We start from the raw sequence: 288,358 nt of genomic DNA, 5'->3' as shown, positions 1-288,358 counted from the left end.
TACCCAAGGCAACCTTGAAAGCAATGTATTAAAGATGGCTGAGTCTCCATTATCTTGGAACCTTGAATGATTTTATGGAGCAGATGCTCCTCTCCTACCCTCCCAGCCCTGATTATAAATTCTGTTGTGTTCAGCCCTTGAGATTTGTGGATTTATTTGTTAAGGTAGCTAATATTATCTTAACTAATTATATCTTGTCACTTTAAATCTACAGATAGAGGGACTACAGTAAGACCACCTGAAGAACTTAATATATACTCCCTGCAGTTGGTGGGCACCATGGAGTTGGGTTTGACCCCATCCTAGAAAGCTGTGGGACAAGACTCTTTGGCAGCACAACAAGGATGGTTGAAATTGGCCTATATTCCCAGAGTTGTCAGGGCAAAGGAATGTGGACCAGATATTGTTCATGAAAGAGAGAAAACTTGCCTGGAGCTATTTTGACTGCTATTCAAGTAGACTTCAGGGCAAGGAGACAGATGATGGAGAAAGTATCTGTGTGGTGAGGACAACCAGAAAACCTGAGGCAGAGACAGAAGCAACAGCGGAGGAAACAATCTATCATTAGAGATGCAAGTCAGAGGAATCCAGTGGGAGAACCTCCAAAGAAGCCTAAAAACACAAAGAAAGAATCATATTTAAACATTTGATCTGCAAGAGGAAGATGCCAATATAAGATGCCCTGTCAGTCAAGTAAGAGCCTTTTGAGTCCTTTACCCTTCTCCTTACTTGATGCTCCTACTCTAGAAAGGGAAAGGGGAATGAAATCAACTGTATTCCCTTTTTCTAAAGCAGGAGGACTGTCTACCGTACATTTGTAGCTGGTGAAGAAATGGAAAGGAGTCTTAACTATGAATAAAGATAGAAGTGTGGATTAATACATTGGAATGGAAATTCTACTTCCTCAATTGAGCCTGTATTTTGCCACTTAAAATGACCAAATAATATCTTGTTTTTTAAGAGGGATGAAAAAACATCAGAGGGCCTGACAGAGTTTTCATCCAGTTGTTGACTGGCCAAATAATTCTCCAGGTCAGCCACCAAAAGAAAACGGTTTATTCGGGGGAGGGGGGAAGAGGGGAAAGAAAGAAACGGAACCACCAAGGAATGAAAGCACACTCACCGGCCTGTCTGCCCACCGGTCACCCACGTGGGAAAAAGGTAGAAGAGCCCAATATGGCTTCCACCTTTATTCACATCCCTTCCCCGAAAGTTACCACAGAGTTCAACAGGAAGTCAAGACTAGAGACTTAACAAGGGGCCCAACTCCACCCGTAGTCCTCCCAGCTCTACGGTTAAGCATCTTAAGATGCTAGTTCACTTTTATCACAGTGTAAGAGGCAAACCTCTCTGATGGTAAACTTTTCAGAAGCAATGGGAATAAAGAATAAAGGTAATTCATTCATTAAATGGTGGTTATTGAACATGACATGAGTGGTTCCAAGCAGCATGATAAGATCTAAATGGGAGTAAGAGCTGGGTGCTAAGGAAGCACATGGGAGGGGCCCTTAACTCGGTCCAGCTGGAAATGACACCAAGGGTGGAACCTAAGGGAGGAAGCAATCTGTGAAGTCCTTCTCGGACTATCCTAGGCAGATAGAACAGTGAGCAAGCTGGGGAGAAAAAAAGAAGTAACTGAAAAATGACAGGAACACAAGAAGCAGGGAGGTGCCAAAGCCAGATTAGGAAGCCAGCTGTTGATAAACATGTTGAGAAATTTGGATCAACCTGAGGGACTCTGAGAACCATTGGGAGGTTTTTGAACAGACAAGTGACTTGATTATCAGATTTGTGTTTTAGAGAAATCACTGCTGTCATGGAGAATTGATTGAAGCAGGACAGGTGGAGGCTGGGAGTGGGACTAAGAGGTTACACTGGTGCATGATTGTCATGCAGGGTATCATGCGGGGTCTCTGGTCCTGCTCCCCACATAAGAACGCAGGATATGGTGAGGCCAAAAAGGAACACCCACTGAGCCATAGATAGGGGAGTCATACCACTATAGTCTCACTGGCGGCTGGGTTGGAGACACAGGAGGCAGGAGCCACGTGATCCGCAACCCGCTGTCCGCTTCTCTGCCAGCCAACCAACCCCTTGCTAACTGCCCTCTGCCGTGCTAACAGCCCATGGCTGCCCAGTGTAAAGATTCCATTTTCAAGCTTTCTGGTAGCTCAGTGGAACCATATGACTAAATTCTGGCAAGTGGGATTTGAGTGACCAGTGCAACTTCCAGGGGGAGATTTTCTCTTTTCTTTCTTTTTCTTTCTTACTGATTAGAATTCAGACATGTTGGCTTGGACTAAGTCAATCTTTTGGACCATCAGGAACATGTTGTATGATAGAGAATCATGATCTCCATGATAGCAGCCATGGAGTACCCTACTAGCCCTGGGTCACGTACGTGGACTTTTACGTGCAGGAAATATACTCCTCTTGTTTACGTCATTGTTATTTGAAGTTTTGTTACTCTTAACTGCCTAATTCTCATCCTTCATTGTTGTTCACCCAGTGAGGGCGGGAGGATCTAATGATTTTATCTAGTAAGCTGCTTGCTGAGTTTTGTCCCCGTTCCTGGGAATCTAACCTCTACTGGGTTAGAGGTCTTGATAACCGAATGTAAGATTCTTTCATCAGGGCCAGGGTGGGTCCATTGAAATGAAGTTTGAGATTGCTACCAGGCTATGTTAGGCTCATCACACCATCTGGGAACAGGAAAAGGTGACGATGGAGTTCCCTGGAGTGATTCCCTTTGATTATCAGGGAGAAGTCAGGTAGCCACTACATCGAGGAAATGGGTGCAATCTAAGTTAGCCCTTTTTGTGCCATGGCAGGTGGTCAAGGTGAATGTATAATTGCTGTGTCCTCTAGGAAAGACTATCAAGGGCTCAGATCCCTGAGAAGAGTCACTCCTTCTATTATGACAGAACCTCAGCTGGTTCTGTTAGAGGTTCTGGTAAAAGGTCAGAGGAACATGAAGTAGATATTAGAGGTGATGGTGAGCCATAAACACCACCTGTAATTTTATGGCCCTGGGGAGGTGAAGTTACAGCTTCTACTTGCATCTTCTTGCTTACTCTATAACCAAAAAAGTTGTCTTTTATTTTCTCTTTTCCTCTCAGGTTACTTGGGATTATCATTTAATCTACAAATGCAGACCACAGAGATACGGTCATGATGGAATTTCCCAGGAGTTCTGGACCTAGAGAACTGCGTGTGCGCACGCGTGCGTGTGTGTGTGTGTGTGTGTGTATGTAAGCGCACACACGCACATGCATGTGTGTTTGTGTTCTGGGCAGCTACCAACTGATGGACCAAGATAGCAATTTATTTTTACGCACCTATTAAGCTTTCCTGACTCCCTTCGCATCCTTTCTGGTAACAGTTAATGTACCCTTGACATTATTCCAGGTGAGGTCTCTAAATAGAATCCCATGCTCTGGCTCCAGGGATAAGTTTGGCCAATTGCATTCTCTCTCCTGGAACCTCTAAACTTGAGCCAAGATACAAAAGGATGGAGGCTATCAGAGCGAAATCACCCCATGGTAATGCCCGTGAGTGAAGGCCTGCAGTTTCTATGGTTGGGATTTCCAGCACTTTGGTTTGTGTCTTCCCTAGGCCTGACAGATACGTTCTTTCAGCAGTTTTGTAAATGACCTCAGGCTCCGTCTGGTTTTTTATTTACATTACCCAGAGTAATTTTCTGTTGTTTGTAACCAAAGAACATTAACACAGGATCCATAAATTCCAAAGTGAACAGAGGCTTCTCACCTGTTCTACTTATACCTACTAGGTATACAGTTACACCTACTGTGCAGAAAAGAGAAGACACATGACTGTGTAAGGCCCTCCAGAAAATTGGGTGAGACAGCACTAGAACCAGGTCATTTGGCCCTTGGTTTAGTACTCCTTGAACTTGTCTATATTATGCTCAATCTGCTTCCTTTAACAAAAACACAAACCGTTTGTCTTTTTCTTCAAAGTAAACTGAATGTAAGTATGATGGTACAAATTATGAAACGAGGGAAAATGTGGAGCCTTTTTGTCCACTTTGGCTTGGAAGCAAATGAGCAAAAAAGGAAAATAAAAAAAGAAAACAAAACCTCCAAGCGTTGATTAAAGACAGAACATATTGTCCCCAAAGTTTACAATGTAAAACAAGACAAATCTTGAAAATTAAGTTGACAAACATATACAGCGCTGTAATTTTTTCTTAATTAAACTGACAAAGATCCCCAGTTGCACATAAATCAATGAAAAACAACAAACCTACAGTGCTCAAGGAAAGGACATGAAGAGTTGCGGAAAGGAGAATATAAGAAAAAAATATAATAAGATAATTCATGTTTGCTGACTTGCTTTCCTTGGGGTAAGTGATTGGCTGGGAGTGGGGATGGTAAGTGAGGAAGAAGAGAGAGAGCGCGTTCTACAAGTTAATTTCTTGGGTTCCTAATGGAAGGTACATCGGCAAGCACAATGGCTGCCTTCTCCCAGTCAAAAGCTTCTCTTTTGACTAAAAGAAGCATAAAATTAAAATAGAGATTAGAAGAGGTATTGCTTCTTGAGTCTTGGGAGATCCTCCTGATGGATTCTCTTGATGGCACTGTTGATACGTTGCTCAGGGATAGAGATGCTCCTTTAATTTTGTGTAAAGTGAATTTTTACAACTTCCAACCACTTTTTTTCATGTCATTTAATTATATATAAAAGATTGGCTTAATTTCTAGTAAATGGATACCAAATACATAGGCCTGTTGTACACGCAGAGGTCGTTGGCAATCAGCAATGGCCGTGTCTCCCAATGAGCTAGTTGTGGCAGAATCCTTCTCAACACAGCTCTCTGTGTAGCCACACTAGCCAATCAGAGTGGACTCATGAAGTGAAATCTATTTGCCATCTCTGGACTAATTAGGAGAGTAGGCTTTGGAGGCTGATGGATCAGGATTTATAGCATCCTTGTCTACTGTGAAACCTTGGGCAAATAACTGAACTGCTCTGTGCCCCACTGGTAAAATTGGGGCATATGGTGACTCAAAGTTGAAAGAAATATACTCGTGTGTGCAGCTGGATCATATGTTGAGCTTTTAGTTTGTCTTTTCTTGCTTAGATTTCTCCTTCCATCTCCCTGCCTCCCACCCTTGGCACACAGTGCAGTGTCCAAGATGAGCTAGGTGGTGGGAATGGAAGGAGAAGCAGCCTGCGGAGACTCTCCATCTTTTGTTTCTAAAAACGAAGGCCTATCAGAGAATATAGAGGTTCCAGGGGAGGTTGAAGAGAGGCGAGGAATTGTGGAAGAAACAAAGTAGTTAGAAAAAGCAAGAGAAAGGGAGGCTTTCTTCAGACTAAAAGGAAATTCCCCAGATTCCTTGAGAGGTTCTCCATGTCTCTGGGCACTAGGGCCCCAGATCCTACTTCCTGAAAGGAGCCCAGATCACAGTAGCTGCAGGTGCGTGAGGCTCTAGCTGGGGTTCACTGCCTTGGCAGAGGGTCCCAGACCCCATCTGGTGTGCCTCTGAAGATAGAGTGAGCTCCTGGATGTTTCTGAGGGATCCAGTTCAGGAGGCCCTAGTACCTCTGTACCTCATACCTTGGCCTTTTGTGTTGTCAAAGCCCAAAAGATGACTGAGACAAAGATTCTGCCATTCTGGTAGGATAAGAGCTCCAAATAAAAATTAACTAGTTTCTAGAAAATAAAAAGGTGCACTGTTTCTTGCACCCTTGAGTTTGAATAGAGATTCATACCCACTACCTCTGTAAAGCACCTAGAACAGTGTGGGACAGACAGTGATCACCTTAAACCACAGTCATTATCCTTAGGAAAGGTGTTTACAGAAATCCTTTTTGAAAAGTCAAGAATTCCTTTACAGTGCGCATAACCATCCCAGTAAAACCACATTTTCCTCATCGGGTGGATTATTCTCCACTTTCCCCCAACCCCTGCCCAACTCTGTTCACTCCCTTCCCTGCTCTGGTCTGTGCCCCAGAAGGCTAGCCCTATGGGCTGCCTGACCCAGGCTCTCTTGTCAGCTGACTTCTGGTTGGATCTGAGCAGAGAGAGGCACCAGCAGGAGCGGGGAGTGTAGGAAAAAGAGAACACTCTGGGCTTTCTCACCAGCTCCCTCGCTGTTAGGCACCAAGCTTCTGGATGTGGCTGCACCACTGGGTCACCACAGCTCCTGTGGTGGCCCTGCCTTCTCTAGGCTACAGTCACACTACTCCTCCCTTTGCCCCTTCAGGCCTCAGAGGGGAATGGCTTCCTCCTGTTAGGAGCTTGACACCCTTTGTTTGTTCCCTTACCTTGCCCATATCTCTGAGGGCAGGCCTTTCATTACATCCTCTTCATTTGAAACATCTGAGTAGAATTGTTTCCTGCTAGGACCTTGACAGATAACATAAGCAAGATTATTCTTGGGTTGTTTTCCCAGTAGTGGGAGTGGTTATAGTGATCTGGTCACTTTGTCCAACTCAGATGCTATTAGGACCCACCGCTTCTGTCAGTCAGCTCGAAGGCTGCCTGGGACTATGGGCCAGTCAGTGGCACACACGCGGGGCACACTCAGTTCAAGATTAGAAAGATGTGTAGCCAGGGCCTGAAAAGGTGTTGCCATCAGTCTGACCTAGGTTCAAGTTTCATTTTTACCTACAGTTGACTTGTGTTTGAGTAATTTAAGTAACCTTTCTAAGTATTCATTTCTTCATCTGTAATGAATGCTTGATAGAAGCATTCACCTCACAGGGCTGTGGTGAGAATACACGAGATGATGAATGTATTAGCCTGAGTAAGCGAATATAGTCAGAGGCGTTGCCCTTTGGCACCATCAGTTAGTCCCTGTAAGGTGAAGCCACTGTTTCAGCTGCCTTAGCATTCTGCTCTAAGCGGGAAACGCTGCAGGCTCTCCCATCCTGGGAACGCCTCCTGTAGGGGGAAACCGGCAGTTCAAAGCCCTTGTTTCATCTGCCCAGGACAGAAAATTCCAGAAACAGAGAATGGGGTGGATTCTAGGTGGTTCCAATTTAGGAAGGGGCATGAGGACTACATTTGCAGAAGGATCTGAGGTTGGAAGTTTGGGGATCAAGGAGGTGATAGGCAGCATCTCTAAGAATTTCCCTTGGAGTAAAATCGTTGAGGACAGCTCACTGTAGGCTCATTTAGGATAATCATGTAGCTTCTCTGGCAAAGTCTTTACTGTGCAGGAATAGGAACCTAGGTAGCGATTGTTAGCCCTGGCTGCACATGGAATCACCACCTGGGGCGCTATATACATATGTCGGGACCCACGTCTGATGATGCTGGTTTAATTCATTTAGAGTGGGGGTCTGAGCATCTGGAGTCTTCAGAGCTTCCCAGATGATTCCAACTGTAGACAGAATGAAGAACCACTGGTGGGGACATCGTACTGTCTTTCTAAGTTTGGGCATGAAAGTCTCAGGTGTGGGCATTTAGGGGCTCATCGATGGGGAGAGCTCAACATGGAGTACCTGCAATGTCCCAGGGACTGGACATTATCCTTTAATCCTCACAACAATCTCATGGCATTGCCAGTCCCGCAAAGAGGATGGAGAAACAGACTCAAAGGTTAACATTCTCAAGGTCACGTTCCTGATAAAGGGCAGAGCTGGGATCGGAACCTGTATCTTTCTGACGCCATGGCTCCATGCTTCCTCCTCTGGATGTCTCTTAAAAATTCCTTTAGAATTAACTCATTCTTTGTTGGCAAGTCTGGTGTCTCAGATTCTTTTTCTTTCTTTCTTCTTTCCTTCCTTCCTTCCTTCCTTCCTTCCTTCCTTCCTTCCTTCCTTCCTTCCTTCCTTCCTTCCTCTCTCTCTCTCTCTCTCTCTCTCTCTCTCTCTCTCTCTCTCTCTTTCCACCCCCTCCCTCTCCCTCTCCCTCTTCCTCCCTCACTTCTTTCCTTTTTTTCTTTGCTGTTTAATTTTTTGGTAAACCAGAAGGCCAGAAAAAAAATAGTTATATAGTCAAGATTCTATTTTAAAATAATCTAACTTCATTTAAAATAACCTGCCATGTCTTCTCTTTCTCATCGGGGACTTGATCAGAAGGCTTGCCTTTGATCATATGGCACATACACACTGCATAGTGTGTATGTTTGAAAGTAAGTTCCTGACATTGAAAAACATGTTGTAAGGCTCCCTCCTTCATTCTGATATAGCTGGGGAGTCCCAAAGGGACTCAGGAAAGTTTTAATTGGATAAAGTGCTTCTGCTTCACATACTTGTGTGTGTGTATATGCACGTGCGTGCTCACATGCCTGTATACACACTCTCGTCCATTGTGAAGGGGTGTGGGGAGGTGGTGGTGCTTGAGGTGATGAGTAGCCAGAGGGCAGAAATGAGGCAGCTCCCCCCACCTCCCTGCCAAATCCGTATATCCCATTATATCAAGAACAACTCAGTTCACTGGAATATTCCCTAAATGGAAGTCTGGCTAACAGCATTTTTGAGGAAACTGGGAGTTAAAGATTAGAAGCTGGAACACATGAGTTAGAATTCTTGCTCTGATAGAGCTGCATAACCATCAATACGTCTTTTATTGTCTGAGCCTCAGCTGTCTTACATGTACAACAATGATTTAAAAACACAGAATAACAACAAAACTAGGTCTTAGAGCATTGCAAACAGACATAGCTAGCATAGTACCTGACAAATAGTAGGACTCAGTAATATTGAGCAATCTTAAAAATCTTGCATATTGGAAATCTTGAAGCCTCATTTTTGTTGACTGAGACTGTGGCAAAGTGTGGGATAATAACACTCTTTGTTGTGACTGGGGAAATGCTTCCTGTGGATGCGGAACTGGAACGGGCAAGGAAGGATGAGCAGCATTCAGGGAAAGCCTTCTTTTGAACCCTGGCTCTGCCCTTCACTAGCCACAGGTGCGTCCCTTGCTTACCTTTTCACCTTTCTGTGCTTTGGTCTCACAAGGTGCAAAGGGGTAGAGTGAGCTCCCAGCCTGTGCACAGGGCTTTCGTGAGAGTCCAATGAGATGCTGCTTGTACAGTACTCCGTAAACTGTGAAGCACCATTGAGATGTGACTTGTCATGCATGTAAGTGGAGAAGGGGAAGCGTTCCGAGTGTAGGGAAGAGTTGAGACGGGGAGAAACTAAAGCAGCACAAAGGGCTCTCTTCTTAACCGAGTCCCTTTAATCCTCTGGCCATCCAGTGTCCTTTGCTGGCTTTGTTCAAGTCCTTGTCTTGTATTTCCCCCACCCAGTAGACTTGAAGCTCCTAGAGTACAGTGACTACCTTATATTATTAAATAATATTTCCCCGATATATCTGTTTGTATTTCAAGTTTGTGTTTCTGTTCCCTTCATGGGAGGAAATAAGTCTTGTTTTAGGGACTTATTCACTCCAGCCAAGATCGAATGCTCGGCAAGTGCTAAGGGAACAACGCATGCCTTTGCTGGGTCTTGCCTGTAACCTGTCAGGCTTCTCTTAGGACTTCCGGACAGGCAAGCCAGTGGGCAGGATCAATAGGGTGGAGGAAGCCCTTTGTGACCAGCTGATCATTTAGTTACTCTATTATCCTCTCCGGCTTGGTGAGGATTTTCAAGCGCAGAGGACAGCTGAGCTGGTGGTCTGTGTTGGCACGCCTGTTTCTAGGCGACTCCTTGATTTGAATTGGTTTCTAGCTTTGTAGGTGGAGTTAAGCCTCCTTCCCCTTGCCTTCCCTAGTGCCCAGCCTTCTCCTTGGAGGTACCAGCCTCCAACACAGTCTCTGGTATTCAACAGCGAATGAGTGAGTGAGTGAGTGAATGAATGAATGTACGTACGCCTGCCCTTCTTGCTGGGGGCTCTGAGGGGACCGGGCTCCAATGAGTCCTTGCCCTCTGTGCAGAGCTCTTCATTACCAGCATGTAGGTTCTCAGCAGGAGCTTCCTCAGTTGGAACCACTTGTGACCTGCCCCTGTCTGCTCAGGTTAACATCTTGTCATCTGCTGCCGCAGTCGGTCACTGTGACCAGCCTGTCAAGCCCTGCCAGGTTGAGGACCTTGGTCTCGCTGAGAGATGTCAAACTGATCATCCAGTGGGCCTTTGCTAGGATAGGGAGGGTTCTTTCACTTAAAATGACAACTTGGGACCTAAATAGGAAGTGAAACCAAGCCTGGCAATCAAGCTGGGTTTTGAGCAATGTGGGTGAGAAATCTCAGCTCTCAGCAAAACTCTGTCTCTGGCCTTTAATTCGCTTGTGTGTGACCTTGGGGAAATTGCGGATCATCTCTGAGCCTCAGTTTCCCATTCTGCAAAGTTAGGGGAATAAAATACATGATTTCTAATCTCTCCTGGTATTTATTCTCGACACTGTTCTGCTGCTATACCACCCAGAAAGAGGCTGCCTTGTTGGCTGCTAGCCACCAGCTGGGTCTGGGGCCCAGACCCAGGAAAAGGCCTGCAGCACCCCCGTGGGAAGCCATTCCCAACCTGAGTACAATCTCTGTCCACCGATGGAGGCCCTGGGTACCTATCTGCTGTGCCATTCACACATCTCAGCATTCGCCCTCTTCTTCAAGGCTAAATGCTGTTGCAATGGGATTGTTTCAGGGGCAGGGACTCAGCTGAGCTGGAAGGGTGACTGGGTTTACAGGACAGAGCTGGACTTGGAGGAGAGCTAGGGCTTCCCTCACCCATGCAGGACCTCAATTCCTTCATCTACCTGTGTCTTTTCTGCAACACAGGTGGGCTAGGAGAGACCAAAAACTAGCCCTTTTGATGCTTTTTTCTCCCCACATCCTTTGGCAGAGACTAGTCTACATCCAGAGCACACTTTTGAATTGAGATCGCATTGGGCAACAAATCTTTTATAAATGATGGCATTAACATTATATCTCTGTTAGAGTAATTTACTCCCCACAGTAATTTTGACTTAGTTTGTTCTACACAGGGGGTTCTTTTAATCATCCTTTCAGTTATTATTGATGAGGGCTCTTGGAAAAAGATTAGAAGATTAGTTTAAAATTATCTCCAGCGAATTTACAACAATAACAAGGACATGAATACAGACTAAAGCAAATCAAGGGCTGTCATAGATATATTAAAAGACCATCATTTGATGAATTGGGAACATAATGGTAGCACTAATGGCAAAGCTTGGATACACCCTCTCTTACTGGACTTGTCCCTGGAGTTGCCTCCCCCTTCTCCTGTCCCTTGGTGACGCTCATCTCTGTGTCTATGCCTCTGCTTCTGTTCTTCCCTTTTTTTTGTCATGCTTGGCGCATCCAAGAGCTCTCCATTCCAGAGTCTTTTTCATCCCTACCGTTCCCTGGAAGTTTTCTTTAGAACCTATATCTCTATCTTCAATTGATAGGGTGGTGTTATCTGTAAAAGTGTCAATTATTTTGGGTGGGATTTCTATTGGTTTCCCAAGATACTATTCCCAGAAAGAAAGGGGGGAAGAGTTTATGAACAAATTTCTTTGGGGAATGTTGAATTAAAGGTAAAAGTGTGTGTGTGTGTGTGTGTGTGTGTGTGTGTGTGTGTGTGTTGACCTATCAGGCCCTTTAGTATACCATTGAGCTTTGTGAATCTCCCAATAGAGAGACATAGTCTCCCTATTGTTCCTTGGTTCCCCAAGTCCCTTGGTTTACCTGCAGTAATGGGGATATTTAATATAAAGATACATGGGAATATAAGGCAATAGGAATCTCTCTAAAAATTAGGGCAGTTACACTGCTGGGCCTTACAAGGCGTGACAATTAAGTTCCTGAACTTGTTGCAACGATGTTGCTAACCTTTTCTTGATATCAGAGGGATTATTCATTATGAATTTGTACCAACTGGACAAACAGTTAACCAAGTTTACTATTGGAAGTGCTGAAAAGGCTGAGTGAAAAAGTTAGACCTGAACCTTTCACCAACAATTCATGGCTCTGGCATCATGACAATGCACCGGCTCACAGCACTGTCTGTGAGGGAGTTTTTAGCCAGTAAACAAATCACTGTATGGGAACACCCTCCTTACTCACCTGATCTGGCCCCCAGTGACTTCTTTCTTCACCTGAAGATTAAGGAAATATTGAAAGGAGGACATTTTGATGACATTCAGGACATCAAGGGTAATACAATGACAGCATACGATGACAGCTCTGCTGGCCATTCCAGAAAAAGAGTTCCCAAATTGCTTTGAAGGGTGGACTAGGCACTGGCATTGGTGAATAGCTTCCCAAGGGGAGTACTTCGAAGGTGACCATAGTGATATTCAGCAATGAGGTATGTAGCACTTTTGCTAGGATGAGTCTGTGAACTTAATTGGCAGACCTCGTATGGAGACTGAGATGTGTTCAAGAACTGAAAGTCTCCAGTGAGGCTCCAAATTGCTCACATCCAGTGTTCATGGACTCTGGTGTCTTCTTATTAACAGAACCAAATACTTACTGGGGTTTACTCCTGTGTTACTGCAGTGATCAATACTCTATATATTTCCAATTCAAATTCATAAGAAAGTTTATCAGAATCAGCTAATAACTAGTGTCTTTGGTTGGGCAGAGTCATGTGCTGTGCTCTGCCAAGGCCACTAAAAAGAATGTGAATGTGCTGGACTTTGGTCTCTAATGCAATCAGTGGTTGTCTCGGTGCAAAGTTGGCCTTAGCACCACTTTCCTAGAACAGGGGACAGGGTCAGGCAGCTTTAACTGGAGGGGAAGCTGGGCGGTCTCATTAGTGATATATCTAGGATAGTTCATCTTTTGAGCACCATGCATACACCTCTGCTTTCTTCGATACGAATTTCCAAAGATACCACCCCTAAGATGACCTGACTATCAAGCCTACAACTGCAAAGCACTCTCACCCATAGGTGCTGAGCAGCACAAGTCATAGCAAATGTTGGTGGAGGGACTGAGCTGTCATGGAGCTTCATGTGCTCATTGAGTGAACAGCCTCTTGGTGACTTGGGAAAGCGAAGGGTCTCAGCCTGGAGAGAGTGTGCGTTATGGCCTCGAAATAGAAATGCATCTCTTGTCTCCCACATAGTGAGTAGGATGATCACTTAGGTAATGGATTAGGGGCATCTAGAAGCCTCCTGCAAATGTGCAGCAATGCTGTATATTCAAACACACCTTTTTCAGCCAAAGCAAGAAATCACTTTCTAGGTTTGAAGGAAAAAACGGTGCATTGTATTGTAGATTCTCTGGTAAGTGAGTGTTTCACTTTGGAGCGTGCTGTCAGGAATTCTGATGGGTCAAACGCATCTTTGCTTCTTTATGTTCATATGGTCTCTGCTGACTCTAGGGAAAGCATGCTGCCAGAGAAAACCCAGCTGCACACCCAGCCAACCAATCCAGCATTCAAGTCTTGTAACAGCAGGTTTTCGATTAGTCATGGTTTTGGAAAAGTGGGAGAATGTGGTCATGTTTGTGGGTTTGAATTCATGGAGGAACTTCAAGGTCTGTTATGGGTGAAACCATCTTGTGTATCATAAACTACCTGTCCCTGGTTTCTTTGCATGATGGGATATTCAGTTGTGGTTGAATTAGTATCAGGTGCCAACAAACACAGGGTGGGATCAAAAAGCTGACAACAGCAGCAGGAGAGAGCCCCGCCGGCTGGGGATCCACGCCATCTTGCCTGTCACCAATCCAGCCTGGCTGCCATCATTGTCAAATAGTCTAAGTTATGGGCCCAGGGGTGGCATCAGTGCTGCTGGGAAGCAGTGATCCTGGTGGGTTCTCTGGGTTAAGTATGTGCCTGGTAGAAGCCAGAGGACATAGTTGAAGGAGAATGCACTTAGGATGTGTTCAGACAGAGCTGGGATTGAATTTTCATTTTGCCACTTACTAGATGTTTGACCTTAGGCTTATTTTTTGCTTACATCTCTCTGAGGCTCAATATTCTGATCAGTGCATCAATATAATAATGCCAACTTCCCAGAGAGTTGTGTGTGTGTGTGTGTGTGTGTGTGTGTGTGTGTATTATAAGAGATGATATATGCGAAGGTTTAGAAAAATACCTGACACCTTATTAACTCTCAATAAACTTATCGCTCTCTTTTCTAATGAGTATAAGGGGATTTAACTCTTTTGCTTAATGCAACCATTGGACTTACCCTGGCACATGCATCTCTCCCTACCTGCTGCCTCATTCCTTGTTCCCTTTTATTAAGCAGAAAACAACTTTCTGAAGGTGATGGACAGGCAGTTGAAGCAAGCAGCTCAAATCCTGCCTGGTGTGTTTTACCTTTCCTTTGGGGTTCCTATAATTCAGTTATTGCTGGCACTACCTTGCTAGCCTCAAGACTATGTCCTCCTTTCCTGCCTCCCCGACTTTAAATTACCTATCCCAAGCACAGATATACTCATAACTCAACTTTGAAGTTTGACTTATACATGACCCAAGCAGACGTTGTATGGGAAGGCATCTTTCCCAAGAGAATAAAAATACTGTCTCTCAATTCTCTTAGTACAGCTGAAGCAGCTGGCCTTTGCAAGCACTGCTAAATATTAGGGGACAAACAGGAATGGTATACACACTTCAGATGTATGATCCTGCCCCAAATCATTTGTACTCAAGGCTTTCAGACCCTGTTCTGTGATCCTTTCTGATAATCTACACTCTAGTGCTCTCTCTCTCTCTCTCTCTCTCTCTCTCTCTCTCTCTCTCTCTCTCTCTTTGTAGGGTGCGTGACTACAAGGGGCTGGGGAATACAAAGGGAGGGGAGGATTGGCACCATTTTGCAGGTGTGAGCTCCTCATTCCCAGATTCTTGTTTCTCTTCACTAGGAGGTGACAACTAATACCTTCCTCTAAGACAGACCACAACCACCTTACACTGTGTTTGCAGTTCCCCTGAGGGTTCAGGTTTCTAGTTGAAGAGCCAGTCCATCCCATCCCCAACTAATTAAAGCCAGGAGTGACTTAGTCTGCAGGTGAGCTCCCACCCCTTTCATACAGGGAAGGCCTTTCTTTGTAAGATCTTGCCAGAGAGTGGTCATAACATCCACATAACGATAATAGTCCGGCACAGCCATTGTTGTCTCTCCCACGGTCTCTCAAGCAGCTGACAAAGGATGACACAGAGGAAACCAAAAGAGGGATCCAGTCAAAAGAGAGGCTGGCAGGGGTAGGACAGAAGGTCAGATGTTCCCTGTGGGTGAGCTGAGGTTGAAGGGGAACCAGGACTGGTACCTTTACAGACATTCAGGCCACCCCCAAGAGGACAGATTGGGATGTTTGCACCATGATGCTCATGTAGATTTGCAGGGGCTAAAAATTGTCTCCCCAAGTTAGAGTCCAGGTGCAGGGGAGCCAGACTATTCCTGGGCGCCACTCAATAGTGGCAAAGGGGCTTCTATAAGACCAGCACGTCTGGTTCTTGGGAGTACAGGCCTTGGCAGGACTGACCTTGAACTTGCAGGAGTCAGAGGTTGTTAGGGGAAGCTGGGGAAGGTGTGCTTGGGTAATGAATCAGACCTCTCTCTCAGTCTTGCTTTCAGCTCCCTGTGTCTCCCTGTCTCTTGCCCTAGTTCTAGCTTTTTCTCTTTTCCCAGTTAGTCCTTAGCTACATAAGAATCCCTGGATACCTGTTAAAATTGCAGTTTCCTGGAACTCATCCCCAGTGATTCCAATTCAGTAGGTCTGGGCTGGGGCCCAATAACCTGAAATTTTAACAGCCACATTAGCTGATTATGAAACATGTCTGTGGGACCCATTGGATGAGTGTTACCTTCGATTACCACATAAAATCTAGAACTGGATTTTATTTACCTTTATCTGAAGTGGTATGAAAACAATCTGTTCCGAAGAACGCCTGTGTGCTATTGATTTCTGTTGGCTAAACTTGAACTTGCTATTGACTTTCTGACTACATCATGGGCATTAGCCAGGAGATAAAACTGAAATACGCTATAAAACTGGAAAAGCTATAATTTTAATTCCCCCAACGCATACGTGTGTAGGCATATCGTTCACAGCTCTATGCTTATCTTTGTGCACACACAGAGTTCATTCATTTGGACTGTAAGTAGCAAGATTGCCATTCAGAAATTAAAACCCATTTCTAAGAATTGACACTGGCTGCTGCTGCTTTTAACTGTGGACTGAATGAACAACTGGAAATGCTAATGTCCCTCTGTGTCATTATTGCTGCAATGTGTTTCCCTAAAAGCCTTTGCAATGTTTTTATCTAATGAGGATGTGAATAGCAAGTTTCCAAGGTATTAAGCTAATGTCTCCACAGGGCCTCCAAGTTTAACATTTCTTCTCTCATGTGTGGAGCAGAAGAAATGTTTAAGGATACTCAGCTGATTCTCTATGCGTACGTGGTGGGTAGCATCTGGTTTCCTTCCTTTGATACTTGCTGAGGATGGTTCTGGAAGGTCAGGGCTCTTCTGGTGGAAGGGTGTGTTGCTTCTGCAGCCAGAGATGGTGGAGCTGCTGGCTGGTTGTGCTGATCCTAGGTTAGCCTTGGGCGTTAGTTCTGTATTATTGTCTCTAAGGTCTCTCTGTCATTTGGTTTAGAGATAACTTGTTATGTGGTCGGAAGAAAGCCAATACCACATACTTATTCTGTGGGAGTCCTGATATATGGGCTCTGGTTCCTACCTGTCACTAACCAGCTGAGTGACCCTGAACAAGACACTAAATCTCTTAGTCCTGGGTTTTCTCACCTGTGAGCTGGGGATGGTACTTGTCTCACCTTCAATGTTTTTGAGAGGGTCCAATGAAACTCTGTGGGAAACACAGATCCAAATTCAAACAGCTCTATTGTTTTAGGCCTGGTTTTTATATAAAACCGGGGTGGGAAAGGGCATCCCAGCCTTTATATTAATGCCTGACTTTTAAAAACCCAGTTCAGAATCAACACTATTTTTTTTAGATAAACTTTTAAAAATAAAACCAGCAGCATCCAGGATCTCTTCTCATTTTCTTCACAATGATTTTTTTTCTTAGTTTTCAAAATTATGTGATGACCAGGAATCTCTTATGTGGGGAACTCAATATATGCATGCCCCCATTTATCTGTACCATAGGTAGTCAATCATATCTAAAGCACACTGCAGAATCACAGCTCTAGTGAGAACTGTGGTTCCAATGATGACAGCAGAAGTTAGGAACTTGCTGTGGAGCTGCCAAAGTTGTCATTGGTCATGTAAGGTCTCTAGTACCAGGGGATATTTATAGCAGGAATCATAAAGCCATGAATCAGCTAGGGGAGAGGTGGTTCTGCACACACCCTTTAGATAGACAAAAAAAAAAAAAATCTGCAATTCAGCATATACTAAGCATAAATCAGTAAGCTGGATGTCAGAATATCTATCCCATCACTAGGAAATGCCCGTCTCAAGAATGGGTGATTTGATGTATTTATCACTCTCTGATTGTTGAATTGCATTAATGTTAGGATTATCCAGGACAGAATAATTAAAATGCTGCTACTAGATTAGAAATTAGTGGAGACAAATGTTCTAACACAGAATCTGCCACCAACATACCAAGCAAGCCGCCACTTTTCTGTTCTAAAATCAAGACTCACATTGGTGACTCAGACAGTGTCACGAATTGTTAGCATACTGACTGTGGAATGGCCTCGGAAAATTTAAAATGTGAGGCAAATATAAGGTATCATTTTGATATTGCGAAGAGTTGTAGGCATCTCTGAATTCATTCTTTTAAAAAATTATTTGTGTATTGAGATAAAACATACAGTCCATAAATAGCATCCATTTTAAATTGTGCATGAACTCATTTATTTTTAGAATTTTACTTAAAATTTTAAATTCTTTAAAATATCTTCTGTGCCTTACGTGCTTGACCAAGAAGGTGTTGTTGTATAACTGGGTTACGTATTAAGATTGGATGTATGCAGGCACTAAAGCTGATATAATAATGTTACAGGTACCAGCTCCATGCACACATCTCTCCAGTCAGGAGTGTATGTGTATTTCAATGCATTTACATATGTGAGCATATGGATATCAAAAGATCAAAATAGAGGAGTTGTGTGTGTGTGTGTGTGTGTGTGTGTGTGTGTGTGTGTCTGTGTGTGTGTGTCTAATAAGGCTCTTCTGGCTACAAGGAGCAGAGCCCCAATGAAGAAGAAAAAGGATAAGGCTACAGGAATAGAAAGGACCTCAGGGTCTTGGGATCAGATTTCTCACGAGCTGCATGGTTTCTTCTGTCTCTATATGATATCTTTGCCTCCCTCTGTGCTCTATCTTGTCATTGTCACTAGGTTCTCCGTTTCTTACTCATGGTTTCTTCTCCCTCATAACTATGTGGCTTGCACGTGGCTTCAGCATGCCTGGGCTCCACCTCTACCTGAAGGCAACTTTTCAGTTTTGGCTCCTACTAATGATGGAGAAAGCTTTCCCATGTTTCTCAGTTCAAATTTCAGAGACATGTTTTGTTTTGTTTATTGACTTATTTTGTTTTTTTAGATTTCATATATAGGTGAGATCATACTGTATTTGTCTTTTTCTGAGTTATTTCATTTAGGATAATACCCTTTAGGTCCATCCATAATGTCGCAAATGGCAAGATTTCATTCTTATTTATTGCTGAATAATATTCCATTGTGTATGTGTGTGTGTATGTGTGTGTAACATATATATACATATATATGTGTGTGTGTGTATGTGTAACATTTATATATATATATAAATGCCGGAGGTACCAAAAAAATGTGTACACATGATTTGTATTATCTTTTGTTATCAATATATATTGAGTATTACAATTTTCATACAGTTTTTTCCTTTCTTAAAATGCGTATACATTTTTTGTCACCCTCTGTGTGTGTGTGTGTGTGTGTGTGTATATATATATATATATATATTTGTTTTATTTATTTATTTATTTTTTAATATTAATTTCAGGTTTACAAAGCAACATAATACATAACAGTTAGACATTACACCCCTCACAAAATGATAACCCCAACAAGTCTACTACCCTTCTGACACTGTACACAGCTATTACACTACAATTGACTACATTTCCTATGCTGTACTTTCCATGCCGTGACTGTTAGTTTCAGGTGTACAGGGCTGTTGTTAGGCAATTGTGTAATCTATGAAGTGATCCTTCCAATAAGTCCAGTACCCATCTGCCATCTGACAGCCTACCTAGTCTTCACAACGTTACTGATTATATTCCCCACACTGTATTTCGCATCCCTGTGACTATTTTGTGACTACCAATTTGTACTTCCTAATTCCTTCTCCTTTCTCGCCCATCCCCAACTACCCACCCATCTAACAAGCATGAATTTGTTCTCTGTATTTATGAGTCTATTTCTGTTTTGTTTGTTCATTTATTTTGTTATTTAGATTCAATATATCTGTGAGATCATATGGTATTTGTCTTTCTCAGTCTGACTTCATTTAGCATAATATCTTCTAAGTTGATCCATGTTGCAAATAGTAAGATTTCATTCTTTTTTTATGGCAGAATAACACTCCATTTCATAAATGTACCACAATTTCTTTATCCAGTCATCTATTGATAAGTACTTTGGTTGTTTCCATATTTTGGCTATTGTGAATAGCACTGCAATAAACATAGGGGTGCATATGTTTTTTTGAATTAGTGTTTTGGATTTCTTTGGATAGATACCCAGGAGTAGAATTGCTGGATCATAAGGAAGTTCTATTTTTAATTTTTTGAGGAACCTCCAAACTGTTTTCCATAGTGGCTGCACCAATTTGCAATCCCACCAACAGTGCACGAGAGTTTCCTTTTCTCTACATCCTCACCAATACTTGTTTGTTATTTATTGATGATAGCCATTCTGACAGGAGTGAGGTGGTATTTCATTGTGGTTTTTGTTTGCATTTTTCTGATGATTAGTGGCATTGAGCATCTTTTCATATGTCTTTGGCCGTCTGTATGTCCTCTTTGGAGAAATGTCTCTTCAGGTCCTTTGCCCATTTTTTAAATTGGATTGTTGGTTTCCTTGCTGTTGAGTTGTATGCATTTTTAAATAAATTTTGGATATTGACCCCTGATCAGATGTATCATTGGCAAATATCTTCTCCCATTCAGTAGGGTCCCTTTTTGTTTTGTTGATGGTTTCCTTTGCTGTGAAAAAACTTTTTAGTTTGATGTAGTCCCATTTATTTATTTTTTTCTTTTGTTTCCCTTGCCCAAGGAGATATATAAATACAAATATTACTAAGGGTAATGTCTGAAAGTTTCCTTCCTATATTTTCTTCTAGGAGTTTTATGGGTTTTAGGTCTTACATTTAAGTCTTTAATCCGTTTTGAGTTTATTCTTGTATATGGCATAAGAAGGTAGTCCAGTTTCACTTTTTTTTGCATGTATCTGTCTAGTTTTCTCAGCACCATTTTTTGAATAGACTGCCTTTAACCCAGTGTAAATTCTTGCTTCCTTTGTTATAGATTAAGTGATCATACAGGCATTGATTTATTTCTGGGCTCTCTGTTCTTTTCTATTGATCTAAGTGTCTGGTTTTATGCCAATACAAGGCTGTTTTGATTACTATAGCCTTGTAGTATAATTTGATATCAGGTAGCATGATACCTCCAGCTTTGTTCTTCTTTCTCAAGATTGCCATGGCTATTTGGGTTTTTTAAATGGTTCCATATAAATTTTAGGATTATTTGTTCTAGTTCTGTGAAAAATGCCATTGGTATTTTGATAAAGATTGCATTGAATCTATAGATTGCTTTGGGTAGTATAGACATTTTAACTACCGTGTTTCCCTGAAAATGACAGCTAGCCAGACAATCAACTCCAATGTTTTTTTTGGAGCAAAAATTAATATAAGGCCTGGTCTTATTTTTCTATAAGACTGGGTATAATATAATATAATATAATATAATATAATATAATATAATATAATACAATATAATACCAGGTCTTATATTAATTTTTGCTCCAAAAGACTCATTAGAGCTGATTTTCTGGCTAGGTTTTATTTTTCAGGGAAACATGGTATATTAATCCTTCCTATGTACAAGCATGGTATGTTTTCATTTATTTGTGTCTTCTTTAATTTCTCTCTTCAATGTCTTCTAATTTTCTGAGTGCAGGAAATTTTTCTTCCTTGGTTTAATTTATTTCTAAGTATTTTATTTTATTTTTTATGTAATTTTAATGGGATTATTTTTTAAATTTCTCTTTCTGATAGTTTGTTATTGGTATATAAAAATTCAACCGGTTTGTGAGTATTAATTTTGTATCCTGCTACTTTACTAAACTCATTTATCAGTTCTAATAGTTTTTTGGTGGAGTCTTTGGGGTTCTCTCTATATAGTATCATGCCATCTGCAAATAATGACAATTTTACTTCTTCCTTTCCCATTTGGACATATTTTATTTCTTTTATATGTGGGTTTTTAAAGAGCCAGGTGCTTGAGGAGAAAGTTATTACTATTATTTTTTTATCATAAGCCACAGACTAGGAGACAATGCATGATTACTGAGTAGTCTTTGGAGGCAAGAATCCTATCTGTGCTGTTGGTGAGGTGTTTTAGGGAGGGGATTGGGAGAGGAGATCAAAAGAGTTCAGAATTAATGTTGGAACCTGCTCAAACCCTGGGTTTGGAGGGTGGAAGTAGAACCTTCTGGATAGGTTTGGGATTTGAGGCCACTCACTTCACTTCCTGAGGGGTACTTTGGAAAGAGGAAGCTCAGCAGGGTGCCCTGTCCCAACATGGAAGCTTTTGAAGCATAGAAATGGCAGCACGGTAATTATAGGCAAAAAGAGGCCTTATTAGGTATCCTCTTTCTCTTTCTACCTGTCTCCTTTGGCTCCTGTAAGGCATGGAGAAGATCTAAAAAATCTCTTACATAATGGGTAGTTTAAAACCTGATGGAATTGACAGGTATTCACCTTTAGATAGGTTAGGGAGCCCTAAGTAGATTGCTGTCTGGTAGATTTAAAGTTTGAGAACAAATCAAGGGAGGAGTAGCCAGGTCTGAGAGGGTCAGTAGAGCTGGGGAAAAGCCATGAAAAACCAAGGTGAGGGTCTAGATGGAAGAAGGAATCAGAGTCTTTTCTAGAGCTTAACCTGGGCATTGCTTGTGCTGAGTAAACCGATGACAACTTATCTTTGAGGAAAGGGAATATGGCCCACTCAGTTATCACTCGTGATGAGTGTCATGAAGGAAATGAATCAAGTGCGGTGATAGAGGATTACAAAGTGTGATGGGCTGCCTCGGTGGCATTTAAGTTGGAGGCAGGAGGAAAAGGAGACCAACATGCAGGAACAAGGGTTCTAGACAGAGGGAATAATGTGTGCAGCCCCTGAGAGAAGAGAGAGCAGGTTGGGTTTGGAGAACTGAAAGGATGTCAGAACACTGGACTCTGATGCATGAGGAAGACAGTGGCATGAGACAAAGTTGGGAAGGTGGCTGGAGGCAGAACATGCTGGTCTTCCTGTGACCCTGGAACTGAGTTTGGATTTTTGTCCTCAGTGCAATGGGAAGCATCAAACGACTTTGATAAAAGGAGTGATACCATCTGATTTTTGAAATGATTATTGAGAAAAATTATTTTGAAAGGTTATTGTGGCTATTCTGTGGAGCCCAGATTGGAGGGGGGTTTGGAATGGCAGCCTGGGACAAGATCCTCCCACCCATAGAGGAAAGCCCAGCATATTCAATTCCTTTCCCTTATGGTTCTTTTGCCGTGGGTATCCTTTCTGACCTGGGGTTTGTCATGGGACTGAGGTGTCCTAAAAGCCTTTTAGGAGTTCAGTTCAATTAGTAAACATCTAGGTATACTCACTGTGAGTAAATCTCTGTAGGGGATTCAAGAGATAAAGACCTGGTATCTTACCCCAAAGAGCTTTAAAATGACCTAAAGAGGAAAGATATTTGTTTATTAATCAAAGAGACAACCACCCTCTACTATCTAGGTGCTGGACTTAGAGGAAAACTAAGATATGGTCTTTGTCCTGGATGTGGTCATGTTCTGGGGAGACAGAAGTTTAAAGAAAAGTTTGTATAATGTTACATAACAGTGGTACATGTTGAGTGTTAAGAAAAGAAGGAAGGAAGGTGTGTATCATGAAAGCTTCTCAGAGGAAGTGAAATTTGTGTTGGATCTTAACCAAGAGTAGGAGTGGACTGGAGTGAAGGTGAGAAAGGGCATTTTAGGCTTAAGACTAGTCCTATTCAAAAGTAGGCTGTTAGATGCTAGACTCAATATGAGTCCACAGTGTGAAGTGACTACTAAGAAAGCAAGTGTCATTTATGTTGCATTAATGAAAGCATAGTTCCTAGAATAAAGGAGGAGATGATTATGTGGTGCTGTTCTGACTATTGAGTTATTATGTATAGATGAGGGTAACTCTCTTGAAGAGAGACATACATGTAGAATTGGATAGATATGTTAATCTGGGACCTCTGAGAAACACATGCCAATATGGGATTAAACACTGAATGATTTTGTTAACGGAGATACCTTGAGAGAATAATAGTGAGAAAGCCAGGAAAGACTGGAAGAGCCATCAGGCCACAATGTAAGTCTTACCTCAATTGTAGGAGGAGGAAAGAAAGGTTGAATGAAAGTCTTCTGGACTGTCATGCATGCGAAGGAAGGGTTGACAAAACCTTTGAAGAGTCCCCCAGCCAAAGTTAGCTTTCTGAGCATCCTGTGTTTTCCAGGATATTACTCTTCCTAATGCACTCAGTTATGGACTGGGAGCAGTCTGGGGGAGTGTGGCCTTAGTGCAAACTTGGCATTGGATTTCTGAGGCAGCAGCTGGGTCCCATAACTGATTAAACTTCCTGTAGCTGGGGGACTGGGAGGCGCACACGGCTACCTGTAGAGGATGCCTGGGGCAGTGAGAAAATTCAACACTGTGCATGGGAAAGATGACTGCAGTGTATTAGCTTGAAGAAGTCTCAGAGGTGACATTTATTATTCATTGTTTTAAAATTATTTATTTGACACTTATGAGGAATGATCAAACAATACTGTGAATGTTTAAGTAAAAAATTTATTACAGTAAAAGGCACATTGACATTAATACCCATCAAAATACTCCCCCTCGCTTCAAACACATCCCATTGTTCTTGTCACTTTCTGAAGCAGTTCTGGAAGTCTTCTTTTGTGAGTGTCTTTAGTTGTGCTGTTGTGGCTGTGTCGATGTCCTGAATCGTTTTGACTTTGGGGAAGAGTCAGAAGTTGCATGGTGCCAGATCTGGTGAATAAGGTGGATGAGGACACACTGTAATGTTTTTATTTGACAGAAATTGCTGTGTACCAGAGGCAGTGTGTGACATGGAGCGGTGTTATGACGGAGGATGATTTACGTCACACTTTAAAATACACCTTCTTTCAACTGGAGCTCACACCTGACTGACTGCACCGAACAACTTGAAACTTGTCACACAGTTACTAAAGTATGCTGCTTCTCATATTGAAGATCTCTGGCTTTCCATTGGATGGCACTCAGCAGCAGCATTCACTGTATTTTCTGATCACAAAGACTCCAGTCACGCATTGCTTCTGGAACGGCAATTTCTATCAAATAAAAATATTATGGTGTGTCCTCATCCACCTTATTCACTAGATCTGGCACCGTGCGACTTCAGACTCTTCATCAAAGTCAAAATGACCATGAAAGGAAAATGTTTTGAATAGATTCAGGACATTGAGGCAGCCACAACAGTGCAACTAAAGATACTCACTAAAGAGGACTTCCAGAACTGCTTCAGAAAGTGGCAAGCATGATGGGGTAATTATGTTCGAAGTGAGGGGGAGTGTTTGAGAGGGATTAATGGCAATGTGTCTTGTACTGTAATACATTTTTTGAAAAATGTAAACATTCACCATATTTTTTTATCACATCTTGTATTTATTCATATGGCTATATGCTGGGGATACTGATAGGAAAGAAACAGAGCTTGTCCTCAAGGAGCACATAGTCTACAGGGGACTACAGCCCAATATGCACCATAATGATGTGTGAACACAGGAAGCCAGGGGTACAACTTGGTGATGATACTGGTGGTGACAGGGTCATTGGATTCCTGGAAGGCTTTGATCTGGGCTTTAAGGATAAACTGCAAGTCTTTCGGTGGAGGTGGGGAAAGGATTCCACTAATTTTCAGAGGCATGGTATATGGGATGACACTTAATTTTCACGTGACTAACATCATCGAATTGATTTGGCCCCAGTGTATGGAAATTATGGGAAGACAGACGTGGGGTCAATATAAGCAAGAACTTTCTGATGGAAGGAGCTTCGCAAAGGTGGGATAGGGTTGCCATGGTGCATTTCCAGTGCTGTTCAGATCTAGCTGGGGAAGCTGTTAGCAGGGGCAGAATCAAGTCAGGGGAAGGTGTTTGGGATTCTCAAGGTGATTGTTCAAGTCCTTCCCATGCTTGAGATTCTGTGATTCCAAGCCTTTCTGCCCTGCAATACTGGAAGGTGGCCACCAGGGTGACCCTCTGTACTCCCTCAACCTCAGGTTGCACACTTGCAAGCAACTTCTTTTTGGTCAGGGAGAGGGACATGTGGGGTGGAGGCTATTTCTTGAAAGGACCAGTTTCAATGCCCAACCCATGACGTACAACAAAGCCTGAAGTCCCAGGCAGTGACTTCCTCTGGCTGATCAGGGTAGTGATTTCCACCAGCACTCTTCTGATTGGCCTTTCCAAAGAAAGAAGCCAAGCCATGAATATGCATGATGTAATGTAATTGCAGCAAAGACCTCCCAAAGACTCTATCCTCCCTGGATAAGCCCTCCCTGGAGACTTGATAAGTCTCTGAGAGGAAAGAGACTGGTAATTAGCAAAGCAGTTAGATGACATATATTCCTGACAATATCCATTTTTAATAGAGTTGGATACTAGTTGTTTAAATCTGACAGCAGAACCCACAATCAAAAAGATGTTCCACCTATGGCTTTTCTCCCAGGTATCTCTTGTTATTTCTTGCCCTTCCATTTCTTTGCTCTAATTTACCTTTCCCAAGAAGCCCTCCCACACTGGCCATCACAGCTTCCAGCTCTCCCTGCATCTCAACACTTCAGTCTTCCTTGGTTAGATGGTTGTGTTTGAGCTCTTGAAGGAATCAGCTAAAAGCTTTTCACACTGGAGGTTTTCACTCCAAAGATTTCCATGGAGTGCTAGGGTTTTGCCTAGATAGGTGCTATTGGGGCAGGTAGCAGGGGAGATTGAAGGACACACTGTTGACCTCTTTATAGCAGGTTGGATTTCCCAGGAAGCCAATCCAGAGAGAGAGAGTTTAAAGTGGAGGAGGTTTATTATGGAGCACGCTGGGGATCAGAATCTATGAGGGTATGGAAAGCAGGAGTGGGCAAAGGGAGAAGTCAGGCTGTGATGTGGCCCAGCCAGAGTACCAGTCAACTGTGCCGGAGTCTGGAGCTAGAATGGCTCTTCATAGTTGTCCTGAGTTGGGCCAAGATGGCCGGGCCACCATTGAATGTGGGTTGCCCAGAGGAGGGAGTATGATCTTGGTGGAGGTGGCTTTCTGTATGTGAGGCAGTCCCTGAAGGGCTGATAGCTAAAGGTTGTCTGTCTAAGGCAAAATGTCCTTCCTTGAAAGGGCATCTGGGTAGCACATGGCAGTGTCCATCCGTCACAGTCTCACTCCCTGCTTCCCCACCCAGCTTCCCGGAGAGAAGCAGCTCTGCTTTGATCTACTTTATAGTTAGGGGTCTATACAATAGTCCCTTTGAAAGATGGGTTCTGTTGATAAAAATAAATAAATAAACAAATTGTACACCATTGCTCTTATCCAACCCTCTTAATTTTTGGGTGAGGAAATTGAGGTTCAGCTTCCCTGATTCCTAACATAGTGTCGTTTCTATTATACCAGGCAGTCATCTCTTGATTTTTGTTTCCTCTCTTTACATCTAACATCCCGAAGGGCAGACTGACTGAATGTGGCAGACACTGCTGCTTCCCTAGCGGTGTTCATCCTCTCTTTCTTTGTTAATAGAACCTCAGTTTGTGCTCCATGGCACGTGGTCAGCTAAAGAACCTCATTTCCCTGCTGAGCTTGCAGCTCGCGGTATCCATGTAACAAAATTCTGGCTCATTGTAAGCAAGCTGAAGATCTCTAGGAAAGGTCTTCTTCCTTAATATAAGCATCATCTTATCTTGCTTCCCCCTTGTACTTCCTCCTGCTGCCTAGAATGCAGACGTCATGGATGGAGATCATGCAGCCATTCTGAGAGAATGAGGATAAGGTTCAGACCCGAAAAATCGCAGAGCAGAAAGCTAGAAGTACATGGGTCCACGTAACCATTGTGGAGCTCCCACTTATCTCCTCTGGATTTAGCTTCTACGAAGGAAATAAAAATCCCTATCTATTTAAGGCACCGCTATTTGGAATTTGAGCTGTCAAACCCAGTCCCAGATAGATAATGCTGAGTTAAATAAAGAAAGCAAGATCTCGGATATTTTGTGTTCATATTAATATCTTCAATTGCCCTGGGCTCAGAGACTTCAAAATTTCAGACCGGAGGCATCCTTGGCTTTCTGCATGAAGACATAGTGAAAGGAAAGGACACTGAACTGGGAATTTGGAAAATTGGGTTCCGAGTCCATTTCTGCCATTCACTGGTTGTGTAATTTTGGACCAGTTGGATAGCTTCTCTGGGGCTCAGTTTCCCTTATTGTAAAGACAGAGAGTTGGAATAGATCTCAGAATTTCCTTCCATTGCTTTAATTCACTATTGCTCTCACCCGATGACTGAGTCTACACTGGAAGCAAATCTGTATGTAATCAAACTTTGAGGCAGTAGTTATAAGTTGGGAGGTTGTGGTTGGGACAAGTGTGAGATAGCTTTGCTTTGAAAGGCTATTTCTTGCTAAGTATAATCCATTGTACTAAGGATTTTCTTCATACAAAATTCTTTGTGTTCTTTTGTAGGTTGATTATTTGTTTAATTAATGTAATTAAGCACAACTACAAAATTAGTGCAGATCTATGTAATCAGATACTAACAATATGCAATTAAGTAACTACATCTTGTAATTAGACTTGAAAATGCAGCACCAATTTAGAGTCCTTATTCTACTTTGTCCAAAATTTGTGCCCAATGTACACACAGATCATTTAAGACTTTCCCTTTACTCCACAATCGAATAGGTAGTTTTATTCCTGTAAATTATTAAAAGTATTTCCCCCCATTAGGTAATAAAATAGCTTTGTAGTTTATTTTCAAGTCAAACATCTTTTTGGCGGGGGGAGGTGGCTGACAATTAAATTTCCTTCATACTTCTTCTTCTTCTTCTTTTTTTTTTAAAGTAGCTTATGACTCAAAAATCAATTAGAGGGTTTGAAAAAACTGAAAGGAAATAAATGCTTGTTTTATTTCAGATCACACAAAATAGATAGTCGCAGGCTTAGAAGTAGTGATTGGAAATCTAGAGAAGTAAATCCACAATAACACTACATGAATAACGTTAAAGATATATCTTCAGTCTTTGGAATTCGTGTTTGCTTAATTTTCCAGATATTTTGTATACATTTTATTTGCAGCCAAATATTTGAATACATAATATTTTTATCCTTTGGCATATTCACTGTAGGAGTCCCAAGGTGATGGAAATGTTTTAGATTTGTGCGATCCCCAGCTTTTTCAAATGAATTTGCAGGAATAGTCCTCCAGAGAGCACCCCGAAAGCTTCAAAGGGAATCTTTTGCGCCTTTTCCATGCTAAGGAACAGCAGGTCTTATTGCTGTGTGAATGGGCTAAGACCCGGGTGCGGCTGCCATGTTGGTGGAGTAGAAACCCATAAATAGTGGCTTATAGTTGAGATACATTGAAGACAAATGACATAGTTTCTAATGCTCCGCATCCTTAGAACATGAGGGCAGTCCCTAAACGGCAGATGAACTTGCCTAGGCTGGGAGTTAGCAGACTTAATTTTGATGTCAGTTCTGCCCCTGACTAGCATTGCTATTTTTGTTTTCTCACCTGGGATATGTACCTAAAAAGTGGTTCTTTTAGTCTTTAGTTGTGACGGTCAAATGGACAAAGCGTATGGAAAAGGGCTAAGAAAATTACAAAGCATGTCTTTATGTTAGGTTTTATATCCTATTATTATTTGGGGGTCCAGGAGATCTTTTTGTTCTCATTTTTTTTATCGAGGTCACTGTTCACTCCTCTTACTCATACATGCATAGCTTTTTAAAGCTGGTAGGGTCTTTGATGAAACACCCTCATTTTGCAGGGGAAACTGAGGCCCAGAGAGGTCAAGTGGTTTGCCTAAGTTTCAAAGTTAGCTAGTAACAGCGATTTTCAGAATGCAAGTTTTTTGACTTCCAATCAAGTGTCCTTTCCATCACACTAGTGTTGTCCTTGAGGACTGGATGGAGTTGGGGACACCATCTGCCCTCATTGATACATCTCTAGGAGGACAGCAGACCCTCCCTCACGTTAACAATTTCTCTAGAGGAGAGCTGGATGTTGATGCTCCTCTTCCTGGAACATAGGAAGAGGCAAGCATTGCCCTGAGTGAACTCAGACAAAGCTTTCTTGCGTGAATTATGAAAATTTGGGATGAAGATGAAAAGCATAGTGTGAATTGGCACCATCTTGTGCAGCGTGTGTAGGGGTGAGAGTCTGGGGACCTGAGATGAAATAGAGGGGGGAGGTAGTTAAGGCCGTAGGGGAGACATTGGATGTCAAGTGTTTTGTTTTGTTTTTTGTCCAAGAGGAGGGCGGTATTGTGGTTTTGGCTAGAGCAGGCTGGGTGGGAGATCCAGAACTATGGTCTATAAGTACTCTAGTTATCATGTGCCTATAACACAAGTTAGAATATGCTTTTCTCTGTCTTCAGTTGTTAGTGGTTCCCACTCACTGACTCTTAACTGCGATGGTTGGGTTTGTGGATCTGCTTCAGGAACTTTTTCTTATAACTGGTGGAAAGAGTGCTTTTCCCTTAGGATTTGATAAAGATGATAAAAGGATTCATTTTGGATGACTGAACTCTGTGGAATGGATATATAATTTACAGAGGAGTTAACTTAAGTATAACTTATAGGCTGACCTATAATCATGATATAGTGTGGTTTTTATTTTTTATTACCTTATCTTTCCTTACTAAGAAATGGAAAAAATTCTAGACATTTTTAGTTTTTATTCAGCATCTCTTCTTTCAACACTTTGATTTTTAATTTCTTGTCTATGTTCCCTGCAGTTTGCGTCCCATAATAAACTGCCTTAGAATTTTTAAATTGAATAATAGACTTTAATATCAACTAAGGAGATATTTCAGTGTCTTTACCTGCAATTATTTAAGTTCAGACTGCATTTCTAAATGGACTGCTTCTCTGAAACTCTAGCTACCTTAATTCCCATTTCTACTGTTGCATGTCATACTAAAATTTTTAATTCATATTTAAAAATATTGCCCAGATGGTAAAAACGGCCAGGAACTTTAGTCACTGCCTGTAGAAGAATATCAGATTATATGAAATTCTTTTATCATCTGGTTTTGATGAACAGTGTCTTCATGTATTTTGTCTACCCGGGGTCAACCGCATTGTGTTTCCTATTTAGTTATTTAAGCCCACTATATATATTGTTAAGTCAGAAAATGTGAAGGGTCTGAGATTTTATTCTACATGCAAGCTAACAAGTTATCCTGCCGTTGTGTGTGTGTGTGTGTGTGTGTGTGTGTGTGTGTGTGTGTGTGTGTGTTTGTGTACACTAACAGAAAACAAAAGATCTCTGGGTCAGAGACAGATACTTCATTATGCACAGCAAAAGTTGCAACTTCTTGAGGCAGCCGTTCTCCAAGCCCCAGTCTCCACATGGTGATAAGGTGAAGGCCAGATGGTAACTGCGCATGTGTTAGGGTGCATTACAGGAGGGTGTGGATGGAAAAAAGGGGTTCTATGGAAAGTAATCTCATAGGGTTATCTGATCATAAATTCCTGACAGGGCAGATTGTGGTGGGTAGTCCCAGGCATATAACTTAGTAAAAGGTTTATCTTTGCCTTAAGCAAGCCTCGTCCATTGTTTCTGTGCATCTAGGTTAATATACCTTTGAATAAAGCCATAACCACCCTCAAGAAATCACATACTTTTCTTAACTGTCCTACAATCCAATTACTGGTTTGCTTTTTCTGTGTAATCTTACTTCCCTCCTTAATTTCAAAAGCATAAAAGAAGCTGCAAAAGTGTTATTCTCTGGAGCATTTGGGATCTTTTTATCCTGGCATATGTAGTCAGTTTGGCTCAAATAAACTCTTAAAAAATTCTCCACAGGTTTGGACATTCTTACATTAGCAAGAGGAACTCCACATTAAGAAAGTTCTGATCTTATATAGGGCCTCTGGCAACCTACCCGTCTCTCACTTCCGAGAGAGACCTCACTTATTCTCTGGAAAGCCAATCTTCTTTGGGAAGAAGTCTTAATCTTTACTACACTGGAATGTTTCTGGAGAGGGGTTGGTACGTTTTATTGGTCAGGAAACAAAGCCTTCCTCTGACCTGAAGAAATATACTATCTCTAATATTCAAAGTTTTTGTTATTCACTCTTCCTTGAAAAGATAGTTTGAGAGGTGCATAAGCACCAGACTCCAGGAGAATTATCTTTTAACATGCTATACGTAGGCAACATCTTTCCCATAAACAAATAATCGAAAAACAAAAGCACATAAACATTGGAAATCCTTCCTGAACTATAGGATAAAACCTAAATTCCTTATCTTGGCATTCAAGGCCCTTCACTATCTGTCCTATGTCTGCAATTCTCCATCTCTAATCTTGTTTGGACATAACTGGTCCTCTCATTACTGACTTTTCTTTCCTACATAGTCTGTCTTTGTGGCCTTTGTTCATGCCTTCCCCTGCTTTTGGAGGGCCCTCCCTCATCTCCTTCCTATCTTTATGAATTCCTTCCCTTATTTCAAGAACTAGTTCCTCAAGGGTACATCACCAATCAGGCACCCATTCTTTCTAGTTGCAGGACAAGTACATCTTCCTATTTGAACTAATACTGAAACCCAACATCCATTCTATGTAGAGGGAAGAGCGTTACCTGATTTACTAGCAAGGAGACCATCACTCCCTGAGGTCCAGGGCTTACCTGTTTTAAGGTGGGGTTGCAGTTGGGAATAGAGTAGATCCCACAGTCTGTGGCCTGGGTAGCCTAACGTACCCCAGTCCCTCTAGGCCCCTTAGATGAAACAGGTTGTTGAGAAGGCCAAGGTTGTGTATTTTACTCTGAGGCCCTAAACTCAGCATTAAAACATGCCTCTAGTGTCTTTGACTATGTCCCCTTTCCAGCGGATACCTTCTAGAGAAGGGCTTCTCAAAGTTGAGCATGCATGATTCAGTAGGTCTGGGGAAGGACCTGAGAACTTTTATGTGTGATAAGCTTACACTGACCCTGCCGGCTCATGGATCACATTTTACGTAGCAACAGTCTTGATGACTTGTAGTGAACGGGGTTACGTGTGTGCATGCACGTGGATCTCTGCAAATGCTGTTTACCTAGAAAAGGCGTCTGGGAAAGGAACTGATGTTTTCTGAGCATATTACCTCAGAGGCAGGAGTTTTCTTTCTCATTTTACAGCGGAGGAAGCAGATTCAGAGGCTAAATCTTTCTGATAATAAGCAACAGAGTTGGAATTCACACTTACTTCCCCTCATCCAAATCCTGAGTCTGTCCACCACACTAAGGCTGAGGTATTTCAGATCCGTGGACTAAGAAGTGTAAATAGCCCACTTGGCAGGCCACAGACCCCGAATAACCAACCACACGATGGTTTCACCTGAGCTGTGCTATGGAGCAGGCAGTTGGGGCATGTGGTCAGCTTGGCTCCAGTTGACAAGAGCTCGTCGGACGACGAGACTCCTCCTACACGGAAGCATGTTGGAACGTTCACAGGGTTCTTTGCCTGCTCTGTAATTTTCTCTGAATCATCCAGACCATGTAATCCTCTGTACGTTCCAGAACCTGATAGTGGTTGAAGCCTTTTCCCCATATTTATTCATTGTTCTCCTGATTGTGGTGTTTAGCTTTTAACCAAATGGCATACGTATACAGGGGTGGGTGGTGAATACCAAGACATAGCCTCACGGGGCTGGGCAGAGATGCTGCCCCTCCTGTGACCTCCTCATCCATCCCTCCCTCCCCCAGCCCTACCTTCTCCTGACTGCACGTGTGGTTACTGTCTGGTATCAGGTGGTGGCATCTGGCCAGTGAGCCATAGGCAGGGGTTGTTTGAACTCTCATCTTCTGGTGTTCCTTTCCCCTAGCAGGAGCTCCCTAAAAGTGCAGGACTCCTTGGGCCATCGATCCCATGAAAGCCCCAGCAGGAACAGGTGAGCTCAGTGATTGTCAGACCTAACAACATGTCAGAGTCCCTTGGGGGACTTTAGAAAAACACTGATTTTTTTTTTCTATCACCCAGATCTAGTGATTCTGTATATCTATAGATGGGGACCTTAGATTCTGTCTTTTTAGAAAAGCTTCCTAGATGAGGCTGATACAGCTGGTTCTCTGACCAGCCTTTGGAAACACCAGGCTGGCAGTCAAGGTTGAGCCCTGTTACCACTTACTCCTGGGCCCTTGGCAGGTCATTTCCCCCATCCTAGGCCTCTTCCATTTCTACATCTATAAAAATGAGGGGTTAGGTTAGGTAATTTATTTGTCTCCTTACGGTTTTAAGTTCCTAAGCCTCATTTAGGGTTGCTGTGGCCGTAGAGAAAGCTCACTGTGGTCTCAGCATCAGCTTCACCAAAGGACCTCGGAGGTGTGGCCCCCTGTTTAGCCTTGCTTACCCCTTTCAGACACAAGACAGAGTTCTTCCCCTCGAGGGCGCTGTCGGACAGCCACCTCGGTGCTTGTGCCACTTCTGGGGCCCTGTCACCTTCCCCACTGGACATGTGGAGACACGAGGTAGTATAGTTTTCAGAGTAGTAATCTTTTAACTGGCTTCATTCAGTTTGGCTTAAATTCATGCAGCATTACGACGTGTCTGGCACTCTGCAGGGCTTTATGGCCTACCGCTCCTGCAGTTGAGTGGCGTTCCATCTGGCTGTGGGAACATGATGTCAACACACTGAACTCCGTATGGATTCCACACGGGGTCACAGGGCCGGGAAGATGGGAATGGGCTAGAGGAGATGCGAAGGCTGTTTGACGAAGCTGGTGCGCTTTTAACTGAGTTTCTAGGCACAGGTGGAAGTCAGATGGGCAGAAATGAAAGGGGGAGGCTGATGCAGGAAGACGGATCATCCTGGACACACATCCTAAACTATTTGTAGAACAGGCAAGAAACTCGAAGGAACGTACTGGGGAATGGAAGATGAGGGTGAAGTGGTAGATTGGCACGTTACAGCGTTCACTGACTTTTGGCCTCCGAGAGCCATGGTGGATTCTTGAATGAGGCAGATGTGATAAAAGCATTGTTCTGGGAAGATAGTTTCGGGAAGAGGTGTACGTCATGGAGCGGCAGCAATTGCCGTATTACTTAAGGAGTTAATGTGGGGTTGTGGCTACTGTACTGGGAGCCCCATTCTGGGGCTGCCCTTGGTTTTTTGGCCTGGCTTTTCGTTGGGCCTTCACCTTGGGTTGGATTTCCCTGGTGCTAAATATGACCTCAGTGAAGTCAATATACATTTCTTCAGATACTGCTTTGTTTGAGCTTAGGCTCTGTAGTCAGGCTCTGTAGGGGATAGAAAGATCATCAGGACAGGGATCCTTATTTCCAGAAAACTGTGATCTAGTAAATAGCTGTGTTCCTGACTGCTAGGTCCTGGGCCTGTGCCAGTGAGGTTCAAGAATTATCTGTTTGTTCTGCATCTATTCATTTATCTGTTCTCTGAGCGACTTACTGTGCACCAAGAACTATTAAAAGCACCGAGGGGAATTCAAGTGACTAAAAAATACCCTCCCTGTTCTCATGAGCCTCAGAGTCTATATGGAGAAACCTGTGGGCTTGGGATGACAAAATTAACAATCACCTGCTAAATTATGAGCTCTCTAAGTGAAATAGAAACCAAAGCAGGAAGAGAACATTGTGATGAGAGGAGCTTCCCTGGAGTGGGTGAGACTTCATCCAGCAAGGGGGCAGAACGTGCCCAGAGCAGCGCAGTGTAGTGGTAAGACGATGCGAGTCACAGATGTCACTTTAAGTTTTCCAGTAGCCACATTAGAAAAGTAAAAAGAAACAGGTGACATTAACTTCAATATGTCTTATTTAACCTAATACGTCCAAAGCATTATCATTTCAACATGTAACCAATATAAAAGATATTAAAAGATATTTTATTCTTTTTTTTTTTTAATTAAATCTTTGAGGTCCAGGGTGTATTTGATGCATCCAGCATTTCTCGGTTTGGACCAGCCACATTTCAAGTGCTCCAAAGCTACACATACAAGACAGCATAAGAGGCTGGATGATCAATTCCATGGAGCTATTGTTAAAAGACAAACCGAGTCAGATTAAAACTTTTAAGAATTTGAGTGAAAATCCATTTGAGTTGGGCAGCACCAAACTGGAAGTGGTTAGGAGCACTCTGCTGACTGTAGCCAGGGGAGAGACCTTTTATAGAGAGGGAGTGCAGAAGGCAAGAAATTATTTGATTGGCTGTAGTTTAAAGTCTACTTAGCTGTTTGTGATTGGTTGCTGGCCGCGTAGATTTTGGTGTGCTTACATAGGCCACCATTGGCATTAGAGCCACATCAGTCTAATGGCCTCCTCGTTTAATTAAATACTGTGTGTTACTGATAAATGTGTGGGCAGGACTCTGGGGAATGGCCTGGGTGGGTAGAGGGAGGTCTCGGTGCATCTGTTAGGAGGGAAAAGCCCTGGGCCCACCAAAGCAGACATGCTGTAGGAAACTGAGGAATAAAAATAAGTTCAAGTTCCAGGGACTTAAAGACTCAGTGCAGGCAGGTACCTACATTTTTTTGACACAACAAACAAATTCTAAATGGCTCTGGGAGAAAAGAGGCCCTGAACCAGAATTTCATTTCCAGAGAAAGGCGAGTCCTTAAAGCTGACTGAATAGAAAATAAGGTTATCATTATGCTTTATCATTAGAAGAGAGAAGAATATTAAAAGGATTCAGTTCAGCTTGAATAAAAAAGATAAATTTCAAGTAAACTGGCATACAGTTTATCCATGACTGGATTTGCTGTAATAAAGTCAGCGAGGGAATAAGCTGGGTGATTTACAGGGAGCCTGCTTCTGTAAAATTTACAAACTGCTATGATAAAATGTCACCTTTTATGATGCATTCCACCTGGGCTGCATATATAAAGGGCACTGCAATGGAAAGAGTTGCAAAAACAAAGCAGTCGCCTAGCTCCCCAGCTGCCTTTGTCTGCTTTTCCAGCAGATTTGGGGATTTATGGAAAGATGACCTAGCCACTCGCCTTTTACGGTTGTGGATTGCAAACTGCCAGTGAAATGCCATCATTTCCTTCAGTTTTTATTTTGCCACTACAGAGGCTGCTTTCAATAATTTAGACTCCGAAAGCTTAGGGTGGGACAAGGGAAGATGGGATGAGGGAGGAAAAGACCCCTGATTCCAGGGGTTCCCAGCCCAGTAGGGAAGGCAAACGTGGTCCCCAGTGGTGATTTAACACACATGTAGCAGATATGAATTTTTAATCCAATCCATGTCATGATCCTTTACTTTTCTAGATCGTATTTTACTTGCTGAGTCTCCATCTGCCTCTTTGGTGGGAAATTAAGCCTAAGTCATTCCTGGGGTTCCTTCTCTAGTCTATGAGATCATAGATGAATCTGGAGCTTATGTGGTTCCCTAAACTAGGGAGGGGCCAGGTCCTCCAGCCATAGTGTTTCCATTTTCCCATTGGCCCTTAGCCTGCACTGCGGCCCTGTACAGAGTGATCCTTTCCTCTGCCTCCCAGTCCTGACGCTCTGGGGCAAGTCACAGCGATGTCCCTCCTGTCCTGCCCCTGTGAGCACAGCCTGCCGTCCAGTAGCCCCCAGTCTCCTATCCTCACCCACTCAGGATGCTGCCTCCAAGGGAGGCCACTGGCGTCTCGCCTTAACCTCTGTCTCCGGGGAAACTTAGCTGTCCTCAAGCCAGTGGCTCTCCCTCTTTCCTCAGCATTCATATCCATGCCTCCGCTCCAACAACCCCAGCTTAGTCTTCCATCAGTGGGTCCAAAATATAAATTCTCTGTGTTGTTATGTATGTCTGTGTGCGTATGTGCAAATGTATGTGTGTGTAAATTTCAACTTGAACCTTGGAAGAAAAGCAATGTTGTCTCCTTTATCCTGAAGAAAACAATGTCCACACTGGGTACTTTCTTTCTCAATAATTCTCCCAATATATTAGGTGGACAAGGCTATCATGGGACTAGAAGCCAAGTGCCTTGGGCTATGGAGGATGAGAGAGATTACTGTAAAAGCGGAGGAGCCAGGGAGAGCTCCAAGGAAGAGGTGAGATTTGACCAGAGCTGGGAAGGGCAGGAGGGAGACCTTTGCTCCGTAGGCAAGGTCAGGTCAGGCAGAGGGGAAAGCTGGAGCCAAGCCAAGGGGAGAGCATCTGGTTTGTGTGGGTGAGGTGAGAGGAGGGCAGAGCAAGTGGGGGACTAGGGTTTGGACAGAGGAAAAAGGGGTTGCTGGCTGTTGTGTGGGGTGCGAGGCTGTGTGAAAAATAACATGGCTATATTAAGTACGTTGGTTCATCTTTGGCAGAAAGTAGTAGAAATAATTTAGCTTATAAAGCTGGATGTGTGGGTGGCACACTGAAAACAAAAATGCTTTCCTGAGAGATGGCCACAAAAATGCTTGTCTACCAGATACCAGTAAAAAATCCACTAATATATGGTGATGGAAAGAGAACTGACTCTGGGTGGTGAACACACAACGTGATACATAGATGATGTATTACAGAATTGTACACCTGAAATCTATGTAACTTTACTAACCATTGTCACCCCAATAAACTTAAAAAAAAAAAAAATCCAGTCTGGCAGGTAAGGTAAGTGGTTCAGAACCACGGCTTACCCAGAAGGGACAGACCGTGCTGCTTGGTGCTGGGTGGGTGTGGGGACCTGCAGCGACTATTGAGCTAGCTTGCTAATGAGGGCATAGAGCTGGCTGGTTTGCACCTCACCTTCCCCTGAGATCTGAACCCTCGTAGCTGGAGGAGGGAAGCATCAGCTTCCTTGTTTCACTCTTCCTTGGTCACAAGGTATCTGGGGGTTTGACAGGAGAGTGGCCTGGACTGTCCCTTCTATGTAGTCACATTTGGCTACATCTGGATAGGGTCCCAAATCCAGACTGTTGGGCAGTCCTTGGTTCCCTGAATTCCCAAGTCCCTAGGCTTTGGGAACTGTCCGTTAAGGATTTGTTACTTGCAAAAGATGTATCTCCCAAATTAAGAGTTTAACTAGATTTCATTGTAAGAATTGAACAAGAATTGGCCATAATTCAGCTTATAAAATTGTAGTTTAATGAAAGTATAAGACAATAGGCCTGGAAGAGGCTTTTCACTATCATAAGACGAGAGTTTCTATGGGCTGTTCTGACAGATTTACTGTTGTTTTAACTTAATAAGCTATTTCTGTTTGAGCGTTGTTATTGTTTCCGTGGTTATAGGACACTCTGTATTGTTTTATTATATTATCCTTCCCCCTCAGTTTTATGGTGGCATTTTTCTCTTTGCTTAGCTTGTAAATATACACATTTCTTCTGATCCTCCCAACTCTTCTAGGCACACGGAGAAAGAGAGCAGTTTGTCAGCACATGGGGTGGAAGTTGCCCCAGCCCACCCTTCTGTTCCTCCTTCCGGCTCAGAAGGGCAGGCTCCTCTTGAAGTCAGGATCCTCCCCCCAAATTGCTTTCATTTCTCTCCTCAAGCCATCCAAATAAAATAACATTTATAAGGCCTTATACTTATCAAGCATTTTTAGCTTTAAAACCTGTCGTCTGGTGTGATCCTGGGAGTCATTCTGATCTTTTCAGGATCTGTGCCCCGTGTGGTTAAACAGTGCCAGAACGGCTAGCTTGGGGATGAGCTTCTTCATTACTTGTATCCTGGTACAGGATTTTTACTATTATTATTTAGCATTTGTTTTCCCTGCTCTCTCAGCATCAGCATTCCAAGCTCTAGGTGACTGATTTATCACCAGTATTTTAATTTTAGCCAATTCTGCTATTTCTTTGAGCCCCAAGTCAGCATTCCAAGTCTCAGCATTATAATTCTGAGTGGAGAAGGAACAGAGCATGGGCCCAGACTCCAGTACAGCTGGTTACAACTCACAGTAATTATTCTGCAAGCACTGAATTCAATTTGCACTAGAAACCAGCCTCCAAGGCCAAGGACGAGACAGGTTTCGGGCAATGATTATGGATCCCAGACAGTAAGGAGCTGCCCAAAATTTTGAGGAGGGAACAGAAATAGTTAATGTATGACTGTATGAAGTATTTACTGAGATTTTGAGATACTTCAGGTCAGCGACTGTGTTTTATTCTTATTTGAATCCCTTCTGCAGAGCTCAGCACTGAGCATGAATACTTTGTGTAGTGCTAATGAATGAATAAATATGTGCATGGCACTGATTTGGAGAGGAAAAATCAGAGGCTGGGAGCCTTTTCAAAAGGCCTTTGTAATGGTAAGATAAAATGCCATGGTTTTTGATCACATATGGAGGGAAGGAAATAATAAAAACTGATTTTGAGTTTATTACTAAAACTTTGGAGAATGGAGATAGTAAGTCTTTAGCAATAGAGAAGTTTGATAAGGGAGCTGGGCGGAGGTTGGAGAGGAGATGTCGCCATTCGTGTAGGTGTGTTGAGATTGCAGTGATGCTGGGGCGTCCAGATGAGCACAGAACAGTCAGCTGGAGTAAGGCCAGGAGCTCAGGGCAAAGGTCAGAGTTGGGTGGGGATGCTGGATTTCTCTTCTAGTGGATGGTATTTTCTGTGGGAGGAAATTAGGTATCTCAGGAGGGACTGCAAGGAGGAGTAAAAAGGGACTGAAAAATATGACTTGATGAGAAACTAGTAAGTCCTTGTATGGGGCTGATGGGTTAGTCTAAATGTGCTTCAGTGACGTAGGAAGCTAAATTAGTTATGGTACCATTTCCAATGCCATTTCCAACTCCTAATGACTACTGTTTAAAAGTGCTTCTTTCTGCAGACAAAGGATGAATCTTTATATGTGGTATAGAGATTCACCCATTCATTCACCCATCCACCCGCCATGTCCATCTCCACCCATCCAGCCTTCCATCTACTTACCCATTCACTCACCCATCCATGATTTCTCCAACATTTATGGAATAGCTTTTCTAGTATAGGCTAAACAACAGAGACTTTTTAGCACTAATAAATCTTAACACCCAGTTCATATTAGACTGAAATTTTACTTGGAGGAAAACTGACAAGTATTCTTAAACCTTCAAACTGATGTTTGGACCTTTTCCCCCTTACTTCTGCAGCCCCTGGGGAAATAACACTGAGGAGGGCTATTAGAGCCTTTGGAGATCGGATGTCAGCTCAGAAAATATTTTATAAACCTTAGCAGTGAGCTTCAGGCACTCTCCACTTTCTTCTGTCCCTCAGCAATTTCTTCTTTGTCCCTTGGGTCTAGAATTTGATCATCTCATTGTCCATAGAAAATACAGTGATTCATATCTTTAGTATGGGTGGGTGATCAGCGAGAAGAGAAAGATTGTGGGGGAGGAGGTGAGCTGTTCTGCAGATAGTTTTTATTCCAGACCTTGAAAAGGGCAATATGAAAAATGTATAGGAATAGAGTCATCCAAAGAAACAGGAGGAAACTCAGCCTGGCCTGTTACTTTGGTCTGGGATGATGGGAGGTCCTTCTCTATCTTTTTCTTCTTACTCCTTTTTTCTTTTGTCCTCTATCTTCCCTTTTCTCCTCTTCTGCTCTTCTCTGCTGGAGTTAAATCACTGGCCCTCTCTGGCTCCACATTTGTAGGAGTGCAGGGTGAGTTGTGTCCTCTCTTTTGTGGGGGTGAGGGTTGGGCCAGCTCAATCTCCATCCCACCTGTGCCCTCGGTCCCTATCCTGCCTCACCAGAAAGGGAAGGACAGGATGCTCTGTGCGGACAGCAGGAGGGAAGACTCACCTCTTCCCTCCTTACGAGTCATTTTAAGAAACCATTCATGCGGGGAAATTCTGTAAGTGTCATGTTTGCTCTGAGTCTAACTCTCATGTGTGTCCCAGTAGTACCACCCTCTAACCATATCTACTTCCTTTTTCCATCTGCTCCAGAGAGTACACGAACAGGACACCTCACCACCTGTGGTGCCCTTGTGGTAATTTTCCCTTCTGTAAGCACTTCTCCCTCTTGAGCCCTCATGTGAACTCCTGTCCAAGCCTGATTTTCTCAGATAGTGCCTTGGTCCCCAGTCCAACCCCCAAACAAAACAAAGCTTAGAACAATGTCAGTAACCCCAGAATTCCACTTTCTGGTGATCCTTTGCAGCTGGCACCTGTTGATTAGTCCTTACTTTACAGAAGGAGCTTGGAGTGAGATGCTCTACCTAGGAAGGCTAACAGGCACTGTGGTTGGCTCATGGGGAGATATTTTGTGTAGAGGCTCTTCCTGGAGCCCCTCCAGGCTCTGTTATGCCCACTCTGGCAAGACTGGGCTTTGCACAAATCGTAATGGTTAACGGCACGAATTTTGGGATTGAACTAGCTGGATTTAAATCTGGCTTTGCCAGTTCCCATCTGTGTGACCTCAGATATTTTCTTTTACATCTCTAAGCCCCAGTTTCTGCATTAGCAAAATGCTGATGGTACCTACCTCCTAGGGCTGACATGAGGATTAAATGGGTTAGTTACAAGAGTCATTTGCCTATAGATGCTTCGTGTATACCAGGAAACACTTTAAGTGATCTCTGTGAGAATTACATCATCTAATCCTCACAACTGTATTATCCCCATTTGATAGCTGAGGAAGCTGAGACTCAGAGATTGCTAAGTAACTTGACCAAGGTCACATAGTTACCAAGTGTCAGAGTTGAGGTAACTCTTACAGTATGATTTTATACTTAGGCTTATAACCAGTTCACCACACCACCTTCTAGATTATGAGGGTTCAGCCCTTGACATGTGGTTCATACTCAGTAACTGTCAACCATTATCAAACAAATATTGCCCCTAAAGCCTAAATTTATTCAGTGCTTTTACTCATTTATTCATTCAGTTTCTAGAATGTAAGCTCCATAGGAGCAGGGATGAGATTTTTTTTGCCAGTTGTATTTACTGTTGCACCCCCAGTTCTTAGAACAGTGCTTGCTATAGAATAGGCATTCAATAAACTTGCAAGTGAATGCATCCACTTACTCACCCATTCATCTGTCAACAAAGGTATACTGAACACCTACTACGTGCTAGGCTCTGTGCCAGGTGCTGGGACAGGATAGAGTCTCTGAACTCAAGGAGCTCATAATCTGGTAAGGGAAACAGAGTTGTGAACAAGTAACTCAATTTCAATATGATATACCTAAGAATGTTACCATGTGCTTGGATGGGTAGAGAGGAGAGCTCTCTTTTTTGGGGGTCTGCTGCCTAATTTTCATTTAGTGTGGCCACCTGATATTTCTCCAATCTCAGTAAATTCCTGTCTATTAGAATAAACTTAAATTCAACTGGATGAGTTAAAATTTCCTGCTAAAAGGAGGATCAGGGAGGGGTGAGGCTGGAAGTGTTTTGCTCTGCAGGCTGAGCACCGCACACCTCTGGGGGGGAGCATTAATGTAGACTCAGATGATAATGGCGCCGTCATAGTTGTGCAATTAAGTGGCCCTATGAGAGTTGCCTTTAAGGTCCTTTCTGAATCATCTCACCAGGGGCTTGGGAGATTGGAGATGATTTAGACAAAGCCGTAGAGGCTACGTCCCAGTGGATTTTTCTTGGTCCCAGTGACCTGTATGAAGAGCCGGGGTACAGTCCAGTCAGCAGTGTAAACAGATTGCATTGGTGAAGGAAGTGAACTCCATTAGGATCCCATTGCTATTTAAGCCTAGCTGGGCATGGGCCGCGTTGACATCACTGATGTGACCAGAGATAGGACCATGACCTCCAGGTTTCTATTTATGTGACCTTGGACCCCTTGTATTTGCCCCATACCCTTCACTCCACACCATATTGTGTGGCCTAATAGGAAATGCTGTACGTCCAGCCTTATGGCAACCTCATGGCATTGAAAAGAGAAGTTTTTGTTTTTTAACAAGTTTTCTCATGCTTTCCCAGGTCTCTCCTACCAGGGTTTGGGGGAAGCTTCTGAAACTCAGTCCCTGGGCTGGCAGGGACTCAATACCAAGAGGACCCTAGGGTTTTAGCAGAAGGTTTTGGAAACCAACAGTGCTGGACCACAAAGGCAGGAGAATGTTTCAGTAATGGGATGTAAGTCTTGCTGATTAGGCTGTGTCCCTTACATTAGAGCACATAGACTTGCCCTGTTTCTGCTCATGGGCTTCTCAGAAGGTTCATACCTGATCCCTCCTTTCAGGATGTAATGCCACCATACAGGGCTTTGAAGTAAACCCACAGTTTGGCCCACTCCATGGCAAATTAGAATTTCTGGGTATGGTGGAAACATGAGAAACTTGAGCTGTATACTGGGCTCTGCCACTCACTGGCCACATAAGTTTTGGCCAGGTCATTTTCTGTTTCTGGGTCACAATTTCTCCATCTGCAAATGGTGTCATCACATCACTAGGAGGAGGTCCTCTTCCTGGAGTTCTTATGAGAATAAAACTGGATAATGAACGAGAAGGTATTTGAAGCACTGTTTGTGCTAGAGGGATGTGAATGCTGTTTCATGTTTGTTGTTCCAGCATAGTTTGGCTTGATCGCAGGGGGCCTCTGGATAGACACAGGTGCCTTTTAGTTTCCTGGCACCAAGGACTGAGGCCCATCCCATGGCAAAGTCGATAGTAGCCGCGCAGAGCATCTTGAATTTCTTATGGAATAAAAAAATAAAACCTTTCATTAAGTCTGGATTCCTAATGGGCTATATTATTTAGGGTAATATTGGCTGCTGGAAGAAATAAAACCCCACAGTACCAGTAGCTTAAAATGCAAGAGAAATTTATTTTCCCCTCATTAACAGTCAAATGCATGTGTTTATTGTCAGTGGGTGGGTTTTTCTCCTTGCATTGTTTAGAGACCCAGGTTTCTTCCACCTCCTGGGTTCACCATCCCCTTAGGGTAGTGTTTCTCAATTTTTCCTGATCACTAGAATCACCTTGGAACTTTAAAAACTGATACTATACTTGGTTCCCACCCTGAGATTCTAATTGGCTTCTGGTGTGGCCCTCACGCTGGGATTTTTCTTTTACAGCCTCAGGTGATTCTAATGGGCAGGAAGGTTGAGAATCACCCCCATGTCTTGGCGTCCTCTACTTTTGAGCATACAACGAGGAAATAAACAGAGAAGAGGGTGCGTTTACTTCCGAAAAGCCTCAGCCCATGTTTGGTGGACATTGCTTCTGCTCACATTCCATTGGCAAGAGTAGCTGTGTCGCCACCCTGAGAGCAAGGTAGGCTATGAGATATAGTCGCAGGTGTGCTGCTGGTTCCCAGCAATGGCTGTTTAGCATGGAAGGGCAGCATTGGTTGTTTTTTCATCTGTGTTCCGGGGGCCAACAGGCTGGCTTCCCCAGACCCTAGGAGACCTGACCTGTGGCCCTGAAGCTTGGAGCTCTTGTCAATTCCAAGAACCTTTCCTGGGGTTGGGAGAGAAATGGATATGACTTAATTGTCTTGGATTTGGGAGCCCCGGTCACCCACATTCGTGTCTATATCCTGGTATTAGAAGATAGTTTATTATTTTAATGAAGAGTACCGCTTTGTAGGCAGGCAAACTTTGTTAAAATCTTCACGTATTGCGTACTTAACTTGTGATTTGGGGCATGTTAATAAACATCCATAACCTTCACTGTTCCCAAATGTAAAATATATATAATTATGCCTATGTTGAATGGTTTTATGATAATAATACAGAAGTGCCCACTTTGCCCTAAATACGATAATGTCTGTTAAGGTGCTGGAAATGACAGGCACAAGGCAGGGGTGGGATCATTGTAGAAACTTCTCTCTTCACTGAAGGGAGGAGGGAGGAGCTCTGTGCAGTGGCTGGCATCCCGGGAGTCAGGGGAGAGGCTGTGTTTCACAGCCAGGCTGAGAAACAGCCTCAGGACCACAGATGCCCCATGAGATTGGAATAATGGGCTTCCTGTCACAGACAGGACCTCTTGGAAATCTGAGGATCAGGCTCCTCTTCTCGGTCCAGGGGCATCAGAGGACGAGCTGCTGCTTTTTGTCTGTGCATCCCCCCAATCCTCTCCCCCCAAATAAGGAGTGCCTTAAGCGGCTTGGGTGAGAGACTCCCATCTAGGAACAGGGAAGTTCCAGCATGGCCAGAGCTCATCTGCAGCCTGGCTGGAGGAATTCTGCTGGGGTTGCTGGAGTTGCTGCCTGGGGCTGTTGATACCTAAGGGAAGATGGCAGAGAGAGGACGCAGCCTTCCTGTTAGTACCTGCTGATGGCTGGGTGCAGATAACACAGCCTGTCAGTTCCTAGCCTGGAGTGTGACAAGACTGGGTTCCTGTGACTCAAATTAATTCTGTGTGTCTGGTGTGTGGTGGGGGTGGGGCAGTGGCCACAGGAGGAGAGAGGCTGGGGCAGGACTGCAAAACTGACAAAGGTAGTTTTGGTGGGGGGCGCTTTTCCCTTTTCTTTCTCCATGGCTCTCTCCTCTCCGGCTACACAGCACCTTTGGATTCCTTCACAATCTTTTCCTTTGGAGGTTGTTGGATGAGGTGGGGCTGGGGTTACCCCAGGTTCTTCCGGGAGATTATCTCCTAGGATCCCAAGACAGTAAAGATGAAGGGCGACTGCTGCCGGCTGATGCTAGCTGGTCTGCCATTTTCCAGGCTGATGGCAGCAGGACTACCTCATTAGCAGTGCCTCTGGGGAAAACTCCTGTTCACCTTGTTATGGTTTACTTTGGGGCATCTTAATGCTCTCCTCTTTTGTTTCTCCTGGAATGCAAGAATTGGCAGGTAAAACTTCTGTGGTCCCTTATACACATCGCTGAAAATGACATCAAAGCTGTGTTATGTGCAATGTGCGGTGCCGGACACTTTCTAGTGATGGTTCAAGCTTCGCAGCATATGTCCAGGGTATCTATTTTTATCCCATCTTTACAAATGAGAAAATAGGCCTGGAGAAGGTATGGAATGTGCCCAGGGTCAGGCAGCTTGTTAAGAGGTGCTGGACTGTGGTTTCAGATCTGCCTCCTCCCTGCTCTCATCCCCAGCAGGTTTTCTAAAACACCTTTGTGAACGAACAGTGAATTATTATAAGAGATGGGATGCTAATTTATGAGGCAGAATTTTATAATCCTGAATCTACACATATCATCCTCTTAGAAAAAAATGGCTGTTCTGTAGCAGTCGTTAGAAAATTGAACCCTAAGGTCCCAATATGCCTACTGTGTCTCTTTGACCTGAGAGCACTGTTCCCAGATGATACCCCGTTATTTGGCTACAATTTTCAGCAGGTCCGCTCTCATTTTCCCCTGCCCTCTGACCAACAAATACTAAACCGTTTTACTTTTTTTTTTTTGTTTTCTAATCTACGCTGTCATCCAGTTCTAGGATGGGGTCAACCAAGACGATAGGGTATGGTGGGTGTGTGAGAGCCCTCTGAGATGGAAGGATCAGGATTTCTGGAGAGCATGTGTGTGTGCGTTTTTTAAAGCATATTCAATATTATAATTACTTTGGTTTGTTTTAGTCATGATGCTTAAATTGTTATAATGTTAAATACTAAAGGCGTGCATATAATGTTCATGTTTATCAAAAAGGAGCATAAATTCAAATTTTGAGAAATATAATAATTCATAATAAGGTGTGAATGATGAACACAAAATGTCTGACCTTTCACAGAGTAATTTTACCATGTGGCTATGATGAATGAATGATGAGATTTCTACAGTGGAGCAGGCCAAAGAGAAAGATGAGGGAGAGAAATTTTAAGAGCAGGAGGGTTCCTGGGAAGCGCCCCCAAGTCATACCCCTCAGACCAGTGAGGGGTTTGAGAGAATATTGGGGAGAATAGAGTCCTTAGGCTGCATCTCAACCCTCCAGATGATAACTCTTCCTCCATGGATGCTCCTTGGAAGACTGTTGTTAGTTTGTGTTTTTGGCGGGATTTGGGGTGGGGGTGGCAATGAAGGACAGAAGACCTTGTTTGGAATGGTGAGGGAGAATCATCCATTGTAGCATTTGCTTCTAATTATCCAGGAGGACCTGGTTACATGCACGCATGTGTATGTGTGTTTGTATTTATATTTATTTATTTATAACCAGTATGTGGAAGATGCAGAACTTGTGTGGGAAAGAGAATACCACGTTACCTACATTTAGATTTAATTCAGTAGGGAGAGCATTGTCTGCTTCTGGAGAAAAATTCTGGCATGCTCCTTAGGAAATACAGTCCGATGGACTCTCAGTTATACAGACTCAATTCAGAAATTAGAATATCCAATGTAAAATTTATATTAAAAGTCTGAACTTGACCAGCATTCCCCTGCCCCATCCCAAGACTGGACCTTCCTCACTCTGGAAGTCTTCAAGTGGGAATGGGGACCTTGCCTTCTGCTTCTCCTCCTCTCCCCTCCCGCTTTGTCCGCTGCTAGTTTGATTCCCCAGGGATTGGTGTGAGTGGGGATAGCACAGCTTTCATTGGGTGGCTGCGTTCTTTCTGGGGAGCGAGCCCTGGAAAGTGGTTTAAAAAGTCATTCTCTGTTGAGGACTCTTGTTTGTAGGCTCTTTGGGTTTCCCAGCTGGCCTCTTTCCCTGTCTTTCCATTCTGGGTTTTCCCTTGGGATTCCTTCCTCAGCTCCCGGCCATCCGGCACACCTTCAGCCTCTCCTCATCCTTATAGGCACCGCTCCAGGCCTGTGGCAGTTTTCTTTTCCTGGCAGGCGCACATGTAGCTCACAGGGAGAGCTCCCACGTTCCTTGGAAGTACAGTCTGATCCCAACATAGCAGCCTCTCTCAGCTCCCACCAAGCAGCTGCTCTTTTCTCCACTTCTGCGTTTCCTGAGCAGGAGTCAGACCTGAGGCTATAGTCCTGTGGTCTTCCTAGAGGTGAATCAGATGCCAGGCTTTGTCATCCCCCCAACTTCAGAAGTCACACTTCAGAGCTTCTTAGGTGGCTGCCTTAGAGCCCTTCTCTAGGTGAGCTGTTAGAGGCAGCGCCTGCCTTACCCTGAACGTGAGTGGGGGGGAGGGTGGGGAGTGGCAGCCCACAACACCTTTCCAAAGAAGTCACCCAACCAATTTCTCTTAAAAATCCTTCTCTCACCCAGTTTTGTGTCCTTGATCTTGTGGAGGGGTCCACGCGTCACAGACCATGTTCTCTTCATACTCTTTGTGAATTCTTACACGAAATATGTCTGCTTGGGAGGTCTGCCTGCCACTTCCTTTGAAATCCTGATAACTGTGACATCTATGGCACCTCCATCAAAACTGCAGCAGGAAGTGCTTTTCTAATGTCGTGTCTGTGATCCATCTGAGTCTGGCTGTCATTCTTCAGGGAGCCTGCTTTGCTGAGTGGAGACATAGGAGTCTTGACAACCCACCACACGAACCACAAAGTAGTGGGGGTTGGGGGTGGCAACATCAAAAAGGGCAAAGGCAAGCAGTGAGGATTGGGGGGGTGCAGGTAAGCGGACGGAAGGTACCTGACGTTCTCAGTGGTGACTGAATCCTTTGGCTGAGGCTTTGACTCCCTGTAAGTTGCCTGCAGTCTCCTGGGGATGGATCCACATCAGCCCAAATCCCCAACCCACAGGCACTTGTCAAGGACCTAGTGCCCACCTAGGGGCAGGAAGGGCTTCCTGAGATGCTGATGCTTCGACTCACCCTGCGGAACCTCCAAAGCATGTTCTCCTCCATGGCCCTGGCTGGGCCTTTTCTCAGCTCCTTGTGGGTTTTACCCCAGTGTCCTGTTGAAGTCGAATATGAAGATGGGCTGAGCTGCCTAGGCATATGCAGCTCTTGAGGGCAGGGCCCAGGGACTAGTGCAGGTTGCATGACGGCTGGAGCTAGCAAATGCCAGGGTATGTTCCCATTGCCAAAAAAGGCCTCCTGCATTGCAGGCATTCTGCCTAATGGAGAGCCCCATTCTCTCAGTGTAGTGAGGGTCTCAGAATAGTTCTGAGGAGGCTCATAAACTTCAGGGTCCGTGCTTCGGTCTGTTGGCTCCTTGCAGTGGAAAACAGCACCACGCAGGCGTTAGGAGTCTTATCCCTGGAATGAGATGACCTAGCTTTGAATCTCTATCATTTAAATTGCAAATTGTATGGGCAATCTTGAACAGGTGATTTTTCTGGGCCTTAGTTTTCCCATCTGTAATGTGGGAGTAATAGCAACATGATTACCTGAGATTCCATTGAAACCATTGGGCACATTCTATTTCTCTATCACTGTTACTCTTGTGAAACCTCCAGCAAGATAGCACTGGGTACTTAGAAACATTCACCTCCTGCTTCTGAACACACTGCGTTCACTATTGGCCTGATATCTTGCCTCCTTTTTGCCCCCACCACATCTCTTTTCACTTTGACATAAAAAATGATTGCCAGATGAGTTATTTGAAATGAAAACATTAAGTTATTTGAACTCTTAAAGGGAAAAAGTACCCTGTTTTATTCACCCAAACAAGCCAACAAAAACACAAAACAGCAACAACCACATACGCGCACGTGCATACACACAAAACACTCCATGGGCCACCCAGGTAGTGGGAGAGTCTGTCTTGGGGACAGAATCTTAACTTGTCAGTCAACCGCAGAATTAATAATATTCACGCTCCTGTGCTTTTAACACAATGAGATGCTGTTTCAGTCCATGGGAGTGCATGCAGGTCGTTCTGTCTTTGGAATTGTATTTCCTTGAAAGCAGCATGGCTTGGTGAGCAGGGGCAGGGACAAGAAAGCCCCCTACACTGGGCAGCCCTGTTTAGGAACCATGTTTGATTCCCAATTTCTCTGTCCCCGCACTCTTAGCTCTGTCTGCCATCTTGTTAATATTTATAGTTGCAGTTTGCTGCTTCAGTAGAAAAAGCCAGACTTGCTCACGGATTGCCTCATAAAGGAAACTCAATTTAGAAAGGCTTATTCACTAAGGATTTATTAGCTCTTCCCTCTCTGGAAGCCTGGAGTTTTATTTTGACTCAGAGTTAGTTGTGTGCCCAAACCAGCTGAATAATTCCACCCTGGAGACAGCAGGCCAGTTGGAGGCAAGAGTTTTCATCTGCCAGCAGCTTCCTCATCGGCCTGCAGTCTCCAGGGGTGTGTATGTGTATGGGGAATCCTCTGTGCCCAGTGTGCTGCTATCCAGGTGGGCCCCTCCATACAGACAGAGCCAGAACAACCTAAGTTTTAATTACTTGAAAATAGATGGCGGGTGGGAAGTGGGAATGGGACAGACATTTTTACAAATTCATTGTCCAAGAAGATTAAAGTAAAATTTGCAGGTACTGTAAGCTCTATATATGGTCAGAGGGGGGTTGGAAGAAGGAGGAAAGGTCCCACTTAAATATGAGTAGGAGACAATCTTGCCAAAGTGGGCTTGTGGGGTCCGGTAAGTCACTGTGAGCTGAATGGCTTAAAGAGGAAGAGCTAGCTGTCCCGAGGAGGACCGGTCAGGGTGCATTGGGCTGGTCAGGGAAGGTTCCAGGTGGAAAGGACTTTAACTGGACTACAATCATGGGTTTTATTTGGACAGGCAAAGAAGAAGGAGGGACACTCCAAGTGAGGACTCCTGAAACGAACTCTCTGCGTGGATTTCAGCCAGGACTCGTCTGCCACTGAAAGGGAGAACTGTTAGTGATTTGAGAGCTCTGTTCAGTTTTATCTGCATGTGGCCACACCAAGTATTTGGGAACACAAAGAGGAAAAGCAAGGAATTATCAGAAGACTGTCTTTATCTCCTCCTCCTTTTTGCCCACCCTTCTCTAAGGTTTAAGGACCGAGTAAGGATTGTGGGCCCAAGGGAAAACAAAAATTGTAAGTTATACGTGGAATCAGTAACAACCACTTCAGGTGTCCCCTGGATTTTGGGGGGTGGGTGCTTCAACAATCGGAAAAACATCCACAAATATGGAAGTCAGATCCAAAGACCCCTGCGGACCAAGGAGAGGAGCTGGCACACCGCCTGTGTCGGTCACGCTCTAGGAGGGACAACAGGGGCATCTCTGGGCCAGAATCTATTTTGAGTCGTATTTTGTGAAAATTGAGGTTGCTGATGTGGCAAAGCCAGGATGGGGAGGGAGCACTGTTTGAAGCTGACACTTTGAGAAGTTCCTAAAATGGGAAAGAAGATGGCAGAATCAACAGCTGGAGGCCGCTCAGTGTAGAAGCAAACAGTCATATGTCTCTCTTATGATATCATAGAATGATCAATATCAAGGTTAGGGATATTAAGGAAAGGTTAAAAGATGTACTTTGTTTTTTTCTGTTTAATAAGTCAGACGAATTTTAGAAAGATTTCTTTAAAAGTTGGTCAACGGGGTATTGGCGTGTAAAGGAGGTAATGCCAGGTGTCCACGGGGGAGGAGGGAGTGGGGCTTCCTGGGGCTTCCTGTCAGGTGCCTTCAGCCACTGTATCATTTGATCATCACAGTTCCGTGAGATGTTCTAATTCCATCTTCTCTATAGGGAAACAGGCTTAGAGAGAGTAGGTAACTTGCTTGTGGTCAAACAGCTAGTGAGTAGCTGAGGAAGGACTCGAATCTCCTCCTTATGCCATTATAAATCACACCACCATTTATGTAGAGATCTTGTTTTTCAATAATGCACATGACAGATCTTGTTCTACTTTCTGTGGGGCTGCTGTCGGTCGGGCTGCCTGAAATGAAACCATCTGAGGACAGGCAGTGGCTTGGTTTAATGTGAAGAATCAGTGCCTTGTGCCACCTGATATCTAATAAAGCTTTTCCAAGGATAGGAAGAGGATGAGATATGATAATTCATATACAGCTCCATGCACAGAAGAATTCGCTGAATGTTATCTATCATGATGATAATGGAGCTAATTAAACAGTCTCTGCCCAAAAGGATTTCCTTTGACAAACTATTGATTTCTGCAAGATAATTGGCCTAATAGGATAGATTGTCATCTCTGCATCATTAATTATGAAGTATTTGTAAAATGGAGATGGGGAAACAGGCTCTGGTGCCTGGCTCTTAACCTCCGCGTCCTACTGCCTCCTAGTGGTGCTCCAGGAGTCTTGTTCTATCTAATAGAGGACAAAGGCAGTTTTATTTTTGTTTTGGGTTTTTGAGTCAATAAGAAACACTAACGAGAGATTTCTCTCCTCTCAGAGCTGGGATAACTTGCTGAATGATCTTGTAAAGATTTTCCTTAGGAATATACCCAGGCTCTTCTGTGGAGTGACAAGTATTCTCTTAGCCAGTAATGATCTAGTTCTCCTTTCGCATATCCCAGACCCATTTTCCCTTGACCTTTCACCCCTGTCATTTTCTTTGTGAAGATAAAATACTGTGCATGGTGAAACCTCATTTGGGGCTGAGGAAAGGAGAAGGGACAGCATATTTTGGCGTTGACTTCCATATAAGAATATCAGATGGTAAATTAATTACCAAATAAACCGTACTAAACATAATTGCTAGAGAATTTCAGAGGAGGAATGGGATTTATACCTGGGCTGGGGTGGTCAGGTAGGCTTCTAGGAGGACATGGGTCCTGAATTGGTGGGGCCTGAACTTGTCCTTTAGGCAGATAAAAGCCAAGCCATGTAACCTTGGCAGGTTTCTTAATCTTCCTGTGTCTCAGTTTCCTCATCTGTAAAATGGGGATAAAATAGAACCTACCTTATAGGATTGTTGTGAAGATTAAATGAGTTGGTACATCTCAAGTGCTGAGAAAAGTCAGAGTAGGAATTGAATAACAGTTATTTTTATTGAAGACTGGGGGCGTTTGAATAGTCAGGACAAGCCAGACCTCAGAGGCAGGAAAAAGAATTCAGGTCAAATTTATGTTCCCTCTCAGCCAGACAGGAGGCCTGATTCATCTCATTTCACTAGTGATACAACCAAGGGCAAAATATTTATCCATTGACTTACCTGAAGGCATAAGTGAGAGACTCCCTGGGTGGCTACAATTTGGACAACAGTTTTCTGAAGGGCTTAATTTGCTCTTTGGGAATATATTTGGGCCTGGGGAAATGCTGGCCCCAAGGGGGGGACATTTTTGTTTCTTTTAGAAAACATGGCTTATTGGAAATTCAGAAGGCTTGCCTAAAAGTCGTGCCTGAGCCCAGCTGGTGGTTTACATTTGAGACTTACAGGGAAGACTTGGGTCTGACTTAGGGTTGCATCTATTCTTGAGACATTTATCGATCATCTTCAGTGTGCCACAATTCTGTGTTTACAGAGCTCACAATTTATTACGTGACACAGACAAGTAAAGCAGCAATTACATTGTAGTGTGACAAGTGCTCATACAGGGAAGCGTAGGGCCTCATGGGAGCAAGTGGGAGGGACAACTAATCTGTTCCAGTACAGTGAAAGATGGGATATATAAATTAAGACCCAATAGGAGGAATTAGCCAAGAGCAGTGGGGTTGGGGCTGAGGGTGGGAGTGTGGGAAGTAGAGGGGACAGCTGAGAGGCTGTTGTACTGACCTGCTGACATGGCCCAAGGTTAACATTGCGTATGTGTGAGCATGTGTGTAAGGGGGAAGAAAGATGGGATGGGGGAGGGGCAGTTTGGGCTAGTAAAGAGAGACCTGATCTGGATTAAGGAGAGGAATCCAGTTTCTGCAATATCTTACTGGCTGACTGTAGGCAAGTCACCTCATCTGTATAGAACTTGATTTCTTCATCTGTAAAATGGAGATGAAATATAAATTTGGCCTGTTTCCCGAGAAGATTTCATAATAACAGATTTGAAAGGACTTAAAACATGCAGTATTATACACTTTTAAGGAATCACTGTCATCTTATGGTTTCAATTGGGAAGGTTGCCAGTACTTCTTTCACAAATCCATGTACTGGGGGCGTGTGCAAGCGAGTGGTAAGGACCACAACCATGCCTCGCACCTTCAGTACTTCCAATGCTGTTATTAGAGGCAGAGACATAAAGCCTCTGTTTCAGGTAGTGGATGGTATTAATCTATTAGAAGAGAGTAAATGGTCACTTTATCCATTCCCCTTGTCCCACAGCCATCCCCCACCTACCTATGCCCAAAAGGTGGTGACTGACAGGATATGCAGAAAAGATGGAGACTCTGTCTGCTTAAATCTCAGATGCAGAACATCAATTCTGTCCCACAGCCATCCCCCACCTACCTATGCCCAAAAGGTGGTGACTGACAGGATATGCAGAAAAGATGGAGACTCTGTCTGCTTAAATCTCAGATGCAGAACATCAATTCTGGCTATCGCTTTTCCATTAGTGGTTTACAGCGATTACTTGGTCAGATGTCTCAGATGATGGTGAGCATATTGTGTACAGTGGAAGAGTATGATACAGCAGGGGGACTTCTCATGCAGCTGAGAGGTGAGGAGGATTTCAGAGACAAGCTCCAGGGATCAGGTGTGAAGACGACAATCTGATGGTCAGAAAAGCCAAGTAGGCTTTCACCCTATCCCAGTTTCAAGGTCACTGTATGACCTTGGCAAGTTACTTTTCTTAAAGCCTCAGTTTCTTTATTAGCTGGAGATAATAATAGGATCGATTTCACAGAGTTGTGAGAATTATTAAAATGTAAAATCATGACATACAAATATAAAATAAATATGTCAAAGATTTTGTGTAACTTAGTAGTTAACAAGGGAACAAGTTAATTACTAAGATGATACAACTGACTTAAAGGAGAATTCAAAGAACCACATATGATATAGGCAATAATGCCAAGATGATATTTAAAATATAAGAGGTGCCAACAGAATTTATCCACAAGGCAATAATCAGTTGCATTCCACCGGACACATTTCATTTGCATTTCAATGGAGGGTCATTTGTATTAGTTATTTGTTATCAGTTGTCTGCATCTTACAGAGTTATAGAATAGCTCAAAAAATCATAAACCAGATCATACCTAGTATTCCACGGAGGACACCCAGGAACATTTTTGGTCCATTTTAAAGTCTTTCTCACAATGTTCCTGCACTTAATTAGACATAATGTATACAGAGTGCTTGGCAAAGAATAGGTGCTCAATAAATTCTAGCTATTATAAAAATCACGGCAATTGATAGTAATAATAAACATGGTTTGCTCTGCTGGTAGTTACTTCCCTGAAGTAAAGATTGGTCAAGATACCTTCTTATCAAAAACTTGCAGTGACTCATCGTGTGGAAATAAATTCCACATTTCGTAGCTGGACATATAAGTTTCTCTGATCTGTCCTTATCCAAACTTGCCAGTCCATTTCTTATATCTATCTCCCTGCAAGGTCTGTCATAATGCCTGGAATTTCATCATTAGGGATCGAGCTTCTTGGATACTGAAGACTTTTGGGTCTCTAAGTGTGCCCCCTTTGAAAATGCAAATGCCACCAAGCGAGGGTTTTGCCTGGAGGTGACCTGGCAGCAACACAGTTGTCCAATGTGGCAAGTGTATTAGTCTACTTAGGCTACTTTAACAAAATACCACAGGCTGGGGGAGACAACAGACATTCATTTTCTTATGTTCTGAATGCTTGAAGTTCACATCAAGGTGCCAGCTGATTCAGTTTCTGTGAGGCACCTTCCTGGTTGCAGGTAGCTACTTGCTCTCTGTGTCCCCCACTTGGATTTTTCTCTGTGCACAAGGAGGGAGAGATCTTTGCTGTCTCTTCCTCATAAGAACACTGGTCCTACTGGATTAGGTTCCCACACTTAGAACGTTTAGGGAAGTAATTAAGGTTAAAAGGGTCATATCTCCAAATACAGCTCTATTAGGGGTTAGGACTTCAACATAAATTTTAGGGGGACACAATCTCGTCCATAAGAGCAAGGTCCAAGAAAACAGAAGGTGATTAAAAAAAAAAAAAGGAGATTGGGAAGTCCAGCTTCATTATGTCTCACACCTATTCTGCTGCGTTTTCCTTGTGGGGAAACCAGGGCAGCTCTCAGCTGGAGAATTCTGTACCTAACTCCCATATATCAGAACACCAGCCCTAGATGGAAAAGATGGGGGCGTGCATGGGTGGGGTTCCTTCCTGCCACTGTCTCAGCACCCAGTGGGTGTCTGAAACTAAAAACCCAAGACAGCTACCTAGGTCTGCCGGAGACTTTTTCACTGGGAGAGAAACAACCCAAAATTCTACCAGGTTCTCTTTAAGAATTCTTAAAATTATGCAGTTTATTACTCTTTATGGATAGCTAAAAAATGTGGTTTTCTTCAGACTTTTTGTTTTAATCCAGACATGTTAGTTTTAAAGAAATCTTCCATTTATTCCACTTAAAAATTAAAAAAAATATTCAATTCTGGTTGACATTCAATATCATATTAGTTTCAGGTGTACAGCATAGTGGTAAGAAAGTTACATAATTTTTGCCATGATTTCCCCCTGATTAGTCTTGTACTCACCTGGCACTATACATAGTTATTACAGTATTATTGACTGTATTCCCTATGCTGTCCTTTACATCCCCTTGGCTATTTTGTAACTACCAATTTGTACTTCTTAATCCCTTCAACTTTTCCATGCAGACCCCCAACCCCTCTCCCATCTGGCAACCATCACTTTGTTCTCTGTATGTATGAGTCTGTTTCTGTTTTGTTCATTTTATTTTGTGTTTTAGATTCCACATATAAGTGAAATCATATGGTGTTTGTCTTTCTCTGACTTACTTCACTTAGACAAATACCATATGATCTCACTTATATGTGGAATCATACCACATTTTAGAGACATAGGGCATAATTTGGCTTAATCACAATAATCCAGTCCATCTTGATGCTAATAGGTGAAAAAATTGCAAAACATACATGTGATTTTTGGGTAACCAAGCATCTGGGATTAGCTAATGAAGTTTTCATCTTGGGAGAAGTATTATTTTTCAAAGTGTGTTGTATGCCAAACTCAGTGAACAGGATTTACAGAAAGACATTTGGGTTCTTTCTGGAGCAATTCCAGGGTAGGTACTATCATATGAAATTATCTGCTGAGTGGGTGGACATCCCTTCCTATTATTATGGTTTATTTACTGGAAGCCAAGTGGGATGAGAGTGTTAAGTGAGTTGAGGCAGTGAGACATAGTGATAAATTAAAAAAAAAAAAAAAAAAAGACTAAAAAATGACCTGGTGGATTTGTAGTTTAACAAACCAGAGCTTTTCTCCTACTAGCTCTGTGGCACTGGCATGTTCCTTAATTTTCCAGGCCACAGTTCCCTTATCTGTAAAATGGATGTTGATGACCACTAAGGTCCTATATTAGGATAGTTTCAGCTGCTGTAACTAACTCCACAATTCCAGTGGCTCAGCACAATAGAGAGAAACTTACTTACAAAGATAAAAATACTTTTGATGTTTGAAGTTTTTTTTGAAATAAACTTTTAAAACTGTGCATAACGATGTTGAAAAATGCACACATCAAAAGCTTGTAGCACAATTAAGGTATTAAAAAAAGTGAGCACTCAACATAACCAGCACCAAGGAACACCTTATGTAGTCCCCCACTCACTGCTCTTTCCAAATTCCTCAGCAGCTGCTCTTCTGACTTTTGATACCCTACGTTAGTTTTGCTTGTTTTTATATTTTATATACAGGGAATCATACAGTATGTATACTTTTGTGTTTAGCTACTCGGAGAGGTTCAATTGTGAGATTAACATATGAGGTTGTTGCATATAGCAGTGGTTCACTAACATTGATTACTTCATGATATTCTATTGTGAATACATCAAAACGTATCTGTCCTTTGTTGATGGATATTTGGGTTATTATGAATAATGGTGCTATGAAGATTCTTACACATTGTTTTTGGTGCATATGTCTATATCCATTTATATTGGTATATATTTAGGAATTGGATTGTTGAAAAATACTACAGGTTTTTTGATGTGGTTGCACAAGTTGTCACTTACCAGCAGGATATGACTGTTCTTATTGATCCTCATTCTCACCAACACTTGGTATTCTTAATCTTTTTAATTTTAGCTATTTTGGTGGGAATGAAGTGACATGAATTCTGCTAAGGGCTCATGAGGTTAAGCAACTTTTCATATATTTATTAGCCATTGGGATATCCTTTTTGTTAAGTGACTGTTTAAGTTCCTTAACTATTTTTATATTGGGTTGTTTTTGTATTTGTTGATTGTAAATGTTCCTTATCCCTTCTAGATATGAACTCTTAGCCCTCTGCCACTGTATTGACCCCTATTTTCTAATTTCTGTTTTTTTCTCTTTCACCTTTGTTCTCTCTCTAGTTTTCTTTGGTTTACTTGACTTTATTAATTTCTTGAGTTGGAAACTGACTGCATTTAGTTTTAATCTTTTTATTTAAAAAAATGAAAGTATTTAAGGCAACGATTATCTGAACACTATGTTAGCTTTTCTTGTTGCTTCTGATATGTAGTGTTTTTATCATTTTCGACTATATAGCCTGCAATTTCAGTTTGCATTTTCTCCTTGAACTGAGAATTGTTTAAGAAAAAGTGTCTTTGTCTTCTTGTTCTGTTATTAATTTCTCATTTATTGCATTGGGGTCAGAAGATATTGTGTATACTACTCCTACCTTGGGGATTTATTAACATTTTCTTTGTGGCCTAATCAATTTTATAGCTCTTCCATCAGCACTTGAAAAGAAAACACATTATTTATATTGAGGAAATATAAATTATATATTATACATATTATACATAAAATCAGTCATATCTACTTTGTTATTTAAGTCTTTTATAACCTTTTATTTTTTTGATTTTTCATTCTCTTGTTTGTCAGGGACTGAGATTAGCATCTCCTAAGACTGAAGTGTTTTTCTCTACTTCTCTTTGAATCTCCTAAAGATTTTGTTTTATGAGTAATACTCGGAAGCTCATAGATGTTCACACTATTTTATCTTCTTTGAGATTTGTAACCTTGGGCATTATGAAATACCCTTCCTTGCCTTGTTAAATACTTTTGGCCTGAATCCAACTTTGTATAATATTCAGATTATTATTTTGTGTATGAATTTGCCTAATGTATTTTTGCATTCTATCATTTTTGCCTTTTCTGAGAATCTGTATTTGGCATAGATTTGAACTACATGTGTGTTGTGATCCAATCTGAATATGTTTTTCTTCAAAGAGGTGAGTTTAGCTCTTTCATATTTATGGATATGACAAATATACAACACCCCAAATCCCATATTTCTCTAGATAGTGTCTATGAATTTCCTTCTATGGCCAATGGATACAATTAGTGTGTATTATCTTTTTCTATTTGTCTCCTGTTCTGCCTCCTGATACTACAATTACATTATCTTTCTTATCATTTGTCTTTGTACTTTTCTGTATAATTTTGTCTTTGTCACTTGATTTTTTTTTTAATTTATTGGGGTGCAATTGTTAGTAAAGTTACATAGACTTCAGGTGTACAATTCTGTATTACATCATCTATAAATCCCATTGTGTGTTCACCACCCAGAGTCAGTTCTCCTTCCATCACCATATATTTGATCCCCCTTACCCTCATCTCCCACCCCCCTCCCCCCTTACCCTCTGGTAACCACTAAACTATTGTCTGTGTCTATGAGTTTTGGTTTCTCATTTGTTTGTCTTGTTCTTTTGTTGTTTTTGGTTTATATACCACATATCAGTGAAATCATATGGTTCTCTGCTTTTTCTGTCTGACTTATTTCGCATAGCATTATAAACTCAAGATCCATCCATGTTGTCACAAATGGTGCTATTTCATCTTTTCTTACTGCCAAATAGTATTCCATTGTTCATATAAACCACAACTTCTTTATCCATTCATCTATCAAAGGACATTTTGGTTGTTTCCATGTCTTGGCCACCATAAATAAAGCTGCAATGAACATTAGAACACACATGTCTTTATGGATAAATGTTTTCAGATTTTTTGGGTAGATACCCAGGAGAGGGATTGCTGGGTCATATGGTAATTCTATTCGTAATTTTTTGAGGAACCTCCACACTGCCTTCCATAGCGGCTGCATCAGTCTGCATTCCCACCAACAGTGTATTAGTGTTCCTTTTTCTCCAAGCCTCTCCAACACTTGTTACTATTTGTCTTGTTGATGATAGCCATTCTGACTGGGGTGAGGTGATATCTCATTGTGGTCTTTATTTGCATTTCTCTGATGATTAGTGATGTTGATTATTTCTTCATATGTCTATTTGCCATTTGTATGTCCTCTTTGGAGAAATGTCTCTTCAGGTCCTCTGCCCATTTTTCAATTGGGATTTTTTGTTGTTGTTGTTGTTGTTGTTGAGTTGCAAGAGTTCCTTGTATATTTTGGATATTAGCCCCTTATTGGAGTTACTGTTTGCAAAAATCTTCTCCCATTCAGTTGGTTGCCTCTTTATTTTGTCAATGGTTTCTTTTGCTGTGCAGAAGCTTTTAAGTTTGATATAGTCCCATTCATTTATTTTAGCTTTTACTTCCCTTGCTTTTGGAGTCAAATTCATAAAATGCTCTTTGAACCAAAGGTCCATAAGTTTAGTACCTGTTTTCTTCTATGCAGTTTATTGTTTCAGGTCTTGTGCTTAAGTCTTTGATCCATTTTGAATTAATTTTGGTAGATGGTGACAGATAGCAGTCCAGTTTCATTCCTTTGCACGTGGTTTTCCAAATCTCCCAGCACCATTTATTGAAGAGGCTGTCTTTTCTCCATTGTATGTTTTGGCTTCTTTGTCAAAAATTATCTGTCCATATTTATGTGGTTTTATTTCTGTGTTCTCAATTCTATTCCATTGGTCTACGTGTCTGTTTTTCTGCCAATACCATGCTGTTTTGATTATTGTTGCCCTGTAGTACAAGCTAAAGTCAGGGAGTGTGATATCTCCAGCATTGTTCTTTTTTCTTAGGATTGCCTTGGCTATTTGGGATCTTTTGTGGTTCCAAACAAATCTGGTGATTTTTTGTTCTATTTCTTTAAAATATGCCATTGGGATTTTGATGGGGATTGCATTAAATCTGTATATTGCTTTGGGTAATATGGCCATTTTAACTCTGTTGATTCTTCCAATCCATGAGCACAGAATGTCTTTCCATTTCTTTGTGTCTTCTTCAATTTGTCTTGTAGTTTTCAGCATATAGGTCTTTCACATCCTTGGTTAAGTTTATTCCTAGGTATTTTATTCTTTTTGCTGCAATTGCAAAAGGAATTTTATTTTTTTTGTTTCTTTTTCTGGATTTCATTGTTAGTATATAGGAATGCAATGGACTTTTGTACGTTGATTTTGTAGCTGGCAACTTTACTGTATTTGTTGATTGTTTCTACTAGCTTTTTGGTGGAGTCTTTAGGGTTTTCTATACATAGCATCATGTCATCTGCGAAGAGTGACAATTTAACTTCTTCATTCCCAATATGGATGCCGTTTATTTCTTTCTCTTGCCTGATTGCTCTGGTGAGGACTTCCAACACTATGTTGAAAAGCAAAGGTGATAGGGGACAGCCCTGTAGTGTTCCTGAACATAGAGCAAAGGGCTTCAGTTTTTCACCATTAATTATGAGATTAGCTGAGGGTTTGTCATATCTGGCCTTTATTATGTTAAGGTATTTTCCTTCTATATCTATTTTATTAAGTGTTTTAATCATAAATGGATGTTGTATCTTGTCAAATGCTTTTTCTGCATCAATTGATATAATCATATGGTTTTTGTCCTTTTATTTTGTTTATGTGATGTATCACATTGATGGATTTTCATATGTTGAACCGTCCTTGTGCCCCTGGGATGAACGCAAATTGATCGTGATGAATAATCTTTTTAATGCATTGTTGCATTCGATTTGCTAGAATTTTGTTTAGGATGTTTGCGTCTGTATTCATCAGAGATATTGGTCTGTAGTTCTCTTTTTTTGTGTGTTTTCCTTACTAGGTTTTGGTATCAGGGTAATGTTTGACTCATAAAATGAGTTAGGGAGTACTGTCTCTTCTTCAATTTTTTGGAAGAGTTTGAGCAGGATTGGTATTAGCAGGTTTGGTAGAATTCACTAGTGAAGCCATTTTCTCCCAGACTTTTGCTTTTGGGAAGGTTTTGGATGACTGATTCAATTTCGTTACTGGTGATTGGTCTGTTTAGATTTTCCAGTTCTTCATGGTTCAGCCTTGGAAGGCTATATGTTTCTAAGAACTTGTCCATTTCTTCTAGGTTATTGAATTTTGTTGCATATAGTCCTCCATAGTATTCTTGGATGATCCTTTGTATTTCTGTGGCATCCGTGATAACTTCCCCTTTTTCATTTCTGAATTTGTTTATTAGTGTCTTTTCTCTTTTTATCTTAGTTAACCTAGCCAAAGGTTTGTCAATTTTGTTAATCTTTTCAAAGAACCAGCTCTTTGTCACATTAATTTTTTCTATTGTTTTTTTGTTCTCTATTTCATTTAGTTCTGCTCTGATTTTTATTATTTTCTTTCTTCTGGTGACCTTGGGTTTCATTTGTTCTTCTTTTTCTAGTTCTTTAAGGTGTAATGTGAGGTTACTTACTTGGGATTTTTCTTGTTTCTTGAGATAGGCCTGTAATGATATAAATTTCCCTCTTAAAACTGCTTTCATTGCATCCCAAAAATTTTGGTAGGATGTATTTTCATTGTCATTTGTTTCTATGTATCTTTGATCTCTCCTCTAATTTCTTCTTTGACCTGGTCATTCTTTAAAAGTATGTTGTTTAATCTCCACGTATTTGTGGTTTTTCCTGCTTTCTTTTTGCAGTTGCTATCCAATTTCAAAGCCTTGTGATCAGAGAATATGCTTGGTATGATTTCAATCTTCTTAAATTTGCTGAGGTTAGTTTTATGTCCCAATATATGGTCTATACTTGAGAATGTTCCATGTACACTAGAAAAAATGTATAGTCTGATGTTTTAGGATGAAGTGCTCTATAAATGTCAATTATGTCCATTTCATCTAATGTGTCATTTAGGGCTGCTATTTCATTATGTATTTTCTGTTTGAATGATCTATCCATAGCTGTCAATGACGTATTTAAGTTCCCTAGTATAATTGTGTTTTGGTCAATTTCTCCCTTTAGTTCTGTTAGTAGTTACTTGGTATATTTTGGTGCTCCCTGATTGGCTGCATAAATATTGATGACTGTTAGGTCTTCTTGTTGTATAGTCCCTTTACCATTATGAAATGTCCATCTTTGTCTCTTGTTACCTTTTTCACCCTGATGTCTGTTTCATCTGATATCAGTATAGCTACACCTGATTTTCTCTGGATACCATTTGCTTGGAGTGTCAATTTCCACCCTTTCACTTTGAGTCTATGCTTGTCCTTATAGCTGAGATGTGTCTCTTGGAGACAGCATATGGTTGGGTTTAGTTTTTTGATCCAATCTGCTACCTGTGACTTTTTATTGGTGAGTTCAGTCCATTTACATTTAGGGTGATTATTGATTGATATTGTGAGGATTTCCTATCATTCTGTCTTTGGTTTTTTGGTAAGACTGTGTCTCCATTGTTTCTTTGCCTTTTTGTTGTTGTCTATTATTTCTGTATGGTGGTATTCTATGATGTTTCCCTCTGTTTCTTCCTTTGTTACAGTATATATTTCAGTTCTGGATTTTTTTTGAGTGGTTACCCTTAAGTTTATGTAAAAGAAAATTTGATATTTAGAGTATTCCATTTTCTTAAGCATGCCTACTTTCTCCGTTCCCATATTCCGGTTCAGGCATTTACTCTCCCCATTTTTATGTTTTGGTTGCCACAAATTGTCCCTGTTGCTGGTGGTTGAATAGCCTCCTTTAGTATTTCTTGTAGTGCAGGTCGTGTGTTAGAAAATTCCCTCAGCTTCTGTATGTCAGGAAAGGTCTTTTTCCCTCCTTCAGATCTAAAGGATATCTTTGCTGGGTATATTATTCTTGGCTCATAATTTCTCTCTTTCAATAGTTTGAATATTTGGTTCCACTCCCTCCTGGCTTGTAGAGTTTCTGCTGAGAAATCTCATGATAATCTAATGGGCTTTCCATTGTAGGTTACAGTTTTCTTTTCCCTGGCTGCCTTGAGGAGTCTTTCTTTGTCATTAATTTTTGACAGCTTCAATACAATGTGCCTTGGAGAAGGCCTGTTGGTGTTGAGGTAATTAGGTGTTCTATTTGCTTCTTGAATTTGAGGATCCAGTTTTTTCCACAAGTTTGGGAAGTTCTCATTGTCTATTTGTTTGAATATACTCTCTGTTCCCATCTCTCTTTTTTCTCCTTCTGGTATGCCCATTATTCTTATATTGCTCTTTCTGATGGAGTCAGAAAGTTATTCTAGAGTTCTTTAATTTCTTTTAAGTCTCAAGTCTCTTTCTTCTTCCATCCACGTCATTTCCAGCTTTCTATCTTTGATGTCACTGATTTTTTTCTTCATCTGTTCAACTCTACTACCTAAGCTGGCTATTTCATTCTTCACTTCGTCTATTGAGTTCTTAATCTCCAGAAATTCTATTTGGTTCTTTTTTAAAATTTCAATCTCTGTGGTAAAATGTTCATGTTGCTCTTTGATGTGTCTCTGAGTTCATTAAACTTCCTGTCTGTGTTTTCTTGGATCTCGTTGGGTTTTTTAAGAACTGCAATCTTGAATTCTCTGTCATTTAAGTCACATATTTCCATATCTTTAAGTTCATTTTCTGGAGACTTTTCACTTTCTTTCTGAGCTGTCTTGTTGCCTTGGTTATGCATGGCAATTAATGATTTATTATTTCTCTTCCTAGACATCTACAGGAGTGGCTTCTGCAACAGGTTGATAGGAAGAGGTCTGTCTTTTGTTTTCCAGTACGTGTTTGTAGAATGTTTTATTTTCTCTCCGACTGTAGGCTTTTTTTCTCTCTCACTATTATTATATTTTCTCTGCACTATTCCAGCTTCTCACACAGTGGGGGGATTCCCTGGAAGGTGGGCTTCTCCTCTGTTAACAGTTCGCCTGGGTCATATGGCACCGCGTCCCTGTGGGGATGCAGAGAGCTTTTGAAGTTCCAAAGCTCTTCCTGGACCAGATTCAGAGCCCGTGAGTTTCAGCAGTTCTGTTTACTCCTATAGGGATCTGCTCAGATAGGTGGGGACAGGGGCGGGGTGGGTTGTGAGAATTGGCCCAGAGCAATGGCGGCGACCACCACCACAGCCAGTCCTGCTTCCACACTCCCTCCCCTTTGCTGGAACTAGTTGGGCTGCGAATCTGTGTCTGTGGACCACAGTTCTCAGAACTACAAATATTCTGTTCTTTTGATCTGACACTGCTCCTCTTCTGCTTCTAGCACTGAGCAGGTGGTGGAGGGGCAAGCTCTGGGAGGGTAGGGAGGGGGCGGCTAGTCTCAGTGCCTAAGGCTTCCGTTCTCTGCCCGGCAGTGAGGGCTTATACCACTGTTTTCAGCCTTCTTTCCTCAGTCTTTGCTCCGAGTTCTCTGCTGTGAGCTTTGGGTTCAGCTGTGTTATATGCTGTCTCCTCAGCCCTGTGGGCCAAAAATGGAGCCCTAGCAGTCCTAGTTCTTCCCTCTCCCGCAGCTGTGGTAGTTCCGGGATGCAGTGAGCTCAGGGCACTGAGCTAGGTCTGCGTCCTGCGTCCTGCGCCCACGCTGCCCCATCTCTGTACTTCTTTCTTCCCTCCTCCCCTGCTCGAGCAATTTGCCCACCTTTAGGTGAATTCAGAAGTGAGACTCTTCGTCTTGTCTGTCTGCTGTGCAGGTAGTCCTTTGTGGAGTTATAGTTTTTCAATTTGCTATAAATTCCAGGGGAGATTTCCAGAGGCTCACCTCATGCCGCCATTTTTATGAAGTCTCCTCGTCACTTGAGTTTTTAAAAAGCTTAAATGGCATCCTCTGCTCTCAGCAGAATCATCATATTTACCTTACTTCTATCTTCTTTTCTCCTTCCTCTGTTAATTTTTGTTTTATTCCACATGGTCAGGACATAGGACATGTACCTTTTGTGCTGTTACCTTATACTCACATTTGATTCAGTCTTACGTAATGCAGTTAAGCAGAGGACACTGCACTCCACCTGTTGTTTTGCCATCATTTTTTTCAGTAGTCTTTTGGTTGCATGAAATTTGTCTTCTAGTAAATTCCTTAAGAAGGGCGTAGGCAAATGATCCTGTGTGTTATACTTGAACTTAAATCACAGTTTTGCTGGATATAAAAAAATACTTGAGTGCCGCTTTCTTTTTTCAAGAATTTCATAGGTATAGTGCTACTCTCTTTTTCTACTACTGAACATTGCTATGAAGAAGTTCAAGGCCAAGCTGTTTTTCCTTTTGAATTTGTGACTCTGTCTTTTTGTCTAACTGCCCCTAATGTTCCTTCTTCATCTCGGAAGTCTGGAATATTTATGAGGACATGTTTTAATGCTGGCTCTTCAGAGTCACTTATCTCTAGGTTATGGTGTGTCCTTACAATAGATTCAAGGTTTTTGAATTACATGTTACAATATTGTGGAAATAAACTAAGACCACCCAATTAAGAATAAGCACGGCCTATTCATTCAGGGCTAGCTATACAAAGAAGTCAGCAAGCATCACTTATGTTTGGTAGAGACTCAAAGGCAGGCAGAGAAGTGAGAAAGCTTTATAGTGAAAAGTGGGAAGGCTTCAGGTGTGCTCTGATGGGGAAACAGTTTGGCCTGGGGAAACTGTAGGTGGACTAACTATAAGTGGGTCATCCTAATGTGATTGGTTTCCGGAGAATGTTTGACTTCCTCTGATTGATACTAATGGGAAATAGGGGCAAAAATTAAGGGAACTGGTTGTTATTGATCAAATCATGGACATTTTGGGCTACTTACTATAAGGGGTTATTTGTTTCCTGTGCTGGTTATTACAGAGAGTAGATCATTGTTATATTTTATGTGTATCTGGATATTGTCTGTATATTCAGTCTCTCGATTTTTGTTTTTCCCATTATTTTAGTTTTATTTCTTGACATTCTTATGATGCTTTCTCTGGCTATCCTTTAACCGTCTTCCATACCAATCAATTTCTTTCAAGTACTTTTAAACTTCCACTTAATGTTTTTCCTTTTTAAAATTTCTCTTCCTTATGTCTCAGACTATGTTCATTGTGTTTATTTTCCTTTTTGCTCTTTCCAATTTTGCCTTTATTTCTGTGATTACTTTATTTTTATTTCTTCTACTTTATTTTGGGATGCTGCCGGCCCATACTTAATCTCTTTCTCGAGCTATTTATTCCCTGTGCTGTTGCATTTGTGCTTTGTACTCATGCTTAATAGAGGGAATTTCTTTATTAGGCATTTAAAATTTTCACTTTCTCCATGGCAACACAGTTCTTTGTTCTTCATTACCGTTTGCTTTCCTTGATCCTTTTTTTTGAACTCTTATGTTATCTTTATGTAGATGCTATACTTTTTTTATTAAAGAGGCAAATTATCCTTGGCCCACTAAATGCATAAGGGAGGAGTCAAGGCTATTTACATTAGTTGATTTTTTTTTTCTTATGATCCAGTGTTCTATGTGTGAGTTCATTTAGACTTCTTTTCATCCAATGAAAGCAGTTCCATTGTTTTTTATTTATTTATTCATTATTAAAGCATGACTCCTTTTTCCTCTGATGCCATAGACGCAGTCTGAAACCATTGCATGTGTTTCTTCATTTATCCCAGCCATTTCTGTTTCTGGGTTCTCCTGGGTGCACCCCAATTTGTATATCCCAGTCCTTCCTATTACAAACTAACATTTATATCACACTCACTGTGTGCCCCTCATCTTTAAGAGGTGTATGTTGTCTCTCACTTTTTTGAAACTGTAGCTATCTTCCTCTCCATTTCTTTTCTGCTTCGTTTTACATTGCCCCTTCTCAATTACAACTGTTGTTTGAAGCTCTTGCATTTTGGGAAGGTGAGGGTGGGGATCTGAGGTTTTGACTGTCTGCCAGTTTTGTCTTTTTGTTTCTCTTTTTAATTGCTACTTTTGGATAGTTTTGTATCATTTTCCAGGACAATAAGTGGGAAATGTGGATTCTTTGCCATCATGTTCAAATCGTCATTTCCAGGTTGTCCTGTAGGAGACCTGGGGAAAAGACGGCATCGCATCTGGCAGTGACTGGCTGTGTCCCTTGGCATGGCTGACTCAAAAGAAGGGAGCCCACCACTCCTGTGGCCAGATCACCCTATCTCCGACTCTGATCTGTTCCCCCCACCCCCTGTTCCCTATAGCTGATGTTTAAATTATTACATCAGTAGTCTTCATTAGAAAAAAGAAATCTTATAAGATAGAACAATCAGGCTTCCAGTGTTTGCCTCTAGAAAAAAAAAAGTAATATTGTTTTTATTTCTTTACTGTCAAATGGTGGAAGACAGATTGCAAATAAATGTTTGAGCTAGTATTTTGGGGGGAAATTGGGAAATAAAGTTTAGACTTTGGTCATGTTTAATTGGTAGCACATGCCAGAGAAAATATTTTGTAATTTGTTTTCTCCTTGACTCAACTTTTCTCATAAAATCATCCCAGATCTGGCCTTTCAAAAAAGAAGAAGAGACACTAATCTTAGGGATGGGATTTTTGAGAGGCCCTGGAAAGCTCCCCTTGGGCAGAAGAAAATAAAAATAAATAAAAGTAAATGTGTCCTTCAGGGGTTTTCCTCCTGCTTGACTTGAGCCTACTCCTTCAGTGCTCTTCCAGATTCCATGGGCGAGGCAATGCACTAAGGAAGAGTTTTAACCAGTACATACTGACCTGACCACGCACCATTCTTCTCATTTGATTCTCATAGCGGTCCATTGAACAAAACTTCTCTGAGAATTTTTTGACTCTTCCCCCAGGGGTGACAGCAGTGTTCATAATTGATTAATGTCTTGGCAGATTAATTGACTTGGCAGTCAATACAGTGGATTAAGGTACAACCCAAAATGTGGCAATGAAGGGAGGTGGGGTGGATACTTCTCCTCAGGACTGAGCTTGCAAGCACAACCCACTTCTGTTAAGGTGATTGATCAGAACTGGGGCCTTCGATTAGGCCTCAAAGTGGGGGCGGGTATCACCATGCCTAAATATGTCAGAACTCAGTCTTTTCTTTTATGGGATCAGCTATTTCTCTCATTCCACATTGACATGTCCGAGCATCTTTGTATATTTAGAATTGGGAGGGAGGGAGTTCATCAGAGACCCCACTTTGACCTTGAAACTTGATCCAACGTAGCCTTTAATCAGAGCTACGCACCGGAGTGAGGCATGCTTGTGTAGCTAGGAATAAAATGGTACTCTGATTTCCATTCTGCATTTGCTCTTTGCAAATCCCTTCCTAGAACTTCACTGGCAGGGGATGGTGTTAATCAACAGGGCATGATTAAATGATTCGTTTGTTCCTTGACCATAGTATCATAATAGCACCCGGCGGTCTCATCTTAACCTCTCAAAAAATAACCTCAGTGGGATGATATAAAAGCCAGAGGCAGGGAAAACTGTGGGGATGGGAGAGCGGAATCGGTCCTGGAACATACTCGAAGAGCAGTGGCATAGGAGCATGTTTGGGCCAGATGAATGTGTATGAGGATGTGGTGGGGAGGGGCTGGGGCAAGCAGAGAATGGTCTTGTGAAAACAGAAATCTGATGATGTGATTATCTTGTTTATAATCTTTTAGTGCATTCCCACTGCTTCCTGCGCAGACAAAATCCAGTATTTTTGGGCTTATGTCCTGTTATGTAACATCTGCACCCTATTCCAGGCACACTGACCTTAAATTCCTTAAATTAATCAAATCCCATATTGATTCAAGGTCTTGGCATCATATATGCTGTTCCTTCTTGGAATGTTTGACTCACCTGGCAGGTACATACTTCTCAGATAGGTCACCGCTTAAATTGTCACTTTAGGGTAGTGTAGCTGGTGAATGGCAGAAAAAGCTGCAATTTTGTTAATCCATTCAACCCAATCTCTTCCAAGATTTTCTCTGTAATTCCAGAATTAGACTTAGTTACCACAGATATTTCCCCCACCTTTGGGTCTCCATGTGGCTGCACCTAATTTGTAGGCATACTTAACAAGTTGTCAAGGCATTTGGGAGAGCATCAAGTCCTTGGTTTCTAGGCATGCAACAACTGTTTCTGTGACTGCTTTTTGACCCATCGCTGGTCATGGCATCTACATGTGTGGCTTCTATCAAGGTGTGCCTTCTTGCCTGGTCGTAGGGGATGGTCATTATCAAGAGAATGAACTATGTTCTCATACCATCCATGGCAGGGCAGTCCAGTACTCAACCTCTGCTAACAGGCTGCTTTTCTGGGTCACAAGATATCCACAGCATACCGACTTTCTCCCTCACCGATGACCCCTGGGGGACAAGTAAATACATACACTGACTTTTCTTTTTCTGATTATAGTTTACTTTATTTTTATTATTTTTTGTTATTACTTTCAGGTGTACAAAACAATGTAATAGTTAGACATTTACACCACTCACAAAGTGATAACCCTCCTCCCCCAATCTACTACCCCTCTGACATCGTATATAGCTGTTACATTTCCACTGACTCAATTCCCTATGCTGTACTCCACATCCTGTGACCATATATATATATTAAATTATAGTTGACATTCATTGTTATTCAACTTCAGCCTCAGGTGTACAGCGCAGTGGTCAGGCATCTACACAGTCCCTGAAGTGGTCTCCCTAATAAGACAAGTGCCCATCCGACACCTTATTAAATCTTTACATTATTATTATTATTATTATTAATTTTTATTGGGGAATATTGGGGAACAGTGTGTTTTTCCAGGACCCATCAGCTCCATGTCAAGTCATTGTTTTCAATCTAGTTGTGGAGGGTGCAGCTCACTGGCCCATGTGGGAATCAAACCGGCAACCTTGGTGTTACGAGTACTGCGCTCTAACGACTGAGTCAACCGGCCGCTCCACATTATTGATTATATTCCCCAAACTGTCTGTCTTATCCCCGTGGCAATCTTGTGGTTACCGATTGTGCTTTCTAATCCCTCACCTTCTCCCTCATCCCCACCCCTCCTCCCATCTAGCAACCCTCAGTTTTTTCTCTATGTCTCTGAGACTGTTTCTGATTAGTTTGTTCATTTATTCTATTCTTTAGATTCCGCATATAAGTGAGATCATATGGTATTTGTCTTTCTCTGTCTAACTTATTTCACTTAGCATAATGTTCTCTAGGTCCATCCATATCGTTGCAAATGGTAGGATTTCATTCTTCTTTATGGCCGAGTAATATTTCATTGCATAAATGTACCACAATTTCTTTTCTTTTTTTTTTTTTTAAATTTTATTTTTTAAATTTATTGGGGTGACAATTGCCAGCAAAATTACATAGATTTCAGGTGTTCAACTCTGCATCACATCATCCATAAATCACACCGTGTGTTCACCACCCAGAGTCAGCTCCCCCTCCATCACCATACACCTGATCCCCCTCACCCTCATCCCCCACCCCCCAACCCCCTTACCCTCTGGTAACCACCAAATTACGTCCCCCAGATTAGTTTTCAAACCCGTGGCCATCCTGTGGTCACCGGCTGCCCTCCAATCCCCTCACCCTCCCCCCCACCCCCCACCCCTCCTGCCCATCTAGCAACCCTCAGTTTTTCCTCTTTGTCTCCAAAACTGTTTCTGATTAGTTCATTCACTTATTTCTTAATCCAGTCATCTACCGATGGGCATTTCGTTTGTTTCCACGTCTTGGCTATTGTGAATAGCGCTGCAATAAACATAGGGGGGTGCATAACGTTTTTCGAATTAACATCGTGGATTTCTCTGGATGGATACCTAAGAGTGGAATTGCTGGATCATAAGGTAGTTCCAGTTCCAGTTTTTTGAGATACCTCCATACTGATTTCCATAGTGGCTGCACCAATTTGCAATCCCACCAGCAGTGTGTGAGGGTTCCCTTTTCTCCACATCCTTGCCCGCACTTGTTGTTTGTTGATTTATTGATGATAGCCATTCTGACCAGAGTGAGGTGATATCTCATTGTGGTTTTTATTTGCATTTTTCTAATGATTAGTGAGGTTGAGCATTTTTTCATATGTCTGTTGGCCATCTGTATGTCCTCTTTAGAAGTGTCTCTTCACGTCCTCTGCCCATTTTTTAATTGGGTTGTTTGTTTCTTTGGTGTTGAGTTGAATGAGTTTTTTTTTTTTAAATGAATTTTGGATTTTAACCCCTTATCAGATGTATCATTGACAAATATATTCTATTCAATAGGATGCCTTTTAGTTGTATTGATGGTTTCCTTTGCTGTGAACAAACTTTTTAGTTTGACGTAATCCCATATGTTTATTTTTTCTCTTACTCCTCTTTCCTGAGGGGCTATATCAGTAAAAGTATTACTTAGTAATGTCTGCAAATTTACTTCCTATAGTTTCTTCTAGGAGTTTTATGGTTTCAGATCTTACATTTAAGCCTTTAATCCATTTGAATTTATTCTTGTATAGGGTGTAGGAACGTGGCCCAACCACATTTTTTTTCCTTTTATCTATCCAGATTTCCCAGCACCATTTATTATTTTGCAGAATTGTCATGGCATAATCTAATATTCTGACTCCTTCAAGGTTTTGCTATTGATACTTAAGTTTTGGTTTATTTTGAAACTCAAAAACTGAGAATGGATTATGTCTTTGTATTCTTGCTATGAAAATTCTGTTCCTTTTTTAGAGTACTGAATGTCTCTGGCTGTATAGGGCCTCACAAATAAGAAATCGTGGGTTATGGAGGGAAGTATTTCAACTTCAATTGCTCAAGAAATTAATATACCACAAAAGCCCTTGTCAATGTCAGGACCAGATCAGGCCCCACCGTGACAGGCTGAAATTATATGCTGAAGTGATTGTGTCTCTGTCACGGCAAGGTCCATATGTCCCACCGAAGTCCACAAGAGATCTGGGACAGTGTCTGTCTTACTCACCACCAAAACCTGAGCTCTGAGCACGGGACTTGGCAGAGAGTAATGTTCTGCAAATTCTCATTAAACTGTTGAATAGTGTGAGGAGAGAGAAGATCGGTCTGGCAGCAGGAGGATTCTGCTATCCAAGGGGCAGAGGGGGGACTGAATGTGGGAAATAGTTGCAACTGGTTCTTGGAGCAATGATGTTTTATAGGTGCAGTAAGGACTTAAATATTGTTGCGGGACCATGGGCACCAGAATCTTTGTGCTGTGCATAAATTTTGAGTAAACACTGAGTTCAGTCTGGAGCTCATCCTGAGATAGTGGTAATGTGCATATAATGAAGGACAGTGGGGAAAAATGCCTTCCTTTTCTGCATGTGGATAGCACTGTTTGCATCTACCTGGAAGCATCCATACATGTTCCTCCCCTGCACCCTCCTCCTTCCCCCCTCCCCAACATGAACTGAGTGAGGGGGGGCTTTGTGTTGCCATGGTGAGGACAGGGCTCTGTGCTCCCGTTTGCTGCACTGGGGTCAGATGGTCCCTGCAGAACAAGTAGGCTTGCTTGAAGAAAACAAAGAAGTTTAAAAATAACAAGCCGGTAATTCACTTTCTCATCTTATCAGGTTGTCAGGAAATGTGTGTGTGTGTTTATAATTTGAAAAGCATATCTGAATCTTTCTTGTCAGAATTGATTATTTTGGGACTTTAAAAAGCAATACACTCAATCAGGGAGCAAAACTGTGGAAAATCCTGACTTGAAAGCAGATGGTGCGATTTCTTACTCATTGGGCTCTCAGGGAACCCGGACACCTTGATGCTCTGAAAAGAGAGATAATGTCCTGAGGGTCACTGGGTCACTTATCTTCTCCAGAGACAGACACAAGAGGAAAATGTAGCCAGGTTTTAGGTAACTCTCTGTATGACGCAAGCTCTGAAAGCTGCTGGCATGGCGTTAGTTTTGGAGCTTGACATCCGAGAGGAAAACCTTTTGTAAGATGGATTCAGAGGCCAGGAGGGGCCATCTAAGACTGGCCTTCTTATTTTACAGATGGGAAAACTGAGGCCTAGAGAAGTGAATTGACTTGCTCAAGGCGACACAGTTAATTAGTGGTAGTGCTACGATACGATTATTCAAACCACTACTTCTCAAACTTTTATTTTCATACAGATCTCGTGGAGACCATGTTAAAAATGCAGATTCTGATTCAGGGGGCCAGAGACATGACCTGAGACTGTGCATTCTTATATGCTCACTGGGGATATTGACGGGCCTGTTTCCTGGGCAATACTGACTTATTAAGTAGCAGGGACCTAATCCTTCACCATTTCTGAATACCTGAGAGAATGCTGAGTGACGGCATGGGAGGTGCTTCAGAGCACTCAGCCAAGGTGGGCTCTCGCAGACCATGCGGAGGTGAGCTCACAAAGCAAGGATGACTAGTAAAGTCAGGGCACCACGGTCTGCTCCATGGGGCTCTGAGTCTTCAGAGGACTTTTCCTTCCTACATTGTCGACTCTGTCACTGTTTCATTGCTTCTCCCATAGGACAGAATCTTAGAAAGATGGGATACCTGTTAATCATGTAAGGGAAAAATTGTAAATGATTACAATGGGAAAAAAAATTACTGAGGATCCTATGGAATTCTAGGTGTTTTGTAGCATACTCATCTGGATTCTCTGATTCTCTAGTCTTTGATCTCTTATTTAATTTGCAAGTTGTGGAACTCTACGTATAATGCAAATGATTCATGTCGGTAGAAATGCAAATAAAATGTGTCCCGTGAAATGCAAGTGGTTATTGTCACGTGGATATTGACTACATCGATTTGTAAATTCATTCCGCAGTCCTGATTGTCTGATGTTGTGTTCTTTGACTTCTCCTTTGGATTGATGGCAGCATTGTACCAGGTCCCAGATTATTTAATGATTCAAATAAAATACTTGGCACACGTTATTCTCTATTCATGTAAAAGATATGCTTTTTATCCTTAAATTATTGTTCTTCAGAAATCACTTTATTTGGTGAAATACTTTCTCCAAAAGAGGTAAAATTGAATGTACTCTTTAATGTGAGAATTTAGGATCTTAATTTTCAACATTTATGTAGCACTTAATGTCACACCATCTTGTGGAGCCTCCAAGGATTCTGTTACTGATGGGAATCAAGAAAGTGAAGAGACTTACCCAGGGACACAGGGCTCTGAGGCAGCAGAGCGATGAATGTTCCTTCCCTCGTACTACCTTCTGGTATTTGTGTATCAGTGACCCCCGTCTTCACCACTGCCCCAGTCAGTGAATAGTCAAAGGTAGGACAGTGACACATGGGAGGGGGCCTGTTGGAACTGGTGCTCTTTTGCCTGTTTGATGGATCCTTCTGGAAAATGGTCAAGGAAAATGTGAAGGTTTGTGCCTTGTCATGGATAAGCTGTGTCTTCTGTTGTCTGCCTTAGTCCTGTACCCTGCAAAGATACAGAGAGTGCCAGTTAAAGGTCTCTGTAGCTAAATGGCTCAGTGTCATTACGGATGAGCATGGCTGTGGTGACAATAACGGCAAAGCTAAAAATTCTTGGAATGAGCACATGCTTTGGAGTCAGATTGACCTGGGTTTAAATTTGCTGTCATTTACAAATTGTCCTACCCTTGGCAGAGTTGCTCAGCCTCCCTGGGCTTTTTTTTTTTTTAATCTGTAAAATGGGGTAGCACAATTTCATAGACTTATTGTAAGGAATTCATGAGGTAACATGAGAAGCGCAGTAGGATTTCTAGTCAGTATTCATCAAACATTAGTTCTTTTCCTTTGTTTTCACTTCATTTTTGCCATAAAACATATTCATTTACATTCAGCTCTCTTTACCCAGAAGAGAGTTAACTGCTCAGTGACGTTTACTGAACACTTATTATGATTCCAGCCTTCTGGGAAGAACTGTGGGGTATAGTAAACAGAAACATAAATGTTCCCGTTCCTGCTTTTGAGGGTTGCTCAGCCTAATTAAGGAGAGGGTAGTAACGGACCTCAAACAAATAAGAGTTTGGAGAAGCCAGGTACCGGTGAGAGTCAGAAAAGGTGACTGTGGACTCAACATGAACAAAGGGGAGGTGGTGGAAGGGGCATGGTGGGGAAGGACTTGATTAACCAGGAGGGAGCGTGGTGTTGGGAAGCGGTGGAGCACAGCTGGGGAAAGCGGGCTTGTGCTGGCCTGGGGAAGACCCTGGTACCAAGCTAAGCCGTTAGAGCTTGGTACAATAGATGACAGCCACCCCTGGTGAGTCTTGAGCAGAGAAATAAGCGACGTTCTGTGCAAGTCTGGACATTGCCTTCTGGAGCTTCTTCTGTGGGCTCTGTTAGTTGCTGTTGAGCTCCCTGCATCTTTCCAGGAGGTCACAAATGCCACATGCTACTCTGACACTGATTCAGATGTTGCCTCTGAGAAATGGTGAGGAGGAGGTTGCTGTGGGAAGGGATCACAATTTAAATGCCCCACGGAGGCGGCGCCCCCAGATGTCGCATAGCACGCTCTCTTCTCTGAGTGTCTTGGTTCTTTCTGATCACTCTGAACAGGAAGATGTTGTCTGTAATTTTTCATCATAAATCTGTTTAATTACCTTTTTTTTTTTGTGCTCTCGAAGGCCTCAATTTAATGAAAAAATATAATTTTGACCTCTGAAACATGGAGCTTTGCTGCTCTAGTCAATATTTTTCATTACCATTGTCATTTCTAGAGAAGCCTCTTGATACTGGAATTGCTTATGAGTCCTTTATAAGGATTTTGAGAAACTTCCATTCAAAATGGCCCAGGGATTGGATGCCATAGGCCTTGGGTAAAAGGAATGAGGCAACTGTTCTTTTTATGGACTCACAACTACTGAGGGCTAGTGTCAGTGCACGTAGATGGTATAGTGAATAGACCGTCAGGACTGTGAATGCATTCATCAGCAGGTGAAGTGGGAGACATTGGGCCTGGAGCAAGAGGATATAGGAGACACCTGAACCACTGGGGAGAGGAGATAAGAGGCCATTTATGGAGATGAGATGCAGAATGCAACTGATAAATGATATGGATAGGAGCAAGCCAGGTAGCGACCAGTCCCCAGAGTGACCGACATGATAAAAAAAATAACACATCCCTTTGCTGAGTATTTTACATACACTATTTCATTTTTATCCTCATAAGAACCCTCAAAAATTGATGTTATTAATCTATTTTAATAACAGATCTGGGATTAAAACACTGGTCTTTCTGAGGACAAAGGTTGAACTCTCCACAGCATTGCACTGCCTCTCTAGGAAGACACTTCTAAGAAAAAGAAAGCTTGAGGTGAAACTGTTCTTACCTTGGATTCACATGAATCCCAAGAATGGTGGGTTGTACTTGCCAATACATGCATACCTCGTTTTATTGCACTTCACTTTATTATACTTCAAAGATGTTGTGATTTTTATAAATTGAAGGCAAGACCCTTCCCCAGCAAAAGGATTTTGACTTGCTTTATTGTGATACTTTATTGCAGTGGTCTGAACCAAATGCACAACATCTCCGAGGCATGCCTGTAATCTATTTACATGGGGGACCAGGGAGCATCTGTAAAATAACTGCGTGTGTGTGTATAAAAGAGAAAAAGAAAGAGAAAGAAAGAGGAAGGAGATGAATTGGGTTCTCTTGTTAACCAGGTTTGGAGTCTTCCGGTTGAAACGGAGAGCTGATTTTGAATATAGATAGCGATAGACACTCAGGCCATCCTCTGCCCCAGTCCCCCTGGAATAATACCTGGATATTAGGAAGACAGGTCTAAAAGTAAAAAGTGTGGGAGGCTGGTGGCCGCTTGGCTCACTTGGTTAGAGCATGGTTCTAATAATACCAAGGTTGCTGGTTCCATCCCTGTAAGGGCCACTGTGAGCTGAGCCCTCCTTAAAAAAAATAAAAATAAAATAAAAGGAAAAAGTGAGTAAGTTATGGCACCGAGTTCACTATATATCGTTAGAGGTAAAAGGCATTTTTTCTTGGGGGCTTATTTAGCAAAATAAAGTTCAGGGAGTGAGATTCTTTCCTGCTTTTTTTGGACAGCATCGTGGGACTGCAGAGAATGTAGAGGGCCAGTGAATTCTGCCAAGATGATTGACAGCTCTTTCCACATCTGGATTGGCTATTTTGGCCCCCAAATCAGGCAGATGACCATAGAAAGCCTTTGGAAGGGCCCTTGTCAATATAGAAATGCTAGACCTTACTGGAAAAAATTGAACAACTTTGAAATGGGCAAAACAACAAAACAAGATTACTGGATTCCTTCAGTGGGTTACTAGGTGTTGTATAGTGCCCCCTTCTGGATTTTCTGGTATTATTGGGGTATGCTTCTTTCTTGTCTTTGAACTTGCATAATTTTAGCATTCCTGGTTGCCTATATATGTGTTTACTCTTGATTCTCCTTTGAACTTGTAACATCTTACTGGTTCCCTCATTACTTAATAAGTTAAATAATATTTTTTTTTCATACAGGTTCATTTTATATTTGTACAAGAGTCATGCTGTTACCTTTAAAAAATTATCCTTTAATAGCTTGTTTTAAATGTTTAGCAAACATACCCATATTTCATTTGTGATAGATCAAATTTATTCATAAACAAGATTGCAGCCATTCCTGCTAAAGGTATGGAGTGGGGGACGTCTGGCTTTGCTTGTTTGCCTTTTTTAAAACAGTGTTCTGCCCCTGCTTGGGTAGATTTATAGATTTTTGTGATGTGATTGGGTTGAAGGTAAAGTGATCAGGGAAACAAAAGGCTTTCAATGGAGCTGGGGAGAGAGGTTTTTTTTTGAAAGGTTGGGATGAGGAAAGTGGATGGGGGAAGAAAGGAACTTCATGAGATGTATCCTCATTCAGAGTATTTGATAAACATAAGCAAAACTATTTTGAAAATACACTTTGGTTTACTGGGCTGTGTCTCTTTAACTGTCGTCTCTCTCTGGATCAGTCATGGCTCTATAGGTTTTACACCAACAAACTTGCCATTGGCCATGATAATACTTGGGATGACATGTCCATAGGGCACTTTATTATAAACAGGTATTTCTTTTTCTTTTTTTTTAATTAAAGTTTATTCTGGTGACAATTCTTAGTAAAGTTATATAGATTTCAGGTGTACAATTCTGTAATACCTTATCTATATCTCACATTGTGTGTTCACCACCCAGAGTCAGTTCTCTTTCCATCACCATATATTAGACCCCATTTACCCTCTTCTAGAGCCCTCCTCCCCCCTTACCCTCTGGAAACCCCTAAACTATTGTCTATGCCTATGAGTTCTTGTTCCTTTATTTGTTTGTCTTGACTTTTGTTGTTTTCAGTTTTGTATACCACATATCAGTGAAATCATATGGTTCTCTACTTTTTCTGTCTGACTTATTTCGCTTAGCATTATAATCTCAAGATCCATCATGTTGTCACAAATGTTCCTATTTCATCTTTTCTTATGGCAGTGTAGTATTCCATTGTGTATATATACCACAACTTCTTTATCTGTTCATCTATCGAAGGACATTTTGCTTGTTTTCATGTCTTGGCCACCGTAAATAATGCTGCAATGAACATTGGAGCACACATGTCTTCATGGATAAATGTTTTCAGATTTTTTGGGGTAAATACCCAGGAAAGGGATTGTTGGGTCGTACGATAATTCTATTCTTAATTTTTTGAGGAACCTCCACACTGCCTTCCATAGCGGCTGCACCAATCTGCATTCCCACCAACAGTGTATGAGGGTTTCTTTTTCTCGAAGCCTCTCCAACACTTGTTACTATTTGTCTTGTTGATGATAGCCATTCTGACTGGGGTGAGGTGATATCTCATTGTGGTTTTTATTTGCATTACTCTGATGATTAGTGATGTTGATTATTTCTTCATATGTCTATTTACCATTTGTATGTCCTCTTTGGAGAAATGTCTCTTCAGGTCCTCTGCCCATTTTTCAATTAGGATTTTTTTGTTGTTGTTGTTGTTGAGTTGCAAGAGTTCCTTGTTTATTTTGGATATTAGCCCCTTATTGGAGTCACTGTTTGCAAAAATCTTCTCCCATTCAGTTGGTTGCCTCTTTATTTTGTTGATGGTTTCTTTTGCTGTGCAGAAGCTTTTAAGTTTGATATAGTCCCATTCATTTATTTTAGCTTTTACTTTCCTTGCCTTTGGAGTCAAATTCATAAAATGCTCTTTGAACCAAAGGTCCATAAGTTTAGTACCTGTTTTCTTCTATGCAGTTTATTGTTTCAGGTCTTATGCTTAAGTCTTTGATCCTTTTTGAATTAATTTTGGTACATGGTGACAGATAGCAGTCCAGTTTCATTCTTTTGCACGTGGTTTTCCAATTCTCCCAGCACCATTTATTGAAGAGGCTGTCTTTTCTCCATTGTATGTTTTGGCTTCTTTGTCAAAAATTATCTGTCCATATTTATGTGGTTTTATTTCTGTGTTCTCAATTCTATTCCATTGGTCTACGTGTCTGTTTTTCTGCCAATACCATGCTGTTTTGATTATTGTTGCCCTGTAGTACAAGCTAAAGTCAGGGAGTGTGATATCTCCAGCATTGTTCTTTTTTCTTAGGATTGCCTTGGCTATTTGAGGTCTTTTGTGGTTCCAAACAAATCCGGTGATTTTTTGTTCTATTTCTTTAAAATATGCCATTGGGATTTTGATGGGGATTGCATTAAATCTGTATATTGCTTTGGGTAATATGGCCATTTTAACTCTGTTGATTCTTCCAATCCATGAGCACAGAATGTCTTTCCATTTCTTTGTGTCTTCTTCAATTTCTTTTAAAAATGTCTTACAGTTTTCATCTCATAGGTCTTTCACATTCTTGGTTAAATTTATTCCTAGGTATTTTATCCTTCTGCAATTACAAAAGGAATTTTTTTTTTAATTTCTTTTTCTGAGATTTCATTGTTAGTATGTAAGAATGCAATGGACTTTTGTACCGTGATTTTGTAGCCAGCAACTTTACTGTATTCATTTATTTCTAATAGCTTTTTGGTGGAGTCTTTAGGGTTTTCTATATATAGCACAATGTCATCTGCAAAGAGTGACAACTTAACTTCTTCATTCCCAATTTGGATGCCTTTTATTTCTTTCTCTTGCCTGATTGCTCTGGTGAAGACTTCCAACACTATATTGAAAAGCAGAGGTGATGGGGACAGCCCTGTAGTGTTCCTGAAAGTAGAGCAAAGGGCTTCAGTTTTTCACCATTAATTATGAGATTAGCTGAGGGTTTGTCATATATGGCCTTTATTATGTTAAGGTATTTTCCTTCTATACCTATTTTATTAAGTGTTTTAATCCTAAATGGATGTTGTATCTTGTCAAATGCTTTTTCTGCATCAATTGATATAATCATATGATTTTTTTGTCCTTTATTTTGTTTATGTGATGTATCACATTGATGGATTTGTATATGTTGAACCATTCTTGTGCCCCTGGGTTGAACCCCACTTGGTTGTGATGAATAATCTTTTTAATGCATTGTTGCATTCGATTTGCTAGAATTTTGTTTAGGATGTTTGCATCTGTATTCATTATAGATATTGGTCTAGGTTCTCTTTTTTTATGTTATCCTTACCAGGATTTGGTAACAGGGTGATGTTGGACTCATAAAATGAGTTAGGGAGTATTGTCTCTTCTTCAATTTTTTGGAAGAGTTTGAGTAGGACCGGTATCAGATCCTCTTTGAAGGTTTGGTATAATTCACTAGTGAAGCCATCTGGTCCTGGACTTTTGCTTTTAGGAAGGTTTTGGATAACTGATTCAATTTCCTTACTGGTGATCGGTCTATTTACATTTTCCAGTTCTTCGTGATTCAGCCTAGGAAAACTATATATTTCTAAGAACTTGTCCATTTATTCTAGGTTATTGAATTTTGTGGCATATATTCCTTCATAGTATTCTATGGATGATCCTTTGTATTTCTGTGGTGTCCGTGATAACTTCCTGTCTTTCATTTCTGATTTTGTTTATTAGTGTCTTTTCTCTTTTTACCTTAGTGAGTCTAGCCAAAGATTTGTCAATTTATTAATCTTTTCAAAGTACCATCTTTTTGTCACATTAATTTTTTTCTATTGTCTTTTTGTTCTCTATTTCATTTAATTCTGCTCTGATTTTTATTATTTCCTTTCTTCTGCTGACCTTGGGTTTCATTTGTTCTTCTTTTTATAGTTCTTTAAGTTGTGACGTGAGGTTATTTATCTCGGATTTTTCTTGTTTCTTGAGCTAGGCCTGTAATGATATATATTTCCCTCTTAGAACTGCTTTCGCTGCATCCCAACAATTTTGGTAGGATGTATTTTCATTCTCATTTGTTTCTATGTATCTTTTGATCTCTCCTCTTATTTCTTCTTGACTCAATTGTTATTTAAAAGTATGTTGTTTAATCTCCACGTATTTGTGGTTTTCCCTGCTTTCTTTTTGCAGTTGCTATCCAATTTCAAAGCCTTGTGATCAGAGAATATGCTTGGTATGATTTCAATCTTCTTAAATTTGCCAAGGCTAGTTTTATGTCCCAATATATGGTCTATCCTTGAGAATGTTCCATATACACTAGAAAAAAATGTGTAGTCTGATGTTCTAGGATGAAGTGCTCTATAAATGTCAATTATGTCCATTTCATCTAATGTATCTTTTAGGGCTGCTATTTATTTATTTTCTGTTTGGATTCTCTATCCATAGCTGTCAATGATGTATTTAGGTCCCCTACTATATTTGTGTTTTGGTCAATTTCTACCTTAATTCTGTTAGTAGTTGCTTGGTATATTTCGGTGCTTCCTGATTGGAGGCATACATATTGATGACTGTTATATCTTCTTGTTGTATAGTCCCCTTTATCATTATGAAATGTCCATCTTTGTGTTTTGTTACATTTTTTATCCTGAAGTCTGTTTCATCTGATATCAGTATAGCTACACCTGATTTTCTCTGGATGCCATTTGCTTGGAGTGTCTATTTCCACCCTTTCACTTTCAGTTTATGTTTGTCCTTGTAGCTGAGATGTGTCTCTTGGAGGAAGCATATGGTTGCATTTAATTTTTTGATCCAATCTGCTACTCTGTGCCTTTTTATTGGTGAGTACTGTCCATTTACATTTAGGGTAATTTTTGACATGTGTGAATTTCCTTTCATTCTGTCTTTGGTTTTTTGGTAAGACTGTGTCTCCATTGTTTCTTTGCCTTTTTGTTATTGTCTATTATTTCTCTGTGGTGGTATTCTAGGATTTTTCCCTCTGTTTCTTCTTTTATTACGTTATGTATTTTAGTTCTGGATTTTTTTTTTTTGAATGGGTATCATTAAAGTTTATGTAAAAGAAAGTTTCATATTTAGAGTATTCCATCTTCTTCAGCATGCTTACTTTCTCCATTGCCATATTCCGGTTCAGGCATTTACTCTCCCCCCTTTTATGTTTTGGTTGTCACAAATTATTCCTGCTTCTGCTGGTCGAATAGCCTCCTTCAGTATTTTGCAGGTTGTGTGTTAGAAAATTCCCTCAGCTTCTGTATGTCTGGAAAGGTCCTTATTCCACCATCATATCTAAAGGATATATTTGCTGGATATATTATTCTTGGCTCATAATTTCTCTCTTTCAATAGTTTGAATATTTGGTTCCATTCCCTCCTGGCTTGTAGAGTTTCTGCTGAAAAATCTGATGATAATCTAATGGGCTTTCCTTTGTAGGTTACCGTCTTCTTTTCCCTGGCTGCCTTGAGGAGTCTTTCTTTGTCATTAATTTTTGACAGCTTCAATACAATGTGCCTTGGAGAAGGCCTGTTGGTGTTAGGTAATTAGGTGTTTTATTTGCTTCTTGGATTCGAGGATCCAGTTCTTTCCACAAGTTTGGGAAGTTCTCATCGACTATTTGTTTGAATATATTCTCTGTTCTCTCTTTTTTCTCCTTCTGATATGCTCATTATTCTTATATTGCCCTTTCTGATAGAATCAGAAAATTCTTGTAGAGTTTTCATTTCTTTTAAGTCTCAAGTCTCTTTCTTCTTCCATCCATGTCGTTTCCAGATTTCTATCTTCAATGTCACTGATTCTTTCCTGCATCTGGTCAACTCTACTACCTAAGCTGGCTATTTCATTCTTCATTTCTTTTATTGAATTCTTAACCTCCAGAAATTCTATTTGGTTCTTTTTAAAAATTTCAATCTCTTTGGTAAAATGTTCATGTTGTTCTTTGATTGTGTTTCTGAGTTCATTAGACTGCCTTTCTGTGTTTTCTTGCATCTCGTTGAGTTTTTTCAGAACTGCAGTCTTGAATTCTCTGTCATATAGGTCACATATTTCCATGTCTTTAAGTTCATTTTCTGGAGACTTTTCACTTTCTTCCTAAGCTGTCTTGTTACCTTGGTTATTCATGTCAATTAATGATTTATTATTTCTCTTCCTAGACATCTACAGGAGTGGCTTCTGCAACAGGTTAATAGAAAGTGGTCTTTCTTTTGTTTTCCAGTAGGCGTTGGTAGAATTTTTAATTTTCTCTCCAACTGCAGCTTTTTATTTTCTCTCACCCTGTAGTGTTATATTTTCTCTGCACTATTCCAACTTCTCACATAATGGGGGGATTCCCTGGAAGGTGGGCTTCTTCTCTGTGATCAGTTCACCTGGGTTTAGGGTGCTGCTTCGGTGGGAGGATGTGGAGAGCTTCTGAAGTTCCAAAGCTCTTCCTGCACCAGATTCAGAGCCGGAGTGTTTCAGCTGCTCTATTTACTCCTGCAGGGATCTGCCCAGATAGGTGGAGATATGAATGGGTTGGATTGTGAGAGGTGGCCCAGAGCAATGGCCGTGACCACCACCACAGCCAGTCCTCATTCCATGGCTCCCTCCCCTTTTCCAGAACCAGTTGGGCTGCGAGTCCGTGTCTACAGACCACAGTTCTCAGAACTGCAAATATTATGTTCTTTTGATCTGACACTGCTACTGTTCCACTTCTAGCACTGTGGTAAGGCGAAATCTTGGAGGGCAGGAGGGGGCGGCTAGGCTCAGTGCCTAAGTCCTCCGTTCTCTGCTCAGCAGTGAGGGCTTAAACCACCGTTTTGAGCCTTCTTCCCTAAGTCTTTGCTCCGAGGTTCTGCCATGAGCGTTGGGTTCAGCCATGTTATATGATGCCCCCTCAGCCCTGTGGGCCATAAGTGGAGCCCTAGCAGTCTGAGTTCTTCCCTCTCCCGCCGCTGTGGTAGTTCCGGGATGCAGCGAGCTTGGAGCTCTGAACTAGGTCTGCATCCTGCACCCGCACTGCCCCATCTCTGCACTTCTTTCTTCCCTCCTCCCCCGCTCGCGCAGTTTGCCCACCTTTAGATGATTTCAGTAGTGCACCTCTTAGTTTTGCCTGTCTGCTGTGCAGGGAGTCCTTTGTGGAGTTATAGTTGTTCAATTTGTTGTAAATTCCAAGGGAGATTTCAAGAGGCTCACCTCATTCCACCATTTTTATGATGTCATCCAACAGGTATTTTTTAACCAGAGAAATGAGCCTGGTTCCCACTTCAGATTTAGAGGTGTAAAGTCTCAGTAAAATCTAGAAAACAGCCCTATTTGTTTTCCATTTAGTGTTCTATTCCTAATTTCTCATTTTTCTTTTATTTCTAATAGTGAGCCTAGTTGATATTGCAGTGCAGCAGCAAATTCTGAATGTGCATGCGCCGTTGCTTGAAGTCCATCTAACTAATGATTTTTACTGGCCGCACCTTACTTGCTATAGATAAGAAGAACAATTTTGTCCTTTTCTTGGACTGATCAAGAATAAGTGGCCAGGGCCAACAGTTTTTTTTTTCTTGCAAGTGTTCCAGCCCTGCAGAAAATATAACCTTGATCCAAACAGAAATATTTATAAGAGATGTGGGAATGAGATACCCAGTTTGCTTAGGACACCTCTCCATCTGAGCGCTTGCCTCTGTGCCTCACTTCTTGACTGAATACTGGGGACCACGTGTTAGACTTTTGACAAATAACTGCATCAAAGACAAGAAGAGACTCTTCTGTCACCAGACACAGCTTGATGGGGACCATTTTTGCCTATCCTATATGGCATTCCTGTTGTAACAAATATCCTTTTGTTAAAATGAAATATGTGAATTTGGGTAACAATCTCCCTAGGCCTCGGTTTCTTTATCTGCAAAATGAATGGGCTGAACTAAGTGATGTCTAAACGATTTTTGAGCTTTTTCATGTTCTAAGAACCCATGGATTTCAGGCATAAACAATAGGTGATGAAGGGTCTCCCTTACGTCTCCTCATTATACCACAGCCCAGTGTGATTTTGACCCTGGTCTTTAATCCTTTGGTTACTAGGGAATCAGATTAACTGGAGTGAGCAGTTCTCCCTCCTTAAATATGTCAGCCAATTAAAGTTTCTCTGTAAAGGAAACCCGACTGCCCAAATCTTTTCTGGGCCCAGAATAGAAATATGGGTGCACATGAAGGCACAGGTTAAGACCAGCAGAGTCTGTGGAATGATGGCAAATGGTAAAACCAGCCATTGGTGCAGGGTCACACTGGTTAATTTCCCAGTGATTCTAGAGGTAGCTGAGAAGCTCCACAGAACAAAATGAAAGAACAAGCAGGCATGAGGAACCTGGGATGGGAGAGGAGATGCCACAGAAGGTTCAGGAAGAAGGCAAACAAAGGTGCTAAAGTCAAGCTCTTGCTGAGGGACAGAATAGGCTGGAACCAACAATCCAGGACAGTCTTGGGTACCTCCAGTGTCCTGTCTTGGGTCAGCTCTACGTACCTGAAACCTGGGGGAAAGGCCAGCTCTCAGCCACCTTGAACAACAGGATAACACAATGTTGATTCCTAAGCCCTGTGGTGATCTCTGAAAAATATCACCCAGGCATTGAGGTGTATAAGTGTTTTTTGAGATCTAACACTTATTTTCAAGTGATGAAAGAATAGTCTTTCTTTCATTATTATTCCATCATCTCCATCTCACAAAAGGGCGTAGGTTTCTGGGAGCACTCACATGATTGCCTGCCCAGCACGTAATAGAGGTTAAATTGTCTCTTCCATTGTGATGGCAACAGAACATTTTAGGAACTTCAGCTCTCCTCTGGCCTCTCCACCTGCGCTGTGTTTGTTGGGGAAGGAAGTCTAGATCTGACTCTCTTTGCACATTTTCTAAAATTAAATTCTCCTGTAAGTTTGTTCCAAATAATTTGGATGAAAGGTCAAAATCTTGTGCTAACTTGTTGTTAGTAGTCAAGTTTCTCTCTGGTTTTGCCTGGAGGTACTTTTATACAACTTTCCGGGAGAGTCAGAGGTTTAGCTGCTCCAGTAGGTTCAGGCTTTCTGAAATGCTTGCTTCCCTTTTCAGTCTTACTTTTCCTGTTTGTTTCTAGTACTGGCAGGACCTGCCCTTAATTTGGCTTGCCACTCCTCATTCTGCCAGTCTTCCCTTCCAGAACACACTTGCACCCTAGTTAGGCACTGGGGACTCAGCATAAATTCCATTTGCAGCAGAAAGTAGGGTAGTAGGGGGTAAGAGGGTGGTGGCCACTGTCTTTGTTTCTTCAGTTTTCTCTTTCTTCCAAGTTGTACCAGAGGATAGATAAACCACATAACTTATCTAAAACGGCGATGCTTTTTGAGTATGTTTATTGATAATTAGTTATTGATAATTACTCCTGGACAACGAGAACAAACCCAGATGAACAGGGACGTAAGGCTCCACACCAACAGGCTCTAGGCCTCTATATATGCCTTTCTGGCTTTCTGGAATGTTCTTCCCCTACCTTCCTCTGGTTAGCTCCTGTTCACTTATTCTTCAGGTGTTGGTCTTGAGAATGACATTTCTTGTAGGAAGACATCCTTGACTCCCTGGGTCTAGGTTGGATGCCCTGCTTCCCCAACTTTCCTTCCTCATCAGAACCATCATGCTATATTGTCATTTCCTGTTTATAGCTCTTTCTCTCCTTCATGACTGCAGCTGGGGCTCAGGAGCGGGCACTGTTTACCGTGTCTCCGTAGCACAGCACCTAGCGATGTGATTGCAGCTCAGTAAATATTTATTGAATGCTACACTGATTCCTCTCCTCTCACCCTTAACTGGTACCCTGGGACTTGAGGACCTTCTACAGTAACACTGTAGAAGAATTGCCTGTATCAAGTTTAGTTTTGGCTTCTTATTTCTGATATGCCCTGTCCTCCAGTTTTACTCCTCACCCTTTTTACTTCCACCAAGCTCATCCTTCTCTTTCTCTTCTCTGTTCCCCAGCAATTGTGTGTCCTGTGCCCGACAGCTCAATTTCTCTTCCCACTTTCCCCCTCTCTTAACACAGTGCCCAAGGCGAGTGGGTGGCTTCTTCTGTGAAAGTGCAGCCTGAGAGTAAAAGTCTCCATGCTCCATGACTTTGCAATAAGAGAAATGGCAGGCCAGGCCTTGCCAGCCTAGATCTCTGCTTCGATTTTGCGTTGGTGACGGATTATTTTTAGCAGACCCACATGCTTATAAGCCTTTACCTCTGTTACTTTCCCTCTGCAGCCTGGTCCTTTTAATAGCAGTAGGTTTGAAGCAGGATTGCTGCTGGGATGATTTCTGTTGATAACATTAAACTTCTCTTGACTCTTCAGGCATTCTAGATTTGAGAAGTGGGTAACATTGTTTATTCTTGGTCGTCTTAGGCACCAGTAGTCGCAAACTTATTTCCCAGGGAAAGGGATCTTGCTCGACACAGATGTTCCTCACAAAAGATGAGGCTAAGTTAGAAGGAGACTATTCTGTAGTAATTTACCTTCTTCCTTGCACTGCCCTTTTAGGTTTCACTTTCTGCCTTGGTTGTCCTCCCTGTGGTTTGGACAATTTTGCTGTTGCCGCGTGTTCTCTTTTCCTGCCTTAATTCAGAGCCAACAATTACTCCTGTATCTCTGTTCACCTCTGGCTTCTCTGAGCTTCTTTGCTGCCTCATGTGCTTTAGCTACAAAAACCAAGGGCTCGTTTTTGGTGCCTGGAGCTGGCTGGCACTGGCCCTGAGAGCCAGTCTTGTGCGTCTCTTCCCAATTCTGCATGGCCGTTTGTAATCTACCATGGGGATTGTATCTATGCCATGGAAATTGGTGACCTTGGCAGACTTACAGATCACGGTGTGTGTGGACGTGTACGTGTGGATATGCATGCACCTGCCTTGCTAATATACATTTACCAGGACCTCCACTGGTCGAAGCATCAAAATTCTAGCTCTGTGCTGTCCAGTATGTTAGTCACTAGCCATCTGTGGCTATCTACATCCAAATTAAAATAAATAGACTTAAGAATTCAGTTCTTCAATCTCCCTAACATCATTTTTCATGCTCAGTAATAACATGTGGCTCGTGGCTGCTGTATGGGTCAGTGCAGACACAGAACATTTCCCTCATCACAGAAAGTTCTATTGGACAGCCCTGACTAGCTTCTCTGTTCCTATTGGACAGTTGTTGTCATGGTTCGAAATGAGGGATTAGGGTTAGAATCAGGTATTCCTAGTTCATGGAACACACCAGCCAGAGATAGCTTAAGCTAGAATCTGGAGATCAGGGGTCGTTAAACTTTTTTCCGGAAGGGCCATATAGTCTCTGTTGCAATGATTCAACTTGGTTGTTGTAGCACAAAAGCACCGATAGGCAATATATAAACAACAACAACAACAAACATGTCCATGTTCCCATAAAACTTTGTTTACAAAAACAGGAAATAGGCCAAGTTGGCCCATAGGCCGTAGTTCGCTAATCCCTGATCTAGTTAGTCAACTAGTTCTATTCATGGAATTTACACATATATTTGGAAAATCCAATATATCAGAGTTTTATGCATTTCATTTTATAGTTTCCAACTTTTTAGAGTTTCCCAATTTACTCTATTTTTAAAACTTTAATACACAAAACTTAAAACAGACACAAACCCAAAAAGAATAGTATGTGGAGTCCCCAGATACCCATCACCCACTTTCAACAATTATCAATATAAAGCAAATCTTACCTTGATGACCCCACTCATATACTCTTTTTGGATGTGTGAGCACCTTATGTGTCAACATGCAAACCCATTTCACAAATCATTTTATATAATAGAATATTTTATAATCTGTAAAAACCAGACTTCCGGTATTTTCAAAGGCAATCTTATCTTATCGTACTTGATTATCATCAGTGCCTCCTGGGAAGCAGGCATTCTACTGTCACACTCTGAAGTGTCCGTGGCACTCCCCACATTTGTAGTGTGGGGATGAATTGCACATCATGGACTTGCTCAGATGATTAAAAATGAAGCAGGTGACGTGGAGCATGTGGCAGAATGCTTCTGCTTCTCAGTACTCTCACAGCCCCTGGGCTGTTCTTTAACAAGCCCAGCTCTTGTTGCCAGGGAGTGATGCTACAAGACCAGTGTGAACTCAGCAGTTGTTAAAAGGCAGAACCCTTCCTCTTCCCCTCTTCTTTGCCTCTTGCTCCCTTCCCTTTCTATCCCCAACTTCTGTTGTGATAGGTCTCAAAGATGGGCTTTCTTTCGGTGAAGAGAATCACAGAATCAAAGTTAGAATGGAAGAGGACTTTCATGAGCATATATGTAGTTCAGTTCTCACTAGAGTGATAAAGTGATGAAGAAAAGTGTTCAGAGAAGTGAAGAGATTTACTCAAGGTCACACAACAAGATTGTGCAGCAGGGTCTAGAACTGAGTCTCCTGATGCCTCCTTAAGCATTGGCAAGAAAAAGATGCAGAGCAGGGAGTACCAAATTGCCACAGTTTCTTTCCCCTACTTCCATTCACTTGGGACCTATCTTGCTTTTAACTGACTATTAACTATTTCCTGGAGAAGGTATTAGGGGTGACTAGTGATGGTGTTAACATGTTTCAGAGAAAATTGTGTTACAGTAGCAGAGACTGGGGCTTAGTCACCATACTCTGATGCTGACGAATGTCTGTGGCTTTTCAGTTTGTTCTTCTGCTTCACAGTAACTTTCTCTCCTGTGGGCTCGAACCAAGCTCTGTGACTGGGAAAACTACACCCCTCTCCCCCACCACGTACACACACAGACACTGACCTACTGACAGAAGCTACTTACAGCTGTGCAATAGGCTTCCTGCTAAATGTTCCTCATAAATGCTCTCCTTCCCCCCGCCCCATAGCCCGCTGGAGTTTTTGGCTGAAGTCACACTTACGCTGCAACCCAAGTGGCTCCCTCTTTGCCTGGACTTCCATTTCACCAGAGAATGAATCAGTAACTGAATCAGCAAACTTGATGAGTGAGTGATTCCAAGTGTCCTGTACTGTTAAAACATTGAAGCAGATCTGACACTTCTCTGCCTGAAACCCTTCAAAGGCTTCCCATTTCCATGGAATAAAACATAAACTCAACCTGTCCTCGAGGTCCTGCATGTTGGGTCGCACCCAGTTCTCTCCACACAAACCTTTTTGTAATGGTGTCTTTCAGTTCCAGGAACTGAGAGGGTCCCATCTCAGGGATTTTACACATACTATTCCTCTGCCTTGCGACTGACTATTATATCTTATGTTTCAGTTCAAATGTTACTTCCCCAGAAAAACCTATAGCAGATTCTAAATTAAGCTGCTTTTCTTAGGCTACGTAACGTGTTCTTGTCTGGATTTTTGCTGATTTAATATTTTTCTTTCCACCTAGACTCTCAGCCCCATTAAGCGAAGGACCACAATTCATTACTAAATAGTTAAGCCTACCATCATGCCTGGCACATGAGGTGTATCCCATAAATGTTAGCTGAATAGGTTTTTCTAATTGTTTCATATCTATATCTAATTTTTCCCCTTTCCCAATCAGATGGCAAACTCCTGGGGACCAGGATTTCTGCTTTTCCTGTTTCCAGCCTAGTACAAGGCTTAGTCAGCAGTTGTTCACTCAATATATAAGAAGGGACCTTGGCGGGGTTGGGGGCACAGCTCATTGAGGGGCTGTTTCTCTAATTTTGTAGGTTTCCTATATAAAATATAATATAGTTTTTACAAATAGACTTTATTTCTTAGAGAAGTTTTTTAGAGCAGCTACATCATAGCAAAATGTAGCAGAAAGTACAGAGAGTTTTCCCATATTCCCTACAACTCCCCCCCCACGCACAGCCTCCCGTGCTAACAACGTTCCTCACCAGAGCGGTAGGTACATTTGTTACACCTGATGCACCTACACTGACACATCATTATCACCCAGAGTCCGTGGTTTACGTTAGGGTTCACTCTTGGTGGACATTCTATGGGTTTGGACAAATGTATAATGTCAGTATCCACCATTATAGTATCACACAAAATAGTTTCGCTGCCCTAAAAATCCTCTGTGCTCTGCCTATTCATTGCCCTCTATCCGCTGCAAACCACGGATTTTTTTTTTTTAACTGTCCTCATAGTTTTGCCTTTTCCAGAATGTCTCATAGTCGGAATCAAATAGTACGAGGTCGGACAATTAAGTTCGCAAACTTGTTGCAACAATGTTGCTCACCTTTTTTGATATCAGAGGGATTATTCATTATTAATTGGTACCAAATGGGCAAACAGTTAACCAACTTTACTATTTGGAAGTGCTGAAAAGGCTGCGTGAAAAAGTTAGACGACCTGAACTTTTCATCAACAGTTTATGGCTCTTGCATCATGACAATGCACCAGCTCCCACAGCACTGTCTGTGAGGGGGTTTTTAGCCAGTAAACAAATCACTGTATTGGAACACCCTCCTTAATCATCTGATCTGGCCCCCTGTGACTTCTTTCTTTACCCAAAGATAAAGGAAATATTGAAAGGAAGACATGTTGATGACATTCAGGACATCAAGGGTGATATGATGACAGCTCTGATGGCCATTCCAGAAAAAGAGTTCCAAGATTGCTTTGAAGGGTGGACTAGGCACTGGCATCGGTGCATAGCTTCCCAGGGGGAGTACTTTGAAAGTGACAATGGTGATATTCAGTAATGAGGTATGTAGCGCTTTTTCTAGAATGAGTTCGCGAACTTAATTGTCCAACCAACCTTGTATGTAAATTGGCTTCTTTCACTTAATAATATTCACTTAAAGTACTTAATATAGTTTTAAAGCTATAATACTATCTAACTCAGCATTTCCCCAATGTATATTTCATGGGAGGTCCCTGAGCCTCTAGGTGAAAAAGTGATCCAGGATCAGTTATGTTGGAAAGCCTGAGTACCCTCTCCTTCTTTGGGAGGTCAAGCTCACATTGGTATTATTAGCATTATTTAACCCACTCTTTGCCTCAGAGACTTTTCGAGTAAGAGCTATTAATTCTTTGCCACAGAATGTGGTCCATGAAACCCTTTTGGAACTCTGTACCTCATCTTACTCCCTCTTCTCCTGTTTTGATTCCTCCTCAGAGACAGTGGCTCATTATATTATCTTTAACTCTTCCAGTAGAAATAGTACCAGGAAGTGCTTCATAAAACAATATGTCAGCAAGTACTCCATGTTCTGTGCCGAATTTAACTGTGTGTCAAATTTAACTGTCTACCTGTTGCTGTGGTAACAACACAACAGCCAAACACCCGCTAACACAAATCAGTGGGCAGAACCGAAGTTTCTTTTAATAAATTCATGGTTACCTTGGGAAAACTGGGCGTTACTGATGGCATGTTAATTTAAGGTCTTGGAGGAAAGAGTCAGTGGCTGAAAGTTTACTGCAATTTATGCTTTTGGGGTAGATTGTGTGTTTGTCTATCCATATACATGGCCATAGGTCATCTGAATACCTGTCAAATAAGCTAAGATTTGAAACTGGCTAATACCTCAATTTTGTGCAAGTATGACACTGCATTGATATTTCTGTTCAAGTCTGATGACTGGTTTATTCCCCTCTGTTATCTAATATTGGGATGCTATGTCATATATTGGCAGTTGCCCCAGTGGATAATGGCCACTTGTGTCATGTTTCTTAGCACATCTTTTTCCTTCTGCCTGCGGTATCCTTCATCTTGACTTAAAAACACTCATCCGTCAAGACCCAGCCTAAGTGTCTCTTTTTTGGTGAAGCGCTTTTGACTCTTAACCATCCTCTTACCATAAAACTTCATCTGAGTTTTATTGCAACCCTCATCTCTCTCACTGTCTCATAAATCCTTGTCAAGCTCGACTGCAAATTTCTTGAGGATATTTGCAATGCAATATTTCTCAATCCCAGAAACTCGCCCTATGGCTGGCACAAAGTAAGAGTTTTATAATTATTTGTTAAATGAAAGAAAGAATGAAAGAATAAATGAATCACTCAAGTATATAAAGCCTTAAAAATCAGCAATTAATACTTAGAATACGAACAACATGAGTCTTGTTGGTTGCTTTTTAGGCTCAATAAGCATCAATTTGATGGCTAATGCCTTCTAATAAGGACAATACACATAATTTAGACTTTAGGTTTCCAATTAAATGATCAAAACAGGCACACACTACTAATTTGCCTCCTAGTAACAAAAGCTGGTTGTTGCACAGCTTTTGCTATGGCAAGGCACATGTATAATTTTTTTGCCTAATTAACTCCATCCGCCCTCAGAATTTTAGAAGTTGTTTCTTAATTTATGAAAATGATTTTAAAGTTAAGGAAGAGTTTGAGGTGTGTAGGGAAACAATTCAGACTTTTGCTTTTGTACTGTCTTCCAGAACCTATGTGCAGCCTCAAATTTTTCTAAGTTTGATTACGAGTCACTTATAATGGGTTGGGCAGAATAACTAAGAAACTAAAGATTTGAGATTATGATAGAGATCTTGTGTTGTCCAATCAAGGAGGCAAGGATGAGAATGTTTTTTTTTTCCTTTGTGCCCTTCCTCATTCCTCATATTTGTTTGTTCCTTGTTCCCTGAAATAACATTAAGCCCATCAGAGCAAGGCTGCGGTCTCATTTTGCCACAGCTATGTTCACAATGCCTAGTAAATGCCTGATACATGATAGGTTTCAAAAAAATGTACATAGGATGCATAATCATTGCAAAGTGTGGTCAGAGTGGAAAAGAATGCAGCCGTGAATCAGAGTAATGGCCTTGGGGAGACAGGGAAGAAAGGGATGGTGAGAAATCAGTGCAGAGTAGAAGTGACTGTCGCTGGAACTGATTAGATGATCGTGCTCTGGGAAAGAAAAGAGTTAAAAGAGCAGCAAAATATGGAACCCGATGGACTGAAGTGGGGAACAAAGAAAAGTGGAGTTTGGAGGGGAAGTGCTGATCTCTGATTTAGGCTTGTTGAGTTTGAAATCCCAGTGAGAGATACGGAGTAGGCCGTTAAAAACGTGAAACTGGAGCATGGGAGGAAAGTCAGGGATGGAGACACAGAATGTGATAGATTGTCAAGATAAATGACAAGAATGAACAGAGAAGGAGCCCCAAGCTAGGTCTTTGAGAGGCACAGGTCTAAAGTTTTTTCTCTAAAAACAGGAGGTGTGATCAGAGAGGTTAAGGCATACAACCAAGAGAATATAGGTCGAGGAATTAAAGATAGAAGAAGAAACTAAAGAAACTAAAGATTTGAGATTGTGATAGAGATCTTATGTTGTCCAATCAAGGAGGCAGGATGAGAATGTTTTTTTTTTTTTCCTTTGTGCCCTTCCTCATTCCTCATATTTGTTTGTTGCCTCTTTCCCTGAAATAACATTTAAGCCCCATCAGAGCAAGGCTGCGGGAAGAGCCCTCGGTCAGTGGTGCTAAAGTACACAGAGAAGTTCATGATGTTTAGGAACTGAACAAAAAGATACAATACAGCATTTAAAGTATACTGTTTAATATGACAATAGCAGATTCTATGGAATTGTGAGTGGTAGGCAAAAAGAAAGATTGCTAGAGGGCTGTTCTTACCTAACATACTTCATACTATTATTTATTATTGAGCATCTGCTATAGGTGTTCAATAACTACTTGTTTGAGAATAGAATCAGAACTCACATCCTGTTTAGAAGTAGCTGTTTTTGCTCTTCTCAATTCTCAGTACCTACTAGGTTCTGAGGAATTTGCTGAAATTGTAGAGCTCCTTTGGTGAAGTCAAATCCAGCACTTACCTCAAGTTGTGGTATTTACAATTAGCTCCGTGAGTTCATATCTAGTGGTTTTCTTTTTTGTTTTGTTTTGTTTTTTAAATTTTATTGGGGAATATTGGGAATGTGTGTTTCTCCAGGGCCCATCAGCTCCAAGTTGTTGTCCTTCAATTTAGTTGTGGAGGGCGCAGCACAGCTCCAAGTCAGTTGCCGTTTTAATCTTTAGTTGCAGGGGGCACAGCCCACCATCCTGTGCGGGAATTGAACCGACAACCTTGTTGTTGAGCTCTCGTGCTCTAACCAACTGAGCCATCCGGCTGCCCTTTATATCTAGTGTTTTCTTGATGTCTTCTTGCATATCAAGCTCTAAGCTGCTAAGAGCAGTCGGGTGGCAGGGTAGATCATTACTTCATATGGTCTAAGGGTATAGACTTCGTAAATGCCTAAATCGCAAAATAATTTAAAAATTACTTTATATTTTATATAATGGAAATTCCTTATTGCCTTTGTATATTATTTCTGGAAATTTGTTGGAAATAATGTCTCCGGTGGGAAGTGGGTGTGGGAATAGGGTAAAGGGGGTGCAGTGAAGAATCTAAGATGTGCTGTGTAGCCAGCAGTTGGTGGCTGTCCACCACTAGATGGTGAACTTGTATTGGCCTGGTGAATTGCCATTAACAAAGGGTGGCAGAATGTCACCTATAGGTGGTTGAAACCCACAACCATGAACTAGAGAAGTTTCTGATGTTGTGAAATAAACGGTTGATGAGATTTGATGTAATGAAAATTGAGGAATACCAGTGTCCTTCAACTCTTTGCGCAGACTATGAATGAATTGAGAATCGGTGAGCATCTGGCTCAAAACCTGCATTGTGGGGGAGTGAGGGGAATACTGTTTTGGGAAGCAGAAACTTGCATTCTGGTTCAACTCTTTGCCATTTGCTTGTGGTATTTTTGGCAAGTCATTTAACTTCTAGGGGCCCTCAGTTGCTTCATCTGTAAAATGGGAGATGATAATACCTAACTTGTCAGAGGCTGGTTCAGTTACTCTAAGACCTTTTCCTGTTTTACCAGTGAAAGAAAAAAGAGGTTGAGCTATAGTGTCTCTTTGAAAGGACAGAAAGAAGAGACTGAAGAATCTTGGTTGGTCATTGTCTACTTTAAAAATTTTGTAGCTTGGTTTTTTGGTCAGGTGGATGGCCGTCTTAGTAGATGTTTCTTTCATTGGGAGAACCCTGGGTATGAGTTTTTGCCACTGATTGGGAATAGGGCAGGGGACAGAGGTAAAGGCTGAGAGGGAAAAAGTTCTATAATAATATTGTGGGTTGTGTGTGTCTGTCTGCATGTGGGTCTACTAGATCTAGAACCATAGAAGGAGGAGAAATAGAAAATGCTCATTATTGCAGGGAATTGTTATTATTAATTGGTCCAGGCACCCTTAGTTGTCTTGAATCCTCACAACAACCTGTGAAGATGGTGGTCTTGTGTCCCTGCTTTTATGTCAGGAAGTTTAGGGGAAGAAGTCCTTGTGATATTCAGTATATATAAGATTTATTTCAAATCTCATCGTTAATATAATAAGGACAGCATTTTTATTTCATGCTAACTCACAGGGCCTTGTACAACGCACACTTTAATCACTGACCCAGAAGTGATTTGGCTTTTAAATGGATACTATTTCATGAGGAGAAAACAGTGTCTCTAGCAGGCAAATTTCTGGGAGGCTCAAGTCATGGCTGCTTTTTTCAGTTTTCTGTAGGATACTATGCAAATCCTGAGTTGCCTTTGGCAGAGAAAAAAGAGCTTTATTCTGTCCTCTGTAATCCAGAATTTCCATAATTGAACCATGGGGAGTGTCTCACTCCGTCTCAGAGTAATTAGTGTTTACCCAACTCATTAAAGGAACTTGATTGTACCCTTTCTGATATGAGAGCACATGGAAGGCTCTTTACCCTAGCCATTGTCTGTATCTTGTTGTTGGAACAGAATAAATAAAAGTAGATGAAAATTTGCTATCAGGGAGGAAAAGAAACAGAGGGCTATGGAAGTTTGAAAAGATACATTAAAAAGAAGGTGAATGAGATGAGGGCAGGGACCGTGTACTATGAGATATGTTTCTGTGACTGTCTATTCAGTCCTCTCAGGAGTTATTGCCTTTGAGCAATTGTTGAAAGTAGTCAAATATTCTCTTTCTAGTGCCCCTGGTGAGCTTTGATTAAATTAAATTGATTCTGAAATTCTCTTTGGTTTGAGGACGGTCAGGAAAACTGCGTAGCCTGAGCTAGGAGCTGGCATGTAATCTAACTCTGCGCTCAGTCATCAATACCCTTGTCTTACAGTGTATTTTTCAAAGTTTCTCTTGACAAATTTTTATTGTATAGCCTTAATATACCTGGCGTCCCCTATGGCTCTGTCTTTGCGTGGTGTTGGCTTTCTTCTCTGAACCCAACAATGGAGATGTCACAGGAAAAAATATTCAGTCGCAACCATGCTCATTAGCTAATGCACAAACTGTGGGAACCCTAGGGACATACATGTGTTTTGCTGCCAGTGTGGGAGAAATGATGGACTGGAGAGGAAGAAGGGGAGGGACATCCAAGGGATTGGCTGGCAGAGAGATTTCTAATGTGCCCCTTCTCCTCTCACGTTACTCTGGTGATCCATTGCCCACCGTTGTGGGCAGGCAGCAGCAGTACCAGGCAGAAGTGGCAGCCCAAGGGTGGGTGAGAGGGCAGTTCCAGAGACAAAGTGAGAAGCACAGCACCTGTGTGCCCCCTGCGTGTTCCCTTATCCTGCTTTCTGCTTCCATCCAGTGGGCCAGCCATTATACCAGAGGCTCTGTGCTTCTGCATGTGCCTGCAGAGGAGGTGATGAGTTGTTTCCCAAAGGCCAGGGAAATGCATAGTAGTGGTGGTGATCAGGGGATGGTTGAATTCAGATTGCAACCTTTAAGACGTTCGTTCGACGTTGAAGACCATCTTCTTTAACTCACCTGGAGTACAAAGCCTAAGTTTTACATCTCTCCCAGATAGATATTGTTTGCAACCATTTAGTAGTCCTAAGGGAATAAAGATGAGCTTACCAAGGCAAAATGGTGAGACACCTGAGGAATAAAAGTTCTATGAAAGAAATTTAACAAAATAAATAAGCTAAACCAGAGGAAACAGGACTGAACAATAATTTAACAAATAAACATAATTATCCTTAGGGATAAAGGAAAATATTGAAAAATAAAACAGGGAGAGGGCATTAGTAAGAGAAACCAATTGGAAATATCAGACACCCTAAATATAAGGGTTAAAATAAAGAACTCAATGGATGGCTGCCTATGAGAATTGATACAACTAGAAGATATTAGTAGACTGAAACGTTGGAATGATTTTCTCAGAAGACAGTGGAAAAGGATGAAGAGATGGCCAATTGAGAGATGTGGAGGATGGAAGTAGAGTGTAAATTTCCCCCAACAGAATCACAGAAGAAAAGACCTTTAATTGACAAGACACAGAGAGTACTGAACAGGAGAGGTGACCTCACACAGAGACATACCACAGTGACATTGAAGGAGATCAAAGAAAAAGAGAACATTCTAAAATATTTCAAAGATAAAAAGCATATTACCCAGAAGGAACAAGAAAATCATATTATAATCATACTTTATATGATTTATACTTATAATACTTTATGTACTCATATGTATGACCAACAGCTATACTAGATATGGGAAAGCAGTGAATTGATATCTTCAAAGTGTTGAAGAAAAGACAGTAAAACTAGAATTTTATAATGAGCAACATAGTATTAAACACGAGGTTGAGCTTGGCGTAATCTTCTTATAAATCTCTGCACCACGAGAGCCAAATGGAGGAAGGAGAGAATGCACAGGCTGAAGCGCAAAAGAAGAAAGATGAGGCAGAGGTCCAAGTAAACCACTAGCTTGTGCCACCCATGGAAGCCACAGGAAGAAAGCCAAAGGCAAGGAACACGGGGTTAAGTTGTTGGACTGCATGCCCATTGTCTAGAACTTCTCAATGGATCTAGAACATCCATTGCCATCTGTTCCCCATGACCACTTTTTGAGAGACCCACCTTGCCCGAACAAAACAGTCCTTTGCTCTGGACCTGTGACATTCTGGGCAAGTTCTATTTTCAGTTGTGGCTGAATGTAATGTGTACCATAAATCATCTGCTGTCGTAGCTGAAGGAAGAAAAATGCGAGTTTGAAATACAGATTATTTTGGGGCATATGGTATCTTATAGTAATTACTACTAAGAATTCACTTTGAAAGAACTACTGAAGGATATATTCTAGCTGAAGTGAAATGAATCTGGGAGGAAGCAATTATATCCAGGAAAAAAGGTAAATAAGTTACAAACACAGAATGCATATTATTTTGAATAAAAATGATTACTTTAAAAATTGCCATGGTATTAGGCCACAAAGAATTTATCATTAAATTCCAAGGAATCAACCTCATATGGACCAGTTCTCAAACTATAAAGAAACAGTCCAGCAATCAGAAATAATTAATAGCAACTTATGTGTTTATTGATGTTTCTTAAAGAATGGTTCATTGGTCATTCTTGTACTGTTTTTTGTTTGTTTTTTGCATAAGAAAAAGAATTTTCCTTGGAACATATTCCTAGATACAGAAATTCTGGGCCGGCCTGGTGGCTCAGGTGGTTAAAGCTCTGTGCTCCTGACTCTGAAGGCTGCTGGTTTGATTCCCACATGGGCCGGTGGGCTCTCAACCACAAGGTTGCCAGTTCAATTAAAAAAGAAAAAAAAAAGAAATAGAAATTCTAAGTTTTATGATATGTGTATCTTTGCTTGGTATAGTGAAGTTGATTTCTAAAGTCCCAAGAATCCCTACCTGTGAACTAAAATTGGGAATTTTGTTGGATTGAGTTTATACACTCATTTAGGGGTGAATGATATCTTTAGGAGATTGGAAGTTCACATTGTTGAACATACTTTATCTTCATTTAGGCCAACTCTCAGTAAACTATGATTTTCTTTGTGCTAGTCTTGAGCTTCTTTTGATATATTTATTCCTATGTACGTTTCTACTATTGTGAGGCTTTTCTTTTCCTCCTCTACTGTATTTTCTAATTGTGGATTGTCAAAAAATGGAGGTATAATTTACATACATACATAAAATGCACAGATAGTAAGTGTTCAGTGTGATAGGTTTGATAATTGCTTACATCTGTAAAACCACCACAAAACTACAAAACATAGACTACGTTCCATCACCGTAGAAAGTTACCATGTCCAGTGAACGCCTTGCCCACAACAAACACTTTTGAACTTTTATCACTACACGTGTTCTTGAACTTTGTATAAATGGAATCACACAGCACTTACTCTTTTGTTTCTGGCTTCATTTACTTCATGAAATGTTTTTGGGATTCATCAGTGTGTGGTATATGTCAGTAGTTTATTCATTTTTATGGCCGAGTAATATTCCATTGTTTAAATATACCAAAATTTATTCACTTTTTGATGAACATTTGTGTTTGGAAATGTTTTTGGTTTTTATGAAGAAGGCTGCTGTGCACATATATTTTTGTAATATATTTTAAAGAAAAATCTCTTGTGTAAATATCTAGAAGTTGTTGGGACATAGGGTAGATATGTTTGTCTTCCTTTTATTTGCTGGATTGTTAATCTTGTTATTGTTCATTTGTAGGGGTTCTTTATGTATTCTGGATATGAATACTTTGTCAGATACATATTAAGGATATTCTGTTAGTATTTACTTTACATATTTAGGCTATAATGTTGGGTGCATAAATATTTACAGTTGTTTTATCGTCTTGATGATGAACCCCTTTTGACAAGTTTTAGCTTAGTCTATTTTGTCATTGTAATTATAGTTACCCCGTGCTTTCTTTTGGTTTCCATTTACTTGACATACTTTTTCTCATTACTCCACTCTCAGTCTGTGTGTGTCCTCAAAACTAAAGTGAGTCTATTGTCATCAGCATGTTGTTAGATCTTGCTTTTTCCATCCATTCAGCCATTTGATTGGAGAACTTAATTTGTTTGTATCTAAAGCAATTACTGATAGTGAGGACTTACTATTGCCATTTTGTTGTTTTCTGACTGTTTTGTGGAGCGCCGTTCTTTGCTTCTTATCTTGCCGTCTTCCTTTGCGATTTGAGGAGTTCAGCAGTGGTATGCATTGACTCCTTTATCGTAATCTGTTGTATATCTACTATAGTTTTTTTCCTTTGTGGTTACCATGCGGCTTACATAAAATACGTATATATTTGTAACCTCTTGTTTTAGCCGATAACAACCTAACTTCCTTAGCATATAGGATATACTTCTCTTCCCTTCACATTTTAGGCTCTTGATGTTAAATTTACATATTTTTATATTGTGTATCCAAAAAATTGTTATTTTTAAAATATATTTGTTTTGAAACTTTTAAGCTAATTGTAAGCAAATTATGCACCACCATTACAATACTAGAGAATCTGACTTTGGCTGTGTGTTTACCATTACCAGTGAATTTTACACACATACTTTCACATGTTTTTATGATGTTAATTAGCATCTTCTTATTTCTCTTGAAGAATGCCCTTTAGCATTTCTTGTAAGGCAGGTCTAGTGGTGAACTCCCCACACAGATGGAATTATAAATTCCCTAGTCTGTTTCCTGAGCTTGTCTCTATGGGGAAAGGAAAACATTTTACTCATTTTTGTAATCCGGCTGCCTAGCGCAGTACTTGCTTCCTAGTAGATACTTAATCAATGTATGTTGAATGAAAAAGTGATTTTTGAGCTGAGGTTTTATACATAAGGTGGGCATATCAAGCAGACAAATGTCGGGAGGGTCTCCTAGGCAGGAAGCATAGCGTGTGCAAAGGCATGACAGCCTGAAAGACAAGCAGGTTCCAAGAGAAAAGGTTTCAGAAGGGTAGTAGAATGCTGAAGGTGTCAGGGAGCAGATTTCTGAAGGGCAAGACTTCAGAGGGATAGAGGCTGTTTCTGGAAATTGTAAGATCAGGTCTGTGGCCACATGTGACCAAAGTCCATGAAGGTGTAAGGCCCTGGGAATGAGTAAGTCAAGAATTGTGAAGCTGAGGTCCCAGGGTGGGGGAATACATAGGGAGATGCTGAAGTCACCAGGAAATGGCAGGACTGGGGGAGGAGATGGAGACAGAGTTCGATGTCACAGGTTTCAATAAATACAATAGAGTGAGTCTCTGAAGGGCCAGAACAGGCTCAACATAGCTGTGCTCCAAGGAAGGGGGCAGTGCTAGCCTGTGAGCTGTGTAGGAATAGGGTGATGTTTACATCTTTTCAATCCAGTGGGTCCTGGAAACTCTGTTCCCAAAGGTATGATCAGAAGGATGCTGAGGAGTGATGGTTGGCTCTCCTCTTCGTTATGACCTCCTTCCTGTTACCTCCTAACTGGATCTGGTTTAACCCAGAGGCTGCCTCGGTGGGGAGATGGCATATTGGAGGGACTGGCTGTGCTTTGTTTGTCTCATTGTTGGCATCAGGGTCCATCAGGGCCTTGCTCTGCCCTCCAGATGCGAGACCTCATGCTCTCACGGGCCGCAGAGTGATTGCAGTAAGGGAAGCAGTTAGGGACCCTGAAAAGCTTCCTCGCTTTTGCACTCCATCCCCTCACTGCTGTGTGGATGCTGTTGTGATGCAGTTTGTATATGAAGGGCTTTTATGTTAAATCATGTTGGGTTGGTCTAAAAATAAAATGCACTTCATCTAGGGAAAAGAAACCACCTTGAAAACCTTAGAATAGTTTTCTCAGTGGTGGGTATGGGAGGGCACCGATATCATCTCCACTCCTTCGTTCAGACCGCCATTGTCATCTGCAGGACTCAGGCAGGGTGCACATGGAGGCACTGGCCTGCAGCTCCTCCTTTCTCTTCGCATCCTGATCCCACCCAGCATGCACAGGGCCCCCCAGCCTGCACCTCTCAGTTCCACCAGCAACCTGCAAACAGCGGTCCTTAGGCCACTGAGGGTGTACACGCTGAGGTGTGGTTCACGGTAGGTAGGCCATGGCAAGACCCTGAATGTTTCGCAGGGGCAGATTTCGAGGCCCCAAGTATCAGCATGTTCAGTGCAGGCTTGGGTGGTCACGTCCCCTTGGCCTTGTGGACTGCTTGATTCCATAGCTGTGGGTGGGGCATGGCCAGAGGAGGGCCAGTGTGGGACCGTCTACAGTGTGGTGTCTTGGGCAGGGATCTAGCTGCCCAGGTCTAAGGGTACTTGTTCCCTTATATTGTTTTATTTTTGAAGTGACAGATTATGGCAGAGAAAGGTCTCAGGCCATGCAGTGGTCTTTTTCTCTTCACGCAAATGGGCTGTTTTAGGGATGAAACAGAAATACACTGGAATTAAAGGTTATGCCCTTCTTGAGAAATACCTTAGAGTTTTCAAAACTCCTTAACCACCTCGGCCCACAGCCAAGTTTTGCCCGTGAGTTAGGGCTCTTCTGGGTTGGAGTACTTCATGGACTTGATTTTCTCTCCCCTCGCTTCCTCTGAGCTCAGCTGCATGCCAGTTGTGCTGAGGGTCAGGAGGAGAAATGGTGTTTGGTTTTATCCTAAAACCAAATATTTGCACAATTCAAAATGCTAAGCGTTATATCTTTTGATTAGACTCTCTCCCACAAATAAGTTGGCTCTTGAATTTTGATCTAAAGCTGTTCACTGAAATACTTAGAAAATACGCTACCTCACGTACCCCAGACATCTTAATGGAGAAATAGTAAGACTCCTTCCTGCTCACCTGAGTGCTGTTCTGGGCTTTGTGACTCCCTTTTCCTTTTTCGTTTGATTAAAATCACACCCCACGAAGGCCTCACCGTGACCAGTGAGCGCTACCTGAGTGACAGCGCAGTAGCTGCCAGCTGCTGGCCCAGTCCTGCTGCCAGAGGTGTCAGACGTGGGCCACTGCTCTCCGTTCACACTAAGGCTGCTGTTTCCAGTATCTCTACTTTTATGTAACTCTAGGAAGGGGACAGCAGGGTGACTTGAATTCTAATCTTACTCTGTCTTCTGTTAGTTGCATAGGTCACTTAACCTCTCTGAATGTGATTTCTTCCTTTATAACAAGAGACCCCTTCTAACGCAGAGGATATTTGGAGGATCTAATGAGCCAATGCAAGTGAAAGCCTTCTGGAATGTGTAAAGCCCATTGAAATGTAAGAAATTAGTATCACTATGGTGCGAACCATCTATCACATCCCTTCCAAAGTGACAGCTCTGCAGGAGAACAGATTTGCTATAGGGAGGGTGGAGAGATGATGGTGGAGGATGTAAAGTGGGCGCTGGAGAAACCAGAAAGATGGAGACAGAGGAGGATGAGGTAGAAGAAGCTGTTAAAGGAAAAGAAAAATGACTAGAATTCAAGATCTCCTAGTGTTCACTGCCAGGCGAGGCAATCTATACACACTGGCTCAATTAATACTTACTTTGACCTTTCAGATATTTTTCTACCACTTCACCTTTTTAGAAGTACAGAAATCAAAATCATCTGGTTCCCTGTATTTTTTTCTTTTTTTGGTCGTGTCCCTTACTATTCTCTCCTGTCCCCTTTTCTGTGCACCAGCTATACTGACCTTATTTTTCTAGAACACGACAAGCTGAGGGCTTACCCTAACCTGGGGGCTTTTGTGCTTGCTGTTCCCTCTGCCTGGAACACCCTTCCCTCAATATCCACATGTCTCCCTTTCCACTTCCTTCCTGTCTTCCGCCAAAACTCACCTTTTCAGGGAGGCCTTTAGTTACCCCTGACATTTCATATCATATCTTGCTTCCCTGATTTGTGATTTGTCAACACTTATCACTGTCTGTCCTTGAATACATTTTAGCATATATATCCTTTGTAACTTCTAACCACGAGGGCAGAATTTTTGTCTCGTTATTTACCACTGTATTTCCAGGGACTGAATAGTGCTTGGCTTATAGTAGGCACTCAATAAATAGTTACTGAATGAGTGAATGAATGAATGGAAAACAGAAATGTGTGGGTTTCTTCACAGTTAGTTTTTGATTTCTACAAGTGGCCACCAGTGATATAACTTATCCTAAAACCAAATATTTGCACAATTCAAAATGCTAAACATTATATCTTTTGATTAGACTCCCTCCCACAAATAACTTGGCTCTTGAATGTTTTGATCTAAAGTTGTTCACTGAAATACTTAGAAATACGCTGCCTTAAGTACCCCAGATATCCTAGGAAGGAGGGCTTAACTCACCAGCCTGACTGACCCACAGCCCAAAGTGGGTCAGCCTAAAGTCCGTGGAGTTCTCCCTGGGCTAGTCTCTGAAGGGGCACTACCTTGGCTTGTGGTTTGGGTAGCCTGAGTTTGAGCAGCTCATGGTGTATTTGGAATAGATGGAGGGAGAATTTCGTTGGCATCTCTGTGGGGATATGGCCTCTGAAGTGTGCCCATCATTATAACAGGGGCAGTGTATTCTTATTGGTATTTTCCAAATTTTCTTCCTTCCTCTCTTTCTTCTCTTCCTCCCTCTTTCCACTGTATGGAAATCAGGAACATATAACCATTAGGTAGATTTCTTTTTCAGAGACAGGAACCCTGCAGTACAGCTTCTGCTATTTATGAAACAACTCAAACCCTTCTGTACTCAAACCTCATCTTTATGCAAATCATTACTACCTGGAAGTTTAAATGACCCTAGCTAATGATACATGGGGAGAAATTGCTTGAAAATTCTCTAAATGCAGAGCCGAAAATGCTTTTTGCATCTTATTTGGAAAATATCACTAAAAATGAGATTATTTTTACGATATTCTCCTCCCTTGTTTTTTTTTAATAAGGAATGCCTCAAGATTCTGTGTTGTAAAGAAAATAGGAGAAAAGGCAGCAAGAGCACACACAATATGCTCACAAACTTTGGGACTTAGTGCATTTTTGAGGCCTGTGTATCCTAGAACAGAATGCTCAGTAGCTGTGAAAAATGTTTTTGGAAAGAACAGAATATTATAAAAACTTTGGGTCTTCATGGGAAGGGCCAGGCTGTCCTTAAATGGCTGACGTCTGAAGGGAGGAGGCTTTGAAAACCTTCAGAAATGTCTTTCCTTTACTCATCCTTTAAACAAATCCTGGGGACCCAGACCGTGGTATGTGGAGCCCTGGAGCGTCCAGAACCTCGTGGGATGACCAGTGGGCCTTTCTTCTGGTGTCTAAGACTGAGTCCAGTTTTAAGTTGAACTCTTTGCAACATATTGAAAGGGTTTTAAGACTGAGCTGGGCCAGTAGCAGCCCAGAGAGACACAACGAGGGTCTGGCCCCCTTCCACATCGCTCCTTTCTTTAATCGGTCTTGCCTTCTCTCTCTCCTGCCCCTGTCTCCCATTTTTCTATCCTCGTGCATTTCTTTATTTGTTATTTCTTTTTTCCTTTGATCTCTTCTCTTTTTCCATATCTTGCCTCACATAGGGCATTTCTTGGGCGGTGTCTGACTCTAGTGGTTGTCTTCAGATCTAAGCAACTTCCAGAGTTTGTTCCAGGGAGGAAGAGAGCAGACTAACATGGGGAAGAAGAGCTGGACTGCAGGGTATAGGTAGAGGGGGAGAGGAAAGAAGATGAGGACATGAAATGTGAGGTGTGGAGGTGCCGAATGCACCCTGACCTCGAACCCCACGGGTTTCATCCCCTGGAAGAGGATTTGGTGTATTCAGATTGGAGGGTGAGATTGCTTACCCTACACTTCTCTCGCTGCAGCTCCCCTTTCCACCTTCCTGGCTGACAGCTGTCCTTCACCTGCAGAGCTAAACGTGGCAGAGGTTCATTTTGCTACCTCTCTTGCAGCCAGAGTAGTAATGTTTGGATAATGGATAGGAAGGAATATTTGCTGAGGGTTTGGGGAGGAATTGTTTTTTTCCCTTTGAAAAGAGAGATGCATGGAAATAAAGAACTTCCTTCTTTGTTTCTGGATTTGGTGATACTTACATGTGGCGTCTGGAACTGCTACAGCAATCTTGCTACCACCATGAGGGAATCATGGCTGAACACTCTAAGGATGGCAGGGCAAAAACATGGGAAAGTCCTGGGCTCTTGAGACCACTGAGCTTTTCATCTAAGTCTGGATCATCTCTTGTAATTGGCCCTCTTATTTCAGCCATTTTTAGTTGGAGCTACTGCTTCTTGCAGCTGAAAGCATTTGATAAGAATAAGCAAGCATAACCTCATGGTTGGCTTTATTTTGTGCTTTTCATTAGTTTCTTTAATGTTGTTATATGTTAAACAGACAAAACATCCTATATATTTATCTTCTCGAATGCTCATTATTATCTAGAAGCTGAAAATTTATTCCTTGCTTGTCTTTATAAATTTTCCTAATAAAATAAAATACTTTATGAATCCAAAGCTTGTGGTCATCACACTAGAATTAAAAAAAAAATGTTTCAGTGGTTTGATTTGGATCTTCCAATGAATTCTATACAATGCTGGCCTAAATAAGGCAGAATGTCACTGGTAAAATCTGTCACACCTTGGTGTGACAAATACAGAAAGGCCTTTCCTCTTGTTTTATTCCTCACTCCATATATTCCTTCCAGAAACAAGGTCTGAAGGTTCCCCACGTTTAACACACAGAACCTGGTAGTGAAATACCATCTCCAGTGCCTAGTTCCTACCCTGTCATTACTGCTCCTGTATGTGGCAGCAAAAAATGGTTTGTTAATCTGTGTACCGAGTTCATTGTTTAAACCCTGCTCCCTAAAAGTTTCTGGATTTCTGGATATACAGTCTCTTTGTTCTGACCCTCTGAGGAGTATCCTATATTATCTGACTGCTTCGTGGGATTCAGCAAAGGAGAATCTGGAGGAAAGGGGGAGTGGAGGGAGGCTGTATGAGAGGTTGGCCAGGATGGGACCGAAGGAGGTGGGTGAAAGTTTGAGGAAAGAGACATGTGACCAGGTCCAGGTTGAGGTTGGGGTTGGTGAAAATATGCAGGGCTGGCATTCGCCCAGTGTTGCACCAGCGTGGCCAAATAGATCGTCCACAGCCAGGTCCATTCTGAGAGATCAGTACCTGGGCTGTACCAGCTGTTAATATTTTGAATATCACTTCGGGAGACATGGGTACTTTCAGAATCTCTGGAAGATATTGGCTCTCTTAGTGGTGTTTGAGATTGGAAATAAAAGTTTTAGAAAAACAACAATTTGGGATAACTTCTTGAAATTTCTTTTCATTGTGTATCTTGGTTTTTGTTTGTTTGTTTTTTTTTTTTTTTTCATCTGGGCCACCACTCTGGTACTGAAACACCACTCTGGGAGGTGCAACCTAGAGATGTTACCTGTAGAATAACTTTTTAGAGGGGAGAGGTATTGATACACTGGTTTCCAATGGTTTTATTCAAAAACAGGAAATGTAGGAAGTGTTTTTCTCTCAAGGCTTGTCTATAGGGTTTAGAAACACTGGATTTAGCTACCTATAAATAAGTTTTGCTTATTGAGAAAACTATTCCTCTTTTACCAGAAAGTGTGATAGTGACAGAGTGATGGACCACTTCTGAGTTTCTCTTGGTGTGCATTTATCTTTGAACATATTCTTTCCTCTCAGAACCACTATCTGTTAAACCAGTGTGTCTTAAACAGCTACACTGTGAAATAATTAATACTGTATTTTATTTTTAATTTAGTTGCTACTTGCTGTTGAGTCCAAATTCCAAAATACATCCCCTCTGCCCACAAACAGAAGAAAAATGACTGAAGGTGGACTGGGACAGCCCAATAGTGTGGCAAATTGGTGTGGGGACCAAGGAGGGAAATGCTAAATTAAAGCCCTTCGTTTTCATACAACTCTGACCCAGCGCTCTCCAATAGAAATATAACACGAGCCACAAACATGGCCCACATGTATAGTTTTAAGTGTTCTGGTAGCCACGTTAAAAAATGTAAAAAGAAATAGGTGAAATTAATTGTTAAATATAGTCACCTCAGTAAGTCCAAAAAACTATTGTCCGACTATGTAAATAATATTCAAATGATTGAGATACTGTGCATCCTTGTTTTTTCTTTGCACTAAATATTTAAACCCAGTGTACCTTTTACACTTACAGCACATCTCAGTTCAGGCTAGCCATCGTTCAAGTACTCAATAGCCACATGTGGCTCATGGCTACTGTATTGAACAGAACAGCTCTAGACTATTTCCAAGGATGGTTATTCTGTTTTCCACTTGATGCTCCTACTAGATAAAGATGCTTCCAAGTCACACAGGCAGAGATGATTTCTTTCTTTCTTCTAACCCTATGAGAACTTTCTTGTTAATGCATTTGGGACCAACTTTGAATGTTGGGAAAAGGATGTTCTGAAAGGAGACTCAGCTTTGTGGGCTGGTCACGGCACAGTGCTTGGTGAGGATTTGTGGTTTCTGTTTATTATCCAGATGGGATCACTTGTGAAAATAGATATGGGAACTCTAGTTATCAGGAACAATATGGTGTAATGGAATGAGTTCTAGATCAAGGGTCAGAAGAATGAGGCACGAGTTCAGGCATTGGTCTGGGAGAAGGCAATTCCATCATTAGGCACGGTATACCCATTTTCTCATCCAATTCTTCCAATAAGCCCAATAGCTAGGTATTGTAACCAACTCCCAATTTACAGAAGAATGTGAGTCTAGAGAGGTGGAGTTCTGGCTTATCATGGAGTCAGAATAAAATCTCACCTCTGATTCCAAAGCTGGTATGTTCTGAACATTGTAATCCATGTGCATGCAGTAGAGTAGGTTGTATCTTCTCTCAGTTAGGATTCAACCAGAAAAGCAGAAGCAGTCATGCATGCATGCACATAGGTATGTATGTGGTAAATATTTATTACAGGGAATCAGTTTATACAATTTGGGGTTGGTTAAGCAAGAGATGGAACTCCATGAAGTCAAACTGACTTCCATTTCCCTTCTTGTTCCTTCTCACTTTGGGAATAAATACATTCTGCAGAAGCTGAATTTTCTCATCATGGAGCTAAATACATATACCTGGCCCAGGAGACAGGGAAACTGAAGGAGGTTACGGGAAGGTGGAGCAATTACAGGCCCAGCTGCTGCTTCATAGCAATGAGCTGGAATCAGCAGATCAGCAATAAAGTGTCTGAATGACTAAATGGCTGCAGCTTTCTTTCGCCCTTGTGTTTTCCCAAGAATCTTCCCTGTGGTCCATCCTAACAGGAAACATATGAAAGGGAATTCTGGGAAATGTAGTTCAGCCTATCCAACTTGACACATTACGAAGTCATCACATAGGTGCTCAATAAATATTTGTTGAACGAATGAATGAATGAACGAACGAATACTGTGCTACTTCTCTTGAAAGTTCTCTGGGAGTCAGAACACCTAATCCTGGCTCTACCTCTTAAAGCCAGCAATTTTGAACAAGACACTTAACCTTTTGAGTCTTGGTTTCCTCATCTGTAAAACTCCCAGAATAACTCCTGTTCTATTTAATAGGTTTTCCATAGGTATCAGTTGAGGTTATCTGAACAAAAGCACTGTGAACATTATAAAGTATAAAAGAAATGTGATGTAGTATTGCATTATTTTAATTATTAATGCTGTTGTTAATACTTTAGCTTCCTAATCTATCACATGGGGTTAATAGTTGCTCACCAATTTACCTTATAGGCATACTAGGAAAATTAAATTAGATGAAGTATGAGGAAGCACTCTGTCAGCTGTGCCATGGCATATTTTTCAAAGGCGAGACTTAATTGTCATTCAAAACTGGGATACATTTGCACATTGTGTTTTAGTTCTGGGCTAAATGGCTTAGAGGGACAAGTGTGTAATTGGAACCGTTAGTAATCCTGGAAGCCGGAGGGCAGTGGCCATTCCTTGGATGGTGGTTGTGGGCCATGGATGAGGTTTCTGTCCTGTATGTCTGGGCTTGCATTTTGTAATAGCCAAACTTGCTCAGCAGAATGAAGAATCCCTGCGGAAGTTCTTGGTGAGGATGGCGTAGAGGAAGGGATTTGCACAGGAATTGATGGGGTAGAACAGGACCAGGAGGATCTTGGACTTGGACACGGTGATGAGGGGCACCTTGAGGGAGGCAGAGATGGCGAAAAAGGAGATGGGTGCCATGCAGAGGAAGTCGGTGAAGATGAGCACGGCCATGCGCTTGGTGATTCTGGTGTCCCTCGAGGAGGACGCGATGTTGGGGTTCTTCACTGTGAGGTAGATGTGAGTGTAGCAGCCACAGATGACCACAAAGGCCAGCACGTTGAGAACAAGGAGGGACATAACATACAGCTGAGACGAGGGGCTGTCAATATCCATGGGCAGGCAGATGCTCACCTTCATGTAGGTACTGATGCCAAAGATGGGGAAGAGGGCGACTGCAAAGGCAAAGACCCAGCCGACCAGCATGACACTGGCAGCGTGACGGAGCTGCACCTTGCAATCCAGCTGCATGGCATGGGTGATGGTATGCCACCTTTCCAGCGTGATGGCTGTTAGAGTGTAGACTGAGAGCTCACTGGCAAAGACAGTGAAAAAGCCGGCAGCTTCACAGCCTGCTCCAGTCTGCCAGTCGATGGCATAGTTGTGGTACTGGCTTTTGGTGTGGATATCCACAGATGCTATGAGCAGCAGGTAGATTCCAATGCAGAGGTCGGCGAAGGCCAGGTTGCACATAAGGAACCGAGGGACTGTGAGTTTGTACTGGCTGGTGGTCAGAATCACCAGCACCGTGATGTTCCCTGTGATGGCCAGTATGCTAATAAACCATATCAGGATTCTGAGAAGATCATATCCCATGATGTCTTCACATGGATTGAATGCATCAGGCTTAGGGGAGCAGGTCACATCGACCACTTCATTGCATAAGTCATAGTCCAGTTCACTGTACATCATGTCAAGTCCTCTGGCGTAACTGAATTCGTCGTCTTCTGCCAAAGAGACTCTCTGACCTCTAGCCTGAGTCATATCCACCTCTTGCTTTAAAATAGATTTGTTGCAAATTGGATGATGCTCAGAGCTAGAAAAACACAAAAAGGAATAAAAGAATCAGCATCCTGGATCCAGAATGGCAGATACATCACTGTCTTTGCACAAGGTAGAAATGATAAGGTTTCTTCCTGACATTGTTTTTCCCTTCTACCAGTTTGTCTGCCCTCAAGGTTAAGCTCAAGGGTTAATGCTACTTACTGTAAATGAACAGAACAACGCGTGTATAAATTCTTAGAGTTGGATTGGCCCACTGGAGAAACCATCTGGCCACAACCTGAATGTGGGGAGGAAGGCGCCTGGGACTAGCTAAGCCTTTGCTGGTAAGTGCAAATAATTTACAGACCTGATATCAACGCCACCTTTTCCCTCCCCCATCTCTTAATATGTCCAAGTAAGAAGCTATCTCCATTCTTCTACTCTGTACTCAAGTCTCTGGAAGATCTGGACAGTTTTCTGACTCAACTGAGAACTTACTTGCTTCTACATAAATTGGAAGATCAGAGCCTGGAGCTAGTTCCCAGCCAGCCCCTGTCCCTGGCTCTTTGGTACTTAGGCTACTGGGAGGTCTGCTAATTTGCTTGAAATGTTACTGAGGGTCCTATTGTTTATAGTCCCACTTTTCAGGGGCCACAGTAGGCCTCAGGCATGGATTTGTCTACAGGGTAAGCTTGCCTCTCTCATATTAAAAAGTTCCTTAGTGAGTACCTGAAAGAGCAAATGTGGGTTGCCAGGGGGCCTAATTTATTCCGGGACTGTAAGTCATCTCCTGGGAAGCTGGATTTTCTTGGGGTCACTTTTCTGTCTTGGTTTTCCCCTTACACTCAGATGTACAAGAGGCCTTGTCAACAGAATAGAGGCACTTTCAGAAGGGATTTGAGTGATAGCCAGATGATAAATCTTCTACCCAGACAGGCGAATAGTGCATGTAGACACAGAGAGGGTAATAGTTCTATTTTGAAGGAAAGGCTTCAAAGGAATGGGGATGTTTCACACTGGGTCTCATTTTGGATGGAAAAAAGTTCTCTCTCTCTCTCTCTTTCTCTCTCTCTCTCTCTCTCAAACACACACACACACACACCGCTACCTTCCTCTCCCCCTCCCTTGGGGGTCAGCTCCCAGCAAAGTTAAGTGACTGCATTTCTCTCAAACCTTAACATAGTCCTATATGGGCGTGGGGAAGTGAGTGTTAAACTCTTCAGAGACCCCTCATAAGAAGGAGAGAGTGGCTGAGGGAGTAGAGAAGGTAAAGATGCCGTTTGATTGCCGTTTGATATTAAAGGACGAGTGCTGGCCAGGTGTCCCAACCTGTATGGACTGAACTTTCCCCATCAACCTCCATGAGAAGGGTTTGTTAGGGAGAAACCATTCCTCCCTTTTCTTCCTCCAGGAAATGAATTGAATTGCCAGGAAGTTATTTTCTCTTGGCCCAAAGTACTGTCTTTTCTGTCTCTTTTTCTCTCTCTCGCTCTTTCTTTCATTTTTTACTGGAGAATGTGTCATCTTTTGTTTTAGAGAATGATAGGTCTTCTCACATCAGTCATGGGTTGAACTAAGGGGGCTAAACAATGAACATACATGTAATTGAAAATGCACAGAAAATCTTTTGGTTTAGTCAGACGTCTTCCAAGAAAGGTGAAGCGAGCTCAGAGATGGGCATAGAGAGGACAAGAGAATCACTCTGTGGTCCTTAATCTAATCCTGACTCCTAAACTCTGTCACTGCATTCCGGACTGATAAACCCTGTCTAGAAACGGAACGTAAGTGACCTGGTACCTCAGATTGCAGTTCCATTTACTGGAACAAATCTGACTTAACCACCTAGAGACAGCTGTCACTTCCCCGGGCTTTTGTTGGCTTCTGTGAAGATTCCTATTGTTGATACCACTACCAATATTTCGTATAGTGATGCTTTCCTTTCCTGAAACAGAAGTGACCCAATGACATGAGTGGGAAAAGGTAAACAATGTCTCTGAGAAAAGAATAGAAAGAAGAAAGAAAACTAGTGAAATAAAATGTTGTCCCTGTAGTAACTTGGCCAATCCTAAGTATCCTAAAGAGTTGGGAAGTCAGTTTAGGGTCCTTTCGAAGGTGGTCGTCTTGGATCCCGATAAATCAATGAACAGATGCTTGGGATGTACACAGTGGAGTGGCCGAGAACCTGAGCTTTGGGGACCCACAGCCCCGAGGGTTTGGATCTGAGTCTGGTTGGTGTTGGTCAAGTCATTGACTGTCTCTGAGCTCAGTTTCTGCCTCTTGTGAGAAGGGAATAAAAATACCACTGCTGCCTCAGTGAGAATTAAATGAGATAAAGGTGCAGAGTATTGCAGTGCCTGGTGGTGAGCCCGCTGCCAGTGTTCGCCATATGAAGTCTGAGGGTGGTGGTTACGACTGAGTTCATGCTGGGGGCTAGACCCTGTGTGGATACTTAGACACATTTGCCAGCCATGGTGCCTCAGTTTAAAATCTAGCTGTGAAGAAAAGGCCTAAGTATGAGAAACATTAAATAATAAAGTAACCAAAATAACAATGCGAGCTGACTGTAGAGCTATGACAAAGAAATAAGTGGTTCAATGACAAATAAGGGGGGTGTGGTGAACAAGCTTTTTTGGTGAGAGGCCAGGAGGGCCATTGTCCAAAATCTCAGTCATGGGGGCCTAATATTTACACTTTGGGTATTATTTCCAAATGATGATTAGATGAGCAATTTCATGATACAACTTTAAATTCGAATCTCATTACCAAACCACACCTATGGTATACAGCGAAATGACACCATTTAAAAAATCCTGTGAATATTTTCTGAATAGCGTAACTATTTTTTGTGTGTGTTTGTGTATGCAAATTTGTAAAATACAATTGTAATTTTAGTTTTTGGCATGTCTTCTTAGAAGAGGCATGGGCCTCTCCTTTGCTGCACCTGACAGGTCCTGATGGTAAGTGACCATAAGGACCCAGAGAGGGTGAGAGCCAGTGGCCTGGAGGGATCAGAGAAGGTTTCAAGTCATGGGACGATATAAGGCAGACCTGGAGATTTCTGGTTGGGAGAGCCCTGAGGCTACATCTACAGAGGGTAGTAAGACCAGGGGAGTTAGAACAACACAGTAAGGTAATATATTTCCGTGGCGTGTTGGCTCTGGGCCAGACAGTACACCATGTGCAGCTCTTACAATGAATGATCTTAATGTCCTTTGAGGTTTCTCCTGAGGGGTATCCAGTTCCAGGGTTTTGGCAGTGAATTGGTGTACTCTGTGTCCTGGATGGAGTAACTGTTGTGTAGAATATAAAAGAGGCGAGCCTTCCACCTCAGCACAAGGTCTTAAGAATTTTGGTCATCAGGAGGAAATTCCCTGGCCCTTGAGCTAATCTAGAGGAGTGTCCAATTCTGGACGGTTTCCCAGTGATGCATGCAATTCTGAAAAGTAGCCCCTTTTCTGCAAATCTTTCAAGTAAGCAGGTCTGAGTGTGAACTCCTAGTTACTTTGAAACCATTTCAAATTATATTTTGTTTTGGTTTTATTTTGCTTTTGAGCTGGGGATATGCCTACACGAGCAGGTCAATGTATGTTAAAGATTGAGTAATAGAGGAGACTGTGTTAAAATGAAATAATATCAATGTATTCGTGCTGGGCTACTGCACGAGAGTGATGACAAGGCATCATCTGATTGAGTGCCCTGCGTGGTGTGGATTTGTATCAGTTCAGGGAGGGTGAGAGCTTTGAGAACTCCTGATACACCATAAATTCTATCTCCAATGGATCCTTTGACTGTGCAATCTCCAAAGTACTCCTTTTCCACCCTCTCCAGACCGTGTCTGTGATTGCCTCAACTTTGTAACCAGTTACCTACTGGAACTGGGCTCTGTTTGGATTCCCCTCTTTAATCTGGGCTTCTTTGAACCTGAAAACCTTGAAAGCCAAAGTGAACAGATGTCCTACTTGATCCCCCCTGTGCGGTGCTCAGATCCGAAGATGGATTAGAAAGGTTTAAGTGGTTGGGATGTATTGTGGATATGTGCATCAGTCTCTGGTATGGTGTTTATGCTTCTCCTCTCTGAAGTTGACTCTTATGGCCCCTGGGACATTTATACAGTGCAGAGATTGGGACTTGAAGGATAAATCTATATTGGTAAAGATGAAAAAGGAAACAAATATTTTTTAATCATCAGCTGTGAGTCAGGCACTATGTTTGGTGTTTTTCATATGATCTCATTTAATATTTGGTAGGTGGCCTACCCTGTGGGTATCCCTCTCCTGTGAGCTCATTTTTAAAGAAATTACAAACCCTCCATAATACCAAAGCTTTGATCTAGAACATGCCTGAAGGCTTTTGTCAGGCATATCTCTCTGCAAGTGGATTCTCTTCATGCCACAGATATGCAGTTGTAGACCAAGTTCTGCACTGGAGAAATTCCCAGGTGGGGCTCAAGGTGTCGACATGAGAAGACTCACATTTGCCGTCTCCAGTTTGCAAAGGCGCAGCAGTGGCTGGGGTAGGTGAGGCTGGCCTCCATGAGTGCAGCAAAGTTTTCCAGACTGGGAAGCTTTTTTAAGTTGTAAGTTGACCTGGCCCGCAGCTTCTTAAGATTTTCTAAGCCATGGCTAGGCAGGGAATGGATCCTGGTTCTTGAAATATCTCTATAAGGAAAAAAGTAAACATAACCTGATTACCATGGGTCTAAAATATTCTCCATTAGTAGGAAAAACAGCAGACAAAGTAGTGATACTCTTACATGGGTAAAGAAGGAGACTCTAATTCATCCAACACACCTCAGTCAGATCAATGTTTGGCTCACAGGAATTTTGGTTCAGTAAGAGCCCCGGCCATTATGTTCGTGGTAGAAGGACTTAGATAACAGGCCACTTTGAATCCTGGATCTGCTCACATCCTGGCTGATTTGGGACTTAACTGTCTCCATCTCTCTTTCTACAATCTATCTGTAGAATAGATTATGCACTAGTTTGCATAGGACCAAGGGATTCAGATCATTTCCTCCCCACCATAAAAACAACTATAAAAATATTTCTGATGAGCTGGGGTGGAATCTGTGGCCAACTTTCAGAAAAGGGTGAGGATAGAACCCACCATAAGGGGAAGAAGAGTCTGGCAGGTAGTGGAAGTACCCTCAGCACAAAGTGAAAGTGGCGACAGAGCAGTGGTTATGAGCATGGTATCCGTGGCCAGCCTTACCTGCATATGTACCCTGCCCCTCTACCTATTAGATTTGTGTCCTCGGTCAAGCTATGTCACTTCTCCATGTTTCAATTTCCTCAGCTGTAAAATAATCATACCTACCTCAGAGGATTGTTGTGAGAATTAAATAAGTTAAAGTACATATAGAACTTCCTGGCCACAGACAGTGTTTCATGACTGGTAGCTATTATCAGTGTACATTACACACACACACACACACACTCACACACACACACGGTTGTTCTTGCTTTTAGGAGAAGTTCTGTCTGGGTGAACCATCAGAGATCTATATGGAAACAGCATAAATGGACAATTTAACCAGTTACCTGTCCTTGAAGGGCTCTGAAGTCCCATCCTTTCTGGCAGCAACACCAGTGACATGGGTGCTTTTCTGGCAGCACTTACGGCAGCTGCAATCCTCAAAACAAGCAAGACCAGCTGGTGGGAGCAAGGGGATTTTAATGGTACCAGCTTAGACCTGTTGGCGCCAGCATGTTGGCCATGAGCTCATGCTTCTGATTGGGCTGGTAGCAAGTGATGATCAGGATGGATTCACCCTTGGGGACCCTTGGATATACTTGGGGAAGGAGAATCTTCTAATGTTTGCATTTTCTTTAAGTCAAAGCAGTGGGCACTCAGAGCAGTGAAACTTGGGGTGTGAATATATATTTGTTACCCATACGTTCTCATAGTCTGGTGAAAATTATATTCTCAAAACCTTGTTTTCATTATATCATGCATTCTCTTGCTAAGAATTTTATAATGCTTCCTATTGTCCAATGAACCCCCCCCCCCCAACTGCTGCCCTGTTTGTCACTTCCTTTCCCAATCAAATTTTTTATATGTAATTGTCCATCCTTGATGTCACTACTTCCTCACCTCACAATCCAACCCAGTTTCTTCCCAACTCCAGAGAAACAGTACTCACTAAGGTCACATCTTAGTTCTAACCTTCTTGATTTCTCAATTATATTTCACACATACAACACTCCTCCTTTCTGAGACGCTCTTTCTGGCTATCACATTCTCTTTAATTTCTTCTGAGATCTTCTTTGACTTCTTCCTGATTTTGTTTTCTTTCTCCTTTAAATACTGGAGTTTCTTCAGACTTAGGCCTCTTTATTACTGTACATAATCTTCCCAGTGATCTCACCTACTTTCTTGGTTTCAGATACCAGGTATGTGCCAACGGCTTCTGAATGTGTATCCCAGTTCAGATCCTGCTTCTGAGCGCAGGCCCAGATAATCTGTTGTCCATCAGGCCCCCAAATTTTGATGACTTGCAAATATTAAAGCTGAATTTCTTATCTTCCTCATAAATGTGTTTCTCTTTTTGTTTTTCTCATCTCAGCAAATGACACCTCCACTTCCTCCTGTTGTTCAGGATGACAAACTGGGCGTCATCCTTGACTTCTTCTTCTCCCTCACTTGGAATCAGGTTTTTTTGGCCACAAAAGCTTAACTTGTACATCTGTTTTAAAGATTTTCACTCCTCTGCCACAACTTTACTCTAGGTCACCATAATCTCTGCCCAGACAAAGGCAATAGCCTCATGACCAGTGTAGTAGTCAGGATTCCCCAGAGAAACAAAACCAATAGGATATATAGAGATACCTAAGGGAGATTTTTGATGGGTATTGGCTCATGTGATGATGGAGGCTGAGCATGCCACCAGCAAGCTGGGGAACCAGGAAAGCTGATGGTACAATCCAGTCTGAGTCTGAAGGCCTAAGGACTAGGGAGGCCACTGCTCTAAGTCCCAGAGTCTGAAGATTTCGAGAACCAGGAGCTCCGATGTCTGAGGCCAGGAGAAGAAGATGTCCCAGATTAAGAAGAAAGGAAGCAAATTTGCCCTTCTTCTGTCTTTTTGTTCAATTCAGGACCTCAGATGATTGAATGTTGCCCATCTACATTACGGACAGTAAATCTTCTTTACTCAGTCTACTAATTTGAATGCTAACCACTTCTGGAAACATTTTCAGAGACACAACCAGAAATAATGTTGAACTAGGTACATGGGCATCCCATGGCCCGGTCAAGTTGACACATACAATTAACCATCATGATCATCTGTCTCTCTTCTTCAATGCAATCTTTACATTGCAGATTGGGTGATATTTTAAAAATGCCAGTCAGATTGTGACTTCCTGCTTAAAACTCCAAACTCCAAAGTGATTCCCCATTGCCCTTCTGGTGAAGTACAAAGCACTGGATATTATACGTCAGTCATTTCCTGGTTCCTCTCACGTCCATTCTGTGCCCTTCTCCATGCTTTATTCTGTACTTCAGAAAGGATGGTCTCCTCAAGTTCCATTTCCCAGGTACCACCTTGTCAGCTTTCAGCTTTCAGATGGTGCTGGTGGGAGATTGGCAGGTAGGAGGAAGAGTAAAGTTAGGGCATTTCTCCTTCCTCCTCTGCCTCAGGCAACACCTATGACTACAGCTGTCATTAGACAGATCTGCTGAGGATCCAGCTTCTAACAGTTGCCCCAGTTCTTGTGCTCCAGTAAGACCACATCCTCACTTGCCCCTAAAATTAATATTGTTTACCTACCATTGCTACTCTCTGGACTGCCAATCCCCAGCTTGATAGTTAGGCAAATTAAAATTTTCAGAGCTAATGATTACCTTTATGTGATACCTATAGAGATTTCATTTTGTCCCCTTGTTGTTAGATGACAAGTAGATCAAATTTGTCAATACCATTGTTCAAATACTTCTGTATGCCTACTAATTGTTTTCCTTTCGTGTTCTATCACTACTGAGAGAAGTGCATTAAAATCTCCAACTATGATTTTGGATTTGTATATTACTACTTTTAGTTTTTTCAATTTTTGCTTTATATATTTTTGATGACAATTTTTTAGGTACATATAAATTTAGAACTTTTATATCTTCCTGGTAGCTTTCTTTATTTCTGGTATTATTTGTCTCCTAACTCTTCAGAAGTTTCATCTGATGGCCCCCAATTTTTATCTCTAGGTTGCTCTTCTCTCCTGAACTCTAGATTCTTATGTTCAACTGACTCCTTATAATCGGTACTTGGATGTGTAATAGGCAAGTCAAACTTTTGATATTAAAAACTGAGCTCCCAATTGTCCCTGAAAACCTGTTCCACCTATAACGTTTCCAGTTGTTCATGCAAAAACTTTGATGTCATATTGATTTCTCTCTTTCTCTCTTACCTTTCTGCAAACCCTTAGCAAAATATCTTGAATTTACCAGACGCATATATGTGGAATTTAGCTACTTCTCACAACACTCAGTGCTATTACCATGGGGTAAAAGTTCAGGTGTTCCAAGGTTTCTTTTCTAGTTCTCCCTTGTGTATTATCATTCTTTGGAGCTCATCTGATCCATGAAACTTTGTCCTTGTGGTAAGTCTTGGCTCTGCTGCTGAATGATCCAGCTTTTCTGGCCGGCTCTCCACATATACTTTCCATTATTCTAGAGCCTCTTAACTTTCTTCGCTCTAGAAAATCTTCCTAGTTTCTCTTTTCAGACAGTTGCTCCTCTGGCCAGTTCTGCCATTGACATTCAGTTTGGTCTCTGTGACCAAATTCTTGTTTCATCTGGCATTTGTGCTGCTGTTTTTTCCACAAATGTGAAAGGGAGCAAAGACTGCCTGTTTTGTCTAAAACAGTTCAAGGCTCCCACCAAGAAATGAGATGAAAGCATAAAAAAGTTCTCCTGGAACAATTTAGACCAGGGCAATCATTACCTGTTATGAATATTTTTCATATTTTTAAGAACAAGCAATACAAAACAGAAGACTATTTTTTTCCTAGTTATGCCTTCTTCCCTTCAGTTTAGAATACAAAAAATCTCATTAATTGAAGATTTCCAAAAATAGACACTTTTATATATTCTATGCAGGGCCATCCTATTATCTCTTACACTTGCTGGTGGATTAAAGATGACTGCAAATTCTTTACTCATCCCATAGAGGATTTATTTGCCCTTCCCTTGAATCTAGGCTGAACTGCGATTTCTTTGGACTATAAAAGAACATAATTAAAGTGTTGCAATGCCAGTTCTGGGCCTTTTCTTTAAGAACCCTGACAACTTCCGTGTTGGTCTTATAGAGCCCTAAGTTGCCATGAAAGAACTCTGAATACCCTGAGAACACCATACTGGGAAAAGTCGAAGCCACGTGTAGAGGTCCTAGACGATGAGATAACGTGTGTGTGTGTGAAGATACCAAGGAGACCAGATACATCAAATATGTGAGTGAAGGGGACAACCAGGAAGTAGGTCCTCAGACCCAACAACCTGAGCTGACATCACGTGGATCAGTGACAAGCCACCTAGATTTCTGAAACACAAATCTGTGAGCAAAAGGGAATGATAGTTTTAAGCCACTAAGTTGTAGGGTAGTTCTGATACAGCAACAGAGAACCAAAATGGACTCCCAGTGAAGTCTCTGTGATTCCATCATTTCCATCCTTTGTGACAGTTGGAGTGGTAGCTTCCTTCAAAGCCATGAAGAGCACAGAAGCATTATGTTCTGTATAATTTCTGCCTCTCTCACCACTCACTATCTTTTGCTTTTATATACCAGCTCTTTGTATTTGCATTTTATCTCTCCTTAAGGGCAGAGGGCTCTTTGCATTCTCAACAGTGTAATAAGCACCAACAAAATTGTTTTGTTTGAAGATAACGCTGAGGAGTGACACTGAAGAAGGATTGGGAAAGGAAATAGGTCACCCCAGCCAACTATAATGTCTTCTAACCTCTAGCGATTACAAAGACTCTTATACCTTGTGTTAGCTCTTCTATTGTTTCATATTATCTGACTTTTCATGTATATTTGTTTTGTTTCCTTAGCCAGGTTTCAGATGCTCTAAGAGCAGGGATTATTAAGATATTTTTGTGTTCTGCATCATGTCTGGCGCTGGGCTTGCCTCTTGATATCTACTCAGTAGACAGTTGTCTGATGAGCAGAGGTGCCTCAGCATCATAATAAAAATGAGAGGCTGGAGCAAGTCTTACACGGGAGGAATTCTAAAGGGAGAGGGAGGCACACACGGCAAACTGAGAGAGGAAAAGTGGATTTAAAGGGAGCTCAGCAAAACGCTGTTTCTGCAGCAGGCAATTATATGTGACTGAGAGTATCAAAGGCACCAAAGAAAGGAGCAACCCTGTACGAAGTTGACATGGAGATAGACATGTTTTAGAGAATAAGCAGGATAATGTGTTGGGTGGGTTGACCTGAACATAATCGGATGCCTCACTGTTCAACTGGGAAGTCTGCTTGAGAAGCTTTGATGCCTCTCTGTCTGCTCAGTGTTCTGGAGCCAGCTTGCATTTTGGATCTCTCCTTCTCACAGCTACAAAATATATCACTCTCACTACGTGGCTTTGCTGCTGTGGGACTGAGACATCTTGTCGATGTCTTGGGACCCAGATCTTCTGCTGATAGGTGTTGAAAGGAGAGAATGCTTGGTAGGAAACAGATGCAGTCACTTAGATTTCACTAAAGCAAAAGTCTTGAGTAAAAGTGGATCCTGGGTGATAGGGAAATAAAAATGTTTGTAGAAATGTTTACTTGCAGCTTACTGGATACTTGCTGGAGTGAGCAATCATGAAACCTCTCAAGACTTCCAAATTTTATACTGGTAGAAAAATGTCACTCTGGTATCCCCAATGGATTAAGGAAAATCTATAAAAATGTGTTATCATCAGGGAAAAGATGAGATAAGGGGATCCTGTTCAGTGTGTTTTAACTGCAAATATTCTCATTTTTGCCCTCTGTTCCCCTGACACACTTCCTTTCCAAACCCCCACACCCCTAACCCACTCCTTCCCTGGCTATGATCCTTCCACATAACCTGGAAATCTAATGTTAGATTTTAATTCCTTTGTAAAAGTACTTTCCAGTCTTATGATGAAAATATCCCTGAGGGAGTAACAAAGTAAGACATTATCAGTTATTCACATCTCCATGGAAGTAGATTATTGTGACTATTTGCTGAAGGTAGGCTTGGAGAGAGGGCAGAATGCAAAGCATGGCAGTGAGGGGCTTTCAGAAGGTTTATCCTGGGCAACCATATTTTGAGGAATAAAGGGAACCATGCGATGGGGATTACATCTCTGAACCTCGAAAGCCGGGCTGAAGAGTTTAGACTTTTAATGAGCAGAAGAATGACTTATTGACAGCTGTGTTTTTGTAAGATTAATCTTGAGAACCTTGAGCCTGGCACAAAGTAGGTGCTCAAAAATAATTGTTAAATGAATTGGAAGGAGAAAAAATTGAAGGTAGGATGAAGGATATTGCAGAAATTCACGCATAAGATAACTCTCTTCCCCACACATTGTCACTTCATTTGTTCAAAGTCACTGTATCATATAACAAAGAATTATTGAGCGTTTGCTCCGTTGCTATAGCCTCCTGTGACAATTTGTACAAAGCTTATTGTTTTGGGTAGTAACATTTGTCTCGCTATAGAAATAAGGAAAGGTACTCTTTGTTTTTAAATCTCTCTATCCCTTACACCTAGCATAGTACCAGACACATAGTAGGTGCTCAATCAACATCTACTAAAGGTATAACATGTAAGACCTAATATGCTCAGTGAATAGTTGGGAGTGTCTGCCTTATTACTGACATTCCTGAGGCTGGTGGGCTGGACAAGGGGGTAGGGGTAGTCATGGGCTGATGTTTCTAATCCTTGTCTTTCAGGCTGGCCAAGTGACTGCAGTCTTTCTTAGATGTCACTTTGGTTAACATTTCAGCACATGCTATATTCTGGCAGTGACTGGTTTTGAGAATTCAAATCCTGAAAAGTACCAACAGGAGACATCATGGACGATGGCTGCTGCTGAAGAGATTTAGTAATTCTCAACTGTTTCAACATTGTTAGGATATTTGATTTTGAGATACAAAGTAGAAACGGAGACAGCAGTCAGTAATAAGACGCTGAGTCAGGAGAGGCAGGAGTTAAATTGTGCTCTGTGCCCCATTTAATAAAGTGTGCTATCGTCGGTGCCACAAATTTGATTTGAACAATTTCTATTTTTCCCAGCAAAGATGTTATTACAGGTCAATCATTTCCATAAGTGAGAGCACATTTCTGGTGTATACTACACTGACAGATGGTTAGAAGACCTCTCTTTCATGATCCCAGGCGGAATAAAAAGGCAATTTACTATCTATAGGACTGTGGGTACACTGGTAATGGAAGAGAATCATTCTTATACAAATAACTCAGTGTTTGAGTCTCAACTATCAAATGAATCTGAGCTATAGCCAAATCAATTTGATAAACTCTCAGAATATGATTGTACTGGCTCCAGCTTGCAAAGGCAATGCATTAAATTTTTCCCACAGGAAACTGTTTTCTAAGGAAACAGCAATGGCTCGATTGCTTAATAAAAACCAAAAACTTGAGTGAGTTCAGAATATCAGGTGAAAACTCAGATGGCCACTTATGTTCAAGGTCAAGGCTCATGAGGTGAAAATCGGGATGCGAGGCTGCTCCTCTGGAACTCGATGGAGCATGTCTGTGTGCCCCTGGCTTTCTCTGCATCAATTTCTCTTTGCGATGGAACATCTCACCCTTGCACCCTCAGGTGTTCAGAGGCTCCCTGTTTTTCCCTCAATTCAAATTTTTGTTTTCAGAAAGGGAGTTTCTATTGGTTTGGGTGCCCTCTCCTTAACTTCCCTAGAATCCCTTGCATATATCTACTGGGGACAAAGGATTGGGCTTGTCGGGGAGGAAGACTCACCACAGTTAGCTCATGGAGGAGATATTCAGGAGAACAGGGAGAGGCTTCTCTATCCCCAGCATTGGTGCTGGGGCAGTGGTTCTCAGTGTGTTTTCTGGACAAGCAACATCAGCTTCACCTGGGATGTTATTAGAGATGCAGGTTCTCAGCCCCACCTGCTGAATCAAAAACTCGAGGCAGGGGATCAGCTCTCTAGGGTTTGTTACCAGCATGCTGGATGATTTTGACGTAGGATGGAATTTAGAAACACTGCTTGAGGACAGTTGGGAACCATTACTACTGAGGGGGCTCATAGCTGAGTCGTACTCTGGGAATTGCCCTGACTTATCCAACATTTGACTCCTCCCCAGGGACAGCCTGCACCCAGTGACTGTTCATGAAGAAGCCTGGCCCCTTGCCTTCATTCAGTACAACTTCGAAGAGCCATCTTTACTCCATAGCTCCCTGTGGGATCAGCTGAAGCTTCTGTTGCAAATGCATTGCAGTTCAACTTCCTGCTTAGTCTGCTTCCATCAAGCACTTCCCAGGAAACCTCCTGCATGCAAATATCCACACACAGCCTCTCTTGGGGGGAGGGGAATATGAGCAGCAACCGAGCGGCATCTGCAGTGCACTGAGCAGTCTGTGCTCACTCTGTCTCCTACCCATTAACCCACAGCATCTGGGGTGGGCTAGTCTTCTGCACACATCTAGACAAGCAGCTCTCAGGTAGCATTTAGCTTGGGTTGGAACATCACATTGCAGAAATAGGAGGTGGGATAGGCCACAGAATTCCAGGTCAGCATGTAAAGTCTGGAAAGTCCTCTGTGGACTAACGTGAAAGCCCTGGAAAGGGAAGCTTGATGTTAAGGTGATCAATCTTCTTTCCTCTAAGGGGAGGAGAAGGTGAATAGCAATTTCTACAGGCGGGGTTTTTTGGCCAGCATCTTGCACATATATCCTCATGCATTGAGATGAAAAGATGTAGGAATGTATTACCACTTTCTACCCTTTTAGGTCATGGCGAGTACTTCATAATTCCTTTGGATTTTCTGGAAATTTTATTTTATTCTGGCTAGGTACATTCCTGTGGGAAAAGGGGTGGAAAATGGGCCTGTAACTCGAGGACCCTGCAGAACTGTGTGTGATGGTGACATCCCTCTTCTTTGTGGCATTCATGGCAGAGCAGCTGGGGAATTCAGGCTTGTGTTCTCTATTAGGCCCTCTGATGGGTTTATTGTGTATATTGTGATTTGGACTGGGACCTGCTTATGTAACCATAGGAGACATTATTCTGTGCTGCGTGTTTATGCATATGTCATTTACTGGTGTTTTTTTTTTATTTTTAAGATTTTTACTAAAATATAGCTAACATATTGTATTACTTTCAGGTATACACCATAGTTATTCAACAGTACCCACCTGACACTATACATAGTTATTACCATATTATTGATTACATTCTCTATGCTAAAGAAGTGATCACCATGATAAGTCCAGCAACCATTTGACACTGTACGATGTTATCACAATATTATTGACTATATTTCCTATGCTGTATATTACATCCCCAAGACTTATTTGTTTTATATCTGGGACTTTGAACCTCTTATTTTTCTTTATCTCCCCCCCTCTTTTAATTTTTCAATTAGAGTTGACATTCAATATTGTTTTATATTTGTTTCAGGTGTACAGCATAGTGGTTAGACATTTATATAATTTATGAAGTGATCCCCCTGACTAGTACCCACCTGGCACTATACATATGAGTGAATGTTGAAATAAAAAAGAAATTATTACAGTAAAAGACATACTGCCATTAGTCCTCCTCAAAATACCCCCCCTTGCTTCGAACACACTTATCCCATCGTTCTTGCCACTTTCGGAAGCAGTTCTGGAAGTCCTCTTTTGTGAGTGTCTTTACTTCACCCTCCATCATGATAGCGCTCCATGTCACACATCGCTTCTGGTATATGGCAATTTCTGTAAAAAAAAAATCACGGTGTGTCCTCATCCACCCTTTTCACCGGATCTGGTACCTTGTGACTTCTGGCTCTTCCCCAAAGTCAAAATGACCATGAAAGGAAAACATTTTGCATTGATTCAGGACATTGAGGCAGCCACGACAGTGCAAGTAAAGACACTCACTAAAGAGACGTCCAGAACTGTTTCAGAAAGTGGCAAGAATGATGGGATAAGTGTGTTCGAAGTGAGGGGGAGTATTTTGAGGGGGGTTAATGGCAATGTGTTTTTACTGTAACAAATTTTTTTAATTTAAACATTCACCATATTGTTTGATCATATCTCATGGCTATTACCATATTATTATGTTCCCTATACTTTACGTCCCCATGACTATTTTGTAATTACCAATTTGTATTTCTTAATCCCTTCGCCTTTTGTGCCCTTGCCCCAACCCCCCTTCTGTCTATCACTTTGATAGATCTAGTTCCCATCTGACACCACGCAGTTATTACAATATTATTGACTATATACCATATGCTGTACCCTACATCCCCATGACTACTATATAACAACCAAGTTGTACTTCTTAATCTAGTATTTATAAATATCAGACTGCCAGTCTGATATTTAGACTCCCAGTCTATAATTATTTCCCTCTCTATTTCAGTTCATAGCCAATTGCAGAGGGCTTTACTGAAAACCTTTTAGATGTTTGAGCCGACATTTACATATGTTAGGTAACATGAGATGGTGGGAATACATAGACTGTGAGGCAGGAGACCTAGCTTCTGGTCCAGGAGACCAAGTTTCTGGTCCAAGCTCTGTGGGTTACAATGGCAATGTGAACTTTGTCACCTCCCATTTCTAGATCTGGTTTCCTCAGCTTGATAATGAGCTAGTTGGTTATCCTGTCCAAGTTGGACATTCTTGGTAACAGACAGTAGTTAAGGTACTATGACTTAATAGTGTACTTGGAACAGGTCACAGGTGGAAACCTACCCCGTCACAGGTATGTGCTGCCATGACAGATAAAGGTGCCTATTTAGGAACATTCAAAACTCTTCAGACATTTAGCTAAGTGAAATTGACAAAGTGCTATCCTGGTGATCAAAGACATCAAAAGCACTTTCTCTAAGTCCATTTGTCTCCTGAGTACTCTAAGAACAGGAAACACTAAGCATTACAAGTGTTAAGTACTTTGTCTATTAGAGCACATGGACTGTTCCTGGCACTTTCCATTTGTTATGCCCTTGTTCTTCTTGGTACTTAATAGCACACCTCATGACCTGATAAATTGTATGTTTAGTTATTGTCTGATTCCCCACTATGAGAATATAAGCTTTCTGTGTGGAGGAACTTTCTTTTGTTTCCTGCATTATATATAGTGAGTAGCACAGGGCTGGTGCTTAAAATCCATCTGTTCAATGAGTGAACACACACACACACACACACACACACACACACACACACACACACAATATTATTAAACTTCCACCAATATCAGGAAATAGGTATTATTGTTCTTGCCATTTTTTAGGTGAGGAAACCAAAGCTTAGAGAGGTGAAGGAACTGGGTTTTTTTTTTTGGTTTTTGTTTTTGTTTTAAATTAAAGTTTATTGGGGTGACAATTGTTAGTAAAGTTACATAGATTTCAGATGTACAATTCTGTGTTACCCAGGTAGTCTGCTCTAGCACCTCTGCTTTAATCATGCTCACACTTCCTTTTTGCTTATATTTCCTAACCCAACCCAGGCATACTGGAATAATCTTTGAACTTTGTTTTTTTTTTTCAAGGAGGAAGAATCTTGTGTCATGACACACCCTTTATCATCAATAATAACCCTTTTAGGAGTTTCTGTTCCACCCTACAGGGTCTAGTTCTACAGATACACAAGTTCTAGCCTGAAGGAGAATATAAGCTTTTTGGTGAAAATAAAAGTGATGTTGATAGATGGTAAGTAGGTGCGTAGATAGGTACCCACACATGGTAGCTTATACTGACTACCAAATGAGAGGTGCAGACCAGAGCTTCCCAAATGCCTGAACTGACCTGAGGCAGGCTCCAAAAGATTCATCTAGTAGATCTTTAGATTTATTCATTTGTTCGTCTATTTCTTTGCTCACTGTTTCTTTTTGCATCTGACTCCTTCTGGGTTCTTTTCTTCTTCCTGAAGTACACTTGTCAGTAGTAGGTCTTGCTTAATAGGTCTTGCTGTAGGAGGTCTTGCTTAGAGCCCAGGAAAACACAGTTTTCAAAAGCTCTTGCAGATTTTGGTCTCTGCAGCCAGTAAGGCCGTGGGAGTCATAAGAAAAATTCACTGTGGGCTGTGGTTGTCCGGAAGACGTGGGAGTTAGAATGACCCTCGGATGGGCAGGAGCAGATGAGAAGAGAATAGGGGAAAGTCACTTGCGGAGGGAGAGATGGAGATGGGGAAGCAGCAATAGGAGGAGAAGTGCTGGTGCAGGGCTATGAGGCACTGAATGTATCTCAAAATATCTGGAATTGAGGCAAAGAGGATCCAAAAATTAATGTGTATATGTATCTCGTTGGGTTGAGGGAAACTCCTGGACATTGAGAGTAAGAAAGGAGAATTATGCTTTCTCTTCCAGGGAAGAGATTCCTAGCAGAGTGTGGTTAAGAGTCTGCACTGAGTCAGACCAGTTTGCTGCTAAATTTGTGCTCTAAAGTTTGCACCTTGGGCGAGTTAGTTAACATCTCTAGGTAAGCCAGTGTTTCCTTATCTAAAATGGGAATAATAGTAGCTCTTACCACAGGGTTGTTATTAGGATTAAATTAGAAAATGCATCTTAAGCTTTTAAAACACTGTCTGGGACTTGCTAAATGTTCATTAAATGTTGTTGTTATTTTATTGAAAGTTTAGAATGTGGATCAGCCCTAAATTGTTTCTATAAGTCTTTGCAGGTGACACAGATAAAAATTGACCTTAATTGCCAGCCCATCTTGAAATATTTCTGAATTGGAGAAAGTTGACTTCTAACTTACACGTGCATATCTCTTGCACGTGGTAATGGGGGATGCTACTCACAGAATGACTGGTCCAGAGGCTTCCTGGAAAACATCGTTAGGCAGTTCTTCCAAATTATTGTTATCACTTAGGTTCCTGAGAATAGAGTTGAGGAAAGAAGAAGGGAAACACAAAGTCACATAAACATTGCTTTTCTAAGAGCCATTTCCCTCTAAATAGCCTGGAAGAATAGTCAGGGCTACTTACAGCTCATCTAGTTGGGTTCCATTGAATGCACAGTTGTGTATTTCTTGAATCCCATTCTTACTCAGCCATCTGAAATAAAAGGCCCATTAAAAAACCAATAATGTCACATGCAAACAATCCAGTGTTTCATAATTGGAAGCACTGGGGCAAGGTCAGACAGCACAGGCTAGTGGCATAAATAAAATGCTACCCTTAAGGCTTGGGGACAGGGTTGGGAGGGAGACTGATTTATCACTGTATAACCTTTTGTAATGTTTGAAGTTTGCATCATGTGCCTGTATTACCTATTCAGAGAAATAAATTATATTTAATTTTGAAGAGGCACACTTATGCATAGCAGCCTGTAAGTTCTTTGCACACATCATTCGTGTGCAGAGATGATGCCATGGGGGGAAGAGATGAAGGCCTTTCTCCTCCTGAAGGACAGAGGTCATACAATTATTGCACAACTGTTTATAAGAGAACATTTTGTATCACCTTTCTCTAAGGCCTTAAGTCTCCCCCATGCTCCACCACAGCAGCCGGCCTGGCTGTCATCAAAAAGTGATCTAATTAAGCTGTCATACAACTTAAGCATCTCTTGTGACCCACAGGGACCTGGTTATTTGAGGTTTGTGGAGGTGGCTCTGGGTTAAGCTAGAAAGGAAGAGAAATCAATTACAGAGACTGTGGGCTGTGGCAGGGCAAGGTGGCGTGAGTGGGCGTGGGAAGAAGCTCTGTGGGTGGTGGGGGCTGGATGTGGAACAGTCATCCTGATTGTGCAAAGAAGGTCAGTGAGTAGGTTTGCCTGGACGGGGGAGTCCAAGAACACCTTGGGACAACAGCTCTGCATTGCTGTGCTACTGGATGGATCTAAAAACAAAAAGAAATCCAAGATTGGGAGAGCTTAGCCCGAAGAGCCACTGACCACCTGCTCTTGATGTGCTGCCACCTTCTTTTCCCTGTAGGGCTTAGCGGGTTTACAAATAACACGGTTCAAAAGCTGAGCCAGAGAAGGTTCTGTGTGCTCAGGACTCTTGTTTCCAGACTGCAATGGGTAGCCAGAAAGCCCTTAAAAATCACAGAACAACTATGTGATTTTCTTTTCTTTCTTCTGAAAACATATTTAGCTAAAAAATCCAGACAGGAGCAAGGTAAATCTTTTATAATATTAGCAACTAATTGGTGGGTTCTGAGGGCCAAGTAATGGCTATGTAACATCCCCTCATTACACCTGCCCCACACCTTCCCATGAGAAAGCCTGTCCCAGGCACATCCAGCCTCCTGTCTTCTTTGTCAGCTGTCCCCAGGTAGTGCGAGTTGCTGGAGCAGCTGCCCCTAACCTGTCGGATGCGGTTTCCTGGGGGTTTGGAATCAAACACAGTGGTCGGTAAACTTTTTCTGTAAAGGGCGACATAGGTACTTTGGGCCAAGAGGCAAAATGGAGGATACCACATAGATATTTTACATAGGAGCTTATAAAACAATTTCCACAACATTATTGACTAAATTTAAAATATAATAGTAGTAATTGAATACAGTTCTTTGGGGTCGCCAGGGGAAGGGGAATAATATAGGTCTGCTGTTGAAAAGAGTGGAATTTTTTTTTTCTTTTTTCTTTTTTTTTATTTTATTTTATTTTATTTTTAATTTATTGGGGTGACAATTGTCAGCAAAACTACATAGATTTCAGGTGCGCAACTCTGTATCACATCATCCATAAATCACACTGTGTGTTCACCACCCAGAGTCAGCTCCCCTTCCATCACCATACATTTGATCCCCCTCACCCTCATCCCCCACCCCCCAAAGAGTGGAATTTTTTTTATTTTCATCAGGAAATAACATTTGGCTTCATTTAGGTTAGATGTTAATGTTCCCTGTCTTCCCTTGTAGAAGGGAACACGGGCCACAGTTGGCTGACTCTTAACCTAATGCAAAGGGTGTGTACATCTATACAGTTCCATCTGTTTTTCTGTAGAATAGATATTTTCTGCACATATATATCCTACAAATAGATCTCACTATGATTAAATCGTATACAGACTAATTTAAAAGAATTACTGTATTCAAAGGAGTCCTTTGTTTTCATGGAGTCTCTCAATCAACAAATACGATCAGATGGGGGTGTGGTGGCAATTTTTGACGTCTACAGCGAATCATCACACAAGAAACAAACTATATCCAGAATTCCTGTCCTGGGGTTTATGTTAGGCTGTCAGACTCTCGAACTAGCGCAGAGAAGCCAGCATCTGTTAAGTACACTCTCTGTCTCTTGAGAGTGGTAGTGCTGGTTTTCCGACCTGATGGTGATGACAACCTGGGCAGAGTGTCAGCTAAAGGCTAATTAAATCATGGTTTTTCTTCATCTTTTGTGTTCCTAGTATGTTCACTCCGTAGAGGCTCAGGAGGCTCTAGAAGCAGAGTCTGTCCTCAGCCTAAAGAGAAGGTGCTGGGGGAGCATGGCCCATTAAAGGGGCAGGTACGTGAGGTGGAAGCCAACTGAGAAAGGGAAGAAACACACGAAGCGTAATCTCATTGTATTTTTTCTGAATTAGGCCATTGTGCTGGTTGGCCATAAGTAGGTGCTTTCTCCATTCAGACCCTCTGGTTGCACAGGCAGGGTGGGGTGGGAGGGGGAAGGCTCAGAGGGTTTCACACGGTAAGCCTTCATTGTTCGTTTCTCTCTGAGTCACTAGCCACGTGTCTGAGAATCCTTCATTGTTGGGCTTCTATATGTAAGAACAGGGGCTCAGGATTTTGAAAAATGCCAATGTATAGGAAACTTTCTCAGTCCTCAGTGCCACTCTGCCACGCATTTTTTTTTTTTCTGAGTACACTTGGATGTCCCTAGTTGGACGAAGTACTCCTGCATCCATCTATGTGGAGCACCTAAATTCGGAACACCTGGAGTCTTAAGCTGTGCTGAATATGCATCTTCTGATTCTATTATTTGAAGATTACGAGCCATCCCAGGTTTTGTTCTCACAAATGTGATTTTATCCTGTAGAGGCATGTCTGAGGATTTGACTTAAGGAAGCTATCCTTTTTAGGAGAGTATGTTCTAAATCCTGGGAACCCAGTGTTCGTGAACAGGAGTCAGTGAAGAGCAGTTATGATCTGTAAATTTCTTTGGTAGGTTTGGGTTTGCAAGGATGCATCATAAATTCTTCTTTCCTTAGCTTCTCTGCCTCCCCTTGGAGAGAGGTAAGACTAGAAGGTCAGATGTCTTACCGTACGCCAGTGTGCAAAAGTGTGAGAATGACATTAACACACTCCTATTTCATTATATCTTTTCTATAACTGTCTTCTGTTGACAAACACGTTATAACAGTCACTAAATTTGAATCACTCTGTTTAAAAACAATATGTGTGTTTAGAGCAAGGTTTAAAGAAGTGCAAATATCCAGGTGCAGATGATTACATTTATCACTAATCTCCCTGTATGATGGAGCCCAGGAATCCTTTCACTGTGGTGTTTGTGTTATACCCACTGGGCCTACATTACCTAGGTACTTACTCGTTTCCAAAAGCTCCTTTTATATATTTTTTCTTTTTTTTTTTTCCCCACCTTTATGGCCTTGATGGTTCTGTTGCCTCTGCTTGCCCTTTGCCAATGCTCTGGCAAAATCCCATTCATCTCTTAAAGCCCAGCCTCCTTCCTCGGCCTTCTTTTCCTCATGTTTAACTCTTCCTTTATCCTCACATCACGGGCCACTCAGAATAAATTATCCCATTTTTACTTTTAGAATAATTGCTTTTATTTTGTACATATTTTATTCTATTTGTATTTTAGTTAATTTCTTTTGATTTCCCATTCTGCCATACTACCCACACCCCTGCTGATCCACCCAGGACACACGTACACAAATTCCAAATGTCGTGAACATACTAAGTGAAGGGATTGGTATTACTTACCTATAATTTTTGTCCTGATACTATGTACTCTGAATACATGCCTTTGATTTTATTTTTTCCTTCATACATTCAGTTCTTCTGCTAGTTTCTCTGAAACCTTTTCCTTTGTTTTCTGTAATTAATTTACATCAAATACTGTGCTTAGCTTTTTTCTTCAATATGTTCTCATTTCTTCTCTCTCTCTCTCTCTCTCACTCACTCTCTGTCTCTTTTTCTCCCTTCGCCCTCTTCTCCTTCTCTCCTTCTTTTCCTCCCTCTCTCCCTCTACAGCTTGGTCTCTGAATGATATTATTGCTTTGAAGAGGACAAAAATTCTTTTCAGACTGGAACTTACCTTTTGTACATATTGACCTATTCAACACACACACATTTTTTAGAAAACACAACAGTTTGTGAAATAGAACGATAACATGCTTTCCTTACAGATGCAATTGCAATTACCAGTTCCCCAAATGTCATTCTGTTCATTTAATGTCCAAGGGTCTCACAAACACTTGGTAGCCCCTAGTACCCTATTTCTTGGCCATCTTGGGAAGTGGATAAACTGCCACACAGGCTACGGACACAAAAGATTACAGGGTAGTTCATTAATGACAGAGTGCATTAAAAGCTTTTCCGAAAGTCAGAGGGAGTAACTCAAGCTCATTAAAAAACGTGACTGTTCCAAGAAAATGAGAAGTCCTCATATGCACAGCATGGGGCTGAACAGGAGCTGCTTGGCATAGTTATGAGGGAATATCCATATCTTCCTGGATTCAGCCTCCTTCCTGTCTTTTTCTCTGGGCAACAAAAGGCTTGCCAGGCAATAACTAGCTTTATTGATGCATGAGTTATTCTGTCCTTCGGAACAGATGTTGCATCACAGGAGACCATCATTCAAAGAGCAATTTTAAATACTTGAATCACACCACAGAATCATAAATTATTAACATGACTCCATGTTGTGATTCTAAAATGTAAAGATGGGAAATGAGAGAAAAATACAGAACCAGAGAGAAAGTTAAATGGTGAAATGCCAAAGTGATCCAGACGAAAAAAGGAGCATGCCATGATGAGAAAGATGATGACATGAAAAACCAAATGTTATTCCACTGGGGTGTTTTTTCTCTCTTTACTTACAGAATCATACTTTCAAAACTCAGCCCCACGAAAGAATTTCTTTCAACTGTGTGGATGTTTATATTGTCTTGGATGTCTCTAGAGGAAAGTACAGACAGATTAGATATTCATGTCAGCTTCACACAAGTAACCTTCTCACATTGAGTTTTCTTGGCATCATGTGGTCTTTAGCTGAGGTAATGTTTGAATAGTTATTGTTGTGAAGGATGATGAGTTCAAAGTTTGGGAAATAAATAACATGTAATTTTCTTTAGTATATCAGTTATTAACAGTAGAATTATACACAAGCAATATCTTCCTTCTGAAACTTATCTTAGCTAATTGCACTGTGTTAAGGTTCTGACATACTCATTTATTATTGGTGTCTGCTCAATATGAGAAAGACTCAAGCTGACTTTTCCTCTCCATACAGAACTTCTCCATTCACTTTAATGGCCCTTCATCTTCCGCCTGCCTCAATCCCCTTCTTATAGCTAGTTTCCTCCCTTTTGTTCTCCTTGGGTCACATAAAAATTGTATCATTGATTTTTCTCTTTCTGAATAAAAGGATGGAGAAAGTCTCATTTTTCTGTTGTGTCCCTCATCCTCCCATCAAGATTCCCTGTTGGGTATAATCTCACATATAAAGGTAGAAGTAGTAAACTGCTTGGAACAATTTGGGGATATTATCTGTCTTTCTGTGTCCCTCCCAATTTCCATTCTTTCTCCTCACCTTCCTTAGCTCGTCAGGTCCATCCCTACAATTGCCTTTTGGGTCTGTCCAGATTCTTACCATTTCACTATTGAGAATAAACTTACCATTATACCTTGTTTTTTCTCCTTCTCTTTCACAATAGTGATGTCTTGGGAAAAGGCAAATACATTAGGCCACTAACAGTGTGTGAACTTGTTTGTCAGATGGTTTCTTTATGCCTAGGGCAGCCTGAGAATTCTCGAGGGAAGAGAGGATGGTGGAAGATGGGAGTCGCAGGGGAAGGGTATGTAAGGCACTAAATAGTGAAGAGAGGCGAGGCTCCATGACACCTGTCTTATTCAGGAGCCTGATGACTTCCTCCATACTGAGCTTAGCTGGCCTTCACGTTAAACCAAGGACACTGCTGTTTTCCTTCTTATCTGTGCTCTCCCAGAGCAACATTTTTGGAAGATGTAGACTAAACAATGCATATTACAGGCTCAAGGCTTTTGGGCAAGACGGCTACTGAGTAAAGAGTTGGTAACGTTCAAGGGAAGACTTACAGTAAAACCTTTTGGAGAGAGTGAATCTTGTGAACCGTTGGCAAGTGCTTAATACCTGTGTTGGATATTAACCTAGAGAAAGACAAAATGAGAATGAGATAAAAATAAAGCTGGCTAGTTTAACAATTGCTAAAGTATAAGCTTTCCAAATTTAAAATATGAATTTTGAGCTCTTAGAAAAACCTACCAGAAAATCCCATAATATACCTGAATCATGCTTATGTTTTCAATTTTAAGGCTCTAACTAGGGTCTATGTAGTAAGCTATTGATTCCTTAGAGAAAAGAAATTTGCCCTTCAGGCCCGAAAGAGTTAGTATCCTGCAATGTGAACTTTTTTTTTCTTCTCCAAGATTGAGAAGTTAAATATGATCCAAATGCAATTTGCAACCGGATAGCAAAATTTTCTAAATCATTCTTTTTTCTAACCTCTTCATACTTTTTGGAGAATTGCCCCTTCTCCATTTCAAATGATTCTGTTGAGATTAGAGCATGAGATCCATGCCCTGTCACCCCAGAGTAAGCATGTGACCTAAGCTGGGCCAGTCACACTCTCTTCTAGCAAAAGGTTGGAGTTTGGTTAGAGCTGAGTCCACTGATGCCATCGTGCTTAAGAGATGGTCCATAAATTTCTACAGCTGAAATTTCCAGAACTCCACTGGATCGTTCCCAAGGCCTGCTTGTCTTGGCTTGGGTTCCCCGGAAAGCAGAGCCTAAGATGGAAGTTGGCCTGTAGGTAGTATATGTTTGATCATATGAGTTCAGAGAGTTTGGGAGAGGGGGAATGAAATGGGAGGGAGGAAAGATAATGAAAGGATGAGTTATTAAGTTGGCCGTCAGTACTGGTGATTGGTACTTAATGCTAAGGACTTGATTTAGGACATTTTGAAAGTGGGTCTCTGAACTGTTACTCTGAAAAGGGGCATTTATCCATTGAATACTATTTTCTGTTGGTCAAGTGTGTCCCCATGGTACTAACTCTTCACTTCTGCTTTGCACACTTGTGAGTACCCAGTGAATTCCTGCTGGGCACCTCTAAGAGTAGTATTGAAAAATCCCCAGGATAGGAAATGAGTGGTATACAAGGCCAAGTTAGGTGCTGTCCGGTTGCACCTGCATTAGCTGGTTGAAATTTGGGCGGAACTGGCTGCCACAGTAGTGGTGAAGAAAGCGGCACATGAGAGCTGCCTGACATACTGTTCTTGAGCATTTCCCTCACTCTTGTGGGTTACTCAGCATCTTCTCAATATGTTCCCATTCACTATTTCTGTGTGTGGTTGACCAAGGCCAGAGTTGGTTGTGATTGCTTTTAGTTTAAACAACTTTCACTGACACACTCATCATTGTGAAGGATTATGTATCCTTTTGGGTTTATGATTTTAGAGTAGCCTTTGGTGTCTTGCTCTCTGCTTTTATATTCAGGGAGTCAGGGAATTCTGCCTATGGGTTCTGTGTAATGTAATGGTTCTCAATTTTTTTTCTATTGATTCCAAATTATCCACATAGAACCCATCTTTGTCAATGCTTTGTTTGGTTAAGTACTTCAACTGCCCTTGAGATGGTCACCCTTTGTTTTTTATTTGGGGGAAGGAGCTATTAACACACTTTTTTTGAGGGTTTGTTGTGTTATTTATTTTTAAAATTTTACACATAGAAAAATTAACTCTATTTGATGTAGAAATCTGAGTTAAGACAAACACATACAGCTGTGTAGCCACCAGGACACTGAAAATACAGAACAGTTCTATTACCCTCCAAACTACATTGTGTTGCCCCTTTGTAGTTAACCTTTCCTTTTACCTCCTATCTGTAGCAACGACTGCTCAGTTTCTGTTCCTATAATTTTGCCTTTTCCAAGATGTCTTATCAGTGCAATCATATATTATGCAACTTTTTGAACCTGGCTTCTTTCACACAGTATGATGCACTTGAGATTCTTCCATTTTCTTGTGTGTTTCAGTAGTTCATTGTTTTTACTGCTAAGTAGTATTCCTTTGTATGACTATACCACAGTTTATTCATTCACCAGTCGAAGGACCCATAGGTTGTTTCCAGTTTTTGTGATTATAGAAAAAAGCTGCCTTAAACATTTTTGTACTCTGTGTGTGTGTATGTGTGTGTGTGTGTGTGTGTGTGTGTGAGAGAGAGAGAGAGAGAGAGAGAGAGAGAGAGAGAGAGAGAGAGAGAGAGAGAGAGAAGACATTTTTATTTCTCTTGGGTAAATACCTATAAGTGGGATTTCTGGGTAGTATGGTTAGTATATGTTTAACTTTATTTGAGTGTGCCAAACTATTTTCCAAGTGCTAAACTATTTTCGTAAGTGGATACATTTTGCATTTCCACCAGCAATGTATGAGAGCTCTAGTTGCTCTACATCCTTTGGTTATGTTAAAAAACATTCTTTGAATATAAAAGTAATACACATTTATTGTGGGTTTTATGTAAAATGTGGAAACAGCTATAGAAGAAAGTAAAAACCATATCTAGTTTTACTTCCCAGAGAGAGCTTCTGTTAATCTTTGGAATTTGAAGTGTCATCCAGAACACATACCTTTCATGGTTTCTCTCCATCACCTCTGAGATGCTACTCATTGCCAACAGAAACATTGCCATGACTAAATATCTACTAGTTGACAGTCCTATTCCACATTTGTTATTTAATCATATGCAGCTTTCTATATTTTAGGTCTCGTCTCATGTGTCTATGCAATATTCCCTTAATAAGACAGCAAAGCAAGGACCATACTTAATATTCTCTGACAATCTATATTGCTGTGTGCAGATTTGGAATGCAGTATGTATTCTTAATATATTGGGTTAATTGCTTAATGTTTCTAAAACTTTTCTTGTTTCTGTCACCAAGAATGTATAAAAATGCGTATTTAGTTAATTTATTTAGTAAACAGTCAGGTATCACTTCTATTTGGAGTCATTAATCTTAAACAGAGGCAGGGAGGTCTGGAGGCCAGGGATCAGGAGAACCAACATGTCAACTCTGGTATACCCAACTCTGGCAGGCTATAACATATGTTTAGACTGGAAAGGATGTGGAGTGGGCGTATATCAAGGTAGACATTGTATCAGACACCTCAGTGCCTTACCTCACATCCTGTTGGTCCATCTTTTACTTTAGCTGTTACTGTCTTTTACTCTAGTAACCAGCTACATACAGATTTAACTTGGTAGACACCAGCCTCAGCTATACTGGTGTCTCTCATTTTCTGTTCTGGACTTCTCTGCCACCTGTGAGTGGGACATTTACAGGAATCTGCTCAACCATTCTGAGGCATGTGCAAGGTGGGAAGTTCAAGGGAGTTAGCTCTCCATAGGGCAACTCTTGATCAGTGGTTCACTCCTCTCATCCCTTGTGAACAATTTTGAATATATTCTAAATGACACCTTAGAGGGGCAACAACATGATTGAGCCCCAATTTACTGGTGGTGATCAGCTGGTAATACATTCTTGAGATAACTTTCCATCTTTCCTAGTTCTCTTCCTCTTAGTCATCCAACATCTTTCCTTGGGCTTGGGTGTAAAAATAAACTAATTGTATTTAGTCATTTCTCAGACATATTTTGGAGAAGCTAGGCTAAGACAGATACCAACTTGCACTGAATTTCACATTTTACATAGATTCACTAATGGTTCTTATCTCCCTTTACTCCAAATCTGTCTCCAGTTGCAGCCCAGCTCTGTTTCTCTTCCTTCTTTTACAGTAAAGTTTCTAGAAAGAGTTGTCTGCATATACTATCTTCATTTTCTTATATCCGTTTTGTCTTCAACCTCTGCCTATTTGTTTTCATCCTTTATCTCTCCAGCAAAACTACTTTTGCCATGCCCAGAATTCACCAACCCATAACTAATAAATCTAATGAACAATTTAAATCCTCATTTTTAAAGATCTTTCAGGAGAATTCAGTACTCTTTGCTAGTCTCTCTCTTCTATTAGTTTTTGTGGTATTGCATTTTTCTCTTATTCCTCCTCTTTCTCTGTTACTCTTTTTTAGTTTTTGTTGTTGTTACAGTTGTTGACTCCCCCTCCTCTATGTACTCTGAGCCTTTTGCCTTTTTTTTTTCCCCTATAGTCTTGCTAGGGAGATGTCTTTTCTCACAGCTTTAAGTACTATCAATATGGTGACAACTTTGACCTCTCTGGACTGTCTCTAAAGTTTACTTCACACACCCTTCTGAATGTCTTATTAACACAACATTTTTAACATAACATAACATAACAGTCATTTAACATAACATAACGTAACGTAACGTAACGTAACGTAACATAACATAACATAACATGTCTAAACCTGTTCCCTCCATTACTTCCAATAAGCTGCTACTCCTCAACATTTCCTCATAAATAGCACTCTCATCTATCAATTGTTTGTGAGAAATGTGACAGTTAAACTTAGCTTCTTTGCCTTCACTCCCCAACATCCAACCCATCTCACAGTCCTCTTAAATTCCACTTCAAAATATTTCTTGTTTCCATACAGTTTCTTCTCTCTCTACTGACACCATTCTAGAACAAGACACCATTGTCTTTCCTCTAGATTTCTGCGATATTCTCCTGCTTTCCACACATTTAATATTCTCTTTTTTTAAATCCATTCTCCATACAGCACACAGAGGATTCTTTTTTAAAAAAAAAATGTAAATCGGATTGGTTTAGTGTTCTGCTTTTCTTTAGTTCTTTCCCATAATAAAATGTGTGCTCGCTACTGCCTACTCATGCACCTTCATCTCATGCCATTCCCCCAACACACTTCACTAGTGGCTTTACCTCAGTTCCTCAGATACACTGAGCTCTTCCTTAGTGAAGAACTTCCTTAGAGAAGAACATAGCATTTGCACATGCTCTGTTTGGAAGACTCATCATACACTCCTCACTTGACCAACATCAATTCACACTTCAGGCTTCAGCTGCAAATGGAATTTCTTTCGAGAAGAGCTTCCTGCCTGCCAATCGAAAGTAACGTCCCTGTAATGCCCAGTATAATCATATCTTTTTCAGCACTTTTGATTTTTAGCACTCATCAAATTCGGAACTAGATATTATTTTGTGTGTACTTATTTATTCAATGTCTGTCTCTTCAATCAGATTGAGAATGGTACAAGGGCAGAAATCACGTTTTTCCTGAAAACTCAATGTTGGCACAGAGGTTGGCACATATAATGTGTTTGGTATTTATCAGGCTAGGCAATGTGCTATGTGCTGTCAAGAGGTGAGCACTTACAAACAAGGAATCATTCACTGCCTGTGTTCATCACACCTAAGAATTTATATAATCAGAGGGAAGAGTTCGTGATTGTCAATGAGAAAGGTATATGTATACTATTTAATATCAATAACACGAGCTTCCAAAGTCACTATACTTATGGGATATAAATGTAGACATATGCACTTTGAAATCATTGGCCTTTATAGGAAAGAAAACACATAGCAAAGATGGCTAAAATTATTCTAGTAGTGCTGAGTTTAAGACACTTTAAAAGATCTAGTGACTATGTAGAGAGATGGGTTATTAGTGATAACTCTATACCTGAGACTCTCCCAAACCCCAAGATAACTCAGGAAATGGAGTTCAGATGTCCTCTTAGTTTTCAATTCGTTTTTCCCTTTTGATCAATAAAGTCATGTCTAATGGAGGCTAGAAGTGGGTAAGTGGGTAATCAGCTAGGAGCTCTGTGTCTCCGTGGGTTTGCTTTAGTCAAATGACTGCTGCAAAATTATTTTGATTCACCCAACTGCTGTTTATCTTAAAAAATGGTAAAGGCCTGAGGGTAAAATGTCAGCAAATTTAAGTTCTGTGAATGAATCTTCTAGAGAAAAGTAACTGGCTCATGATTCTCTCCTCTCAACAGCCAGTTCCACATTTTTAAAGAAAAATTATTGATTTATTTAAGTGTGTTTTTCCAGGACCCATTAGATCCAAGTCAAGTAGTTGTTTCAATCTAGTTGTGGGAGGCACAGCTCACAGTGGCCCATGTGGGGATCGAACCGGCAACCCTGTTGTTAAGAGCACTGCGCTCTAACCAACTGAGCCAACCGGCCACCCCAGTTGCACATTTTGAGCAGGTGTTGACACTGTTCATGCCTGACTGCTCCTAGTCTTTTGGTTACAATAATGAAAATGGGCACCTCTCCTATCAGGATAAACTGAGGTTCCTTCAGTGGCGGGGAGCCAGTCGCACTATGTCCTGTCACCTAACAAAATAACACACTTGCCTTTCATGAACGGGTGATCTCAGAGCTCTAAAGGTCATTGTCCTCAAGATCGTTAGTGCTTTCATTAATCTTCAAGAGTGCTGGTGGGTTATTATTATTTTTTAAGTTAAGTGTGTGCTTACTTGTGTGGCACTGGACTATATGCCTTTCTTCATACAACCTCCATCCTAGCCAAAAGTACATCAAAGACCGTGGGGAGATTGCAAGTAAATTGAGGAGTTAAGACTAATACAGATGAAATACTCAGCCTGGTCTAGTGCTAAACTGTATGGTACTCACCGTGAATGTCTTAAGAATTCAGAGAAGGGGGAAGCAATGTGGGTTGGAATAGTCATGGAGAACTTGTAGGAAGTAGAGCTAACCAGATTTCTGAGAGAGTATAGAGCTTACTGGCCTGAACTAGAGCAGTGAATGTGTATATCTGGACCACAGGAGAGATATGGGAGGTGGGGCACAGAGGGAGGTAGAACTGAAAGGGAAGAAGGAGGCAGTTTCTCAAGAACCTTTAAAACTAGGTAGAGAAGTGTAGACTTGATTGGTAAGTGATTGGAAGCCATTTTCGGGTGCTGAAAGGGGAAGTAAGACTGGGGACTCCCTGAGCAGACATAGCCCATATCCTCACCATCCCATACCCCTGGGACTTCGTATTAGTGGTCAGGACAAACGAATGGTTGGTTACTGAGAATCTACTACATAACCCACTGGACTGAGAAAAGTCAGGAAGTATAAGACATCCCTCTCCATCACATGTGCTAACCAAGAATGTTATCCTTGATCTCTGTTCCCCGCCAAATCCACCATGGCAGGAAGTGATCAACTGTGAGACTGTGCAAACCAGCTCTTTTAGTTTGTGAAGTGAGGAAGAAACATAGTTAATGTCATGGTCTGGATGGTCCATTCAAATGCTTTAGGCAAATTTGATTTAGGGAGGGGATGCTGCCAGTTGTGTGTCTAGATTAAGGGGTCTATCATTTTTTGCCAAAGCATATTTCCTAGAGGCCAAAGCTCAGAGTTTAAACTTGAACTTCTTTTTCTATCTTCTATTGGTTTCCCATGATATATTCAGTTGGTGCAAAAGTTATTACAGTTTAAAAGGTTAAAAATGATTGCAAAAACTGCAATAACTTTTGCACCAACCTAATAGAATTTGTGCTTAATGTCTTTCTCTTATATTTTTTTTTTTACATTTTTAATTACATTTTTAGTCTCTTAGATAAAATGCACTCCTTTCTCCTAGCCACTCAGGGAGAAGTTAGTTATCCAGTGATGAAAAGGAAGAAGAGTGGACTACACTTAATTAATATATTTGAAAAGATGTTTTACCTTATGACGCTCACTGATATTGAGATTTCTGTTAACTACAGATCTTTATGGACTGGGAATTTACATCTCTACATGCACCATTATAAAAGATGTGAACATAACTTTTCTGAATCAATCAATAAAAATTTGGTTAGGTGTAGAATCACACAGTCTTGGAGTTAGATGAGAGTGTGTCTAAGAAGCTATATGGTACACCAAAAAGGGACTTAAATTTAAGATTAGGGACCCTGGATTTGAGTGCCTTCCTTCTCACTAGCTGATTGATACTGAGCAGTTATCTTACCTTTTCAGAGCCTCAGTTTCTCTTTCTGTAAAATGATTTTGTGTAAGGAATTACATGAGGCAGTAGGAGAACCTTGATTCCTGCCTCCTCAGTCTCAGGCCTTCACAACTAGAACTATTTAACTCATATTCAGCTCAAATTTCCCTCACTCTCCATGGAAATCAGACGCCTTAGCAATCAGGTGGAATTGAATGAGCCCAAGGGTGGGATTTTGAATAGCTCAACCCTATTAGCCTGGCTGCAGATTCTGTTTTGACCTAATATTCTGGTGTAACAATTGGGCTCTGGTCTGATTCTTGTGGCACGCAGCATAGCTTCAAAACTAGCAGCTCTGATGCTAGAGGATCTGAGTTCAAGTCCTGACTATACCACTTTTTAAGATGTATGGCCTTAAAGGGTTAGTTGGTCTCTCAGACTCAGATTCTTCATCTTCCAGGGAAATGATAAGATTTACCTTGCAGGAAACCTTAGCACGATATACAGGGCCTGTTACTGGTCATGACCCAGCCTTGTATTTCACTTGCCATAACTGAGTCCCGGCCTGATATCCCTGTTCTCCTAGGACCATGTCTTGCTTTCACCCACTTCTCTTGGGTGCTTAAATACTCTTCCCATGTTGAGCTCTCTATTATCCCTGTGGGACCTCCATGATGCCTCAGTGGACTGGTTTGTTATCAGCCTGAGGCTCCTTGTGCCTTGTTGGAACCATTGGAAGCCATAGCTAAATTTCCCAGATTCTTGCTCTTCCCTTTCTCTAATTTCTTCCTGCTCCATTTCTCTAATTTCCTCCTGCTGCTTCTGATAAACCTGCCTGGGTCAGCCTTCTTGCCTGTCTGATTCTGTTTAGTCTCTGAGTCCTGATCATCTTATCACCTAAAGATTTGTTGGTCATCTCAAGGGAAATTACTACAAATAATTAATAAAATTGAAGATGATTTACACATTTTTTACAAAAATACAAATTTGTTGACTTTTTCTGTAAAGACAAATGGCTGTCAAATAATGCTACGAAGCAGATATTTTCAACTTAGACACATTTGATTTGTCTCTTTAAGGGAAAGTTGATGTATTCATAATGAGGAGAAATATAACAGCATTTGAAAGAAATCGATGCTATAGAGAGCATTTGCTAAACATGGATGGAAATGGTTCATTTATTTCTGAAAATGATACCTGTCATTATTTATGCAAATTCTCATATTGCGTATTTTAAAAACAAGGAAATACAACTTTCTAACCCATTTAAGTTATTTTACTGGGTTTTGAATACTTTCATTAGAAATATAAAAATGCAACATCTTATAGGTTTTTGTTAAGAACATTTGATTGACACTAGGGAAGTAAACATACTAGGTAAATTTCATAAAACTACTTGCATAAAAACATAGGATTGAATGCTAAGTATGATGACTCAAGGAGTACAGCTAATAGGCTTGTCTTCATTGTATCTATTTATTTTTGTGAAGTTTTGTCCTCAGCTTTGACAGCCATTGAAATCTAGTATTGACATAACCTGTGAATTGCTTTCTTCGTGTTAAATTGAGGATTAACAAATAATGAAGCACATCCCATGACATTGCTTCCTCAAAACATTATTATGGTATATTTAGTGAGAGCAAAATAAGCTCTTTGTGCCATATAAAATGGTATGTAGGACAAGATGTAAATGTAAATGCATAGTAATAATTCATTTTTATCTCATGCTTTAAAATATTATTTTTGTGTATATTTTGTAATGCACACATTGGTACTATCATTGTATGTGTATTTACCATATAAATAAATACACGTATTTTGGGACATACGCTCAAAATTTTTTTTCCTTATGGGCATGAGCAATCAATACCATATTGTCCAACAGGTACAATATTTTGCTTGGGAACAGAAGCCTGAGATTCTGAAGGGCTGCCAGGTGGAAATAGCAATAGATTTGTACTGTGCTGCTCTGGAAAGTAGGTATAAGATTAATAATAATAATGGTCAACATTTATTGAACACTTCCTTTGCACCAGGCACCGCACCAAGCACTTAACATTGATTATTTTATTTATTCCTCTCCTCTACCTTAGGAGACAGGTGTCATTACCATCCTCATATCAGAGTGGAGGGGGCTCAGCTGAGACAGGTCCAGTAACTTTCACAAGGCCACACATGAGGGAAGAACTAGAGGTTGAATGCACTCTTTTCTGACTCTGAAGTTTGTGTCTAACCATAATGACTGGTTCTCATTCGTTATGAAATTTGCCCAGTGGAGGAATGGATTGTCACACTAAGCAGTTGTTTCCCTACATCTGGAAATGTGTCTAACTGTGTGGAAGGGTTTCTTCATGAGGGGTGTGATACTGTGATTTTATAGTAAGAAATGTATGTTTGGTCTTTGTCCCCCTTCCTGGCACAGAACTTCCAGGTTAGTAAACATGTGGAGATTTGGGGAGAGTGGCGTGCTTAGAGAGGGCATGGAAACTCTGAACCCTTTCCTCATCCTTTGCTCTATGCATCTCTTCTCTCTGGCTCTCCCTGAGTTATAGCCTTTTGCAAGCCAGTAATCTAGTAAGCAAAACGTGTCTCTGAGTTCTGTGAGTTGCTGTAGCAAATTAACTGAACCCAAGGCGGGGTCATTGGAACCTCCAATCTATAGCCGGTTAGTCAGAAGTACAGATGAGAACCTGGACTTGAAATTGCTGTCTGAAGGGTAGGCAATCTTATAGGACTAAGCCTTTAATCTGGGGGATCTGATGCTATGTCCAGGTATATAGAATTAGAGTTGAACTGTAGGACACAAGCTGGTATCTGGGAATTGCTTGAATGTATAGGGGGAAAACCCATCTGTTGGAATTGGGTGTAGAATTGGAGGGGGCGGGGGGGGGTGTCAAGCTATATGACCTCTAAGATGTCTTCCTACTTAGAAACTTTGAGCATTTCTCTAGCAACAGCACTTCTAGATGATATAAATGCTTCATTTACAAATGAAAGGATGCAATGTTAAATAAGTTTGGGAGATGCTAGATTAATATGATTAAGCAGTTCTTTCTGCAAGAGTCTCAGAACCTTGCCATGATATTATTCATTGTAAATGTCCGAGATAAGAAAATAGTGTGCTGGCTTTCCCCAAACACACTGACTTTGAACTCCTCCTTTATTGCAGAGTATCTCCTGTGTTTGGTGTTCCCTAGTTCAACCTTGAAAACCCAACTGGAAGCTAAAATACTTATGCTGATTTATGCTATTTCTCTGAAAATGCTGTTACTCTTTAGGACATGGTTGGCAAACTCTCTCTTAGGCAGAGTATTCTATTAGTTAGCACCCTCTATTCCTCTACCACAGTATAAATCAGAAAGTTTACTGTACAGAAAAACAGAATCACATTGGTGAAGGGCATCCTGTGTCAAGTGAACTGTGGTCCAATTTCCACTGGCATCTTCAGGCATTTTAGGCTGGGCCCTTTAGATGATGACTTGGAGAGGTAAGGGAAGAGATGCTAAATGACTCCCTTGCAGTTGTACAGAATATATCAGTCACAGGATGAGATTCCTATTCCCAGCTCAACCTCTACACATACCGTGTCCGGGTAAAACGAAATCATGTTCTCTAATGGAAAACTGAATCAAAATGGAACTAAACTGAAGAGGAACCTTTCACAAAATGGCCCTGAATGTAAAAACATGTTTGTGATGGGCTACCATGCAGCTCTCACTGTTGATGTTATTTATCCTTTCAATTTGGAGCATGCTATAGGATCCCTCTGTGCCTGGGGCAGATCTCAGTGCAACAGGATGTCAAAGTGGGAGTTTTCCCTGAGATGTTAAGGTATGTATGAGAGACACTCCATTCCAGGTTTCTGGAAACCAGTTACACAGTTCTTAACCTGTCATGCACATTGGGCATGAAAACCTTGTAGAGATCATGTGACAGGTGTTTCTGGAGACAATTGTGAATTTGCCCTTCCCGCCGTGGGAGAAGAAGGGACCTGCTTGTTGCCACACTTAGGTTGAGAGAAAGACTTAAAGAAGACCATGTGGCAAGTTCAATGGCTGTCTCTTCCTGCCTAGTGATCCAGTGACCAGTATCTGACTTGGGCCCAAGTGAGAGGCTGGCTAAAGAGGCAATGGCCCAGCAGACTGCTATTTAGAAGGTCCTAGGAACTAGTTACACAGCTCACCGTTCTGACCCCGACTGTCAACAAGAAAAGACTGTAAAATAACCTTGCTTACATTTGTGTAGCCTGTACAAGTATGACAACGTGATTTCATATTCTCTCACTTGGTTTTACAGTGAGTTTCTAACGTGAGCATCGTTATGATTTCCATCTTACAGGTGTGGGAGGCAATGCTCACAGAGACTAATTGTATCACCCAAATTTCTAGACTTGAACCAGAAAGAGGAATAGTTAATGCTTACCAATTACCTTACCCCATGGTAGGTACCATTGTACGTGTCTTACCTCATTGAAGTCATTGTATCCTGCCCACAACTCATGAGGAAGGTACTGTTATTAGCTCCATGTTGTAGATAAAGAAACCGAGTCTTGGAGAGTTGTAGTTAACTTGTCTGCTAGAAGGTGGAAGAAAGCCCAGGCCTTCTGGCTCCCATGCCTTTGGGTGATGTCTTTTCCATGATACCACACTGGCTGGTAAGGACTGAGGAAACGGCTTTTGTAAGGCTACACAAGTTAAACCTGCAGGTTAGACTCACCATTAACAAATAGAGTATGGCCAAGAGACAGTCTTTCTGGCACCTTCCTGGATGCTGATGGAAGAGTAACTTTAGTTGAACTACTAGTTTGTGGCAGCAGTGACTTTTACGTTACATAGGGTAGTTGCAAAAGAGTTAATGTTTTAAACAGTTCGTGCACCCTTCCTCACAACTCATTTCTAACCTTAATTGTTTAGAAAGCTATTTCTTAGGTATGCTTCAACTTCGCCTGAGTAGGTGATCACAGCTTCCCAGTGGCAAATGTTAATACGGTGTCAGTGTTCTGCTCAGAACACTGGGTCTGGTTACGTTGGCTTCGTCCACACCCCACCCCTCCCTATCCGTGGTGGGTCGGAGCCTGGGATGAACTGTGTTGGAATCAGACTTTCCTGGCTTCAGTTCTCAGTTCTATCAACTACATAATATCTGAGTTTCAAAGTTCTCACTTATAAAATGGGGAAAATACATGCCTCACTGTTTTGGAAGACTGGAAGATGAGAGGAGTTGTGTGAAGAAAATAACCTAGTTTGGGGTCTGTTGTATAGTAAGTTGATGTTCAGTATTATTTTCCTTGTCTTGCCCCCAGATCATTTTGTAATCCTATTTTGTGAGTTTGGGCAATTTAGTCATCTCTGAACCTCAAGTTACCCATCTGTGAAATGGAACCATCAGTAAATATCTCACAGGGCTTTTGTAAGACTACACAAGGTAAAGCCAAGTGAAAACGCTTTCTAAATTAGGATTCCTGTTACCCACCCCTGGATCAACCAGCAATGTCTCATACAAGGAGCAGTGCTTGCACTTGTTTGCTCTCTTGAACTTGGAAAGTATTACCATATTCTGTCTCATCTTCTCCCTTCCTTACAACCTTTTAAAGGAGATGTGGCCACTCTTTTTCTCTCCACCTTACTTGAGGCCAGAGAAGCCTGGTTACTTGCTTATAAGTTCTCATAAGCAAGACCAGGGCTGGCAACTGGGTGTGTGGCTCTCCTATAAAGACAACTGTTCCTTGGTGTCTTGCCCAGTGAGTCTGTGTCCTGGTGGCACCTGTGATTTGGCCCTTTGTGCAGAAAGACTGCTGGGTGAACGTTGTGAGAGAGGCCATCTTATTTCTTCTTTGCATGTCTGCCAAACATCCCGCTCCCTTTTCCTGGCACTGCTATCTTTGAACTCCAAACTGGGGAGGGAGGAGCTCATCATCTCTTGAACTAGACATTATGTGTGGGGTGTTTGCTGAGGGTGAGCTCATGATTACACTGCAGCAGAACATTTGTGTAATATCTGCAGGAGATGAAAATATTCTTCCTTAGGACGTCTGTCACTTCAGTGTTCACACTCTGTAATGCCCCAAGATACTTCTTTAAAAATAACAGCTGCTTCCCTTCCATTTCTCAAACAGAAGGTTCAAACCCAGGCCCACATTTTCATGAAGGGCCTACTGTGTGTGCCCCATGTGCTCTGGGGGTGGGGGGGCGTGGGGAGGGCTCAGAGATGAATTGGACCTGGTCTTTGCTCTGGATTAGAGGTCAGTGGAGTTAGGTGACATCTCCTGCCGTGTCATTGCTCCCCAGTCCTGAGCCAGTTGATCTGGCTGACTGGGGTGTCCCCTGGACTGCATTCCTCCTGTAGCTGTGCTCCTGGGAGAGACAGAATCTTCCCAGATGGACGAGCCAAGAGTCCAGGAGCAGTGGGGCCAATCTGCTGGAACATGCCTGTGTTCACATAACACACACTGTGCAGGATAAAGGAGATGAGATGAATGAAGGCAGCAGGGGAAAATGGGTCTCTCATCAAATATTACAGTGAGCTGAGTATGCGGTGCGTGACAGGGCTGGATAATAGCCCGGATCCTCTAAAGGAAAAAAAAAAACACAACAGCAACGAAGAATAGTGAACCCCTCTTTTGTGCCATGCCCTGGGGATATAACCGTGAAGAAAACCTGGTCCCCACTCTGGAGTGGCACAGACTCTGGCAAGTAGAGTTTACTGGGGTGACATCCTCCTTCCTCTCATTGCCCTGCCTGCCTCTGCTGCTCACCGCACTGCCCAGCCTCCCGTGGCCCATCTCTGCCCAGGGCCTACAGATAATTCCGGGGTTAGCTCTAATCTCCTAATGTGTGGCCTCTCCCAGGGATAATTGCAAATCTAAAAGGATCTGTAAGGACAAAAATACCCTTTAAACCTCCCAACACTGAGGCTGTAGCTGTGGAAAAAGAAGCAACCGTTGCTTTTCCACAGGGGGTGGGGGGCGTGGGCTGGAGCTTCACCTGACGCCCCTTCGGAGTCTGCCTACTTAGCCGCGTCTCCCCCGGTCTGTGCCTGAGGCAGGCCTGACCAGGGATGTGTCCCTCCCAGGCCAGCTCCCAGGACTGCTGGGTGCTGTGTGCTGCGGAAGCCTCACCTCCACATCTAGCACCTCTCAGGCTCTGCTGAGGCTGGCTGGACTCCTCGAGAGGGACTTATGTGGCAGGAATGCATCCTATCCACTTTCCTTTAGCTCCAGGAGTTGAGCTGCTGTACTTAGAGTAATTTACAGCTGGTTTACGTTTTTTAATGCAATGGCAGGATCTCAGCGTTGAAAGCATCTGCTTGAATGCTGGGGAGGAGGAGCCTGATCTGGGAAATAAAGTGGTCTCCAAGGTGCTGGATCTTCCTGTCTTGCGGCCGGACTTTCTCCTTCCATGCAAGGCCCTTTATGCTGGGTCTGAATATGTTGAACTCAGGACAGGCAGTGGCACTGGGAGCCCCAGATTCGGGAAGTCTACAGTTGGACACCAAGCTCTTGGGGGCGAGGAGAGATCTTAAGGGGTGTAGAGTCCATTTCCCTCATCTGACTAGCCTCTTGAAGCATATTCTGCTACTTCCATTTTGCGGGGGAAGAAACGGAGACTTAAAGGGATTCATCCATTGTTGCCTGGAGTGATACTAGCAATGAGGAAGAAATCGGGTGGGCCTCACACAGCTAATCTGAGGCTCATTTCTCTCAGAGCCCTCTCTAGACTTGTCCTTACATCTGATTTCTGTTGATGAGAAAGAACTCATTTCAAAATTAATGAGGTGAGGATACACCTATGTTAGAAGAAGGTGTATCCTGTGAAAGTATAATTCAGAGACTAAGAGGGTAGAGTAGATGGTTACCTATATGTTATTTGAGTGGATCCTGGAGGGAATTTTCTTTCCCTTTCGGAGCCCCCATCCCTGGATGTGTATCATTATCAGTTATTGAATTTAGCATTGCCTTTTTCAGGCTCCTCTTTTAAAAATGCAGATTTCCCTGGAAAGAAGAATATCAAGACGGGAACATATTGATGTGACTTGATGGATCAAATAATTGTCTCGCTGATAGCAAAGACCAGGGCTTCTTGCAGGAGAAAGCACACTGAATAGGTTAGAGGAACAGGAGAAGAGGTTAGCGGCACAAAAATGTCACCATCTTAAAGATTAGGCCTTTAGATAAGAGGACGTCTGGCCTTCCTGGAGCTGACATGCTCAGGCTAAAATCTCATCCTGAAATTCAGTGTTCCAGAAGGAAAATCTGGCCACATTTTCCTAGCGTTGACAATGGCAGGCAGAGTTGGCCGTGCTCGACAGATTACTGATAAAAGAAGCAATTGTATAATTTCCATTGTGCCAAAACATCCTTGTAGTCATGACAACAGCCTTAGATACTTAACAACACTGACAGCCAGGGAGATGGTTCATAATTTCTGTCCCAATAATCACAGTCCCTGTGTGAGGTGACTTCTGGCCCAGACTGAATTCTTGATGAGTGCTGTCTGCAGGATGATTCTGTGTGGGAGGTGTTGGGGCGAGGGAGGCTTTGGGGGTTACTAGAGGTACATGGACAAAAATCACTGCAGTCACTTGGCTCAGTGTCTGACCTAGTGGTAAATCATATACCAGTGATTGGTTTTTTGGGAATGTGACCCCCATTACCTTCCTATTCCTCCAGGTGCTATCACTACGGTACCCCTGGATTAGGGCAGTGGCCCTTTAGCAGGACTCCCTTGAGTATGTCTGTACCTTGCTGGTGGTCAATCCACCATCCAAGTCATTGTGATCGTGTCAGTCTTCTGCTCTAGAATCTCTTACAGCTCAGTGCTTCCTACTGTGTCAGGGCTGAAGTCCCTTGCCTGAATTTTTTCCCCAGTCTTACCATATCCAATCCGTCCAATTATAGTCACATTTCTTTCATTCCAGTGTATACCTTCTTTTTAGTGGGGACTCAGTTCTCCCCATCCTCTGCCTACTCCACTATGGTCCTTTCACATTCTTTACATTTGCTCACCTTTTTCTTTCACGGAAAATTTCTTCTTTGCTGTCTTTTCAAATTTTATTCATCTTTCAGACTGCAGCTAAGTTTATTTTACCCCCAAGAAGCTTTCTCTGACGAGTCCAGCCGAAAGCATTGGGTCAATGCTTTCATCTATGACCAGTGCCACACGACTCTACAGAAGTGCTATTATTTTCATGAATTAACGGTTAATTGTCTTTTCTCCCCAAAGACTGAGCTCCTTGAGACTTATCTATCGATGTCTCCTGTATCTCTCACAAGGCCCTCCATCCTTTCTCAATCACCCTTCTACAACATCACTCTCGGCTTCCTTTGCTTTATTTTTCTTTATACTATTTTCACCAGCTGACATTGTCCAACGTGGTTTGTCCCCTGAACTAGAGTATAAGCTCCCTGAAGACAGAGGCTTCACCTATTGTATACTCATCTTTTGTATACTCCACAGCTACAACCAAGCCCGGGATGGTGGAGGACCTCAGTGAATGATTGACCGAATGAATGAGTTTGTATTCATTGGCCAGCTCACACCCAATGTGATGGAGAAATGGGGGGGGGCACCCATCCTTTCCACCATGTACATGGCTGCCATAATGTCTAACAATGAATTCTAGCACGGCTCTTTTCCCAGCCACCATAGAAAGCCAAACATTGGTGAGTACCCAAAGAAGCAGAGTAATACAATCTATAGACACTGCGCATTCCTGTCAGCAGAGCTCGGTAACCAGGGACGGCAAGCAAGGCCAGCTTACTTCTGTAAAATGCATGTACTTTTACAGTCCTGCCTACTCGTTGCATTACTGTGAGGCTCAAATGCAATGGAGTATGATAAAAAGCATTAAATTGTGAATCAACAAAAAAATGGGAAGCATTAGCCAACCAGCTGGCAGTGTGAAGAACCGAAATTGATTTTGATGGAGATGGCAAGGAAGATTGTGGACCACTAGTGTTGAAAATAAACATTAAAGGGATGTTAGGAGTCCTCCATTAGAACTCTGCCGGTAATGTACTTTTGTTTCTTGGAAGGACCTTTCTGGATATGTCAGGAGTTCAGTAAGAAGGACGCCTTTGTCCTTAGAGAAATACAAATGATGTAATTCCGTGTCTGAATGCCACTCAGTGGGTTCCATCCAAAAGAAACAGTTAAAGAGGCCTTCCTTTAAAACCTGAGAAATAGTGGAAGGGGAAGTAGATATCACCACCACCACCACCACCGCCATGATCATCATTATCAAATTAATCTTCAAAACAGCCTCAAAAGGTAGGTATTATTATTATTATAAGCAGAAGAGAGAACAGAGATACAAAGAGATGAAGTCCCTTACATGTGCTCCCTTAGCTAGTAAATCACAGGGTCAGGAATTTAATAAGAATTGCTAACATTTATTAAGAATTTTCTAGGGGCGGCCAGTTAGTTGGTTAGAGCGGTCAGTTGGTTAGAGCGCAGTGCTGTTAACAACAAGGTTGCCAGTTCGATCCCTGCATGGGTCACTATGAGCTGCGCCCTCCACAACTAGATTGAAACAACTGCTTGACTTGGAGCTGATGGGTCCTGGAAAAAACACACTTAAAATAAATAAAAGTTATACAAAAAAAAAGAATTGTCTAAATGTCAACCATTCTTCTAAGTACATCATTTAATACAATTCAAGGATGCAGGCAATGTTATTCCTAGTTTACTGAGACTTAGAGAAGTTAAGCTGGTTACCCAAGGTCACACAACTAACAAGGGCAGGGCTGACATCTGAGCCCAGACAGGTGGCCCTGGAATCTGTGTGCTTCCTTGCTACTCTGTGCTGCCTCCCAAGTCCTGCCTCTGTCCCTTTGCCATGCAATTTCCAACAAATACTTTTATAATTAGAGATGCTACTTTGATTGCTCCTACAAACCAAATGAAAGAGAGGAATGCAGAAAAAGAGGGATTTCTGGATTCCCGGGCAGGGAAGACACAGCCTGAATTGCTGAGGTGAGTCCCAGTGAAGAATCTCCTGGAATGATCTCCAACTGCAGAAAGCAGATGGCGTGGTTGCCATTAGCAGGCTTCCTAAGAAGGTGTAACCGGCCCACATGTGAGTGGAAGACAGTTGTCAGTTGGGGGTGGGGGCCCACCCAGCTGTGTGAAGGGTTTGCTAAGATAGAATTAAGGTTTATTGAGTAGCAAAGAACAACATCCAGATGCCTGAGAATTACACTGACAGGATTCAAAGGCAAGCGAATACTGTGTAAACCTTATTTATAGATCAATAGATAATCTTTCATACACAAAAGGTCAGTTCCAGGAAGGCAGAATGATAAGGAAAGAAATATTGCCTGCAAATATAACATTGACTTAAAAAAAATCTACCCAGATGAATTCTTCAATGTATATTCTTGTAGTCAAAGTACATTTCTTTATTCATGAGTTTTTCCCCTAACAACTTCATGTTCCTCAGTGAAGTATGAAGGCAGTGATGAAGAACTCTGATTTCTAGTTGTCTTGAATTCTCTGCCATCAAATGATCAGTATCAAATGGAATCAAAGCTGAGAATTTCAGGACAACTTTTCTAAGTGTGTGTGTGTGTAGCAATTAAGATGCTGATGTCAAATGGCAGCTCTCTCCTACCCCTTGTCATTTCCTGTTTTGGTGGCCGTGATACAAATTTATCCTGGCTTAAGGAAATAAATGACTACTCAATCCTCCTGGTCTCTCTGGATTCCTTCACCCATTTTTTGTGTGTTTTTTTTTCTTTTCTTTGAAACAAGTAGTTCATCATCCAAAAGAATATCTGAAATCGTTGCCATCCACTTCTACCTGGGTGCTGGATCGTGAAGTTGTTTATGACAGCTGCTCAGACATAAATAAGCACGGAAGGAAGCTCAGCTGGGCTTTGTTTCCATGTTATAACCTTTCAGATTAGAGGGCCAACTCTGAATTTAGGTGTTCCTCTTAGCAGTTTGGAAAATATTTCAAAGGGCCACAGTCTCGTCCTTGAATAGCTGCATTGCTGGTGGACCTGCCTTTGGAGTGCAGACTTGCTCTGATCCCCAGGGTACCTGTGTGCCACTTCCTGGGAACGAGGGTACCTGTGGGGAAGGCTCACCCTGGGCAGTAAGTCAAAAGGCTTAAGGTTTTTAAGGTTTTGTGAACAATCCTTTGTTTCAATTTTATGATGGGGATCTGCATGGCTGTAGCTATGAAAGAATTTTTTACACTGTAGAATTATGTAAGAATATTTTTTTCAGAGAAGTTATGGAAGATCCTTTGACAATGACACAACTCCTACAAACTGCTTACTTATTCTTTTCTTTCCTTAGTTAGAAAGCACATTTCCAATGCTCTGAGAACAATTGCCTCCTCTCAGGAACGGATGGGACTAGAATCAGTCACCTCCAGCTCTGTCTGGACTTGATGAGGAAGCCAGATGGGACTGGGGACTACTCAGCATCTCAAAGTGAGAAAAGGACACAAAGGAGAGGCTGGACTTGATGATAGATGACACAGATTTCAACCTCTTGCAGAGTCAAAGTCATAGCTTTGTCCCTTGTGTTCTGTCAAAGTGTCCCCTTCCTCCAGTCTAGGACAGTTCCTTCTAGGTCCACATCCTCCCAAGTTCCTCCCAAGCCCTCACCCCTAGAGGGAGGGCTGAGGGTCCTTGTTAGAAGAATGAATGTTTCTGGGCACAAGATGTGGTCCAATATTGGGCTCAACTTCTGCATCTCTTGATTTCAAACTTTGCAGTGATTCTTCATCTCCTATTCACCTGCTCTCAGTCCACCATCCTCATTGTTATTCATGCTGTTGTCATGGGTTATGGAATATGTGTGTGAAGGGGTGCTTTTCTTCTTGGATCTGTCCTCTGCAGGAGTGCTTCTCATTAGCCACATGTGATAGCTTGTGATTGGAGTGCCCCTTTGCATGTCCCAAGGTGCTTTTGTGCAATTATAGAAGGCCCTGTCGCCCGTCAGATTCCACTCAGACTTTTTCTAAGAAGAAAGGGAAAGAAGGAGGAAGGGAGGGATGGCAATTGGGAGGTAAAGGAGAAGAGAAGTTGGAGTGAAGGAACCTAACTGGGTAATAGACACTAATAATTTATAATTCTGTAGTTCTTTATAGTTTGTATACTGAAAAATAACCTGCAAATGTTTTTACAGGCATAATCTTATTTGGTTTTCACAACCACTCAAGTCACAGATAAGGAAACTGAAGCTTAGAGAAGGTATTAAGTTGGTGAAAAGTAATTGAGGTTTAAAGGGTTAAAAATTGCAAAAATTGCAATTACTTTTGCACCAATCTAATAATAGTCTGCCTAGCTAATACATGTCTAAAATCTAGTCCTGATTTCATATAACTTTTTTTCTTTCTTTTCTATACTGCTCAATAGATACAAAGCTATGTCCCAAAGTCTTCTTTTCGCATTCATGCGAAACACTTCTAGGTGAAGCTAAGGGTCTTACATAATGGCTGACTCTCTAGTCATCACTCAGAAATTTTCCTGAGGATGGGCTGGTAACATTTGGTTGACTATAAATGATAATTCTACAAACAACTTAATACATTTACTAATGTTTTTGGGCACTTTGTAGTGTAGAATATTTTATAAAAAATATTTTCATCTATAGATCTCACTTATGGCTCAGAAAAGCCATGTCCATCATCTCAGAAGTCCAGTGGTTGGCCCAAGAATAAATGGTGGGGTCAGGATGAAGCCGTAGATTTTCTACTCCTAAGGTCTGTGCCTTTTCTGTTCCCCTACATTTCCTGCACTGTGTATTTCCTCCATCAGGCTATTCTCGGCAGAGTGTACAGCAAAGTCTATTTAGGGAGCCAAGACTCCCAAGTCTGAAACTAGAAGGGGTCATAACCCTAACCTGCAAAATGCAGGGCCCCTTAGTCAGAAATGTTTATGTATTTCAAGACGGGACAGCCAAGAACTAAACCAAGTCCAAGGTTCTCTGAGTGCGGGGCCCTGTCTGACTGCACAGGTTGCTGGCCAATAGAGCCAATGTGCTGCTGACACAAACTCAAGAGTGGATGACCTTGTTTCTTTCTCAGATCCTTCCCGGAGTTTCTGTCAGAGAATGGAAGTTCTAGGTCACATGTACTCTCTTCTGTGAAATCTTTTATTTCCTCAGTCAGAGCTCTAAGGCACACAATGGCTTAGTGTTCCTTCATATACCTGCTAACTCCAGGTCTCATGGATCAGAATTTTGGGACAGAGTCATAATAGCAGTAATAGCTAATATTTATTGAGCATGTACTCTGTGACAGACACTGTGTAAAACATTTTATGTGCTTTGCATTGATCGCAAAGGTGGCCTCAAATCTGTATTCTTTCCTGTATCCACTCATGTAGTAGTGTAAGTTTGCAGCTTTTTCTCATCAAGAAGTGGACTCTGTTTCTCTACCTCTTGAATCTGGGCTGACCCTATGACTTGCTTTGGTTAAAAAAAATGCACCCGAAGAGATGGTATGCTCGTTCAGGGTTTTGGTCTCAAGAGACTGGTGAGTTTCAGCTCTCCCCCTTGGAACCCGAGGACTGCCACCAGAACAAGGCTGTTAGCCTGCTGGAAGTGAGCACTACCTGGGGGACAGCTGTCGTTTCAACTGAGACCATCCAGAGCGGTTAGCCCCCAGGTGACCTGCCAGCTAATTGCAGGTGCATGAGTGAGCTGAGCTGAGGTCCGGCAAACAGTTCAGTCAGCAGAACTATTCCTCTGATCAACTCACAGGTGAGAAATGATACAACAATTGTTGTTTTTAAAATTCTGTCTTTTGGTGGTAGTTGTTTATGCATAATGATTATGTTAATAGATAACAGATTTATTATTTCCATTCTCTTGACAAGGAAACAAGCTTTGAGAGGTTAAGTTCTTTCTCTGATCAGTGTGGCAAGTAAATGGGCCCAGAAAGTTTGACTCCATAGCCCAAATTCTTATCTGTTATTTTGTGAGGCCCCATCATAACACCCAGAGCTCTGTCCAGCCCTCAGCTAATTTGAAAGCCATTTGAGTAGAGAAGTAATGTTATTTGCTGATGGGGGTAGGCCCAAGGGATGGAGCTCCGCTGATAAATACCATGTATGTTATTAACCAAAACTTACAAAATAAACACTGTCACCTATCAAAGAAAAAAAATGCATGTATGCAGCACAAGAGAGACGGCGTCTTTGAGGTTGAGGTCACAAGCTAAATGCTAGCAGAAATTTGGGCTGCATCTGAACACTAAATTAAGACTGAGTTCTTCAAGAGGATCCGTGTGAGAATCCCATTAATGCAAATGGCATTCTTTTTGATGTCTGTTTTGGTAAATGAAAACAAAATGAAATTATATTAGTGGAATTCACTCATTAAACTTAAATCCACTGGCAGGTGTCTCCACTTCTTCCCCACATCTTTGATAAAAAGCAGTTGCTCCCCAGAGTAGCAAGTGGACATTTTGCTGAAATGGGAATACACAAATTGACCATAGAAGGGGCATCAAAATACAGAAGTCCTTACAGATATCGGAGATTGGGAAGGTTCTGGAAGGCGTCAGGGTCGATGTATTGCAGGTTGTTGGCCTTCTCAATTCTACTGTAAAAGGAAAAAAAAACAAACTTGAATGCGATCTCAATAGTAAAGAATGCTGTAGTATTTTTGACATTATGCAGAGTATATCAATAAATAATCATCCATCCATCATTTCAATAAAAATTGAGCATACATGCAGTGTCTTTTACTATGCTGAATTGTGCAAACTAAATAGTAACCCTGTCCCGTTTAATTCTCATCACCAAAGTCCTCCTGGCCTTTTCCATCAGAGGCAAACAGAGCACTGGCTGGGTGAGCCACTTTCACCCTGAGCACGGCTGAGTCTTTAACCAGTAAGGATCCCTCATGGTCTGGGGAAGCTAAGAGGGTAGGGAGGAGGCTGATATGGGGAAACGAGCTTTTGTCTGGCCAGGAGACAACAGATAAGGGTATGGAAAACAACAAAAGGGGGTGGAAAGAAGATGGGAGGGAAGGAAAATGGGTGAGGGGCAAAAGGAGATTGGAGAAAACGAAAGTGAAGAGGCAAAGGGAAACAAAGATTGGAGGAGAAACAGTGGCCATCTCTGATTCTAACCATGAAATCCCAGCAGACAGTAGCTGGCTATGTGCCAGAGATTCCCTTCCTGCTGTAGACTGAGGCTGCTCCCTTACAGCTAGTGGGAAGGTGACTTCTGGCCCAGGTTGGCCTATGCTGTGTCCTGATCAGTAGTCAGGAAGGGAGCATGTTCACATTTTGGATTCCAACAGAGACAGGCTGCCCTTTCCTCATCTTGTTGGATCAATGTATATTTGCAGAGATGCTCTGTGTTAATTACTTCCTCCCTGTTTCATTAGCTTTTATGTTTCAGAAACATGTAGCTAGCTACCCAGATCCAAGTCCCAGGTAATTAATCATTTTAAGTACAGTCGGTGCTACACGGGGGTGAGCCCTCTCCATGCTGGGAAGGGATGAACGAGCTGTCCCATTAGCTCATTGAACTGCAGAGGGGAATGCCTGCATGACCCCGCCCAGAGGGCTGGCTGCCCTTTGGTTCATTTCTCTGATATTCCCTGTGGCTTCGGAGACCCTCGTCAGGTTTCTTTTTCCAACTAGTATAAGGAGAGGCCAAGCAGAGAGAGAAGAAAGGAAGGCGCAGGAGGTCAATTGGGAGAGTAAGGGAAGACAGTACTTGCAGTGGTTTAATGACAAGGAGGAAGAAAGAGGGTGGTGGGCAGTGTAGGTGGAAGGAAGGGAAAGGGAGGGAGAGTTTGCCAAAATGGACAGACTGTCATTCCTAAACAAAGTGGTGTGTGTATGTGTGTGTGTGTGTGTGTGTGTGTGTGTGTGTGTGTGTGTGTATTACATGCTGGTCATTAGACATCATATATATGTATACATATATTCTCTACTGATACTCGGCAAGTGCTCAACACTCTTTAAGTATATACAAAAGAGTAGAGATTTATATTCAAGACCTTATTCTGCTGTGGATTTTACTGAGTGACTTTAGACAAGCCTCATAACTTCTCTGTGCCTTTCATTGTTCATCTGTAAAATTAGAAAAGTGGTTCATTGGCTTTCCTACTTGTGTTTCCTGGGAATTTTGTGAGATAATAATATATGCTCCACGGAAGAAACCTTTCCAGTGACATTGGTTGAGAATCACTTAATACAATACCCTTCTTGGAGATTCCAAGTGTATATTCCCATACTACAGGTGCTGAGACGTTTTCCAAAGTGAGGGAATCTAACTTTGTTTTCCCAATGTTTCCTAATCTTATTTGACCGTAGCATATTTTACTCTTTTTTAAACACTTAATAAATTCCTGAGTGTTTAATGATACACATAATCTACTTTGGAATATTCTGGACCAGACAGTCTCTAAAGTCTCTTCTAGCCTGGACAATCTGTGGTAATTATATGTAATTATATGACAATCGATGGTGATTCTATGAAGGAATGTATGGTAATTATAGACTGTTATGAAACAGAAGTAGATCTGTGTGAGTATTGACATGCATGTAAACTAGAATGTCAGAAAGAGAAAGCAAACTTGATTGGAACAGTGGAGGAATCAAGGACCATTATGACACAGGCTATGCCAGTTGATGTGTTAGTTCTCATTTACATTTATCATCTCATTTATTCATCACAGCAATACTATGGGGCATGCAATTTTATCATTCTCGTGTATTGAGGAGAAAACTAAGTCTCAGAATGATTTTTCTATCTTGGCCAAGGTTTATTGGTGATTCTATGGCATAGGCAAGTATTCAAACTCGGACTGCTCATCTTCAACTACATTATGTGAGACTAATTTTGGGCTTTGGAATAACTTTGAATGAGAGGATGAGATGGAGGTACTTGCTCACAGTCACAGAGCAAGGTTCTTGGGTTTACTATGCCAAGGACTCTGGGAGGGAGGGAGTGGGATAGGACTAGGCTCTGAACTGGTGCCTGAATCCCAGGCAGAGGGACTCATGACGGTGCCTTTTGGGTTGATTTGGACATCTTAAAGTGAATTCTAGGGATCTGAGGGCAGGGCAGAACTAAGTCCTCCAAGGAGTATAAATGGACTTTAAAGCAATTGCCAAGAAGAGTCATGAGCCAACCCACACAGGTTCTTGCTTACATTTCATGTAATTTGGGCAGATTGGAGAACACATTCGCCTCTATCACTTCCAAGACATCATTCTGCGAGATCTCTCTGAGAAGAAAGAAGTATAATTCAAGTCAGTTCAGTTAACTCCATAAATGGATTTAGAGCTCAGCACAGAGCCTCGTGCTTAGGATGATTCATGAGCTTCAGGAAAACACTGTTTCTGTTCTCAATGAAGTCAGCTGTAGTAATGAGACAAAACTAACATATTAGATGCTAATAGTTACAGAACAGTGAAAGAACAAGCCCAATGCAATGACTCAGTTTAGAGGTTATTCAGTCTACAACTGTAGAAACTGAGGTCTGGACAGGGAAAGGGACTTGCTTAAAGGTATTTAGGGAATATACAGGATGAAAACAACCTTTAAGTTCCCTACATTGGGGGTCAGTAAAGTTTTTCTACAGGGCCAGATAGTAAATACTTTTTGGCTCAGCAGACCATTTGGTCTCTGTTGCAATTATTCAATTGATATTTAGGGCAAAACTAATCATAGATAACATGTAAAGGAACAAGCATGACTGTTCTCCAATAAAATCTTATTTATAAAAACAGGTGGCAGGTTGGATTTGGAGCCATAGGCTGTACTTCAGTGACCCTGCCCCACACCATGGAGTCAAGTTCTTCTCTCTGCTAATCTGGCTGTGGGAGATAAGAACCCCAGTTCAGTCTCTTTTAAATAAGCATGGATTAAAATCCCTCCCCCCTTTATGCCATTGCCCAAGTGGGGGTTGCTATTACAAGGTCTCTGGCATTCATGTTGTCTTGGCCTAAAATACCCGAGAAAGATCCTTCAGGTCCCAGCTTTTTTCCTCCTGGAGTTATGTGAGGCCAGTGGAGAATGCAGTCCACTATGCAAAAGCCCAGAGCTTACGAGGAGAGAGGGTGGCTTAATCAGTTAATGTCTGCAAAGTGGCTCACAGATGAAACATGCTATTATTAGGCCTCCCGAGGAAGACTCTCATGCAGTTTTAATGCAGGAGCTGAGAGTGTCTCAGGAAACCTCAGAGGCAGCAGGCATTCAAATTGGCTGAGGCAGAAGCGCTGTCTGCTGGCCTGGGGTTTAGCTGAAGAGCTGTAATAAGGCTCTTGATCAAGGGAATGGCCTGGAGGGCAGAGCCAGGCGAGAGAACGCCTGGTGGGGAGGGGAAGTGTGATTGTGAGCGGCAGCCACCTCCGTGAGGGAGGCTGGCGACATCTGGGGCTTGTCACCTCAGTGGAGGTAGGGTCATTGCACAAGCCCCCACGAGTGAGGAGACGTTTTGTGAGAGAAAAGTACCTCTTAGCCTATGATAGCGTCTTTCATGATTCATTTGGTCAAGTCTTCCCAGTTTTTATAGTTGAACATAGATACAGATAGTGGTGTGAGTGTGAACTAGCACATGTTGGCCATTGGCCATTTATTTTGCTTCTTCGTCCTGCAAGTGGAAGGAACGCTGGAAGACCAAGAACGAGGAGTAGGAAAGGGGTGGTACACTTAGAAAAATAAGACATTTATTTGAACACTTAAAGGAGGCGTGAAAGAGTTGTACAGGTAGAGAATAAGGCCTGGAGGAAAGGGGTTTAAATGCAAATAGGGCTATATCCTACAAAAGCTATTTCCAGGTTCACTTACATTTACCAATCCATTTGGACATCACTCGTGATAATTTCTCAGCCTACTATTGCCTAAAAGGTAGACATTTCTTCTTAAAAGAGAACTGAAAATTACCTGAACAAACAAGCCAAGAAACACAAGTTGAGAAGGTAGTGCATTTTTATGGCCTTGTCTTCAAAGATAGGAGAGGGTGCTGGAGCTGGGTGGGGGTGGGGCTGCCTTTTGCCTGGATGAGGGTTGGGGAAAGGAGAACAGTGTGCTGCAGTGGAAAAGTCACTCACTGAGAAATTCCGTCCAATCCTGTTGTCTCTAGTTATTTCTGTTATCATTTATTAGGGGTCTACTATTTACCAGCCACTCTATGTACTTGCTCTCCGGTCCCTTTGACATACCTGTGGAGTTGGTATTTTCATTTCTATATTAATAAACAGCCCCATCTGTATGTAGAACCAGCTCAGCAGACTGCATGGTTGGAACACTTTCTTTTGCATGCCCTGCCTCCCAGGCCACATTGGGCTCGGTATTCCCTCTCCTATGCGTTGAATCAAGAGAAATAAAAATTTATTCCCTCCCACAGGATTGTACACAAACGTTCATAGCAGCTTTATTTGTAATAGCCAAAAATTGAGAACAACCCAGTGGATAAACTGTGGAATATCCATGCAATGTAATACTACTCATGAATAAAATGGAACAAACTGCTGATACAACATTGAATCTTTAAAAAATTATGCTGAGTGAAAAAAATCTAGACACAAAAGAATGCGTACTACATGACTGCGTTTATATGAGGTTCTAAAGTAGGCAAAACTAACCTATAGTGACAGAAATCAGAATAATTGTCGCCGGAGGCCTGGGATGGAGATCACTGACAGGAAAGAGACAGGGGAAACTTTCTGGGGTGATGGAAATGATTTATATCAAGATTAGGGAGGTAGTAACGTGGTGTGTATACCATTTGTCTAACTGATTGAACATTAAGCTTACAATGGGTGCATGTATTTCATTGTATATAAAACATACCTTAATAAAGTTGTTTGAAAATGCCTTTTATTTATTCATAGGAAGGCATGTAAAACTCCTTTTTGTTTGTGTTTTGAGAACTCTAAATTAAGAGAACTAATGGAAGAATCTTGGTTCTATTGTCTGGCCAGCAGGTGGAATTCAAATCCTGTTTCTGACCTGGTGATTCTAAATTAGGTTCCTTCCTGTCTTGGCTGTCTCCTCCCTCCTCCTATACATACAGTGAATAATGGGACTGGATCAGAGTTTCTCAGCTCTGGCTGCACATGAGAATCTTATGGTGGACCTTTAAAAAATCCCAAAGCCTCGGTCCACACAAGAGGGTTGGATTTATTTAGTCTGAGGTTTGACTCTGACATTATCTTTTTCTCTCTTTAATTCTCCAAGCAATGGTGATTCTAATGTGCATGAAGGATTGAGAACTGCTGGCTAGATGACCATTAAGGTCCCTTTTAGATCCATGATTTCTGTCTTAAAATTTGCTTCAAGAGCAAGGGCCAATTTTCCCTTGGCTTTTAAAACAATAAATTAGATAAATAAGGTTCTTGGAGCCCAAGAGGCAATGAGACAAAATAGTAACAAGAGAATCCTGGAGATAGAACCTGCAAACAGGAATGAAATAGAGGAAGGCAGCACTAGTTAGGTTTAACTTTTTCATAACTAAGAAAATTTAGTCAAAGAGTCACAACATTTCCGATGTTCAGTGTGTGTAGTGAGAGACGTTGTGGGAAATACGTAACACCTTACATTTGGTTAGTATTGATAACTGACAAAGTATTTTTTTCTATGCATAGCTTCGCTTCATTTTCAGTGTGCTGTGCAAATTAAGAGTTAGTGCAGCCAATGCTATCTCCAGTGAGGTTAACAGAGGTGACCTTGCTTGGCTAAGATAATACACAATTACGAGGATCACTTAACTGGTCTTTGAAAGGAGAAGGTAGAATCTTTACATCTGAAGAACTTACATAATTAAGAAATCATTCTTTGTCTGAAAAGATTCAGTTAAGAATTTTCTTTGCAATTGTGACAAATTATTACAATTGGCACAATTCAAAGTATGATGGTATTTCCTTAGAGTCAAAGGTAAAGGTTCATCAGAGGAGAGATCTAAGGATGTGATAGATCTCAAAGTGTGGTCCGCTGGTCTAGCTCATAAAACTACTTTCATAATAACACTAAAATAAAAAATTTTCACTCTCATTGTAAGCATACACCGGAGGCCCACTTGACATGTGATATGGCAACAGCTATAATGCAGAAGCAGACATGAGAATGCATGTCTTCCATTAAGCCAGAGGTTAAATTTTTTTGCAAAGATGTAAAACTTCTTACATATTTGGTGGTACTCTTCTTACTAATATTTTTTTTGAAAAGATGATTATTTTGCATAAAAAATGTTATTTATGTTAACATGTATGGATTTATTGTTTTTAAGTGACACTAACAAATGAATAAAATATTTCCCATTTTTAATTCCTAGTATGGTAAACATTGGTCGCTGTGACCCACATAAGCAAAATCCCTTTTGTGTCTTTAATAATTTTTAAGAGCGTAGAGATCCTGAGACCAAAATGTTTGGCAACTGTCAGTGATTGCTGCCCTTCTTGGGTGAGGGATGCTGACTGTGGAAAGCTTATTTCCAGAGATGAGTTTCTCATCTTCTAGGATAGTGCTTCTCAATTATTCACATATGAATCATCTGGGAATCTTCTTGAAAAGAAGATTCTCAGTGGAAAGATCTTGAGTGGGGCCTGAGGTTCTGCATTTCTAATACTTCAGGTAAGGGGATGATGTGTGGGGACAGAGTCCCAAGAGCAGTTTCCACGCTCTTGACCTCACATGGAAGTGTGTTGGCTCGGGTAGTAGATGGCCATCAGCTGTGACTAGTTGGCCATCAGTTGTAACAAGTTAGCCGTTAGCCACTAATACAAGTACCGTGGCTACACTAGGAGGTTGGTTGGTTAGCAGAGAGCTGATTGCAGCTAGCAAGTGGGGTTGGTTGGCAGAGAAGCGGATGGCAGATTGCGGCTCCTGCTTCCTGTGTCTAAAACCCTGTCACCAGCGAGAATATAGTTGTATGACTCCCCTATCTATGGCTTCCCTGGTGTTCCTTTTTGGCCTCACCATATCCTGCGTTTTTATGTGGGGAGCAGGACCAGAGACCCCGCATTGCCAGGATGGTGCTGGGATCACACTTTGGTTTGCAAGTTTCTTTAGAAGAATTGTAATAATATCTCACCAGACCTTTCTCCCCAACACACACATATGGGTGGACGTGAAAATCGTGATAGAGTAGCTCAAATCAGCTTAAGAGGAGTAAAGTACTTAAGTTTAAAAACCCTACATCCCCTCTGCAAAGCCTTTCCTTATGCTATAATCATTGACGTTTTCTTGTCCTCTATGTTCTCGCAAGACTTCTTTCATTTCTCAGTTAAAGCAATTACCACACTGTTTTGTCAGTGATCTTTTTTTGGCAGGGTGGTCATTGTCTAATTATCCAACGTGACTTTGTGTTCTTGGATGGTACTTATACAGCTATCTTTGTATCTCCAGCATCTAGTGCTAAGTTGGCATGTAATAGGTACTCAGCAAATGTTTAGTGGATGGATGGGTAGATGAAGGAAAAGCAGTCTTCGGGTCCAGAAATGGCATCTGCAAAAGTGCAAAGGAGATGACGTTTATCTTCGGTATTTGTTCACCCTCTTTTCTGTAGGCAACATGCCAGAGTCCAGTGGTCTGGAAATGGTGGCCAAGGCTAGCTTGTTTGTGAGTTAGACTTTTGTCCCAGTGGTTTTTATACTTAATACAACATGCCAGAAGTGCATACATGTATTTGGTCTACTGTACTAATAGCATCTGAATGCCTTTAGTTCTACCTCTCTGGATCCTAGATGAGGTCCTTGAATTGACAAAACATCCATAGAGGAGAAAACAGGGGAGATGACTAGTGTGACTGTAGAGATGCTTAAAGCATTTGATTGGGGGTTAGAGAAGATGAATTTTAAGATACTTTCTGTGCGTGAAATTCCATGTTTCTTTGAAGGAACGGGAAATGTACTTGCATGAGGTACTGGGGATTTTCAAGATATCCTGTCTGGAGTTAGTTTCAGATCCACAATTAAATTTTACTCTAGATTTGTGTTCTGGTCAGTGGAGTGGTATTCATATACAAGTACAAACATACCTTGAGGATATTGCGGGTTTGATTCCAGATCACCGCCATAAAGCAAATCAGTTTTTTTCTTTTTTTTTTTTTGCTGGTGGAGAGTCTTGTCTTCAATTTGTAAAAAAAAATGCAACATCTGCAAAGCACAATAAAGTGAAGTGCAGTAAAACGAGGCATGTCTGTACACTTGATGGAGGAGTGCCGGGAGTAGGGGAGCAGGTGGATTTCAGGAGGAGGAACTTCAGGGAGTGAATGAGCTTGTAGAATTCAGCCAGGTCCAGCATAAAATTTCAGCGTATCATAAAGCAGTATTAATTAGTCCAGCATTTCACCTGATACTCGTTTGTTGAATGATGGGACTGTTTCATTCGGAGTAGAGTTGTTGCAGGTTTATAAGATAAAGAAATGTGACCTGCAGTTAAATGTCTCACTAGAATTTCAACGACGTCTATGAATTGGAGAACAGGATGTAATAAGAAATCAAATATTCACAGAAACATCTTCTTTGCTTTTTTTTTTGTTGTTGTTCTTAGAGGAGATATTCTCCACCTGGATCTTCCCCATCTTTTCCCTCTTCCCCTGACTCTCCACACAGCATTTTCCCCCAGTATATCCAGTATACTTCTTCTGCCTGGGCAAATTAGATTCAACGGCATTAAAAATATTTTGAATATTCACTGAATCACATTTCTTTCTTCTGTTTTTAATAAGCTCAGACTAAATTTCGTTGACTGTTTTTCTTCCTTGAGTTCCCTGTGGTCTGGGATTTCCACCCCCTCCCCCCCTCCTCCCCGCCCCCCACACACTCTGCCATAGTCCGCACAAACTGCACTGGGCTTGCACTGTGGTTTATTGCCTTCAGTAGGCAAAGACCTCCTGGAGGACAGCAGCATTGTCTTTTATTATATACAATATCTCGGCATTCCTGCTCCCAGGCAAGCCTTTGCTGAATGAATGAATTACCTTTGAAAGATTATAAAAGATTTTCCACCTTTGCTCTTGCACAATAAAGCTATGTTCTTACAACTTGCAGTAAACAGAATATTTGCAAATCAAATTGTGTATTAGCACAGGAAGGAAGCTTCTTGTTTAGCAGAAACTTGGAGTGGATCTTTCAAAGAGTGAAGAACTAATTCAACAAATGTCCAACAAATTTTGATTAAGCAGCTTTTGTGTTTCAGGCACTAGGCTCAGTGCTGGGGACTGTAAAAATGAATAAAATGGGTCCTGGGTTTTATAATCATCTCTAACTCAGTGACTCTAGTATGTTAGGCTTTCCGTAACTGGGCGCTATCTTTATTTGATGGGCTACATCTGAGTTACAGGAAAAAATAAACTGGATTCTTGGCATGTTGCATTTGAGTATAACTACAGATATATAAGTAATTATATATAGTATCATTTTATATACAATATATATTGTATATATTATATATAATTGCATATGTATATTAAATGTTATATATGATTATGTATTACAGCTATATGACATAGCACATACTTTGTATATATACAAATATATACAAATATATATAATATGTGGTTTTCTGTATTTCTGCCATGTGTCTACTCCTCTAATTCTTTGGGAAGTGTACTGTTATATATAATTTAAGTAAATTAGGGCAGGTTAAAAATTCCCGTGAAAACGAATTCCAGAAAATTTCATAAAACTTTCCCAGTATGTATTCCCACCATCACAGAGAATTCCCTGAAGGCCAGATCCAGAGGCTTTCCAGTACAGATCTGAATTTGAATCCTGTCTGCATTTTGTACTAGCTGTATAACTGTAGGCAAGTTACAGAGTGTCGCTGAGCTTCAGTGTCCTTGCCTGTGCTATGGAAATAATAACTACCTCACAGGGCTCTCAAAAGGATGAAATAAGATGGTAAGTAGGAAAGCACAATTGTCGTTTTGTAATCTCCCATGTCACTGTGCCTGCCTGCCAACCTGTCTTCTTTTCGTTGTGGCATTTAGGTCTGAATTCCTCTGTTAGCTGGGAAATACTGGGCTGGCCAACCACTGCACTGGGGACAACCGTGCCAGCAGAGGTCGTAGGAACACTTCTCTTAGCTCCACCCAGGGCCATTTATGTTCTTAAACCAGGCTATGGCATTATCGTAAACTCCATTCTGAGGCTTACCCACAGGGACACCTGCCATCTGTCCGTTGGCCAACAAAAGAGATTAGTCAGAGCACGTAGGTGCCCCAACAAGGATATCTGCACCACTGAAGTCATAGCCGATAAAGCATGCTGTTCCCTTCAAGAGAAGGTCAGTTCAGGGTGGGAGATATTGTCAGGTGTGGTAAACACGTTGCCAAAGTCTCCTCTCACCTCCTTAGCTGGCAATAGCTAGATGCCTTCGTTTTCTGACATATCCCATCTGCTTCTTTCTCCTGGGCAAGGTGAGGCTTCGCTAAATATGCTCTAAAGATGTTCCCCAAATGAGGCAGAGATAGAAGCACCCTCAGTGACTCAACCTAATTCAGATACCGGAATTCAATTCACTCACTTTCAAATACATTGATAACACATTATTGTGTCCATTTTTAGTTTTGTCCTAATTTAAAATGTTATGTTATTCCAAAATGTAGCTTATGACTTATTTCCCTTGCTTCCCTCAGCAGATAAGGAAAGGGACTGAAAATCATAGTCATAATAGCTAACATTTATTACACACTCATTATGTGCCAGCCAATTTTTCTGTACTTCCTATTTATTAACTTGCTTAATGCCCACACAACACTCTGAGGTAAGTACCATCTTTAGCTCCTTTATAGAAGGGGAGACAGGGGTCCATAGAGCCAGTATGGAAAGTTGATCTGGGATGTGAATCCACCATTCACGGGGCCTCAAAAGGATGGCAGAAATCAGATAGGTCGTGTTTCCAGTGACTTGGAAAACTGTTTCCATTTCATAAAAAACCGTTGTTATTGTTTGAACTTTCATTAGAGTCAAAATCTTTTTGGGAGTAATATGTCTATAAAACATCTAACTACCACCCCTTCCTCTGAGCTGCATGGCAAGGCAGTATATGTGTTAACATACACATTCACCTTCCACAGACAAAGGCCCAAACAGTGACTCGTATGATAGGCTCTTTTTAGTACAGTCTCTGTACAAATATAGAGCAAGAAAGCCAGTAAAAAGCAGTGCCCTTGCCAGCCAGGAATCTGCAGTTTAGAAACAACATGAATGAGAAGTTGAGAGTGCAAAGTCAATAGAATAGAAGTGGAGAAGAGTGTGAGAAGGATGGCAAGTGCCCAACACAGAACAGGGTGAACAGTGGGGGTTTAGTATATTTCATTATAATATTTTCCCCGTATACCATATTATTCCTCTCAGCCCTCGCTAAATGTCAGCATTGCTCAAGTTCTGGCTTAGTATCCCTCAAGCTTTCCCTGTTAAAACCACTCTTTTACTGCTGCCCATGTCATTGGGACAAGTTTCCCTTAGACCACTTTCCCATGTCTGCAACTGCCAAAGCTATATTCTACTACATGTTGTGTGAACTCTTTTTTCCCCTTATTTTCCTCCCCTAGCTCCCCTCCTCTCCTCAGTCATAGTTGCAGCCAACAGCTCCATCTACCATCCTTCTTGGTTCATTGGACTAAGCCAAGCTTAAAATCCTGGGGTCATCTCTGACGACTCTTCAACATTAAACAGATCTTAAATCCTCTCAATTACTTTTTTCAGTATTTCTTGCAAATGTCCCTTCATTTCCCACCATCATTATCATAATGATGGCTCTTTGCAATTTCCATTAGACCAGTAGTTCTTCAATTGTGCGATGAGTCAGGAGTGGTTTGATGTGGGTCGTGAGTCATCTTTCTTCAAACAATTAAGTGTCCCAGTGATTTACTTTAAGAAATTGCAGTACATTCAAGGTTATGTGTGTAATATGCAAGAAAATAAAAATGGAGTGGCTAGTGGAGAAAATGGTGGAGTAGAGGGTGATGGCCTAAGAATTCATCTCTGCCTGGATACCGGAGAGTGGCTAGTCCTTAGGCTTGGGAGTCATGAGTGAGATTATTGTTTGGGAAAGCAAATGGAATTAAAAGAGGATGATAAAGAGCGAAGGAGAGAGACCAGGGCCCGGGGAAAGGAAAGAGTTTTTCCAGAGGCAGAATGCTATTAGAAACGAGAAAAAGTAGGCAATTCTTTTATTACTCCATGTGTGCCTCTCAGAACACTTTTAAACACCAATTCATTGAGTTTTAAGTGATGGAAGACAAGGGGTTGGGGAAGTAATAAGGAAGCAGACACTGTGTGTCGAGGAGAAAGGGAAGAGACATAGATTGGGTCACTTGGCTTTACTGTGGTCTGCCAGCTTCAGCAGAGGCCCGAGAAAGGGAGGTGAGCAGGGTGGAGGGGCCTCTGACACACAAGGAATGGTTACTTGTTTATCGATTCGGGACATCTGTGAGTTTGAGCTGTGTAACTCAAAGCTGCAGGAATAATGATGATGGTGAGAATTAACCTTTCTTAGACATTTGCTGTGTAGTAGGCATAGCGCTAAGTGCCCTATGTGGGTAATCTCACCAATGGCCTTGTCTTGTCAGGGTCCTGCTCACTTGTCTTTGTCATATGTGCATGTGAGTGGCAGAATGAACCCAGAAGCCAGATAGGCCTGGATTCAAATTCTAGCATATCATTGCCTAGTTGTGTGACCTTAGACAAGTCAGCTAACCCTAACCCTCGTAAGATTTAGTTCAGTGGCGTAATTATAACGACCTTTTAAGGTTTTTATGAGAATTATGCATTCAATATATGGCATGGAAGAGCTTTCTGTCACCAAAATCTATTTCCCCCACCCCCCGTATTTCTGTGTACACAGCTGAATTTCATTTCCTGGCCAATCTTGCTGTTAGGGATAGCCTTGCGGGGAGAAAGCTCCTCCCATGGAATGTGAGCAGAAGTGATATGTGCCCCCCAGGCCTGGCTCAACCCCCTCGTGTGTGCTCCTCTGTGCTTTGTCTCCCTTCCATCTGACTTGGCTGAGGTGCCCAGGGCAACCTCTGAAGCCATGATTGAAGATGGTGAAGCTGCTGTTGTCCTGGGATCCTAAAAGGTGCCGAGGAACACCACCCTGAACTACTAGGTGAGAAAGAAAGGAGCTTGTTCTTAAAGGCGCTGGCATTTTGGAGTTTGTTGTTGCAATCTATCCACTCTAAGACCCGAGGTCCGAGTCTAGCACCCTGCGTGGTATCTCGTATGTGCTCAGCAAATGCTCCTCCCTCCGGTATGAGTTTGGCATCTACCATGTGGTGAAAAATGGGTGTATACAATGTGTTGAGCAAATTTGTGTTGGCTGATTAATTAGGAGTCATGTAGGAGTATTGCTTGGCTATACTGGAAGGAAACAACCAACCAAAAAATTCCCCTCAAAACTAAGTCTGCACTTGACCTCCTCCTTTAGCCAGAGACCTCTCTTCTTTAGTGATACAGTGTTTACTGCCTGTGATTGAATTGCTTGGCCTTGGTGAGCATCCTAGGTGAGCATTCCTTATTGAATTATAGGCCCTTGGCTTTCTTCTGCCTTTTTCAATTATTTCATGGGGGGAAAAAACCAAAAAACAAAAACACCTCAGCATGCCAGAAAGAACAACATTTTAACCATGGGGGCTACTAAATCCATTAGCACACAGATCCGGGGAGGTGCTCAGGTTAAGAAATTTGAACCCCCAGCTCTCTAAAGGGAAGCATGGTGGAGCTACGTAACCAGGTGAGGTCTCTTGAGTGAGCAAGAGGAAGTCCTTCATCACTGTAAGAATCACTGGAGCTCTCTGAGGTCCATTTTCCTCGGGAAGATGTTGCTCTGTCCCTCAGTACATTTTATACGCAATTCTCTGTAGTTGGCAGGCCTATTGAAGATCATATGAATAATACATATCCTGCAGGAGGGAAAAAAGCACATAGTGTTGTGCAAAGGTTATGCTGCTGACTATGACTTTTTTGACTTCACTGGAGCCAGGAGACCTAGGTTCTAGTCCTGACTTTGCCACACAGTAACCATCCTCCTCGAGTTCCTTGGCCTTTGTTCCTCATCTATAAAACAATGCTATTGATTCAAACGATTTTGTGGGTTCCTTCTAGTCCTGTAATTCAGTGATTTAAATTATTCGTATAATTCTGTTATTTAAAGGTGGCCAGTCACGTGATCGGCAGTCATCCATGAGAGCGAGCTCCCATTTCTCACCAGCTGAGGTGAAGGCAGGGGCTCGCGGAAGCATCCTTCTTAGGGCACTGCCCCTCTCCCCATCGCAGTAGCTCTGTGGGCAGAACCAGGAGTGAGCAGCAGGAAGGTAGCCAGCCAGGGCCATTCTTCCTGAGATGGGGCAAGGTGAGAAAGTGCCCCTGGCTGGGGCCATTTTTCTCCTGAAGACAGTGTTTGTTTTACTGTCAGCTTGAAGAGGGCTCCATTGATCTCCCTGTAAGCCAGTGTTGATTTCTGCCTTGTCATAGATCCCAAGACTCTTTACCAAAGAAATGCCAAATGTGTGTGTGTAGTAGTCATTGTGGGTTTTCCTGTCCACTTCGGTCACCGCACAGCACCCCAAAATCTTCCTTAGTAATCTCTCTGGGATCTGTCGTGCCTTTTTGCTAGCTTTACCATACCTGTAACATAACCTGCCCTTTCCCAACTGGCTTTCATCCTCCTCCCAGCCTCTGTTTTCACTCGGTAATACATAATTACTCTGTCTTTTATGCCCCTTCATTTTCCACCTCATTAACTCTTATTCTTGGCACACACGTGCCTCCTTTACGGGCTGTAGGGAGGGAACAACAAGGAACTCACATTTGGCGGCTTCTGAATTTGAGTCACGTTGATTGTTTCCTTTTCCTTTTGGAATACTCGAGTGTTGCGCCCTCGTAAGCACCCTGCATTAATGCTGTTGTCCATCCTGACCTTTGCTACATTTCCTGAATTCCGGGGCCTATTTTCACTAACTCCATATTGAATTGATTTTATATCCATTTCTGAGCAGTCCATTTTCCCAACCCATCCCAAATGGTAGTTGCAAGTCCTACTCACGTTGGACCTGGAAGTGTCCCTATTTTTACAGCAAAGAGACCTGGATGGTCAGGAAAAAGGAAGGCTTTTTTTTTTTTTTTTTTAAATCTTCCTGTTTTATGAGACTTTGCCACTGCCTGGAGAAAAATGCCATCATTCTAGAAAGTGAGGAGGGGAGTGGATTCTCCTCCAACATGTGTCTTTGATTCAGCCAGTCAAGGCCATGCACAATGCTGGAACATCAGCCTTGTTTAGTATGTGTTCAGGCCTTTTCTGTGCCTTGGAAACCTTTGTTTAAACAAAAGCTTAAAGAGAAGCAAAACAAAGAATGGAGTTGTTCTTGTGATCTAGGGTGTTGGCTGTGTAGGGCTGAGGAGAACCCAGATATTCTAACATATTTTGTGAGGGCCTCTTCTTTACCCCCATGCATGCACGCAACTTAATTGTGAAATACACGTTTGTCCTTTACTAACATAATTTCAGGTCATGAATATCCTGTTAGGAAGACATCTTTTAAGACAAGTTTTTCGATTCATAATGCCCCTGAACATCAACAAAGGAAGGAAGGGGCTTTGGTAGCTATCTTCTAGATTTACTTTTCCTACACATGCCTCCTCTCCCCTTTTCAGGTGAAGTAACAAAGGCACAAGACACTATAATTGTATGGGCAAATAATGACTGAGCTGGTCTTGCTCAAGAAGTGCTTTACCTCTGATGATAGCAGTGCATTTGTAATCATCCATCCAAGTTCTGATACATGGGTCTCCTTGCTGGAGCTGTAAAAGCAATGAGTCGAGGCTAACTGACCTCCGGGAGAAGGGGGTATCTGGGTTATAAGCCAGACAACAGAACTAGCTTCGCAGACCCTCATAAGCTGTGTGAACCTGGCAAAGCGACTTAACCTCTCTGTGCCTCAGGTTCCTCATATCCGAAATGAGGACAGTAGTATTGAACTGGTAAACTTTGTGAGGACTAAATATAAAATAATTACATCTTAAGTATCGAAAGCTTAGTAAGTGCTAAAGAACTTGTTGTTATTTTTTCTAGTGTCTAGTGACTGTGAATCCCTTAGGGTCAGGACTTGGCTCTGTTCCTAGCTTGTCACCTCTGCACCCCTCAGGCACTCCATGAATGTGTGCTGAGTGGAGGACAACATCTGCAGAGCCTGAAGTCCTTTGCCTTATATTGATTAAAGTAAACATTTCCTTTGGCCTCACACCTGAGTAGTGGAGCAGGAAGAAATCCATTCCATTTTTAAGGCCCAATCTTTAAAGTTTTCTCCAAGAAAGCCTTCTCTAATCCTCCAGAATTAAGACACTTGCCTTCTTCTGAGCTCCCCTAGCACACTCCCTGTATCTTTGTCAGAGTGCTTTATTACAATTAACTAACAGTCTGCTAGCTGTTAGCTGTGCTTCCACTGCAGGCCCCTGAGGGCTGGAGCTGTGGCCACTGTCGAACTCTCAATAGTACAAACCCTCCTAGTCACTCTCAGAGGGAACAGGTATTGACAACGCTTTAGCATTTTGGGTACTAGCTCTCAAATTCCATTGCAAGCTTCTTCTTCAGACATATTCAATAGAATACAAGTTCTGCCTTCAAAGAGCTTCTAATAGGAAATTGCTCTGTCTGCCTTCTCCATTGAGATTGATTTTCAAGGCTTCCTATTCAACAAGTGATTGTTGGTTGACTAAATTAATGAAAGAAGCAAAAGCCGTTATCTCATTTATCAGTATAAATGATAAAGCACAGAAAGGTTAGGTAATTTACCTAAGGTCACACAGCAAGTTAAAGATAGAGAAGCAGAACCTGGGTCTGTCAACTGCCATGCTGATGTTCTTTCAAGCACACAGTACAGGAGACTCATGTTTTGGAACTCATACTTAATGTTAAGCTATCAATAGACACCATCTTCCTGCTTGTCCATGATACATTTTCTTTCTTTCTTTTTTTTTCCCCCCCAAAATATAAGTATTTGGAAGAAAAGAAAAACGTTCTGACCAAATGTGTCTTTGGTAGAAATTCTGGGACCAATTTATTACATTAAATCCTGACTTAGGTTTCAGAATTCATTTGAATATATTAGTTTCACAGTTTGTGTATCTAATTATATTTTCCTCTGTCACCCACTGCAAGGAACTTCCCCCCTTTCAGGATCATTTTTTCGTTAAATGTAAGACATAAAACACAGGAATTACCATAGCAACTTGCTTTCCAATTAGACTGCAGTTGCTGACAATCAATACAATTAGACAAGGTCAGTGACAGAGTAAGCCCCGTAGTATCTGAAGAGAGCCGGGGAGGTGGAGGGATGATGAGGAAATGGGAAAACTATTGGAAAACCTACCCCCAGAGTTTAGTGTGAGTCCTTTATTGCTTACTGCTTGTCTAAACTAGTGTCTTACAATGACAGCAGTTTGTAACCTGCCACTATGAACTGGGGAATGGTGAGATGTTCAGTTGACGTTGGTTTCTCTTTCTTCTAGTTCCCAAATACTTCACAAAATTAAAGACTCAAAAGCACCAACTTGAAAGTGAGGATAAATAGTAGCTGAAGGGGCAGTTAATGAAGAGGCCAACTCAGGGGAGGTGTTTTTAGCTCAGATGGGGAATGAAAGTCCGGGGATGGGAGGGACAACAACCATGTTTGCCTGAAGGGGCTGCAGGCATGTAGGAAGCTTAACTGGCCTCGACTCCTGCGTCATCTTTCAGCGGCTTCCTCTCCTTCCCTCCCTGTACTGATCTCTGCTTTAAGAGAAAACTCATTCACACCAAAGTTTCTGTGTCAGACAACTGGTTAAAATCTGACGGGGTGGGGGTGTGGGGAGGAGACTACCTTTCAATAGGGAGCTAGAGCTGAACTCCCTGCATAATGTCAAGAGTCAGGGAAGGCTCAAACGTTCCCTAGTGGCCAGGGGAACCATCAAAGAAGAAGCCTAGGCCCTGGGTGGAAGCATTTATAACAGCAGGCTGGTGACACATGATTGTGTTGGTTGAGAACTCACACCATTCACTGGGGTCAGTGACCTCAAACCAAGAAATTAATAGAAAGATCATCCCCAAAATGGAGAAAACGAAAATGTGTGACAGCAGCAAATAAGAAACTATCTGTTAGGATGTTTCTACACCTAGAACATGGGGTTTCCACTGAGCACATCTCATCCCTTCTAGGATGAGCTGAGGGAAAATGTTACAAATCATCCAAGGAAATACCCCACCAGAGAGAGTATTTATACCTTAATGATTGGGGATTAAATTAAGACGGCAAGAGATTTTCAAATGCTCAAAGAGATAAAGGAAGATACAAAGATTATAAGACAGGAAAGTATGAAAAAGGACAGATTTTTAAAAAGAATGAAAAATACTGATATAATACCGTGTTTCCCCGAAAATAAGACCTAGCCAGACCATCAGCTCTAATGCATCTTTTGGAGCAAAAATTACTATAAGACCGAGTCTTACAGAAATTTTTAAGACCAGATCTTACAGTAATTTTGCTCCAAAAGATGCATAAGAGCTGATGGTCTGGCTAGGTCTTATTTTCGGGGAAACACGGTATGCAATCAAGGTAATTAAAAACTCAATAAATGGATTGAATAACGAACTAGATATAATGAAAAACAAAATGAATGAATTGGAAAGTAGATGAGGCAATCATTTATAATACAGCTCACAGACTAAAAGGTGGAAAACATGAAAGATAAGTGAAAAGCCATAAAGGCTAGTATAAGACATTCCCACTTAGGTCTAACAGGAGATCCAGGGGGAGAGAAGAAAGAACTAAGAAAAGGGTAGAGATAAGAAAAACTTTTCCGAAGCGGAGGAGAGACTGCCTTAGTTTGTGGAAACCACTAAGCCCCAAGCATAAAAAATAAAAACAAATCCATTACCCATAGTAAAACTACAGACAAAAGAAATCTTTAAATCTATCGGAAAGGAAGGACAGACTACCAAAAATTAGACTGATAGCATATGTCACATAAGCAAGACTAGATACTGGCAGACAATGAAGTGTTTTGCTGAGTGGAAATTCTGTTCAACCCAAGTTTATCAATTCACCTAGACTACTATGAATAGTTCAGGAGGGGTCAGGGAAGGCATTTTCAGATATACAAAGACAGACGAGAGTTTACCGCTCAGCAATATAAAGGACAATTAAATAATTTTCCTCAACTAGAAGAGAATTGAACCCAGAAGAAAGAGTAGAGTTTAAGAGCAAAATCCCTGGCACTATGATATTAATACTAAACAATTATTCAATTAAAAGTAATACTGACTTGTGGTTTTTGAAAACAAGATGGAAGTAAAGTGGACAGAAATGACATGGAAAATTGCAAGGGGTGACACCAGAGGTAAAGCCGTCTAAGGTGCCTGTGTTGTTCAGGTAGAGCAAAGTGAGGCTGGTTAGCTTTGGGATGTGACAAATATGTTTTAAAAAATGATAGAGTAACTGTAAAATAACATGGCTAAAGCATGTATCTTCTAGAACAGTAGAGAGGAAAAGAAGAGACTAAAGAAGTTGTCATGGTGACATGGTTTTGTTATCTTACAGGTTTTGTTATCACCTGTGCACATGTGTACATACATGCATATGTGCTGGATGCTGAATGTCTTCTGACAGCTCACACATCTTTTTCCGTAAGGCCCTTGTATATTTCCTAATTTTAAATCTAAAGCAAAGTTTTAATCCATGCACATACCCAGAGTGGCAATTTTTCCGGGTTATTCTGTGGTAGTAAAGTACAATTGTCCACGTTGCTACAGTCAGCGGGTACTTTCTGAGAAACCAGGCTGTAGGTGCCTCTGGGGCCCTTTCACATTCTTGTTTTCTGGTCAGTTTTGAAGGAGCCCAAGGTCTTCTTCTTTCTTGTGTTGCCAGGCTTGTATTCTGTAGATGTGATGTCTTTTACATTGATTTCCTTCTAATGATATTCAACATCCTTTGACAAGAAAGATAATGCATAGCAGAGCCCTTTTCAGAGAGGCCTCTATCTTACAGTGCTTTCCAGACTCAGCCTTCATGGAGGGGGCCACACAGCAAAGCACAAAGAAACACGATGTTCTATTCTGTCGTCTTCTTTCCAAAATGGTTAACAAAATGTACCTTCCTCATATAAGTGTCTCCTTAGTGCTTGATTTTTTTTTTTTTTTTTTTTTTTTTTTTTTTTTTTTTTTTTAGCATTCTGGAAGGCTTTTGGTTTAAACTAGAGGTGACATCTCCCTTGCAGGTTGCTACTTTTTCCCAACCTGGTATTTAATCCTTTACATTTATCATAGTCATGGATGAATTCTGGTTTTCTTGAATTAGGGATTCTTCTTCTTGTTTTGTTTTTTGTGTTTTTTTTTAAACACTTTAATAGCCATCAGTTCTGTCTAGAACATTTTGGCAGCATACAGTTAGGTGGGAAAAAAAAAAAAAGGATACAAAAGAGCATGTATACTATAATCTCATTTTGATTTTTAAAAAACGTGTGTCAGCAGAGAAAAAATTGTGAAAGGCTGTTCACCAAACTGTTAACAGCAAATACCTCAAGGACGCATGTAAAATCGTTCTTTCAAATTTCTGCATTGCTTGATTGTTTTTTCTATGGCAAGCATATTTTGCTTTTATAGTCATCAAAAATTCCTATCTTAATTCTGAAAAACGAAACCAGAACCATTTCAAACAGGGGCAGCGTTCCTGGTTCCACAGCTTGGGGCTCCACAGCTTGGGAGAGGCCATATGTTGTTCAAGGAAGGCAGGCAGTGCTAAGTACACAGTGCCTGTGAAACAGTGCACACTGTGGTTTGGGGAGCTACTGAAACAGCAAAGTCATTGCTTACTTTGTTTTTCCTATCCCTTGCAGTTAGGTTTATGTTAGGAATAGGCCCAGAGAAGTGCTGCAGAGGGATACATGGAGATGTTATGGCCTGGAAAGACAGATATGGAATTCAAGTATCTTGTGGACTGTTGCACCTCAGCCCAGGAGAGTAAGGCTTCTTAGTAGAGGCCCTCCTGATCCCCTTTACCTTGCTCTAATGTTTCTCCCCACTACTACTCAGAGCTTATTATCTGACTTTCTATATAACTGTTTTTGTTTTGTTTTTAAAGTTTATTGTCTATCTCCTGTTCTAAGAATCTAAACTCCACAAGGGCAAGGATCTCTCTTTTGGCCGATGTTTTCTCTCCAGGGTCTAGCACACAAGACATATATGCCGAAGGAGGAAATGCATGCTAAATGTTTATATATATATATGGAGAGAGGCATGGTGGCACTGAAGGAAGGGGAAGAGCATGAGTAGAGATGAGAAGCTAAGAAAGGAGGGAGCTTGGATACGGGGCCACAAGGAGTCCGATCTGGCCAGCAGGCAGGGTCCTGGGAGATGAATAATAGCAAACAGAGTTGGATGATTGAACTGGGGAGAGATGATAAAGGGGACTTGAAAATAAAACAGGAGAGAATCAAAATAAGGAGCGAGCAAACTTGAGATATGCTGCGAGCAATGTAGAATATCCTAACATGACATTAAGTCGAGGTTCTGGCATTGACTCAGAAGGAACAGATTCTCACCCCGATCAAAGGGAAAGTGGACACTGATACGAAATTTGGAATAGAAACGGGCTAGGTGGTTTCTTGCATTGTCTGTCTATGATAATGTTACCTGAATCCAACATTCATGGTTTAAAGGCTTTGTATTTAGAGCCATTTTCAATTCAAGTCACGTGACAATGCAAAATAGCTATATTTGGGCAGAAACAGAACCCTTAAGGAGATACAGATCTTTTTCTTTAGGTTTCTCTGAAACTATAATTAAATGAAACGGATCTGTGCCTCATGCTTAGCTCTGATTTTTTCATGCAGTGCATTTGAGAGGTCCACCGTGAATATGTATTTGAGCATTTTGGTGGTGCTCATTTGTGATGAGAATAGATAGAAATGGAATTCAGTGTAAAGTGTTTACATGCTACAGTGAGCACGCCTTTGCTGTTTCTGAAAAGAGAGCACACTTTTTGCTTAGTCCAGCTTCTATCAGGGAGCTCTTCCTGCCATGCAAAAAAAACTAAGTCATACTAGCAAATGGCAACTGCAGTTAGGGCAAGAAGAACGGAGACTGTCTCCTTTCCAGAAATGTGCATGGCTCTCTTATAAGATTTCCAAGCTGCATGAAGAATTATTTCAATAGTCCTCATGTTAGCTATGTTCCAGGCCTCTGGAAGATTTTATTTTAAAAAAATACATGTTTCTAGATTATTCTAAGGAAGATCCAAAATAGGGGTTGCTGGGAAACATTGCAATAAAATATTCTAGAATTGACAGAGAGTCTGGTCTGAGGAGTTCTAGACTAGGAGATGTATTGTTTCCTTGAGATTATTGCCTTGGCATCCTTGCCTGAAGGGAAAGGATAGCATCTCTCAGCCTCAGGCAAAGCTTCCTTCCTGTCTCATTATGGGACATTTACTTTTTAAGAAGTGAAGAAGAAAACACACTGGAGAAATGGTGCAATGCTAGTGGCTAAAAAGTACCTTAACCACCCTCGTAACATGTACATAGCAATTCATTCTTTTATGTCATGTTTTTTACCGTAGAGTCTGGAACTGGTGCTTTTGAAACTTAACATACCCAAATTTTGCCAAGGGGCCTAATTCTGGGACAGTTAACCTGTGGCTTAGAGGTAATCATCTTCCCCTGTGTTTAAGAATTATTTAAAACTAATATAAAATAACATTGAGTGTCAACTGTAATTAAAAAATAGTCATGGGGATATATAGCACAACATAGGGAATATAGTCAATAATATTGTAGTAACTATATATAGTGTCAGATGGATAATAAGCTTGTTGGGGTTATCACTTTGTAAAGTATATAAATGTCTAATCATTATATTGTTTTATTTACTTGAAACTAAAAAAGAAAAAGAAAAAAAAAAGAATTATTTGGAGTGAGAATCAGGCCAGATTCCATGGGGGAATGAGGAGATTTTGAATGCCAGAGAAGGGATGATAGAACAAGAGCAGAGAAACACCGTAATCTGCAAATAGGATTATCAGAGCAGTAGTAAATCTCATAAGGGGGCAGGGGCAAATTGACCAAGGTGGGAGGCAAAATTCATCAGTGTCCCTGACTATGGGCTGAGAAATATCAACATTTTCTCCTCTATATAGGAGAGGCACGGAATCCACACATGTGTTTGTTATTGTATCTTTTGAAATCTTTCAAAAGATACCGTTTGCTTTTAATCATACATTAGTGAATGTTGGAATAGCAATTTCCCTTTTTCATGGTTTTAAATGTGACATATTAAGCTCTAAAGAGCCAGATGTGTCTCTAAGGTTGGTCATTCCTAACCTCCAGGTACAGGAGCAGGAAGAGGTTAGGACCAAAGAGAGAGAGACAAAGAGGAAAGACTGAGGAAGCGGTATGTGTAGTTCAGTCTAATCCTGCCGTTTGCATTGTTTAAATAGAGGATTGCCCAGAGGCAGAGACCACCTGTAGTGCTAGGTCACCCATGAACTAACTGAGCAGCCACTACATATATTTTTATCCTGACACTGACAACAGTTTATGAAACAAAAAAAGCAGACTATCACAGATCTTTGAGCACTTTAAAAAGCATACCAAGACCTCATATTTCTATGATGGAGAAAACTAAGCATTCACTGGACTTTCTCTAGAGATCAGGAAAATATTATTGTTGCTCTTTGGGAGAAGAATATTTCCCTTTATGACTTCAGTCTTACCCAGGTTTAGGGGACCATTAAGGAATTTTACTCTATCCTCAGGAAGGAAAAGTACTCCTTGGAGCTGAGAGATCTTGTTGCACCTAAGTACCCCAGGTGTGTGGTTTGCCACGTTTTCTACCTGTGCTTCTGATGGGGATGTGGTCGTGATATATGTTTATTATTTACTCAGTGAATACAATCTATAAAAACAAAGAAATTGGGCAATTAGGGCCCTGCAGTGAATTTTACATGTGCCCTGATTTGGCTGTGTAGTTAGGCTGAGATAAGTGGACCCATGTACATCTCCCATTTCCTTTGGTTCTGCATAAGTCCAGACTAAAGGATAGCTACTCCGTGGGAAACTTACCTTCTTAACAATGGTTCCCCCAAATCAATGACACCAAACAATTTTGAATGTAATTTGAGATTGTCTATTGTACACAGACCATTATACTATCAGCACATTGATGGACAAGCTCCTAGCATCTTGCCTGTAGAATCATGGATGGGTCATTAAAGGACTCGATATTCTGGTGAATTCAGGTGGTTATGCTAGTGCATGGAGCATCTTTTTTTTTCCTGTTCTTATTTGATCTTTCAAAGCTCAGTGGGAGCCAGTGGTGTGTAATGTGATCAAATGATGAGGACTGTGGGAGCCCAAAGACCTCTTTAGGAAGATCTCAGATTCCCATTATGATTCTGATTCTGTTTAATTAATATCTGCCCTCAGAATACTTTCCCCTCTCCTCTTTTGTTATGGAAACCCTATAGTCTCCACAAAACGTCCTCTTCTTTACACTGAACTCTCACCGCTTTGAGCTACTTTCAGCACCCAAGGTCTGGACAGCAATATTTAGAGGTCACTTGTGTTCTGATTTGTGTCCTCTGTTTCACATGTATTCCTCTTATTTCTATAACATCACTCACTGCTTGGGGATGAGAACCAAATCCTATCTTTTCTTTCAGCTTCTAATATGGACAACTGACTGAAAGGTGAATGATAGATAGATTGATAAAAGGAGCTAAGGAACTTCTAATAAAAATGAATCTGAGTTTGTGATGTGTTGTTCTTTCTGATTATACAGAGTCATAAGTAGGTGGGGGAAATTCACATTTCCAGTTGGTGAGGAGCACCTGTTCTGTTTATTACCAATCCGTTCAGGAACCCTCTCACCCTCCCACCTTCCCTCATTCATTTTATACACCACACTTAAAATTGGAGGCATAACCTTGTTCAAGAATGTGCAAAACAGGAACATGGTAATGAACTCTGTTACTGCTATATATTTGATGAATGGCTTATGGAAGAAGGGCATTAAATGGCAGTCTCACTCCAGTGATTAGCTCTGTGACATTCCTCCTTTGGAACTCACGCAGATTGGCATGGCTTTCATTCTGCTCTAGGTTTCCAGTGAATATCATTGGGTGTGCCAGGAATGTTTCTGAGTCTTGGCAGGAGGAGGAAGGAGCAAAAAAGGTCTCTCTGTTTCTTTCCAGCGGCCTTCCTTCATCTTACTTCCCCCAGCTCACTTCATTCATAACTCTAGCTGTGTTTAATCTATGTGCTACCTTGACTCACCCTTTCCCTGTGACCTTTGCCCACCTCAGACTGCCAGGACATAAATGCCTATATTCAGTCTCCTACTTTTTGCCTGAAATACAGGAAGGAGTGGTTAGGATCTGTTTGCTCAGATGAACAATGCAATGGGTTAGCTCTTGAAATAGTCACCTGTGAATTGCATTTTTCAGTTGTCTGGCTGTGCTTTCAAAGCACCAACAGAGGGGCTCTCAGAAACTGAGACCATACTTTTCATAGTGACTAATTACTCATATACTGAAAACTGAGGACTGAGGATTATTTTAAGAATTAAATATGATTGACAATGAGAAAGAAAATAAGAACACTTTTTTCTATTATCATTTGGTTATAGCAATGGAACATATGTTTATGTACTTGTTCTGTGCTTTCCTTTATTTGTTTCCTGTGTAATTTGTTGACAAGTACCTTGGAGCAGGGACTGTGGGCCATTTCTCTTGGCTCCTCCACTATATAGCTCCTTACACAGGACGTGTATGTTTTAGATTTCATCACTTCATACACATCATGGACCAATAGTGCTGGCCTCTCCTGAGAGCTGGTTAGCACTGCAGAATCTTAGGCCCCACCCCAACCTCCTCAGTCAGATGCTTCATGTTAGTTAGATCTCCAGCTGATTTGTATGCACATTAGGATTGGAGATACCATGTTGTAGGAGACACTTAACAGAAATTCATAAAATGCTCATTGCATTCAACTGAAAGAAAAATTCTCTCTTGCAAATTTGAAATCCTATGTCTTGGCTAAGAAGTTCTGGTTGAATCCACATGTTAATAGAATGCTAATTCCAAGGGGAGATAGACAGAAGTAGGCAAAAACGGGAAGAAAACAAGCCAATGAATATGGTTGACTTAGAAAGAAGTTTTCCATTAAAAATGATGTTTTGACAAGGTAGCTTGGACTAATTTTTAACATGGGCACACCTTATTGGAGCATTACCTCTTTGGCTTGGAAAAGGCCATTTTCGTACTTATATTTTCAGTGCTTCAATCAACTTCTGGGCTGTCTTTTTTTCCCCACTGTCAAGTACTGCATCAGGACTGAGTGGGAAGTATGGGAAATGTTGAGCAAAAACACTTGCTGGTGAAGGTTATATACTTGGCAGAAATATAAGGGTGATACTTTTTCTTCTGATTTGGGCAGTCTGTTACTATCCTATACTGATTCAACGGTAAGACTCTCTAGGTGTAATTCCTCTCTAATGAGTGGCGGCATTGCAAAAAGCAAAGCATTACATGGAGAACGTGCACGGGTATGGCTTCTGAGGAGTTCTACTTCCGTAACTGCCTACCTGTTTTTCTCAGGCCAGTCACCAAATTTCTCTGAATTTCATTTCCTCACCTGTGAGATAGGCGCAAGTACATGCCCCAGCTGCCCCTGAAGAGTTGCTGTCGGAGAGTAAGTGAGCTAATAGCTAATATGAGGCACTTTGAAATCATAAAATAGGAAACCGATACAAAGATATTCAAACTATTACTGTTACCATTACCAATAAAATGGATGAGAACTTTGTAAATTTGTGTTTCTGTATGTCCTACTTCTCTCCATTAAAGGGCAAGATTACCCCCCTCCTATATCATATGTTATCTGGACTACACTTGTTACATTCATAGATATTACAGAATAATAGATTACTGTGTGAGTATTGAAGTCAGAATGCCTGGATTCAAATCCTGGCTCCATCATTTATTAGATACATGATGTTGGGAAAGTCATATAACCCGTTTGACTCCAATCTCCTGTAAAATTGGGATGATAAAGTTATGATAATTAGATAAGATAGTTTTTGGCAAAAGAATCACACAATGAATGACAGCTGTGATTGTTGTTGTTCACCAATATGGGAACTCCTCAGGAGCAAGACTGTGTATCTTCATTTTTATTGCCCAGAACATCTAGCAGACTAGCACATAAGCTTCCTCAAATCATTCCCTCACCTAATTAACACATATTTTGTGGCTCAAGAAGAATTTGTGGAATTATTGACTGATGGATGGATTATGCTTCTCTGAATTGGCTTGATCTCTCTTAGAGTTGCTCACAAATAGAACAGAACAAACCCAACAGCACATACACTCGTGAGAAAGAGGTGTCCTTGGCTTAAGGAAGTTCATTAGCTCTACAAGCCGCATCCTCACTGATGTTCAGGAAGTCACAATCATTTACTCTGTGAACCCTGATAAATCACTTGATGGATTACCTGGTGTCATCCATCAACCTGCACTTGACTGAAGTCTATAAATCTCTCTTTAAAACGCTCTAACCGGCAATTTCTGATTTGGCCTCATTTTCTAGAAGTTAGTGTGGAACTTCCCTCTCTGTAGGATTTGTTGTTGTTGTTGTTGTTGTTAAGGAACTTGGTGCTGCCCTAAGCCACTATCTTCCCAAAGTGAAGGCCTGCTTTACTACATGAAAAGTCACACCTTAAGTGTCTTACTTGATTGGACTGAGCAGTTATATGTACAAATGAGGAGAAGCCAGGAATGGAATATAAAGTATAAGGGGGCATATTTTATACAAGCACATGAAGAAGACTGGCACCTCAATTTTGAACATTCAGTGAAGAAAAAACACAAACACTAGCCTGAGTTCTCCACCTGGTCAGTCAGACAGTGAGGGAGCTGTTGTCTGTTGATGGGAACTCGAAAGCACTAACGTTAGTGTGATTATAGGAAGCTCATCCTTTTTTCATGTACACACACACATGGCCGTCCAAACAAGTAAGTCAATCTAGATATGATTTTTCATGTATTAAAGCAAATCTCCATAAGCGCATGTGGCACGTTGACTGAAATTCATGCCTTTTTTAAAAGGCAAGTTGTCTTGGAGGACCCAGTTCATGAGCTCCTTAGAATTGAGTGCTGATAAAATTCTTTAGATGCTGTTCATTTTTACTGGGAAAGACGAGTGAAGAACAAGATCGCAATATATATATTGCAAGCCTGATTTGGGGAAGAGGTTCTGGAAGTTTGGGGAAGGACCCAAGAAGTACGAAGGACAAATTCACATTGTGCCTGCCAGCATCCTTCCCGCGTGCGTAGCTCTGTGTTAGGTGCTTTGGAGGAATCTGAGAAGAAAGGCAAGAGCAGTAGTCAGTGTGTGGTTGAGCTGAGACAAATGTGCTCTCTTTATTATTCATACCTTGTGTTTGCATGCACTTTTAGCTTTTCAGAGCACGCTCACATCCAAGTGCAAATTACATGTTTATAAAGCACTTGGCATCAACAATTGCTATCTCTATGCCCAGACTCTCTTAGAATCTCAGACCCACTGGGGTGGTTAACTTCCACTTTATTCATTTAGGCTCCTTTGACATTTATTCTTCACTCTTATTCTTTTCATTTCTGCCTGTTTAACTTCTGGAATGGTCTGAACTATAAAAACACATCTCTGATCGTTTGATTTCCATACAGGCTGGCAAGGGTGGACCTGAACACGACAGGAGAGGTTTATGAAGTGTAAGATTCAGGTAGTTTGTTGCGGGGGTGGGCAGGCAAGTGGGTCCATATCCTATTTGAGTCTTTTACTGTTTAACGCATCTTATTAATTCATAAACGGTCCAGATGGATGTGGTTGTGATGGGCATGAACTAAATGAGGAAATAAAAATGAATAGTTCGTGCATCAATTGGAGCTTGCATCTTTTAATTTTAATACTGTTCTATTAAAAACAAACAAACAAACAAAAAACCTAGCAAGAGTCTCCAGGACAGAGCCATGAGGCTATTTTTAACTTGAGTATTATGCTGCCTTAATTGTATCTTCTTGAGTAAACACAAACAATGAGTTACAGGCGGGGGGGGGGGGGAGAGAGAGAGAGAGAGAGAGAGAGAGAGAGAGAGAGAGAGAGAGAAAGCCAGTTCATTTTCTGGTATATCTGTGAGCCCCAACAAACGTAACACATTTGAAGGTCTTTCCCACAGCTTGCCTTTTCAAGAAAGGAGAGAAGGGCAAGTATGGCTAAAGCAGAAGTCTGAAAAGACAGAGAAAGTGATGTTGCTTGGCCGTTGATTAGAAAATGGAAGATCGCATTTGATGGCAAGCCAGAAAAGCCTTGTTTGAGTCACCTATGTCAAGTCTTGCCACCTGAAAGTCTTAGCTGCTGAATGAAAGACACCAAGCAGAGGATATTAGGCCCATGAGTGCCTTGGGGCATCAAGTAGTGAAAAGGGTGATGGAAGATGTACATGTGGGCTTACCTATGCCTTCCAAAGCACGTGAACATCTACAGTGTTCATTTTTATTACTATAAACTTGCAAGCTCACAGGGGCCACTATGGACCAAATGTTTGTGTCTTCCTTTCCACGCCCTTCTCCCCCACCCCCATTTATATGTTGAAGCCGTAATTCTCAATGTAGTGTTGTTCAGAGGTGGGGACTTTGGGAAGTAATAGAATGAAGTCGAGGGAGTGGAGACCTCATGGTGGGATTGGTACCCATATAAGGGGATAAACAAACCACAGCTCTCTGTCGGTCATATGAGGATACAGCAAGAAGGCAGTTGTCTATAAGCCGGGGAGCAGGTTCTTACCAGAACCCGACCATGCTGGCACTCTGGTATTGGATTTCTAGTCTCCAGAACTGTGAGATACAGATGTTTGTTATTTAAGACACCTAGTCTGATATTTTTTTATAGAAGCCTAAGTAGACTAAGATGGTGGGGCTCTTAGTTGTATTCTTCCAGTAGTCCCTTCCTTGTAATCCCTTCCAGAAAAGGAAGTCATATGTTGTCTTCATGCATAAAGCATAAGGAACTGAGATGTGGAGAGTTATAAGGAATATAGTACTGGGAGCATCCATAACATCAGGAGATTTCAGGAACTCCATTTCCCCTGTCAGACTCTCCCTCCCCCACCAACACACAAAAAGAAATCAAAGCAAAATGAAAGAAAACAAGCAAAACCCAACCTTATAAATACAAAGCTAATAAATTATTTTGTTTCTAAGCTGGGCAGTTATCAGATATTGTGAAGTTTATTTTAAGGACCCATCTAGAAACAGTGGAAAGTAAGGAGACTTAATGGAAACTCTAAAACCACATCAATCCAAAATATGACAAGAAAACAGCTTCTTGTGTTCTCGGTGAAGCAATAAATACAACAAAAATACTTATTTTCAGAATATTTATGGAGAACAGGAAATGAGATAAAGACTTTCAACATCTAGACACTAACTCATGTTTGACCTGGATCAATAATGACAATTTAATTGGCCCAGCTCTTACATTTCCCAACTGCTGACCAAGTTAATTTGCAATGTAACAGGTAGCTCAGTTTGCAAACCCATCAGGAGCTTTACCCAGAAATGATTTGATACATTGGAACTTGAAGACAAAAAATGCTCCAAGAAGAGGTTTACTGATCCCAGGAGTGTCCCAGCAGCAAATGACTCTCAATTCTGGTTTATGGTGGTTCTAAGGGTTTGGGCATAGACATTCTCTTTTCTAATTATAAATGACATTAAATGACATTAAACTTTCACAGCCTGAATCCTCCCCTTGGTTACTCTTTTACTTTAGTAGAATAATTATGGAATATGGTAGATGCCAACAAAAAGGAAGCCTTGTGTAGCAGAAAGGACCAGACTACCTTGGGTTCACATCTTACCTTCCTCATAAAAGGGCCCTCTGATGTTTATTCCTTTTGAATGTTAGTGTCTCTGTCTGTAAAGTTCAGATTAACTGAGATGTGGTATTTAAAACACTTGACCCCAAATGGGTGCTGAATAATTACTGATTTTAAAAAAATCAACTTTGTTGAAGGATACTTTGACAGATAATAGTATGCACTCATTTGAATTATTGAGTTTTTTCCAAATTGGTATATTTTGTAATGACCACCGCAATCAAGATATAGCACATCTCTACTAGCCTAAGACGTTCCTTTGTTTCTCTTCTCAGACAATCCCCATCATTACTCTAGGCCCTAGGCAACTACTAATGTGCTTTTTTGTCACCACAGTAGATTTTCTTTTTTAGAGTTTTCATACAAATAAAATCATATGGTGTGTATTCTGTTGTGTCCGGCTTTTTTGCTTAGTATAATGCTTTTGAGATTCATCCATGTCACTGTATTTACAGTGTATTCCTTTTTATTTTGGATTGGTATTCTGTCCTATGGCTAGAACACAATTTGTTTACCCCTTGACCTGGCGATGAGTATTTGGGTTGTTCTCAGCCATTATAAATAAATCTGTTACGAACATTCTTGAATCAGTCTTTGTGTGGACTCGTGTTTTTTATTTCTCTTGGGTAAATACTTTATCAGAAACTGTCGAACTGTTTTCCAAAGGGGTTGTACCATTTTACATTCTCACCAGATATAGGTGCATTCCAGTTACTCCACAGCCTCATCAGTACCTAGTTCTGTCAGCCTTTAAGTCTAGCCATTCTAGAGGATATGTCGTTTCATTAAGGTTTTACATTGCATTTCCCTAATGAGTACCGCTGAGCGTCTTTTCATGTGCGTATTGCCCATGTGTACGTCTTTCTTTGGTGAAGTTATCTGTTCAGATCTTTTGCCTGTTTTTAATTGGATTTTTATCTACTTATTTTTCACATTTAAGAGTTCTTTACATATTCTTGGTACAAGTCCTTTCAGATATTTGTATTGCAAATATTTTCTCCCAGTCTGTGATTTGGTTTTTCTTTTTCTTTTCTGTTTGTTTTTGATAGTGTCTTTTGAAGAGCAGAGAGTTTATTTTGATAAGCTCAAAATTAAAAGTTTATCTTATGCTTTTCATGTCCTATTTAAGAAGTCTTTTCCTATCTCAAGATTGTGAACATTTTCTTCTAGAAATTTTAAAGTTTTAGCTTTTATATTTAAGTCTATGATCCATTTAGAGTTAAATTTTGTGTATGACATGAGGTTAAGGGTTGAGGTTAATTTTTTTTTCCTAATGGATACCAAGTTGATTCACACACCATTTGTGTGTGTGTGTGGGAAACAAACTCCTCTTTCCCTTATTGAATTCTAAATTACAAACCCATCCTCAGGATAAAGAGGATGAGGGAGCACTTCCTAACTCATAGCACCAGTATAACAAAACCAAACAAATTTTAAGAAAAGAAATATATGGATTAGCATCTCTACAAATATAGACACAAAAATCCTTAGCAAAATATTGTCAAGTTAAAGTCTGTGTGTGTGTGTGAGAGAGAGATCTTTAACAAATGTAAATCAGATCAGTCACTTGGTTGTTCAAAATAACCCATGTAATTCCCATCATTAAGTATGACACTCAAACTTGCCTAAGACCATGCTGTCTATGGCTTCACCCCAGCTTCTTCTCTGACCTTAGCTCCTACCCCCCTCCCTTTTGATTATTTTCTTCCAGTCACACCATATACACACACTACACATGTTCATGAATGTTCTTTCTATGAATTACGTTCAGACTTAAATATCATCCACCTCAGTGGCTTTTAACTCTGGATGTGTGTTAGAATCATCAAGGGACTTTAAAAAAGTGATCAATGCTTGGCCCTACCCTAGACAAATGGAATTTAAAAATCCCTGGAAATGATAGGCTTGTAGATTATTTTATAGGCTCCCTAGGCAATTCTAAAGTGCCACCCGAGATGAGAACCACTGAAGCTCCTTATCCTTTTGATGCCCAGGGATTCAAATCCCCTCTTCCCACCCCGAGGCCCCAACACTGACCTCTAGTTTTTTACCACTAGGAGATGGTAGAATTAGCACTCTTTCCCTCCTGCTTTGTTTCCGTAAGTGGGACTCAAAAGTTCCTTTGCCCATTAACTCTCAGAATCATAGAAGCTTGGCCGTAGGAACGGAGCTACGTTATCTAACAAGGAGATGGCTCAGGGAGGCAAAGCAGATTGGAATCCAAGTTTTCTAGCACTGTCACCATTATGGTTTTAGTTACCTGACTTATTTCCTTTCATCTGTTCTGAGTGAGTCTTGAAGAATTGAGAATTTGGAGGATCCTCAACTTTTTTAGTGTGCTTGCAACAGTTCAATAAATCTTCCTTTAAAAGTCCGTCTGTGAAGTGAACTTTGCTTTCCTTAGTGTTCTGGGGGTGGAGGCTGGAGTGTCAGACTAGTGTTCTCATTTTTATATGCAAGTAAATCACTTGATTATATTTTTTGTCCTTATGTTATCATGAATATTTCAAATGCATTTTATATGGTTCATATTTATGGTTTGGGAGCTAGTTCACATTTTGGCTCATTGCCGTCTCATCTGCATATGCCATATCTCAGCTGATGTTGATTGGTCTCATTTACATATTCATCATGCTCCTATTTGCAAAGATATTTTGTTATAAACTGGCTTTTCTTCCCCCTCCAGTGTTATAATAGCACGGTGGATGTGTTTTTAAATTGCACTCATTTCCATGCATAATTTTTCTGGTTACCATAAATCACCACACTGTCACCTAGCCCCCTACCCTATTCAGTATAATCTTTACACTTTATACCAAGCTGACATATGGCTCCGAAGTAATTAAAGACAATGTAAACAGTTTACGGTGTACTTTGCAAAGCCACTTCACATTGTCGAGTTTAATGGTTTCCTTTCCCCCGAGCCAGTCCCAAAGCAGTGAAGAGCAGGGAAGTTTGAGATAGTGATGCCGATTAAAGCTAAGGTGTCAACAGTGATCATTTCATTTCCAGGGGAAAAGCTGCTGCTCCGGTTCTACCCAAAAGATTCTTTTCCCTCTTCAAGCAATTCAAGCAGAGGGGAGTAGGTTAAGCTGGGTTAATGAAAGGAAAAGAATCATCAGCATGGGTTGGGGCAGAGTTAGGGATTCTTTCAATCATTGTAACAGGAGGAAGAGGGAGGAATCAAATTCATCAAATCCCCAACCACCCAGGCCACAGAGACTTTTCTCTTCTGGAGGAGAATAGGACTGATTTTCTTTTTAGACATTAGTTGTTTGCCCAACTACCAGCATCTAGTCTCCACGTTTTTTTCCCAGTAACGACCTCAGATTTTGTTTGTGGGTCTCCCTCCCCTACCCCAAGTCCATGTGGTTGGGGTAGGTGTTTTCAACTCTAAGACTGGAGCCCATTTAGCCAGGCCACAGCCAATTTGAGTATGACATTTCCTTAGCTTGCAGTGATAAGCAAGTCATACTAAATCTAAAGACTTGATGGAATGGAACAAAAAGAAGGTCAACTCTTTCCTTCTGGATAGGACCCAAGATGTGAAGTCTGGACTGGAGCCGCCTGTTGCCACTAGGGGTGGGGCTAAGGGCTGAAACTAACACAAAGGAACGGAGACTTGAAAGAGGGAGGGAGGCGAAGTCCTAAGGACATTGGACCCGAATAGAGATGTTTCTAAAGCCATTCTTCCTCTCTGACCATCAAGTTAAATGAGCCATTAAATTCCCCTTTTTGCCTTAAGCCTGCTTGAGGTTTATTTTCTTTGGCGTTTCACAACAGAAAGGATCCCAACAAACACAATGTTTGTTGCACTTATTTTGCACCTTTTATCTTGTACATTTTTGTCCTATGTTATATTTTAAACTATAAGTATGTAAGTGCTTGGATCATAGTAGAGTGTCAGCCAGTGTTCATATACCTATCAACTCCTACATTATTTATCATTATCATTCATAGTATTTAGTATTTTCTTTTTGTATCTGGATATCTTGTCTTTCCAACTAATTACATGTGTTTATTCATTCATTTTATTCATGCATTTATCAGTTATTTATAGTACGTACCTGAGTCTGTGCGAGGCTTGTGGATCCATTACTGAGGAAAAGCAAACATGGCCTTGTGCTCTTGGAACTTGCAGTCCAGTTGGGGAGTCAGAAATTAACTAAATTAGCACTCAAATAAGTGTAAAATTGCTAAAATGGTAGCATGTAGAGACTAGTGGTAATATGAGAGTGTATGTAGTAGGGGGTTTCCCCCTGTTGGGGAGCTCAGGAAGGGCTTTCCCGGGAAGGGCCTCTGAAGGATGAGGAGGAGCCAACTAAATTAAAAGGGCAAAGGGGGAAGGACACTAGTCAGATAGAACCGCGGCTGCCAAGCAGGCCCATGGTGGGCAGCACGACATAGTACATTTTATGAACTACAAAAATGGCTAGTAGAGCAAAGGCGGGCATGGGATAGGTCCAGGTTTTTTTTTTTTTTTTTTTTTTTTTTTTTTTTTTTTACGTTAAGAGCAGTGGTAAGGCGTGGGGACAGGGGCGGGTAGAACAGAGAGAAAGAGAGAGGTGGGGGAGGGGACAGGTGTGGAAGGTGACATAATTAGATATAAATTCAGAAAATACAATGCTATGTAAAGAATGGATTGGATCAAGGGAGAGCATGCTTGTGGATAGGTAGTACATAGAGGATTGTTGCAGTTATCCGGGGAAAGATTATGGTAGCTGGAGAAAGGAAATAAGTAGACAGGTTAGAGGTATAGCAAGGACATAAAAACAGTAGGACTTGGTGTTGTACTTTAATATAAAGTTAAGTTGCACTCTGACCTTGCCAGTAAAGAACAATCAAGAGATCTTGAAAATCTTGTAAATTCTGCATACAATCTGATAAATGTACTATTAATACTCTGGACATGAGATAGTGGTGTGGAAGCACTGGGAGAGTTCTGGAAAGACTATACAAAGGAGTAAACATTTGATCTGGATCCTGGAGGACAAGCAGGATTTCTGTTTTGATTTTAAGTGGAATTTTAGGCAGAGGAACAGCATTGACGTAAGATCAGTGTGAAAAGTATATTTTGTTCTTTCATTCATTCATCTGCCTTTATTTTGTGATCCCTCTATGTGCCAGGCATTGTTCAAAGCACCAGCCATCACGTTCGAAATAAGTAATATGATGTCTGGTAATGATAATGCTTGGGAAATGTCAAATTTTCCTACCTGGTGGAAATAGGGGATATACTGCATATTGTGGGAGATAAAGGGTTTTGATTTGTGTGCCAAGGACTTAAGATTGAAATCTATGCCACTGAGAGTCCCTATAGTTTCTTCTGCAAGAGAGTTTGAGCAATGAAGGCCTGGCAGCAGAGTGGCGGGGAGATTGAAACTGGAGCAGGCATGGCAGCCTCATGCAGTCAGTCATGTAAGTGGTGATGAGACTTTGGATTTAACGGCAGCAGGAATGAGAGGAGGGAGGGATTCTGGGGATATTTTTGAGGGGGAGTCAAAAGGACTAGAAGAGTACCTTGATATAAGGGATAGAGAGGGCGTGTGAGTCAAGGGGGACTTTTCTTGCTTGGGAGTTGGGTGAGTTCGTGATGTTATTCACTAGATGATATGGGAAGATGAGAAATTTAAGGATAAAAATAATGAGCGAGTGTGGATATATTGAATTTGTAACACTTGCAGTTTACTTAGGTCTAGAGGTTTGGGAGACTTTCCATTTCAATTTTAGTACGTGTGCTGCCAAAGTGAGCACAGGCTCTCCATTTCAAAATAAGAATTATGGTCTCGGAAGAGAGGTGGGGGTTGAAGACGGAGGTTTAGGAGCCCTGATAGTAAGACATTCTTTGATGAATAATGATTTGGGGGTATGACTATAAAAATGGAAAATGGTCAAAGATAGAGCCCTGGAATATCTGAACTTCTGAGGTCCTGGTACGAACAAGAAGGATGGAGAGAACTGGTGATGAAATAGTCTGGGAGGTTAAGAGGGCAGCGGGGAGGGTGTGGTGTCACTGAAGTTAAAAATGAAGGGCATTAAGAATGGCATGGATGGTCAATGAAATCAAAGAGGCATATAACCTAAATACTAAGAAGGCAAAGTAGAAATCTTTAGGTCTGGCAGTTATGGTATCGTTGGACTTTTAATAGACTAATATTGTTAGAGAATTTGTGGACAAATAGCAAGTGGGCAGTCTACAGAGTGATTGAAAGGATAGGGAGGCAGCGAACATAGGCTGCTTTTTCGGAAGGGTGGTAGTGATGGGAAGAGAGAGGAAGGAAGGCAGAACTCATACAGAAAGCTTTTTCCCCCCCTTTTAAATAAGGCTGGTTGAAACTTGGCCGCAAATAGAGAGTGAATGAAAGGGATTTTATGATTTGTGGAGAGGGAGATATCGACGAGGAAGCCAACATTTATTAAGTTCAGGAAACTGGTTAAAAACTGTAGGAAGAACAAAAAGGCATGGAATAGATCTGCAAACGAGATGAGAACTCATTAGTGACCAAGAATGGAAGGTGAGACAATGGATGAAGATAAACAGACTGAAGGGTGCAGTCTGTTCTGAGTTCAATTCAGTGCCAAGCCCTCTAGGGAGAGAATGTTTTTGAAGCTTTAGGTCATAAAAAGTGTTGGGAAAAAAATCAGATCACTTTAATTTTATTTTTGGCATCTCACTGTGTCAGTGCAGGCTGCTTAATAGACATGAGGTAGAAATGGACAAGCTGTGTCTGAGGAAGTGTAGGGGTTTCTGAGCCAGCTGTCCCATCTTTGAGATTATTGTTGTGTCAACTCAGCTCAGTCATTTAGATCCCCACAGGAAGGTCTGATCTGCTGCTGAACCCCCAAAGAGGGGTCAGCCAAAGCTCTTCAACTCCATTGCTTTCCCGTTCCCTTGGTGAGCTCTGCTCAGATGTACGTCCTCATCTCCCAGTTCCTGTGAGTGTGGAAAGTCTTCAAGAAGGTAAACCCACCCTGAAGACTGCAGGCCTTAAACTGGGCTCATCCAGCCGGAGGAGGCTTACACTTAGAAAGTAGAGATCACACAAATCCTCTGCCCCTTTAAAAACTCCTCCCTTAACACACAGATGAGGAAACCAAGGCCCTGAGAGAAAAGGTAATTTAATTGAGGCGACACCATAAATTTATATTAAAACTAACACTCAAGCCCAGGACTTTGGCCACCCTCCTCTAAACAGGTGGTTTAACTGCTGAAACACATTGCCACTCTGTCTGCTTTGTGTTTCTTTCATCAGTGGATTTCTTTCTCACTTCCTCAGATCTCAAGCAAATATTCTTCTTAAAAGGGGGGGTGGGGAGTGAAAGAACCAAGAGGAAAAATTGAATGGCTTCAAGAAGGAGGAGCACAAGAAACCTGGGGGGACTGCTCTCATTCCCTTCTGTGTAATCTGTGTATTTGTTGCTATATTTATTGGCATTTAAGCCCTGAATTGTGACTGCCACTATGACGAAGAATACATTTTCCTGGCTCTAAAGTCTTGGGAGATGGAATCAAGAGCCTTTAAAAAGAGAGGAGGTTACCTTAAATGTAAGAGAATTTGTTCTGCTTTTTCCTGCTGCATCCCATTTTGAGAAAATCCTATTTGGGACAACCCCTACATTACACTAGCCCAATAAGTGAATGCTTGCATTAACTAAGTAGTCTTCTCTTTCCAAAGGACATCTCCCTCAGTGCCGTAAACTTTCCTAGTACTTTTAAATGTTTATCCAAATGTTTGTTACCACTTGTCAGAATTTCTTAGAGAAGCTCTAAAGCACACATGTTAGGCCCTGCTATCAATTATAAATTAGTAAGAAATAATAAAAAGTTTCCCTGAAAAAGTATCGATGTCAGCAGAGAAAACAGGCTTTGGTTTATAAAAATTTCATTCACAGGTACTTTGGGAGCAACATCTCATACAAGAAAAAAAGTAAGGATTCTTGGATTGCTTATGCTTATTTCAATGGCCAGACTCTGAAAGATTCCACATTACTGTTTAGGAACTATGCATATGTTGAGGAAGCAAAATGGGAGAACGTACAAAAAGTTGTGTGGCTTCTAACTAAGCACAGGGCATCATGCTAGATGTGGTTTGAGGCCACTGCCCGTACTCTGAGACATTCACACACTTCATTTTCAGGTACATACATTTTCTCCAGGTCTCCAAATTCCGAAAATGCTCCTTTCGGGATGACACGAAGCTTGGTGAGGACAAACCTCCTGAAAAGAGAGTGGATATAAAATATCACAACCTGGCCATTCACTGACAAGCAGTTGAGTATCTGATGTATTGCGTCAGCTAGCAGTGGGTGTAGACTAAGGGCTTGCCACTCAGTAATGGTTGCAGTTGCTTTTACACGTGACCTCTCTTTATCCTCGCCACAAAGCAGTGATGTTGGCGCTGTTGTCATCCCCATTGTGCAAACTGAGGGTTGGAGAGGTGAAAATACTTACACAGCTTGTGGCAGAGCTGGGATATGAACCTTGCTTGTCACCACTATTCCACGTTGCCTTCTGTAGCCTTGTGTGAAGCCCTTTCTCTTTTTCTACTCCAACCCCCTTCCTCTTCCCTTCTTGTCATTCTTAGCTGACCTTGCTTTCTATTTCAAAGAGAAAATGAACCCGATAGAAAACGACTTCCTTATGCTCCCAGCCATCAGTCCATCTGTTCCTGTGCTTCCACACCTTGCCTTCCCTTCTGTTACCATGGTGGCCAGGACGCTGGACATGGCTGAGAATAGCCCCTCCAGTCCACATCAGATCTCTCCCCCTCTCTTCTAGTCAAGGTACAGAAGATTTCCCTTTTCTTTCATACATTTCATTCACCTATTTTTGCTTCGCTACTGGGTCCTGCCCATCAGTATACAACCATGCCATAAGTTTTCCCATCTAAAAAATGGTCTTCTCTTAACCTCAGCTGCCTTCAGATTTTGCCATTTTCTTCTGCTTGAAATAGTTGTCTCATACTGGCCTCAAAATTCCTTCCAGTGGTTTCTCACCTCAGGGAAAAACCCAAAGTGTATACAAAGGCCTATGGGATGCTTCAGGATCTTCCTACTTTCCCTTTCCAGAGACGGTCCAACCTCCTCAATTTTGACAACTGTCCTCGTTGCTTATTCTGGTCTTGTCATGTATGCTTTTGCTAGTTCTTGGACATGCCAGTTTCCTTCTTGCCTAATATTTATGCATTTGCAATTCTCTCTGCCTGGAACATTCCTCTCGCAGATATCCTCCTGGCTTTCTCCTTCAGCCCACCGTTTGCCCAAATGTCATTTCCTCAATGATGCTTTCCTTAATCACCCTACTTAAAACAACAATCTCCCCAACTTGGCTGTTGGCCCCCTTTCCTGATTATTTTTTTCTTTATAGCACTTCTGACGTGTCATGCAATCTATTTATTCATCTATTTATACATTCATGTATTTGTTTATCTCATAAATACAAGCTCTTTGAGGACAGAAATTATTGCCTGATTTGTCTACTGCTGTATAACAAATGCCTAGGACAGTGCCTGGTACATGACAAGTACTCGGGAACATTTCCTGAATGACCAAATGAATGTCCATCGAACAGTCTGAGAGTGCTGGGCTTGAGGGTGAGATTCCAAGTGACTCTTTTAGGATTTCTACAACAGGAATACTATTCCTTCCTCTGGCTTTCCTTCCTCTGGCTTTCTCTTGCTTTATACTTGTAAGTTATTAATAGGAATTTGGCTTTCTTTCCACTGTAATCCTTCTTTTCACAAGGCAGTCTGTCAGCAGGAATTAAATAATTAACACTGAGGACTTGGAGTGTTTTACACACCTTCATTGCTTCAGTCTCCTATCATTTATTGATGTTAGTGAAATTCCTGTTTCAGATAAAGTTGTTATTTAGGCAAACAGCTCTTTTGTTTGTTTGTTTGTTTTTTGTTTGAATTTGGCTGCCATGTGCACCAGCTCTAAGGCAATAATTCATGAGAGAAAATCCTGCATGCTATTCTTGTTCTGGAAAGAGTTTATATACTGGGAAGGCAAAACCAGGAATCTTGGAATCACCAGAAAACAGTTTTGGGGTACAGTTGATGTAATAACTATAAATGTTGCACAAGGATTAAAATGAGAAAGATCCCAAAGTACATAAATATATAAAAGGAAGATTGGAAGGAGTGGGTGAATTTGAGCCTGGGTCTCAAAACTATCAGTCATACTAAAAGCATGGTCTCAGTAAAACCATTTCAATAAAAAGTGATCTAATTTTCAATTTGTCATAATAGATCTGGAAGAGTATCAATTTCTGGAAAGCCCATCTGCAAACAATCAAGTTTAGTTCATACTTCCTTAACTATACCTTAGTTAACACAGACAAGTTTCTTTTGTTCCTGTTTATCACATGACAGAAAAATGATGAAAGCAAATTATAGTAAAAGCAAATAATAAAATTAAACTACTCAGTTGAAAATTTTCAAGGGAGTTGAAATGTTATTAATTAATGAGCTGTACGAAGAATGGCGTCTTGGATAATTGGCTCTTCTGTTTAATAACAAGTCAACTAGGTAGCCCTTTTTAACTAGTAACAGGCACATTTAAAAAATTTTTCAATGTCTGTACCTGCATTAAGTGGTTCAAACTTAACATAATTAAATCTTTTTTGAAGATTGAAAGTCTTGACATCCATTTCTTGAAATGTTATAAACTATATAACTTGAAGATATTTCCACTAAAAAGGGTTTAGAAATCTTCTATAAAATATAACAGATATTGCTTTAAATGCAAAGCTGAGCTTGCAGGAATGTATGAGAAATCCCCAGGGGTACAATGTAAAGCAACTGAATACCAGATGGAATCCTGAGCAGTGAATGCAAACCAGTGTTGTAACACAGTAAACTGAAGCCAAAGTATCAGAGGTGGGGGCAGTTTTTCTGGACTTTGTAGCCAAGGGATTTGTGTTTTGGTGGCAAACTACTGCATGAGATGAAACATGGAAGATGGAATGAAAAGATCCACTTTTATTTGTCTATCTGTGCATTCTCTCTCTCTCCATCTCTCTCTCTCTGTCTCTCTCATGCATGCTAGAAAGAAAGGTACAGAAAGAAAATGGAGGACAGAAAATCTTCAATTAAATAAGATTTGGAAATTTTCCATAATTTATGAAAGACATAAATTCTCAGATTCAGAAATATCAACAAGTCACAGGACAGGAAACAAAAATAAATCCACGATGAGATACCTGTTAGTTAAAACTGTAGAGCCATAAAAATTTTTTTTAAATTGTAAACAGGGAGAAAAAGACATATTATCTTCAAATAAAAAATAATTTAAAAACTTTGTAAAACTATCTTCGAAATTATTAGAGAAAATAATTGCCGATTGGGAGTACTATACCCCCAAATAATCAGTCAAATGTGAGAGTAAAATAAAGACAAATTTTGACAAGTTAAATTAGCCATTAACAATAAAGTTTTAGCAAAATAATTCATTTATAGAATAAAAAAATTTAGTAGGAAGGAACAAAAAGCAAGAAGGAATAGTGAACAAAGAAATGAGTGTTCCTTATTAAATAGATGGGTTTTGATAATGGTTAGAAAACTCACCTATTTAACAAGGAATACTAAAAAGATATTGGCCAAGAACTAGGTTACAGAAAAAGTGGTATCAAACAAATCATTTACTTTGACAATAATGCAATTAAATTACTTAGAAGTCAGCTGTAAAAAAATAATTAACGCTCACCTCCACCCCAACACATGTACACCCAACTGGAAAGCCTAAACCAAACCAAAACAAAAACACCCTTTTAAGCCATTAATCAAAGAAGAAATTGTAATGATAATTAGGAATTATTTGGAATTGAACTATAATTAAAATACAACATGAAACTTATGGGATGCAGCTAAACTGGTAGTCATAGATAAATCTGTAGTTTTAAATTATTATATCAGAGAAGGAAACAAAAAAGACAGAAAATTAATGAGCTATGCTTCCAACACAGGAAACTAGTGAAAGAACAACAGAATCTCGGGAAGAGAAAGCTATAAAACCAATTATTTCTTTATTCCATTTCTGGCTAAAAGTTAAGGTGCAAACTCAAGAGCAGTTTAATAAGGAACATTGGTAAAATGAGGGCCTGTTCATAGAGATGTTCTGAGAAGATAAACACTCAGCTAAACTTCACAATTTGATATATAGAGTGTAGATTCAATCTGTACTAATGTGGTATTTCACACTTGTAAGGTTAAGTTTTTACGTAAATTTATTGCTAAGATGGGTAAGGAGCTTTCTTATAATATTGAAAGATTTATTACAGTAGTTTCAAGGACTCAATTTATAACTTTAGCACTAAAAATTATTGTTATAGAAAAGTAACACTACTTGAATATTTATTGAAGAAAACTGTTTATCACTTAAAGTCACAAACTTTATCATAGGTTTGTTTTAATCAGCAACTTTCTGATAATTCACTATGACTTTATTGATCTAGCTCTAATTAATTAATAGAAATGGTGTATGTGTATGCAGATTTCCTTTAAATCAGGAAAATTGGTAAAGGAGAAAGGAAAAAGAACATTATTTTTGGTGAATTTTCATTTTAGAAATAAAGTGAATAAGAATCTAACAGACTAAATTTAAAATACTTTGCAAAATTTAAATGTACCTCGAGAAGAAACCTAAAGAGAGAGGATAAAAATAACAAAGAGTAGAAATGAATTAGAATAACAATAAAGAAGATCAACAGGATCAACAAAAGCTAATTCTTTGAAAAGATTAATAGAATAAAAAGAAAATCTGTTCATTTGGAGACATGAACAATGAGAGACATGAAAAGTGGCACTTAACTACAGGTATTAGAGGTTTTAGAGAATCCTAAGAACAATTTTATAACACTAGATTTGAAAAATCAGACAATATGGATAATTTTCTGTAAATACATACTTACCAAAACTGACTCATGAAGATATAGAAAAAATGAATAGATGTATAACCATTAATAAATTGAATTGGTAGTTTAAAAGCTATCCACCAAAAATCAAGGTCAGCATTATATGATTTGGGAAGTAAATTCTACCGCTTTAAAATAACAGAAAATCTCAATCTTATACAAACTATTCCAGAGACTAGCAAAATAAGGAACATTCTCCAACCCATTATCAGTAACAAAACTAGATGGGTACAATAAAAGAATGGAAAGATTTAGTCAAATCTCACTTATTAATGTAAATGGAAAAATCTGAAATAATAAATGACAGTATGTATCTCATAGAGTCTAAACAAATAATACATCATTACCAGTTTGCGTTTGTCCTAGAATTCGAGGGTGGCTAAATATTAGAAAATTCTATTAAGGAAAATTTTCATGTTAAGGAATTAGAAGAGAAAATTCACATGATTTTCTTAATAGACATAGAAAATATGTTTGATAAAACCTAAAAGCCATTCACGATAAAAATCTTTTGACAAACAAGGAAAAGAAGGGACGTTCTTAATTTGATAAGGGATTGAATCTATCAACCACTCACTAAAATAAATGTCATATTCAGTGTTGAAGTATTGAACACATTCCATTTAAAATTAGGAATGAGGCAAAGATGTCTGTTATTACCTCTTCTATTCAATATTGTGCGAGATGCCTAGTCTACACAGTAAGAGAAGAAAAAGATATGTCAGGATTGTTGGTTAAAAAACTCATTATTTATAGATAGCATGATTATACACACACACACACATACACACACACACACAAATACTGTAGTCTTAAAATAATCTAAGAGATCATATTAGAACTAATAAGAAAAACCTAGTAAGGTAGCTGGCTATGTAATTAATACACAAAATAATTTGCATTCTTTTAATATTTTAAAGTATATCAATTACAATGGCCACAAAACTTATACAGTATAAGACATTAAGACAAAAAAGGGATTTATGGAACATAATTAGATATTTAATTAAAATACATTAATAACCCTGAACAAACAGAAACAGCACATTATAAATGGGAAGTTTCAATACTGTGGAGATACCCATTTTAATCAACATTAATAATAAATTCAAGACCCACCTAAGGCACAACATTTTTTGTTTGTTTTGGTATATGTGTAGGGAAACTGATTAGCTGATGAATATTTGCATGGAAGAGTAAATTTCAAAGAACAGCCAAAACAATTTTGAAGAAGTAAAACAAGATTAGGGGAATTACATGTGAGGCAATATGATTTTTGTAAAGTTATAGTGATTAAAATGCTGTGGTATTGACAGGGATTTAAAAAACAGACCATATAGATGATGCGATACAGAATTGTACACCTGAAATCTGTATAACTTTGCTAACAATTGTCACCCCAATAAACTTGAATTTAAAACAAAACAAAACAAAACAAAAAAAAGCAGACCAGTGGAAGAGAATAAAGAACACAAAAATAGATAAACAAACAACAAAAAAGGAAATGACAAATGACTGGGTAGCATTAAAAATCAATAGAGGAAGATATGGGCTAATCAATAAGGGCTACTATTGATTATTCTAGTGGAAAAAGGTAACATAAGACCTTTGCTTATTACCATATTAAAATCTCAATTCCAGGTTTACTAAAGATCTAAATGGAAAAAAATCAAAATATTAGAACTTAAATAAAATGCAATATTGTGTATAGAAGCCTTTCCATAAAAAGACACAAAAACTGCACCCCAAAGTTGGAAAGTAAATTTCCAATGTAATTGACTATATTAAACAAAATGTCTGTAAATCAAAGATACATAAATTAATTGAGAAGATGAGATATAGACTTGGGAAAGATATTTACAACACATACAACTAAAAACGCATTAGACCCGGAATATAAAGAACTTTGCAAAACAATAAGAAAAATATATACAACCTAGTAGAAAAATTGACAAAAGATATGAACAGACAATTTATATAAGAGAAAGTGCAAGTGGCCCATAAACATATGAAAAGATGCTCAAATTCACTAGTAATCAGGAAAATGCAAATTTAAGTATTAATTAGATACCATTACGTGCCATCTTATTGGCAAACATTAAAACTTCCTAATATCAGTGCTGATGAGGCAGTGGAACAATTTTCTGTACTCGTGATGGAAGAGTAATTTGCTGCAAGTACTTTCAATAGCCATTTGGCAAATGTGTGTTAAAGTTGAAGGTATAAATGCCCTTGGATCCAGTTATACCATGTCTATCTGCTACATGTGTACCTGGAGGCAGGTAGAAGATTAATCACTACAACATCATTTGTAATAGTTAAAAAAAAAAACTGGACACAAAAGCTTATGAATAATAAGATAATGAATAAATATTAATAAACTGTGGTATACTGACACAATGCCAAATTATAAAGCAATGAAAAGGAATGAACTGAGTAGAGCTGCATGCAACGATGTGGATAAATCCCCGAAGTATAATGTTGAGAAAAAAAAGAAAAAAAGATTGGTGAGATGTGTACAATATGTACAGTATATAAATTTTTATAAAGGTCAACAACATGCAAAATCAAGCAGCATCTTGTGTCTTTTAATTCTGTATTTTTGATGTTTTGACATCTTGGGGCTTTGTGACTCTGGTGGGGCTACTCCTCCCAGGGCTAATTCCTCGAGATGGCAAACACCTGGCCTGTGAGTGTGCCTTTCACCTGCAAACCAACCAATCCAGACTCCATACACCGAACCACTTACTACATGTAGCACTTACACTCTGGGCCACCCTTCCTCTGCCCTAATCACCTCAGAGCAGCCCCTACACCCCAGAGTCCTCTGAAATTATTCCAATTAGCCAATCCTAAACTTGTTTACCCTCTCCTGGTTCTTCCCATGGAAGCCATGATAAAAACTCTCGCCACGTTTTCCTGTGGCTCCCTCTGCTTCCTGACTGATTCCGGTGCTTCCCCATGTTCCCCTCATGGTGGGGCCTGCCCCCTTCTCTTGGGATTTGTGAATATAACAAACTGCCTTTTCAATAGCAGTTGTCTTCTGATCTGTTGGCCTCACCATACCTGAATAATAATACAACCTACATTTTAAAACATATTTACTGATGCATATATATTTATCAAAAGGAAAATTCTGAGAATGATCAACACCAAAATCAGCATAGCATTCACCTCTGTGACAGGAGGAAAATGAGTAGTGAACAACTATATCTAATGTATTTCCTATTTTTTTTAAAAAAGATCTGAACAATTATGACCAAATGTTATGATTTGACAAAGCTGAGTGGTGTTTCATGGCTATTTATTATATTATTCTCTATACTTCATGCTTGAAATATTTCACAGTTAATTTTTCAGGATTGTAATTCTCTCCAGGCCATATCCCGAGCATCATTTATTTGTTTGTTTTTAAACAGAACGAGCTATTTAAAAGTATTATACCCTTCTTGTCAGATGGCACCTTTATTCCACTGTGTAAGGTGGCATAAAGTGTCTGAATGTGTAAAAATGCACAATTCAGTAAGTGGGCTCTGAAACTAAAATTTTCTTTACTGTATTGCAAGTTACTTAATGTCTCTTCCATGATAAATGGGGTGGGTGGGATTTACTTTTTTCTTTCCTGAAATTGGGAAGCTTTAGTATCCCTTGAACTGTGTCTCTGTTAGAAGCAATTCATATCTTGGGCAGTCCATTCACCTTTGGCCACATTTAATTTCCCTTTTTGGCTGAAAGGAGAATGGTTTAAAAGATCCCATAAAAAGCTTTCTCGCAGCCTGGAAAACAGCCAATATTCTTCTTGAGAAAGCTGCCTTTTTACGATGGCCCAAGTGTAAATGACACTGGGCTCTGTGTTCTTTGAATTTCACACAAGTTTAAAAATTAAAGTGCGAACAGCTTGGCAAAGGATATCCAAGAAGACATCGATCATCTTCCTGACCTCAAAATGCCAGGAGTTTTTGTGCTTCGCAGTCGTTAGGTCAAACTCTTACCCTAATTGACTTTCTGGAAAATGTGTGTAGGCAAACTATCCAAAGAGGTAGATTGAACTAGATAAGCAAATCATCCAGAAAAAGAAAAAATAGAGTTTAAATAATTTGATTTGACTGTTTACCATGACCCAGCAGATGACTACCCCACTATCAAAATCATTTGGAGATCTAACTGGTTGCATTTCTCATGTTTTTACACTTAGGTCTTGAAACCAGTGGGGCAGGGAATTGCAGGAAAGAGATACGAAGGTAGGACGAGGTGACTTCCATATATAATTTGACTTTAAAATTAAACAACAACAACAAAAACGAAGAACAACAACAACAAAAAAACCCCAAAAAACAAAACTTCTCCACATTTTGGCATGAGTCTTAACTGCTTAGAACAGTGAAATAGATGTAAGTTTTCATACCTAATATAAGTTCTGTTAGCATTAGCCCTTCACCCACCTGCAGGCTGCATAAGCGGATGCCAAGATTGGAGGTTGCAAAGTCTCCCGCGAGGATTTTTTGGGATAAAAGTGTCAGTGTTTTTTGCATTCCTTTTCCATAGTGTTTTTCATCTTAAGCCAAATGTGGGAGGGGTTAGGAGAACAAATTAAAGGGATTGACATGCATTTATGTAGTTTGGGGAGATATAGAGACTGAGACGTGACAAGTGTGACCTCTAAATGTCAGAAGTGGCCAGCTGCTTTGGGAGAGAGCTGTGGTTCCATAGACAAAGGTGTGTGTTTCCCATGAGCTAGACCTGGAGCCAGCAGAAGGGAGCTGGACTGCTTATCCTCTGAGGATAATGGACTTGTTTTTATAGTGAGCTGACCCCAAGAATGCCTGTATGGAGTGGACTGCTAGCAGCCGGTGGGAGGAAGAACTGCTCTCCAGGAACTACAGGTGGAGGTCTTCAGTGTGAGGAATCTTGAGGAGCTCCCCTGAGAATAAGAATGAGCATTTCAATAGCAGCCACACCCAGAGGGTCCCAAAGCCAGAAAGCACTGTGCCAGCAGTTTAGATCCAGTTCCTTTTCCCATAGTTTCTCTCCCTCATAGGCCCAGCACGAGTGAGGCCAACAGACAGCAGCAACTGGGGGAGGAGGTGGAATAAGAATGAGAAGAGAAACCCTCCCTTCTTCACCAGTTTGTGGGTTCCTGAGTCTGAAGCAGGCCTAAGCATTGGAGTAGGGAAGTTTTAAACAGGATGAGAGTGGATCTTAAGTAATAGACACTGGACTTTCATTACATTTATGAGACTGGAACAGCTATGCCTGCCTCCAAATTTCATCTGGGGTGGGGAAAAATGAGTCAACAGAGTAGGTGTGTCTGGCAGTGGTAGTAAATAAAGTTACTTTCTGGTTGTACCCTACTGAATCCATCTTGATTAATATGTTATAATTTCTGAGTTGGTGAAAACCTTCCCTCGAAGTCGTCCTTCATGATGCTTTATCGGTGAGAGAAAACGTATTGTGAATTTAAACTGAAGAATGAATGGAAAGGCATGGAAAGCATTCCTATTTCTAGTTCCTCTTCTGTTTGGATCTTATTACATGGGTTGTCAATGAGCAATTTAGGCCCGAGAGCGCAATCTGGCTTTACCTTTCGGCACAGTTTAAGATTACCAAGGAACGTTTGCAAGTCAGGGGCTCAGCGATAGGGATTGTCTACAAACCACAATGGCTGGCTAAAGGAGGGGAGGTCCAACTGTCTAGAGTTCAATTTCCATTAGAACATCTGCTCAGCTAAACGTCCAGATAATCTGTCTCATGTAGACACTGCCACAGCCATTGTGTCAACTCACAATGCTAGGATGTTATGTTTAGGAAGGAAAGTTTATGTTTACAAGGTGGAAACTCATGAAGCGGGTGCCACTCCAAGCCCAGCTCCAATGACACCTCCCTGTGCCCTGAGTCTCCATGATTTCCCCTCAACAACCTTTCTAAAGTGGCGATCCTTCACTTTTATCATCTTCCAGTGAGCAGAGCTTTCTAATAGCTATTTTGAATCTGCTTTCCTGTGATTTCCATTTATGTCTCCTTACCTCAACATCTGTGCTGGGCTGATCAAAGGAATGTAGGCACTGCTAACTGTATATCACTGCTGACTTTATGTCCTCCTTTGTGCAACCTTTACATCAAGGTTGTGGAGACTTTTTTCTTGACTGCCCCCTCCCTTGTTTGCATTGAGTGATTATGGAATTACTCTCTACACCACATTTTATCACCTGTTCACTTTCATTTTATTACCTGTTCATGTCCATATTCTTACCTAAATCTGATACCTGATTTATAAACCATTTATGTGAAAGCTCAGCATGAAAAGGCAACATAGTGAAGAGGAAAGATCACCAGGGTAAAAAATTAGAAATCTGGGCTCTATTCTGGCTCTGCTACAAGGTATGTAAGTGGCTGGGAAAAGTCGCATCCCATCTGTGAAGTGGGAGGGTTGGACCAGACGGTCTCTTAAGGCCCTATAAGATATATTTTACAATGTGGGGACATAGTAGAATCCTCTTCACTTGCTCTCCCATTTTAGTCATAGTCTGTTTAAAGCAAAAGAGATCTTTTTATGTTAAATGCTCAACACAGAATGGAACCCCTCCTAGGGGATTACTGAACAATAGCTGGTCCTCCCTTTTCTCTAGTCAAGGTTAAATCACTCGAGCCTGTGCTTTCTTTCCCATCTCCCTGCCACCACCCAGGCCAGACCCCTATTCCCTCATGCCTGCAGCCGTGGCTGTGACCTAACAAGGAGTCCTCCTCTGGTCTCTCCTGTCCAGTCTGTCTTGACATCTACCACGACCAGAGTGCTCCCATCTACCACTGCTTGCTCAGACACTCTCCTGCTCTAAAGTAAGCTAAAAACCAAAGAAAAAAGCCAACAAAATTTAAAACCACACAAAACCCCTTCAGTGGCTCACCATTGACCCCAGAAATCTTAATTCCTTTGTCATCCTTTTGAGGCGCTCCACAATCTGCCTTCACTTCCTTTTCAGTGAAATGTTCTACTTCCTGTGTATAAAGGCAAACTGGTCAAGCCCTCACCGTTAATTATAAATGGCTTGTGTTGTATAGGTACTCAAATTCCACGGGTCTATGCTCTATTTCTCTAAGTATGTGGAATGGTTTCATAGAGCAGGAACTGTGCCACTTGTCTGTATTCCAAAGGGCCTACTCAGGGCTTTGCTGCATATTTCAGGTATTAATATGTATTAGTATTACTAAATGGGGGATGATGTTTATATTGGCAGGAGTTCTAAGTTTGATGCTTTGAGCACCTCATACTCAAAATCACAAAAATTTTGGGCCCTTCAAAACTATTCGAAGTATATCAATCAGTTTTGTTCAAAACAATACCTTGCACATACATGAATGATGGAAAAGGAATCTAGCTTTCTAAGAATTTAAGGCAGACTTGGTAAAGAATATAGAAAAGATTTCTTAGTATAGGGGGGACCAGTTGGTACAAAGTAAAAATTGCAAATTATTGGCTCATGAATGGAATCCAGCTCAAAATAAGTTTTGTTCAGCCCACACAGTATTTTAAAGAAATTTGAATTGGTTGCCAGCTCTTCAAATTGTGAAAGTTTGTCTATAATTATAGATTTATGTCTTCTCTTGAAGACTTCAAAGATCTAGGAACACTGGACTACATTCCTACATAATTACAATTGGCTAAAGTTGAGTGATGGCTGATGTCTTAGACATGGCGTAAGGTAGGTTTTGGTTTGTCAGATTCCTTGCTGGTCTGTTCTTCTGTCTTGAACTTTAAGACTTTGATTTTGGGTTTTCTGGTACCCGAAAAGCTAGTCTGAAAGGGCTTGAACCTTACATAACCCAGTTCTCAGGGGTTCTCAGACCTGGATGCATATTAGAGTCATCTGGGGGAGTTTTTACATTCTATAAATGCCTGAGCCTCAGCCCTGGGGGAGTGGGATCAAGTATCTTTATCTTAAAAGCTAAATCCCATGCATAGTGAAGACTGTGGGCACCTGCTTTAGAGGGATGGCACAAAGAACCAGTAGCAAGCTGTCTGATCAGTAATTAGGGAGTGGCAACTATATGTGGGTATGAAGGGAAAGGTTTCTACAAAGGTGTTTCCATCCTATTCCAAATCTTTGTCCCCTCAGCATTTGGTTGGGGCATAATCTAAGCAATTCCTTATGATTTAGGAGGGGTGGAAACCCTAAATTAACACATTGCTGTGATTCATTAGAATAACAAAGAAATATGACATGTGCACATTTCCTTTGAGACTTCCTTCTCTGGTCAATGGAGCTTAAGTTTTGGGTAATGGGAGCTAGGTCAGGGTGGAGAGAACTCTACCTCAGAAGGTATATAGTGCAGTGAATAAGAGTAGTGAGAAGGAGAGCATTAAATGGAAATGAGAACAGCGAGCCAGGATGGTGAGTCCAAGGTGAAGGACCAAAGACACATATTGACAGTCAGAGTCAGAGAATGTCCATTTGTTCTTTTCACAACTATTTACTGTGTTTCTATTTATTTGCCTGGCATTGTTCTAGGTCCTGATGACATAATGGTTAAAAGACAAAATGTCTGCCCTAATTAACTTATATTCTCACCAGGGAAATAAGGAATGAGAAAAGATTTGATAAAAAGCAGGTATAGGCGTGGGACAAATTACTGGGAATGAAAGGAGGGTCAGTCATATATAAGTCAACGGTGATAAAGAAGAAACATTCCTTTAAATTTACATACATAGCTAGGTAGCTAGATTGATAGGTATAGAAAGGAGGGAGGCAGGGAAAGAGGGAAAGAGAGAGAGAGAAGGAGGGAGGGAGAGACTTGCCCTGTACAGTTATTCATTTACAAATCTTTTATTGATCACCTACTACATGACACACATTATCTGAGGCTCTGGGAAAACAATGATAACATACATTTCCTGCTCTACCAATTTTAATTCTATTGTTAGAGATATATATGTAACCTAATCATTATAGTACAGATATAGTACAGAGAAGACAATGGTCGTAGTTAGTGCTTCGTCTGTCAGTCACTATGCTACAAATCTCATTTGCATTATCTAATATAATCCTCCAAACCACCTTAGGAAATAAGTAACTATACTTATGTCCACTTATAGATGAGGGCATTGACTTAAGAGTGGTTTAGTAACTTGATCAAGGACACAGCTAGTAAGCGGCAGGTCTGGTTTTCAAACTCAAGTCTGGTCCCCAAAGCCCATACTCAAGAGGGATAAGAGAATGGGATCCAGGGCTGGTAAGGTTTTAATGGGGGCTAGTGGGGTGAATGAAAGCAAAATAGGTCTGGAGCTTAGCTGTGTCTTTAAAAAGCAGTACCAGGTAAATTAATTCAAAGCCAGGACAGCAGTCCTTTAAGACTATACTGGGAATATGGGGAAAACAAAGATGCCTCAAGAAAGTGAAAGGAGAGATTTAATCAAAAAGTCCTTTGAGGGCCAGTCTTATTAAATTAATTCAGAATTGGGTTTTCGTTACTCTAGATTCTAGGTCCTAGTCTGAATAGACTTCAGGGCTGCCCTTCCTCTTCCTCTGTCACAGTAAATAAACAGAATTCCATGTTAATGACTCCCCAGGGTCTCAGACAGCATCTGATAAAATGGCAAAGATATTATGCCAGTAAAGCCGTTCTTTTGGTCCCCTTAGTTAATGTCAACCTGACTTAACTGAAATTTTTATTGACAACATTTAGCTCATAATGAAAGGCGGCTGCCACATAAAGGTCAGTTTGGAGCTAGTTCTGCTCAGCTATCAGAGGATTAACCAGGGATAAACTTCCTTCTAGAAATCTATGGACTCCGGCTGACCGTGACAGTCATTGAAAATGAAACCACAGGAATACCACAAGAAAAGCTGATCACAGCTCCATGAACCAAAGATAAATTTAAGTCTTTCATAATGTACTTAAAACTAATTTCCGTTTTCTATTTAGAAGTTTCACACATTTAATCAGAAAGCATATGCGTTGAATAATTATCTTTTACTGACTGTGTAAAATGCAAATGTCGAATGTTCAAATGAACTCTGTTAGAGACAAGAACAAACGCATAAAATGGTTTAAAATTGATTCAGAGGAAAAGAGAATGAGATGGTGCTAAGAATGTAACTCTGTGTCCAAATTCACTCCTAAGATAAAAAATATGTTGTTTATTATGGGATTTTGAAGAATGACTTATTTAATCTTTAAGGCAATAACCTGATGGTATCTATACCTAAACCTTAAGAGCAATATGTATTTTGACAGAAGGAAAGATTCCCTGAAAAAATTTAATTTCCTCTGTGTGAGTGAGAAGAAAGCGTTATTTAGCATTGTTTCTTTCTTACAAGGGCCAGAGATGTTACCGGAAATCAAGATAAATACCTCTGCTTTGCATCAGAAGAACATAAAATAATATTAAGCATACGTTATGCTTCTCTAGATACTAACTGCTAGCACAGAGCAGATCCTGAATAAATAGTTCACATGTTGTATTAGAACCAAAGCAGTATTTGTCTATAATATTAATTGGTAGAAATAAATAGCAATGGTCAATAGAAACACAAGGACTCTTTACTTCATTAAAAAATGCTCTAATTTGTAAATGATAATATCTAAAGTATCTGTGTGTGACAAAGCAACAGCTGTGAAACAATGATGTAATAGTACTGATACCTTTCGTTTAACAGAGGGCCATGTCTCCGATTTCCAGAACATGGGGATATATTTCATGTCATTCTGTGAATGAAATCTGTATCTTGACTTTTGACATTTCCTATTTCGAAAACCTATATGTGTAAGCAATACATGTTTCTGTTAAACTATAATAATTTTAGACTAAAATGTAGTGGCGAGGAGCTGAGTCACCGTTGGTGGGGTGCAGATCTATGGTCCCCACCAGGCTTTTCCAATTCTGAATTGTGCAGAACACACAGATTCTAGCTACCCTGTTTCCCCGAAAATAGGACCGAGCCGGACAATCAGCTCTAATGCCTCTTTTGGAGCAAATATGAATATAAGACCTGGTATTATATTCATATTATATTATATTATATTATATTATATTATATTATGTTATGTTATGTTATGTTATGTTATGTTATGTTATGTTATGTTATGTTATGTTATGTTATGTTATGTTATGTTATGTTATGTTATATTATGTTATATTATATTAAGGACCCGATCTTCTATTATAGTAAAATAATACCAGGTCTTATATTCATTTTTGTTCCAAAAGAGGCATTAGAGCTGATTGTCCGGCTAGGTCTTATTTTCGAGGAAACACGGTAGGAGGGACACTGACCACTGGGTAGGGCTTAGCCTTGGCAAAAGGAAGAAAGAGTGGGGGAAATGAACTAACACTTATTGAGGACCTACTATGTGCAGCCATTGTTTAAAGCTATTTACCATGTGATCTCACTTTTAGTTCTCAACATACTGATCTGGTAGTGTGATTTTTAAACCAATATACAGTAAAATTGAGGATGTGTGCACAATTCTATGAGTTTAACACATGTATAGATTCATGTAACCCCTGCCACAACAATTAGGACACGGAACAGTGTCATCGTCATAAAATTCCCTGGGCTGACTCCACTCCCAACCCCATCCCCACTTTTAAGTCCTGGTAACCACTGATCTGTGTTCTGTTGCTATAGTATTGCCTTTCCAAAACGTTATGTGAATGGTATCATATAACACATAACCTTTTAAGGCTGGCTTTTTTCAGTCAGTACAGTTCATTTGAGATTCATCTATTTGGTTGTGTAGGTCAGTAGCTTGTTCCTTTTTTCCTTTTTGTTGCTGAGTAGTATTTCATTGTATGGAGGTACTACAGCTTGTTTACCCTTTCACCCATTGAAGGACATTTGGGATGTTTCCGTTTGGGGGTGATTATGAATAGGGCTACTATAAACCGTGATGTGCAGGTTTTTGTATGAATATGTGTTTTCGTTTTTCTAGGATAAATTATAGGAGTTAACTTATATGGTAAATGTAGATTTACCTATAAGCAACAGCCAAATTGTGTTCAGGCAGCTTTACCATTTTGCACTCTCACTAACTTTATCTGAGAGTTCCAGGTGCCCTGGATCCTTCTTAGCACTTAGTAGCATCGGTTTTGTTTTGTTGGTGTTTGTAGCTAGTTCTAATCAGTGTACACTTTCATTACATGGAGGTTTTAATTATTTTCTTAAAGGCTACTGATGTTGAGTATTTCTTCATGGCCTTTGTCATTCTTATATTTTCTATGTTGAAGTGTCTGTTTAAGTCTTTACCCTGACTTTTTTGTTGTCGTTTTCTTTCTATTGAGTTCTGACAGATTTTTTTTTTAAAACATATATATTCTGGATTTGTCCTTTCTTAGATACGCGGTTCACAAATATTTTTCTCCCAATCTGTAGTTTGTCTTTCTTTCTCTTAATAGTATCTCACACAGAGCAAAAGTTTTTAATTTTGATAAATTCCAGTTTATCAATTGTTTCTTTTATTGTTAGTACTCTTAATGTCATGTCTAAAATCTCTGCCTAACTCCAAGTTACAGAGATTTGCTCCAATGTTTTCTTCTAAGCATTTTATAGTTTCATGTTGTACATTTAGATTTATGGTCCATTTTGGGTTTGGGTACGAGGTTTAGGTCAAGGTTTTTGTTTTTTGTTTTTTTTTGTGTGTGTGTGTGTTTTTTTTTTGGGGGGGGTGTTTTTTGTTGTTTTTTTTTGGCATATACTCCAACACTATTTGTTTAAAAAGACTATCCTTTTCCATTGAGTTACCTTGGCACTTTTATAAAAAATCAATTAGCCATAATTGTGTGGGTCTGTTTCTGGACTCTTAATTCTGTTTCATTAATCTTTGTGTGTGTCTCTTTGTCAATGCCATGTTTTCTTCATTACTGTAGGTTTTTTGTTTGTTTGTTTTTCAGTAAGTCTTGAAACTGAGTACTGTGAATTCTCTGACTTTGTTCTTTTTCAAAATTATTTTGGCTATTTTAATTTCTTTGCCTTTCTATGTAAATTTTAGAATGAGCTCTAATCTGTATCTATAAAATATCCTGCTGGGATTTTGATTGGAATTGTGTTAACCTACAGACCAATTTGCGGAGAATTGACATCTTAACTATATTACATTTTCCAATTATGAACACAGCAACATATATCTCATCATTTATTTACACTTTATTTGATTTTTTTCATCAACATTTGAACTCTGCAACTGGTAGATTGTTTGTCTCTATTTTATTTAGTTCTTTTTCTGAAACTTTGTTCTGTTCTTTTATTTGGGACATTTTATTTTTTTTGTCTCCCCAGTTTGGCTGCCACCCTGTGTTTGTTTCAATGTATTAGGTAGGTCTGCTATGCCTCCTAGCCTTAATAGAGTGGCCTAATGTGGTAGGTGTCCTGTGAAGCCCAGTGGCACAGTCTCCCTGGTCACCAGAGCCAGATGCTCCAGGTGTGTCCCTTGTGTGAGTTATGTGTGTCTTCCTTGTTATCCTTGAGCCTGGGTTGTTGTTTGCATGTCAGTGGGAGGGATTGACCCTTGGGCTGATTGGCTGTGAGGACTGGCCGTGAATATAGTGGAGGACAGACCTTATAGAGTTGAATTCACTTGAGCAGGGCTCTGGTGACTTCCAATCTGTCCTTTGGGGGTGTAGTCCTTGGAATTGGCCAGGTGATGCTCTGGCTTGGTCTGAAGCTGGCCTCCAGGCATGCCAGACTTGGGGCCTCCTGGGTGGTGCCCTGCTGCAGGCCAAGTTCAGTCCCAGCCTGTGGCCTGCCCAGGGCCACTGGCATGAGCCACAAAGCTATCCACAGGTGGCTGCTGCCTGCATTGGACTTGGAGGTGCCTCAAGAATCCAAGCCATGACCCAAGGCAGGCTGTTGCTCGTGCCAGGTTTAGAGCTACTCAGGCAGAGGTACAGGACACACCAAAGCCAGATGCTGCTTGTTTGGGTTTTGTGAACCTTTGAAAAATTTTATGAATGTCTGCAGGATGTACCAAGACAGGCTATTCGTATGAAAAAAAAACACTGGAAGTAGCTTGGGTGTGCCCTAAAGTTGAGTGGGTCATGGTCTCAGAGAATTACCAGGGCCAGGTAAACAAATGGTGTTAAGTAGGTTGATGGAGACTCAGATATGGTGCCTGTCTGCATCTGCACACTGGGAGGCAGGAGGGCTCAACAAAGAAACAATGGTTTCCCCAGATCCTCCATCTAGGAGAAAGGTACCCCTCCAGCCCTCTCCCTGAAGGCAGACAGTTCACTTTCTCCCCATATGTCCTTGGGTCTTTTCAAGCTACTGCTTCAGCACTGGAGCTCAGAGCAAGTGAGACCATCAGAAAGTAAGTCTGTGCGTGAGCCCTTTAAGTGTAATGCCTAGGACTCCATCCACCTTTGTCTCACTCAGCTACAATCTCCACTGTTTTTCACAGCCAGAAGTTATGGGGACTTCTCTCTCTGGCACTGGAAACCTGCGCTGAGTAGCCTGGTATGGGGATGGGACCTCTTGCTTCCCTGGGGGAGGATCTCCTCAGCTGAGATATCCCTCCCAATTTTTAATGGTTACACAGGGATGTGGGACCAGCCCATTCTGCATCACTGCATGTCAGTGAGAGGGTGGCTACCAGTCTTGAGGTGACTTCTTCTATATGTCATTAGATGTAGAGCTTCTGTTCATCTAGACTTCAGGTTATTCTCGATGATAGTTGTTCTATAGTGTAATTTTGATGTGGTCATGAGAGGAGATAAGCACTGCATTTACCTACTCCACTATCTTGACTGGGAATTTACCTCATCAGAATTTTGTAACTTTCAGGATATAGATCTTATATAAATACTTATCATAAAATATTGCCTAATAAGTATTACCTAAGCATTTCATTTTTTTGAGCAATTATAAATGGTATTCGAGTTTATTTTTGTTTTCTCTTTGTTCATTGTTAATTTAGAAGTAAAAATGACTTTTATTTGTTGAACTTGCATCCTTCAACTTTACTAAGCTCACTTATTAGTTCTAAGACTTTTTAGTTTTTTTGAGATTGCATGGATCTTCTACATAGACAATCATGTTATTTATTAATAGGAACAATTTTATTTCTTCTTTTCCAATCTGAATGCCTTTTATTTATCTTTCTTGCCATATTGCACTGGGTAGGCTTCTAGTACAATGTTGAAGGGGAGTGATGAGAGTGGACATTCTTGCTTTGTTCCTGATCACAGGAGGAAAGGTTTCCATCTTTCATGATTAGGTATGATATTTTTGTTGATGCCCTTTATCAAGTTAGGAAGTTTCCTTCTATTCTAAATGTGCTGAGTGTTTTACCATGAATGGATACTGGGTTATTTTTCAAATTATTTTTCTACATTAATTAATGCAATCTTGTTTTTCTTTTTCAGTCCTTTAATTACAGTCTGTGGATTGCATTGTTTGATTTTCAAATATTAAAGCAGTCTTACATTCTTGGGCTAAACATCACTTGGTTATTATGTATAATTCTTATTATATGTTGCTGGATTTGATTTGCTAGTATGTTATCAAAGATGTTTTTAAATCTGTGTTCATGAGGAATATTAGTGCACAGTTTTCTTCTGTTGCACTATCTCTATCTAGTTTTGATATCAGAGTAATGCTGGCCTGATTAAATGAGTTGGGAAATGCCAATCAGATCCACTTGGCTGATGATGTTATTCATTCTTCTATATCCTTACTGATCTACCTACTTGTTCTTTTGATTACTGAGAGAGAAGTGTTGAAGCCTCCAGATATAGTTGTAGTTTTGATCGTTTCTCATTTAAGTTGTATGTATCAGTTTTTGCTTCATATATTTTGAGGCAATGTTGTTAAATGTGCATACACATTTAAAATTGTTGTCTTCTTAACCCTTCTCATTATGTGATGTCTCTTTATTTCTGGTTGTTTTCTTTGCTTTGACGTTTACTATTTCTTTTCTCTGATGCTTAATATTAATGTAGCCGCTCCAGCTTTCTTTTGATTAGTGTTTGCATGATATATCTATTTTCATACTTTTATTTTCAACCTTCTTATAACATTATATTTAAAATAGATTTAGTATATAGTTGACTGCCTTTATTTTAATTGATGTGTTTAAATCATTTGCCCAATGGTTATTATTATGTTTAGATTTAGTTCTATTTTCTAATTTGATTTCTCTTTGTCACCTCTATTTATTATTTCTCTGTTCTCCCTTTCCTTTCTTCTTTTGGATTATTGGAAATTTTTTCAAATTATATTTAACCATATCTCTGTATATAAATTATTAAGTGGCTGCTCTAGGAATTAAAACCTACACACTTAAAATTTCAGAATCTACTTAGAATTAATATTTCATAATTTCAAGAGGAATGTAGAAACCTTATCACTACACCGTCCTTTTAATGTTCTCCCTTCATGTTGTAGTTATCATATGCATTTCATTTACATACATTAAAAATCCCATCAGATGAAGTTATAATTTTTGCTTTCAACTGCCATATATAGTTAAAGAACATGGGGGGAGGTGGACTATTACATTTATATAGATATTTTAGATATTTTATCATTTCTGAAGCTTTTCCTTTATTATTAATGTTCTAAGTTTCCTTTGGTATCATTTTCCTTTGAACTGAAGAATTTTCTTCAGGATTTCTTTTAGAGCAGTTCTGCTAGCAACAAATTCTCTTGGTTTTCTTTTTTTTGAGAATATCTTATTTTATCTCTATTCTTTAAGGCTACTTTCATAGACATAGAACTCCGGATTGAAAATTCTTTTTTTTTAGAACTTTAAAATTTTGTTCCATGAATGAAAGCAAATGCAGTAAAATCTGTGATCAGAGGGATATTTATAGCTATAAATGCACACATTAAAAAAGAAAAAAAGATTTCTAGTCGATAACCTAAACTGCCACCTTCAGAAATTAGAGAAAGTGGAGTTAACTATACCCTAAACAAGCAAACTGAAGAACATAATAACTATTAGAGCAGAACTAAACAAAGTAAAGAATAGAAAAGCAATAGAGAAAAAAAATCAAAAGAATTTTTTTGGGAAAAAAAAAACACAACAAAAATAAAATTGACAAAAATTTAGCTAGAATGTCTAATAAAAAATAGAGGACTCAAATTACTAAAATTAGGAATAAAAGATAGGACATTATTACTTAATTTATAAAATAAAAGGATTATAAGTGAATACTATGAATTATTGTATGCCAACAAATCAGATAACCTGGGTGAAATAGCTAAATTCCTAGAAAGACACAAACTATCAAAACCAATTCAAAAATAAATAGACAATATATAAAGATACTGGGTTAGTAATAAAAAGACTTCTCGCAATGAAAAGCCCAGGACTGAATGGCTTCACTGAGTATTCTACCAAATGTTTAAAGAAAATGAATACCAATCCTGCACAAAATCTTTTAAAATATAGAAAGAGGAATGATCAGTTTCTAATTCATTCCATGATACAAGTATTACTCAAATAAAGCAGAAATAGACTCATAAGTAAAGGGAACAAACTGATGGTTACCAGAGGGGAGGGGGGTCGAGAGATGGGTGAAAAAGGTAGAGGGATAAAGAAATACAAATTGGTAGTTACAAAATAGTCATGGGAATGTAAACTACAGCATAGAGAATATAGTCAGTAATATTGCAATAGCTATGTATAGTGCCAGATGGGTACCAGACTAATCAAAGGGATCACTGCACAAATTATATAAATGTCTAACCACTCTCAAAATTTTTAATTTCACAGTACTGGAGCTTCTAGTCAGAACAGTTGGGCAAGAAAAAGAAATAAAGGCTTCCAGATTGAAAAAGAAGTAAAACTATCTTTTTACACAGATTATATTATGTTGAATACATAAAACTCTGAGGAACACCCTGAAAATTCTGAGGAACCCACCAAAAATATTAGTGCTAATAAACAGATTCATCAGGTTTGCAGAATACAAGATAAATACACAAAAAATCATTGCATTTCTATGCATTTACAATAACAAAATTCAAAAATGAAGGAAGAAAACAACTCCATTTACAATAACATGAAAAACAATAATATACTTAGGAATAAATTTAACAAAAGTGCTGTTAAATTTCTACTCTGAAAACTACAAAATATTCTTGAAATTAAAGAGAACCTAAACAAGTGGAAAGACATCTTGTTTTTATGGAAGGAAAGACTGAATTACTGTTAATATGGAAATACTCCCCAAATTAATCTACAGAATCAATGCTATCCCTATCAAAATCCCAGCTGCCGTTTTTTTTGTAGAAACTGACAAGCTCATTCTAAAATTCATACAGCAAAGCGAGGGACCTAAAGTAGCCAAAATAATTGTGAGAAAAAGCAAAGTTGGGGATCTCACAATTTTTGATTTCAAAACTCATTACAGAGTTACAGTAAGCCAGTTCATGTGGTACTGGCACAAGGACAAAGATATTGGTTAATGGATAGAATTGAGAGGCCAGAAGTAAGCCTGTACATTTATGGGCAATTGATTTTTGACAAGAGTGTCAAGTCATTTCAATGGGAGAAAGAATAGTCTTTTCAGCAAATGGCACTGGGACGACTGTATAGCCATGTGCAAAAGAAGAAAATTGGGTCCTTACTTCACACTATATGCAAAAAGTAACTCAAAATGGATCAAAGATTTAAATGTAAGAGTGAAAACTATAAAAATCGTAGAAGAAAACAGAAGTAAATCCCTGTGGCCTTGCATTAGTAATTCCTTGTTACATATGATGCCAAAAGCCACAGTGATGAAAGAAAAATAAATAAGTTGGAATTCATAAAAAATAAAGATGTTTGTGCTTTAAAGGCCACTATCAACAAAGTGAAAAGATAACCCACAGAATGGGAGGAAATACTTGTATTTGTAAATCACATAGGTGTGATGAAAAACTACGGTGAATGTTTAAATTAAAAAAAATTGTGACAGTGAAAGACACATTGCCATTAATCCCCCTCAGAATATTCCCCCTCGCTTCGAACACACTTATCCCATCGTTCTTGCCACATTCTGAAGCAGTTCTGGAAGTCCTCTTTCATGAGTGTCTTTAGTTGTGCTGTCATGGCTGCCTCAATGTCTTGAATTTATTCAAAACTTTACCTTTCATGGTCATTGACTTTGGGGAAGAACCAGAAGTCTCATGGTGACAGATTCAATGAATAAGGTGGATGAGGACACACCGTAATATTTTTATGTGACAGAAATTGCTGTACCAGAAACTATGTGTGACGCAGGGCCTTTCCATAGTGATTACAAAATACGGTGAATGCTGCTGTCCAGTGCCATCCAATGGAAAGGCAGGGATCTTCAATACGGAAGCAGCTCATCGAACCTTAGTAACAGTGTGTGACAAGTTTCAACTTGTTTAATGTAGTCAGTTGGATGTGAGCTATGGTTGAGAGAAGGTGTGTTTTAAAGTGTGCCATAAATCATCTTCCATCATGACAATGCTCTGTGTCATACATCGCTTCTGGTATATGGCAATTTCTGTCAAATTAAAACATTACGGTGTGTCTTCATCCACCTTATTCCTGGATCTGGCACCATGAGACTTCTGTCTCTTCCCCAAAGTCAAAATTATTCAGGATATTAAGGCAGCCAGGACAGCGCAACTAAAGACACTTATGAAAGAGGACTTCCAGAAATGCTTCAGAAGATGAATAGAATGATGGGATAAGTGTGTTCCAAGAGAGGAGGAGTATTTTGAGGGGGATTAATGGCAACGTGTCTTTTATTGTAATACATTTTTTATTCCACAGAATAAGCTCTATAAAAGAGTTAGCTATTACCATTATTATTATTTGTGCTTATAAATATGCATCTCTAAACACTTCTCTTCCTCCCCTGGGTTTGGATTTGTACAGCTAACTGCCCATTAAATGCTATATTGGTTTCACAGGGCTTCCATAACATAGTACCACAAGCTGGTTCACCATATTGTTTGAACACACCTTGTATCTATATATCTATATCCATATCTCTATAATCTAGACACATGCACAACATACATATCTACTACTACTACTACTACTACACACAAACACGCATTCACACACACACACACACACACACACACACACACATACACACACACGAACCAGCAGGACTTAGTATTTCATTTGAATATAGGGGGTGTGAGATAGAAAAGAATCATGGCTATACAGTATTGTATGTAAGGTTCCTCTATGAGATCTGTGGTATCTGTTGCCAGTTGAATTATGTCCCCCTAAAAAAGTATGTTGAAGTCCTAATTCTTTGAAAATAGAGTTTTGAATTTCAGATGTAATCAAGTTAAGATGACTTCATACTCAATTAGGGTAGGCTCTAATCAAATATGACTGATGTCCTTACAAGAAGAGAAAACAGACATAGTGAGGAGAACCCCATGTGAAGACACACAGACACACAGGGAGGAGTCAGCCACGTGAAGATCAAAGCAGAGATTGGAGTGATGTGTCTGTAAGCCAAGGAATGCCAATGATTGCTGTCACTAGAAGCTAGGAAAGAGGCACAAAACTAATACTCCTGCAGAGTCCTCAGAAGGAATCTACTATATTCACCCTAATTTCACACTTTTAGTCTCCAGAACTGTGAGAGAATACGTTTCTCTTGTTTTGATCCATCCAGTTTGTGGCACTATGTTATGGAAGCCCTATGAAACCAATAGTGTTTAATGAGCAGTTAGCTGTACAAATCCAAACCTAGGTGAAGAAGAGAAGTGTTCTAGAGATGCATATTTATAGGCACTAATAATAATAATGGTAATAGCTAACTCTTTTATAGAGCTTAGTCTGTGGAAGGCTCTACGCTAAGTCTTTTACATAAATTAACTCATATAATCTTCACAACAAATCTATTAGGTAGGGACAATTATTCTTTCCCAGTTTTAAAATGAGGTAGCCACAGCACAGGGCATGTAAGTGACTTGCCTGAAGTCACAAAACTAGAAACTGAGAGTGCCAGAATGCAATACCAGGGACTCCCAACTCTAGTGTCTGTGCTCTGTATGCTTTGCTTTTCTGCATGTAAATGTTAGTTGATACCAAGAGAGAAAGTGGGATCATACTCTGTGGCAGACATTGAGAAGTAGCTCATCAAAATCCAGAATTCACAGCTGCTTTCTTCCTTGATTTCTTTCAGTTTTGGAGGCTACAAATGAAAACACTCTATTGCTAAGGCATTCTTGCAGCTTAAGGTGGCCACACTGCAAGAAGTCCTTAAAGAAGGATTCTGATTCTAGACAAAAAGTAAGGTCTCAAGAGTAGAAAACCTTTGTATGCCTCCCATCACCCTTCTCCAGTCTTCCTGCCTGGAAGATTAAAAAATAAATCAATAAATAAATGGTAAGTGCATTAATGAAATATGGTAAGGTAAGAACTCTGAAATATACTGTGGATGTAATCATTGGAAGGTCATTAGTGACCTTATTAGGAACAATTTCTGTGAACTGTTAGAGGAAACATTCATATTGCACTGAACTGAGAAAAGATGTGGAAACTTCAGGAAGTTAGGAGAAGGTTAAGGAAGAAAAGATGCTCTTCCAACAATTTTGGGTGAATCAGGGGCAAGAGATGTGGGAGGGTAGCCAGAGGAAGAGGGAAAGTCGAAGAAGAGTGTTTGTCCTCCAGTTGTGAGACTCACATAGAAGCAAGAGGAGCGTGTGCACGGGCGCATGCAGGCATGCGTTTGTGTGTGTCCGTGTAGAGTGGGGCTTCTCCAGAAGTGGGAGTGGATGGGATGAAGGATCTGAGGAGAGACGCTGATCTTGAACAGGACTGAAGTACCCTTGTCCAGTAAGACTAGAAAATGAAATAGAGACAGAAGTGATTGTAGTTCATTCTCATGATGAGGGAACAAGTCATCGAGGAAGAGAGCTTACGGCAGATGCACTCAGTTTCCTAAGTTATGCAGGTGGCAAGGCCAGTCGCTTCAATTGTGGGGTGGGATTAAAGAGGGCACGTGAGGGGCAGCTGGTGAGCTCAGTTGGTTAGAGCACGATGCTCGTAACACTAGGGTTGCCTGTTTGATCCCCTCATGGGCCCGTGTGTGCTGCACCCTCCACAACTAGATTGAAACAGTTACTTGACTTGGAGCTGATGGGTCCTGGAAAAACACACTTAAAATAAATAAAAAGTTTAAAAAAAAAATCCTATATAGAAAAAAACAAACAAAAAGGAGAAGGCCACGTGAGAAGAACAGTAGGTATTTGGGTTCTGGATGAAGAGAATGAACAATGAGCTAAACATGATACTCACTGGAGAGGGGGTCTTTTAGTCCAGGACTGTACTTTTTGGTATTGTTGGCCATTTACCCAGGAGTGTGCATTTCTATTAGCAGGGCACAGTCACTTGGGTACTGGGGAGAAGCAGTTGGGTTGTGGCAATTATCTAGAGCCATCATTTTTCATGGTCTCTCTTCCCTTTTGTTCTATGCTGGGAAGGCACAGGGATAGGGCAGAGGTACAAAGAACCACGAATGCTTATGAGAGATGCAGAAGTTCAACGAGGGAGCCCAAGTCTGAACGAAAAAGGAAGAGAGGCGAAGAGGCAGGTGACAGCCTGGACAGACAGGAAGGGATCATGTTGTGGGAGTTCGGTCAGGAGGTCAAAATCAAAATGTGTGGTGAAAGCTGGGGGGACAGGAAGTTGTGAGTCACAGAATACTTGTAGACGAGTGGAGTGAAATGCCCACTGTGGTGGGCCAGTTCTGGGCAATAAATAGAAAGAAAATGTGACCTGGAAGTGGCTGCTGAAGTTCAGTAAGGTGGACATCTTTAGAGTTATCCAGCAAATAGGAGGTCAATTGTTGAATGAGTCAGCTATATGGGCATTGAACTCTAAGATGATGTATAAACTAGCATAGCTTATAATATTATTGTCAGGTTGTAGCAGATGTAATAAAATGTTATAGATTTACTACCTAATTCCAACATATAAGTATTTTCATAAAATCCTACCTGACTTTCAGGATCTCTGCCACCTTGTGTCAGTCTCTGACATAAAGGTATAATGACAGGAAGGATGGAAAGGCATGTTAGGATCAGACTGTAAAAGCTTTCATTCCAGGCCAGTGTTTTTCATGCTTAGGTTTTCATTACTGCTTTCCTAAGGAGGCTTTTTGACAGATATATTCCCCCTAATCTTCCCCTCTTGCTATTCCCATGGAATTCTTAATATCATTGATATACTGTATATCTGTTTAAGCACTGTAGGCATAGTTGTTCATGAAATATGCTAGATTAAGTTTCACTTATAGGCTTAACTAGTTTGTCTTCTCGAAGGATCATCACATCTGGTCTCCATTTTACTTTATTTTAACACTATTCTCCTCTCTCGTACATAAAAGGAGTAAAAACTGCCATCTAAGAAACCCCTGCCAAAAACCAATATTTGCCTCCTTGGGGGCCATATTATCCCAGTGGGAGGAAATGTTTTAGGTAAATACATTTAGGTGGAAATGGGAATCACCAAGGATTTCTAGAAACGGACTGATTTTGAAATATTCGTGTGGCTCTTCTAATAATTTGTCAGATCCTTTCTTCTTCAGAAATTAAAGGCTCACAAATCAACTCAGGCTCACATCAAAAAGATAGGATTGGCAAAGTCTCTCACAACAAGACAAGATTTAGAAACAAAGGTAAGGCCTGCCTCAGATAGGACCATAAAGGCCATTTTCCCCAAACCTGAAAATTTGGAGCCCCTTGTAACTAGAAGTGAACTCAGCGCTGATCTCGGGTAGCACCTTATATCTCAGGTAGTACCGGTTTGGACCTGACATCTCAGGACAAAGGGCCTATTCTGAGATGGCATCCCCCACAGGACTGGTAGTCTGCCTCTAATGGCTGGCTCATCAGTAGAGAGAGCCTCCGCTCCTATTTTGTCAAGTGAGGGTGAATGTGGCGGGGGGTCAGGTGGGGAGTAACAGGAGTTTCTAAGCCAGTGTATCTGACTCTGGATCTTAATGAAATAATAATCTATATAAGGGTCAGGATTTCTTTCTCCTGATGTTACAGATCAGACATAAGAGTGCCCACACTCACCACTCTTTGCCTTGGATAAAATTTGGAATAAAGACAGATCAACTTATAGCAGGGTAAGTAGGGAACACCCACAGCTATATACAGAGGGTACCAAAAAATATGTATACACATTTTAAGAGATGTTACTTAAGAGATGTAGCAGTAGTTCACTGTAATCAGAAGTGTCTGGATGCTGATGGTAACCACTTTAAGCATCTGCTGTAATTGCAGAAGTCAGATGTGACTTTATAGTGAGTGTTACAATTTTAATACAGTTTTTTTCCTTTCTTAAAATGTGTATACTTTTTTTGGCACTATCTGGTTGTGTGTGTGTGTATGTGTGTGTGTATATATATATATATATATATTTTTTTTTTTTTTTTTCCTTTCAGGGTGACCTGAGTACCTGTTGGCTTTCCCCAAGCTCAACTGCCATGGATTATTGTGACTAGGGTGAGCTATGCTTTTCTTATCCCCTAAGTAGGCATTGAAAGCACTCACCATTATCATTGTGATTTCAGTTTGTAAAAGTCTGGGGGAGATGACAGTATCAGTGATCACACCAGAGAAAATAGTGTTAAATAAAAAGAAATGGAGACCAGGCTCGATGGTCCCTCTAGCAGACAAAGCCAGTTAAGCCACATAAGCGAAACTTAAACTAGCATATTTCATGAATAAGCAAAACTTAATTCTTGTAAATCCTTCTGATAACTTAAGTCATCTTCCTGAAATGATATGAGATAATCACTTTTAACCCATCCCTTGCCATCTAGAAACCTCATGATAATAACCAATTATTGTAAAGGTTAAACAGCGTCCTCATTTTTATTTTATAAGTCATCCTGTATTGTTATCCGTCTGATAGTCATACCATTTTCAGGTATGAAGTATCCCTGTACATGAACAGTTTGTTTCTTGCTCAATAAAATGTTCACATCAAGTAAAGCTCTCTGAATTTTCTTTTGACGATAGAAAAGGTCATTATCTAGCAAACCCTCATACGGAGGAAGATTTAAGTAGATTTAATCTTTGCTGACCCTGGGCTCAATGACCCCTCAGAAGAGGGGTGGTCCTTGAAGTTGCCAAGTTGCTTTTCTCCAGTGCCCCGGCAGGCTGACCAGTTCAAGGCTGACACCTTGAACTTGAACTGGTCAGCCATTGCCATTTCCTTTCAATATAGACAGAGAAGAGCTCTGTATTGAGTAGGACCAGGTGGGCACTACTATGGAGAGGCCTCCTGAGCCAGCATTCTGTGAAGGAGGGAAAGAGCAAAAACATGACGGTGCCTTTGTTTGGTCAGAGTTCAAAACAATTCACCTTGAAAGTTGTCCTGAGAGCCGTTCTGTTTCCATTCTCTTTCATATCCGTCAAGGATTTTCTTTTACGTAGAAAAGAAAGGAAAGGTTTAAGGAAGAAAAATGTTTCTGTTGAGTCTTTTCATTCTAGTCAAGCTGTAACCTGGGCAGAACCAAGTTGATTTGCCAAGTTCGTAAGGGATAAATGGTGTGCAGAAAGACATTGTGTTCCCAAGGACATGTGGCAAGGTATGAGAAGAAGACTGGAGGAAGCCCTGAATGTGAAGAACACTGGAGTTGCTTCAGTTGGGACGTGCTTTTTGTTCCTGTCTACCTCTGTTGTCCTCAAAGGAACGGGGTAGAGAGAGAGGCGAGCAGTCACCTCACCCCACCCAGGCAGTCTAGTTTGTCCAACTCTACCTGGCCCTGAGGTGCCCGAAGCTCCTCTGGAGCAGGGGAGCAAGGGGTGGGAGGAGATGGAAAACATCTGTAGTAGAGAGGAGACCAGCCTTCTAAAACTATGTGGGGCATGGGAAGGGTGAGAATTGCACAGTAGTGACTCCAGAATTAAAGTTTAGGAAATCCAGGTAACAGCTAGACATATCTGTTTTGAGTAGAAAAATTTATAGCTATGAAGACTTTGGGGAAAAGGACTCAAACCATCAATCCTGGACAGGGTGATTGCATGGGATGAGGATTTGGGGCCAATCACACTTTGTGGTTCTCAAAGAAACGTAACACAAAAGTAAAGATTGAGTATATTTTCACAAATATAATCTGGTTTCTCTGAATATTGGAAATGGTCTTGAAAAACAAAAATAAGGCAACTTGAATGGGAAGAGCAGGGGCAGTTTCCTCCTCTTTGCCTTCTTGTGCTGGGGGAGTGCTGCTGGGATTTATATGCCTCAATCTTGTGTTGATAAACTCCCCTCCTTAGCTTTCTCCACCACCTACTAGCACCCTAGTTACTCAAGACTAGATGCCCTCCTTTCTAGTTCAATGAAAGGGCTGTGGTTCCAGGAAAACTTACTTCAGGTCACTTCATGCATTAGAAACCCAGACACCCCCCTTTTGTGCTTAAGAAACAGAAGTTGACAATTCAACTTCAAAAGTCAGGAAGCTGAGCAGAAGTAAATGGAAAAGATTTACATGCAAAAAAACATCAATGTTTCTACTTTCTCCCAAAGATCAGGCTCTGCAGGCTGATTCTCCTCCAAGTGCCTGCTGGTTCTCACTCCCCAAATGTCCCATCTCAGTCTCAACACTGATACATTTCCTCTTTCAGGACAAAGCACCTTGTGAATTGTGCTCCCCTGCCCGCCAGCTGGGAGCTGCCAGACTCAAGGTCGCCAGGCAGACAAACAAAGCTCTGGGAGGCAGTGCTTCGGATGTACTGACCTTGATTCACCATGTGGGGCTGGCATGATCTTCTGAGTGCAAGTGGGAGTTGAACACTGACTCAGAAAAGGTTCATGGCAAGCTCCCTCCCACCACTCAGCAAGCTGGAACTTACCCCAAAAGTGAACTGCATGGCCTTAAGCAAATCACTTAGTCCCTCTAGGACTGTTTTCTCCCCTGTAAAGTGGACATATGATCATCTATTCTGCCTTCTTACCAGTTTCTTAGGAAGGCCAACGGAAGCAATATTTGGTAACTATTAAACACCTTGTGGGTGTTGTTAGGGAATTCAGGAGTGTGAATAAGATATAAGAAGAGATAAGGCTCTTTACCTGCCCACCTCTCTTTTTGAGCCCTAAGGCCTGAAATATCTTGGAAAGGAAACAAGTCCGTATGTTTAACAATGAGATGCCATCTGAAATGCATATATTCCAGGGAGATGTACAATGACTCATTGACACCTAAGATTGAGTGACTACATCAGAGATGTCTGGAGAGCCAGGTTTGATAGAGGGAAGGAGAGAGAGAGAGACGGCTCCTACAGTTGGCTCGAGGATGGGGAAGTGGGTGCATAGAGAAGGATGAAGATGAGGGAATACAGGATTCCCAGGAATTTTACAGTTTGGCTGGGAGTTGCTCCTATGATTCAGGGCTTTTCTTCAGAGCTACAGAATGAAATTAAGGAAGAAGAAAGACATACTTTATCACAACTGCTCTTTAGAAGGTTTTATGCCATACTTGGCATAAAAGACACATTTTATTAAACTCCGTCCGGTCCCAGGCCCATTAGCATGAAGCATCATTCTTGACACCAAATCTGTGTCCCCTGCTGTTACCCACATTTTGTTCATCAGGACTGAACCAGGTAAATAACCTCAGTGCCATTAATTCTCCGAGACATTTCTTGCCTTATGATCTTACCTCCCTTTTAATCCAGAGCTTCCTAACCAATGTGCTATCTCACACTGGAGGGCTCCGAGGAAGCTAAGTATGTGTAAACACTTTCAGCCCTCTGGGCAGCTGTGAGGGGTCTGGGGCAGCCTCTGACCTTAGGCGGTTCTGTCACCACAATGAGCCATTCCTTTATTATACTAGTCTGCGTGTGTGTGAAGTGAAAAAAGCTGGAAAATAGTATGTTAACCCATTTTCAACAATATCTAAAGAAAACTGTGTAAATGCAAATCTCATCCCACCATTGTCTTTCAATGACTCCTTATTACTTATGGAATAAAGTGCAAGCTCCTCAGCATGACAGTTGGGAATGGGTTTTGTGGGATCTGGCTCCCACTTTACTTTTCAGGCCTGCGTTCTGGCCACGTCACGCTGTGGGCTGTTTCCTGCATGATCAAGTTACTCTGATCTCTGCTTTTTGCACATGCTGTTCCATCTGCTTGAAATGGCCTGTCTTCCTAATCCTCACGGAGATTTCCTCCCTACCTTTAGAATTTGTCTCAACATCATTTCCTCTGGGCAGATGTCTTTGACCTCTGACCTGTTTAGGTTCAGTGAAGGCTTTGTTCTTCTGAAGCATTCATGCTGCCTTGCACGTGCCCACCTTATAGCACTTATCTTACAGCTGTGATTTGTTCAACTGGCTGCTTTACTCTGTAATGATTAGCCACTGGTGGGCAGGCACTGTATTTCATTTATCTTGTGTCTTGAAAATAATTGTCATTTAATAAGTACTTGTTGGAGACTAATTGATCCATCTATGATGGTACAAGAGAAACCATTAGGTTTTCCAACGAAAATTCATTGACAATGGTTAATCACAAAATTCTTAATCATCACTATCTTTTAATGGACATGTACTGTATGGCAAGAAGTATAGATGGGGCTTTCTGTACCTACTTTGGAGTCTTCTTGATACTCCCCACAGCAAGAATAACTATCCACAGTTTTATAGATGCGGAAATTGAGGTTGAGAGAGGCTAGGTGACTTTCCCAAGTTCACACAATTATTTAGCACTAGAGAAGGGTTTCAGGTGAGGCACTTCTGACTCCACTCCAAAGACAGAGCTCTTCCTTCTCTGTCACTGTGGCTTTGAAATGTATATTGAGGTCTATGTTGAGTAAAAATTCCTTACCTGGACACATCAGTACATGCTTCGAGTGTATTTCCCTTCCAATTCTCTCGTGCCTTTTGTCTCCCTCACCCCTTGCTTTGCTCTACTCTGGTCAACCAAACCTAGCTTAGAACGTTGGCATCTTTGCATCTAGTTATAAAGGGGGCTGGGAGGCTCGTTAAATGTTGACTGTATCCCATCTACAATTCTCTGCCAAGAATCTATCATGTAAAAGCTGAGCATGGGGTTTTCAGAAATGGAAGCAAAAGTGAGGAATGCCATAGAGCTAAAGAGACCTGCACAACCAGTGTCGGATGAGTTTGAGAATACTGAGACGGGGATGTAATGAAGGGATGACAGTTGTGGCCTCAAGGGGAAGGTAACTGTGATAGTGAGAATGATGTTGAGGGGATACACTCCAAGAGATACTTAAAAGAGGCAAGCGTTAGATACCTAACTAGGTATGGAACATGGAGGAGTCATCCATATATTCATTCTGTAAACATTTATAACCTAAGATGTGCCAGAAGGGGGACAATGGGACAATCAGGACCAAAGGGACAGTTAGGACCATTGGGGCAGAGAGGAGAAATAGGACAAATGTAGTTTGGGATCTGTAGACCAGACATACTGAGAGCTGGTCAAATAAAAAGAAAACCACCCGCCATGGAAAGCTTCCTGCCCCTGTCACAATCCGGCACAGAGCAATGTTACTTTTAAGAAGCCCCGTCTAATCCCTCAGAAATTAATTGCTTTCTCCTTCACATCACCATGGTGGGAAGATGGGAAGCAACTCGGCCATATTAGGAAAATGAAAATAAAAATTTCAGGTCAGAACAGTTGCAAGAGGAGGCCAAGAAGAGTGCAGTTACATGTTGATGGTTTGCAAGCCGAGTCATTCAAGAATTTTCATGTTCGCATGGGGTCTGTACCTTTTCTATTTAATACTTCATTACCCAGTAACAACAGCCCACATTAACTTAGTGCTTACTCCCTGACAAGCATGGTTCTAAGAGCTTTACCTTTACGACTCATTTAATTCTTTCAATAACCATGAGGTCAGGACAATCTCCATCCTTATTTTATAGGTGAGAAAACTGAGGCACAGAGCAGATAAATTTGGGGAAGTGGCAGACTCGAGAGCTGAACATAGGCAGCCTGCCCCCCAATGCTGACTCTAAACCACTTAATATATTGCCTCTGCTCATTAAATTCCTCAACAGAACTTTCTGTGAAGAGTACTTGTTTTGTAAATCATTTATTTCTAGGTAGGTATATGACATTCATCAATATTCCATAAAAGTAAATTAGTTGGCACAATTCAAGGAAAATGGAATGGACGGAAATGCAAATCTAGTTAGTTGTTAGTTGATTGCATATATGTCACTTTTACTGGGTTTTAAGCCTCTTAAAGATCAAGGGTTCTATTTTCTCTATCTCCCTTATAACAGGTGGTGTAGATCTTTACATAAAGCAGGTGATTATAAATGCCTGTCAGTCGTTTCCCCCTGTCCCCCATTTAACCGTTTTGCATAGTTTCCAACAATACCAAGGTTTGTCAGTCAACAAGTTGCTCCTTGTACTCCCCTCCCCTGGTATGGAATTGTTGGCTGGAAATGGCTGCTCATCCCGGGACATTTCCAGCCCTGCTGCACCTTTGTGGGCCTGTTTGAAATCCTGGCAATGGCATTTAGTGGAAGAGCCACCCAATCTGGGACTTTGCTGGAAGGAGGTATCAAGTTTTGTCATGTAAGCCACAGTGATTTGGGGAGGTTGCTGGTTATAGCAGTTAGCCTTATGAATTCACAATGATTATGAACACACAGTGATTTCTTTAAATAATAATTAAAAAAAATGAGAGTCTTAAGTCTTGTTTCACATATGGCCATTGGCCATGTAGCTTGACTGGGGCAGAACCCCCTTGGGGACTTGTCTTTGTCCTGATTAGTTGGTTGTCTCCATCTTGTCCTCACTGAATCGTTAGGAAACATGAGAGCCCCTGTTTTGGATGTTGCAGAAAATGGCGGCCCTAGAATGGTTCTCTGACAGACAAAGGGCCATTGTATAACCAGCCATTATTTCATTGCTTCCTAGAGCCTGTTCTGCCTCCTGTTCTTTTTTGGCTGGCCTCGTGAGGCAAACAGGTTAGGGAAAGTTTTGTTTTAATCCATTGTCCATTCTTCTCCTCAGGTGTTTTCGCCTTTAAAATGCCTTTGGTCTTTAAATACAGAGTGATCATAGTTTTTGCTGAAAGAATAATCATTTACTTGCAGCTCGGTTGGTTACTTCGGTTCTCTGGCTGGCTGGGGAAAATATTATTATTAGATGCTTTCACTTCTCTCTGAGGGGAAAGAGACAGTGATTTGTTCCTCTGTTCAGGTCACAAAAGAAGGTGAAAAATATACTTTCCCGGTGGCTTTTGTATCTGAACACTCCACACAGTGGAGGAGGAAGCCGTCATTGCCCAGGATGGCAGGTTTATTGATTGAGATTACAGATGATGAGGTCTCTCCTGACACAGCTCTGCAGCTGGTGCCCTCCATGGCTCCTCAGCGAATGTCCATTACGAGCATTCACAGGGGTTCTGGGAACCATAACAGGAGAGTTGGCAGGGAAAATCTCCATATTCTTTATACATTCCTGCTGAGCTCTGCTTCTGCAACCTGTCTATTTTTTTTTTCCTTTGTAATTATTTTTTTTTACACTGGAACAATACATTGTCTTTGCAGAGTGAGTCCACATGGATCATCCCCATGGGATTCCCACAACGTCTTGGTGAAGCAAAGTACGAAAGACAATATTAGCCTCAATTTATAGAAGAGGAAACTGAGGAAAGATAAAGTAATTTATTCAAGGTTACGCAGCTTCTAAGTGATAGGCTAGCAACTAGAATCTCTTACTCATTCTTTCACTTCCTGGTGTCATTTCTCATGGAGAGAGAGGTTATGGCCTTAGTCTATGTGTGTGAGCTGCCTTTAATTGGAGTCATCAAGTCCAGCAAAGAGAGAAATCCCACTCCTGTCATTACATTTCTACTCACAAAACAAATACATATGCTAGAGGTGCTTCAGGATAATGTATATGTATTGTAATAAGACGGTGCAGTTGGATAAGAAAAGTGTCACTTTTTTTTCCTAGTAAAATACATACTATATGGAGGAGATAATTATGTCTGGGAATTTTCTTTAAAATAATACTATAGAAGATGTTTTTGAGAAGGTGGCAGACATAGATGAAACAAGATTGGCTGTTGATTTATAATTGTTGAAGCTGTCTTCGGTGCATGGGAGTTATTATGTTACTTTTTGCACATTTCTGAGTATTTTTTAAAAATTCAAAATACAAAATACTAAACATATAAAGATGCACTGATAGGTGGAGAAGCCCCTATCTTTGGAATCTTCAAGTAGAAGTAGCAGACCACTTGGTGAGCGTATACAAGAGGGCTCCGGATGCTATTGTGTGAACAATGCTTTGTTCAGGTTTTTAAGTCACACCAAGGTATTTTGATGGGCTGGTCATACTGTGAATCGAAAGATGCATTCATGCAAAATGGGCCATTAGGGATCCAGCCCTGAAAACTTTTATCCCTGAGACAAATCCCAAACGTCCTCTTGGGAGAAAGCAATTTGGAGGGGTGCAGCGGGGGGGAGAAAAGCCTCCAAGAATGTGAAAGGGAGAGGAAAGGGGCCAGCTGGTAGACCATGCTTGAGCAACAGGAAGGATAGGAGGCGGGACAGTACTCTGGGACCAAAGAGGTGAAGACAGATGCACCGTGAGAAGCACGCCCTTCACCACCAGCCTTAACTACCAGTGACCTTGAGGGAATGTCAACACCTCCAGATGCGTGAGGCTGGCAGCTCCCAGACCAGTTCTGCCTGACAGGGCTAAGCCATTTTAACACATTGCTTAACCCGCTGGCAAAACAGGAGTTGGAAATCTCTGCAGATGGTCTAACGTGGCTCTGGGCAAGTCCGGTAGGTACTGAGGGTGAGCGGCTGAGCCTTGAGAAAGCTACATGCTGAGCTCCTCTGAGTTCTTGTCTCCTTGGTGCTAGAATTTCAAAGGATGGTTATTTATGAAAAACAGTTCATCCAGCAACATCTCCACCTTATGTTCTGGGAAGCTGTGGATTTACACAGATAGGGAGAGAGCTGATGTTAGCTCAGCAGGTTAGGAGATGAGATTTAAATAGAAAACCAGTCAAGGCTTTTTATTTGTTTTGTTTTCTTTTTGCCCAAGTGCACTTTTCCCCCTTTAACTCAAGGATAACTAAATAGAGTCTGCGAGAACATAGGTTTGTTTGTCTATTCCCTCCCCCGAACAACTAGTTTAATTGAATTGAATAGTTTCATTAGAGACATGGTTTCCTATTATGACTGACATTTTGTGGAAGGTGGCTTCTGAACTAACACTGAGCAGAAAGGACACCTGGACGCACCAGGAAGGTTTGGAACCCAGGTACGCAGGCCCCAACATGGACGCCAGACATGCTGGCAGCACATTCTGCCTTTGTAATGATTATAAACAAAGTGCCTTAAATGTTTCACATCAATTCTCTCCCATCATTCTCCAGTGACCTGTGAGTTGTCTCAAGCGAACCATTTAGAAGTTGGAATAATTAAGCCTTAGAGAGAAATGCAGAGTCAGTCAAGTGCTCATTTCTCGAGATCCAAGGTCACACCAGCAAAGCTCACTGCTATTCCACCCACAGGATGGTTGTGCTCCTATGCTTCTCTTGCTACAGACTTGCTCTCCAGCAAACCCACCTCTTCCCTTCCCTCCTTGATTACCAGAGGATGACACAGAGACCACTGTGCAAATGAGTAACTTTGGAGCCCCAGAATCACCCCATTGCCAGTACAGCCACCTGCACTTAGGGAAGCTTTTCTCTGTCTCACATCACAGCACCGAGTGTTATAGAAATGCTAAACAAGGCTATTGGGGAACAATCAATTCTGTATCCTGGGGAGCCTCCGTGCACTCATACATTTATTCCAGACAAAGACAATATTAATGCATGGCTTTAACATAATGTGTCAGAACCTGTAGGCTACATTTTCCTTTGTTCATAAACTATAGTCTTGCCTTTGGGGAAGCACTTCGGAGAGAAAATATCAATGAGAAGGTCTGCACTTTACTTGGAGTCCCATGTTCAAACTTTGGTTGCAATGCTTACCAGCTGTGTGACCTTGGGTCAGTGAGTTACTGCTTCTGAGTCTCAGTTGCCACAACTAAGAAAATGGAAGGAGAATAAATCTTGTAGAGTGACTGTGGTACTCAAAAGGTGCTATACATGTAAAACTATCTTGGAACATGTAATAAAGATAATGGTAACAATCATAATATTGAAATATGAAGTTGGGATGGTTTCTTTCTCATTCTGCCTTGGGGAGACTCAGGAAACTGGAATTCAAATAACAGCAGGACTTGTGTGGGGGGGAGAACATTAAAAAACATATTAGGCTCAGAATTGAATATTGTAACAATGATCGTACAAACCTTTGAATGTGGTAAAAAACAATGGGACACGAGGGAATAAAAGGTAACTTGCCTTTGAAAGACAAGAAGATGTACAGAAAAAAGTATGTTTAGCTAATGCTAAATTATAAAGGACTAGAATTTTGTTTAAGTCATTTCGTTGAAAAGTCTATTTGGCCTCATTCCTGCCCTTAGAGAATGAGCCTGTCTAAGGCTGGTTCTAGTGGATGGGATCTTCAAGGAAAGCAGCTGCCTCCCTCAAACCCCAAAGTGGTGAGTGGAGAACATTTGGCTTATAGAAAGAAGGGTAGATAGAAAGATTTGGCCACCATGTGGCCCCTCGCAGGATTGAACCAGGAGATCTGGAGAGATGGGAGAAGAGAAAGATTGTGGCAGCTGGACACACCTCTCTGAACCCAGCACTTTATGCATGTGGGGCATGACAAACCCTGTGATATTTATTATTCTCTCATACCAAGGTCAAAGAGGTAGATTATTCATTCACTCAACACATTTATTGAGCACCTTCTATGTGCCAGACACTATTCTGGCTTTGTGGACATATGAAAGAACAGGGTTGGCGTGGGCCTGATATATATAGACTGTGCAATCCAGTGGAGCAGTGATTGTAATTTGGGTTAAGTGTTAGGTGAAAAAAAATGGGGATGTTGCTGGGAATTTGGAAAAAAAAATGGTATGGAAAAGCTTCTCATGGAGGTGGCTGGTTTTAGGGAATTGTTAGTAAATTGTGCTGGGATTTGAACTTAGGGGACCACATGTATTCCAGTAGGACATGCTGCTAGAGACCCAGTCCCTTCAAATTAAGTTGTATTATATCATGAAAAGGGTTAAGAAAACCATACTGTCGTGATCTACTGCTCTTATTGCATCATTAGTGAGTAGCAGCACTTAGCACTAAGGTTTCTTCACTCGCTTGGCTGGTTTATGGAGTGGCTGGTTTATGTCAGCCATGGTGCCAAATTCTAGAGCTTAAAACAGGATACTTAGCAGTTGCTGCTCTCAAGGACTCGTGTAGGGCCGAGAGAGAAAACTGCTTTGGTGTGACATGTGCAGTGACACAGGTACAGGGGTGGCTATAGGACCTCAGAAAAAAGGACAGCTCACTGAGTCTTGTGGGGCCTTGAAGACTTCTGCGAGGAGATGACTCTGTGCCAAATCTTGTAGCTGTGTTTGTATTAGAATAAAACAGGTAATCAGGGCATGGATAGATCTCTGCTATTTTTGGCAGTGGGAACATCTACTAAGACCAAAAATAAGAAGAAACTTGGCATTTTCCAGAACTGTAGCAAAATCATCATGGGTAGAACAGAAGGGTGAAATGTTTGCAAGAGCTGAGTCTGTATGTGAGCAAAAATCGAGTCAGGAAGGCTCTTATTAAGCCATATTGGCGAATCTGGGCTTTGTCCCCAAGGAAAATAGGAAGCCCTGAGAGGTTTTGAGCAGGGGAGAGAAATGCACAAACTTGAACTTCAGAAGTTCTCTCTGCTGCTATGTGGAGATGGGTGGGAGGGATAAGACGGAGGCAGGAGAATGATTTCAAAGGCTCTGACAAACATATTACCTGGAAGAAACGTGATGAGGTTAAGGGTTTAGCATTAGAAGGAGTAGCGTCTCAGTCTTTGCTGTGCTGCTTATAAGCTATGCATCCTCTGAACTTCAGTTTTCCTCTCTGTAAAATGAAGAAAAAAATAGTACTTCCTAATATGGATATTGTGAGGATTAAATGAGGTAATGTCAATGTACATAAAGTACTTAGCATAGTACCTAAGACATAGTTAAGTACTTGATACATCAGAGTTGAAAAAGAAAGCCGGGATTTTTCATAACCTCCAGTTATGTCAGCAGTAGCTTTTTACACATCCACATTTTGTAACCATACTTCGCAGAGTAACGCTGTTAGTTCAACATTCTGGCCTCCTTCCTAGTATGTGCTTTGTTGGCTTTAATTAGAAGCCAAAAAACAAACAAGGGCACATTCCCCCTGCCCTATTCTATTTCTGTCTGTGACTGATAAGGGTGGAAGCATTTTCAGTCCAGCTAGCTCTAAGAGGAAGAAAAACACATGATAAAGGGGAGTTTGGGAGACGGGAAGAATTCTTTCCCTTCTTCACCCACGACTATGTAAAACATGGCTGGGAATTGATTGAGCGCCCAAGGATTGTTATTGGTCTAAGTCTGGAGGCTGCCAGCCCTAAACCAGGCCAGAATGAAAAAAAAAAAAATCACTAAGGGCAACTATGGAATATGAAGCTTCTGTGTTTGCTACTCTACTCACCCTTTCAGGCTTCCAGGACGTGCTTTCCAAATCAAAGCTACCCCCTCACTTCAGGACAAACACACATCTTTGCATTTCTCCTGTGTCATTAGTGTCAGTGAGGGAACTTCTCTACAGAATGAGACATACTGGCTCACATCTCTCATCGGATAGGCTTCGTCGTGGCCCTCCTGAGTATCAGCATAATATTAATTCACTGATGACAAAGTGGAAGCAAAGAAAAATTCGTTTATACATGGATAATCATTTTACCTTTCCCATGTTCTGGGATTCAAGTGACTTATACAAACTGGCTACTGCTCTTAGCTATCTAAACTGAGCACTAATCAGAGTTTTAAAGAGGAGGGTTTTTATTCCAGATAACAGGTGTCCTTATTGGAAGTATTGAACAATGCAGCTGAAGAGGAAGAAATAAGGTTCCGTGGTATTAAGAGCCCAATAAATGTGTAAAAATGAGTTTGGTGGAGTATAGCACCAAGAAGTATTTTAACCGTCGCACCCCTGTCTGTTTTTCAAATTTCTTTCCACATATGACTTTCGCTATACTTTCACTGTCTATTTTGCCTTTCTATTCTTGAAAGTGAGTTATTTTATCCCAGCTTTTTCACCTGATCTCATGTTACCATTTTAATTTACTCTTATGGGGTCTATTTTGCATCACAGTGATGCTTACCCGTTATAGCAAAAAGGTAGGGATCCCAGTGCAAAGGAGAGTTGTGGGATTATCTTAGGGAACTGTGGCGTGGCACCACAATTTAATCTCTTAGCAGGTATTGCTGAGCACTGGACTAGGAACCAGGGGAGGCATATAGGTGTATAGGATCCAGATAACTTTAACACTTAGGTATTTAGATGTTTCTGGGCCTAACTGATAAGTAGGTGTGGCCAATAGCACTGGGCCATCTCTGAAAACGTTGATTTGATGAATTAGTAACGAGAGGATGGCCCCCGGGAACATGATTTGTGTTAACTATTCTGTACCTTGATTTCTCCCACCTTCCTTAGTTCCCTCCTTAATTCCAAATATAGAAAGAAAACTGCAAAAATGCTTCTCAGGAACGTTTGAGATCTTGCTTCCTGGCATTGTCGTCAGTTTTGGCTCAAATACATACTTATAAAAATTCTCTACATGTTTGGACAAGAATGTCCAAGAATATGTCAACAGTTCCATAAGCAAGTATTACATAGTTTGGTCAAACATTCAGACAGAAAGCACCCTCTTTTTTGTTTTTCTTTTCTTTTTATCATTCAGTCACCTTCTCTAGAAAGTTCCATGTAGCTAAAATTTACCTTTAATTTCTTGAAACCCATCAATTCAATTTACATTATATCTGTACAGTTTCATTCCTTATTTGCAATGGCACATTTTAAAACACTGGTTTGTTTTGTTTGACCAATTCAGTTAGTACTGAATTATATTACAGGATTCTTGTGCAAATATCATACAAACATTTATATAGTCACTGAAATCCCAGGTAACATACATTGCCCTTGGACATACTCCCTTTGCAGCCATTATGATTGCAAGAGGACATTTTCAACATAAAGCAAATAGACAGAAGTATAAAAATACAGCAAAGAGCCCAGGCTCCAGGTTTGTGTCCCATTTCACACTTAGAGCTGTGTGAGCTGGCATGTTGTGCAAACTCTCCAAGCCTCTGTTTCCCCATCTGCAAACTGGGACAAATAATACTCTCTCCATCATAGAGTCACTGTGACGGTGAAATAAGACAGTGCGATCACAGCATGCGGCTGTGGCAGGCACAGAGACAGTCTCAGCAACGGCAGCTCTTCAGCGGAGAAGGAAATGGTTACAGCTCAAGTGCTCTAGGTGCAGAATTTTATCTTCAGAGTCAGGATGACAGTGGAATTCACTGTGAATCAAAATTTTGTGGGAAATGTATTGTGGCGTGCTGAGGATGACACTGATGAATTCTGGTTTCTGCCCTTGGATGAGGTGCATTTTGTAGTTAACTGACACTTTAACAGATGCCAGGGGAAATTTTGGCACTTTGAATGATATCAATGCAGTGATGTAACATTATGTCCTTGAAAGAGCTAGAGTTTGTTGGGCTAAGTAGTACTCTAGCATCCTAGCAACCTCTAGAATCAAAGGGTACTGTATTATAGCTGAAACAGGCTGGGCTTGGAGCCAGGCATATTTTCTGGGGTCAAATCTTGGCTCAGTGACACGCCAGTTACTCCATGGACAAATCATACAGCCTTCTTGAGTTCGCTCTCTTCTGTACTAAGAGGCTGTAATGCCTGCTGCCTCACACTGTTGTTTTAAAAGACCTTATCACAATTGCTGACTTGTATATAGTAGGTGCTTGGTAAATCTTGGTTTCCTTTGCATTTTGCTTCCACACTTTATGTTCTAAACCAACAATATACTTAGGATAAGTTAGCCAGGTCTTAGAATATGAGAGCAAAATGCATTGCAATATACCAGGAGGACACTGGTAAATTTGGGTTTCTCTTCTTGGCTTAATAAATTAGCAGGAATTAGAAGTCCTTTTGAGACTTCCAGACAGCAAGTGATAATGAACCAAATCAGTCTACTTCGCACGGTCATCCTCTGAAGGAAGAATTGCTGAAGTATTTGACAAACCATTTTGGTGAAGTTCTTGTGTGTGTTGCTAGAGGTGCCACTATTCATAGAGTATCATCTATGTGCCAGACACTGTGCTGAGTGACCTACCTTTGGTCTTCACAGCAACCGAGGGTTCAGATTCTGTTTTCATCATTTATAAAGTACATACCTTTGGGCAAATCATTAAACTCTCTGACTTACAGTTTTCTCATCAGTACAGAATAGTAATAATAGTTATTTCAATTCAGTGCAGTACAGAATAATAACCTCTCCTTTACTACTATGGTCTGAAGTATTTGTATCCCCCCAAATTATGTTGAAACCCTAACAAATACAAGAGTATTTGAAGGTGGGGCCTTTGGAAGATGATTAGGTCACGAGGGTGGAGCCCTCGTGACTGGGATTAGTGCCCTTATAGAGAGGCCCCGGAGAGATCCTACGCCACTACCACCATGTGAAAACAGGGAGCAGGTGCGTTTTATGAACCAGAAAGCAGGCTCTCATCAGACACCAAATCTACCAGTGCCTTGGTCTTGGGCTTCCCAGATTTCAGAACTATGAGAAATAAATTTCTGTTGTTTATCAGCCACCCAGTCTATGGTATTCTGCTATAGCAGCCTGAATGGACTAAGACACGCGTTGTAAAAAGCAAATGAGATGAAGCCTGTCAAAGTGCTTTGTGAACTGTAAAGTACTTCGTAATTGTTAGCTATTGTTATGAATGAAAAGAACTGGCAGGAAGAGAAGTCTGTCCTGTTTCATTATCTCTAAAAACCCCTCGCCCTGTGCATCATTGTAGTTGAGAGTGGAGCAGGAAGAGGTCTAACCATTTTTTGGCTCTCTACTATATTCCAGATACTATTCTATGAGGGCTTCTGCATACTTGGCTGAGGGTCTGTGTATCAGTGGTAGACTCCTCTATATCTTGAACTTACTTGGCCCTCAAGTTTTCTTCAGGACACCTCAGTGTTTATGGAAAAAAAAAAAAAAAAAAGCTCAGGGGCAGAGCTCCATGCATAGCAACCTCAACTCCAACATTGAAGTCTGTCATGAGAAGACTGGGGACCACCACATCAAAATCCCCGTCTTCCATTTTTAATAGCAAAACACTTTTTTTTTTCCTCCTTAAAAATTATTTATTAGGTAGCATGTCTTCTGTGCCTCATCCTTTTGTGATCTGTGTCTTCAAGACAAAAATGAACATTATTTCTCTTGAACATGATGCTTTTCCAGTTATTTATTTATTTACTATTTATTTATTTATTTATTTATAGAAAACTGTCGTCTAAGGCACTTCAATCAAATCTCCTTTTGTGTTTCCCCTCAGTCGGGCGACATGGATGCCACTGCAAATGGTTCCTAACTAAAGAAACAGAGCCCTTGCTATAGCTTATTTTCTTTTATCCACTTCTCGATGCTTTGAAAATCCTGGCATTGACAGTGTGAGAGGTGAAGTTTTCACTTTCTCATATTTGGGATCAAATATGCTTAGCCTTAAGCATGCTTTGAGCGTTTTCTTTTGTACCTTCAAGATAGAAAGAATTGAAAACAGACTGACAGACCCACATTGGCTTACATGGGAATGAGCTAGTGCCTTACTGATTTTGCTGCCAGAATCATCATTCTGCAAATGTGAGGGTTGAGGGATGTCCCTGGCTTCCTCTAGGAATGGATCCAGAGGGTTGCTGTAAACTTGTGAAATCGTGAGACAACCTCTATGGTTACGAGTTGGGGTCTTCCTTGACTTGTCTCTTGTTCTCAACCTCCATTACCCAAAAGTCTGATTCTTCTTTGGAAAGTTCTCTTGGATCCACTCTTTTCTCTTCTAGAATACTCTTCTCCCAGATAGTCACATGGTGCAGTCTTTCACCATCTTTAGGTCTTTACTCAATTGATTCTTCCTGGCTAGTGTGTTTACCACCTCTGACCCTCCCTATTCCCTTTCCCTGTTTTATTATTATTTTTTTAGTAGCACACATCACCATCTAGAATATTATATAGCTTATTTTTTATGTTCATTATCAGTCATCTGCTATAGAATATAAGCTCTGTAAGAACTTATTATTTCTTCCTGCAGTCGGTTTTGTTCTCTGCTGTATCTCTAGCACATAGAACAGTCTCTGGCACAGTAGGCAATCAATAAATATTTGTTGAATGAATGAATGAATGAGTGAGTGAATGAATGAATGAGTGAATTGGTGCTCACCAATCTTTGCTTTTTTCTTTCCTAGGAAATACCATTCAGTCACTTGAGGAATTTTAGGCTATCCTCTGCCTCATATTTGTAGGACTGTGGATTTTAAATATTGGGCTTGGAAAAGGACAGCCAGCAATGATCACACACATACATTTGAAGTGGTCCTTACTCCCCAGTCTTACCTCTAACTGTAGTGGTGCGAATGAAATGTCGATTGCTAACAGACCTAAAAAACTGGGGAACTGGCTGATGAGCTCTGTTAACCTTTGCTCTTCCTATCCCAGGGCAGGATCTAGAGGGCAAACTGTCAGTAAAAAGACTGTCCTTTCACTAGTTCCTGCTGCCACTTAATCATGATAAGTCAGAAGAAAGGCTGGCAAAAAAAACGCAGGATTTTCACTACACAGGTGAGATTCCTAGACTCATGATTGACAAAGATGTGAGGGGTCTCTGGAAGTGGTAGGCTGGAATGGTCAGTGACTAGACATGATGTTGGTTCTATTCTTCCATGGTTGAATGACTTCAGTCATAGTTTGCTCCGAGGGCTCAGGTTTTCCTTCTGTCTAGTGGGAATGGAAGTTACTTTGGGGTTCATCATGTTCCGTTCAGTCACGTGGTAAAGGAGAAAACTGAGGTCCAGAGATGTGAGGTTGTATAATGAGGTACTCTTGGGACTAAAATGAGAACCCAGGTCTTATCATTTCCAGTCCTGGGATCATTCCTCTGTGCTGTTTGGCCTCCTGACCCTAGGACACACCTCTCAGTGGGTGGAACATGAGTGTTACAGAGGTCTGCCCCATGAGGAGGCACCCCTCCTATATCTCTGCTTCCTGAGTCCACCAGAGAGAAAGATTGTCTGCTTCTCTCAAGCTGGCAGAGAAAGGATGAGGAACCAAGGATGGATTTGGGCAAACTCCGTGGAAGGAAAAGGAAGTGGGGAAAGGCAGAGAATAATGATCCCAGGATGAAGAGTCCTGAAGTGGCAAAAATAATTGAAATATCTAAGCATATAATAGAGATGAGAAGTAGCAAGAAAAGTGCAGTATAGAAAAAAAAAGGAATAAGAAATGGAATGGAACAAGTATGCACATTTAAGTTCCCTATATTAAAAACTGATATTCATTAATGTCTTTACTCCTCCTGGAATATCCTGCTTCGCCCTTACCAAGGACTGTACACACATCACACACACACACACACACACACACACACACACACACAAATATACTTCTTCATCTTCCCTTATCTACATTACTCAAGGTACAGATGAAGGTCTACTGCCAACCACACAGGGAATCCTTTCTTCTTTGATCTACCCTGTTATCCACAAATGCTGCCTCTGGTACCTTTCTCCTCTGAATTCCCGCAAGATGTATCTCTTGTGGCGCCTGTGATCTGTGTGTGGCTCACTCCCACATTAGTCTGTTACTTCCTGAACACCGATGTGTGCCTTGTCAGTCTTCCTGTGCTTCACAGTAACTACCTCAATGTATGCTCAGTAGATATTTGTTGAATGAATCAGTTAATGAATGGGAACATTTTTCTTGGAGTAATAATAATAAAATTATGAGCATTTATAATGGATATTATACATACACATGAACAAACGGAACAATGGTTGAGAAAACATCTTGAAACATATTGCATTAAAAAAGGTATATCATGGAAACAAAAATAGAAACCCCATAAAATCAGGAGTAAAGATGAAAGAGTGACAGGAATCTAAGTCCTAGAGTGTGTTTATTGGGGCTTGGGGAAAATGCTAAGACCTACAAAGAAGACTTCCCATCTACATTTAGGGGAAGAAAAACAGAAATGATCAGACTGCTGCTTCCATGACATTCACAGATGACAAGGGAATGAAGAAGTACCTGACTCCTAGCTGACTCCATCTAAATCAGTGAGAATAGTCCTGGAAATTGTTGAATAGTCATTTGTCATATTGCAAATGAAGAGGAGAGAGGAAGGGAAGAGCTAGCTTCTTCAACTGAGTTTCTACTTCCATATATCGATGAATGGCATCTCAAGGCTCTGGAAAAACTTGGATAAATGGAGACAAAACTCCTTCATCTTTGAAGAATTATGGCAAACAGGAGTGATATCAGAAGGCTGGAGAATAACAAGTAATGACCCATTTTTTTCCCCCAGAAAAGTGGAAAACAGATTCTAGAAACTACAGACCAGAAAACTTAACATCAATCCTGTGAATAATTGTTTTCTAGAATTTTGCAACTGATACTTCATAAGTGCTTACAAAAAAGGGTAAGAAACAGATAAACAGAACTAAAAGTTGCTAGAAATTAGCTTATATCCATTAAGAGCATGGCATGACAATTCTAATTTTACATCCTCATCCCAGGTGGTGGTTAAAGCATATGAATCTTCCAGATAATTTATCTGTTTCCTAATCTCCACTCATGTATTTCAAATTCATTTCAAACTTATGTCTCAAACTATGCGTCTGTCTTCATACTTCCCATCCACTGCTCATCTGTTCTTTGCGTAGCCCAGTAAATGACACTGCCATCCATTAGGTTCCTCGTGCCCTGGCATGACCCTGCAACTGGCCTCTCTCCCAAACCTTTGGTCAATTTCATCATTAACCCCTGAGGATTCTGAGCCATCACTCACCTCCCTGCCTCCACAGCCATCCCAGATAGCCTGATTGCTACCGACTCCCAGTGAGTAGGGGCTGCTAAGTTGCCTCCCAGAACATATGGAATGCCTTCTATGTACTCAGGATGTGAAAGAGCTCAGATCTTCAGAACTAGAATAGTCAATAAGTAGAACCATTGTGTGGTTCTGATTCTAATAGTCTGATTTGACCCCATCTATGTGCAGGGCTCAGTCGATTACTCCTCACTAATGAGAGCAAAATATTCAGAGGTGTCCGGACAGGCCTTTTGGTACAAAGGACAGAGAGATAATGTCATCAGGATTCTTGTTTGTTCTGGAGGTAAGGACATTGCATGGGGTCCAGCACTGCCAAGGGCTTCCAAGTCCCAAGACATTAAGTGGACATTTTTAACATTACGGGACTATATTATGAAATATAAAATATAGATAAATATAAATATGAGATTATATATTATTTTTTAAAAGGTCTTTATGGCATTCCCAGAAATTAGAACCTCTACACACATATATAAGATTCTGCACAATATGTCTGGCAGACCCTACCAAGGCCTAACTTCAGGAAACCAAGACATGTCACATATGGATAATTAAAATGTTTAAGTTAAGGAGCCTGGAACAGGTTTATAATTTCAAGTCCTCAAGAAGGGGAAGGCTCCTCCTTTCTTCTGTTTCTTCATTTCCTTAAAATTTAGTTTCCTTTTTAAAAATTATTTAAGTTATGTCATAAACGCTCTTCCTCCGCCGCCCATCATGTCTTGAAATGGTTAAGAGCAATGTCTTGGGGTCTTGCTTCCTGGGTCCAATTCCTGGATGTGCCACTTGGGCAGGTTACTTAATTGTGTTATGCCCAGGTGCTTTATCTGAAAGTGAGAATAATAGAGGGGCCTGCCCTGATGGGTTGCTATGAGGAATAAATGAGATGATACAATGAAGCATCTAGAGCTGTGCCTGACTCCTAATATGTACCTAATGTGTGGAAGCCCAGTCATTTGTCTATATTGTTACTATCTTTGGAGTCTCTACTCTGCTTGCATTTTGCTATGTGTCCTTGGGAAATCACTTAATCTCTGTCTCCTCAACAGTCAGGAGGGCCTGGACTCTGGTCGTTCCAAGTTCTGGCCTTGATTAACTGGTGAATGGAATACTCTGACCTTCTGGTTTCCTGTCAGCTACTCTGTCTGCCCAGAGAAGCTCAGTTCAGTTCATTTCAATCCAATCCAATCCAACTCAATTTAACTCATCAATTCAATTTAGTGTACGTTGTCCGTTTCATTTATTCACAAATATCTCCTGAGGTCTAAGACATGCATAATACTTGCCAGACCTAAGACAGAGAGAAATGAGGCATGGGGATTCTTGTTTTTGAGAGTCTTACATAACTGAATGCTTTCTGTAGCTTCACATTTTTTTCTAAGTGAAGAGAAAAATAAGAAAGACTTTATCTCCTTAGGGGTTTAAGGGACTTTTCCTTTAAACAATTTTGAGGGAAACCACATCTAGCCAGCTGCTGGGAAATGCAATTCTGGTATCTAAGTGGTTCTAATTATTCCCTACTCAAAGTGGGGCTGTTGCTAAAGACTGGCAGATCTTCCCAGAGGCTGCAGCAGACAGGCTATTCAACTTGGGTGGAAACTGGAGGGTGGCAGGAGGCAAAACAACAGCAAAATAAACAAAGCCCCAATTATGATTAGAGGGAGGTAGACTGGGCTTTTCTATTTAGCCAAAATGAATTGATTTCCCCTGGAGGGTCACTTATACCATAATGATTATTGGAAGGGAGACAATAGAATAATGCAAAACCAAAATTAGATGGGCTACAGATCAGATCGTTGCTCTTCAATGGTCACCTTGAAGGCAGAGTTAGAAAAATACAATTACTGGGAAGACGGGATATTTGAAAATTTTCTGCTATTTATTGTTTCATATTCATTCATTCATTCATTTTTTTCCTTCTTTTTTTTTTTTTTGAAAAGCAAGGTGAGTTGAGGACTCACAACAAAATGGTAAATTCAGGTTAATTCCAGGAAAAGTTATCTAGATCTAATTGAGTCTATTTGCTTACTGTGTCAGAGAGTAAATTAACCCAATGTTTAAGTAAGTTTCTCTGAAGGAATTATTTATTTAGGAATTACGTAACTTTAGATCCAAAGATCTAGGCATAATATGATCTCAGCTGGTCCTTGCTCCAGGCAACTGGAATAAATAAATGAATAAAAAAACTATATTCAAAAAGTCTTCTAGTGACTTAAGTAATTTGTATTTCTTAACTGCAAACTAAGGCTGGGTCTAATTAGTTCTACATTCAGTTGTAGAGATGCTTAAAGCCTTTTATTGTACCCTACTAAGTTTCAATGAACCACACCTTGGTACTTTCTACCCAAACTCCACAAATTATTAAAAGAGAACTTATTATTTATTTTTTTTCCTGCTAGATGAACTTCCTTGAACTTGAAAATCTGGAATGAAAATGCTACAATTTACCCCACTGTCACCCAAGTGCTATACTTGGCACATTTCTAAAAATTGAATTGATAATTCAGAAGCAATACTATTTTCTTAAGGAGAGAAAACAGTTTCTTTGATTTGCTGCTGTTTTGCTCTCCAGGTCTTCTTTCTACCTACTATGCACTGTACCTTACTACCATGTATTTAAATCTTATCTTTTTTTTTTTTTTTTTTTATCCAGCACATGTCACACCTTTTCAAGAAAGTGCCCTATGTGTATTCTTAAGTGCAGCTACCTCTCCCTTTAAAGAACTTCTACAGGACTCAAATTTTGTTCTGCACATCCTATCCTTATCAGGTAATCCCACGATGACTTGAAAAGCCTCGTTCTCTTTTTCCGTGTTCGTGCCTATTATTGTGTCTCATCTCTTCAGCTACATTAAAAGGCTGTATGTGTCAGGGCTGCATCTTCAGCTTTTACATCCCAGCAAATGGCTGTACACACAGTAAGTGTTCGATAAAGGTGTGTTGCTTGTCGTAGCTTTGTGCCTGATGTACTGCATTGTTTAGGGTCTCAATTATTTTTCTGTGAAGATGCTGAACTCAGGATTTTGATATTACGTTTGGCTTCTTTCCCGTTTGGTACAACTGCATGCTCTCTGCTGCTGAAATTACTTCAGTCAAATGGCCAGGACTGTACGTACACAGGCAGAAGGTCATTTCATCTCTATGCTGCTCAGGAGAAAATAAACCCATTCTTTTCCTTTGATCTAACAAACCAAAGCAGCCCTGGAAAGCACCTTTTCAGTTGTAATTCCATTTCCCTGTTTTATTTACCATGTGACAGAGTTTAAGAAACTGTTATGCCTGCCAAGAAGAGTAGTTAGTGGCCTTATTTTGTAGGTGATGGAGCCATTACCAGTCAGCAGACCGATATTTAGGAAATGTGTACTGAATTATTAAAAACTAACACTGCACCCAAAAACATTAGAGTAAAAAATGAGATGGAAACTTCATTGTGATTGCATTTATTTCCTCCTGGCTTGCCCAACTGTTCTCCTTTGTGCAAGGGCACACCAAGAACTTCAGAAATGATAATCCTAAACACCAGACTGTTTTGTCGCTTTCAACCACAACCCATTCCCCTTCTCCTTTGCTTGGTCAAAATCACAGCCTTGGGATTGACGTTCAGCATGATGGTTCGGCATGACGGTGTGAGGAGCTACGCTGATCTGCTCTGTGGTGAAGATTATGTAAAAACAACAACAACAACAACAAAAAACAAAGCCAAACAAACAAAATATTCAAAGCCTCTGGAAATGGTCCTAAAGGAAAAGAACAAAGAAAGAAACATATATATGTAGGACCTTTTTCTTTAGGACCATTTCCAGAGGCTTTGAATATATATATATATATATATATATATATATATATATATATATATATCCATGAAAAAGGCAAAAGTCTGTGGTATTTGAACACAAACCACTGCCTACCTCTCCCCTCCCACCTCAGAGAAGTAGAGACTCCACTCCAGACTGCTGCAGCCAAGAACACAGGGTTTCCTTTTCTTTCAGGTTCCACCTGGAGGGCTCTCTTCCTAGGAGGAGCAGGACTTGAGCATTTCTCATCCTGCCTCAGGCTGCCTGGTGCTGCTAGTGCTGAGGCTAAGTCCTGGTCAAATGCAGTTGGGAGGGGGGCTCCTTTCTTCTTACCAAGCCACACTTGTGCACTTACAAACTCTATGTTGGGTGTGGCCTGCTGGGAACACTAGGGTCCCAATCCCTCTTGCCTGAGCATATGAGGTGGTGGTTTCATGACAGAAGAGTCAAACTGAGAGGATCTCAGGCTATTACCCTAACCCCTGCCAAGTGCTTAGATTTGAGAATGAAGGTCTTAGAGAGAAGCTTGCCATTTGAATGCACTTCTGGCTCCAGAACTCTGGCTGAGATCTTGCCTAGGGGAAGAAGGAGACTATAAACATGTATTCTCTTCCCAAAGGAACTCACTTTATTTGCAACAGAGCATGGAGAGCTTTAAGCCTAAGAGCACTCTTAAGAACATTAGAGGTATGATAAAGGTAATTGGGAGATTCATGGATCTAATGACTATCAATGGATCTAATAACTATGTAATAGGCCAGCTGGTTTGCAGGAGAGAACTGAATAAATAAGACAGCTGGAAGGAGCTCCCCTGGGGTCAGAACAAATATCAAATACTGACCCAGAAATGATGTCTTCAAAGGAGCTACAATTTGATTGGATTAGTTTGTAGAGGAATTTATGCCCTCAGGGGGTTATTGAAAATAGCACAGTCTGCCCAAAAGTCATGAAGTTTAACATCTGGGTATGATCAAGAAAAGAATGAAAGAGAGCTGTATCAGTACTACTGTCCTTCCAGGGTGACTCTGGGCATATCCAAAACTGCGTCTCTCTGAGAGCAACATCAGAGGCTTTCACTAAAATAATTCAGCTAGCCACTAAATAAATAAACAAATAACAGTAACAAATCATGAAGGGGAACCAGTACTTAGAAGGCTATAATATATTATCTAAAATGTTTCCAGCAAAAAATTATGAGGCATGCAAAGAAACAGGAAAATATGACTTGTACACTGGAAAAGTAAAGCAGGCAACAGAGACTGTCTGGGAGAGTGACCAAATGTCAGATTTAACAGAAAGATATTTCAAAGTAGTCATTATCAATATGTTCACAGAAGTAAAGGAAAGCATGATTAAAGAAATAAAGGAAAGTATGCTGACAATATTGCATCAGATAGAGAAGATCAATAAAGAGATAAAAATTATTTTAAAAAAACAAATGGAAATTCTGGAGTTGAACGTACAATAACTAAAATAAAAATAAAAAATAATCATCATAAGAGAATCTCCATAGTAGATTTGAACTTGCAGAAGAAAGAATTAGTAAAATAAAAAATGGATCATTAGAGACTATGCAAGCCTAAGAGCAGAGAAAAAAAAAATGAAGAAAAATGAAGAGAGCCTCAGAGAAATATGGAACAAAATTAAGCACACCAATATGTGCATAATGGGAATACCAAAAGGAGAAGAGAGAAAGAGAAATGATAAAAAGTATGTTCTCTAACTGCAATGGAATGAAGATAGAAGTCAATAGCAGAAAAAAAAATCGAAACTCACAAATATGTCAAAATTTAAAAATGTGCTGCTAAATGACCAATGGATCATAAATAAATAAAAAGGGGGAAAATACTTTGAGATCAATGAAAATCAGAACACAACTTACCAAAACGTATGGGGTATAGCTAAGGCAATACTTATAGGGAATTTTATAGCTGTAAATGCTTATATTAAGAAAGAAGATCTCAAATTAATAACCTAAACTTCTACCTTAAGACACTAGAAAAAGCAGAGCAAACTAAACCTAAAGTGAGCAGATGGAAGAAAATAATGACAATTACAGTAGAAATTAACAAAATAGAAAATAGAAAAAAAAAACAGAAAATAAATGAAACCAAAAGTGGATTCTTTGAAAAGATTAAAAAATTGACATGCCAATAAGCCTATGAAAAGATGCTGACCATCATTGCTCATCAGGGAAATGCAAATCACAACCACAGTGAGATACTACTTCATACTCATTAGGATGGGTAGAATCAAAAAGTCAGATAACAAGTGTTGAAGATGATGTGAAGAAATAGGCAACCTTGCACACTGTTCATGGGAACGTAAAATGGTTAAGCCACTTTTGGGAAACAGTTTGGTGGTTCCCCAGCATAAAGTTACCATATGACTCAACTATTCCACTCCTAGGTATATACCAAGAGGAATGAAAACATATGTCCACAGAAAAACGTTTGCACAAGTGTTTAAAGCAGCATTATTCATAACAGTGAAAAGGTGAATAATTCAAATGTCCATCAACATATGAAGGGATAAACAAAATGTGGTATATCTATACCAAGGAATATTTTTCAACCCTCGAAAAAATGGAGTATTGATACCTAGTACAACTTGAGTGAACCTTCATAATATGCTAAGTGAAAGAAGCTAGTCACAAAGACCTCATATTGTGTGATTCCATTTATATGAAAGTCCAGAACAGAGAAATCAATAGAGACAGAAAATAGATTAATGGTTGCTTATGTCTGGGTGGAGGATGGGTAGGTAGGGAAGTGATAGCTAAAGGGCGTGAGTTTTACTTTGAGGTGATAAAAATGTTTTAAAATTGACTATGGTGATGGTTGCACAGGTCTGTGACTATACTAAAAACCACTGAAATGTAAACTTTAAATGAGTGAATTGTATGATATGCATTATATCTCAATAAAGCTGCTATTTTTAATAAAGCTGGCAAAGGTAAAAATAGTGGTGGAATTCCAATAATGTGCTCATAACATCTGAAAGGTGTTTCCTTGGGTGTGAGAAGATAAGAGGTAGAGGTGGTGGGTGAGGGTTGCCTGTGTTTTGTGGGAGTTGAGAGGTTCATTTTATCACAAAGCCTGCTATAAAAACTTGGAAATTGAGGATTTAAAGTTTTTGGCTTTGGGAATAAAGGATAGACAATACCTTGAATTACTCACATGACCTTAGAAAAATCATTTTATTGGGACTCATTTCTTATTCCTAAAACAGGTAAGGGGAGGGAGAAAATGTATGCTCGCTCAAGTTCATCTAGCAAACAATTCTCTGAAGAACAAAGCAGTTTTGCACAGTTGAAGACTTGGCCCACATATAATTCTAAAATATACTTCTACTGCATATTTGGGGTTGTACATGCTAACTTTCTCAACCCTTTCGTTCTTGTGGGTATATATGGAGACCCACTTGCCAAAGCATATTTTTGGTTAACTACATCTCACTGTATCAGAGTTTCCTAGTGTGTCTGTGGAACACTTATGGGTTATATAAAATTGGAATGTCTCTGAGAGCCTTTAATATGTTATGTGCATTGTGAATAGGAGTATAGCGTGCAGCATTTTCCAAACCTATTTGATCATGGAAGGCCTTTTAAAAATTTACATTTTTCTGGAAGGTCTTATGAAACTAGGGTTGTGAGGAATACACTTTGAAAAATGCTAAGATCCGCCTTTGAAAGCTTAAGATATTTATCCTCCAAGAGGATTTTATATTTCAACTTCAGAGTCTTAGAAATTAGGGAACTCTTTAAAGCTCTGAGGATTAATTTATATTGGTGGTATTGTGATAATAACAGGGGAGATATTTTGGGGTAACTGAGCCAGTTTGGTGCCTCTCAAATCATAACATTGGCAACTGTGAACTAGTTAGCACAACCTTGATCCAAAATGAGAAAACAGAGGTACAACTCCCCAACCCTAGAAAGAAATGTTAGAAAAGAAGCTGTGAGGTCATATTAGATCAATATGGATTTTTTTTTTTAAATTCTGTTGAGCTTTTGAAACACCATCATCATGGTTCATCTAATTGTATGAGGACCGTTTAGGGAGAATCTACAGAGATCCCGAGCCTCCATCAAGCGTTCCGTGTTCAATGACACTTCTGTTAAGCCTAGTCTACACCGGCACAAGATCAGCTACTCAGCTACTACTGGGGAACCATCTTCGTAGGAAATGCGTGAAGGGCAACAGAGAGTTGGAACCAACCCTTCCAACTGCCTCCTGCTCACATATCACTCCAACAGCTCTTTCGCATTATCAGACAACTTTGGTTATTTTGCAGTTTATCACTGGAAATGACCATTGACATTTACATTTTCAGTCCTCCTTCTGTTTGGGCGTGACCCCACTCACTCATATTCTGTCTTTCTGTCTGTCTCTGTCCTCTTTATTGAGTAGTTAATGAGTAAATTCTGCTGGGTGCAGGAGAGGGATGCAGTGTCAGCCCTCAGAAAGCCTACCGTATTTGAGAACCAAGATAATATATATTTTGTATTATGGATGACTGCAGCATTGTACATGTTAAGCTTAGATGGTCCTCTTTCTCTTTTTTTCACAGTTAATACAAATACTAGGTGTTTTTAAATCAGGTATATCAAGCATCTCAATTTCAATTTTGACACTGAGAAGCTGAGTGACTTTGGGCTAATTCTTCCTTTGATTCCATTTTCCTTACTTCCTGAAGTGGGAACAGTAATAGCTACAGTGCAAGACCATAAAGCATGGTGATATAGTAGGACTTAATAGGTATTTGTTACATTCAATTTTCTAGTTCTTATTTGCTTGAAGGGACCATTCATTCATTCATCCATTCATTCAATTCATGTATGTGTTGAGCCTTTACTCCGTACATGCTAGAATCCTTGCCATCATAAAACTTTAGTTCTGAATTCTAGCAGGGGGAAGCAAATAGGTAAACATGCAAAAAAAAAAAAAAGACAAAAACTCAAATAGCAGTAAGTTTAAGGAAGAAAATGGTCATCTGTTAGAACAATACGCTGCTGCTATAATGGAGCAGTCAAGGAAAACCTCTCTGAGGAGATGGCATTTGGGTAGAGATTGGAAAGATGAGAGGCCATGTGAAAAAGAGAGAGGAAAACATTCTAGACAGAAATAAAAGCTAGTGAGAAGACCTAACGTGGGAAAGAGCTTGTTGTATTTAAAGAACAGAAAGGGTCCAGGGTAGCTAGATCATGGTGGTGATGGATAAGTGGTACATAATGTACACTATGCCTAGGGAAAGGCAGGCAGAGGTCAGATAATGGGGTGCCTGGTAGCCATGGCAAAGCACAGAAGCTGCTGCACAAGAGAAGAGATCTTGTCTCTTTTGCTTATTGCTGGATCTCTGGCACCTAGAACAGTACCTGCCCTAGTAGGTAGTCATGCAACATGTGTTGAATATATTTTATTCTAAGTGCAATTCTAAGTAATTGTGTGTCATAGTCTTTTTACAAGTCTCTCTAGCTGCTGCATTGGGATGGATTTAAATGGAATTGGGATGGAAACATTGGATACTATTGCAGTGGCCTGGGTGAGAGACGATGGTGCTTTAAGCTAGGGTGATAAGAGGAAAGATAAGAAGTGGAGACATTTGAGCTGTATTTTAGGGGTTAAATTCCCAGCACTTGGTGTTAGATTGGATTTGGGGGTGAGAGGTTGGTGATATGTGCATTTTATATAGATGATGATGACCGGGAGAGGAGTTTAGGGGAGGGAGATTAAGTCTACTATTTTCTCTTTGTTGGTTTAATTTGGTTTTTGAGATGCCAGTAAGGGATCCAAGTAGAGACGTCCAGGTTTCAGTTGGGTATTACTTGTCTGGGGCTCAATGAAGAGGTCGGCCATGGCACATACATTTTGAATGTATGTGGCACTTAAAGCCATGGGACTGGATGAGATCATAAAAAGAGTATAGATGCGTGAGAAAAGAGGGTCTGGTTGAAGCCTGGGGAACTCTCCATTTAGAGAGTGGGTAGCAGTAGAGCTCTCAGCAGAGATGACCAAAGTCTGGTGTGAGATGGAGAGGAATACCAGTGTGGTGTCACAGATGCTGGACGTCAAAAGAGAGAAGTGTTTCAAGTAGGAGGATGGCCAACTGTGAGGCCTGTTCCTGAGAAGCGTGTAACATGTGGGTAGAAAGTGCCCATTGAATCTGACATCTGAATTGTGGGCATTTCTCTTATATATTCAAACTTTTATTTGAAAAATAACCAAACATACTGAAAATAGAGAAGTTTATTGATACCTGTAACAAGAAAATTTTCAGTGGAACAATGGGAAGAGAGCCAGATTGAATGGGCTGAATAATGAATGAAGTTACCTGGGAAGAGATGGCATAGTAAACACCTAGCTAAGTAACTGTTTGTTTCTTCTTGAAACCCCACTGAGAAGACAGGGGGATTTTTTTTTTTTTTTTTTTTTTTTTTTTTTTTTTTTTTTTTTGTGTGTGGCATAAAGCCACAAGGACAGAGGAACAAGAACAAAATTTTAGGATTGTAAAGAACATGGATGAGTGTGGGTCTGGAACCAGTGCTGCTAGCATCTCCTGGAGCTGGTTAGAAATGTAGAATCTCAGGCTCCACCCCAGACTTACTGAATTAGAGTCTGCATTTTCCCAATATAGTCCTCTGATTCGCTTGCACGTTAAAGTCTGAGAAGTGCTGACTTGGCGAATGGAATCCTAAGCCAATGTGATTTACACTGCACAACCCGTAAAGCACTCATGAATCGGAGGTACTGGTGTTCCTGGAAGTGGGAGTGGCCAGGAGATAGGATGAGGTGGCCAAAATAAAGAGGAAAGTGTAAGAGGCACCCATATTTCTCACTTGGAACAGTCAGGCAAGTGCTCCTCCCCACCTGAGCAAAACACCAGAGATTTTACTTTTTAAAGAGAGTAAAACAGAGAGTTTCTAGACTGGAGAAAACCAGGGACCACTTATGGCTGCTGGATGCTGAGAACCCCTCCAGCCCTTTTCCCCAGCCGCCAGAAAGCTGACAGTTAGGGCTTCACCCTCCACATAGGATCTTGGAAGAACTTTTTCCAGGGAATTTGACCAGCCCAAGTGGAAAGGTCTAGATACTGACATAATGATTCCCCAACACAATGGCCCTGCTGTTTCTTTTATTTATAGCTTCTGTTGTTTTTGCTTTTCTTCCTCCTGTATCTTACCCAAGTGCTCTGCATCCAGAGCTACTTTGTAATTTTGCTATCTAGCTATCATAACTGTTTGTTCTCTTTCTTCTTGTCTCTAGTATTTGTTTTGGGGGAATTAGATACCATTCCAAGACTATATGTTCTTATTGAAGGAACTCAGATTTTCACAATTGGGGACCTTATAAACAATTTTGCTACTGTATGCAAGATTCCAGATGACCTCTTTACTGTTCCCATAATTCTCATATTTGCTTTCATTGCCTTTTCAGCTTGTTTTCTAAATTTAAAGAATGTTTCTTGTTGCATTTTCTGCTGTCCCCCTGACCCCCCACCCCACCAATGTATTTACTTAGAGAAATGTAGCACTACTTGCCTACAAAACAAATAACAGTTAAATAAAGGTTTCTTCCCTTCCTGCCCTGATTGGAAATTAGTCGGTGGGCATAAGGCAGTGGGAAGCGTTTGGGGCTGACTGCTGATACTTGCTCAGGCTGTGATCTGATAATGGAGAGTGATCATTCTTTTGCACTCAATTTTTTTTTTGTTTGTTTTTTTCAAATTTTCTCTTTTTTTAATATGAGTAATAATAGGTGTACAAAATAACATAATTAAACATTTACACCCCTCACAAAGTGATAACCCCCCTAAGCCTACTACCCCTCTGACATCATATATGGCTATTACAATACCATTGACTATTCCCTATGCTGTACTTTACATCTCGTAACCACACACACACACACACACACACACACACACACACACACTAATTATAGTTGACATTCAATATTACTCCACTTCAGCTTCAGGTGTACAGCGCAGTGGTCAGGCATCTCCACAGTCTATGAAGTGATCCCACCGGTAAGTCCAGTGCCCATTTGACACCCTATATAGTCTTTGCAACTGATTATATTCCCCATACTGTATTTCACATCCCCGTGACTATTTTGTGACGACCAATTTGTACTTTCTAATCCCTTCACCTTCTCCCCAATCCCCCAACCTCCCTCCCATCTAACAAACATCAGTTTGTTCTATTCTAAACATAGCCATATAAAATACAGTAGTTTGAAATTTAGAACAAAGGGAAATTGCTGATAAGTTCAAGGGCAGGCAGTAATTCCTTCGTTGTGTCCCCCTCCTGCCAAAGCAGACATTCTTCAGGCATGTCATTTTCAGAGAAGCTGCCTTGGGCTTTGTTAAGGACGATTGTGTGATCACCAGATTTCAGAGAGAACACTGCCATGGGGGAGGCCAGCATGTGCAGCCCATTGACATGTGAACTCCTTTTACTCACTCTTCCCCATATCCGTGTAATAGTATTCATGAACGCAAGCAGCTTTGGGAAAAAATATGAGGTTGGCAAGGAAACAGCACAGCCTAAGTTTCCCCTTTTGGTGCTTCTGCCTTCTGTGACATTCTCTTGTATCCCAATTGAAATGATTCAGTCCGTTGTATTTTCATAATTTGAAAACTTCTAGTCAAATGTGAACAATAGGACATCTGACAGTTAAACCCTATCATAAATTTGATGTTCACTTGTCATTCTATTTTATTTGACACTGGCATTCTCTTTGTAAAATAGAGCAGGGATTTTCTGACCTTTTAAAGAATGGGGTATTCTGGAAGTGACCCTGTACATCTCCTGAAATCAACTGTGGGTTGTCAGAAGAGCAGATCTAGATGGGACAGGCAGATACCTGCCTTCTCATCAACATTCTCCTGCCATCAAGCAAGCAAGCATCTTCTCATTGGCTTTCACTAAACATCCATTTCTTTCAGCTCTCATAATTTACGATTTCAGAATGCGCAAAACAACTTGCAATTCATTGTCAAATGAGTGGTTTCAATAAAGACTCATTTTGATTGTTGTGGGTTAAAGTGAGGACAAACTTTATTATCATTACTTGTTTGATGTCCTTCTTTTTTAGCAACTCTGTGAGAGCAGATATTGTGTCTCTCCTAGTGATTCTTCTCTACCAAGTGCCCAGTATGATGCCTTGTACAAATATAATGGATAAATACTTGCTGTTGAGAGAAACTTCATAAAAAATGAGCATCGTTGGCTTTAAAAACTGAACAGTATTGGAGTAGGAAAAGGTTTTTCAGGTTGGAGAAAATACTAGTATTTGGGTAGAGGAATATAACGTACTTAGGAGCTGGGGAATAGAAAATAGTGCATAGAGCAAAGAGTTGAGAAAATGGAAGATGAGAGAAGACAGGAGAGTTAACTTGAAGCCCAAATATGCAGGATCTTAATGTCAAACGTGGAACTTTGGTCCTGGATCTGGGCATTAGGTCCCACACAGGAATTAAACTGAGCCAGAGCTCAGAGTAGGGAGCTGGGAGGGCAGAAAATGGCAGGCACAGAGACCAATTCAGAAGCTGTTACCATGAGACAATAAGGAAAGCCCAAGTAGAGGCAATCCTATCTTCTAGGGATGTGATCCTATCTTCTGATGGAAAATTCGGTAGACTTTCTTAGAAGGGACAGAATATTTTAAATTGGGGCCACTCCTAAAAATCTAGTGCTTAAGGCTTTGGTTCTTCCATATAAGGGGACTTTCTTTTTTATGTTCTTCTTATTCCAGGAGGATTCTGGATGAAGTGTTCCATGAGCTCCCATCAGCCTTCATTTTATTTAGTCAATGTAGGAGCTGGGATCCCTCAAAAATTCTTTGTCTAAACCCCTTGGCAAACTGCAAATAACAAGAGAGAGAAGGAGAGAGAGAGAGAGAGAGAGAGAGAGACTGACTGTAAGGAGGTTTTCTGTGCTGCATTTCAAAATAACAGAACTGCCTATTAAGACTAAGGGAACCCTCCTCACCAGCCTCCTTCCCAAGTCCCATACCTGAAATCATAGGAGTTTAGGAATGACACACCTGCTGGACTCTGAGGTTTAGAAAAAGCCTATTGGTTTTCGAAGTTTGGTGCTTGAAGATGTTTGTAAAGTCAAAGCCTTTTAGAATTGAAGGAAACCTTAGCATCATTTTACTTCAAACTTTCACCTAGCTACTGATGAATTTTCTCTCTTATGTCCTCAATTGATCTTTCTGTTTCGTTGAAACTTAGCTGAACTTCTTGGGTCCCTATTTCTTGGAGGTTTTCATTAAGCTTAGCATCAAGGAAATACAAAAACTGGCTCATGCTGTGTATTTTCCGCTATTTCTGACACAGGAATCTGTGCTGGCTCTGTGCAGGCTCTTGCTGAAAAAGGTCTGGGAGAATGGATGAAAGAGAGTGGAGTCAAGCCACTCATAAGATGAAAAATGTAATGGAGTTTAAGTCTATGCCAAGAATCTGGTTGCTTTATTCAAATGTTGTTTGCATGTTCCTTAAAGATTTTCAGATCACTTGGCATAATACATATGAAAGAACAAGGTGATGGCATGTTCAGGTCAGAGACACAAACATCCTCTGAGACACTTCAGGGAGAGGTCAGATTAAGAACAAACATCCAAATATCATTATAATCAGACCCTAAGCAATTAAAACTATTTGTGTGCTCCCTTTCCTAGTTGACCTTGTGGGGTATAGAGTCTAGTCTAAATAAAGCTAAACTAAAGAGTCTAAATCTAACAGCATTAAAAAAAAAGACTAGTCCAGTCAAGCACAGTGACTGGATAACCTAATCAGTGGCTTTGGAGAAGAATAATAAAAAATTAAATGGATTTTCCATTTGTGGCCAAGATGTCCTGCTTTTGAAGCTTAGGCTTCTTTGGTCAAGGACTTGGGTTGGGTGAGGAAGGACAGCACTCACCTTTAGGTAAAGAAGGGGATTTTATCATCCCCAAGCAAGTACAGTTCTGAGATATCAATCCCCTATTTTTCAATTGCTGGTAACGATTTCGTAAATTATAGCTCTTAGCCAATTCTCAGGGTAGAGTTCATCTTCTACTTTAAAGGATTCTTTCCCTGAACTATAATTCCAAACTTTTCCCTTTCCAAGTACTGAATTCTATAGCTATTTCTTCAGTTATTTTTCTGATTCCTTTGTAGGAAATATAAAGCTCCCTTACCCCCACCCAATTAAATTCCAAATGTTGGACATAGATATATATCTTCTCACAAAAGTAGGTGCAGGATTTTGTTTAGAGAGAAGGGATTATGTATACATTAGCACGAAAACTGTGGTGTTTGTTTCTTTCAAAGAAATAGCTAACCAAGGCACTAGGAGTTTCTAGACATGGCACCCCAGGCAACCTGCACAGTGGGGTGTTTGGTTTTGATATGGAACCACATGTCAGATGGAACCACAACAATCAAAGCACATCTAGGTAACACAGGAAACTTAATATTCAGGCTTTGGAATTTTAATTGACAAAAATTATATTTCTTTTAACATTTCTGCCTGGTTTAAAGTGATTTTGTTTAGGCAATTTCATTCATCCTTTCAATATTCTTTTTAGGTGTAGAGAGGCAGGTATTATTACTTAAGCCTAGAATATAGAATATTCAACTTTTAACTTAGGGAGACCTTGTTTCAAGTCTATGTATCTCTCTTGCTGAGTAAATTAATGGATTCTCGAATGACATACAGGCAGTTTCTTAAAACAAACACATACAAAAGCAAGGAAACTATCAAATCTTATATTAGTTTACCACAGGGAGAGTCATAATCATCTTTTATAAGAATCCTTTCTTCAATACTCAGGAGCAGAGCAAATGAATGTAGTTCCCCATTATTTATTGTATCATTTGTTCTACACGTAATTTAGGACCCAGAACATACATTGCATTGAACTAGGCACAATAAGGAATATGAAGGAAATTTTCACTGCTGTTGAGGAAATAAGACACACATGAAAAATTAAGTGTTAAGCAAGATTGTGCAATGAATTACACCAGGGTTCAGATTAAATAAAGATGGAGTGGTCAGGGAAGACTTCATGAAAGAGCAATCTTTGAGCAAGACTATGATAAGTACGTTGGATTTGAAGAGGGAAAGCAGAAATTGAGGATAGTATAAGTAGCAGGCATAACATAAAGACACAGGGAGGAAGAAATGTACACTGAGCTTAAGAGCAAGTTTTTATCAGCATTGCAGAGTAGTTGGCTCCTGTTGGAGAATGGTGAGAGACAAAGTAAAAAAGGTGAGCCACTGAACGATTTCAACCTTGGGAATCATAACATAATGGCAGTGGTATTTTATGGAGAAAGATGGAATTATGGTGTGCAGGCAGGTTTGGAGAAGAGAGATTGGTAGGGATGAGATCAGTTTGGAAGTTATTAATCCAGGCTTTAGATGTTCGGGACCCAAACAAAGATGATGGCGATGAAAAAAAGAGAGAATTGCTGCTAGTAGCAGTTTGAAGGGATTTTGTGAAACTGATTAGATATGGACAATGAGGAAGTGAAACCTACATGATGAGGAGAATTAAACTATCAGTATTCAACAAATGAGGAAGTCAGGAGAGGTTTTAGCAGTTTTGTAATCCATTGCTTTGTCTTCCCTTTCATTACCTCAGAACAGGTAACACCTAGTTCCCTCATGGCTATACTCTGAACTTCAGAACTATCTTCTTCCTGAGAACACAGCCCGTTCTTAAACAGACACTCCTCAGGCACAAAGAAATGAAAGTCAAGCCAAGAGTCCATCTCTAGCTGTTTTGAGCACGGAGTTGGGATTCAGGAAGTCTGGGATGCACTTCAGACTTTAGAAGGGATTTGTTCTGGTGGCTGGGGTTGGTAGACCACAGTTGGATCAGCTTTCCCCAAAGTATGTTCTGGAGAATATTAATCTTCGAAGATGCTCTTAGAGGAAAGCTTCCACAATCAAACATGTCTGCAAACATCAAATACTCTATTTCCCTCTTGGAGATCACAGAGCTTATTGGTACAGTGCAGGCTTCCCTTTTGGCACTTGACACTGATACAGCCCTCAGAACTAGGGACCCACTAAGGAAGACTAAACTAGGCACACATTAGAGATCCTGACTAAATAATAATCAATGGTAATAGAATATTAAGAATGATCTAAATCAAGACAGCAAAACAAGGAAAATAAGGCAAAGGAAGAAAATAAAAATAGAAAAATATAATTAGATAATTAGAAATGTGTGGTGGTCAGTTGAGATTGCAATGAGATACAGGAAGCTGCCGTAAGGAGAGGGGTCAATACAGGCAGTTTATAATATAATCTCAGTAAAGATCTCCCTACACCTAGAATGGTCATCAATGGACCTCTTTCTCCTTTTAGTACTGTGGTCTTCAAACCTTGCTGAATAAAAAGATAGTTGTATCCATATTCTCACTTAGAGTTAAAATTTCAGATTTTGAATTAGGTATTCACATTTTCCTTGGAAATTCTACCTCCAGGAAGAATAAAGAGACATCAAAGGGACCTGTCTAGATTCATTGACTGCCTCCAGCTTAAGCTGAGTTTCTCGAGTAAGTTAGAAATCAAAATTCCTTTGACTCGTCAGAACGAAACCTGCTCCCTGAGTTCTTGACAGATATTGAAAGCCTGAAGGAATACATTTTCTTAGAAAGAAAATGCACAGATTTGGTGCTCTAGCCACTGAAAGGAGGAGATTATTCTTAAGTAAGTGGGAGTCTATAAACTCTCTCAGTTGTAAAGATCTTTATATAGATTTTCCAAAGCATTTCTGTATCTATTGAGTCTTTTGATCATCATGAATACCCTCTGTGGTAAGTGGTTTTTTCCTATTATTTTACAGATGACAACAGCAACCACCACCACCACCACCACTACAACCACCACCATCACCACCTGAGAGACTTTGTGCTAGGTGTTTTATTTACACTTAATCCTCAGAGCAACTCTGTAAAACACACACTGCAATTTCCACTGTACAGCCAAGAGCCCACATGATAAAGCAAAAAAATGCCATAGCTTGGGTTTGAACTTAGGTCTTCTGGGAACTTAGGTCTCTGGGGTTACACTCTAGCATCTCTGACTTGTCAGAAGCAATTAAAGGCCCATCTGTGAATATTACCTTAGAATTCCCTCCATTCCTGATCCTGCTCACCTAGTTTAGTACTTTCTCCTCGGTACCAAGTTGTCTCAGGCTTCCTAAATCCTACTTAAATGGTAATATTTAATCTCAGCTATAGTCTAAATCAGAAGTGGGCAATTACAGCCTGTGGACCAAATGTGGCCTGCCCAGTTTTTGTATGGCCCATGAGCTAAGAATGTTTTTCACCTTTTCACATGATGGAGGAAAAAAAAAAAATCAAAAGAAGATGATACTTTGTGGCATGTGAAAATTATATGAAATTCAAATTTGTGTCCATAAATAAAGTTTTGCTGCAATGCAGCCATGCTAATTCATTTCTGTTTTGTCTGTGGCAGCTTTTCTATAACTATGGCAGAGATGAATAGTTGCAGCAGAGATTGAATGGCCCATAAAGCCTAACGTATTTATTATTTATTATCTAATGCTTTATAGAAAAAATTTGTTGACTTCTGGTCAAAATTAAAAAAGACACTTTTTAGAGGAAGAAATGAAAGGAGAGTCAGAAGCCTTTCATTGTGCCCAACATGCAGAGGAGAGATAAACAGGCTCAAGTTTGGATCCCAGCTCTGTCATTGAGGAGCTGCAGAAGTGACTCTGCCCAAGTTGTTTGAACTTTTCTGTTCTTCAGCTTGCCTCATTTGAAAAATGGAGCAATCATATCAAACTTGCAGTTCTATTGTGAAGTTTTAATGAATCAGTATGTATAAATCATGAAACAAACAGTAGCCTGTTGATGGTGCTTTTGTGTTCTTTTGGTACTGATATCAGCATGGGCAGATTGTTGGGAATTAGAAATCTTTGGCCATAGCTGGATGGAATGATAGGATAAAAATGTACATGGTAAAATTAGGAGTGGTTTTCCCCCAGTGAACCTGATTAACAGTGAATCTTTGTCATTTTGATGGATTAAGCAATTGCAGTCCGGAAGCCCGGCTATTCCATTCACCTACACCTGATGTGATCATCATGAAAGTCAATACCCAAACTCGGAAGACTGCAAGGTGAATTAGAAATACTTAGTTGAATAAGCCATTTCATCTTCCTTCTGCCAATGTTCCAGATAACCCTGATCCTATCCTTGTAAGGAAGCAAAAATAATTGCTCTTTCTTTCTAACACTTCTGAGTTCTAGTTCACTTGGCGTTTTGTCTTGGCTCTTCAGTGATTAACAAACTGACCTGAAAAATATCCTCAAATAATTTTTTTTTTTAGCCTAACTGCCATAGCAACATTTATCTTCTTTTCCTCAATACACCTTGCTGAGAAGATTGCACAGTTGAACCCTAGAATGGTTTAACTGATGCCCTACCAAGGAGTGTGGAGAGAAAAGAATCTTCTCAAGATTAGGTATCTGAGAGAACGACTTTAGTCCTCCAAGTTCTCAGACAACCATACTCATTCCTTAGGTGGAGAAAAATGCCAATAAAAGGCAAGCACTTTTTTTCCCCTTCTTAGTTGTAAGCAGTTTTGTCTTCTGTTACGCACCCCTAAGTAAGGAGTAGACCATGGCTTAGCCTTTGTCGAGTGTGAAATTTGTTCCTGGTGTTCTGTTCAACACACGCTCTCCTACAATCTCTTTCCTCAGGGGCAAAGTGCTCTTGGGCAGGGATATGTTTTAGTCATTTATATCTTAGTATGAATTCTTTTTTGTTTGTTTGTTTTAATTCTACTCCTGCTTCTCGTATACTAACTCATGCACATATACTTGTACTTCCTGAGGTTTGGGGTTTGGGAAGAGATTTTCTTCTTTTCTGTTCCTTCCTCCCTCCCTCCCTCCCTTCCTGTTTTCAATGCAGAATGAATCTCTCTTGTAAAAAAGATATCAGAAAGCAGACAGTCTAGCATAGAAAGGCATTTTGGATAGAGAAGTATTACCCTCAAATTAAACCTCATTAGGGATGATCTGCTTTAGTAACTGGTTGGCACTGCTTGACCCACAGGGAAAAATGAGAAGTGGAGAAGAGCCAGGAGAGGTGGAAATGGATGTGTGTATTGTGGGGGCTATATTTTTTTAGTGTTCACAGCAATCCAACCAACCAGGTTGGATTAAAACCACTTTAGAAGTGAGGAACCTGAGCCTCAGAGGGGTTGAGTAATTGTGCAAAACCACTTAGAAGCAAGTGACTTCTTACAGGAGCTCAGGTACATCGGCATTGTCCTATGTTTATAAGGACCTAATAAACCAGACTGTCTGTGTGTAGACACATTCTTTCCCATAATCAGGAATAACTGTCTCATCTGAGGCAGCCAAAACACAGAGCTGGCCAGTTTTTTTCCCTGCTGCTGCAGCTGCCTCTGGATAGGAACTGAGGGCTTGTGTTGTCAAGGGAAAAAGTAACAAGCAGAACCAACCAAGTGATCATTTGTTCCCAAGTAAAATTCTGAAACACAGCACCAACATGTTTGAGTGTGGATATGGTCATCAGGGAACTGAAAAGATGACCGCCTTCTGCATGAAAACAGGAGTCATCCATAGCTTTAGGGGACCAATGTTAAAAACAGCTTCCAGAACAGAGGCTTGGACTGAAAACACTTGAGAATATCTCCATTCTCTGAGCCATAACTTGCCGGTTCTCAGGGGAAGCAATAATTGGACCAGTAAATTGTCCTGCCTTCCTCTTGCTCTAATGCAGTCAAACAAGGGATTTCAGGAAAAGGACAGTAGACTGGGAGTCAAAGGTCTGCATGCTAGTTGTGAGCTCTGCCTCAAATCACTGTGAGAGTTTGGGCAATTATTTGACTCTCCAGACCCTAGATACCTCATTTGCAAAACAGAGTGAAATGATGTTGAAGTTCTTGTCCAACTCTAGTAGCGTGTTTCCCCCCAAATAAGACTGGGTCTTATATTAATTTTTGCTCCAAAAGGAGCATTAGGGCTTATATTCAGGGGATGTCATCCTGAAAAATCATGCTAGGGCTTATTTTCTGGTTAGATCTTATTTTCGGGGAAACATGGTAGAAGTCTACTTCCTGTTAAAATAGTTCAGTAAAAATATAAAGTTGAGAATCACATTTTCTCAGCTGTCTGAAAGATTATCTGTGTTTCTCTTTCCCTCTCCACCTCTTTTTTATTTTCTTTCTCTCTTTCTTCATGCCTCTTCCCCTCTTCTCCATCCCTCTTTCTCCCCAGGAAGCAGAAGCTCAGAGCTCAGTTCAGGAATTATTTGCTGGTACCTCCAAAACAAGAACGGCACGTGCATTCTTGAATTCAGTATCCCCAGGAAACACATTGTACATACCACTTAAATCAAAGTTGTCTTTCTGCCTCCAATTCTAGGTCTTCTAAGTTTGTACTTTTTCTTAGTTTTACTTTTCTGGTTCCACCCAAGAGAGTATGGAACCCAAGAGCAAATGTGTTGAAAAGTTTCTGCACTGCCCTTCCCCGAGAAGTGCCCAGAAAAACTCTCACTAAAATCCCTGGAGAGATGCAGGACAGGAGTGTTGGGCTGGGGGAGTTTGTTTTATTCAAGCCTTCGGTCAGGGCAGAAATATTTCAGCACAGCAGTTATCAAGCTAATGTGAAAATAATTATAGCACTCAACACACAAATGCCCGCCAGGCAGTTCCCCCCGCCTATGATACTCACAGTTCAACCACATTCCTGGGGAGGTCGGAGGGAATCTCTGTCACTTCACTCTCTTGGCAGAGGAAAACCCTGTCAGAGCAGTGACAGATCCGATGATGACATCCTGAGCCCAAGCTCAGGAATGCCAGCAAGCAGGCCAGGATCAAAGCCATGCTTATTTATCCATCCACCTGCTTTCTTCCTGCATTCACAGAGAAAAGTCTCCACAGGGTTCAGAGGCTCCACACAGCACCCTTATGAGATCTGCTTTGAAAGCCGGTAGGGTCACATGACCCAAGGGATTTTTTTTTTTTTTTTTTTGTCACTCCAGGAGAATATCAAAATTCCTCTGTGCCCCAATGATTTCCAGGGCAAGATAAGCTACTCCCTTATCCTCCTTAATTGGGTTTCTTACACCCTGACCGAAGGAAGACAGCAAGTAGCACTTTGATGCGCGTCTGGACTAGTTTATATTATTTCACTGTAGAAGTGTCCCTGCTGGTCTCAATTTTCTTCTCAATAGAGGGACGTGATTGACTTTCTCCAAAAAAGACACAACTTACCATTTGAAACTTCAATGAGTGTGTCATCCAGTGAAGGGTGGGGACCTGTTTCCAGTCTTGGCAGCAATGTCTTCCTCCAGCCCACTTGATATAACACCAGAATTCTAGGTGGTAGTCATTGATCCTCATTTCTTTCAAAATGGTCCGGTGCAGAAGACAAGCATGTAGGTAGTGAGCCCCAGGCCCGTCCCATCTCCGTAGGTGGCAGACACTCCTGAGACGGTTATCTCAGAGATATATCTGAGTGATCTAAGGAAGGGCTGTTTTCAGTGGGGATTTATTTAGTAAACGCTGGTAGTCCACCCACTATTGCATAGCCTTTCTGGCTTCTTTCCAAACTCTGAAGCTTGCCTCTGTCTTTTGTAAGTCGGCACAAATGAAGTTATTTAATCTATGCTTTTATCTTAGTTTTAAATGTCCCCTGTAGGTGACAGTCCTGGTTCTTTTGTTGGCATTCCCAATCTCCTTGTTGGTGAGGGATCTGAGGAACATTTGGCAACACTTTCAGTAAAGTGGCCTTCTACTTTCAACTCCAGAATTTATGAGGATTAAAAGGCAGAATATTCTCTAAGATCCTGCCTACAATTTATTACTTGCTAAAATTAGTTTCAACACTATTTTTAGGTAACTAGTTGCACAAAATTGAGTTAGATGAAACTGCTAAATGTATATATTTATCCCTCTCTTTTCTTTCTCTCCCTTACCTTACCCAGGAGTAATGACATATAATGAATGGATTAAATTATCATTAAGGGAAAACAGAAGCAAGTAACTTTTAGGGTGAAGTTGTTCCTTAGCTTCTTTTGATTCATTCTAACTCCAAGATTGGAAGACCTGGGCCGTATCTATATGGACTCTTTATTGTTACAATTTTGGCTAACATGAACAGTTATATTGTCTCAATAATCAATTTATGGAATCATAGTCTTTCAGGTATGGAAGGGTTTAATTCAATCAACAAACTAATGTTTAAGTTTACTGTAAAATATTCACATTAATTTAAAGGGGTTTACTTACCTATACTTGACTAACACGAGTGACAAAAAAGCTCATTATCAGTTGAACCTCCCACTCATACCCCAGCCCCACAAGTCCCCAGTTAGGTTTCAGAGAGCTCCAATTATACCAAAATTAGTCAGTGTATAATAAGCAGAAATCTTTTGATTTTAAGACTGTGTCATATTCACAAGTTACAGATAACATAACAGATGTAAATTATTAAGCAAAAAAAAAAAGTTGTGGGCTGGAGAAATAGGACATAACCATTGTCGCTGCATCTACTTAGTTACTCCTCCCTTGTCTTTCTCATGTTCCTGTGCTGAGATGTGACCATTAATCTGATTTTGTGTTTGTTATTCCTTTGTTTTTAAAAAATTACGTTTATCACCACAGTATGTGTCTCCAAACAATAGATTGCTTAATTTTGCTTGTTTTGGGATTTTATAGAAATTGTATCACCCTTTTAGTAAGTAGTTTTTTGTTACTTGCTATTTTACACTAACCTAACATTTTTAAGAACCATCCATGTTGCTATATGTGGCTATAGTTTATTATTTTTCACTACCGTGTAATATTCTATTGTATAAATATACTACAATTTATGTTTTCATTCTCCTGTAATCTTTCTTTATCCTGAGGTTATGAGAATATTTTCCTATGTTGTTTTCTAAAAGTTTTACAGTTTTGCTCTGCACGTTTAAGTCTTTATTTGGTCTTGGTATCTTTGTGCAGTGTGGGGCAGGAACTCAATTTCAGTTTTATCCAATGGCATAATGGTTTTGATCTACATGAATAAACAATTGTTCCAGAACTATTTATTGAATAGACTGTCTTTTCTCCTGTCACTTGTAAAATTACCTTTCTAATTTCTCAAGTGACTATTTTACATGGGTTTGTGTTTAAGCTTCTTTATAGTCTATTGTCCTTTTTATCTGTACCAATGCTATGTTGTCTTAATTCCTAGAACTTTCAGATAAGTTTTTATAAATCTTGATATATAAGAAAAATGTCTTTATCTTATTTTTAAAGTAGTATCTTGCCTATTTTTGGACCTTTGTTATTTCATGAGAATTTTAAAATCAGCTTGTTAGACTTCTTGAAAAACACTCTGGTAGAATTTTGTTTGGAATTGCATGTATTATATAGGTTGAATTTTTGGGAAAAAAAATCACCTTTAAGATATTAAATCTCTCTATCCCTAAATATGGTGTATCACCATGTTTTTTAGGTCCTTCACTGATGTCTTTCAGTAAAGTTTTATACTATCTTCATACGAACTTAATATCTTAAATTTATTTCCAGGTGACATATACATGTTTCTTGCTATTGTAAAGATATCAGTATTTAAAGTTACATTTTATGTTTGTTGTCACATTGTGAAAGTGCAACTAATTTTGGAATATTTATCTTATACTTAATTGCCTTGGTACACTTCTATGTAGCCATCATTTACATCTAAATGTCATATACGTATATCATATACATGAGTGTCATTCCTCCTTTTTGATTAATTAATTCCTCCTTTCCTTCCTCCCTTTCTCCCTCTCCTTCCTTTCTTATCTCCTTCTTCTTCTATTCCCTCTGTCTCTCTCTTTAATTTTTATTGAATTTATTGGGGTGACATTAGTTAGTAAAATTATATAGGTTTCAAGTGTTCATTTCTATAATACATTATCTATATATTTCACTGTGTGTTTACCATCCAGAATCAGTTCTCCTACCAGCACCATGTATTTGACCTCCTTTGCCCTCTTCTATTCTATATATTTGATCTCCTTTACCGTCCTCCCTGCTTACCCTCTGCTAACCACTGAACTGTTGTCTGTGTCTATGAGTTTTTGCCTGTTTGTTTGCCTTGTTCATTTGTTGCTATCAGTTTTATATGCCACATATAAGTGAAATCATATGGTTCTCTACTTTTTCTGTCTGACTTATTTTGCTTAGCATGATAATCTCAAGATCAGTTCATATTGCCGCAAATGGCAGTATTTTATCTTTTCTTATGACCGAGTAGTATTCCGTTGTATATATGTACCACATCTTCTTTATCCAATCATCTATCGAAGAACACTTTGGTTATTTCCATATCTCGGCCACCAGGAATAATGCTGCAATGAACATAGGGGTACATATATCTTTATGGATAAATGTGTTCAAATTTTGGGGGTAGATACCCAGAAGAGGGATGGCTGGGTCATATGGTAATTCTAGTCTTAATTTTTTAAGGAACCTCCATACTGTTTTCTATAGTGGCTGTACTCATTCACATTCCCACCAGCAGTGTATGAGGGTTTCTTTTTCTCCATAACCTCTCCAACATTTGTTAATGCTTGTCTTATTGATAATCGCCATTCTAACAGTTGTGAGGTGGTATCTCATTGTGATTTTGATTTGCATGTCTCTAATAGCTAGTGAAATTGAGCATCTTTTCATATATCTGTTGGTCGTTTTTATGTCTTCTTCGGAGAAGTGTCTGTTCAGGTTCTGTGCCCATTTTTTAATTGGATTGTTTTTTGTTGTTGTTGTTGAGACATATGAGTTCTTTAAATATTTTGGATATTAGCCCCATATCAGAGGTGTTGTTTGCCTGTCTTCTACTATTTGGTTGGTTGACTCTTTGTTTTGTTGATGGTTTTCTTTAGTTGTGTAGAAGCTTTTTAGTTTGATATAGTCCCATTCATTGATTTTAGCTTTTACTTTGCTTGTCTTTGAGGTCAAATTCATAAAATCTTCTCTAAGACAAAGGTCCATAAGTTTAGTACCTATGTTTTCTTCTATGCAGTTTATTGTTTCAGGTCTTATGTCTAGGTCTTTGATCCATTTTGCGTTAATTTTGGTACATGGTGACAGTCTAGTTTCATTCTTTTGTAGATTGCTTTCCAATTTTCTCAGCACCATTTATTTAAGAGGCTTCTTTTTTCCATTGTATGTTTTTGGCTCCTTTGTTGAAAATTATCTGTCCATATACATATGGGTTGATTTCTGGGTTCTCAGTTTTATTCCATTGGTCTGTGTATGTGTTTCTATCAATACCATGCTGTTTTGATTATTGTTGCTTTTTAGTATAAATTGAAGTAGGGAATGTGATACCTCCGGCCTTGTTTTTTTTTAGGATTGCTTTAGCTATTTGGGGTCTTTTGTGATTTCATACAAATTTGATGATTTTTTTGTTCTATGTCTTTAAAAAAATGCCATTGGAATTTTGATGGGGATTGCATTAAATCTGCTTTGGGTAACATGGCCATTTTAACTATGTTGATTCTTCCAATCCATGAAGGTAGAATATCTTTCCATTTCTTTGTGCCTTATTCAATGTCTTTTAATAATGTCTTATAATTTTCAGTGTATAGGTCTTTCACATCCTTTGTTAAGTTTATTTTTAGGTATTTTATTCTTTTTGTTGAGATTGCAAAAGGATTTTTTTTTGTTTTCCATTTCTCTGTCTTTCTCTTCTCTGGTTAGGATACCTAGTGCAATACTGAATAGAAGTTATGGTGAGAATTCTTGTTATGTTCCTGATTTTAAAGAAAATGTTTTCTGATTTTCACCATTAAAATGATATTTACTATAGGCTTTTGCTGCATACCAGGTTAGATGTCAAGTTAAATATCTTAGAAAAGTTTTCCAAGAATTTTGTTTTACCATTAATGGTGATGAATATTTTCAGATGTCTTTTCTGCATTTGTTTTCCCCCAACCTATTAATTTACTGACTTATGATAATTTTATACTTAAACTACTCATCTTCGTAGGATTAACAAATTTGGCTATCAGTTATTGTCAATCTATACACTGGGTGATTCGATTTCTTAATATTTAGAATTTGGGCATCTATGTTCATAAGCAATTTGTAATTTAGTAGTGAGTAATTTTTAGTGGGTAGTGTAATTTCTAACTTACCTTTTTTGTGTTCTCATATTGTTTGATATCAAGTATTATATATATTTGCCCTGTATACTGAGTTGGAAAATAATTCCTCTTAATTTGTTCTTAGGAAAAAAAAATGTTTCAGATTAGAATAATCTATTCCTCGAAAGTATATCTGAAAAGCCATCCAAACTTGGTTTTATGTTATTTGTGTGTGTGTGTGTGTGTGTGTGTGTGTGTGTGTGAAGATTCAAAAATATCCATTCAACTTCTTTAATTCTTATTGGACTATTCAAGCTTTTCATTTTTTAAAAAAAATTTGTTATGATTTTTCTAGGAATTTTCCATTTTATTCAAAGTTTTAAATTTATTTTCATAAAGGGTTTTGGTATTCCTTTTAAAATCTTAAACAGTTCCTAGTATTATTTATTTCTGTCCATTTTCTTTATATTGACCAACATTGCCAAAATTTTCTTTATTTTATTAGTCCTTTCAAAAGACTGATTTTAGCATCTGCTGATCTTATCTTTATGTTCTTTTCCCACAATTTTTGCCTTTATTTTTCCCTCTATTTTCTTTTTACTATATTTTAAAAAACTTTATATTTGAATGTCAATTCATTAGTTTTCCAGCCCTTCTTCCTTTCCAAAATACACACTTAAGCTGTAAATTTCTGTAATCTTTGACTTAGCTCTATTTAGCAAATATTGATAGGTAAAATTTTCATTATACTTAAGTTTTAAGTATTTCTCAGTTTTCCAGTATGATTTCTTCTTTGGCACATAGATAATTTGCATATATGCTTTTGAAATTTACAAACCATAGATATATCTAAATTTACCTCATTGTTATTGATTTAATTTAATGCAATTTAATTTAAACTTAATTGCATCATAGTCAGAGAATGTGGTCTGTACTGATTATTCCCCCAACCATGTTAATGGCTTACAATTAATTTTTAAAAATACTCAATGTGAGCTTGAGGAGATTCAATATTCTCTACTTGTAGACAGCTTCTATTTTTATCCCGTAAGTCCAGTATATTAGTATTTTCCTAAAATCTTTAATATGTTTACTAACATTTTAAGTTTTCATTAAACTAATCAAGAGATTTTTGTTGAAATTTCACATGATCAGGGTGATGCAAGTTTTCCTTGTATTCTCTCAATTTTTATTTATATATTTTAGTACTATTTGAGGCATGTAAGTTTAGAATGGTATAGCTGGTGAGCTAAACTTTCTGTCACTTTATAGCATCTTACTCTATCCATAAAATTGTCATTTATGTTAAAGTCTGTTTTATCTCATGTCTCTATCTATCTATATACACCAGCTTTTCATTTGATAAATATTTCTCTACTGTATATATTTCTCTACCTTTGTGCTTTCAACCTTCCTATGTCTTTATGCTTCTGGAATCCTTTTATAACCTCTTATCACCTGGATTTTGTGTTTTAATCCATTCCTACAATCTCTCTTAATGAATGACCTTAATAATTTACGTTTATTCTAATTATCAATCTATATGTATTTTTTTTTTCCTACCATGCAACTTGCTTTCTATTTTGTTCTAATTTTACATGCTCCATTTTTCTCTTGCCTTTTATTTGTTGAATTTTTTGTGTTTGTTTCATTTATAGGTGTTGTTCTGTATTGTCTTTTTATGCTATTTTATTCCATTTACTCTTTTGGACATTGCATATTTTCCTTATACATTTCAATGGTTATTGTCTCATTTTTACCATATACTTTTTATCTTATGCTTACACCCTTTACTTAAAATGTTAGTTTTTACTTAAAAGGTTAATTTTATCAGTATTTTAAATTCCCTCCTGAAAAATGCAGACTTAAAAGCCCACTCACTGGCTAGATAAATGCATTTATTGATATTCAGAATTTTAGTTCTGTTGTTACATATCCTTATTATTTTATACATTCAATATTTGCTTAGATTCTCTTTAACTTTGGACCATGTCAGTGGAGCTCTGAGGAGTTTGTTTTATTCTCATTTACCTTTGCAGGCATTCTATTAGAAAGCTTTGCAAAGCATCGCTTATAGCCAAATGTAATCTCTCCAAAGCTACTCCATAAAATAACTGAAGACAGTTATTTTCAGTGATATGCTGATAAATGTTTAACTATCAGCTTTCCAGAAAAAAAAGTTCTTATTTGTAGTATTTGTTAATTTCTATGGTGAAAATTCTCCTACTATAGCTATATCAAGCTACCAATGTGATGTTAACCAGCTTGTAAAATTCCTGAACTTTTATCAGTCTGCTCTTATGAGCTGGTTTAAGGGCTAGACCTAGCACATCATTGGCTATTTTGTACCTCTTGAATCATCTTACTTGAGTAGGTAATCTCCAATTCCTTCAGCCATTCCTTATGTGACATAGCTTCGAATGCTCTACAGTTTGTGTGGATCTCCACTTTAGAAAAATCTCCAATATGGGCTGCTTTAACTCAAGGGCTGAAGCCTAAAATGTTGTTCTGGGTCATTTAGCACCATCAGGAGTCCTATGAGCTTTATGAGAGTCTGACCAGACAGAAACTATTTTAGGGTGTAAATATATATGGCATACCCTCAGGAGCAGATTTCTGGAGTTGCACTCTTCTAAAGTGAACAGAAATGGCTATTCACACCATAATCAGAGAATTGGGCACAGCAATTGTGGCAGCAGTGTTTGGCACTGGTATTGGATACAGAAGAGAAAAACCCTTCCATAATATAAAAGGGCATCAGATACAGAAAATGAGACTCTAACAGCTTACCAGGAGATTAGTGGTGATAAACTTGAATTAAATGCCTTATTTCTGAGGTTTCAGTCCTGAAAACTTATGTGGAATGCAGCTCTGTTTCTACCCCTGTCAATCTCCCACCTGACCATCATCATTCTTTTGATCATGTCACCAGCTTCTGTTACCTTTTATGTATGTATGTATGTATGTATGTATGTATGTATGTATGTATGTATGTATGTATTTTCATTTATTGTATTTCACGAAGCAATTCTATTGCTTTTTAAAAAAAATTCATTCGCCAGTTCTTCCTTGTATCAGAGGACATGGGGTATTTTGTACCACCTTCAGGTTGCTCAGACTTCCCATTAGATTCCCTAGAGATTAAGAACTCTGCAAACATCAGGTGATGATGATCATGCTTACGATCGTTGTCTTAGGAATTCTCTTGGTGGTCTATTTTTAGGAATGCAAAGTCCCTTATAGATTTGTGATTTCATAAGTTAAAGTTCCTCCAATCTCCAGATGAGGTTGTAGCATGTGTTTGAACCACTAGACTAGAGGACTAAGTGCAGTTTCTTTAGGCAGCTTTTATTCTATGGACTCTGATGGTCTCACACAACTATGTACAGTTCTTCATTAAGGAAGGTTTGTCACAGGTTAGAAATTTGAAATGGCTATAAATCTAAAAAATTAATTTCCAAGCCAATTTTCTTTTCAGGGTAGTCATGTGACGCTAGGGTCTGTGGGGTCAGTGGGAGAACATCTGTGTGTCTGCTAGCTGGGCAGAAAGCTGTCCTATTGATAGAGAAAGTAGCCACATAAAGAGTAAAATCCTACAAGGAGGACTGTAAAATGAGGTGAGGTAGGAACCGTTGTACTAGAGACTGCTGATAAAAAGAAACTCTATGTGAAGCCTATAAAATGATATTGTTTCTTCTCTTATGTGTTGAGTCAGTTAGATTTTTATACTTAACAAATAACCCCAAATCTTCATGTCTTAAAACAAACACCATAGGAGCAGCCGGATGGCACAGCTGGTTAGAGCACGAGCTCTTAGCAACACGGTTGCCAGTTCGATTCCCACATGGGCTGGTGAACTGCGCCCTCCACAACTAGATTAAAGACAACAAGGTGCCACTGAGCTTCCAGAGGGGTGGCCAGATGGCTCAGTTGGTTAGAGCATGAGCTCTCAACAACAAGGTTGCCAGTTCAATTCCCACATGGGATGGTGGGTTGCGCCCCCTGCAACTAAAGATTAAAAATGGCAACTAGACTTGGTGCTGAGTTGCGCCCTCCACAACTAGATTGAAGGACAGTGACTTGACTTGGAGCTGATGGGTCCTGGAAAGACACACTGTTCCCCAACATTCCCCAATAAAAAAAAAAAAAATTCAAAAAAATAATCCGCCAACTGTTTTATTCATGATTCTGGGGGTTAGCCGTTTGGTCTGGGATCAGTTGAGTAGTTCTGGATTTGGCCCAGGTCACTCATGTGTCTGTGTTCAGCTGTTGGGTCAACTGGTGTCTGGCTGGTCTGAGGTGTTTTCAGATGGGTTGGCTTAGCTCTGTTCCACATGGTCACTCATCCCCCAGAAGGCTAGCTTGGTGGCATTCACATGGTGGTCTTCCAAGGGGCTCAGAATTGGCACTCCATAACTTCTGTTGGAATATATTGGTCCTGCCAAGGCAGGATCAGATTCAAGGGCTGGGGACAGACTCCACCTCTCGATGACAGAAACACGAAAACACATGGCAAAGTGGTGTGCACACACAGGTAGAAATAATTGCAGCCACTTTTGCCAACATTTACCATGGGTACATAAGCATTTAGAAAGGACATTGTTGTCTATGGTAGGTAATTTTTGCTTTTTTTCTTATTGTTTTCCAAAGTATAAGTTAAGACGAATCATAGAAATACTAACAATGAAAATATTGAAGATTAATTTTCAGCCTTTAGTAGTTTGTTCAAATATTAACTACACATGTGGCTACTCTAAGACAAAAAAATAATATAGGCCGATCTTTTTAAAACTATGATGTTATAAAATGACGAGAGGTATTTATTCTCCATTCAGAAATTCAACTTTGGTAGGCTTATATTTATTTTTTAAAAAACAAATTCTCTTTTCATATATTATGATGCTGTAATTTCAGTTACTTGTGTGAATCTAATGGAGCCTTGCTATAATATTATAGACCTCAATGTAGTACACTATGAGAATTATGGGAGGAATAAAAATTCCTTGTGATAAGACAAGAGCATGAAGGTCTAGCTTGTGAAGTTTTAGTAAAACATGATAATCTTTAAATACTAAAATTTTTAAGTAACATCCTTGAATCCTCATTATTATCAATATTATAATATTAATTATAATTTCTGTTATACTTATTTTTTACACATTGGGCTTTATTTATTGATGTTTTATTGTTCCATCATATAATTTGTAGTGAGAATTAGATGGGACTATGTAAACATAGCAGGGCATTACACATGAGCCTGGCACACCAGTTCCACAACCGGTCATCTCTGGCCTGAGGGCCATGGCACACCGTTTGCTTATTGAGACAGAACCGTCATTTAGGCCATAATGTTATTGAACCCTTTTGGGTTGAGCAGTGTCTGATCTGCACAACTGCGCCTGGGGACCCTGTACTGCCCCTGAGGATGGGGCCAATGATGAATGCTTGATCTGCTGAGGGTAAGATTATTGGGTACTGGCAGTGACGGCCAAGAAGAGACACTTGAAGAGAACTCAGGGTGTTGGGGGGATGGTCCAGAGGAGCATGTGCAGGACACCATGCAGCTGACTGTCTATATTTCCTGTTCCCAAGGCCAGCAAAGGGAGGGGCAGCATGCTGGAGACCTGGGTAGGGTCATAGCTTTGTCACTACTGTGGGACCTCGGGAGATTTTCAATCATCTGGAAGTCAGTTTCTCCTCTTCTAAAATGTGAGTGTAAACTCTTACAGGACTCTTGTGAAGACAGCATGAGGAGCATGTGTGAAAGCACTGAGAGAGAGCCTGGTGTGACTGTGGTATTCTTCTCACCGCTGTTGTGAAAGGGAAAGGTAAACTGCTCATCACTGGAAGAGCAAATCTTTGTAACGACAGTTTTCCAGGGTGTGTATGTGGTGAAGTGGTATGTGGACCCCTTTGGTTACATGGTTGTTTACATGTTTATGCCACTGACCCTGCCTGAGCCAGTTACCACAGTGAAGCCATTGGCGACACGTACCTTCACTGACTCCCGTCTCCCTTTTTAGACCCTTTCTCTCACTCAGGTGTTAAGAAGTTCAAGGCTGATCTGTTGTGGGCAGAGAGATGATGTACCCTCCCCGACTTGTCCTTGACTACTTTATGAAGTGTGCGGTCAAACTTGTATCACCAAAATGTTACTACGAAGGCTAACGATTGGTGATGGGAAGTTTGTTTTGTAAGCTTAATGGGCGTTTGGGTGCTGCTTTTGAACAAACAAAAGTGGGTTTTGAAATTCTTGTCTTAGTTTAATTTCTCATAGAGAGACACAGAAAGTCTCAAGCTGTTTAAAAACAAAATGGAGAGAATCCAGATCACATCTGAGTCACTGTAAATGATGTTTTGGATCAGTGCTTTGACTCCTAACATTTCTAGGTCTCAGAGTTAAGCAGAAGCTGAAAGGGGCACATTTGGTAATTGGGGTGCACTGATAGGAAGGCCAGATGCTTCATATGTTCAGATTCCAAGCAGGGCTGGAGGGAATAGTCGGTGGTGGCTGCATGTCATCACTGGTTTGATCACAGGAAGTTTCAGAAAAATTCAAGGCAAATGAATATTATCAGGAATGCTTGTTGTGATGCCAGTGTTAATATAAATCTGTACTGGTTACCGAAAAGTTCAGCCCTAGGAGTGGATACGTACCAGGGTCTAGAAAACTGCCCCTTGCCTTGAGCAACTTCAATATTATTTATGACAACATGACTGCAGCATGTGACATTCTTTACTTCACAGGAGTAGAATCAAGAATTAAAGTATTGTATTACAGTTTATTACAAACTATGTATGCTGTAGTGCTGAGGAAACACTAATTCTAAGCCAAGGTCTCCATAGTAGTGAACATAAAATAGATTTGGCAATTTTCTGGCTTATCTGGTTTCTGCACCTACTTAGACCTTTCCATAAAATCTCCAGTTAAAAAAAATACATATATATGTATATATATATATATATATATATATATATATATATATATATATATGAAGTAGACACACATAATCAAAACATAACACATAATAGCATCTTGAGGTGGGGTTGCTGTTTATGAATACATCAGTTTCAGTTGCCAGAAACACAGTACCTACAAGCTGAAAACTGAAAGCCTATTTTCTATTTTTATTCTTTGAAATGAAGAAAAGTAATGCCAACATGGTGTTATTTATGAACATGGTAAAAGAAAAGAGAAGCAGTGAAATTCCACTGCTTTCGAAGAATAATTTATTTTGACTCCACATAAGACCTCGCACCTTTGCCTTACCTTTGTCCACATTCCCTGTGGACACCTCGGGCAAGCCTGGTGCCAGTATGTAGGACAAGGGGAAGAGCTGGCAGCCCCAGCCTGTCAGTATTCACTGGGCTTGGGAGGCAACTGATTAATTGATCAGGAATGTATTGAAGGCCTGCTTTGTGTCTCGCACTCTGGGACACTAGGTGCTATGGGCAAAACCGAGGTACAAAATGGAGACTGTCCTCAAGGGATTTGCTGACGCACAGGACTGATGAGAGCGAGGCATATAAAAATAGGGACCCATTTATAAGATACGGAGAGTAGTCTATTAAATTGTGCAGAATTCAGATTTAGACTAAAAAAACAGCTTCTATTTATTTTTGGCTAACTTTACACTAAACCCCAGGCTAAATACTTACATAATCTCTGATCCTTATACCAACCCTACAAGGCAGTTCTAATTATTCTGGTTTCGTGGAGGGAAAAACTGAGGCTTACAGAGGTTAAAAGATTAGCCTGAGGTCACACAGCTGGTTAAGTGATAGGTCAGAATTGAAACACAAGTGTTCTGGCTCTAAAACCAGCACCCCTCTGTTTAGGTGCAGCACTGCCTTGGACAGCGAGGACAGCCAGGAGAAGGGACTGACAGGAAGCAGTAGGCTGAAAGAAGCAGGTGGACTGGCGGATTGACACAGTAACTTCTGCTGATCTGTGCTCAGCCACCTTTCCAGGGAGAGGGGCCCCCTCCCTCTGTTGCCTTGGTGACTCTAGAAGGCGGTGGTCCCTCAGTTGTTTCTGCCCGATGATCTCGGTTAATCAGTACAACCTCACTGTGGACAAATTACTTGCATTAACGCTGTTTTTGTTTTATTTTTCTGCATCTGAGGTGGTTGGAAATAGCTTAGCTTTAATGTCAGTATTTGAAGTAAGATTTTAAAAGAAACCATTGAATTTATCATGTAAACTAGGATCAGTATAAGAGTAAAAAGGGGGCTCTGTTGGTAACAACGCCAGCACTCTCCTGGGCACTGCAGTCTTATGATCCTCCTACCAACATGGGATCAAAGGGTACAGTTCACATGGAAAGAAGATCTACATTATTCAGACAAGAACATCTTCAGGACAGGGAGCAGCCACATGGAAAAGAATTTCATTTACTACAGCAAAGGTTATCTCCTATCTGATATTAGGGTGTGTATTTGGGTAGGTTAGTCCCTTAGCCTGAACCCATCCCATAATAAGCCAAGGCAGCTCTGGTTTCCCATGTCAGAGTGACTTTGTTATGTGAAAACCACTTGTTACCAAAGTTAGTGAATTTGGACTTTTCTAATTTATGAGAATTAAGGAACTTCTTATTCTTGAAGATCTTTCAACATTTTTGCTTAACATTTATAAATTGAACTATGATAAGAAACGCTGGAGTTTCTCTTAACAGGTAATCCAACCCAAGGCATTGCAAGAATCTGGAAAATATCACATATTGCTGGTCTAAGTCTCCAAAAGAGATAAGAAGTGGGGAGAGAGATAGGGAGAGAAGAAAGAGGGAAGGGAGAGTTGGAGGACAGTCTGGATGTCTTAAAGCCAAAAAATCTAGGAACGTCTTCCAATGTAACAGTGGACTTCTAACCCAGGCCACTCCTCTTTTCAATCCTTGACCTTCTTGTCATTTGTTCTCTTCGGTCTGACAAATGGATGTTGATTCATGACGGCATCATTGATCAAATGACATATTGTCTTGTGTTATGTCTGGTGATAAAGAATCATAAAAATGCTTCTTGGATTAACTTGACAGTATCAATTTAGATAGTAGCTTCCAGACCTAAATCTTTCTGGGGATGACAGAAAATTCCTTTGTCTAAAACATACGTATTTTTCATCACTAATGCCAAAAATAATGCTTGCTTTAAGACCAGGCTTCTCAATAATTTCTATCAAACTACCCTTAATGGCATCGAGGGGAGGTGCATTTTCCAAAGAGATCCCCGATAAAGTCAACATTTCTTTGGGACCTCATTTTATATTGTAAGCCCACGTAAAAAATATAGCCATGTTTAGTTTACTATCAAATTTCTCAAAATATCTTCAGTAAGAATTATAAGCAAAAAAGATGTGACACTTTTAATCTGTAGTTTCACATTACTTTTGAACACAAATGCCATATCAGCCTTATCAATGCCTACCATTTTTTGAATGAGGGAATGAAAAATCCCCTATAGCAGCTGACAGCAGGGAGGAGTTCATTACTTTGGGGATCGCAGATCTAGAGTTTTGATTGTAAAAGTCGAACAAAAGCCTAGATATACTAATTTTATTTCAAAACTTCCTCCCCCTCCAATACTTCAGTAGACCGGAAATACAATACGAGATAAACAAGCTACTCTGACGATGTTATTGCATACCATATTGACCTACAAGGAGCAGGGGGAGAGGAAACAAGGAGAGAAATATCACACTATAATCTCTGTACTGATCAAATCAAACCAGTACTGACTCTTTTCTCCCAAATGGCTCCATCACCCCAAATGTTCATTGGTTTTTATCAGAGGATAATTTACAATTAGGGATTTGTAAGATTAAATGGTCAGATTTAAGATTAAAATAAAGCCACAAGATTTTTTTTTAAGATTTTTATTTGGAAAAGGGAACAGGACTTTATTGGGTAACAGTGTGTACTTCCAGGAATTTTTTTCCCTGTCAAGTTGTTCTTTCAATCTTAGTTGTGGAGGGTGCAGTTCAGCTTCAAGTTGTTGTCCTTTCAATCTTAGTTGTGGAGGGCGCAGCTCAGCTCCAGGTCCAGTTGCCCTTGCTAGTTGCAGGGGGCACAGCCCACCATCCCTTGGGGGAGTTGAACCTGCAACCTTGTGGTTGAGAGGAGGCGCTCCAACCAACTGAGCCATCCGGGAGGCAGCTCAGTTCAAGGTGCCGTGTTCAATCTTAGTTGCAGGGGGCACAGCCCACCATCCCTTGCGGGACCAAACCGGCAACCTTGTGGTTGAGAGCCCACTGGCCCATGTGGGAATTGAACTAGCAGCCTTCGGAGTCAGGAGCACAGAGCTCTAACCACCTGAGCCACTGGGCTGGCCAAGCCACAAGATTTTATGTGAAGACTCTTAACTCTGACTTTGCCCTTCTCTCTTTGTTGAAGGAGACATGTTTTTCCTTTTCTGAGATAAGGACAGAGGGGTAGATCTTTGATATTCTTGGAGTAGACTTAAAAAAATAGATATAATTTCAACCTGTTTTGATTTTTTGATAAGAACACTATTAACCTCAGGATAAATCTGTCGACATAAGATAGTCTTTCCATATACATTACTCTTAGCATCCTAAAAACAACAACATAGAAAATAACAAATAGAAAGCAAAATAGAAAGCAAAAAAATAAATGACCACCCTAAAATCAAAACAAAGCATGTCTTAGAACTTAAGATGTTGATAATATTACAGGGGGGGAGGGAAGCAAATTTGCTTTTAGAAAACATTTTCCCATTTTCTTTAAATTTTAAGTAAATGTGTTGATGTAGATAATCAAGTTTATCTTTCACAGTAGAATCCTTCTAACATTCATTTAGTCGCTGGAATCCAATCTTGTCAGATGAGAGATTTTTGATACCAAGAATGAATACCATTCCAACATCTGCTCTGAGAATGACTGAACACAGATGCCATATCATCTCTATCAATGCCCTTCATTTGTTGCCCAGACCTCTGGCATCTGTGCGCCTATGTCTTAGGCCCTGTGGTTGATGCTAATAGTTGAAAATGGAGAGACACACTCTTGTCTTCTGATATCACAGTCTTGAGTAGAGACAGACAGTTAAGGCGTACCAGACTGTGTTAGGTCAACTAGGCCCAACCTGGCAACTGTATTTGCCAGGAAAACCTTCCTTGACTGGTTTTCTGAAAGAAGAACCTGCATGCGATTTGGCAGACAGAAACAAAGCAGACTTCATTGCTATCAGAGTGTCTTCGTTGTCAACTATGATGATGGACAGATGCAGAGGTACCTGGTAGGCTCCAGCTTGTTCTCTCCTCCACTTTACATCCAGCTTGTCTTTAAACAGTGGCTCCAGGTCAACCACCAGATGCTTGGCTGGGCACCCAAGCCTGCAGCTGTGCAGAGGCAATTTCTTTCCTAGAGGGGCCAGTTTCCAGGGACTTCTCCATCAGCTCTCTCTATGTGGTCCCCCTTTGGTGGCTTCTTAGAATTTTCTTTAAGCATCCACTGGTCCACCTGTACCTTTGCTGCAAGGAGCCTCACTGGTGACTGTTTTTCTGACCCTCCAGCTTCCCCTTTCATATCATCTCTTCCCCAAATTAGAGCAAAACAAGGAGCTGGGTTTGTGTAAAGTCTAACTCCTATAATAAATCCATAATACTTACAGTGATCTGTTTTCCTCTCTGAATCCTATTCAGACCACTACAAGAGGATGTTATAATGAAGACAAGTAGTGGTCACAAAGGAAGATCAGAAAGTAATGGTACCTCACCCGGATTAGGTGGTGCCGTGGGCAGGCTCAGGGAAGGTTGCCCAAGTAGGGCTGGCCTGGCAAAGCAAGGTCATGTATTCCAGAGACATGGCCTGAATATTTTGGAGCTGCAAATAATTCTGTATGACCAGATCATAAGGTCCCTGTTGGGAGGAGTCGTGGGAGGTTAGGCAGGAGCCAGATCATAAAACAATTTTATGCCTGGCCAAGGAGGTTGTGTTTTATGGAAAATGAGGAATCTTGGAGGGCATTTAAGTAAAGAAAGGATTGAAGTTTACTTTGGAAAATTTCCCTGTCAGTTATATAGAAGCTGAATTAAAGAGAAGCAAGATTAAAGGCAAGAGGACCAAGAAGGAAACTGTGGCGTCAGTCCAAATTCAAACAAAAATGCAAGCAAAACAATGTAGGCATCACTAATGCAGAAGAAGAGGGACAGGAAAGAAAGTGGGAACCATCATCCGGGTATGGGCTGAAAGAAGAAATTTGTGAAAGAAGCTGAGAGGAAGGGGTCAGAGAGGTTGTAGGAGAAAAGAGTGAGAGCAAACGAAGGGGAGAACATTAAAAGAGAGAAGTGGTCAACAGTGTAAAGACATCAGGACAGAAAATAGCCTATTCTTTGTGTCCATATAGATGAAATAGTTCAGGTACTGTTGTTTGTTTTATTATTGTTTTACTAGCCTTCTGGACATGGAAACTCCTGAGAAAATTGTATTGTGTCTATATTGAACTGCGGCAGTTAGGGGAACCATGCAGTCTGAGCCGCAGCGATCAGCTAGTTTCCCTCATTCACAGAGACCACCTCATTCAAACATGAGAGAGCGTGTGGATCAAGGTCTCGGAAGTCATCTTTCTCAACCCTGCCTCACGAGAAGTCAGTTCTGACTTTTATAAATGGGAGGCCATTTAAAACCTTTCAATA

The 288,358-nt window shown here is 40.6% G+C and overlaps 1 protein-coding gene across 1 annotated transcript; it reads right to left on the bottom strand.

Annotated features, from left to right (window-relative positions):
- Window positions 1-111,668: 111,668 nt before the first annotated feature.
- Window positions 111,669-270,472, bottom strand: FSHR (follicle stimulating hormone receptor). The gene is given in 11 exon segments (XM_033125142.1): window positions 111,669-111,850; window positions 111,853-112,898; window positions 117,319-117,504; window positions 130,781-130,855; window positions 130,967-131,035; window positions 135,983-136,060; window positions 137,219-137,290; window positions 160,511-160,585; window positions 163,157-163,231; window positions 200,045-200,116; window positions 270,321-270,472. Coding segments are annotated over 11 exon segments (2,082 nt in total).
- Between the last annotated feature and the right edge of the window lie 17,886 nt (window positions 270,473-288,358).

Source organism: Rhinolophus ferrumequinum, chromosome 13 (genome assembly GCF_004115265.2).
Source record: "Rhinolophus ferrumequinum isolate MPI-CBG mRhiFer1 chromosome 13, mRhiFer1_v1.p, whole genome shotgun sequence".
Classification (NCBI taxonomy): domain Eukaryota; kingdom Metazoa; phylum Chordata; class Mammalia; order Chiroptera; family Rhinolophidae; genus Rhinolophus; species Rhinolophus ferrumequinum.
The sequence above is the reverse complement of the archived record's forward strand: the minus strand, read 5'-3'. Positions and strand labels throughout refer to the sequence as shown.